This window comes from Capra hircus, chromosome 8 (assembly GCF_001704415.2).
Source record: "Capra hircus breed San Clemente chromosome 8, ASM170441v1, whole genome shotgun sequence".
NCBI lineage: Eukaryota > Metazoa > Chordata > Mammalia > Artiodactyla > Bovidae > Capra > Capra hircus.
In genome coordinates, this window is record NC_030815.1 from 74,156,389 (window position 1) to 74,382,263 (window position 225,875).

Below are 225,875 nucleotides of genomic sequence, written 5' to 3' on the forward strand. Positions count from 1 at the left end.
GAGCCTGGGAACCGCAACTACTGAGCCCCATGCTGCAAGTACGGAAGCCCATGCACCCTAGAGCCCGTGCTCTGCAACAAGAGAATTCACCACGAGAAGCCCACACAGCGCAACTAGAGAGTAGAGTAGTTCAAGCTCTCTGCAACTAGAGAAAAGCCCATGCAACCACAAAGACCTAGCACAGCCAAAGTGAATAAATAAATTAAAAAAAATTAAAGTTACCTTAAATTCAGCTCATGCCTTGAAATGATTTCTTCTGACTACAAGAGCACCGGTGAGAGTTTATCTGCACGTTGCAGGTCCTGCATGTGTAAGACACGGGTGTGTTCATTCTACAGGTGGGCTGGGGAAAAGGTAGGTTCTCAGGGTCTGCTGTTGACCCCCACCAGGCTGCCCTCCCCAGCTCGGACCCACTGGTTGGCATCTCATGCCCACTGTCCCTGTGTTGTCCTCTAGGGGCTCCCATGCAGAAATATATCTCCAAACTCCCTACTTCATGTCAGGAGGGGTGAGTATTCCTTAGGCTGCCCCACTCTGGCCAACCACATTGGGAATGGCTGAATAACCAACGCCCCCTGACAGCCTTTGGCATTTGCAAAGCTCATTGCCCCTGGTTCAATCAGGTAATCCCCCAGCCCCTGCCCCATCATGCTGCAAGAACAGAAGAGACCCATCTTCTGGTTGAACCACACGCTTACCATGCCTGCCATGTGCCACTAACCCCCCACCCTCAGGGCCCATGCTGGCCCTTTCTCAGAGGGAATTGGGGGTGCCTAGGGATCCCCAAGTGGTTTCCACAATGTGTGGGGACAACAGAGGGACCGCTGCATACCAGGCTGGGATCAGGGACCCAAGCCAACCTGAGCTGCGTGGCCAGCTGCCTCTGCAGTCAAGGGAGCCTCCCTTTTCCCTCAGCCTCTTTCCTCTTCCCTCCCAGCCCTGAGAAGTCTGGAACTCCATAAACCTGCCAGCAGCACTGGAAAATGGGGGGTGGGGAGGAAGGAGGAGACAGTGAGTTGCCATGGTGATGGCAGTCAGGGAGCGGTCCTCCACTGCTGTGAGTCCCCTTGAGTGACTGATAAGAGGGCGGGACTGGAACCAGGGTGTGGAGGACAGGTTATCAGGATCTGAGAGCAGAGATCAAGACGGGGACAGGAAAAGGAAGGGCCGCCCATTTCTAGAATTATCTAACTACGGTTTGAGTACTAAGACGTGATGTGATATATAAGTATAATTACAATGATGTGCTGCCATGCATCTCCAGAAATTGAAAAATTGTGCCCATTTAAACAAGAATTTCCCTTTCGTTATACCATCACACCCCCTGGTATAACAGAATCCATCAATTTCACATCAGCCTTGTGAAAAAGGGACCCACTAAAAAGGGACCCCATTTATAAAGGAAGCAGAGTCAGCTAGGAAAGGTAACTTGCAGACAGCTTAGCTGGAAAGGGGGAGGGAAAATAATATTGGGAAGAGGGAGGTGGGCAGAACTGCCCCACCTGGAGCCTTTCTGGAAGGGAGAGTCCCAGTGTTGCAGGAAAGAGTGTGGGGCATGAGAAGATGGTCACATCCCAGGCCACATCTGAGAGCCTGGGACCACTGCCAAGTATGGGTCTTGGCTTTGCACAGGGAAGAATTCAAGAGCGAGCCATGGTAAAGAGAAAGGTTTAGTTGTGGGGAAACACACTCCACAGACAGAGTGTGGGCCATCTTGGAAGGCCAGAGAGTCACCAGGGTATGGAGTTGTCAGTTTTTAAAGGAGTGGGCAATTTCATAGTCTAATGAGTGGGAAGGGTATAACAGCTATTTAAGGGAAGGGGTGGGGATTTGCAGGAATTGGCAAAAAGTCATGCCCACTTTTGACGTTCATGCAGGCACCTGTGGCCACTCCTTGAATCTCCGTGTGTTGCCTGGCTGCGCCGTGGGCACCTCATTCATTTTGCCTCTTCTAAGGGTAGAAACATGACTGTCTAATGTGTGGGAATGTGTTACAATGTGTGAAGTTGACTTTTCCTCCATCTTGGACTTCGGTGGTTCTAATCCATTTACGTAGGGTCCTCAAGCTACATCATTCTTTTAAAGGTTGTGCCCTGCCCCTTTCCTGCCTCACCAGGGCTGCTTCCTTGAGGTGGCATAGGGCAACACAGTGGTAGACTAAAGAGAAAAACACAGTCTGGAGTTTTGTAAGAAAATGGGTCAAGCCTCAAGTCCAGAGGATAAAGGGTGAGGAGAAACAGGGGCAAGGTCAAACCTGGGAAGCTCAGAGGGCTGGGTCGTGACCAGGGAAGAAATGGAAAGGAGGGCAGTGGGCTGCGTGTTTCTCACACCTCCAGCACTGCCCTGAGTTTCGCTGAGAAAGATGTGTGGGCAGAGGATATCCCAGGACCTGCGGGGTCTGCTGGGGTTGGGATAAATGACTGTGACCAATCCATCAAAATGCAGTTGCTGAACATTTGTCCAGGGGACTTGGGCTAACAATGCCCAGATCTGTGGCTTCACTCTGCATGATTCCGCGCTGTACTGGGGCCATAGTACTGGGACCAGGCAGGCACCTGTGGCCACTCCTTGAATCTCCATGTGTTGCCTGGCTGCGCCGTGGGCACCTCATTCATTTTGCCTCTTCTAAGGGTAGAAACATGACTGTCTAATGTGTGGGAATGGGCTTTGCACCCTCCTGGGTTTTTGTTTTTTCTTTTTCTCTTTTTGGCTGCATAGCACAGCAAGTGAGATCTTAGTTCCCCAGCCAGGGATCATACTCACAGACCCTGCGCTGGAATCCCAGACTGCCAGGGAACTCCTGCATCCTCCTTTTGATTGGAAGTGTGGAAAGCAGCAGCAGCAGAGATGATTGATTGTCCAGATGCCAGGGGCCCCAAGGCATCCTGCTCAGTGACTCACCAGCAGCACACAGTTACAGCCCTAAGGCACAGAGGAGTGTGTCCTGTTCCCAAAGGGATCTTGCCTGTCACAGCAGTGTTTCTACTGTAGGGCCAACTCACAGCCACCTCAGGACACTCCCCAAACCTCCCACCTCTCTCAAACCTCGGTAAATATGGTCCTAAACTCATCCAGGAATTCAGAATATCTGATCACTGTATTGTACCTGCTTTATTCACACCAATGTGGTTTTTTAAAACTATGTAATATAAACAGGCATTTATTTTCTGCCTTGTTTTAGGAGGAGATGAAAGCTTGGGGGGATTTTTCTTTTTGCACAATGTGTTGAACCGAACATTGACAGATATTTACTTAAAACAAATAATAAAGGTGTGTCCTATATGATATGTCTTGACTGTGGAAACAGATTTTCACTTGAAGAGCAGCTCTCCTGACTTGTACATCAGTGGCTTAGAACTTTTTCAATTGACTAAACACAAATAGACTGAGCCAATTCGAATCCAGGCAATGCTGTGTTACCAGAGCTGTTTGTTTATGCTGATGGTTACTCGTAAATAAATTGCAGTGGTGATGACAATTTAGGACAGGAACACTTGATATTTGTAAAATAACATATATACACTGAGCTAAAGCCTGTGAGTCACATAGGTCAGTGCCTGACAAAATGTGTGCTCAATAAGCATTAGATGTTGCTATGATTGTTGCTAAATACAACGTACACTACTCTAGCACTAAATACAAAGTACCATGAGCCTGCAAGTACCAACAGCCCATTTCAAACTTGTTAATGAAACAAGATAATTTATATCAAAACTTGATAGTAAACACATACATACAACCAATTATAAAATGGGCAAAAGATACAAAAAGACCTTTCAGCAATGAAGACATACAGACAACAAAGATATATGTGACAAAATGCTCAATATTATTAGCAATAAAGAAAATGAAACTTAAGACCCCCAGGAGGTATCCCTCTATTCCTAGAAGAACAGGTAAAATAAAAAGTGACAGTATTGGAACTTCCCTGGTGGTCCAATGGCTGAGACTCTGTCCTCTCAAAGCAGGGGGGCAGGTTCGACCCCTAATCAGGGAACTAGATCCCACAAGCCACAAATAAGATCTCAAATGCCACAGCTAAAGATCCCGCGTGCCACAACTAAGGCCCAGGGCAATCAAATAAATAAATAAAAATAAATATCCAAAAAAAATGACAGTACCCAGTGCTGGCAAGGATACAGAGAAACTGGAGGTCTCATGCAGAGCTGCTGTGAACATAAAATAATACAATCACTCCAGAAAATAGTCAATTTCTTAAAAAAACAAAACATACCCTCATTGTAATTGTACTTCTGGCATTATTCCCAGAGAAATAAAATACATGTTCACACAAAACCTGTATACAAATGCTCACAGCAGCCTTTATTTGTAATAGCCTCAAACTAGAAACAACCATAATGTCCCTCCCTGGGTGAATGGTTAAACAAATGCTGACTGGTCCATCCTTCCCACGTGTTGTTCCTTCATTTATCCGTTGTTTCATTGCTCAGTCGTGTCTGACTCTTTTGTGACCCCGTGGACTGTAGCCCACCAGCTCCTCTGTCCATGGGATTCTCCAAGCAAGAATACTGGAAGTGGGTTGCTATTTCTCTCTCCAGGGGATCTTCCTGACCCCCGGTTCAGACTGGCATCTCCTGCATTGGCAGGTGAATTCTTTACCACTGAGCCACCTGGGAAGTCCCCCTGCCATGGGTTACTAGTCATCAGTAACGTGAGTGGATGAATGAGACACACACCAGCTTGGATGGGTCTCAAGGGAATTGTGCTGAGGAATAGAAGTCAGTCTCAGAAAGTCACAAACTGTGATTCCACTTACGAACTATTCTCAAAATGACGAAATGATAGAGATGAAAAACAGACTGGTAGTTGCTTGGGGTTAGGAATGGTGGGAGGAGGCAGCAGGAGGATCTTTATGGGTTACTTGGTTCTAGACCTTGCCAGTAGTGAGGTAGTTACACAAATCCACACAGGTGATAAATCAGCACATGATACTATGTATCAATTTCTTGCTCTAATTCTGTCCTATAGTTGGATAAATTGTAACCATGGGGGAAACGCTAAGGGGTACCTGGACCCATGGACTCATCCCCTTGTCCTATCTTTGCAAATGCCTCTGGATCTGTAATTATTCCAAAACTAGACCTTTGTTTTTAAGGTGGAGGGAGGGTCAGGGATTCTCATGGCACCTGAGCATGGTACAACACCTTCTCCCAAGAAACAAAAACCAGGAAAGCAAACACAGATCAGTGTGTCTCCCTGTCTCTCTCTTCCTGTATCTCTCCATCTTTATCTCAATCCCTGTCTCTCTCCTCTCTTTGCAAACCTGCCTCCTTCTCTACCATCTCTGCTGCTCTATGCCTATGGCTGCCTCACAGCCATGAGGGACCTTATTGCCTTCTGGCTGTGCCAGTATCATTTGTAATTGGGCTGCACAGAGAAATCCATTAGCTCTCTTTGAGTCAATTCAAAATTTCTAGGAAAATAAAGTCAACTAGAGACTGTCTGGTCCTGGAGTCTTGCCTCATCCTGTGGCAGGGGGTCACAATAGCACGGACATGCCTACCAATGTCAGGACCTTCACCTCTCCCGCGGGGGGGCCTGTTCCCAAACAAAGTCCCTATCTCCAAGTCAGTCCCCAGCTGGTACAACCTATAGAAGAGATGACAACAGCCTGCCATCTCCATTCCATCTGATATAGAATGCAGAGAAATCAGACAATACCCACAAAGCCCCCAATTAGAAATTAAGAAGGAGGAACCTCCAAGCAGTAACCCCGCGGCAGTCACTGGATATCTGACAAAGCACGTGGCCATCGCATGTTGACTCCAGTAGGAGGAGCTCCTTGGTTCTCCAGTAAAACCATTCCGGATTCTGCCCCTGGGAACATGGCCTTTGTCCTGGATCCCACAGGACCACCCCTGAAAGGAGATTGAGAAGAACTTCGTTGTGGGGCACGAGACACCTTCTGGATGGAACTGGCCACCTCTGAGCATGGCCTTCCTGAGGGACCAAAAAGCCCTGTGGTGTGGATTTGAGTCTCTCCAAAGACCCTGCTCTCCATGCTTGAGGTTTCTTGGCAGTGTAATGCCTGTAAGACCTTAACTGGCAGTCCATTGACTGAAGTTAGAGATTCAATTTGCTGGACACCTTTCCTAGACATCTTGCACAACTAGGCAGCCAGAGGTGGGCCATGCCTGGGAGGCTTCAGTTTCTCAGAAGGCTGTGCCCAGTTCTGTGCTTAATGGGTTTCACCTTTGGGTGCAGAGGGCAATGGAGAGCCTGCTTCACCTCATTAGCTGAAGAGAGCACCCTGAATCTGTCCAATGGTGGGTTTCACGGGGTATCAGTACCTCTCTCCAGCAAGAGGGCAGAGAAGACACTTGGAAGAAGCGTTGAAGGATCAAGATTCCCCAGATGTCCTCTTTCTAACTGCCACCGTCACTGTTTCATAATTGGTTCACCAGATTTCGTTTTTGATGCCTGTTGCCACACAGAGTGCAAATGCTGCAGTTCAGTAAGTCCTATGATGAATTTCAAAACTGGCCTGGAAGTGGTCTCAGCTGGCAGAAAGGACTTCCAGGAGCAGAGTTGCATAACTGACCTGCTCTCCCCCATCCACCTTAAGCCTCATACAGGTGCATGTCTCCCACACACCATACTGGAGTCCCAAGGAATCACCTGCATACTTCAAGTTGGCCCTGGAGCCTCCTAAAGCTTCAGCCTCAAGGAAAATCATCCAAGTCCCCCAAAACCACCGACACTAATTTCCCTGGCTGCTTTAGTCTCTGTTGCACCAACATTCCTCTGAGCATGCTGCAGTCCACGGGGTTGCAAAGAGTCGAACATGGCTTAGCAACTGAACAACAACATTCCTCCATATCCCAAGACATCAGAATCCTTATTATTCCCAAGTTCTGAAATGGGCCATTTCTGTGGTTATGAGCAGCTTCATTTCCTGGTACCAGGTTGCATCTTATTTAGAGTCTTTTGGCTGCAAATTAACAGGAAATTACTCCAAATTACCTTAGGCAAAAACAGGAAGTTCATTCCAGTTTACCAGGCTATCACAGAGAAACTAACACAAAAGAACAGCTGGGCTGGAACTAGGAACTGGGAAACCGACAGAATCTGGGCAGCCAGTTTCTCTCCCCATCTCCCTCTGTCTCTCTGCCTCTCTCCTTCTTTCTGAATGTTGATTGCCCTTCCCACCTCTGTCATCAAGTGGTCACACGTGTCCACATGTACATTCATCTACATGGCTATTTCCTTCCATCTCCAAGACAGATTCCATCTGCTTTGTGAGCCCTGGACATCTCATGTTCTTGGGGTGACAGAGAGACAGACTAGCTGCCTTTCAATCCCCATTTCAAATGTCTAGGGAAAAGAATCCACCTGGCCCAGTTTCACTGAGGTCTGTGTGTCTGAGGTCAAGGATTTGGGCCAGGGGCTGGGTTTCATTCCCTGAATCTGCAGGGAGTAAGGGTTCTGTTCTCAGAGGGGCATCGTGGAGAGTGGAGCAGATATCCCATACAGGTACCCCTCCAGGGTTCGTGACTCATAATAAAAGAGCAATATTGCGTTAGCTGCAAAAATGTCCTTGAACAATAGCTAACTGCCAGTAGCAAAATGCTTGAATCAGGACAGGTATAAAAGAGAAATGCGGAGGATGAGAAGAGTATTTGCCTTTCTGCATAGTTTGGCCTCTAGCACTAAAGCCAGCTCCATCCCCAGTGCAGAATTCCTGGGGGAAGCAAGGGTAGAATCCCTAGAAAGATGCCTCCTCCGACTGGTATTATAGCAGGGAGCTAGGAAGGGAGGCTTCAGGGACTTCCCTGGTGGTCCAGCAGCTAAGACTCCAAGCTCCCAATGAAGGTTGTATCCAGCCTGGGTTCTATCCCTGGTCAGGGAATGAGATCCCACACGCTGCAACAAGGAGTTCACATGCCACAACTAGAGATCCTGCAACAAAGATCAAAGATCCCATGTGCTACAACTAAGACCCGGCGCAGTCAAATAAATCAATCAGTATTTAAAAAGGATAACTGAAAAGAAGTGATGCTTCAAACACAGTGTGTCAGATGGCTTGGGGCTTGGGAGATGAGGGGACCACCTGCCCCTCAGTCAAGGTCACAGGTAGCCCAGCTGTCCAGGTCTGCTTGCTGCATGTTTCTGCATGTAGATAGAATCAGGAAGCTAGTATTACCTCTGGGGTCATCTTGATATGTTCCCTCCTTGCTCCACTCAGGAGGGTAAGAGAACAGTGGCGTGTGTGCTAATTCGCTTCAGGGGTGACAGACTCTTCGTGACCCTGTGACTGTTTGTCCATGGGATTCTCCAGGCAAGAATGCTGGAGTGGGCTGCAATTTCTTCCTCCAGGGGATCTTCCTGACCCAGGGATCGACCCCATATCTCTTGCATCTCCTGCATTGGCAGGCGGATTCTTTACCACGACACCACCTGGGAAACCTTTAAGGTACTATAGGGATGAGGAATAGGGTAAGAGCTGAATAGGAAGAAATACACAGGTAGTCCTGCCACAGTGACAAAAAGCCCTGAAGACTCTCATTCGCCATGTAGGTTAGCATCTGCCTCATTCTGTCCAAAGGCTTCAAACCCATTTTAGATTGATGAATAGGCCAAATTCAAGCAGTCTTGAAGACATATTGGCCCATGAAAAATCTATTTATGTCCCCAAATCCAAGGAAATTAGAAACAGCCATAAGCAGAACGCCAATAGCATTTTCATGCTGTAGTAAAATAAATAAGACATCGAAGGAAAACGGCAACAGATAAATTGAAGGAAGGGCACAGCAGGAGGAGGCACAGAGATGTGGAGCTAATTGGAATCCGCAGTCAAGAAGCTACTGTGTGTTTGCCCTCTAGAAAGAATGAATATTGGTTTGCTCCTTAGAAGGAAATGATTCACATTTTTAAATGATTTTCTTATTTTTCAGAAAGAAATTGGCTTTTTCTCATCTACACAGGTTTCTCTCTTGAACTATCACATGTTACTTCAATTATATGAAACTCCAGGAAAGACTAGTCTCATCTGAAGGGATAGAAGGCAGATGAGAGGGTATGCAGGGCTGGGTTGGGGTGTGAGGACTCTCTGGGGAGGGGCCCAAGAGAACTTTAAATCAAATTTAGTACAAGTTTATTTTGTTGTTGGTAACTTATATGTCAATAAAGTTGATTTTTCAAAAAACCGCTGCTGGTGCATTGCTTCAGTCGTGTCCGACTCTGTGTGACCCCATAGATGGCAAACAAATACCATATCACTTCCATGAGAATCTCAAAAAGTATATACAAATGAATTTATTTACAAAACAGAAACAGAGTCACAGAAGTAGAAAAGAAACTTATGGTTACCAAAGGGGAAACACAGAGGGGAGGGATAAATTAGGAGCTTGAGATTAACATATATACATTACTATATTTAAAGTAGGTAATCAACAAGGATCTATTGTATAGCACAGGAAACTCTACTCAATATTCTATAACGATTTATATGGGAAAAGAATCTGAAAAATTACTGTCTAATGTTCAGAAAACATCCCAAGTCATCTCTGGGCATTTATCTCTGCCTGACTCTCAATTCACCATCTGTGACCTTCCTCAGCCGATGGGCATGCTCTCTGCACCTGGGGAGAGGCCTGCTAGTAACAAGCCCAGTGAGAGATGTCCGTGGGGGAAGGAGGCCTCAGGTCACAGTGAGCATGACATCATCCTGACTGCTGAGGCTCTGAGACTCCAGTGATGCCCTCAGTTCCCCCAGCAACTTCATGAGGCAGGTCCTTCAGGGACCCTGAGTAGCTGCATTTCTCTAAGTAACGAGCACCATAGCTTTGGAAGTCAGGTCATTATTGTCATCCTTTCCCATGGGGAGAACAATCTCACTGGGCTGGGGACTAGGGGAAAGAGAAAGAGGGGAAACCTGCTCTTGATCATACCTTGACCCTCCTTTACAATCACCAATGGCTCCCCAGAACCTACAGAAAAGAGTCCAGACCTCTCTGTGGGTCCCTGAGTCTTCCATGGGAACCATTCTCCCCTCCTGCCCTCCATTCCTACCATACACAGACTCATGCTACATGTGGACCACTTTTCAAGACCCAATTAGTTGGCCAAAGATGTGCCATGTTGTGCTAAGTTGCTTCGGTCATGTCTGACTCTTTGCGACTCCATGGACTGTAGCCAGCCAGACTCCTCTGTCCATGGGATTCTCCAGGCAAGAATACTGGAGTTTGCTGCCATGCCCTCTTCCAGGGGATCTTCCCAACCCAGAGATTGAAACTGCATCTCTTACACCTCCTGCATTAGCAGGCAGGTTCTTTACCACTAGTGCCACCTGGTTGACTAATAATTATGTAAGGTATTTTTAAAGTGTTCAAAGAATTTCTTTCAATAATGACTCTGATTCTTTAAACTTTCCAGAAACACGCTACATAAACTATTTCATGGCACAGAAAAAAACAAGAAAGTTGTTCAATTGCACTATGAAAAGGGATGAACCCTGAAACAAAAGCTTGACAAACATAGTACATTACAAGGCAACCATGTGCCTATGTACACCCACTAATATACCTATGAAAAAAACACTCAAGAAAATATTGTCAAGTTGAATTAAAGGTCTTGCACATGGGTCAGAAAAAAAAGCAAACATCCTGATATAAAAATGGGCAAAGAAGACAAAGAACGCAAAAAAGAAATATAAGAGGGGACTTAATACATGAAAACATGGTCAATATCACCAGTAATGAAGAAGATTAATTTTGAAAAAGCTTCATGAGCTATCTATCATTTTATACTGGTTTGTTTAGGATGTGAAAAATTGAACACTCTTGTAGACTGTTGGCAACATTTCTGGAGAGCAGTCTGGGAACGTGCATTTTAATCTTTGACACAGGAATTTCACTCTCAGGAATTTATCTTAAGGAATTAATTGGACAATGTGTATCAATGGACATGAATTTGAGCAAACTCTGGGAAATAGTGAAGGACAGGGAAGCTGGGTGTGCTGCAGTCCATGGGGTCACAAGGAGTTGAACACGACTTAGCTTCTGAACAATAACAAAATATACAAAGTATATACAGTAGTGTTTGTGACAGTATTATTTTCAGTTGTGATCAGGGCACTTTTAAAATAAATTATGATATGCCCATACAATACTTAATGGGATACTTATAGAATGTCCATTCAGTTGAAAAGTTTTGCAGCCATTAAGTACTGTTCATTTGAAGATCATTAATTACTCACAGCAAATAAATTTAAAATGCTACAAAAATTATAGTGGGAGTTAATTTCCATAAAAATCCCACACTTCTGAATTTTAAAATGTAGGAAGAACCTGCATCGAAATGCTTATTATTGTTAACTTTAGGTGGTGGAATTCAAGTAATTCTTTTCACAATTTTTTCAGTGAATATATGTTACTTTTATACCTTAAAAAATGGTATCTATGCCTACATCTACAAAAGGTTTCCCTGGTGGCTCCGACGGTAAAAAAAAAAAAAAAAAAAAAATCCTCCTGCAGTGCGGGAGACCTGGGTTTGATCCCTGGGTTGGGAAAATCCCCTGGAGAAGGATATGGCAACCCACTCCAGTATTCTCTCCTGGAGAATCCCCATGGACAGAGGAGCCTGGCGGGCTACAGTCCATGGGGTCGCAAAGAGTCGGACACGACTGACAGCACGTATCTACAAAACCTAGCATCTGCTCTTATTCAGTTTATTTCCAACTCCACCTCCTTACTCTGCTGGCAAAGAGAAACCAGAAAAGATGACGGGCACTGCTTTTGCTTGCCTCTGTGGTTTAGGAAGAGTTAATTAATTCGTAATTAATTCCTTTGCCTAGGAGGAAATGCTGACTTCAGATTGGCTGATGGTGACATCATGCCGAGAGCAGGAACCAATAGTAGCATCCCTGCCTATAAAGTGTCCTTAAGACCCGGATGCCTTAAAGAGGCGTCTGGACCAGCTAATGAACTGACATTTCCACCTGAGACGTGGGCGGCTGAATGCTGTGGACCAGACCTGGGGATCTGGATGCGCCCCCGCCCCCAGGCTGGGCTTAGACATGGGCCAGCTTAAGGTCTCTGAGTGCCGTGCTGGCCCTTGTGCGGCAGCTCTTTGAAGGGCTCTGGCTTCCTCCCCCAGCCACTCTATCCAGAGCTTCACCACTTCCCCCGCAACCCCCGCCCCCAACCCCAGACACCTCTGCTGCTTGCTTTTTCAGCAGACGGCTGAAAACAATAGAAGGTTCACAAGTCAATGTGACTGCTTCCGTTTGTCCTCATATTGTCACTCCTCTTCTCTGTGGGGACCGAGTTCAGCGTCCCTCGTCAGTTCAGGCATTGCCCTCCTAGCCTCACAGTTCTGAAAATAAAACCCGGCATCATTTTACAGCCACCTGTAACAGGCTCTGCTTTTCATAACGTTACATTTTTCTGAGTTTTAAGGTAATGCTTTCTCTTTTTAGAAAACAGAGGAGGAAAACAGAAGCTAAGGGTGAACACCATCCAGAGATACCCATGGTTAACAATATCAGTCACTTTAGAAAGATGATAGATTTGCGAATTTGGAATTGCACTGATTAGAAATACTTTGTCCTCTCTCTTCTTTGGCTTTTCTCATGTAAGCATTTCCTCATGTCTTTAAATATTCTTAGTGGTTTGATTTTGTTTTAGTGGCATCAGTTTTCCAGCAAACAGAATAATTTAACTATACCCCTCTTATTACATATTTAGATGGTTTTTAACTGTTCCCTATTTTAAATGTGTTGAACGAGGGGTCTTTTGTACATAATTTCTGGACCCAATATCATTAGTTTTCTTCCAGATGCAATCTTAGTGATAGGATTATCTTAAACACTTTTTGCCACAAATATTTTGGTTAAGCTTCCTTTCTACTTATTCCAAATTAAATTTGAATCACTTCAATTTTGAAGCCAAACCTTAGTTATTTTGATTTATGACTGGTCAGTCTAGTCAATTTTTTATTTTTTCATTAAAGTTTCTATTCAGTTCAAGGTAGTTCTATATTTTGGTTGATTTTGTGATTGGAATCTTATTTCTATATCATTTTCCAGCTGGATATTGCTGGCATAAAAATTTGTTTTTTATAAACTAATATCATTTGGATTCACTTTACCAAATCTCTTATTAGTTCTGCTTTCAGTTGATTTTCTTGGGTTTATAGGCAAATATTATAGCAGCAAATCTGTAATGTATGTCTAACAACTTACCTTATATACTTTGATGCTTTTATGAGTATGAAATATTCTTTTAAATTCCACTTTGTCCTTTCCACCCCATTAGAGCCCCAAAGCCCAATGGCAGAACCCTGTAACACCTGGTTCACACAGTACAGATAGAGAGATAGGGGAGGATAAAGTAGCTTTTGATGTCTCCTGTCATTTCAAGAAGCGAAGTTTGGGTGGGAGCTAAAACTCAAGTTCCTCTGCTTTGTAATTTGGGATCATCCCTCCTAATTTCTGCCAACAGACTGGCCACCCATTGCTTCTTGTGGATACTGTACATCTTCATCTTTTCTCTGTTTTCCCTGATATTGGGAGAAACTGTGCCAGGGGCTGCAGGTAAACTGGAATCAATGAATTCTTTTTCATCTTCCCTTTACCTGACTTTCTGGGTCTTTGATGTTGTGGCTTCCTCTATTCTGCCTTTTATATGTTCAGTTTGCTTCGGCCATACCACCTTGCCCTGCTTCTGCTTCTCTATTCCCTCATGTCTCTGATCTGGAATCCTCAGCCCACCTCTAACGTGTCAATGCCCCCAGGACCCTGTCTCTGCTCCTTTTATTCCAGATACTCTCTACACAAGACCTCAGACTCCAGTAGTCTCAACAAGACAACTCTGCCAACGACTATTTCCCATCCTGTTTGAATCCTGGGCTATAGAGCTTCTCTGTAATTCTACTCGATGTCCCCTACACAACACTGAACTCACCTGCTCTCCTATGGTCCACCACTCGGAGACTAGATCATCACTCAAGCTAGGAAACTGGCAGCCATCAGGCTCCTGATTTTCCTCATGTAGGACATTCCTCCAGGACCTTTCCTGACCCTCTTACCTCCTCCAGTATATCAAATGCCTATTTCTCCTCTTTATCCCCACTCCTCATCCTTCAGTTCAGGCCTCACAAACAGAACTGCCTCCCTGATGCCGCATTTGATGTTGGGGACCCCAGAAGGTGTTTTTGGATTTGGAGATGCTAACTCCAGGGGACCTGGGGTTGAGGTCTGGATCTGCTGCCAGTTATAGACCAGTCTCTTGACCTGGTGAATCTATCTCACAGGGTGGTCAAGGGAGAGTGGGGATTAAAACGAGAGGGCACAGTATCATTTTCTGAAAGGAAATGGAAAAATGTAACTGTAGTTAACACTGGGGTTAAGGTAAGGAAGGAAACACCACAATATGAATATACTTAACACTATCAAACTGTACACTTAAAAGTAAATGAGATGGTAATTTTATGTGTATTTTACAATAAAAATTAAAAATAAGATAACGGAGAAGTGGGGGCATGGTGGAATGCTTTATAAATAAACAAGGGAGAATTCACATGCTAAACCTTCTTACTGATGGACCCTTTAGCCAATGGGGCTACCCTGGTGGCTCGTCGGTAAAGAATCTGTCTGCAATGCAGGAGACCTGGGGTTCGATCCCTGGGTAGGGAAGACCCCTTAGAAAGGGAATTGCTGAGATAAAAAGGGAAGCAAAAGGGTATTAACTTTTGTAGAGCTCTCGGTACCTGTCACACCCTGTAGGGGGCGCCTTTCTCACACCGCCTCCCTGGATCCTCGTGCTCCAAGCTGCAGCCTCTCCAAAGGGTGGGGATCTCAGATCCGCGTCCCCAGAGAAGGGCTGAAATGGAGCTTGCCTACCCAGGCCCTCCAACTGTTTCCACGTGCCTCTATGTTCCTCCTGAGCCCACGTTGTTCCTAGACTGTCTCTGAAATACATGATGCAAATCCCAACTAGATGCAAATCCCAACTAGCCCAGTATCCATAGAAACCTGAATTTCCCATCCTCAGCCTGTTCCCTAGAGAAAGAAACCCACCCAAGCAACACCCACAAACAGGGACTGACGGCACCCACAGGAGCACTTCCCATGTGCTAGGGAATCAGGCTTTAATAGCCAGTGATCTGTCTTGCTGGGTCCTCCAGGCGTGGCTGGGGAAGGAATAGGAGGCATAGAACCTTGTAAGAAGATGCATTTTCTTTTTGAAAATTGAAGGGACCTACTATAGTCCCCACCATGAACGATGAGTCATCTTTTGCCCAATCCAGCAGCTCTGAGGCCACAAAGATTACGGTGCACTCGAGTCAATATTTGACATCTTTAATCTTGCACATACAAGCACATGAACCATCTGTGAAACATGACTGTCCAATTTTATTGTGCATGATTGATTACTAATCTTAGGAACAATTTCCCAAGACTTGCTCCTCTCTGGAACAACCTTGCCATCCTTCAAACATGATGACTATTTAGTTTCTTCTCCAGACTCAACACATGAGGAAACAAGGCTGCTGGTACCAAATCACACTCAGGTTCTTGAAAGCTGGTCAGCTGCAGCGCCTGGAATCAGCAGCCCCTACTGTGTGCAGGATACCAGCCTTTGCTAGTGACACAAATTTGTGAATCAAAGGACATTAGAACTGGAAAAGACCTTGAAAAAATCATGTGCATGTCTTCATTTCCCTGTTTACAGATGAGAAGTTGAATGGCTTTATCTGAAGTACCAGAGTAGCACAGCCAAGTAAAACAACAGTAAACTCTCAACTGCCAAGTACATGTCAGATTTTGTTCTGTTTTACACATTTGCTCACTTAATCTCACGACCACCTTATGAGGTAGGTTATTATCTCCACTCATCTTAAGATCTCCATTTTTCACATAATGAAACTAAGGCACTGAGAAGTTAGGTAACTCTCCCAAGGTCACACAGCGGCTGAGGCAGACTTTTAACGCAGGTCATTCATCCCCCACTAACACACTAGCTATATAGGTCATTAGATACCTTGGTAAGGACTGAGATTTTAAAAACGTATGTTGAGGTCTCAAGTGTAAGCTTTGTCTTCTATGTCATGAGCAGCTAAAATTCCACTTTGTTTTTTTCCCTGTTTTAAAACCTTACGGTGAAATAAACAAGCTGAATGCACCAGTTGAACTGACTACATGAAAACATCCATGACAAACCTCCTCTTAAAGGGGAGGAGATTATCTTAATAACATCCTTTGAGTTGTCTCCTTTTGTTGGGTTGCTTAGAGATACAGACCTAGAGTATCTGCTTTTACTATTTTGGGTTGTGCTGGGTCTTCGCTGCTGCGCAGGCTTTTCTCTAGTTGCTGTGAGCACCGGCTACTGTCTAGCTGTGGTGCACAGGTTTCTCACTGTGGTGGCTTCTCATTGCAGAGCACGGGCTCTGGGGTATAGATTCAGTTGTTGCGGCACACAGGCTTAGTTGCCCCATGGCATGTGGGATCTTCCTGGACCAGGGGTCGAACCCATGTCTCCTTGCACTGGCAGGTGGATTCTGTGCCACTGAGCCACCAGCGGAGCCCCCAGGTATCTGCTTTTAAATTAGAGTGTATCGGGGGAACCAGAATATACTCACAGCAGAATACTGCTATACATTAAATCCCTCTGGAAGGATTTTTTTCATGGTAATATGACTGTCCACAAAGAAGGGGGCTGAGTGTCTGGGCAGAAGTGGGAAAGGCTGTTCTTTTGTACCTTTTGAATTTACAGCCACATAAGTAGGTGATCTCATCAACAACACACACAAATTAGAGACAAATTGTGTGTTGCACATCTATATGTATAAATCCTAGTCTTCTCGGTTATTACAACATAACCATTTTCCCACATTGTTTTTAATAAACTTAAGTTTTTATGTCTGTAACCTTCCAGTCTCAAGAAATTTAAGCACTCCCAATGTAAGTTCATTTCTCAATTTCCTTTGGGGTTTTTCCTTAACGTGAACCATAATGTCAACATTCAAAATCTTCCACTTTCTGAAGAATTAGCCAACACGCATTGAGTCTATAGTATGTTTAGGACATAATACAAAGCATTTGTAACCCCCAAATCCCCTCATTTAATCTCTACAACAACCTGAGGTAGATACCCCAAATCCTCATTTAGATGAGGGAGCAGAGGCTCGAAGGCTCAGTAGCTCATAAATCATACAGTTGGGACTTGGGTATAGGAATCTGGGTTTCTGGTTCCGGCTGCTTTCTCTTTACCAAAGATGCCGCCAGCTTATAAAACTTCCAGGTACAGCTTACCTGGGCTCCCATGCACACACTCAATCATCATATCATGTGGATAGGAGGGCTCAAGGGAAGAAGGAATGGGCTCCTGAACTACGGCTCTTTGTCAATAGAATGGCTACCCATGCTGAGATGGCTGCCCATGCCTGAGCCAAGACCTAGAACTGGCTTAAGGGCAGTGCCAAAGGTAAGAGTTCCAGGATACACAAACAGCAAAAAGAAAAATAAACCAGACCCCAAAATGAAAACTTCTGTGCTTCAAAGGACACCTTCCAGAAAGTGAAAATACAACTAGAGTGGTAGAAAATGTTTGGCAATCATGTACTTGATGAGGGACTTGTATCTAGAATGTATGAAGAACTCTCGCAACTGGATAGTAAAAACAATAACAACGAAAAAAAGATTTTAAAATGGGCAAAGGATCTGAAGTCAGTTCTCCTAAGAAGGTAAACAAATGGACAATAAGCACCTGAAAAGAGGCTCCATACCATGAGTCATTAGGGAAATCCAAGTCAAAACTACAATGAGATATGACCTCACATCTACTAGGATGCCCAAGTTATAGATGGACATTAACAAGTGCTGCCGCTGCTAAGTCTGCTGAATCGCGTCAGTCGTGTCCGACTCTGTGCGACCCCATAGACGGCAGCCCACCAGGCTCCCCCGTCCCTGGGATTCTCCAGGCAAGAACACTGGAGTGGGTTGCCATTTCCTTCTCCAATGCATGAAAGTGAAAAGTGAAAGTGAAGTCGCTCAGTTGTATCTGACTCTTAGCAACCCCATGGACTACAGCCCACCAGGCTCCTCCGTCCATGGGATTTTCCAGGCAAGAGTACTAGAGTGGGTTGCCATTGCCTTCTCCGAACAAGTGCTAGTAACAAGTAATCAAATCCCTTATGATTATACAATGGAAGTGAGAAAAAGATTTAAGGGCCTATATCTGATAGACAGAGCACCTGATGAACTATGGAATGAGGTTCGTGACATTGTACAGGAGACAGGGATCAAGACCATCCCCATGGAAAAGAAATGCAAAAAAGCAAAATGGCTGTCTGAGGAGGCCTTACAAATAGCTGTGACAAGAAGAGAGGTGAAAAGCAAAGGAGAAAAGGAAAGATATAAGCACCTGAATGCAGAGTTCCAAAGAATAGCAAGAAGAGATAAGAAAGCCTTCTTCAGCGATCAATGCAAAGAAATAGAGGAAAAAATAGAATGGGAAAGACTAGAGATCTCTTCAAGAAAATTAGAGATACCAAGGGAACACTTCATGCAAAGATGGGCTCGATAAAGGACAGAAATGGTATGGACCTAACAGAAGCAGAAGATATTAAGAAGAGGTGGCAAGAATACACAGAACTGTACAAAAAAGATCGTCATGACCCAGATAATCATGATGGTATGATCACTCATCTAGAGCCAGACATCCTGGAATGTGAAGTCAAGTGGGCCTTAGGAAGCATCACTACGAACAATGCTAGTGGAGGTGACAGAATTCCAGTTGAGCTATTTCAAATCCTGAAAGATGATGCTGTGAAAATGCTGCACTCAATATGTCAGCAAATTTGGAAAACTCAGCAGTGGCCACAGGACTGGAAAAGGTCAGTTTTCATTCCAGTGCCAAAGAATGCTCAACTACTACTACTAAGTCACTTCAGTCGTGTCCGACTCTGCGACCTCATAGACGGCAGCCCACCAGGCTCCCCCGTCCCTGGGATTCTCCAGGCAAGAACACTGGAGTGGGTTGCCATTTCCTTCTCCAATGCATGAAAGTGAAAAGTGAAAGGGAAGTCGCTCAGTTGTGTCCTCGCGACCCCATGGACTGCAGTCCACCAGGCTCCTCCATCCTTGGGATTCTCCAGGCAAGAGTACTGGAGTAGGGTGCCATTGCCGTCTCTTAAGAATGCTCAAACTACCGCACAGTTGCACTCATCTCACATGCTAGTAAAGTAATGCTCAAAATTCTCGAAGCCAGGCTTCAGCAATACGTGAAACGTGAACTTCCTGATCTTCAAGCTGGTTTTAGAAAAGGCAGGGGAACCAGAGATCAAATTGCCAACATCTCCTAGATCATGGAAAAAGCAAGAGTTCCAGAAAAACATCGATTTCTGCTTTATTGACTATGCCAAAGCCTTTGACTGTGTGGATCACAATAAACTGTGGAAAATTCTGAGAGATGGGAATACCAGACCACCTGATCTGCCTCTTGAGAAATCTGTATGCAGGTCAGGAAGCAACAGTTAGAACTGGACATGGAACAACAGACTGGTTCCAAATAGGAAAAGGAGTACATCAAGGCTGTATATAGTCACCCTGCTTATTTAACTTATATGCAGAGTACATCATGAGAAACGCTGGACTGGAAGAAACACAAGCTGGAATCAAGATTGCCGGGAGAAATATCAATAACCTCAGATATGCAGATGATACCACGCTTATGGCAGAAAGAGAAGAGGAGCTAAAAAGCCTCTTGATGAAAGTGAAAGAGGAGAGTGAAAAAGTTGGCTTAAAGCTCAACATTCAGAAAATGAAGATCATGGCATCCGGTCCCATCACTTCATGGGAAATAGAGGGGGAAACAGTGTCAGACTTTATTTTGGGGGCCTCCAAAATCACTGCAGATGGTGACTGCAGCCATGAAATTAAAAGACGCTTACTCCTTGGAAGAAAAGTTATGACCAACCTAGACAGCATATTCAAAAGCAGAGACATTACTTTGCCGACTAAGGTCCGTCTAGTCAAGGCTATGGTTTTTCTAGTGGTCATGTATGGATGTGAGAGTTGGACTGTGAAGAAGGCTGAGCACCGAAGAATTGATGCTTTTGAACTATGGTGTTGGAGAAGACTCTTGAGAGTCCCTTGGACTGCAAGGAGATCCAACCAGTCCATTATGAAAGAGATCAGCCCTGGGATTTCTTTGGAAGGAATGATGCTAAAACTGAAACTCCAGTACTTTGGCCACCTCATGCGAAGAGTTGACTCATTGGAAAAGACTTTGATGCTGGGAGGGATTGGGCGCAGGAGGCGAAGGGGACAACAGAGGATGAGATGGCTGGATGGCATCACTGACTCAATGGAGGTGAGTCTGACTCAACTCCGGGTGATGGTGATGGACAGGGAGCCCTGGCGTGCTGCGATTCATGAGGTCGCAAAGAGTTGGACACGACTGAGCAACTGAACTGAACTGAACTGAACAAGTGCTAACAAGGATATGGACCAACTGGAACCCCTCTACATTATAAGACTATACAAAGGTGCGGCCATACTGGAAAATAGCCTGGCAGTCCCTCAAAAGGTTAAACGAGAGTCAGGACAAGATCCAGCAAGTATGTATCTAGTTACCTATCCAAGAAAACAAAAAACATATGTCCACACAAAATCTTGCACACAAATGTTTACAGCAGCATTATTCGTAATGGCAAAAAGTGAAAACAATCAAAATGTTTTCACCAACTGAAGAGTTGGTAAGTAAAATGCAATATATATATACATATATCCATATAATAGATTATCCATGATAAAAACAAAAACATTGAATATATGCTACAAGGTAAATGAAACTTTTTGCTTATGAGAACACTGAAAGGAAAATGTCAAAAAAAAAAAGTATACTTTGGCTCAAACACTTTATTTTGGTAAAAAGGGGCCTAGGCAATCCCACAATATCCTGTAAAAACAAACAAAGCCCTTCCAACACCTAAGGTAGAGAGGAAAAACATGTTTAAAAGTTTACAACTAACAAAACAGTTTCAGGTCAAGATTTATTAGGTAGTGATTTGCATTTAATGGTCTAGATAAATACTTTATGGTAGAAAGTGCACAATAGACTCAGATGTGTTGGGTCCAAAGTGCCTTGAGCTTTGCTGAATCTGAGCATCTTTAGAGGGGCCACTCAGCTCACATCCACCCCTTTGCCAACATCCTCACCCCTCTCCTGCAGCTGGTCCCCTTGACTCAGTGGTATATCCTACCACCTCCCTCCCTTGGCCACCAATGATGGACACATCACACTTATAACCAGTTTTCAGTTTTGAATCATCATTTCTGTCTAAAATGTCCATTTTGGTGAACCAGGAGACACAAGCAGGAGAAAGTGTGTGAGTCTTTGGTAAAAACACCTCCATTAGAACCCTGCTCCTACAGGGAGACATTCCCTGTCCCAGGACACAAGTGAGGAGGTGACCATTAAAAACTCTCCATGGGCGAAAGGTGAGACGAAAAGGTGAGACAGGAGTCAGGAGGCACAGCAGAGGGAGAAGAAATCAGGATGAAGATGTAAAGGGCAGCAGAGCAAGAACGAGCAGGCTGAGGTCAGCGAAGACCGGAGCCCTGGAGAGCTCCCCTCCTCATTCCTGACACCGACCCCCGTCCCTGGACAGAATCGCCTCCCTTCCCTCCTGACACAAATGGCCCCTCTTCTCCTCCTTCTGTACCTCTGTGAGAGGAACCACAGAAAGGTCTTCCACACAAGTGCAACGCATCCATCACCTTCCAGATCTACCATCTCATTTGCAGATGAGGAAAGTGAAAACCATGCTTTTTTTTTTTTTTTTTTTTTTGAGGGACTCCCAAATTGCTTTCCACAGCAGCCTTGGATTTTTACATTCCTGACACCAGTGAATGCTATTTAAATTATGTTTTTTAAAGTGCTCTGGAAACTCTGTTCAGAGGAAATTGTGCAAGAAGTCTTAAATCTATAAGTTAGAGCCAATTGGGTGGGCAGCCTTGTCCCCACCCCCGCCCTGAAGGGCGCCACCGAGGCCCACAGAGCAGCTTTAAACACCAGTATAAAGTGACAGACAAGCCAGGGCATGGGTCCTGCCCAAAGCCATGGCAATGGTGCTAGAATAACCATATTTTCTTCTTTTCTGAATTCCTGACACTCTGGCTCCTGGGGCCACTCTGGCTCCTGGGGCCTCCCTGGCCAGCAAGTTCCTGCAGACAACAAACAACTCCCCTGTGAGTGTGCCTTTTGAATGCAATCAATCTTTTACATGCAAAACGGTACCCCAACCACCTCCTGTGCCAGGCTCTCACCGGGATCCACTCCAAGCCAATAATCCCCTGTGCTAATCAACCCACAGGCTTCCCAGGTGGCTCAGCGGTAAAGAAGCCGCCTGCCAATGCAGGAGATGCGGGTTCAGTCCCTGCATCAGGAAGATTTCATGGAATAGGAAATGGTAACCCACTCCAGGATTCTTGAATGAAAAACTGCACGGACAGAGGAGTCTGGTGGGTACAGCCCACAGAGTCACAAAGAGTAGGACATGACTGAGCACACACACATGCACAGTCAGCCCACAGCCAGGTTTCAGGACAACCAGGGGCAGCCACCATGCCCCAGAACCTGTGAAAAGTACTCAGACTTGCCGATCATAAACCCACTCACCCAGTACCCTGCCTCCTCTGTTCCTTTCCAAGAAAAGCACGGCCCTTGCCTCCCAAGGACTCTGGTGCTTCCCCTGGTGCGCCCCCAACGCCACCCCCACCACAGCACCCCTTCTCCTAGGAACTTCAAGTAACAAACTCTTTTCAACAGCAGTCCCTTCCCATCTGCTGGCCTCACAACACTTGAAAAATGATTTTTTTAAAAACCTACATTTTTTTAAACAGACCCACTCTAGAAACAAACATTATCCCCAGAAATCTTAGAATCTGGACCAGGAAATTCACATCCAGAGGATGCCACAACTTTGGAAAAAGCCTGACCCAGGAGATGTCTCCTAGCTGACTTTCAAAGGAGGGGAGAGAAGGGACCAAAAAAAAAGGAGGGAGAGGCCCGTGGCCTGGAGCCACAGAAAATGACAGGGTAGGTCAGTGGGAAGATCCTGGTAAGAAGGCAGGCGGTAGAGAGGTACCAAGGCGAGCGTGGCTTTGGGAAGGGACAGGAAGGAAATGGGACCGATTGCTGGATGCAAGTGGAGTCCCGCGGGCCCGAGGGTCCTCAGCTGTCCAGCTCCTCCTTGATGGTGATGCGCAGCGGGCAAATGCGCAGTGGTTCTGGGGACCCGTCACCCCGCGAGCCGCCCAGGTAGAAATAAGGCCGCACCTCCCCGAAGCGGGCGTGGAAGGTGTACAGGTGGCAGTGGCGCTCAGCGTCATAGAAGGACAGCTCGCCCTCCTCGCACTCCAGCTCCACGCGCAGGCGGCGCGGGATGGCGGGGACCAGGGGTGAGGTGGCGGGATCCGAGGTCACGCAGTGGTCGCCGTCCACGCCCTGCGTGCGGCCCACGTACCAGAAGCCCGAGCGCGTGTCATGGTAGCAGCTGTGCGCGTGGCCCTCGGTGCCCGCATCCTGTCGCGTCCGCACCACCCCCACGCGCCAGCTGGCCAGTGCCCCCAGGTCCACCTCCCAGGCGTGTGAGCCCTGCGACAGGACGCAGGAGCCCAGCAGGCAGGGCGCCGATGAGAAGCGCTCCGGGTTCTCCACCTGCACCCGGTAGCCGTGGTTGGTGACGCTGGTGAGGTCATCGGACACGGAGAGCCAGCCAGCCGCGGTGTTGGGATCAAGGCTGAAAGGCACTGGGTGCAGAGGGAAGAGAGTGGGGAAATCAGACCAGCCTGCGGCCTCGGGTCCCCCTAAACTGACCCACTGTGTTCCACCTGGCCCAGTGAACAAAGGGGGCTGCCCTGGGCTGGGGGTTGCATTATAGGTTGAAATGTGCCTTGCACAGCCTAGATGAGAAGGGAGTTTGGGCAAGAATGGATACATGTATATGTATGGCTGAGTCCCTTCACTGTTCACCTGAAACTATCACAACATTGTTAATCAGCTACACCCCAATACAAAATAAAGTTCAAAAAAAAAATGTGCCCTACAAAAAAGCTATGTTGAAGTCTTAACCCCAGCACCTCAGGAAGTGACCTTATGTGAGAATGAGGTTCTTGACAGATGTTAACAATTTAAGATGAGATCAGATGGGAAGAGAGGGGGCCCCTGATCCAATATAACTGTTGTCCTTATAAAAAAGGAGAAAACCAGTTACATGAAGGGAAAAGCCCTCTGATGATGGAGGCACAGGTCACAGTGCTGCAACTGCCTACACCGAGCTCACCAGAAAATACCAAAATTTAGGAAGACGCAAAGAAGGATCCTCCCCTACAGGTTTCAGAGGCAGTGTGGCCCTGCGGACACCTTGGCTTTAGACTTCTAGCCTCTGGAACCATGAGAATAAAATTCTGTCATTTTAAAGCATCCAGACTTCAGTCTTTTGTGAGGATAGCCACAGGAAGTCAGTGAACCTCACAAGATGCCTGTACCACCTTAGAAAAGCATGTGACATGCCCCTGGTAACTGACATTTCTCCCCATAAATTCATGTCTCAGTTTGGGATGCTACTGCAAAAGTATCAGAGGTGGGGTGGCTTAAACAACAGGACAATATTTCCCATGGTTCTGCTTCTGGAATTCTGAGACCAGGGATCCAGCATGCTTACATTCTGGTGAGGGCCCTCTTTTTGGTTTACAGATGGCTGCCTTCTTACTATGTCCTCATAAGGCAGAGGGAGAGAGAGAAAAGAAGCCAGCTCTCTGGTGTCTCTTCTTAAAAGGGCACTAATCTGATCATCAGAGGGCCCCATCCACATGACCTCTTCTAACTATGATCACCTCTCAAAGGCCCTGCTTTCAAATTCCATCACATAGAGGTTAGGCCTTCAATATACGAATTTGGTCGGGGACACATTCAGTCCACAGCGACTTGTATGGGCTAGCATCACCTTGGGAGAGGCAGCCCTAAACTGAGGAGCTCTTCTCTTTCATTATATATACAATATGGTTCTGAATAGAAAGGGAAGTCAGCTGCTCTTTCCAGAGAGGTGGCCAAGTGTCAGGACTCAAAAAAGGAAGGCACTCTGTCAGGAATGGTTTGAGCAGCAGGACAGGAGTGGAGCAGGGCACAGGGACCTGCGTGAAAGAGGCTGGAAAGGTGACCAGTGCAGGGAGGAGGAGATCTTATGCAGCAGGAAGCGGGAAGGAGTTTGTTCAGCTGGCCCTCTGCCCAGCATGACCTCCCTCGGCCTCTTACACCTGCCTAGGGCCCCCACTCACCAGATTCGACACACATAACCATCTTCCTCCAGACGCGGTACTTCAGGGAGTCCAGGTACTTGCAGACGTCGATGAGCATGCCGGGCTGGATGGGCTCCGGCTCCATCGTACAGAAGAGGCTGGGAAAGGAGAAGTGGGCTTTGGAGGGCAGGGCCAGGGCCAGGCGTCTAGGCCTAGCTCAGTCAGTTGGAAGCAGGATCCCTTGCCTCAGGTCTGCATTTCCTGGCTGCCTTTTTCAAGGCAAACCAACAACGGGCCCTGTTGGGAGATGAACTAGGAACCAATTGGGTGGCTCATACCCTTTAGGACTCAGTACTAGAGCCCTTCCTGCCCTCGCTGGGATAAATATAAATAGGAGGTTCTGAGACATGGTTTAATTTCATGTGAGCAGAAATGACACATACACATCAGGTCATAGGATGTCTGAGTCGGAAGGCACCTTAGGGGCCCTCTAGTCCCACATGTTGAAAGTGTCACTGGCCTTTGCTTGAACACCTCCAGTGACAGGGAACTCACTACCACCCAAAGCATTCTCTTCCATCTTTGTACCGCTCTGACTGGGACACAATTATTCCATATTCATCTCTGTGACCCAAAAACCATCAACACAAACTTGTATGTCCTGAGACTCTCGGTGGGGGGAGCTGACCAAGAAACAAGGTTAAATGTTGGGCTGACTGTCAGAGAACTACGAGCACCATGAAGGATGACGATCTCTCCCCACATAGTAGATGGTCACACTCCACCCTCAGGAAGACAACGCTGCACCACTGCAAACTGGAGGTCTTGAGAGAGGGCTCTCCACTTGGCCGGTCCCACTGCTGCCTCTGTACTGCACCAGCTGGCCTCACCACCTGCCTGGCCCAGGAGCCACCTGAGGTTGCACCCCTGGTATTTCTGCCTATGCTTCCCCTCCCCCTACCAGACTTGGCAACTTACCGGCGTTTTCGGCTCTTGTGTTTCTGGAAAAAAAAAAAAACCAGATACACAAACGTAGGCACAGAGAAAACATATAAACCTCTGACCTCAAAAGGAGGCATACATCCCATGTTGATGGATTAGAAGTTTAATATTATTAAATTAATATTAATATAAGGTTATTAATAATATTAAGGTTAATATTGCTATAATTAAATTATTAATAATATTGTTACAACGGCAATACCATCCCCAAAATAAATACTTTAATAAATAAATAGATATTTTAAAAACAACATAGCCAGGGCTGCTGATCTCAGGGTCCCCACTGGCCTCTGACATCTGGCCCCTGTCACTAGATCTGGACGCTGCACTCCTCACCATGAGAAAGGAAACGTCATCCTCCTTCATCTCCATCTGCAGCCGCTCAATCTCGTGGGCCAAGGCCTCCGTGTCCTCCGTCAGCCGCTTCATCTTCTCCTCCGCCAGGTGCTGCTTCTGCCTTGCCTCGTTGGCCATGGCATCCAGGATGGCCTGCTCCTCCACGCGCAGGAACTCGCGGAGCTTGTCAAATTCCCGGCGGATCCGTGCTTCTAGCCAGGCGGCCTCCACCTGCAGCATAAGGTGGGGCCGGGTGGGGCAGAGGAGGGGCGGAGCCTCAGCCATCACCCAGCGGGTGGCCCCCAGATGTTTAGCAAAGGAACTCCATTTTTTAAGAAAAGAAATCATGTGCAGAACCTCCGAAGATAAAATAGAGATGCAGTTTTCTTAGCACATATTTGTAAGTTTAAAGTAAGTCAAACAGCATAGGGACTTCCCTGGTAGTCCAGTGGTTGAAAATCCCCCTTTTAATGCGTGGGACGTAGATCCCATATGGCTTGGGGCAACTAAGCTGGTCCTCCAAAAGGAAGACCCTGGAGTGCAGCCAAAAGTTTTTTTAAAAAAAGAAATGTTTTACATAAAAAAGTCAAACAGCATAATGAGATTGTTTAGATAAATGAATAAAACAAAATCAGTGCTTATAGAGGACAACTGCAATTCTATAAATTCCTCGGTAATATTTTGTACTTGCATAGGTTGTACGATAGTGAGGGAAACTCTGAATCACAGAAGTGAACTGTTGCAGACAGCAACGATGTTTAAAAATCACTCACCTTCCAAGATTAGGACTTCAACTTTGATAGATCTGATAGACGCTTACCCAAAAAAATAGTAGAATTTATTTATTTTGAAACTGAATCAATAACATGCTAATATGACAAAGTGATTCACTGAAAGGGAGGGAAATGATTTATTGAAAGGGCTTCCCAGATGACACAGTGGTAAAGAATCTGCTTGCCAATGCAGGAGACAAGGGTTTAATCCCTAGGTCAGGAATATCCCCTGGAGGAGGAAATGGAACCCTATGCCAGTATTCTTGCCTGGAAAATCCCATTGACAGGGGAGCCTGGAGGGCTACAGTCCATGGGGTCACGAAGAGTTGGACATGACTGAGCACGCATGCACAATTTATTGAAAAAAGGCAAACTAGGAAAAATATTTCCAACATATATGAGATTGCTATTCTTCATATACAAAGTGCTCTTAAGTCTCTACAAGAAGAAAAGACAAACATCCCAAGAAAAAGAATGTGAACATTCACAGAAAAAATACAGATAGCTGTTATTCTTATGAAAGGAAGCACACTTACTTTAATAACCAAAGAAAAGCATAGGAGGAGAGATGGCATAGTTGAAATATCAGGTAAAAAGACTGACAATGTACAGTGGAAGACACTGAAATTTGGGAGGATTCTTATCACACAGGGGGATAAAAAACAGAGTGGACAGGAAAAGCCAGCCAGTGCAAAGTCAGCTCCAGCCAGCCTCACACTGGCCATGGAGCCTCTCAATAAAGGGGAAGACACAAACTTTCACCTCTCATCCACCAGGATGGACTGAATTGAGAGGAAAAGCATTAATCAAGCCAGAATCCTGGACTCTCCACAACTGACTACATGAGAATTCTACAGCAGCTGGGATGGACAGACAGGGGCTGTCACTTGGACATACGGACACAACCCAGGTATCCCCAATGCATCCCACATCAGGCCAGCCAGGCAGACGGCACTGGCCAAGCTTGAGGGGAGATGAAGCTGGGGGGCATAAGGGTTGGATGAGGGCCCTTGAGGCCATGGTGAGGAGCTTGAACTAGACAGTTTTAAGCAGAGGAGTGACACAAACCATCTATTTTATTTAAAAGATCAGTCCACTGCAAGGAGTGTGGACTGCATACAAGAGCGAAAGCATGGGGCCCAAGTAGGCGGGCGGGCAGAGGCGATGGGGACCTGGAACAGATGCTGGGAGTGGAGAGGGCAATCAACGGACAGGCGCATTCTGGAGACGGTGGATGTGAGGTGTGAGAATCGGGGTGTCGCTGGTTTGAGAACCCCAGCAGGTGGTGCAGCATTCCACCTGTCATCAGTCTGAGTTCACAGGCACAGGGGACTGCGGAAGCCGCTTGGTGGTTGCTGGCGTGGCCATGCCCAGGTGTTTGAAGATGCCACAACATCACAATCAGCACCCAAGGACACAGCTGTGCTCGCCAGCAGGGCTGGTGAAGGCTGACCCTGTAGCAGCAGCCATGGCCAGGGCCAGGGCCAGACCACCCGCACCTCTACCCCACAGTAGTCCAGGTATGCCCATCTGCACCCTCAGCCCCAGTGTTCACTCACCTGATTGTGCTTGGCGATGGCTTCATAGGAGCGCTGCATCGCCCAGAAGGCCTTGGCTTTCTCCCGCAGCGCATGCTCCATGTTCCTGCACTTGGCCTGCCAAGAGGGACCAGAAGGAGGTGGGTTAGGGGCAGAGGCCGGGCAGGGACGCAGCACACCACAGCACAGCTGGAGGTGCACTTCACTGTGGGTACCACTCGACCATTATTTACTGAACCCAGTCCAGCCACATGCTGGGGGACACAGTGGGGAAAGCACAGCTCTGACCCTGCACCTGATGGTGTAGGGCACAAAGGGCCTCCGATACCCTCTAACCCAGCACCTTTGTTTACACCCGATACAGAAAGGGAAACAGCTGAGGAGGTACAGGGACTAGTTTCCATGCTGGTCACAGGATAGAACAGGACATCCTGCTAAGCCTAAAGCTGGTACAGGCGGAGGAGTGAACCCGAGCTAGGGGCCAGCAATGTGCTCACAGGCCTCCTTCACGACTTCATGAACTGGACTGGTTTACAGTCATGAAAGAACAGGTCTGATCACGAGGTTAACCCAGTTCTTCCCACAGGACCTTGTCTAAACCACAGTCATCCTGGGTTGGTTCTAGGATCCCCAAAGATACTGAAATCCCAGGATGCTTAAGTCCCTTATGTGAAAATGCTTCAGTGCTAGTATAAAAGTCTGTGTAAGTAGTTGCAAGCACAATGTAAATGCTATGTAGATAGTTAACAGAGTGGTAAATTTAAGCTGTGTTTTTAGTCCCTAAAGCCTCATCCCCACCTAGGCCTGGTTTAGATGACAAGATTCTGGACTTTGAGCTAATGCTATAATGGGACAAGATAACTGGGGATCCTGGAAGGGGGTGGGAGTGCTCTGCAGGTGGGAGGGACATCAATCACTGGGGCCAGACTGCAGGAAGCAGCCTTGGAAATGGCCCTAAGGATCCCCACTTCCCAGTACTGCACTGCTGAAAGCCCCTGCTGGATCTACAGAAGACATGCTTCTAATCAACAGAATATGGCAAAAGTGACGGGAGATGAGCTGAGGTGACAAAAAGCCTGCACTGACCCTTTCTCATCCTCTTTTGCTCCCTATCAGATGGAAGTGATCCAACCAACAGAGCAGCCCATGGGGCTAGGAAGTAAGGGTGTCCAACCAACAGCCCATGAGGACCTGAATCCTGCTGCCAACCACACAAGTGAGCCTGAGTGGGGATCCTGGCCTCCTCTCAGATGAGACTGCAGCCCTGGTCCACACTGCCGCACCATTGAAACCCTGAGGCAGAAACACCGATCCAGTCATGCCAGATTCCTGACCCACAGACACCATGAGACAGTAGACATTTCTGTTTGAGGCCACTATGTTTGGGGTAATTTGTCCCACAGCAGCAGATAACTAGCCCATGTGTCCTACTCCACAGTCTATTCTTTTAACCACACTTCTACAGAAAATAAACAGTGATTTCCTTTACTGCAGGTTTAGTTTTCTTTTCAATTCATTCTGGTCATCCTTATGTTCTTCTTGACAATATTTAACAGATTTTTAAAAAATGTTGTTTTCTGTAATATCTCTAAGGTGTGTCACTTCAACAGCAAAATAACATTAGCATAAGTGTCCCACAAAACCACTGAAATGTCATCCCAGTGTGTTATTTGATGGGACGAGATGTTTTGTAGCAAAGCTATGTAATATTATGCCGAAGAAAAATTCCATGATTTGTGAAATAACTATGAATGTCAGGGGTAAAGCAACTGCCCACACACGTTACCCATGGCTGTGCTGGCCCCAAAGAACACACCCCTGACCCTCTGCCCTTCAACCTCGAGTTAGGGAATTATGGGGCAATGAAGAGGGAAAGGGGTAACAGTCCCTTGTCTTTCTCAAACTTTTTAATCACTTGGAGAGTTCTGCTTCAATTCAGCAAGTCCCAGCCCTAATATGTGCCCTTCTCTGAGTTGCTCGCTGGTGAGATTTACCAATGATTGTATTATTGCTGTGCTATGCTAAGTCACTTCAGTCATGTCTGACTCTTTGCAACCCCATGAACCATAGCCTGCCAGGTTCCTCTGTTCATGGGATTCTACAGGCAGGAATACTGGAGTGGGTTGCTGTGCCCTCCTCCAGGGGATCTTCTGGACCCAGGAATCAAACCCACATGTCTTATGTCTCATGCACTGGCAGGCAAGTTGTTTACCACCAGCGCCACCTGGAAAGTCTGTATTATCACTAATGAACAGTGATTACTGAGCATGCACTTTGCACAAGGCACTAAATCAGGTCCTTTACAGATATCACTCTATTGAATTCTTACATTTCTGCGAGCTAGGCACTACATTCCTAACACATAAAAGAGAAAAGAAGCCCAGAAGAATTAAGTAACATGCCAAAATTATAGTTAGCAGCAGAACCAGGCTCTGTCTGCAGAACTGCCCAAAAATAAAGGCCACAGTGTTAACCACAACATTACCCAACCTGTTTCATTAAGGGAAGTACTACTATGTTGTCCAGTTGTCTTCTGTGTTTCCAAATGTGCCATCTTATTTCCAAATTAGTTGACATCAAACATACTGTCAATGTTTTTATTTCTGGAGAATAAAAGCTTATAATTCTGGCCATACTTTGCCCAACTCCTTAAATAACCTAGCATGTTAATGAAAATTTCCTCCCATAAATGTCTAACTGAATGACACATCTTAAAAACTTAAGGAAAATCAAAAATTGGAAATGACCCAAATGTCAATCAACAAGAGATGGGTGAATAAATGATGATATTATTAAATGGGAAGCTGGGCTTCCCTGATGGTTCAGATAGTAAAGAAACTGCCTACAATGCAGGTGACCCAGGTTCAATCCCCAGGTCGGGAAGATCCCCTGGAGAAGGCAATGGCAATCCACTCAATATTCCTTCCTAGAAAATTCTATGGACAGAGGAGCCTGGTGGGTCCATGGGTCACAAAGAGTTGGACAAGACAGAGCAACTAACACTTTAACGTTTACATATGGAAAGCTACTTAGCAATAAATAAGGAATAAATTATTGATACATATACAGACGCGTTTTCTGTGATTGTAGACACACACTGAAACCATAATCACAGAAAACTAGCGAATCTGATTACATGGACCACAGCCTTGTCTAACTCAATGAAACTAAGCCATACCATGTGGGGCCACCCAAGACGGACAGGTCATGGTGGAGAGGTCTGACAGAATGTGGTCCACTGGAGAAGGGGATGGCAAACCACCTCAGTATTCTTGCCTTGAGAACCCCATGAACAGTATGAAAAGGCAAAATGATAGGATACTGAAGGAGGAACTCCTCACGTTGGTAGATGCCTAATATGCTACTGGAGATCAGTGGAGAAATAACTCCAGAAAGAATGAAGGGATGGAGCTAAAGCAAAAACAATACCCAGTTGTGGATGTGACTGGTGATAGAAGCAAGATCTGATGCTGTAAAGAGCAATACTGCATAGGAACCTGGAATGCCAGGTCCATGAATCAAGGCAAATTGGAACTGGTCAAACAGGAGATGGCAAGAGTGAACGTCAACATTCTAGGAATCAGTGAACTAAAATGGACTGGAATGGGTGAATTTAACTCAGATGACCATTATATCTACTACTGTGGGCAGGAATCCCTTAGAAGAAATGGAATAGCCATCATGGTCAACAAAAGAGTCCGGAATGCAGTACTTGGATGCAATCTCAAAAACAACAGAATGATCTCTGTTCGTTTCCAAGGCAAACCATTCAATATCACAGTAATCCAAGCCTACGCCCCAACCAGTAATGTTGACGAAACTGAAGTTGAATGGTTCTATGAAGACCTACAAAACCTTTTAGAACTAACACCCAAAAAAGATGTCCTTTTCATTATACGGGACTGGAATGCAAAAGTAGGAAGTCAAGAAACACCTAGAGTTAACAAGCAAATTTGGCCTTGGAGTACAGAATGATGCAGGGCAAAGGCTAAGAGTTTTGCCAAGAAAATGCACTGGTCATAGCAAACACCCTCTTCCAACAACACAAGAGAAGACCACACATGGACATCACTGAAATCAAATTAATTATATTCTTTGCAGCCAAAGATGGGGAAGCTCTATACAGTCAGCAAAAACAAGACCAGGAGCTGACTGTGGCTCAGATCATGAACTCCTTATTGCCAAATTCAGACTGAAATTGAAGAAAGTAGGGAAAACCACTAGACCATTCAGGTATGACCTAAATCAAATCCCTTATGATTATACAGTGGAAGTGAGAAATAGATTTAAGGGCCTAGATCTGATAGACAGAGTGCCTGATGAACTATGGACAGAGGTTCGTGACACTGTACAGGAGACAGGGATCAAGACCATCCCCATGGCAAAGAAATGCAAAAAAGCAAAATGGAGGTCTGAGGAGGCCTTATAAATATCTGTGAAAAGAAGAGAAGTGAAAAGCAAAGGAGAAAAGGAAAGATATTCCCATTTGAATGCAAAGTTCCAAAGAATAGCAAGGGGAGATAAGAAAGCCTTCCTCAGTGATCAGTGCAAAGAAACAGAGAAAAACAATAGAGTGAGAAAGGCTAGAGATCTCTTCAAGAAAATTAAAGATACCAAGGGAACATTTTATGCAAAGATGGGCTTGATAAAGGACAGAAATGGTATGGACCTAACAGAAGCAGAAGATATTAAGAAGAGGTGGCAAGAATACACAGAAGAACTATACAAAAAAGATCTTCACGACCCGGATAATCACGATGGTGTGATCACTCACCTAGAGCCAGACATCTTGGAATGTGAACTCAAGTGGGCCTTAGGAAGCATCACTACGAACAGAGCTAGTGGAGGTGATGGAATTCCAGTTGAGCTATTTCAAATCCTGAAAGATGATGCTGTGAAAGTGCTGCACTCAATATGCCAGCAAATTTGGAAAACTCAGCAGTGGCCACAGGACTGGAAAAGGTCAATTTTCATTCCAATCCCAAAGAAACGCAATGCCAAAGAATGCTCAAACTACCACACAAGTGCACTCTTCTCACACGCTAGCAAAGTAATGCTCAAAATTCTCCAAGCCAGGCTTCAGCAATACGTGAACCGTGAGCTCCCAGATGTTCAAGCTGGTTTTCGAAAAGGCAGAGGAACCAGAGATCAAATTGCCAACATCCAGTGGATCATGGAAAAAGCAAGAGAGTTCCAGAAAAACATCTATTTCTGCTTTATTGACTATGCCAAAGCCTTTTACTGTGTGGATCACAATAAACTGTGGGAAATTCTGAAAGAGAGGGGAATACCAGACCACCTGACCTGCCTCTTGAGAAACCTATACGCAGGTCAGGAAGCAACAGTTAGAACTGGACATGGAACAACAGACTGGTTTCAAATAGGAAAAGGAGTACATCAAGGCTGTATATTGTCACCCTGCTTATTTAACTTATATGCAGAGTACATCATGAGAAATGCTGGGCTGGAAGAAGCACAAGCTGGAATCAAGATTGCCGGGAGAAATATCAATAACCTCAGATATGCAGATGACACCACCCTTATGGCAGAAAGTGAAGAGGAACTAAAGCGCCTTTGATGAAAGTGAAAGACGAGAGTGAAAAAGTTGGCTTAAAGCTCAACATTCAGAAAACGAAGATCATGGCATCCAGTCACATCACTTCATGGCAAATAGATGTGGAAACAGTGGAAACAGTGTCAGGCTTTATTTTCTGGGCTCCAAAATCACTGCAGATGGTGATTGCAACCGTGAAATTAAAAGACGCTTACTCCTTGGAAGAAAAGTTATTACCAACCAAGATAGCATGTTAAAAAGCAGAGACGTTACTTTGCCAACAAAGGTCCATCTAGTCAAGGCTATGGTTTTTCCAGTGGTCATGTATGGATGTGAGAGTTGGACTGTGAAGAAAGCTGAGCACCAAAGAATTGATGCTTTTGAACTGTGGTGTTGGAGGAGTCTCTTTAGAGTCCCTTGGACTGCAAGGAGATCCAACCAGTTCATCCTAAAGATCAGTCCTGGGTGTTCATTGGAAGGACTGATGCTGAAGCTGAAACTCTAATACTTTGGCCACCTCATGCGAAGAGTTGAGTCACTGGAAAAGACCCTGATGCTGGGAGGGATTGAGGACTAGAGGAGAATGGGATGACAAGATAAGATAGCTGGATGGCATCACCAACTCGATTGAGTTTGGGTAAACTCCGGGAGTTGGTGATGGACAGGGAGGCCTGGCATGCTGCAATTCATGGGGTCACAAAGGGTCAGTCACGACTGAGCGACTGAACTGACTGATACATAGACGAGTCAAAAAGTATATGTATATATTATTTTGCAGGAAAGTACATACAGTTTCAACCCATTTATGTGAAGATCAAGATCAGCAACACTAATCCAAGGTGACAAATCAGAATTAGTGCCCCTTGGTTTTAAGAAATACCTCCCTCCGCTGAGGTCATAAAGATAATCTTCTACAGTATTTAAAGCTTTACAGCATGTCCTTCCACATAGCCTGCTGCTTCTATCCAATCCCCACCTGCTTCAGGCAACTATCCCAACATGGCCTTGAAAACTCGACTTGGGACCCTCCCCCACTTCCTCTAGAATGCTGCTTTGATTTTCCCAGTGTAGTTTAGATGCCCCTCCATGGACACTTTTACTTCATACCCAGCATCATTGTCTCACATTCCTGGAAAGGCTGCAGGCTTCCTGGGGGTAGGTCCTCATGCCTGGTCCTCTCACCAAGCACACTGATGCTCCATAAATTGCAGACAGAATGAAGGCTTGCTCTGCAAAGGCAGAGGCTTTCATCCACTGCTCCCTGGTGGCTCAGGCGGTAAAGAATCTGCTTGCCAATGCAGGAAATGGGTCCGAAAGATCCCCTGGAGGAGGAAATGGCAACCCACTCCAGTATTCTTGCCTGGAGAATCCCATGGACAGAGGAGCCTGGCAGGCTATAGTCCATGGGGTCAAAAAAGAGTCGGGCATGCCTAAGCGACTGAGGATGCATGCACGTATTCGATCATGCCCACCTGACTCCAAGAAGGCAGGGGATTGGCCTGGCACAGAGCAAGCACTCAGTCCATACCTGCTGGCCTACTGATGGGGGCCCTCATCCACACAAGCCTCTAAGAACCCAAACACAGAGGCAGCTGCCCTCACAGCTCCCGGAAAAGTGGGCTGGTAGGGAAGACCTTAGCCCGACACCAGAGAAGGGTCTATCAATGTCACTCACTGGAGTAAGAGCAGAGCAAGGTCCCAGGTGAACTCTACAGTAACTGCTCTGGCTTTGGACAAGTTACTTAATCTCTCTGAGACTCAGTATTACTGTCTGTAAAATGGGAAGAATAGTACCCAGGTGTAGTAAGCTGAATACCAGTTCCTCCAGAGATGTGTGCTAAGTTGCATCCAATTCTTTGCAACCCCATGGACTGTAGCCCACCACGTTCCTCTTTCCATGGGATTCTCCAGTCAAGAATACTGCAGTGAAAGTGGGTTGCTATACCCTCCTCCAAAGATGTCCTTGTCCTAATCCTGGGAATGTGTTACCTCGTGTGGCAAAAGTGATTTTGTAGATGTGATTAAAATATGGACTTTAAGATGGGGAGATCATCCTGGATTGTCCACAGGGGCTCCCTGTAATCATGAGGGTCTTTCCAAGAGGGAGTCAGAGAAGACAATGAGACAACAGAAGCAGAAGCTGGAATGATGTACTTCAGGATGATGGAGGAAAAGGCCTCCAAAAGTTGGACAAGACAATGAAAGGAACCCTCTTCTGGCTTCCAAAAGGCACAGGGTCCTGCCAACACCTTGATGTTTGGACTTCTGACCTCCAGAACTGTGGGATAACAAATCTGTACGGTGTTCAACCAGAGTCTGTGGCAATTTATGACAACAGCAATTGGAAACTAATACAACCTCATAGAGTATTTGTGAGGATTAAATGTGTTGACAAAAACCCTTACGAGTACCTGGTACATAGTAAGTGCTCAAAAAGTACTGGCTGCAGACTTCTCTGGTGGTTCAGTGGTTAAGAATCTCCCTGCCGGTGCACAGGACACAGGTTCAATCCCTGGTCCAGGAAGATCCCACATGCTGTGGAGCAACGAAGTGTGGGCAACTGAGCCCATGCGCTGCAACCAGAGAGTAGCCCCTACTTGCCACAACTAGAGAAGACCTGCATGCAGCAATGAAGACTCAGCACAGACAAAAATACATACATAAGTATTTTTAAAAAGGATGTTGTCTGCTATGGTTGTTATTTTTGGTGGAGTTCCTCGTGTGGTTGCCAAAGTAGTCTCCAACACACAAATCAAATTGCCAAACCCCCATGCAAAAGCTTTCTGGGCTCCCCATTGGCCTACTCTCCCTACACCTCCACCTACTCCAACCATCCAGAACTACAACTTGACTCTCTGCAGGCTGACCTCCCCCAGCTCCATGGGGCAAGGGCTCTGGTTTACTGACCTCTGCAGCCTCAGCTCCCAGGACAGCCCTGGCACACAGCTGTCTAATACAAGTGATGCCAGTTGGCACCAGGCTGAGCACACTCCTCAGATCTTTGGGACTGGACTCCTTGACCCCTCAGACACTGTCCTGAGTGACCACTGCTCGGATGGCATCCTTCCTCTGCTTAAAACATTCCCACTACTTCCCAGTCTTTTGGGGGGTTTTTTGAGATTTTTTTGTTTTGATGTGGATCATTTTTAAGTCTTTACTGAATTTGTTAAAATATTGCTTCCATTCTATGTTTTGGGGTGTTGTTTTTATTTTGGACTCGAGGCATGTGTGACCTTGTCTCCCCAACCAGAGATCAAACTCACACCCCCTGCAATGGAAGGTGAAGTCTTAAACATGGGACCACCATGGAAGTCCTCTCTCTACAGTCTTCAGGATAAAGGATAAGCCTGGGACCTCCTGGCTCCTTCTGCATCTCCATCCTCATTCTTTCTCACCCTGAAATTCTCTAGGTACTGGAAAATCTGGCCTCCCTCCTCTGGACCCTTACACATGCCACTGCCTGAAATACCTTCCCTGACCCCTTTCATCTGGCTGCTGGTGCTAAGTTACTTCAGTCGTGTCCGACTCTGTGCGACCCCATAGATGGCAGTTCACCAGGCTCCCCCATCCCTGGGATTGTCCAGGCAAGAATACTGGAGTGGGTTGCCATTTCCTTCTCCAATGCACGAAAGCCTGGCTAACACCTCCTTATTCCTTGGGTCTTTGCTTAAAGCTCCATGAAGGTATGAATTACTGTTTAGCTCCTGTTGCGCAGTATCCCCAGGGCCTAGCAGTATAAGACATCTGTTGAATAAACAGTAACAGGTCATTAGACGGTATGTACTTGCTGGTACCTGGCTCACTGATCTTGAATCCTGGCTTAGCCCAGACCTGGAGATTCTGCCTTAGTGTTCTTGGCCTTGACCCCCACCCACCTTCCTGATCTATATCTGCCAGCCCCACAGTGACTCATCACGACTTGATCCATGGTGTCCCCTTACCTCGACACCAGCCCCCAGGATGCCCAGAATGCCCACACTTATTAATACATCGGCTGTCTCAAATCAGGACCTGGCAGTTCTGTCAGGTAAAATAAGAAAAAGCAATGTTGTTCAAACACTCTTCAAATAAGCATGTTGATGACACTCTCCTTCACTTGGACTTTGCCAAAATGTATATGGAACTGTCTACTTTCACTGTGAACTTCCCTGGTGGCTCAGTAGTAAAGAATCTGCCTGTCAATGCAGGAGACGTGGGTTCGATCCTTGGGTCAGGAAGACCCCCCTGGAGAAGAAAATGGCAACCCACTCCAGTATTATTGCCTAGAAAATCACATGGACAGAGGAGTCTGGTAAGCTACATTTCATCGGGTCATAAAAGAGTCAGACACAGCTTAGTGACTAAATAACAACAAAGGCATTAAACCAAACTAAAACAGTATCTGAAGAATAGGCATTCTTACAGAATTATTTTCAACTTTTTGAAATACACTTATTTTCAATACACTCATCTTCAGACTAGCTAACCAGTGTTCTCCAAACTGTGGGTCTGACCTATGTATTAGTTGGTATTAGCAGGTGATAAAATAATGTTTTATAGCCTGTGCAATTTTTAAAATACAATGACAGAAAATGCCAGACTACAATAGAGATTTTCACAGAATTTTTGTTTCCACTGATACAGAACATGATACATACATGTGGCTGTTCTGAGTCATAATGGAAAAAAATATTTCTCAGTGTGGGAAGCCTGGTGTGCTGCAGTCCATGGGGTCACAATCAGAAACGACTGAGCGACTGAACAACAACAATGGGCCAGCAAAGGTCAGAAATTCTGAAAACTCCTGAGCTGGCTAATCCTTATTTCCTGATCATTTTCCTTCCTGTGCCAAAAACTTCATGTTAGTTTTCCCTTATAAGTTGCTCCTTGATTTTTCTTGTTGTTCAGTCACTCAGTCATGTCTGACTCTTTGGCACCCCATGGACTGCAGCACCCCAGGCTTCCCTGTCCTTCACCATCTCCTGGAGTTTGCTCAAACGCCTGTCCATTGAGTCGATGATGCCATCCAACCATCTAATCCTCTGTGGTCCCCTTCTCTTCCTGCCCTCAATCTTTTCCAGCATCAGGGTCTTTTCCAGTGGGTTGGCTTTCCACATCAGGTGGCCAAAATACTGGAGCTCCTTTATTTATAACCAGTGAAACTCCAGGCATGGGAGATGCTGAGAGAGTGATCCAGGATATACTAGCTGGCCAGGGCCAGAGGCCTCCCCAGAGCTATCCAATACATGGGGCCCAGGAAGTAGGTGAGGGAGGTGCTGCTGCTGCTGCTGCTACATCACTTCAGTCGTGTCCGACTCTGTGAGACCCCATAGACAGCAGCCCACCAGGCTCCCCCGTCCTGGGATTCTCCAGGCAAGAACACTGGAGTGGGTTGCCATTTTCTTCTCCAATGCATGAAAGTGAAAAGTGAAAGTGAAGTCGCTCAGTTGTGTCCGACCCTCAGCGACCCCATGGACTGCAGCCTTCCAGGCTTCGGGGGAGACCTAAAAGCTCCATCCCCTTGACCAGGACTTCGGGTGCTGCACCTCTGCCTTCTGTGTACCAAGTTCCAGGGTTACTGGACTTACTCAACCTGTGCTTCTAAAATGGGCATGAGCCACATTCGCCTGGTAGAAAGGGTGCAGAGCCTCAGCCCTTCAGAGGTGGGCGGGCGGTCTTAAGAACATCTTGTAACCCCAATTCTCAGGCTTCTTGTTGAGAGTCTCTCCTCCATTTCAGACCCCCTGGGCGGTGCTCGATGTAGGCTCTGTATGTTACCAGGAGAAGACGGGGTCCTGAGAAGGCACCAGCAAGCTGGCAGGGGTAAGAGGGACGGGACTGGGCACACCCAGCCCTGGCAGGCTGGAGTGCAGGAGCAGCGGGGTCAGGATGCTAGGTTCGGTCCACGTGCGCGCTCGGCCAACTCCCGCCCGCAGCAACTCTTACCCGAAAGTCGTGGGCGGTGTCCTTCACCGGCTGCACGCGGTGTCCCTGGTGCCGGGGGTCGGCCTGGCACGAGCAGCACAGCAGCTCCTTGTCGTCGAGGCAGAAGAAGTTGAACTGGCCGCGGTGCAGGCGGCAGAGGCGCGGGGAGCGGTGGCCGGTCCAACGCGCGCCCTCGGCCTCCTCGCGCAGCAGCTTCTCCACCAGGTTGTTGAGGGTGTGGTTGGTGCGCAGGTCGGCGGGGGCTGCGCGGTCCTTGCACACCGGGCAGGTGGGCGCCACCTGAACCTCCCAGCAGCGGGTCACGCACCCGCGGCAGAAGTTGTGGCCGCAGCGCAGAGTCACGGCATCGCGGAAGGGATCATAGCAGACGGCGCACAGCAGCTCCTCCTTGAAGGAGCGGGAAGGCCCAGGGGACGCGGCGGGCCCTGGCTCCATAGCCTTCCCGGCTCTCGAGCCGGTAACTTTCACTCCAGTCCCTCCCACCCGCCTGACTGCTCCCCCAACCCTGAGAGAGGTGCCCAGCCTCTTCCGTTCGGAGCACTGAGCGACAGCGGCCCCGGCCAATTGCTCGGGGCGTGCTTAGGAGGCTCCGCCCCAGTTCCGGTCAGCTCAGGAAACCCCGGAAGAGTGGGGCGCAGCCCATCTGCTCTGCTGTCCGCGCGGGTTCTAGGCGTGCCCGTCAAGTTTAGCCAAGAAAAAACTACCCATCCGTGCTTAAGGGCTTCCGTAGCATTGAAACCTACTTCCGATTTCAAATGGAAAATGAAGTCTAGGAGACACTTCCTTGGTTCCCGGAAATCTCAGGCTAGCGAGGTGGGAGAAGCCAGAGCTCCTTACTTCCTGGTTCCGAGTAGAGCGTGATCTTACAGCGTTGTTAGCGTTTTTACCGCTTGAGTTTGCAGTGCTCCTTTGAAAGGTCTATGCCCGCGCTTGAATTAGTTGTTTACTTATTTTGGCCTATTTAGTTCCTGCCTGCTGGGGTAAGGAAGAAATGAGAGCAGGGGGCAGTGGAAGACCTCTGAGAAGACCCAATTCTTGTCTTGTTTGGATAGGCAGGCAAGTCACAATCTTTAACAAAATCTATTTCCTCCTGAGTGAAATAGAGATCAAAGACGTCTGCAAAGTTAGCTATGGAGACTACAGTCCAGGCTGAATTTTCCTGCCAGGTACAACAGGTCTGAGTCGCTCAACTTGCCTCAGGTTGATCACTACAGCATTCAGATGTAGGATTCCTTTCATTAACAGTTTCTGCTGGAAGACAATTCTCCACCTGTATGGTGTTCCTGTATGTTATCCAGAGACACTGCCATTTTTGAACTGTCATTTCAAGGATGTTTCTATGATGAAGAGCCTGGGATGAGAGAGACAATGTCACCCTTCAGGCAATCTCTCTGCATTGTAAAAGTTTTGGGTTCTCAACCCAATCAAAAAGTGGGCCAAAGAACTAAACAGACATTTCTCCAAAGAAGACATATAGATGGCTAATAAACACATGAAAAGATGCCCAACATCACTCATTATTAGAGAAATGAAAATCAAAATGATAGTGAGGTATCATGTCATGCTGGTCAGAATGGCTGCCAGCAAAAAATCTACAAACAATAAATGCTTGAAGGGTGTGAAGAAAAAGGAACCCTCTTACACTGTTGATGAGAATGCAAACTGGTACAACCACTATGGAGAACAGTGTGGAGATTCCTTAAAAAACTGGAAATAAAACTTCTATACGATCCAGCTGGGCATACACACCAAGGAAACCAGAATTGAAAGAGACACGTGTACCCCAATGTTCATTTCAGTGCTGTTTACAATAGCTAGGACATGGAAGCAACCAAGGTGTCCATCAGCAGACAAAATGGTTAAAAAAGTTGTGGTACATATACACAATAGAATATTACGCAGCTATTGAAAAGAACATGTTTGACTCAGTTCTAATGAGGTGGATGAAACTGGAGCCTGTTACATAGAGTGAAGTAAGTCAGAAAGAGAAAAACCAATAGTTTATTAACACATATATATGGAATTTAGAAAGACAGTAATAACAATCCTATATGCAAGGCAGCAAAAAAGACACAGATGTAAAGAACAGACTTTTGGACTATGTGGGAGAAGGCAAGGGTGGGATATGAAAGAATAGCATTGAAACATGTATATTACCATGTGTGAAATAGATGACCAGTGCAAGTTTGATGCATGAAGCAGGGCACTCAAAGCCAGAGCTCTGGAAAAACCCAGAGGGATGTGGGTGGGGAAGGAGATGGGAAAGGGGTTCAGGATGGGGGAACACATGTGCAACCCATGGCTGATTCATGTCAGTGTATGGCAAAACCCATCATAATATTGTAATTATCCTCCAATTTTAAAAAAAGATTCAGATTCTCTAAGCTCTATCCTCTGGCCCACTCTACAATGTCTTTTGGGAATTAAGTCAGGAAACTGGCTCAAGTGACTATAATCTGACTACTGAAATTGCTGTTAGTAATAAACTGTCCTTTGTCTCTGAACCAAGAGTTTCATCTACCAGCATTCCTGAAACTTGCATACTAAAGTGTCAACTGAAAAAAAAAAATCTAAAAGTTGAGGATCATGTTTTATTTGGTGAACAAAACTGAGGACTTAAGCCAGGGACACAGCATCTCAGACAGCTCTGAGAGACTGCTCCAAAGAGGTAAGGGAGGAGCTATATATAGTTTTTGCAACAAAGACCAAGTAGTCAAAACTTCAAAAGATTGCTGTTAAGGAAAAGTAGATATCTCAAGGAATTTAGCACTTTTTCTGTGTACGGGAAAAGACAACAGTCTGGACTCACTGAAATCATTCCTTTGGTATGCACCTCAGCTTTCTGACGCCAGTGCCCTCTGCTTTCTCCTGCTGAGTCTCTTCAAGGCACATCATTGATGGGTGGCTGCAGTAGTTGACTGCTAGGTTGGGGCAGCATTACTACGATGGCTTGATGGCTGCAGCACCCTTTGTTGACTGATAAGGCAGGAACCATTTTTTTTTCATTGATAATTTGTTACCATGCAAGCAGGCTAAAATGTCAGACCTTTATAGTGCTAGATAATTTCCTTCCAAACTTGTACTCAGAATAGGCCTTTAGCCACAATGCCTAGGGGATGGATGCCACTAATTCTTATTGCCGTCTGCAGTATGCTGACAAAAAAATAGATAATGTGAGAGTTGTGAGTTAAATTTCATTGGGGGCAAAATGAAGACTATATTCTGAGTTTAAAAAAAAAAAAAAAAGGACTATAGCTGGGGAGTTAGCATTTTAGATAGCTCTGAGAAATTGCTCCAAAGAGGTAGGGAGGAAGGTCAGTATATATGTGATTTTGGTGAGGGGAAGTACATGAAATAAAGCACATATATTTTGCCAAAGGGGTCTGCTAGTCATGAGGAGCTGATGTCACCGTGAAGGATGTTAGTGCTTTTCTAAATATGAGGAGATACAAGAATTGGGCTCATAAAATCAGCTCCTGAAAATATCTAACTATTTGAAGATCTATCCTGCTAGTTTTTCCCAGAGTACAGAGTCTCGTTTCTGCTCTCTACCCTGAACTCCTTTCAGAGGTGTTGAAAGTCAGCATCTGCAGCGGCACAAGATTTAATCCTTGTAGAGGTAGATGGCAAGTGCCAGTTTATTGTTGACAAGTGTTTCTTGCTCAGTGCCAGTTTGTTTCCTCTATAATCACCTGGGGCGCTTTCTAGAAGCACAGATTCTTGAGCCCAGATTCTTTGATCTATTTGCCTCTTTGGATGGAAAGGCCTAGGAATCTGCATTTTCACACCCAGGTGATTTTTTTTTTTTTTTTTTTTTTTGGATACTCCAGTTGAGTTTGAAAGTATAAAGAGTTAGTTGCTCAGTTGTGTCCAAGTCTTTGTGAACTAATGGCTCCTCTGGGCATGGAATTCTCCAGGCAAAACAACCCAGGGATTGAACCCAGGCCTCCTCCACGTTGCAGGCAGATTTCTTACCATCTGAGCCACCAGGGAAGCCAAAGAATGCTGCTCCAGTTATGTTGACTGGTTCAAAAATTAACCTTAAGCAATATCCAAAAGGGCCACAAGATGGGGCTCATAACCCCACATGATAGGATGTTGTTTAGTTGCTAAGTCATGTCAGACTGCGACCCCATGTACTGTAGCCCAATGGGCTCCTCTGTCCATAGGAATTCCCAGGCAAGAATACTGGAGGGGGTTGCCATTTTCTCCTCCAGGGGATCTTACCCACCCAGGATCAAACCCATGTCTCCTGCTTGGCAGGTGGATTCTTTACCACTGAGCCACCGGGGAAATCACATGCCAGGCACCTTGCTGGGAAATCTCATCTTCTAATCTTGTTTTCTTTCACTGTTATCGATGTGTCTCAGTTGCTCTTTGAATCTGTCTTGCTATATATTTGTTTCCTTCTGTTCTTATGATGTTCCTTGTTTGTTTTGTTGTTGGTTTTTTCTCAACTCTCTAAGTAGAGCCACAAATCAAAGGTAAAGAGCATATATTAACAAATGGATTTTTATCTCTCCTTCAAGTAGAATACAAAGGTTAACGTTAAACCAGTAAGGTCCTCCTGTCTTTCTGGAAATCTGGAAAGGATTTGGTCCTATTCCACGCTCTCCATTAGCCAGGAACATGACCTGGGGAATAATGTTTCACTTTTCTTACTTCCTTTTCCTCAACTGTTAAGGAAAGATTGGACTAATTGCCGCAAATTCTCACAAGCTTCAACACTCTGAATTTTTTTTTATTCTTTGCATAATTTCAGGAAAGAGGGTGACTAAGACATAGAAACCAGGAAAGAGAAGTCTTGGTGATCATAATTCATGTGTCAGCAGCTCCTGTTTCTTCTTCCAGTATAAAGGACCTTCCTTAGAGGCCCTGAAGTTCAGATCTTCTGTACACCAGTGAAACTATTGCAAAACTTGACTGGCAGTTCTCACTGCTGTAACTTCCCCCTTTCCATTCCATCCCCAGGCATTTTTGCCAGGGAATACCACATTTCCAACCCCCTGCTATCATCATATACATTTTTCTATTTATTTTAATTTTATTTTTAACTGGAGGATAGTTACTTTACAATATTTGTGATGGTTTCTGCCATACTTCAACAGGAATCAGACATAGGTAAACATATGTCCTCTCCCTCTTAAACCTCCCTCCCACCTCCCTCCTCATCCCCCTCCTCTAAGTTGTCACAGAACACTGGGTTAGGGTTCCCTGTGTCACACAACAAATTCCCACCAGCTATCTATTTTATATATGGCAATATCACACAAATGTATGTCAGGAATGACTTCTCTTTCTTAAGTGTTGTGTTAGGAGAAAAAATATATATTCCTGGGTGCAGAAAGAAGAGTGACTCTTTCTCTCCCTTTTTTAAAGCAGTTGATTAGAAAGTGACTATTGCAAATAAAAAGCAGAGATTGTTAGGTTAGATAAAAAGGCAAGACTCAACTATATAAGGAAACCACTTCACATGTAAACCTACAGGTAAGCTAAAAGTAAAAGAATAGGAAAAGTTATACCACACCAACATGAATCAAAGACAGCTGGAGTGGCACTGTTTTTTTAAGATTTTTTTTTTTTTAATGTGGACCATCGTTAAAGTCTTTATCGAATTTGTTACAATATTGCTTCTGTTTTGTGTTTTGGTTTTGGTTTTTTGGCCAAGAGGCATGTGGGATGTTAGCTCCTCAACTAGGGATGGAACCCATACCCCCTGCACTGGAAGCAAAGTTCTAACCACTCAACTGCCAGGGAGTCCTAGGAGTGGCCCTATTAATACCAGACAAAGCAGATTTACTATTGGAGAATATTATAGGGATAAGGAAGATGACTTATATATTTGACAGTTACAGAGCTGGAAGTAGCATGAACCATTTTTAGAAACAAGCAACCAGAGATGCCGACATACTTGAACTTGTTCAGCAACATTACCAAGGACGTCTTTGAGGAAATCACTGTAGTCTCACGCTTGATAGTGGACACACTGGTGGCTTGGGCCTTCTCTCAGGCCTACACCATGAAGAAAAGGAGCTGGGGGTGGGGGCAGTGGGGCTCTGAGTTTGCTTGACTAATGCATTGAGAACTGTCCTAAGAAATAGTCCTTAATGCAAATGACTAGGGAAACATGAAATGGCAACCCACTCCAGTATTCTTGCCTGGAAAATCCCATCAACAGGGGAGTCCGGCGGGCTACAGGCCATGGGATGGCAAAAAGTCAGACATGGCTTAGTGACAAAACAACAAAAACAAAAGAGAAACACCTGAGGTAGTAAATCATTGGCCTCTGGATCAGATTCAGTTACAGACTTTTTTTATTGGATCCATATTCCCCCTCTGTATCACTTATGATCTTCTAAGCTGCCGCTTGTAAATTTCAACCCAACAGTAAGAGTATGTATGATCTCACGTAACAGAAAGTCTAGAGGCAAGAAGGCTATGTCCAACCCAATGACACTGAGACCCCCAGATTCTTTCCATTTTTCTGGTCTGCCCATGGCTGCCTTTGGGTTAGAAAATTACTGCACTGCCCCAGACATCTCATCCTGATATAAACCAATGTCCAGTAATGGAAAGGACCATTTCTCCTTAGTATGTCTCCTTTTCAGAGCCAAGAAGCCTTTCCTACAAACCTCCAGAAGATCTTCCCTCACACCTTATGGGTCAGAACTGGGTCACATGCCTACCTCTAAATCCATCACCAGCAAGGAAGATGAGCCTACTATGACTGGCCTGAATCAATTAGGTTTTACCTGAATCAAGTGCTGCAGAGATTGTCACTGAGATACATCCGGGGCTTGGCTATTTATTACCAAAGAGGGGAAATCACCACGAAATAGGCAACTAGAGGCTCAAAACAGTTGCCATCATATGCAAATTGGGAGATTTTCCATTAAAAAAATTTTTTAACTTTGCTTTCCCATTGTTTAAAAAAAATTTTAATTGTGTTAAAATAAGCATAAAATTGGCCATCCCAGGTGGGCTGCCGTCTCTGGGGTCGCACAGAGGCGGAGATGACTGAAGCAACTTAGCAGCAGCAGCAGCAGGCATTTTTAAGTACAGTTCAGTAGTATGAAGTATATTCCCATTATTGTGCAACACAACACCCAGAACTTCTCATCTTGTAAAACTGAAACTCTGAACTCTTTAAACAAACAGCCTCCTCCTCCTTTCCCCGCTCCCTGGCAACAACCAGTCTACTTTAGGTCTCTAACAATTTGACTAGGCTAGGTACCACAGATATGGGGAATCAAATAATAGTTGTCTTTTTGTGACTGGCTTATCTCACTAAGCATAATGTTCTCAAAGTTCATTCATCTGGTAGTATATCTTAGTTTCCCTCCTTTTTTAAAGCTGAATAATACTCCACTGTATATATGTACCACATTTTTGCTAACCCATTCATCTGTTGATGGACGTTTGGATTGCTCCCACCTGATGGCTATTGTGAATGATGCTGCTGTGAACATGAGTGTACAAATATCTCTTTGGGACCCTGTCTTCAATTCTTTAGAGTATCTGCCCAGAAGTGGAATCCCTGGATTGATTTTTACTTTTTTTAGGAACTGACATACTGTTGTCTACAACAGAGTCACCATCTTAACATTCCCAACAGTGCCCAAAGATTCCAAATTTCTCTACCTCCTGGCCAACACTTGTTACTTTCTTTCTTTCTTTTTTTTTTTTTTTTTTCAGTGGCAGGCACCCTAATGGATGTGAGGTAATATCTGCATGTGCTTTTGATCTGCATTTCCGTGTTGATTAGTGATGTTGAACATCTTTTCCCATGTTTGTTGGCCACCTGGATATCATCTTTAGGGAAATGTCTGTTAAGTCTTTTGCCCCTTTTAAAATCAGGTTATTCGATGTTTTTGTTGTTGAGTTGTATGAGTTCTTTGTATGTTCTGAGTATTATCCCCTTACCAGATCACTTGAAAAATATATTCTCCCATTCTATCATTTTGTTGCCATCTATTTTCATTTGGCTTCACAGAATTTTTTTTTAGTTTGATTTAGTCAAATTTATCTCTTTTTATTTTTGTTGCCTGTGCTTTTGATGTCATATCCAAGAAATCATTCCCAATGTCATGAAAGTTTTTCCCTATGTTTTCTACTAAGAATTTTATAGTTTTAGGTCTTATGTATAAGTCTGCATTGTCTTTTGAATTAATTTTTTATACATGAAGTAAAGGAAGGGTCCAACTTCATTCTTTTGTATGTGGATATCCAGTTTTCACACCACCATTTGTTGACAAGACTGTCCTTTCCCCCACTGAATGGTCTTGGCACCCTTGTTGAAGACCATTTGACCGTATATGCAAGGGTTCATTTCTTAATTCTCTGTCGCACTGACCTATATGCCTGTCTTTATGCTGGTACCATACTGTTTTGATTACCACAGCTTTGGAATAAGTTTGTAAACCTGGAAGTATGAGACCTGCTTTTGTTTTTAAAGATTAATTTGAGTGTTGGGGTCTGTTCAGATTCCATATTAATTTTAGGATGGTTTTTTAAATGGCGTTCAGATTTTCATAGGAATTGCATTAAATCTGTAGATAGCTTGGGAGTAGTATTGCCATCTTAACAATATTGTCTTCCAATCTATGAATGCAGGATATCTTTCCATTTACTTGTGTACTATGATTACTTGCAAATTGGGAAAGGAGTACGTCAAAGCTGTATATTGTCACCCTGTTTATTTAACTTATATGCAGAGTACATCATGCAAAATGCTGGGCTGGATGAAGCACAAGCTGGAATCAAGATTGCCGGGAGAAATATCAATAACCTCAGATATGCAGATGATACCACCCTTATGGCAGAAAGCGAAGAAGAGCTAAAGAGCCTCTTGATGAAAGTGAGAGGAGAGTGAAAAAGCTGGCCTAAAACTCAACATTCAAAAAATGAAGATCATGGCACCTGGTCCCATCACTTAATGGCAAACAGATGGGGAAACAATGGAAACTAGTGAGAGACTTTATTTTCTTGGGCTCCAAAATAACTACAGATGGTGACCACAGCCATGAAATTTAAAGACACTTGCTCCTTGGAAGAAAAGCTATGACTGACCTAGATAGCACATTAAAAAAGAGAGACATTACTTTGACAACAAAGGTCCATCTAGTCAAAGCTATGGTTTTTCTAGTAGTCATGTTTGGGTGTGAGAGTCGGACCATAAAGAAAGCTGAGTGTCAAAGAATTGATGCTTTTGAACTGTGGTGTTGGAGAAGGCTCTTGAGAGTCCCTTGGACTGCAAGGAGATCCAGTCCATCCTAAAGGAAATCAGTCCTGAATATTCATTGGAAGGACTGATGTTGAAGCTGAAACTCCAGTAATTTGGCCAGCTGATACGAAGAGCAGACTCATTGGAAAAGACCGTGAAGCTGGGAAAGATCGAAGGCAGGAGAAGGGGACAACAGAGGATGAGATGGTTAGATGGCATCACTGACTCGATGGACATGAGTTTGAGGAATCTCCAGGAGTTGGTGATGGACAGGGAAGCCTGGCATGCTGCAGTCCATGGGGTCACAAAGAGTCAGACACGACTGAGAAACTGAACTGAACTGAACTGATGATTTCTCACAGCAGTGTTTTACAATTCTCAGTGTACAAGTCTTTCGCCTCCATTTGATCCTTTTTGATACTATTGTAAATGAAAATATTTTCTTAATTTCCTTTTCGAATAACCAGTCTGCCTTTGCTCTTAAAGAAGGAAAGATCTGCCTACAATTGCCACATTAAGCTCCCTCTCCTACATGGCAGGAGACTTGAGCTGAATAGCAGCTGCTCCCTGTAGGAGGAACATTTGTCTCTGTTTGCCGTGTTCCCCATCTAGCCAGCTTCCCTCACACTCCCTGCCTCCATCAGCTTCCCTCACACTCCCTGCCTCCATCAGCATTTGGGGTTTTGACCCGTTGTTTGGAGGTCCCCCTGGTAGCTCACGCAGTAAAGAATCTGCCTCCAGTGCAGGAAACCTGGGTTTGATCCCTGGGTCTGGAAGATCCCCTAGAGAAGAGAATGGCTATTCATTCCAGTATTCTTGCCTGGAGAATCCCATGGACAGAGGAGCCTGGCAGGCCATAGTCCATGGGGTCACAAGGAGTCAGACACAACTGAGCTACTAACAATAACACTTGGAGGTCCCCAGTGACGGCTACACATTACTGCTTCTCCTTATGAAGGAGCGAGGGTGGTAAAAATACTCTGGTACAGACTGCAACTTGACAACTTGACAAAATGAAATCTAAACCGAGGTTCCATGTTCCTAAAATTTATCTTTAAGCCCCCAATTATTTTATGGCAAACATTTTCAACAGAAAAAATTTTAAATTACATCATGTGCTTTTCTCTCTCTAAAATAGAGGATGCAGAATATCATTTAAACTTTTCTTCATGACTTACCAAAATAGACAATAATCACTGGGCTAGGCTGGTTAATAATGGGGTGCCCTCAGAAGTTAATGAAGTGTGCAGGATTCTTTTTCTCTGCCCCTTCAATGGCCACAGATCCCTGTGATTTGCAGGTTCTTGTTCTTGCATCAGCTGGGCTTTCTTTCTTTCTTTGTTCATTAGAGCCTGCCTATAGCAACCTGCACTTCTTCCTAGTTGATGCTTCTAGCATAGTGTGGGCTGGGAGCTGTTGGCCATGTGTATTAGAATCTCTGGCCTCAACAGTGGCAAACCAAGATTCACACAGTCATTTGTTACTTCAGAACTTTTCCATAGGCTGGAGGTGGGGGGACCTGGTGAATTCATCCACAGGTGGGGCTAAGGATTGAAAACCAAAGTCAAAGTCACCGGACACAGAGCTGACCCCAAGTGGGCAAGGCGGGCTCCCCTTCCATGCAAGCACCCTCCAGAAGCATCCCAAAGCCCACTGACCTGCCTCTACCTTGAGGGGCTACAGAAGGACTGGCAGCAGTGCCCCAGGCTGTGGAAACTGCTGAAAACAAAACAATCTTCTGCCTTATCCATCTGCCCTTCCACTTGGGTACTGAGAAAATTAATTTCTCAGTGCATTTAATGTCATTTTATTTTTCCAAAGGAGATACTTTGGATTGTGTCCTGGAATTCTTTCCCCCCAACTCTGTGGAAAGATTTTATTTATTTTAACTTTTTTACTATGAATATTTTCAAACACAATGTTAGAATAGTATAATTAACCCCCACATACCCATCATTCATCTTATGTCAGTTCTAAATTTTGCTGTTTTTGTTTCTCTTTTCCCCTATACTGTTGGAGGCAGGATATGGAATATTTCAAAGTAACCATCATTTTTATTTAAGGAACACAGTTTTTAAACTTCCAACAGGTTATAATACCTCCCATTATTGTCCACTATGAACCACAGCACTAGCAAGAAAACTTGCATGTATTATTTCTAGTCTTCTCACAACTCTGTCATTATTCCCATCTTATAGATGGGGATGTTGAGGTTCTGCCTTAATTTGTATATTTAAAAAATGAACTAAATGATGGTATATTCAAATGGGCTAAAGGATGCAGTTTTGGCTTTGGTTTTCAACAGAAAAGCCGCAAGGCAGTGGTAACCTGAACAACTGAAGTGTTTCTTTCTCTCTCATGTAAAAAGTTTACCCAGGTCCAGGCCAAGTCTGGGGCTAGCATGGTGGCTTGATGGCGTTCAATAGGGACCCAGGCTTCGTCTCTCACGTTGCTTAGCTCTTCTCAAATGCACAGGCCAAGCAGACTGCTTCAGGTTCCATCATCAGGTGGAAGTGGAAAAGGGACTAGTGGAGGGCATACCCATTGACCTGAAGGAAGGACTTGGTCCTGATGCTGCACACATATGTCTACTCACCAGCCATCACCCAGAACATAATCACCCAGTCACAGTTGCAAGGCAGACTGGGAAAGGAAGTCTTTATTTTGGGCAGCCTCTGGCCAACTAAAAATCAGGGATACTACTATAAGTGAAGAGAGGAGGACAAGCAGGAGTGCTTTCATGGATAGAGTAAAGGATTCTTTAAAAGTCAAGGGTGTGGTTTTGAGTCCTTCATATTGGCTTCAACCGTGGCCCATTTAGTACACCTAGTGGTACCTGGTTAAATTAGAGGCAGATGGCTTTGGGTCACGAACAACTTAATTATTTAGTCCTTGTGCCCATGAGTTTTTTGTTTTTTTTTTGTTCAGGACACTTATAACCATGCTGTCCTTTTAAAAGGAAATGAATTGTAATAGTGAATGTATATTATGTGATTTAACTCCATTGTCCATAATGGAGAGACTCCAATTACTACCATCATGGCCCTGCTATTAATGATTAATAGATTCAGCTTCTCTCTTTACCACCTGGGTGGTGGACAAATTTTTTATTTACCTTCTCCAAGCCTCCTTTACCTTTCTGCAAAATAGGAGTATTATAATCAACCTGAACTGTTGTGAAGATTACTTAGATGATGGGTAAAAGTTCTGGTCATAGTGAATACTCAATAAACTGTATAAATATAACAGATACATATGTAAATCTCCCCACTAATCCCATCCTATTTAATTCCTATCACATCTAAAAATAATAATATAGTATTTTATAGCATTTTCATAGTTGTTAAGCATCACAGAACCTTATGAAATAGGCAGTGAAGGTAGTCCCTTAATCTTCTAGATTAGGAGATAGGAGCTCAGAGAGAAGGATTCCACCCGCTCAAGTTCACGTCTTCCTTCTCGACTGGATCCTTCCCATGTGCGTTTAAACCTGCATCTTAAGCAAAGGATTAAGTAGCCATGTTTCAACCCACAAGCGCCTCAGCACCCTGTCTCGTCAATTTTCCTTTCAGCCAACATGCTGCCTACATGTTCTAACTTCTATTTCATTCATTAACTCCCCCCACCCAACTGTTGCCTCTTCACTAAGTTTGCTCCTGGCAAGAGCCGGATCTTAAGATCTCTACTCCTTCTCACTGCTGTCCCAGACCATCTCACCTATTCCTGTGATCTCAGATGCCAACTGGAAGCTCATCACCTGATCAGACCACTTTACTGAACACTGGATAGCAGTGTGGGACGGATCAAAAGAATCCTTTTCTAAAGTCTAGGCATAAAACAAACAGACCGTGGCCCATGGCAGGGGCAATAGGACTAGAATGAAAATGATGAATAGGAAAGATGCTCAGAAGGATTCCCAGAACCTAGAGACTGAATGACTATGGGGCAATAAAGGAGAGTCAAAGGTGAATCCACCTGCCAATGCAGGAGCGCAGTGGACACGGGTGCTATCCCTGGGCCTAGAACATCCCCTGGAGGAGGAAATGGCAACCCATTCCAGTATTCTTGCCTGGAAAATTCCATGGACGGAGGAGCCTGGTGGGCTACAGTCCATGGGGTTGCAGAGTCAGACACAATTGAGCACACACACATTGGACAGAGTATAAGAAGACCTGAAGATGGAATTATACATTGCAGGGAATGCCTCAAGGTCTCTTTCACAAATAAAACCTGTGATGCTACAATTCCAGGAGCTAGATTTTGGAGCTTCAAAAGAATTTGCTAAAGACTTCAACAATTTAAATATCTGAAAACTTTTCTTCCCCTGAATTGAGTCAATGAAGATGTAGTTCATGGATTTGGCCACACAGAGGCAGCATACACAAATTCACCTTTTATTAAACCAGTCTGGAGTAGCTTTGCTCTTGAGTACCCACTGTCAAGACCAGGCACCAGACTCTCCACAGTTCACACAGGTTCTCATGCCTTCACACCACTGGACCTTCATCACCTCATTCCCATGCCAGGAAGACAATCAGGTCACCTGCTTTCTGATGCCCTCTGACAAGTTCCTCATAGGGTGGTCAGTTAGCGCCTCATCTTCCCCCATAAGTCTCCTTCTAACTCTAGTTTACCCTATCTGACTCGCCTTGTCACCCAAGCCCTGCCCAAAGTATCCCTGGATACCTACTTGTGTGTCTTCTCACTGCTTTGTAGACCCCGGCAACACTTGGTGCTGAGAACACGGCTGATCAGTGTATGGGATTAACAAGGCTGTCAGTTCCAACAGATGGGTTGTAAGTTACCCTGCATGAGTGGGTGGGTCCCAGGCTCAGAGATTCTGATTTTCAGTAGCCCCAGAGTCACATCCAGGTATCTGCATTTTAAGAGCTACAGACAGTCCACTGATCATAATTGCAGGAAACTGACTTTCTGATTTTGCAGCCTTGGACATTTTAATCTAAATCTGTTTTCTTTTCAGAAAATGGGAAGAATGAAAGGAAATGTTAACATAGATAAAATGTAAATGGAGTGTTCCTTGGCACAGTGGTTGGCATTTAGACATACTAACCGAATGCTGGCTCTTCTCTGGGGTGGCCCGTCCTCTGAGTTTGGAAGTGGTGGGGGAAGGAAGACTGGGGCTGGTTGTAGAGTACACTGGGCTGTCACAGGCAGCTGCACAACACCAGGGGGTGCCATGCTGAGAGACGCCTTTGTGAAGAGCATCCTCTAACAGTGTGGGAGATCCCAGTTCTTCTCAGGCTACAGAATGAAGAAGTTTGGGGTGGGGCTCTGGAGAGGAACTTTGCGAAGGTGAGGAATGCTGAGTGACACGCCAGCTTTTTGACTTTATGCTCAGTCCTGTTCACCTGCTCCTACTCAAGAAAAAGTCTAGAATCTTTCTAGTGACAGAGAAAGGGGTTACTAAGTGCCCTTGAGTCACTGCCTCGACTCTTGCTGCCCTGCTGGCCAGAGTGAAGAGGTAATCAAGCTCTTGGTTAACAAACCAAGTGGACTGATGTGGCGAGGGGACGAGAAAAGGCTGCCCAGCATCTTTGACTATTGTGCCTCTGGTCCTGGCTGTTGTAGTGCAGGGACCTGGTCTATGGCATTCAGACCCCTGGACCAGTTCTGCCAAAGCCCCTGGTGACAGTCACCTGATCTCTGGTGCCCCCACCCCATCCTCCCAAAGCAGCGCTTTAGGCCTTGAAGAGACCCGGAGGGACACCGATGCTGGGAGTGTGGCAGGCTGCTGACAGTCTCTAGCTCTGCAGCAGACCTGGGAGCTAAGAGGAAAGCTTCCCAGTGGAGAGGAAGGGAGAGCGAGGAGGGGTGGAGTTGGGGGTGCTCAACTGCTCACAAGGTGGAAGCGGTGGTGACAAAGACTATCAGGAGACCCCACGTGGGGTTGGGGGTGGCAGAGATGGCCCCCTCCCAGGTGGGCACGTGCAGCTCCGGGAATTGGCAGCGGCGTCTATTTCAGAGTTTATGGTAAGAGGCTGGAGCCACACACGCTCGGCACCGCAGACAACACACCCCACCCTTTAAGGAAGTGGGGAGGAGAGCGGCAGGGGTGTGGTTAAGCCGGAGGAGGAGAAGGGGAAAACACAAACCTGTCAGCGCTCTTACTCAGCGGAGGCCTCCCGAGCCGCCGCGAGCCCCTTCGGAAGCGCCCCTTACCTGCCTAGCCCCCGCCGCACCTGGCCGAGCAGAGAAGAAGCCGCAGCCGCCGCCACTGGAGCCGGCGCTTCGCCCCGAGTGAGTCCCCTCCCGCGATCGATCGGCGCCGAGCGCCCAGCCAGAAGTTGGAGGCTGGACGAGGGAGGGGTGGGGGGCGACTCCCGGACCGCGGATCCAGAAGTGGGCGCCTCTGGGCTGGCTAGCCCTCGGCCAAGGGGAGAAGGAGTCTATTTGGGGAGTTAATTTGAAACTCAAGGGTGTTTTCTTTCCCCTCTTAGTTCTCTTATCGGGTTCAGACAGGGAAGGCCGGGATTATGAGAGGACTCAGAAGGGCCCCCTGCCTGCAAAGGTCAGATCAGAGAGCTTTCAGAATCCACCTTCCACTCCTGCCTTAGAGCCTTTGCCGGCGCCCCGCGCTGCACCCCCACCCCCCGCCCCTGCCTCTGAAGACAGCGCTCCCACCCCGGTCACGGGCCCATGAACACCCCGGGGCTCCCCGCTTTGGATTCTTGTTCCCCCACCTGACCACCTCACGAGGCATCTTCTGTATGTTGCACCCCCGACTGGAAGCGAGCAGGGCTCTGCAAGGGCGTAGAGGCAGGACTACTGTGTGTGTGTGTGTGTGTGTGTGTGTGTGTGTGTGTGTGTGTGTGAGTGAGTGAGTACCTGTGTGTCCTGGGGAACTAAAGTTAAGACCTGCTGCCGCCCTGGGTCTCTGTGAAACTACTTGGGAATGCCCCTAAAGAGTTAAGCTCCCTGCCTCCTCCTGGCAGGCGGTGCGTGGGCAAAGCCTGGGGTGGGTGAGCAGGCAGCATATGGGTGCTGTTCTGAGCCCAGCAAGAACCCCACCAACTGCCCTAACCCTCAGCCATCTGACACTCTCTACTCCCTGCACCCCAAACTTGGTGCTCAATCCAGTTAGACTCCTCCAAGGGTCAGGAAAGGAAGGAACAGAATTTGGGACGCAGGGGACACTCACCAGGGGCACTCAGAAGCCAGAGCAGAGCTTCCCCTGACCTGTAGCTGGACATGAGCCCTCGGGGGCAGTTGGTGCCAAAGATGAGGGAAGGGGCAGGAGGAGGCCCCTCCCTCGAGGGCAAGGAATGCAGTTGTGGACCTAACCCCAGATTTCACAACTCCTCTGGGGGCGGGTGAGAGGAGGCAGAGATGAAAAAGTGAGTGAAGATGGACGGAGGGAGGGAAGTAGACTCACCAAGAGACAAGCTCTGGCAGGACACTGGGCTCTCATTCCTTCATTCTGTACACATTGGCTGACTTCCTACCCCAGGCCAGGTGCTAGCACTGGGCATGAGGGACCCCAGTGTGCACCATCTGCACCCCCCCAACCCCCGCAACCCACCAGCAGTGCTGTGGGGAGGAAAGCAGCAGGTGGTGACCGCTCAGTGCTGGGGACTGTGGGAGGAACTGGTCAGGGTGTCCAGGAAGGCTTACTGGCAGAAGTGGCTCTAAGTGGAGACCTGAAGGATCAGTAGAATTAGTCTGGGAGGGAAAGAGGGGGATGAACAGCGCAGGGCACAGCAAGTGCTGAGACTGGAGGCCAGAAACAGCATGACGCACCCAGGAAACTGAAAGTAGCTCGGGGTGTTCAGTGCGTGGAGAGTGCAGGGGCGAAGTGACGCTGCAGAAGTGGGGAGAGAAGCTCCAGGAGGGTCTGCTTGGACTGCCATGGCAACTCCTGTCACTCAGGCCCTAGAGCCAGCAGCCTCTGACTTGACTCAAGGGCGGGGCTTCCAGATTTAGCAAATGAAAACACAGAACACTTGGATTTGAATCTCAGATAAGCCACGGTGTATTTGTCAAGTACAAGTATGTCCTGTGCACTCTTTGGGACATACTTGTACTAAACCATTATTCACTGTTGATCTGAAATTCAGGTGTGACAGGACGTCTTGTATTTTATCTGGCACCTGTCTTTCAGTACAGTGGTCCCCAATCTTTTTGGTACCAGGGACCCATTTCATGGAAGACAGTCTTTCCACGGACTGGAAGGTGGGGAGGGATGGTTTCAGGATGATTCATGCTCATTTGTTGTTCATTTTATTTCTATGACTTTTACATCTGTTCCACCTTGGATCCCCGGGCATTAGATCCCAGAGGCTGGGGACCACTGGTGTGGGAGAAAGCTGAGGATGCTACTGTGCTTGGAAGTGAGGGGTGGGTAGTGTGCAGGCACCAAGGGAACAGTCTCAGGACATATCATCTTGTAGCCAGTCCTCCTAGATTCCACTTTGGGGCTTGTCCACTAATTGACCATGTTGTCTCTTAAAAACAAAACCAAACAAAAACAATTCCTTAGTCTTTGGAGCTGAATGGACCTGGTCAAATGCCAGCTTGGCCACCTGCCTGCTGTGAGACCCCCATAAACCACTTAGCTCTTCAGAGCCCCAGAACCTCTTCTCAGAAATGAGGACGAGAGTACCTGTTTGTCCAGGTTGTAGGCTGGCTCCCTGGTCATGTATGTAAATTACCCAGGGAATGCTGAAGAAAAAGTGGTAGATATTAATCTTTGTAACACTTTCCCGGAGGTGACCAAAGTAGCATCCTCAAAGGACTTGGGGCTCATTTATTTCTGTTTTTATTTATTGAGTGCTCAGAGGTACCATAGAGAAGGCAATGGCAACCCACTCCAGTGTCCTTGCCTGGAGAATCCCAGGGACGGGGGAGCCTGGCGGGCTGCCGTCTATGGGGTCGCACAGGGTCGGACACGACTGAGCAGCAGCAGCAGCAAAGGTACCAACGTCTTCCCAGGTGGCACAGTGGTAAAGAAGCCGTCTGCCAATGCAGGAGATGTGGGTTCGATCCCTGGATCGGGAAGTTGCCCTGGAATAGGAAATGGCAACCCACTCCGGTATTCTTGCCTGGGAAATCCCATGGACAGAGCCCAGTGGGCTACAGGCCATGGGGTCATGTGGAGTCGAACACTACTGAGTGACTGAGCACAGAGGTCCCAGGGGAAATATGCGGTGGGGATCCCGCTCCCAGGGAGAGAGTGGGTTAGCTCCTGAGAGGGAGAGCCTGGCTCATTTTTCAGCTTTGCCTTTGACCTGCTGCCTAGATGCCCTGCTTCAAGGGAAGAGATAACCGGCTCTTCTATTGGAGGATACTGGGAGTGGAGAGGGGGCGAGGGGAGGGGAATGATTCAAAGAATTAACTGAAAGGAAATGTGAGTGAAGTAACAGGGAGAATCCAGGTAAACAGCTAGCACAGTGGCTGACAGAGACAAACGTGCCATAAAATTTGGCTGTCAATATTTGCATTTTTATATTTTGAAAGATTTATTTATTTGACTGTACTGGGTCTGCATCGCTGCGCTGGACTTTCTCCAGCTGCCTCCAGCTGGGGCTATTCTTTGCTGCAGTGTTCAGGCTTAAACTCTAGGTGCATGGGCTTCAGTGGTTGTGGTGCATGGGCTTAGTTGCCCTGCTGCCTGTGGGATCTTCCCAGACTGGGGGTTGAACCTGTGTCCCCTTCACTGGCAGTCAACCCCTAGACCACCAGGGAAGCCCAACACACCCATTTTTATTCTGAGTAACTTATTAGGAAAATAGAGCTCAGGGGTAGAAGAAGTAAGGATGCCTTTTTTTACTTTTATGGGGGTGTTTGTAAGAGCAAATTAACTGGCATCCTGAAAGGGAACATGGAAGGAGCTAAGAATCTGTTAAGAGAAAGAGGAAATGGAAAGTGTGTTTCCTTATGAGAATCGCTGGATTAAAAATGGCCCTTTTTTCCAGTGGCTGAATCTTCCCATCCTCCTGCCCAGTGATAAGCATTTTGTCCCAGCTCTTAGAGCAGCATTTGCCAAACAGTATTCAGAGGAACTCTGTGCCATGAGATGGTTACAGGTGTTCCACTGGTGACACGTTCCAAGGAGCCCACTCTCGGATAAATATGCATTTGTCCCGCATGTTTGCATGATCTAGACCATGGTCAATTCCACAGAAAAGTCATCTGTATTGCTGAACTTCCGTGGTAGTGGTGGTTTCGTCATTAAGGCATGTCCAACTCTTTCGACCCCATGGACTGCAGCCTGCCAGGCTCCTCTGTCCATAGGATTCTCCAGGCAGAGAATAGAATGGGTTACCATTTCCTTCTCCAGGGGATCTTCCTGACCCAGGGATCAACCCAGATCTCCTGCATTGCAGACAGATTCTTTACCAACTGAGCTATGAGGGAAGCCCCAGAAGTCCCTAAATTTGACTATAGACCCCTTGTAGTGGGATGTTGTTGTTCAGTAGCTAAGTTATGTCCAACTCTTTGTGACCCCATGGACTGCAGCAGGGCACTCTTCCCTTTCCTTCACCATCTCCCGGAGCTTGCTCAAACTCATGTTCATTGAGTCAATGATGCCATCCAGCTATCTCATCCTCCGTCACCCCCTTCTCCTGCCCTCAATCTTCCCCACCACCAGTGAGTCAGCTCTTCGCATCAGGTGGCCCAAGTATTGGAGCTGCAGCTTCAGCATCACTGCTTCCTATGAATATTCAGGGTTGATTTCCTTTAGGATTGACTGGTTTGATCTCCTTCCAGTCCAAGGGAGCTCTCAAGAGTCTTCTCCAGCACCACAGTTCAAAAGCATCAATTCTTTGACACTCAGCCTCCTTTATGGTCCAACCCTCACATCCGTATGTGTAGTGGGTTAGAGAGGGCACTATTACCTTCTCAAGGGAAACAGCCAACCCACACCTAGTGACTGTTGATGTGAGTGCAGTTCTTGGACCAAGCAGATCTTTCCATGGGCATCATTCATCCCATACCTCTAGCCTGGACTCAGCAGTGTCTAGCTTATGGAAGATCTTCAGGTACTTGGCACCACGTGCCCTGTCCTAGCATCACTCGTGCCTCATGTACACAAACCCCGACACGTGTCAGCCTACAGCCTCCTACGACAGTTCCCACCCATTTCCCATGGTTCAGAGGACCCTGGAAAAGTATGTCTCTCAGCCCATAAGCCCTCTGGGGTGATGGAGGAGTTCCGTGTGTTCAGATACTATTAAGTACAATTGAGGTAGGGGAGGGGAAGGAGTGTATCTTGGGCGAACCCTGCATGGTAGGTCTCCCAACCCCTAGTTTTCTCCCTGCCCAGGATTCCTAGACTCGGGGACCCTGTGGTCCCAGCCTCCCAGGTAAATGGAATAGATATGGATAATCCGAGGTGGCTGGAGTAGAGATGGACAATTGCCAAGACGTGCGGGCAGAAGGGGTGGTAATTAACACAAGTTCTTGCTGGCTCCTGATCTAGAGTTTCTCTTAGACTCTGGGCCCGTTCTAGAGTAAAAGGGGAGGAGCAGGGAAATGGGTAATGGTCTCCGAAACACTAATGTGGTTGGTGGTTCTGTGGGCCAGTGCCTGGACTTGGTCAGCCAGCCCAGGTTCCAGCTTCAGCTCTGGGACTCATGGTATGACATTGGCTTGGCCAAGCCCTGTCACGCTCTCTTCCTCATCTCTGAAATGGAGTCTATGACAGGGCTTTCTGTGAGGGGATACCAGGAGTAATAGCCAAAATATTAACAGCTGCTAAGGCCTGGGCAGGAATCTAACAGAACCCAGCCCGTTGTGTCAGTGCTCATGGGTAACCTGGGGGGTGGACCAGGTAGGCAGTCAGGGCGCTGGGGGAGTGGACGTTTACTAACTTGGATGGACTGCTGTGCTGTGCTAAGTCACTTCAGTGGTGTCTGACTCTTTGTGACCCCATGGACTGTAGCCCGCCAGGCTCCTCTGCTCAAGGGATTTCCTAGGCAAGAATACTGGAGTGGGTTGCCATGCCCTCCTCCAGGGGATCTTCCCGACCCAGGGATCAAACTCATGTCTCTTATGTCTCCCCCATTCTCAGCAGGTTCTTTACCACTGGTGCCACCTGGGAGGCCCTCCAGTTTGGATGGACTAGTCCAGTGTTTTCATCTCCCAGATGGACTTATGCACCAGCTTCATCGCCTTGACTGTACATAAGACATTCAGTCCTTTATCAGGCACATGGTAGGCATCCAATAAGTGTCAGCTCTCCTTATCATTCTGTAGTCACACTTAGAGTTAATCTGAGCTGATGGGGAAGGAGGTTTTTTTTTCCCCTGGTGATAAGTCCTTCTTCTGAGGGGCAGAAGTCAGCTTCTCACATGGACTGTCTTACCAACATGCAATCACATATGAGGCAGAATTTGCGTCTTGCCTCCAACCCATACCCCCTACTCTTGCCCCCAGTTCACTCTGTCAGCAGCCTGGCTGGATCAGCTCTTTAGCCAAATGAGAGCCTTTCGACTTCCGCGCATCAGACACTAGAGCCTGTATGGTCACTGAAGGTGCACAGAGGGCTCACAGGAGAAAATGGTGGCTTCAGCTTCCGGGGCGCTAGGCACCCAGCACAAAGCTCTGAGCCGTGTGAGGGGGTGGTGTTGGGGGAGGGGTGCAGCTTTTTTAGTCACTCTGCTGTTTCCCAGGGTATAATTATTACTCATGATGATGGTTTGATTAAGAGAGCAGGCTGGAGACTGTGCTCCGATGTACTTTTTACCCAGACCCGAGGAGTGGGTTGATAGCGGTGCAAGATTTTGTCTCCAAGTGACCCTCTGGGTGGGCTGTGGGTGGGCTGCAGACCCCACCTAGCTCTGAACTTACCCAGCACTAAAGGCAGCCAGTCAGTGTGATTAGAACCGAGATCAGCCACCTCCAGTGCCTTGGAAGGGAACCTTCCTCTTTTTTTATCCTAGTGACCATCCACTAACATTTTCCTCCTCTTCTGTGTTCTTCCCTTTTGTGTCCTGAAATTCTCCCTCACAGGACCTGGCACCATCGCTGCCTAGATGAAGAGTTCAAGGAATCCACTGGCCTGGTGTTGAGAGCTTGCTCCTGGGTTTAGTTCTTGTCTTGTGGACTATCTCCCTTTCAATAGAACAATTCTCCCAACAACTTGGAGGGCACTCTGTTTCATGCCCCTTTTTTCTCTGACAGTCCTCCAGCTGGCTCGCGGACTCCCCAGCTGTTGCAATCCCCCTGGGACACATGCAGGGTGACCCGTGAGGGGCCCAAGAGTGGGCTCTTGTCTGACACTTGGAAATGAGTTGTCTGAGGAGACACACATGCTGACAAAGCAAGAGACTTAATGGGGAAGGAGGTGCCCAGGCAGAGAGCAGCTGGGTAACAAGGACCCAGGAGAACTGCTCTGCCACGCGACTCACAGTCTCAGGTTTTATGGTGATGGGATTTGTTTCTAGGTTGTCTTTGGCCAATCGTTCTGGCTCAGGGTCCTTCCTGGTGGCTCACAAGTTGCTCAGCCAAAATGGACTTCAGCGAAAAGGATTCTGGGAGGTGGTTGGACACGTGGCATCTCCTTTTGACTTTTCCCCAACTCTTCTGGTTGGGGGTGGCCTACTAGTTTAAGACAGGATCTTCTGTCATAAAATAACGCACACAAATGGTTACTACGGCGCCTGGTCAGGGTGGGTGGTTTCAGTCAGTGTGCCTCCCCTAACAGGCCCATCGGGAATTCGACCCTGAGTTCAGGTTTTGCTCTTCTGAGGGCATGGGTGCCATTTCCCACCAGTGAGAGAACAGTCCCTCCTCTGGTCCGTGCCATTTGGAGCATCACATCTTTTTCGAGTTTCTAAATTAATGTCAATTGTCCCTCCTCAACAACCCCCCCAACTTCCTCTCTAGCCTTGAGTAGTCTCTTTGTTCTTCAGGAGCTTTGAGGGTGAGAACCCAGCTCCTCTCTCTTTGGCTCAGGTGTATGCTCTTCCCACCCTTAGCTCCTGCTGCGGCAGGTAACCAGAGATCTGACCCTCCAGCACCTTCGAAGATGCTCTTACCAGCATCGGCTTACCTGTGTTTGCTATGACATAGACACCAGGCACTGAAACACGGCCATGCCCATTGAGCCAGTTGTGACTGGCTGTCCCCAGCTGAACTTCTCGAGTCCCCAGCTCAGCACTGGCAGATTGTCAGCCTGGGTGAGTGGGAAAACGGTCAGGGGTCAGGAGACCTGGCTCTGGTTTAGATTCTTCCAGTCGCTGGCTGTGTGACTTCGGGCAAAGTAACTTCACTTTTCTCATTCAAAATGAAGAAATAGTACCGCAAGTTTGATAGGGCTGTTGAACAAAACACCTAACTTGTGTGAAGTTGCCCCATAAGACACCCCAGGCATGATTCCTGGAAAGACGAAGAGTTTGGGTCAGAAAGACGTGGGTTGAGTCTTTTTTTTCTTGTTATTTATTTATTTTTTGGCTATGCTGGGTCTTCGCTGCTGTGTTGGGTTTACCTAGTTGAGGTGCGCAGGCTTCTAATTGCAGTGGCTTCTCTTGTTGCAGAGCAGGGGCTATCGGGTGCCCTGGCTTCAGGGGCTGTGACTCCCAGGCTCTAGAGCGCAGGCTCAGTAGTTGTGGAGCATGGGCTTAGCTTCCCCGTGGCATGTGGAGTCTTCCCAGACCAGGGATCGAACCCATCCATATCTCCTGCATTGGCGGGGAGATTCCTATCCACTGGACCATGAGGGAATCCCCATGGGCTGGGTCTTCATCTGTCACTTTTTTCCCTAGATGACATCCCAGTTATGTAACCTCTCAAAGCCTGAGTTTTCTCACTTGTGACTCATTCTTGGCATTTGTTCAGCATTTCTCACCTCCTTCAGCCCCCTTGTCACTCACAGAGTATATTCTTTCCCCCAGTTTGAAGGATTGTATCTTTCCTCAAAGAGTTTACAGTCTTCTTAGGGACATAATGAAAGTGAAAGTGTTAGTCTTGCAGTTGTGTCTGACTCTTTGCCACCCTGTGGACTGTAGGCTCCTCTGTCGATGGGACTCTCCAGGCAAGGATACTGAGTGGGCAAGCCACTCCCTTCCCTAGGGGATATTCCTGGCCATAATACATAAAGATAAATAACTGTGAGACCAGACAGGGACTTTTGGTTCCATAAAGGAGGCACCAATAAAGTACAATGAGGCCAGAGAACAGGGAGAATTCTTCTGTCTTGGGAGTCTGGGAATGCTTCCTGGATGAGGCGGAATTTGAAAAAGCTCTCAAAAGATGTCCAGAGTATGACCCTGGAAACATGGGATGGTGGCTGTGGTCAAAGAGCATGAATAAGAGGGAGGCTAGAAGGCATGATTTGAATGACTCATTTTGGCTGGAGCCAAGAGTATCAAAGGGCAATTAAGATAAGGGTGGAGAATAAGATAAGGTTGGAACATGATGGCTGAGGGATTGGACATGATTCTGCAGGCTATTGGGAGCCACTGGACTTTGTTCTGAACGTGGATAAAGGGTTAATGATCAGGTTTGGGCAGCAGTGTATAAAGTAGATCAGAAAGAAGAGAGCTTGACCTGGAAAGAGGGCATGGAGGAGTTTATTATAACAGCTCCTGCCTCAAGAGTCTGGATAAATTCTGTGATCTGGGATGATTTGCAGGTCCTGGAGAGTGTCTGCTGGCTAGTCGGAGGCTTCTGTGTTCTCTGAATTGAAATTGGTCCTGACATGGATTTAAGAGATGTAGCATTCATGGGAGCATCAAACTGTTTAGGTCATATAAGTAACTCGTCATTCCCCTTAATCTTCTCCTTCCTCCACGTTCTTGGTTCACATGTAAGCCATTTCCCATGGGCCTCACCTTTGGTGGAGATGCACTGCCATCCTGTCTTGAGATCCTACAGCAAGCTTTGTAATGGCGGCCTTCTGGAGAGGCATACAGCCTTATCTACCGCCTCCAACCCACCCGCATCACTTCAGACGACTCCAGGTTCCCTCCTCCTGCCTGACCTCCTCCTTTGCTTCAGCTCTCCACTTCCAAGAAACTGTAAAAGATGTCCACTTGAGTAACTCATCTTCAGTGCTGCAGGTTGAAAAACAAAGCTTGCCGTTTTCTTACCCCAAAGCCTCGCCTTCCGGCTCCCCTCCTCTGCACAAAGTCACAGTTCTCCCGGGCACGAAGGTGTAGTTCTCCTAGTCAGAAACTTTGGGTTATCTCCCCTTTCTCCTCCGCTCACATCTCGTGTGTGAAGTCACTCAGTCGTGTCCGACTCTTTGCACCCTGTGGACTGTAGCCCCCCAGGCTCCTCTGTCCATGGGATTCTCCAGGCAAGAATACTGGAGTGGGTTGCCATTTCCTTCTCCAGGGCATCTTCCCAACCCAGGGGTCGAACCCAGGTCTCCTGCTTTGCAGGCAGACACTTTATCCTCTGAGCCACCAGGGAAGCCTGCTCACATCTTACCCATCACTAATCCTGCAGATTCTTTCTTCGTGCCTCACATTCCTTCCTCCCCCTTCCCATGCCCCTACTCTAGTCTGAGCCATGTTACCTGATATCACCGGATGTTACCTCACTGCCTCTCCTTGCTTCTAGGTTCCTCAGAAGGTCTTGTGCCTCTAGGCAGATCTGGATCCCTTACATTTACTGTTTAATGCCCTCTGTAATCTCACCTCCATTTACCTTCTCTCCTAACTTCCCCATACTTTCCAAACTAAGCCCTTCACCCCAAATAGCCTGGTCTGCTTGCTGGTCCCCATCAAACCTATGCCCAAATCAAACCTCTGCCCAAATCCTCTTGGACTACCTGCCAGGGCTGCCAGCCCCTTCACCCTTCTTCAATCAGACTCCTCCCCCAGGGCTCAGGCCAAGCCCCACCCACTCATCTATCCTTCTTCCAAACTCCCTCAAAATTCCAAGGGTTGGAGATTCCATCTTCCTCCTTTACACACTCATCTGGCTTGGCTCCCTGGGGCCAGATGCAATCTTTGTCCTTCTCTGTGCTGGGCTTCACAACAGCCGGTTGCAACAGAGAGAGAACTGCATTCTCCATGTTCAGCCACCATTCCCTACCCCCTCCTCCCAACCGCCTGAGGTCAGGATGCTTTCCTGGCCTCTCAGGGAATGTGCAGGTTTTCAAGAGCCCAGAGAGAGGGAGTGGGTGATTTAGAGTTGATAATCCCTTTGTTGAGCTGCTCCTGTCTCTAATCCATTGGATCCTTGCTTTCTTTTCCCTCTCATCTTCCTGCTTATTTGAAATCATCCTAGCCAGGCTGAGTGACAGTAGAAAGTCAGGGAGCAGGAAAAAAGACCAGAAGCTCTGGTCAAGGGTGAAGTCACTTTGAGGATACAGGAGAGATTGCAAGGCACAGGTTGGCAAAGTGATTTGTACAAGGGTACATACATGGTGGTAATGAGAATCTCACTTAAGATTCAGGCTTTGGATGCTGGAAAAAGAGTCTCTCCTCCACTGAAAGCCTGAGTGATAAGGAGATCCTGAGTGATGAGAGCCACAGTTTTTAGCCACTTGGACTTCCACCCTTCTGTGCACAGGCCTGGGGCTTGTCGTGGTGGCTGCAATAGAGCTGTCCAGAGGGTGGTTCTCTGTGGTCCCGAGTGGCCTCTGGACCTCCTCCCTCTTTCTCTACCTGACTCTCTGTCTAGAAAAACTCTTCCTGCACCTGTTTGTTAAACGCTTAGCGGCTAGCCTGAGTTCACTCCTGGGGAGAGGCGTGGGGACAGAGAGAGCGCTGCCTGGAAAGCAGACCCAGGAAGTGGCTGCTCAGTCACCTCGCTGTCACTTGACCTTGGGTGAGTCACTTGGGTGGGCCGATTCAAGCCTTCAAGTTTTTATTTGTACTTAAAATAAGGGGGCTTGGGAGTTGTTAACCAGAGGATATCTTCTTCAACATGGATCTTAGGGGAAAGCCCAGTGTGTAAACCATGTCACAGTAGATCTTCCCAAAGTTCAAGCAGGGAGGGCAGGTCCCTCCATGCATCTCGAGGGGCCCAGATCATCTGGGATCCTCTCCAGGCCTCCAGTTCCTGAGGTCCTCATTGTTTATGCGTCTAAACACGCAGACAGTGGACAGCAGGTCTAGATTCAGGTGCATTCAGTGAAGAAGGAACTCAAAGTAAGGAATGCAGGCTGGGGCATGGCGTGTGTACTGCAGGAGCTGAGGGCGGATTGCATACATGAACACCCTTGGAGAAGATGCATAATTTCCACCTCTAAGGAAATGCACAGGTTTATGAGAAGAAAGTCCAAAGCTTTCATTTAAGCTCCAAGGAACCTATGGCACCCCTCCACCAAATATTAAGAACAACCCACAGGGTTTTGTCACCAATTTTATAGATTTTTAAAGGAATGATCTCCAACTTAAGCTCTGTTTTAATTCAAGTGAACTAGGCTGTAAGCTCTGTGGAGGTCAGAACACAGGTCTCAGCATTTGCACTGAGAGTGAGATGGACAGGTGGTGTTTGATACACAGTTGGCATTTGATACATACATGTTTCATGCCTGGGCACATGTGTCTCCTGATAAGGAGGGTTGCACAGCTAATGTAAATATGTAGACATTTCAAAATGGGCTTCCCAAGTGTCTCAATGGTAAAGAATCTGACTGCCAAAGCAGGAGATGCGGGTTTGAACCCTGGGTCAGAAAGATCCCCTGGAGGAAGAAATGGCAACACAATCCAGTATTCTTATCTAGAGAATCCCATGGACAGAGGAGCCACACAAACATTTCAAAATATTTAGACAGACATTTTAAAGCACTTGCTATTCATATAAAATAATATATTACATTTAAAGTATGGCTTTTCCCCAACTCTCCCTGTTTACAAAACAGTCAACCTTTCACTCACATCTTGACACCAGTGTCCTCTTCACTTTTTGAATCAGCTCTCTGTGTTGTGGCCTATATCACCGTCCCAACAGTCTAAAGAGAGTTGGCTCTTTCTTATAAACACAGAAGATGTTTGTAGGTTTTTCAGTAACAGCCTTTTGGAGATATAATTCATTTATTATAAAATTCATCCTTTGAAAATGTGCAGCCTGGTGAATTTTGGATCTACAGAGTTGTGTAACCATCATGGCTGTCTAATTGCATGACATTTGTATCACTCTCTAAGAAACCTCATCCTGTCAGTGGTCACTCGTCATTCTCTCCTCCTCCCGGTCCCTGGCAATCACTAATCTACTTTCTGTTTTTGTGGATTTGTTTATTCTGGACATTTCATATAAATGGAATCATGTAACATCGTAGGTCTCTTTGTGACTGGCTTCTTTCACTTACAGTAATGTTTCTAAAGTTTATCCATGCTGTAGTGTGTATTGGTCCTTCATTCCTTTATATTTCCAGTTAATAGTCCACTGTTTGTATATTCCACATTTTAGTTAACCGTTCATCAGTTGATGAACATTTGAGTTGTTTCTTTTTTTTTTTTTTTTGAGTTGTTTCTAATCTTTGAGCATTATGAGTAATGCTTCTGGGAACATTCATGTACAAGTTTTTGCAGAGACTTATATTTTCATTTCTCTTAGTTATAAACCCAGAAGAAGAATTGCTGGGCCATGTGATAACTACGTTTACCATTTTGAGTAATGGCCAAACTACTTTCAACAGCAGCTGCACCACTTTATACTCCCATCAGCAATGTGTGATGGTTTCCATTCTTGGAACTCTTGTTATTGTCGGTAATTTTGATTCCCTGGTGGCTCAGACAGTAAAGTGTCTGCCCGCAATGCGGGAGACCCGGGTTCAATCCCTGGGTTGGGAAGATCCCCTGGAGAAGGAAATGGCAACCCACTCCAGTACACTTGCCTAGAAAATTCCACGGATGGAGGAGCCTGGTGGGCTACAGTCCATGGGGTGGCAAAGAGCCAGACACGACTGAGCGACTTCACTCAGCAGCCATGGCGGTACCCTGTTGTGGTTTTCACTTGCATTTCCCTAATGATTGAGGATGTTGAGCATCTTTTCATGTATTTATTGACCATTCATACAGCACTTTGGAAAAATATTTAATCAAACCCTATAGAAGATATTTCTTTTAGATGTCTAGAGCATAACTACTTAGCGTATTGCTTTTTGAAAAATGGTCTTTAACAAAATTCAGCACTTGTAATTATGAAGCTATACCCTCAAACAAAGTTTATGAATCTATATTACAGTACTATAATATGGTGGTAAACTTTAAAAACATTGCTGTAAGTGAAATCTGACATTTATTGTAGTGGCGTCAAACTAATATGTTTTCCCAGCTTGTTCCAAATAGGGTGATTGTGAAAGCAGCCCATGAAATGAAAGATTACATAAGGACTAGGATACAAACGTCGTGTTTTCTGACAGATAATCTGGGGAGAGAAAGAGCACACATGTTTAAAAACAGATGATGACCGAATGGATGGATGGATGGACAGATAACTTTAGGAATGAATCAATGAACAAAGGAAAGAATGCGAACTGGTGAGACAGGCAATCAAGCAGCCTCAGCAATCTGGCCCTTTCTACTTCTTTATTCTCATGGAGAAAACCAGCACTGGTCTTTCATCTATACTCCATACAATCATATATAAATTATTAATTTTTTTTGAAAACTTGTAGTTCCAAGTTGGAAACAAGACACTAGATTTTCTGTTGTCTGACAGTCTTTCTCACCTTCTTTAAAATGGGAGAACCAGAGTCTGCCTGGTTTCTGAAAGTGGTTGGGAAACCAAAGACCAGGTAAGAGGACTGCATGGTTGAGGGCTACGCGTCGGTGGAGCAGGACCTTTAGGGATGTGACGTGGTACGAGGGTTTTTCTTGGGTTTGCCCTGATCAGGCTCCAAGTCCACCACTGCTCTTCCCACTAGTGTGAGGACTTGGGGTGTCTAGCCCTGGAGGCTTCTCTCCCTCGCTTCTGGGGGGTGGGATGGTCTGACCATCTCACAAACCGCATTCCCTGGTGATTCACCAGCAGACTCCTCAGAGAGAGACTGGCCCTTCCATGCTTCCCTTCTGGTCTTCTCTTGAGATGCATGTGAGCTGGAGCGTACAGCCCTCCTGGGTTGGGAGTGTTGCTGCTGCTGCTCAGTCGTGTCTGACTCTTTTTGACTCCAGGGGCTGTAGCCCACCAGGCTCCTCTGTCCATGGGATTCTCCAGGCAAGAATATTGGTGTAGGTTGCCATTTCCTTATCCAGGTGATCTTCCTGACCCAGGGATTGAACCCACATCTCCTGCATTGAAGGCAGATTCTTTGCTTCTGCGCCACCTGGGACACCCAGGTTTGCTATAAGAGTGAGGAAGGGAAAGAGGAAGATTGACTGGCAGGAGGACCAGAGTGGAAGTTGTGGCCAGACGTGTGAAGAAGTGACAGACAGGAATGGAAGCTTGAGGGGTGGCTTTTAGAGGCCCAGACCCCGGAAGGGAAATCAGTGATGGATGTGACTGCTCTTTAGAAAGACCTTCACAGCAGCCACAGAGGGACAGCCACAGTGTGGCCAGTTAGGGAGGCTGTGAACAGCTCAGGGATCCTGGACCCAGCAGGACTGCAGTTCTACTGGAGTGTGTGTGGTTGGAGTTGGAATCAGAGAACAAGGGTTGATGAAGGGAAGTGTTGATGGGCCTGGTCCCCCCTTCCTTTACAGATGGTGGTCCTAAGGGAAATGGGCAGCACATCTGGTAAATCAGGCAAAGCCTGGGTCCTTTCCCACGACTTTATTTTCTTTTAAAGGTATATTTTTTATTTTTAAAGTCCTTATTGAATGTGTTAAAATATTGCCTCTGGTTTATGTTTTGTTGTTGTTGTTATTGTTTTTGCCACGTGGGATCTTAGTTCCCTAACCAGGGATCGAACCTTCAACCCCTGCATTTGAAGGTGAAGTCTTAACCACTGAACTCCCAGGGAAGTCCCTCCACCACTTAGTCCATTCCTAGGCAGGGTCCCAGCATCCTCCAGTGACAGCTAGTCCTTACTTCTTTGCCAAGGCGGGACTGAGTCTAAGCTCTCTTCCCCTCACCCACCCACCCCCATGTGATTGTTTATCTTGATGTTAAACCTCTGCAAGGAAGGTCTGTATTCTTCCTCCCTGAAGTGCTGTTTCCTTCTTTAAGAATGTGGGATCAGTTGGAGTGTTATGTGGTGAATCTGAAGCCCAGCTCCTCATCACTTAGTACCAGCCTTGGGCCAGGTGATAAGCAAGGTGCCAGGGTTACAAGGGTGCACAAGAGAGCATCCTCAAGATGAAAGAACCATTCAAGAGCCACGGTAAAACCAGATGGGCTGTGAGATGATGGCCAAACGCTGCAGATACACCACGTTATTGGGGGAGGCTAACAATGCTGTACTGTTGAGGTGATGCTGGGAAGGGTTTTGAAGAATGGATAGGAGTGTACCAGGCAGAGAAAGGGCAGGGAGGTGCCCCACCAGGCAGAGAGCACAGCAAATTTAAAGACAAGGCATCAAAGAGTGTGGATGGTCTGGGAAGCTGTGAACAGCTCAGGGAGGCTGGAGCTGGCCGGACAGCAGTGGGAATAAAGCTAGAGGGACGCAGAGAGGCACTTTATTATGGTCACTTGGCACTGGACTTTGTTCTCTAGCAACAAGAAGCAACAAGACTGATAAGAGAGTGTGTCTATAGGATGTGTAGCCGCAGGAGTTTTTGAGCAGGGAAGCGAGTCAGATTTTTGTTTTGGGAAAGAGGACTCTGGCCCCAGACCAGAGTGGCTCTTGCGCCAAGTGCAGACAAGGATTGGCTCAGAGACCTGTAGACAGGCATTTCTGGGGCATGGGCATGGTCAGCAGCGGTGCCGTGCCAATGGCCCAGAGTTCCCGTCGTCAGCTTGGGTGTCGCAGCTCCCCACACTGTGGGCTGGCCAGAGACAGTGGTGTTGAGGGCTGGCCCACAGGGCTGGCTCTGAGAAAGAGCCTACTTCTCGTTTCCTTCCCCTGGACATCCATCCTCGTGCAGTGAGGAGGGGCCTGAGTGGACAGAGAGGGGCTTGGCCAGGGGAAGAGGAACCAGCCTGCCTTCAGTGAGCAGGTGCAGTGGGTGAGACTCAAGCTGCAGGAATAGGGAATCTAGGAGAGGATGCCTGCTGCCAGGCAAGGGGGGTGCCCAGCACCCTTGTTGGCCCCTCCAGTTGGAATAGGGTGTCCCACAGTTATTATGGGATGTATAGGATATTCAGGGCTTCCCAGGTGGTGCTAGTGGCAAAAAGCCTGCCCGCCAATGCAAGAGACATAAGAGACGCAGGTTTGATCCCTGAGTCGGGAAGGGCCCCTGGAGGAGGGAATGGCAAGCCCACTCCAGTATTCTTGCCTGGAGACTGAATCCCATGGATAGAGGAGCCTGGTGGGCTACCATCGATAGGGTCTCAAAGAGTAAAACATGACTCGGAGAGACTGAGCGTGCTTGCACACACAGGATATTCAGGGCCGGAAGACTCTGGGTGGGGAGTGGTGGGCAGAGGGATTTGTCACAGGATGAAAGCTCACACTCTGCCTCCCCCGAGCCCCCCTCCTCCCAGAGCTCTTGGCTGTACCCTCCACTTATGCCAAGCACATGTTATCTTGAGATAAAATTATTTTTTCACAAGTACACGCCTTGTTCAATGGAATGGGGGAAGGCGGGGACCTCACCTCCTGCCCCTGGGTCTCCCGACACTATTCTAGCAAATGTCAGGCTACAAACTCGTGCTCAGTAAACACTTGTACAGACAGGAGGTTTTAGGGAAGAGAGCAGAGGAAAAAGTGCTTTATTTAGAGATGGTCTCCAATACTGGTGAAAATGAGGGACATCAGAGGAGTTCAGATAAAGCAGGATGTGAAAAATCTCATCAGCTGCTGAAAGAGACAAGTGGGCAGAGGACTTCCTGACCTCAGGCCACGTGTACCTCAGAGAACTTTTCAGAGCGGAAGCAACCTAGGTCCTCCAGCGGAGCAGACAGTGGTGCTGATCAAACGTCAGTGCCACCTCAGAATCAGCTGGCGAGCTTTCAAAAGCACACGCAACTGGGCTCCAACTCCCTCTGTGTTTCTGACAGGCTTAGAAGTGACGGCGATGCTGCTAGCCTGGGGACCACTCTATGTGTTGTGACCACTCTGATACCTGGGGTGTGTCTTAGAGCTCCCCTGGAACCCCTGTGTCTGTCTGCAGTCAGACCCGCACAGACATCTCTTCCCTGTTTTGGTTTTGCTCTGTTTTGCCCTTAACGCTCCCCAAATGGTTCTGATGCCCACCGAGGCTGAAATACCTACTGCGTCTCCACAGATTTTGACATGACGCCTTTCCTGTCCGCAACCGTAGGCTGGCTTCAGCTCAGCATCCTCTCTATCCCCAACATTCTCTTCCTGACTCTGCTAGCACTTTCTTCCTGCCTTGTTTTGTCATTTATTATGTGTGTGCCCTTTGTCTGAGTCAGTGCAGTGGCCATAACAAACTCAACTGAGTGATTTAAACAGCAGTCCTTTATTTTCTCACGGGTCTAGAGGCTGGGAGGCTGAGGTCAGGCTGTCAGCACGGTTGGTTTCTGGTGAAGACTCTCTTCCTGCCTTGGAGATGGCCACCTTCTTGTGTGTCCTTTCTTGCTTTATCTTTGGTGGGTGTGTGTGTATGAGAGGGAGGGAGAGAAAGAGGGAGAAAGAGAGAAGGAGGGAGGAGAGCACACTCTGGTCTCTCTTCCTCTTCTTACTGCCGCTGTTGCTAAGTCGCTTCAGTCGTGTCCGACTCTGTGCGACCCCACAGACGGCAGCCCACCAGGCTCCTGCATCCCTGGGATTCCCCAGGCAAGAACACTGAAGTGGGTTGCCATTTCCTTCTCCAACGCATGAAAGTGAAAAGTGAAAGTGATGTCGTGCAGTCCTGTCCGACTCTTAGTGACGCTATGGACTGCAGCCCACCGGGCTCCTCCGTCCATGGGATTTTCCAGGCAAGAGTACTGGAGTGGGGTGCCATTGCCTTCTCCACTTCCCCTTCTTACAAAGACATTAATTCCATCCAATCAGGGCCCACCCTTACAGCCTCCTGCATGTGTGCTAGGTTGCTTCAGTCACGTCCCACTCTTTGTGACCCCACGGACTGTAGCCCACCAGGCTCCTCTGTCCATGGGATTCTCTAGGCAAGAATACCAGAGTGTGTTGCCATGCCCTTATTCAAGGGATCTTCCTGACCCAGGGAATGACTTCGTGTCTCTCATGTCTCCTGCATTGGCAAGCAGGTTCTTCACCACTAGCGCCACCTGGAAAGCCTCTTAAGACCTTATTTATCCTTAATTACTTCCATAAAAGCCTTATCTCTAAATACAGTTGCATGAGCCATTAGGGCTTTCACATATGGATGGGGTGGGGTGGAGGGGGGGCGGCACAGTGGGAAGGTCTCTCTGTCCATAACAGGAAACACTCTGCCATAACACTGTCTTTCCCAATTAGACTGGAAACCTGGGAGATCACAGGCGTGGTGCCCACGTGCCCCTCAATGGGTCTGTAGAGGGCTAATTCAATCTGTGTTTGCTGAATCACACTGAGCGTCTGAAAGAAACCAAAACAAACTGAGAGCTGTTTACTTTGGCCTCCCCTGGGCCCCCGTTCTTGGAAGACTGAGGTGATGGAGAAGAGAAGGCATTTGCTGAACCCCATCCATGAGCTGATATGGCCAGGTCCCAGCATTGTGGATGGGCTCATCAGCCTTGAAACTAATCTGATTACCAATCTGTATCACTCAGGGAACTACCACCCCCAGAGCTGTATTAAGAATGTTTTTCTCAGGCAAAAAAAAAAAAAAAAAAGTGCTGTCTTTGGCATTCAAGGCAGCCTCAGAAATTTCTTTTTATGATTGATTCTTCTCTCTCTGTTTTTTTTTTTTTTTTTTGCTCCTTCCTGTACTCCTTCCAGATCTCTCAGTTGACATATAACCAACCCCCATGCTGCCCTCTCAACACTCAAAAAACTTTCCAACATAGTTACCTTCCCGCAACACTGTCTTGCAGTTCTTGTTAAGAGAACTCACTCCTTTCCAGTGGGGCTGCTGAGGTTCACCGGGAGTTTGGTCTCCCTGCCCTGAGGATCCCTCATGAATCACAGAAGCCCCGGGTGACCCACATACATCTCTGAGACCACTGCCCTTTGCTGTTTATTTACAACTGTCTAATGACATGTGACTCAATGGTAAAGAACCCACCTGCCAAAGCAGGAGACTCAGTTTCGATCTCTGGGCCGGGAAGATCCCCTGGAGAGAAGGAAATGCAACCCACTCCAGTATTCTTGCCTGGAGAATCCCATGGACAATTCTCCCTGGAGAATCCTCTAGCCTGGCTGGCTATAGTTCATGCAATTGCAACAGTCAGACACAACTGAGCGACTAAACAACAACAAACAACAAAGTCAGCCGGAAGGAGACCACAGTTTGCAGAGGCGTGCCCTCGGTAATGCTTCTACAAGCTGTACATTATTCATTAACCTTGTCCCCTGCCTTCTGGCCTTTCCCCTCTGTTTTGTTCCTCTGAGAGCTGTGACTAAGTTAAAAATGGCCTCAGGTTGGAGAATGGGCTCCCAGACTCTGCTCTTGCCCCCATCTTTCACTTCTCAGGAAAATGGCAAGCGTATCAGCTGCCTTATTTGTGTACAACCACCCCCCAACCACTCCAAATCCTCCCCTCCCCAGGTCCCACCGGCTCCCCAGCACAAGCCTGCATCTGACATTATTGCTCCCTTAAACATGGGGCAGTTGAGTTTCCCAAGGAGGCAGAGGTTCCCCCAGCTCGCACACAGTGACAGTCCATCAGCGAGCAGCGTTGGTAACTGGATGGAGCAGTGGTCTGCATCCTGTGCCCAAGGTGTGGCTCCTTACTCCCCGGCCACGTGGTTGCTAATCCTCAACTTTCCTCCCAAACAGTCATCAGGCTAGTGCTTTCCTTAAAGGGATACTGCAGAGGTTAAAGAGACATAATATGGTTATATATGTAAAGCACTCAGCCTGGGTGCAGGGCATGTAAGAAGTACTCCATTCATGGAGCAGTTGCTCTTATTAATGGCACCTACGATCGGAAGACAGAAGTAGGTGCAACTGAAGTGCCTCCGGGGGTCCTTGCTCCTCACCTGTCTGGTCATGGTTGACAGAAACCCCAGCTCCATAGCCCACGCCTGCCCATGATCTCTGCCAGCTTTAGATTCCCTTCCTTGTGCCTATAGTCACCTGTGCCATCAGGTCTTGTTCTGTCACATCTCCCCAAGGCCCAGAGCTCCGCCCCCTTCCCCAGTTCCCTACACACAGATCCTACAACGTTCCATTCATTCTCTGGTCTCCCCCCACCCCACCCCTTCCATTCATTGTCTCCATTCTTTCCCAACACAGTGAGAAAGCATACCTGCCAGGATTCCCTGAGCTTCACCTTCTAACTCCAGTGATGCAATAGAGTATTACCTTAGTCCTCTTGACAGCTAAAACAAGATACCATAGATTGAGTGGCTTATCAGTAGAAGAGATGTATTTCTCAGTTCTGTTGCCTGGAAATCCATGATTAAGTCACCAGCAGATTCTGTGTCTCTTGGGCACCTGCTTTCCGGTTAGATAGAAGTCTTCTCGCTGTGTTCTCACATGGTGGAAGGGGCAAGAGATCTCTCTGAGATCTCTTGTCATGAAGTCCCCACCTTTATGAACTCATCATCTCCCACCACCTAGTACATCACCTTATGAGTTAGGATTTCAACATATGGATTTGGAAGGAACACAAAGATTCAGACCATAGCAGACATATTTCTAAGTAACTACAGCTTTATTCCTGGAGGAATTCTGTTATCATCTCCTAAGGGAGTAGAGATCTTATCATTCTTTTTATTGAGTGATTGATTGCTTTAGCAGCATCGGGTCTTAGTTACAGCCAACAGGATCTTTGTTGGATCATGCAGGATCTTTCCAACTAGAGAGCACACAGACTCTCTAGTTGTGGTCTATGGGCTCAGTAGTTGTGGCACATGAGCTTAGTGCCTCCACAGCATGTGGAATCTTAGTTCCCAGACCAGGAATCAAACCCTCATCCACTGCATTGCTAGGCTGATTCTTAAACACTGGACCACCAGGAAGTCCCTCTTTATTCTCTACATGTGTTTAAGCAAACACAAGATGTTGCCACATCCTGCCAACAGGACCCCAAAGTTCATGTCTGGGGAGCTGAAATGGTGAACAAGGCCACATGGGACAGCTGCCCATGGCTGGGGACAGAGCAGTCGGAGAATAGAAATTATGAAACAGATGCCCACTCCCTATGAAGGTAAACTGAGCCTAGTTGGGGTGTTTACTGCTCATGAAGGGTGGCAGACTGCAGACTGGGCATTCTGGCGATGAGACTTGTTAACTCCCACATGGACTTCCTGATCAAACAAGTCAACAAGAGAGAGAGAGGTTCTGTTAGCTATGGATGAGTCAGACTTGGAAAATCGAACCAAACCTAAGACAGGGTTGATGCATCCCAGGACAGGTGAGTCAGATGAAAATATAGAAACAGCTGCCATGGAGGAGCCAGGAGCTCACGACCCTGGAGGTCTCGGCGAGGACTCCAGGCTGTGGTATGGAATTTTGAGAAGCAGGAGAGGCTCAGGGAGGGACTAAGCCTGTCCCACTTACTCCATCACAGGGGTCCAAACTCCTAGTCCCCCAAAGTGCTATTTGCTCTCACACTTTTTCCCAGAAGGGGATTCTCTGCTAGTTGAGTTGGTAAAGAATCTGCCGGCAATGAAGGAGACCCTGGTTCAATTCTTAGGTTGGGAAGATCCACTGGAGAAGGGATAGGCTAACCACTCCAGTATTCTGGCCTGGAGTATTCCATGGACTGTATAGTCCATGGGGTTGCAAAGAGTCAGACACAATTGAGCGACTTTCACTTCACTTCACTTTTTTTGCCAGAAGCACTGTTTCATCTACCCAAATGCTCCTCAACCCCACATCTCACTCTTTTTATTCACCCTTTAAAATTCTTCTCATCTTTCCCCCACACCACCCCTGAGAGGCCTTCCTGAGTTCCTCTTGCCCATCATCAGAGTGAACTGCCCTATTCTCACTGGTCTCCTAGCTCACAGCCTTGGGTGACAGTGGGCATTCCCCTCCTTCTGACTTCCAGCGAACTCTGTAAAACAATCTAACCTGTTTTCCAATCCACTCTCAGCCTTATCTAGTGGCTTCAAGTGTCTGGAATGCAGTAAGGTCTCCACAAATCTTTTAGAAATCCACGCAATGAAATTCTGAAATTTCAGTTTCGACTGAAAGTGTGGTCACTCAAGACCACTTTTGGTGTCATGGGCAGTTGGCCCTCGTGGAGTTTCCACTTCCCACTTGCAGATAAGGATGTTCTGTGGATCCTTATTTCTACTCTATTCTTGTAGAACTACTTGCCTTCTGCAGGCCATGCTGCTGTGAGTAATGAGAAAAGTGATAGAGAATTTCTTCTGAGCACAGAAGAGCAGAGCATCCCTAAGGACCAGAGATTACCCCGCTGATGAGAGCATTATTTGGGGGAAGGAGCAGGTGGCCTGCTGAAGTTGTCTAATCTAAACTCATGAAGAAAACTCTTCTTTTCCTTGAGCACTTGTGGGAAATGCCTCATCCATAGAACTCATTGTTGCTGGAAAACTCTTATTGCTAGAAGGTTCTTCCTTTCACTGAGCTGAAGTAGCTCTGAAACACACCCCACCAGTGCTAGATCTGCCCTCTGCAACAGCTGTGATCATGACCTTTTCAATACGGCTACCCTGAAAGATAGGGACCACCCACCCCATGATTCTTGTTGAAGGCTTCACATAAAGAACTGTTTCACCTCTTTCTTGTATGACATAGTTTTCAGATGCCCTGCCTTTCTGGCTCTCCACTTCTACACGAGTGATTTTGTTGCCATCTTAAAAATGCCAAAGCCAGCCATAGACATTAACACTCCATGAGAAACAAGACTTATTAGCTGGTTCCAGCCTCTTTATCACTTATGGGCTCCCATCTTTCCCCTGTCCAAGTGGGACTTCTGATTTGAAACATCCTCATTAAACTTAAAAAGTAAAACCCATCTACAGTCCCTTTGAATTCCTCAGCCTGGCTCTCATGTTCCCAGAAACTCCCATCGGATTCTCTCTGGTCCATTCTCTCAGTCTTGCTTCTCATCATTCTTGTATTCCTCAGCTCAGCCATGTAACAAATACCGCTGACTGGGCAGCTTAAACAAACATTTGTTCTCTCACAGTTCTGGAAACTGAAAGCCCAAGATCAAATATTCACAAGATTAGCTTCTTCTGAGGCCTCCCTCCTTGACTGATAGATGGCCACCTTCTCCTGTGTCCTCACGTGTACTTCCGTCAGCTCATAACCTTGTCTGTATTTCCTCTTCGTTCAGGGACACCAGTCGTGCTGATGAGGGTCCACCCCCAATGACCTTGTTTTACCTTAATTACCTCATTAAAAGTCATAGGTCCAAATACAGCCACATTCTGAAGTCCTGGGGGTTAGGACAATACCATGTGAATTTCTGTGTGGGGGAAGACAGTTCAGCCCATTACACTCTACCTTGCCTTTTGCTGGTTTGACCCAGTCTTCTCAGAACACATCCTTTGCTTTCATCTCTCCTGCCTTTGTTCCTCCTGCTTCTTGCCCTGCCTACCCTGCTTCTCCTTCAAGGCCACTCTTCATAGAAGCTCTCATGCCAAGTGGTTGTCCAGTCTGTGTAGACACCCCAGAGATGAAGAATTCCTGTTCTCCTAAACCAGTCCATTCTCCTGGCTTCCACAGCTTTCTATACCAGCAACCTGTACCTAGAAGCTCCAAGCTTCACAAACAGAAGGAGCTTCCCCTTCCAATTTGGATAAAGTGATCCCAGATAAATAAAATGATCTCTGGACACAGTGAGAACTGAATAGCATGTGGGGGAAAAAAATCTGAAATACTCCGGAAGTTGAAAACTAGTGAGACTAGATGCCTGAGAACTGTCTACCCTGAGATATTGTTCCTGAGATACAGACTTAAACAGAACTCGGTCCTCTTCTCACATGGTGAATAGTCAGGTTTCTTCATTGGTTCCTCACAGTTCAGAGTCTTGCAGTCTCCTCCATGTTCCCTCCACAAGACAAGGCTCTCCCAGACTTCACCTGTCGAGATGCCTGAGATAGACTGAAATCCACAGAGCCTATTTCTCTTTCCACTCTGCTCTGCATCTCTTCCCCAGCATGCACACTCTCCAACACACACCTCCCAGAGCTTCAGCCTGGCATATCATCTTAATGCTGTTGCTTAGCAACGAGCAGGGGAAGTGTGATCACACCTCCGCGCACTGTCCATGGAGCACTGCAGACAATACAAACAGTTCCCTGGTTTCTCTGTGCAACAAGAGGAAGGTAACTGTCAGAGGTGGCCAGCGTCATGCTCCAGAGATATTGGCTCATCCCCCGGGAACCCTAAATTGGTTGCCGTTTCGCTCTTACTTGGCATTGGGTAATGTCTTTGTGGGGGCGGCTGGGTAGGTGGTTCTTGAAGGGCCGGATCTCTCTGCTTGCACTTGTTCTCAGGATGCCTGTGATGCAGACAGGGCAGCTTGCAGATCCTCTCTGCTCCCACGCAGCCCTGCCCTGCACCAGGCCCGCGTCCCCCAGCCCCCAGCCGCCACAGTTCCCTTCACTTTCTTCCATTTGGAGGTGGTTCTTCAACGTGCTGGCACTGCCGTTTCCCCACCCCACCTCCTTGCAGCCCTCTGTTCTTCCAGTCCCTGGTCCCTCTGCCTTTCAGATGCGCCTCCTTTGACCAGACAGCCCCCAGTTCCTCAGATCAACAATTCCCCTCACCTTACCGCCACCACGCCCCCCCCCCTCGCCATTTCCTGAATTCCTGTATGTTCTTTACATTCCAACCTCAGGCCACTGGGCCAGACACCACTCAGTGGACTGACGTCCTCCTCCTACCCGCTGTTGGTGTCCTGATCAGAACCGGATCTTTGTGAGCTGGAGTTCACCAATGTGGTGTATGTAGCATGAAACAGAAGAGAAGGTGAGAGTCTGAAGTCTGAAGACCTATATTCCAACTCCTGATCCTCTGTTTTCCCCCTTGATTCTGTGATTTAGATCAAGTTTCTTTAACCTCTCCAAGTCTTTGTTTTCTAAGGGGTTTGGAATATTTGCCTCGCCAGGCAATGATGACAGTCATACAAGGTAACATAGAAAGAACCCAGCAAAATACATTGCAGAGAGCTGGAGAACTCTGTTTTTGTCCTTCTCCTTCCATCTCTATCTCTTTACCCTTTCTTTGGCAGCTTCTCTCTCTCAAGGGAAAACCAGTTTTCTGATTGGATTCTCAAATGGCACCACTGTGCAGTGACAAGGACATGGGGCCCAGAGGGGGTGGACATGCTCCAGGTCTCCGGGTCAGTTCCTCTGATCTTGGGTCCTGCCTCAATAGCCCTGAGGTTCCCTCTGTTCACCTGTAAAATGGAACTAAGAACACCTGAGTTGTCTAATGCATATTCAAATGCGTGTTATCTCCTTTGAGCTGTGTGCATGCTAAGTTGCTTCAGTTGCTTCCAACTCTGTGACCCCATGGACCATAGCTCACCAGGCTCCTCTGTCTATGGGATTCTTCAGGCAAGAATACTGGAGTGGGTTGCCATGCCCTCCTGCAGGGGACCTTCCCTACTCAGGGATCAAACCCACATCTCTTATGTCTCCTGCACTGGCGGATTCTTTACTACTAGCACCATCTGGGAAGCCCATCAATATCCTTTACACATTTTAAAGTCTTTCACAAATTTTAGAGATCAGGGTTATTTTGGACAACCTGGTCCCATTTCCATCCTTGTCAAATGAAAGAGTTAGATTAAAAAATGCCTAAAGCCCCCTTAAATGCAAAAACTATAGCAAACTGAGAAATGGCAGTGCCCTTCAAAATTTGCCTCTGTAGAGAGAACTGAATCCTTCTTTACAGAGCGTATTTGTCCTGTGGCCAGAAGAATAGATTCCTCATCTCTGGACCCCATGACCAAGGTGGCTGTTTATTATCCAGTTAGAGGCTTCTTCTAGTTCTGGTTTGGAGTTATATGGAGAGCTCTGTCTTTTCAATAATGAAAACAAATGAGTCAGAACGTGCCCAAGGTGTGACAGAGGTGCTGGGGAAGAGGCGTTTGGATGGGTATCATGGAGACTTCCATGGTGCTTCTTTGTTTAATAGTGACCTGAAAAGGCTGAATTTGCAAATACAGGAGTCCTGAAGGCAGAGATACAAAAGTTTGTGACATCAGCAGTTTACAGGAAGTTAACAAAATAAAAGTGTAGCCAAACCATAAATTTGGATATTACTGAAATCTTGAAGGGACTTCCCTGGCAGTACAGTGGTTAAACTCCAGGCTTCCACTGCAGGGATTGAGGGTTCTATCCCTGGTCGATGCAGGTAACTAAGATCCTGCATGACTCACGGTGTGGCCAAAAACAAAAATCTTGGAGCTTGGGAGTCTGGCCAAGGATGAACAAACATTCCAGAGCCTTTGCAGTTTCCTCAGTGAGACTTCCCCAGGCAAGCACAGTGTCTTCATACAAGGAAGATCCCAAGAGGAAAGATGGATACTTTAAGCAACTCTCAAAGCTCTAGCTTTGCTCAGAAGATCTATTTCCAAGCCCTTAGGAGAGAGGGGTCAACTTCACTCGGGGCCTTTACCCATTCTCCAATCCCATGGCTTCAGGGGAAAGATGAATAAACACATTACAAAGTTGGGAATTCTTCCTGAAGAAGGAAATGGCAACCCACTCCTGTATTCTTGCCTGGGAAATACCATGGACAGAGGAGCATGGCAGGCTACAGTCCATGGGATCGTAAAAGAGTCAGACATGACTTAGCTGCTTTGCTAAATAACCATCTCAGGCCATGGGGTATCATTTTTTAGCAATCATTTGTGAATCACTTAAAATTTTATAATAAAATTTTGATATTTTTTGAGAGTCAACAAAAATTTGGGAATTCTTGGTTTATAATCAAGCTGCAAGGGGTCCTGTATTGTACAAGTATCAATGGTTAACCACATATTACCACTAACTTTTCAAAAATATAGGTGTTTGGTGGGGGAGCCCCAGGGAGACGGATCTGATCTCTATTATGACTGGACCCATGTAATAATTTGGCTTCCCAAGTGGCGCTAGTGGTAAAGAACCCGCCTGCCAATGCAGGAGATGTAGGAGACATAAGACATGTGAGTACAGTCCCTGGGTTGGGAAGGAGGAGGGCATGGTAACCCATTCCAGTATTCTTGACTGGAGAATCCTATGGACAGAGGAGCCTGGTGGGCCTGGTAGGCTTGCAGAGTCGGACACAACTGAAGCGACTTTGCACGCACACGTGGAATTATTAGTCATCGAATTAGAGAAAGTTAAGCTGAAAGGGACCTTGGCCATCACCCATGACAGTCCTTTGGTCAACAAACAAGACAAGAGTCTGCAACATGCAAATAGTACTTCATTTGGAATTGTGGAAATGTGGGTGACCACCACTTTCTAAACTTTTGCTTTTCAAATAAAAATACAAAAATGAGAAACCCAGAAAGTGATTTGCCTGAGGCCCCTTAGAAGTGTCAGGACAGAACCTGCCAAGCCCCCCTGTCAACTTTTGTTCCTCTGCTTGTCCCCAGAGGATTCCACCCAGGGCTAGACCTAGGTTTGCAAAAAGATCATTTACAACAAGAACAGAATCATGCCTCCAATGAGACTCCACAGTTTAAAACCTAAAATGATCAGCATTTTCCAGTCATCCAGGTTCATCTTATAAGCACTTTCTGTTGACTACCAAGGAGCCTCACTCTGTGTTGGTCTTGCTGCTGTTGTTTAGTTGCTCAATTGTCTCCGACTCTTTGTGACCTTATGGATCACAACCCACCAATCTCCTCTGTCCATGGGATTCTCCAGGCAAGAATACTGGAGTGAGTTGCCATTTCCTTCTCCCTGGGATCTTCCTGACCCAGGAATTGAACCCAATTCTCCTGCATTGAAGGCAGATTTTTTACAGCTGAGCCACCAGGAAAGCTACCTCACTCTCTGGGGAATGTAAAAAGTAAAATGTCAGTTGTAAGCCAGTCTCTCCAAACACACCTGGTTTATGGGGTTAAACCCGCCCACTGAAGGAGAATGTGCAAAATGGAACCTGTGTTTGATTTTCTTAACCCACAGCCCACGTAGCCCGTCCACTTGAGGAAAGAGAAACGCTGCTAATGGGTGGTAAAAGCAGTGTGAATGCTGGCCCCCGCACAGGCTCCCAGTGACAGCTTTTGTTCCCATGGTCTCTTCAATAAGTATGACTCAATTCGCTGTTCAGGCTCCGCTTCCCCAAGCTGAGAGCTGACTTCGGCACTTGCTCTGCAGGGCCTGTCATGCATGACTCAGGAGGCATGTTGCGGGGGGCGGGGGTGGTGGTGGGACCCTGACTGAGTTACCTCCCCTCTCCCTTGATGATCCCCCTTCTGTTCTTTTGAGCTCCAAGACCCCCACCCTTCCCACCTTTCAAAATGCTCACCCATTAATACAAATGGTGTCCCCCTACCACCCCGTTTTTTAAAATGTACTCTACACATATCCTGACAAAGTGCCAAAGCTTTTTTTCTCACTCACCTACTCATCCTCAGAGTTGGTAGTCTCCAGCATAGGCAACATAGGCATGATACCCTGAAGGCCAAGTCAAGGTCAACATGGGTTCCTGTGAGCAAGGAAAACAAAAGACAGGAAAAGCCTTGCAACCAGCTTGCCTCATGTCAGTGCTTGTTAGAGCAAGAACACTATCCTCACCATGCAGAGGGGACGTGTCATCAGGGCCAGCCCACACTTGTGGGCTTGTTTTGGCTCTAGGAGTCAAGAGAAGAACTTTAATTAATCGGAAGGCATGTGATTTTGAACCCAAGGGGATGGCATGGTGTCCTGGCATTTTCTATCTCAAGAGCAGCAAGAAGCATTGAAGGAAAACCGTGTCTCCTTCCCCTGAGACAGAGGAGGCCACGCCCCTTCAAGGAGACACAAGGCAAAGAACTACATGCTCACAAGACTGCCTATCTAGTCTCAGACTTGAAGGGGATTCATTCCAGAATCCTACTCCAAAGGAGAGCCAAAAAGTCTAGAGCAGAAATTTGCCATGAGCTCTTCATGGATGGGGTTGTTCCTGTTGGAGGTTTGTTCTATCAGATGTTCAAGATGAAGGCAGTGGGGCAGATAAAGAGCTACCAGGCCAAGCCAGTGAGTCACCCTTAATTTGGGGATGGGCTGCCTGTCCCGAAAGTCTGTTGTTTACTAGGACAATTCAGAGATAGTGTCCATTGCTTTCTAACCCATTGTCAAGTTTTTTCTCCCTCCTTTCTTTTCATGGGATTTGCTCAGTCATGTCAGACTCTTTGTGACCCCATGGACTGTAGCCTACCAGGTTCCTCCATCCATGGGACTTTCCAGGCAAGAATACTGGAGTGGGTTGCCATTTCCTTCTCCAGGAGATCTTCCCGACCCAGGGATTGAACCCAGGTCTCCTGCATTGTAGGCAGACTTTTTACCATCTGAGCTACCAGGGAAGTCCAAGGAAGGAAGGGCCCAGCTTGGACTAATTGTACGTGTTGACCTATGAATTGTTCTTGTTGCTGTTCAGTCGCTCAGTCTTGTCTGACCCTTTGAGACTCCATGGACTGTAGCCTTCCAGGCTCCTCTGTTCATGGGATTTTCCATGCAGGAATACTGGAGTGGGTTGCCATTTCCTTCTCCAGGGAGTCTTCTCGACCCAGGGCTCAAACCAGTGTCTCTTGCATCTCTTACACTGGCAGGCAGATTCTTTACCACTGTGGCCACCTGGGAAGCCCTGTGAGTGTGAATAAGCAAAGTCCCTAGTGCATTCATTCACACATTCACAACCTCTCTCTCTCTCTCTCTCTCTCTCTCTCTCTCTCTCTCTCTCTCTCTCTCTCTCTCTCTCACACACACACACACACACACACTCATGCTTTGGTTACCACAGCACAATCTCCATGTGTACCCTGTAATGGCAGCTTACATCAAGACCAAAGCTTAAGTAAAAGAGGCACTTTGGTCACAGGATTGTTCTAAGGTGATGCTGCTTTGAAGGTATGATCTCCCACTATTCATCTGCTTGAGGATGACTAACCTGCAAGTGCCTACCCATGAAACATCATCAGTCACATAGACCTTCAAAGGGTGCCTTTGGAATAAGTTTCCCAAAAGCAGGAGCAAGAAAGCATCCACAGAAAAGAACCTGCTGTTGAGGATAGAGCAAGAAAAGGAAGGCATCCCACACCTGTTATCGCCACTGTCAATAGCCTTGTAGATACAGATGACACAAACCCCAAAGATGCTGGTCCAAAGACAGGATTTGCAGGATCACATATCCAAACTAAGGGAAGATTCAAGAAGCAACTGAACTCAACTCAAATCAGGCATTTAGACACGGCCGGGGACTCCTGGCTCTGCCCGTCTGCCTCTCTGGCTCTCATTGCATGTTGGCTTCATTCTTTCAGAACAACTTCTCCAAAAGCCAGGGGCATTGCCACTAATTGTGTCAAGTTTTCATCCACAACCTTCTCACCCACAAGGGAAATCCTCACTCTCTAAGCCAAAGTTTGAAAAATGCCAAAGAAAACTATGATTGGTCTGGCTAAGGTCATGTGTCCTTTTGTGGGCCACTGACTCATGTGAAAAGACCCTGATGCTGGGAAGGATTGAAGGCAGGAGGAGAAGGGGGATGCCAGAGGATGAAATGGTTGGATGGCATTACTGACTCAATGGACATGAGTTTGGGTAAACTCCAGGAGTTGGTGATAGACAGGGAGGACTGGCATGCTGCAGTCCATGGGGTCGCAAAGAGTCAAACACAACTGAGTGACTGAACTGAACTGAACTGAACCTCCTGGCCAACAGGGTGAGTGCCATTTTGCCCTAGCGAGGGTGTCCTGCATCCTATCTGTGGTCCAGACAGGAGGAGGAGATGGTCTCCCATGATGGCCAGCCTCCACTAGAACCAGCTGGTTGCCATGGAAGGAGGACTAGCTCCCCACAAAGAGAACTAGGGAAATTCTGAAGAAGGAGAAGGAGGTTTGAAGGCAGACAAAACAATGGAGGTTCCCCCTGCAGTAGTCTTCCCAACTTTGATCATACAGCAAAGTTACATCTGCTGGCAGGTGTGTGTGTCTGTTGGGAAGATAATTCAACTTGAGGAATGGAGGGAAATGGTGACATCTAAAGTGCTTGGGAATTGGCAATGTAGAATTATGTTACAGCCAAGGATTAAATACAGCTTTGCAGAAAGGACAGATTGTAAGGTCATAAATTATATGTCCATAAATCATTTAATACTGCTGAACTGCTTGACAAGAGTTATTATATGAAGGAGGAGATGACTGAGTTTGACTTCTTGGTCATGCAGTCAAGCTTGTAGAATTTCCCAGACCAAGTCACCTGCTCACTGGTTTTTCTTTCCTGGACTTGAAGGCAATGTCACTAATAGTGGTGATCTCCCCACAGAATCATCCCCGATTTTCTTTTTTATTTATTTATTTTTTTGGCCACACCATGCAGTACTTGGAACTTCCCCATCCAGGGATCGAACCCATGCCCCCTGCAGTGAAAGCCCAGAGTCTTAACTACTGGATTATCAGGGAAGTCCCATCCTCTGTTTTCAAGAATGACATTTTTATTGTACTGCCTATGTCTGAAATTTTAAAACCAAAGTGTCCTTTTGTCATGAGTGAAAAGTTGTTTTTAGAATAAATGACTATTTTCAATTCTGCCTCTTCAGTCTCTAGACTACACTTTGCTCTTGTTCAAAAGGAGTCTTAATGCTTTAATACTGTGCATCTGGTGTATAATCAGAACCTCCCAAAGATGGCCAGGTCCTAATCTGAAAACCTGTGAATGTGCTGATTTACAGGGCAAAGGAGACTCTGCAGATGTGATTAGGTTAAGGACCTTGTGATGGGCAAATGATCCTAGGTTGCCTATCACATGGGTCTTATAAGAAGGTGACAGGAGGGTCTGGGTCAAAGAAGGTGATGTGATGTCGGAAGTATGGCTCACATGGAGAGTGTTGAAGATGTTATTCTGCTGGCTTTAAAGATGAAGGTAGGGACCAGAAAGCTAACAAACAGTTTCTAGAAGCTAGAAAAGAGAAGGAAAGGTTTTCTTAAGGAATGCAGCCCTGTGTATCTGTGTCTGTGCTCATTCATTAAGTTGTGTCTGATTCTTAGCGACCCCATGGACTGTAGCCCACCAGGTTCCTCTGGCCATGGGATTCTCCAGGCAAGAATACTGGAGCAGGTTGCCATTTCCTTCTTCCTTCTTCAGGGGATATTCCTGACCCAGGGATCATACCTGCATCTCTGCATTGGCAAGCAGCTTCTGTACCCCTGAGCCACCAGGGTGGCCCACACAATCCAAAACTACTCAGTAAAAAGAAAGGGACTGTTGATAAACACAACAACCTGGATGAATCTTGAGGGCATTATACATAGTGAAAAAAAAGAATCAATGCCAAAAGATGCCTGTATGATCCCAATATGTAACATTCTTACAAGACAAAACTGTAGAGATAGAGAACAAAGCAGTAGCTGCCGAAATGAAGGGTAACACAAGTGAGTTCTTTCATGGTGTTGGAACAGTTCTGCATTTTGATTGGGGAGATAGTTACACAATCATACACATAGGATAAGAGTGCATAGTACTACACACACAAATCCTTGTGGAAAATGGTGAAAATTGAATTAGGTCTGTTGTCCATGGTGAAAATTGAATTAGGTCTGTTGTCCACTCACGGCAGTAAACCGATGTCAGTTTCCTGGTTTAGATATTTCAGCATCACAGGAAGATGGATCAAGGGAACTTGGACTCTGTACTACTTTTGCAACTTCCTATGAGTCTACAATTATTTCAAAATAAGAAATTTTTAAAAAGATACCAACTAAAATTCATCTGTCTGATGATATTTCTTCTGTCCCCAAGAACTTCCTCATCACTCAAATAGTTCTGGGTCCATTTCAGTTATTGTTTGAACACTTCATGGTTCCCCCATCACTTTTAGACATCTGCTCAGGATGGGGAGATGATGCTAGCAATTGGCAGCAGAGAATAGAAAACTCACCTCCTCCCAGATCTCTAGTGCTGTACAACACTCCATGCCTGCCTTCTCCCTCAACAACCACCGGGAGCATCATTTCCTGGTATATAGGGAGATTGACTGTGTTTATGAGACACACTGGACATATGAGAGCCTGACTTTCTTCTGTTTCCTCTGCCAACTCTGGATGAGGGGGGGAAATGGCCAGTAAACAGACTGGAGAAAGGAGAAGCCTTTGTTGTAGGGGGAGATCTGGGGAAAGTGAAGAGACAGATAGTTAAGATTAAGATGGGTAAATTAGGTGCTATAACTTAACAGGAAAAGCACAGATTGGAGTAGTATCTGAATTCATCCATTGATTCAGCAAGCATCTTTATCTGTTCAAGCTGCTGTAACAAAAGAACCATAGACTAGGTGGCTTAAACATCGAACATTTATTTCTCAGTTCTGGAGGCTGGGAAGTCTGAGATCAAGGTGTCTGCAGTCTGGTTAGAACCTGCTTCCTGTTCACAGTTGTCTTCTCCCGATGTCCTCACATGGTGGTGGAAGAGTAGTAATTCCTCTAATATCTCTATTATAAGGGTGCTAAACCCATTATTAGGGCTCTACCCTCATGACCTAATCACCTCCTAGAGGACTTGGCTTCTAATTCCATCACTTTGGGCATCTGCACAGTTCTGTAGAGCTCAGACCACATCAAGTATGGAAGGTGAAAATTCTTTATGTATTTCTGTTCATTTTTGCTTTATATTTTTATTTCATTGTGTTTTGATATGATCATTATTGTATCTTCTCGGTAAATTGTTTTCTTTTAAAAATCATTCTTCCTCATAATCATATTTTTATTTTTTTATTCAAATCCAGCTAGCTTGTTATTTTATATACTTGTATAAACTATCTTTCATTTAGTAATGGTCTGATTTACAGTTTTCCCCTTATCTTCAACTTTTTTAATATTTTAGTTTTATTTCTTGTAAAATACATAGAACTGTTTTTTTAAAAATTGAATCCAAAGGTTTTTGTCTTTTAACAGGAAATTTAAGCTTTTTTTAAAAAAATTATTAAGACTTCTAATATATTCAGTATGTTTCTACTATATTATTGTATATTTGGAAATCCATTTTCCCTTCGTCTTTTTCCTGGCTTATTGTCTTTCACTGGATTGACTGTGCTTCTTTAATTTCCTCCTCTTTTACCCTCCTACTTTAGAAGTTATACATTACAGTTCTATTATTTTAGTGACTTACCTCATGCTAAGTCACTTCAGTCGTGTCCAACCCTGTGCGACCCCATAGATGGCAGCCCACCAGGCTCCCCCGTCCCTGGGATTCTCCAGGCAAGAACACTGGAGTGGGTTGCCATGTCCTTCTCCAATGCATGAAAGTGAAAAAGTGAAAGTGCAGTCACTCAGTCGTGTCCAATTCTTAGTGACCCCATGGATTGCAGCCTACCAGGCTCCCCTGTCCATGGGATTTTCTGATTTGAAAGTCTAGCATTAGCCAATATCATTGTCCTCCTCCCCAAAGTGGAGGATAGGACACCTCAGCTCCAATCTTTGACCATCCATCTTTCAAGCTATTACAGACAAGCATTTTAATGTCACCTTGTTTTTAAAATTCTCCCTCCCAAATTTAGCCTAATTATCATCTTCCATTTCTCATATCTTTCCCCTGCCCACTCTCACATTTACGTATTTGAAATAGACTCTTTATGGTCCTGGAATTATTCTGTTAACCCCAGGTCTTGCTTTTCTTTTTTTTTAAATATAAATTTATTTATTTTAATTGGAGGCTAATTACTTTACAATATTGTATTGGTTCTGCCATACATCAACATGAATCCACCATGGGTGTACACGTGTTCCCTATCCTGAACCCCCCTCCCACTTCCCTCCCCATACCATCCCTCTGGGTTATCCCAGTTCACCAGTCCTGAGCATCCTGTATCATGCATCGAACCTGGACTGGTGCTTCATTTCACATATGATATTATACATGTTTCAATGCCATTCTTCCAAATCATCCCACCCTTGCCCTCTCCCACAGAGTCCAAAAGACTGTTCTATACATCTGTGTCTCTTTTGCTGTCTAGCATACAGGGTGATTGTTACCATCTTTCTAAATTCCATATATATGGAATACTGTATACTGTTAGTATACTGTATTGGTGTTTTTCTTTCTGGCTTACTTCACTCTGTATAATAGGCTTGTTTCATCCACCTCATTAGAACTGATTCAAATGTATTCTTTTTAATGGCTGAGTAATATTCCATTGTGTATATGTACCACAGCTTTCTTATCCATTCGTCTGCTGATGGACATCTAGGTTGCTTCCATGCCCTGGCTATTATAAACAGTGTTGCGATGAACATTGGGGTACACGTGTCTCTTTCAGTTTTGGTTTCCTTGGTGTGTATGCCAAGCAGTGGGATTGCTGGGTCATATGGCAGTTCTAGTTCCAGTTTTTTAAGGAATCTCCACACTGTTCTCCATAGTGGCTGCACAAGTTTGCATTGCCACCAACAGTGTAAGAGGGTTCCCTTTTCTCCACACCCTCTCTAGCATTTATTGCTTGAAGACTTTTGGATAGCAGCCATTCTGACTGGCGTGAAATGGTACCTCACTGTGGTTTTGATTTGCATTTCTCTGATAATGAGTGATGTTGAGCATTTTTTCCTGTGTTAGTTAGCCATCTGTATGTCTTCTTTGGAGAAATGTCTGTTTAGTTCTTTGGCCAGGTCTTGCTTTTCAAATCTAAGACTTTTGTCTGCTGAGCCTTCTTCACGGGTGGGTTGTTAATCTGCATGGTTTGTAATTTTGAATTGTGTGTTTGTTTATGTGAAGGGTGGGGATTCCCACTTCATTTCTGATTGACTTATCCCCCCTCAGCAAAGAGTTTTGTTTTTCCCCTGCCAGAATCACTTGTCACTATTTCTGTGTTTGTTTTCATTGATTTATTTTTAGTCATGCCACCACCATGGCATGTAGGATCTTAGTTCTTTGACTAGGGATCAAACCCGCAGCCCCAGCAGTGAAAGTGAGGGGTCCTAACCGATGGACCACCGGGCAAGTCCTTGAATTTGTTTGTTTTAATTACTTGGATTAGAATTCCTGGTGCACATTGCTAGAATGGCACAGGCTTTGGTTTCTAGGAAAAATTTCTTTCTTTCTTTTTTTAATCGGGCCCCAGACAGAGGTCAAGCTTTCTCACCTCCCTGGGCTGGTAAGCGGTGTTCCCAGGGCCCATCTCTGTATATTCTCTGTGCTCCACCGCTGCCTTGAAAGGATCTGGACCCGGAAGTCACCCTCTGCATGTGTTCCTCTACGTGGCTGTGAGTCCTTCCGTTTCTGATACCTAAGCATCTCCTCTCTTGACGTTGGCTGTGATAAGATTTTTCTGTTGTATTCTGTCCAGCATTTCTGCATATTTGGAGCAGGGCAGACCAGATCTATACTAGGTCTGTCTCACTATGACTGTAAGTCAGCCGATCACATCTCACATTCTTAACCCTGACGGAAGCCCACTTTCATTCTTTTTAGTCAGCAAACATCACTGAGCCAATGAGATCAGAGGGCTACAGTGCAGAGAGAAGATCTGCCCTGCCCTCCCAGAAGGTAACACCCAGAGGAGAAAGCCTTGAATCAGGTAGCCTGAGGAATAAGTGTAAATTTGCAACCTTAGCTAAGAAAAGGCATGTTATTGTGTCCCGACGGAGGCCTGATTCAGCCAGCAGTCAGGAGCGAAGCAGCCCAAATGTCACAAAGGCTGAAGGACCAGGCACCCGATGTGATCCAACCTTACAGGTGTGGGAATGGGTGGCAGGGGCAGGATTTCCCCTGGCACGATGCCCTAAAATACTGCAAAATACCCTCACATATGATGCTTATATATGCCGTGAACAAAAAAAGAAAAAGGATGTGAAAGACTTGTCTGTGGAACACTGCACCTGGTATATTTTGACTGGCAGGATGGAGGGGGGAAAAAAAGGCAGAACTGTGTTTCTTTTGTCTTCTGGGTCTAGCACTGGGGAGTCCTTCTCCTTCCAGACCATGACTAGAAGAAAGGGTCCTCAATTATCCTCCAAGTACAACATTTTGGTTATTCAGATAGCCCGGGGGGTGAAGAAGGATGGGTGCGTGCATGCGTGCTAAGTCACTTCAGTCGTGTCTGACTCTTTGGGACCCTACGTACTGTAACCCACCAGGCTTCTCTGTCCAGGAGATTCTCCAGGCAAGAATACTAGAGTGGGTTGCCATGCCCTCCTCCAGAGGATCTTCCCGACCTAGAGATCGAACCTACCTCTCTTATGTCTCCTGCATTGGCAGTCAAGTTCTTTACCACTAGTGCCACCTGGGAAACCCGAAGGATAGGTGGGGAGGATGCTTTACAGGAAAGAGCCCTGGGAGAACCACGGCCCAGCTCTTTCTCCAACTTCCTGATGGGACCACAGTCAGGGGCACCTGGCACCAGGCCCCTTCTCTGTAAGGTGAGGAGGGCTCTCGGTCTGGAAGGACCCTTCTACCTCTGATGTTCAAGATGCCTCCCAGGGGAAATGGGGTGCTGGGGGGGCCCAGCCACCTGGTTCCCCCAGGGTCCCCAGTGAACTACCGCTACTCATGGGGCTATGGAGCAGCCTCCCAGCTCACCTCCGCACCCCGCCCCCCACTTCCTGTCACTGGTGACCCTGTGATCCAACACCGTCCCTTAGTAATTCTTCTCGTCTTCAAATCCATCTTGGCAGCCAGCTCAGCCCTTTTGTGCCAAGAAAACAGTCTCTGCGTCATGAGTGTGAGTGTGCACCTTCTCAGTGTTTACCAACCTACCCACATCGGGTGGTGGGGAGCCCGGGCCTGGTCTCCCTTTGGAACTTCCATTTATGGACACAGACTGCTGACCAACCTTTTGCAGGCCTGTACTAATCCAGGGCTGGCCCCGAGCCTTCTCCCTCCTCCAGTTCTGCTGACCCAGTTTATAAGCCTGCAGGCAGGGCAGATGGAGTTGAAAAGTCAGAGCCTGCAGCAGTCAGGAACCCCAGCTTCCCAGGGCCTCATTCCCCTCCCCTTTCCCCCACCCTGAGCTTCTCTGGGCCAACCAGTTCTCCCCTTTCCACTTCCGGGGCGTGATTCACCCGGAGGCTCCCTCTCAGCATGGCAGGTGTGTGTCATTTCCTTATTGCTCTGAGACCCAGACTTTGAGCGTGTCCCACCTGCCGCTACCTCCGAGACCCCTCTGATCTGATTGAACTGGACCGAAAGTGTTGGACCTTCAAGCCCACTGCAGCATCCTGGTAGGGATTTATTTTTGGAGTGAATTTATCTATCACCTGCGGGAGAGGCTGTCTGTGTTTTCCACCGGGAGGTGTTTGGGAAAAGCAGGGGCCTGGGACAGTGGGCTTCATCTTGTTCTCTGCCACTTCCACCCCCACCTCCATCCCCACACCCTCCCCACCAGTCCCCAGAACTGTTCCACTTTCTCTTCACCTTCCCACCAGTGATGCATTCTTTGGCCTTGTGGGCAACCCTGATGTGGCAGCCTGCCACTCCCTGGGAAGGCCACCAGGGTGATGCTAGGCGCTGTGACTGAGAAGGAAGGATCCAGCCTCACAAATCCATCCCTGGCCTTCCTGGTTAGAGCAGGATGGGAGAGACCAGCAAGCAGGCAAAGAGCCGTTCCCGTGTGAAAACTGGAACTGCTGGGTGGAAATGAGGTTCCATCATGCGGGCATGGCACCACTCTGCAGGCACTGTCCCACCTCTCTGTGACCTGTGGTGCCTGTGATGCCCACACAGCCAGAGATCAGCCAGGAATCCTTGTGATGTGGGCTCCAGGGGCAGGTCTTCTGAGGAGAGCAGCCATCCTGCTGCTCACAGTGGGAAGTGGGGAAAAGAGCAGGGTCCCATTGACCTCAGGGAAGTCTCCCTGTTGGCAGAGGGACCAGGATTGGGCCAGCACAGTCTAGGAGGCCATGGTACTTCTGTGGTCTCAGACCCAGTTCTTGAGGGCCCCATCTCATTATAATGGTACAAAGCGTGCTGGAAGGATCTAGGTAGATGAAGGAGCTGAAGGTCGCGTCTCATGAGAACTGTCTGAAGGGCTGGAGAACCCCTGGAGGAGCAGGTGAGCTGCTCTCTGCTACCAAAAGGCTGTTCTGTGAAAGTGAGATGTGCTTTGTCAAGTGGAGGTCCGGGAGACAGACTCAGAAAGTTACAGAACAGTGTATCTGGGCTGCCTGGAAACAAATGCCTGCCTATAATGAAAGCTTTGAATAGTGTGAACAGACTGCTCACATTTTGAGATAGTGAGCTTCTTATTGCTAGAGGAATTCAAGCAGAAGTTGGCCAAAACGGAGCTTCTGCACCTGGGCTAAAGCTCAGGCTGCAGGGTTGTTCCACTCTCACCTCTAAGAGTCTCTGATCGGGTCTAGCTCTGCCTGTCTTCCAAACCCACAACACTCTTGCAGCAAATCTCCATCTTTCTCATCGTGGGACTCCTCCCCTGAGCGAGACAGAAGCCCACAGTCTGGCCTGTGCTCCGGCCTGGGGTGGCGCTAGTGGTAAAGAGCTGCCTGCCAATGCAGAAGACACAGAGACATAGGTTTGATTCCTGAGTTGGGAAGATCCCCAGAAGGAGGGCATGGCAACCCACTCCAGTATTCTTACCTGGAGAATCCCATGGACAGAGGAGCCTGGCAGGCTACAGTCCATAGGGTCACCAAGAGTCGGACATGACTAAAGGGACTCAACACACACACCAGCCTGGGGTGGGCTGGGTGACAGCTCTTGGCAGAGGCTCCAGAGAAGTCTGCCATGTGTTGAGCCAGTCCAGTCACCAAGCGTTTCTGTGACACATGTCTGTGAATTCTTACTGGTCATCTCATCCACCCACCAGTCCTGTGGGTCAAGATTACTCTCCCTCAGGCTGCAGATGAGGAAGTAAGGAAATATCCAGGCCACTGCAGGGCTCAGATTAGGCCTGGAGCCTGGTCTGCTCTTTCTGACGCTGTTCATGGGGTGCCTGCATGCTGTACATCCTACACACAACCTCAAGTCTAATCCTTACGGCCAGTCCGAAACAGCTGTGTTATCATCTCGTTGCACAGAGGAGGAAACCGAGGCTCAGAATAGTTGGAACTGTGCATGGGACACAGCTAGTAAGGGACAGAGCTGTGCTGCTGGCATCTCCACCAGGAGCTGTAGGGACATCCGGTGGACTTGCCGGAGGGAGCCCCAGGCGGCTACCTGCATGTACTCCAGGGTTCAGGACCGAGCAGTTCAATTCCATACTCCTGGAGGTGTGACCTTCTCCATAGATTCCAGGCCCTGTGCTAAATACAAGAGGGGTGGGGGGAGGAAGAGTACGAGGTACTCTTTCCAGCTTATGAGAAAGCTGTGGTCCCCAAAATTGAACATTGCGTGTTCACAATAAGCCAGGTGCACCTCACTGGGCCTAAGAGATCAGCGTATTGAAGGACAGGAGGAAAAGCTTCATAACAGAGATGGAACTTGAAATGGACTTTACCAACAGGAGCCTTGGGTAACAGAATTGGACCTGTGAAGTCTTGAGCTGTTGTTTAAGCAAGCATGCCTGACCCTCATATTTTCTCTATCCACCCTTGGGTGGCCCGAGCCCCCAACAGAACTGTTCAACCCAAGCTTCTCCTCCTCTGGCTTAACAAAGAGCCTTACCAGGCTGCCAGCAACTGGAGGTTGTAGTAGGCAACATCAGGGCCTCTTCCAAACCACTAGTGGTGCCTGGAGCTTCTCTGTGGACACCTCCCTTTATCCATCCTTCACTGCTACCTCCTATCCTAGCTGAGACTCCCGTGCTTCTTGCTTAAATCAACCTATCAGGCACCAGGGTCTTTCCCTGCAAATCCACCTTACACATAGTTGTGCGTAGAGTCACCTTTATAAACCTTGGCACTTGGACTGAATCCACAGCAAGACTTCCCTTTCTGTGGTTTGGCCCACATTTATTCAAGGCTTTTCTGACAACCTTCCCTGCCCATCTCCTTTGTTTTACAAACTGTTTACAAACCTCACCACTCCCGCCTCCCAATGCCGTGCCTCCTCAAGTGAAGTTAACTCCTTCTGTTTCCTTGCTCGGGGGTATAATTGAATCTATGCTCCTCTGCTAGCACATAGGACACTTTGCCACCTGGAGTTAGTCTGTGGACACGCCTGCCTGTCTGCCTAGCTTGACTCTAAGTTCCCACATGGCGAGTCACTTGCCTTTGTCATCCCTCTTCTATCAGCCCTCTCATGGATTTGATTGTAATCACAGGGCCTGAGGTCCAGCCCCAGACTGAAGGGATGCAGATGGAGACCCTGGGAAAGCAGCTGCACACAGGGCTTGACTTTGGCAGAGTGCCATACACTCTGGGAAAAGAAACAAGTTAGCAAGAACAGGGACCTGCCATTGCCATGGCTGTTCTCCTCCACTTTGTGACAAAGTCCTGTATGTTTCCTTGAGAGATGTGTGATATACTGTGAAGGAAGTGGGAGCCAGATCTGCAGCTTCCAAGCTCCATGACCCTGGAAAAATCATTTAACCTCTCTGTTCCCCACAAGTAACATGGCAGGAGAATAATAGTGTTGACCTCTTTGCTTCATCTTGAGAATTAAGTTAATATTTATGTCACTGATGTATTAAAAATACCCAATATATGTTATTATTTTAAGGTTATTAGATTAACCTTATAAGTATAGTTGTGTTCGTGCATGTGTGTGCTAAGTCGCTTCAGTGGTGTCTGACTCTGTGTGATCCTATGGACCATAGCCCACCAGGCTCCTCTGTCCATGGGATTCTCCAGGCAAGAATACTGGAGTGGGTTGCCATGCCCTCCTCCAGGGCATCTTCCTGACCCAGAGATCGAACCTGTATCTCTATGTCTCCTCCATTGGCAGGCGGGTTCTTTACCACTAGCACCACCTGGGAATACTATAACCTAAATAATGTAATAATAATATATTACTAATAACCTGGCCTCCTCCTAGCAGGCAAGAGGCACATATCTGAGAACCAGAGACCCTGAAGGCAGCCCAAGTGATGGGTACTGTTGGGGATAGTTGTTGGAAATGTACCTTCCTGACCACAAAACAGACCCTGGGAGGGTTCAGATGTGAGCTAAGGTCTGAGGGGCTGACTGAGCAGTCCTGAGAAAAGGACTCACAACACTCATCAGATCTCATGTTATGTTTCCCATTGGCGTTACCCCAGAAATACAAGACCTCCAGCCAGCAGTCCTACCAGCACCCTCTCCTTTGCTCAGCCTCTTTCTCAAATAAGACAGTAACCCACCTGACATTCCACTTCCTGTGCTCAACAGAAAATCTGAAACCCAACAGGCAAATCAGGCTAGGGACTTGAGTCTCAGGGAAAGCAAGCACATTCTAGAAAATCTTAGGGGACTCCAGAATTAATTCAACCTCCCTGAGGACAGGTGCCTCCTGGGCACTCCCATCTCCTCAATCCCTCCATCTGGTGTGATCTGAATATGTGACCCCACCCCACCTTGTCACCACACACAAATCCATGTGTTCAAGTCTGTAACCCCCTCAGGTGATGGTCTTAGGAGGTGGGGCCTTTGGGAGGTGATGAGGTCATGAGGGTGGAGCCCTCGTGAGTGGGATTTAGTGCCCTTCTAAATGAGACCCTCTCCTAGTTTCCTTAGCCTCTTTTCCCATGTGAGGACAGAGTGAGAAACCTGTCAGCCGACCCAGAAGAGGACACTGTCACCCTGATCTCAGACTTGCCAGCCTCCTCCTGGCTGCTCAGCCACCCCACCTTGCCCCTGTAGGCTTCAGACTTATTTCAGACTTTGGACTAATTCCCACCCCTCCCTCTTGTGGCGCGATAGGTTTTCCAATAACCCAGTTTGTTTCCCATGTAAACTGCACAGTCTGTCCAGGCAAAACCAGCTTCTAAAGATGTGGATGCCTCATTCAGTGCAGGAGGTCGTTCAGCTGCCCAATCAGCATCTGCCTTGAATGGTGCAGAGTCTGTCCCAGGCCAAGATCAGAGTGGCATCAGGGGAGGGCAGAGACCTTCAGCCTCTTCCTTGTCCCCCTTGCTACCTAACCTTCCCCTCCCCAGCCCCCCTCACCGCCAGGGAGGTACTGCCTGAGCATAGCTCCTGTGCTGGTCTGGTCAGACTGCACAGTATGCAAATTGCTCACGGCAGAGCCTGTATCCCCCAGGGAGGCAGTGGAACAGACTCCAAGAGAGAGCAGCTCAGGGCTCTAGCTCATGTTTGTCTGGGCTGTTGGTGCTTATGGGCCAGTGTGGGGGGGTTGTAGGGTGGGAGAGGGGTGGGTGCTGGGCAGAGGGGAGTGACAAGCGGCAAGGGAAGTGGAGGAGAGAAGATGGGAAGGGAGAGAGTGAGAGACTATTCTCTGGCTCACCTGGCATTCGAATCTTCAGTTTTAAAAAGTAAAAGTTCCCTGATGATGGGGCCACTCAGGTTCTAGAGAAGTCTGGACTACTTCCATTTTTGGAGGCTCTCTGCATTAAAAAAGTAGAACTATCAAAGGAGGGCAACAGATATCATGATGCAGTTTAAATGTTTACTTTCATCAACTAATAGTTTTACATACAAGACACACACACACAGAGATATGGTGACTTTGTGAATAGACTCACTTAGAAATAATGACAGAGGCCCTTTGTCCTCTGAAGCCTGAACCATTGGCCCTCTTGGCTTTGGGGCAGCCCAGTCCTCCCTGAGGGACCATCTTGGGGGCACTGGGAGGCAGAAGGAACCATCATGGGGAAGGGTTGATCACTGTTACCCAGGCCTGCAAGTGATGGTAGAGCCATGTTCAGCTCCAAGCCCTGGGGACTCTGGGAAGAACCATGACTGCCCTGAACTGGAGGGGACAAGAGGGAAGCCATCAGTGTCCCCTTCTAGGCTCTTCCTGCTCCCATTGCTTGAAAAGAGCTGTTCTAACCTTGGTTCCCGCAGAAACATTCTGTCATTAGAGGCGTTTCTTGGCATATCTATTTTGGAGCTGCAGCTGGTTGCTTCTCAGAATAAACAGAGCTGTGATATTGAGATAAAAGAAGAAAGGAATATCATCTCCTCTTTGTGCCCTCACTTCTCCCAATGTTTTCTAGTCCCCACTTTCCTCTTTTTACAGGTCTTCCCCTAAAATCCTTCCACTTCCCTCCCTGCCCTGTAGCCCTCCTTCAACCATCTGGATAATCACAGAATCCCCTCCCAGGCATGGATGGGTCCCTGCTGTAGCCAGCCTGTGCTAGGTTTGGGGGCTCCTGGGCCTACAGAGAACCCAATGTCAAGTGATACAAGGGTTCATATACTAAGGACTTGAGTCATAGACTGTTAAGAACTGGCTCAGTCCCTCCTGCTTAGATAAGCAACTAATGTCTTGCTGGGGATGTCCTGTGCCAAGGATTAAGGTAGGAACTGTAACACCCTGACTTGCAGTTGTCCTCAGACCCTCCTATTTTGTTTTCAGAATGGGTGTGGGTTTTTGTTTTGTTTTGTTTGTCTTTTATTGAATTTGTTACAGTTATTGCTTATTACAATTATTACAAATATTGCTTTGGTTTATGTTTTGGTTTTTTTGGCTGTGAGGCATATAGGATCTTAGCTCCTCAATCAGAGATCAAACCTGTACTCCTTGTATGCATGGGTGCTAAGTCGCTTTAGTCATGTCAGATTCCGTGCAACCATATGGACTGCAGTAAGCAGGCTCCTCTGTCCATGGGGATTCTCCAGGCAAGAATATTGATGTGGGTTGCTATGCCCACCTCCCAGGGATCTTCCTGACTCATGGATCGAAGCCGGGTCTCTTACGTCTCCTGCATTGGCAGGCAGCTTCTTTGCCACTAGCACCACCTGGGAAGCCCCCTGCACTCCCTGCACTGGAAGGCAAAGTCTTAACCGCTGGACCACCAAGGAAGTCCTGGCTGTGTTGTATTGCAATCATTGAAATGAGAGCTCGTTGCTTCTGGGACAGAAAGAGAACCCAGACTGTCGTTGGTTCTAGATAAAGCAAATGTGGCGTATCCAGAGTACTTATGGACTGAAATGGCCCCCTGGAGGGATCCAGACAATGATGCTTTCCAGATACATGCTGGTGGGAGGGGTTGGTCATTAAGAAGCAAATGAAGAGACTTGTGTATGTGGCCACATTCCAGACCAAGTTCTTAGTCATCCTTTGCTGTGCGTTCTACTCCAGATGGGTCCCATGGGCATCCATGATTTGGTAAACCTCCCATCTCTTTGTGGTCCATCTGGAGCTCCTCCTTCACCTCCCCCTCCTGCCTCTTTCCTGTGCTGGCTGTGTTTTGCCATTCACGAGCTTTACCTAACTCCACTCACCACCCACTGTTTATCTGCCAGCTTGCTGTGCAGCTTGACCCACGTTGGGTTACAGAGGCCAGATGTAAGGAGGTGGTAGTTTCTAGAAATTGTGCACATTTCCTCAAAGCCTTCTTCCTTGCCAGGGCCAAGAGTGGTCAGCTCCCCTCAGTCACTCTGTGATCTGGCCTCAGCCTGGGCATCTGCCTGCTCAGTCTCCTCTGTTCCTGAGGCAGTTCTGAAACAAGGAGGTGAACAAAGACCTCTGCAGCCAGTTTCCGTCTTGCTTTTGTCTTATTTTTAAAAATGAAACTGTGGTTAGATGCTCAAATTAGTCTTTCGAAACCTCAGTGGACAGCTTGGTAGCAGGGCTATCAGCGTGCAGGCAGGTGAGGGGTGCTGAGCTGTGAAGGCTCTCACGCCAAGCATCCCACATTGGCTAAGAGAGTGGTAGGTATGAATGTCAAGGTCAGGCACTGGAGACCACCACCCTGACTCCAGGCTCTTCCATGTTCACTGGGAAGAGGGCAGAGGGTCAGGAATGTAGGATGCTCACTCAAGTGATCTTGGGGTTGTCTCAGCTCCACCATTCCTTAGTCTTGTGACCCTGGGTATTAGCGTCTCTGAGATTCCATTTCCCCACTTGTAACATGAGGATATTAACTGTATCTCTTTTTAAGAACATTTAATTCAATGCATAATTTATTGACCACCCCCTTCTTGGTAAGTACTTGCCAGGCACGAGCATCATTGGTGGGAAGGACTGATATGGCTCTTGTCCTCTTGATACTCAGGTATTCCAATAAAGGACTAGGTGATGTTCAGATTAAGAAAGTACATGTGTATGTGTTTGTGTGTATAGATGTGTATGTGCATGTTACCTATCATCATACATGCTTGATAAATGGTAGTTGTTGCTGTTATTATATTTCTTACATCTAACACTAAAATATGGTATAAATGGCCAGGCAGAGAATCAGAAATGATGTTTTCATTCAGTAAAATATATAGCTTGTTCAGACTTATAGTTCTCTTTTGGTTAAGGAAAGACTGTATTAGGCAGGGTCTCCCAGAGAAACAGAAATGGTAGGAGATGGGTATATATATATATATATATATATATATATATATAGTAATATATATGTATCTCATATGTATGATGCATATATATGTGTGTGTGTGTGTATATGTGCTATGCGCTGAGTCATGTCCAATTCTGCAAACCCCTGGACTATAGTCTGCCAGGCTCTTCTATCCATGGAATTTTCCAGGCAATAATACTGGAGTGGTTTGCATGTATATGTGAATGTATAAAGAGATTTATTATAAGACATTGGTTTATGTGATTGTGGAGGTTGACAAATCCCAAGATCTGAAGTCCCAATCTGGAAACCCAGGAGAGACAGTGATATAGTTGGAGCCAGCAGCCTCAATACTCAGGAGGAGCCAGTATTTTAGTTCAAGATCAAAAGACAGGAAAAATCCAATGTCCTACTTCAAAGGCCATAAGACAGGAAGAATTCTCTCTTATTTGGGGGAAGTTCAGCCTTTTTTTTTCTTTCCCTACTAGGCCTTCATCTGATTGGATGAGGCCCACCTACATTCAGTTCAGTTCAGTTCAGTCACTTAGTCATATCTGACTCTTTGCGACCCCATGACTCACAGCACGCCAGGCCTCCCTGTCCATCACCAACTCCCGGAGTTCACTCAGACTCACGTCCATCGAGTCCGTGATGCCATCCAGCCATCTCATCCTCTGTCGTTCCTTCTCCTCCTGCCCCAATCCCTCCCAGCATCAGAGTCTTTTCCAATGAGTCAACTCTTTGCATGAGGTGGCCAAAGTACTGGACTTTCAGCTTTAGCATCATTCCCTCCAAAGGAATCCCAGGGCTGATCTCCTTCAGAATGGACTGGTTGGATCTCCTTGCAGTCCAAGGGACTCTCAAGGGTCTTCTCCAACACCACAGTTCAAAAGCAAAAATTCTTCGGTGCTCAGCTTTCTTCACAATCCAACTCTCACATCCATACATGACCACTAGAAAAACCATTGCCTTGACTGGATGAACCTTTGTTGGCAAAGTTACGTCTCTGATTTTGAATATGCTATCTAGGTTGGTCATAACTTTTCTTCCAAGGAGTAAGTGTCTTTTAATTTCATGGCTGCAGTCACCATCTGCAGTGATTCTGGAGCCCCCCAAAATAAAGTCTGACACTGTTTCCACTGTTTCCCCATCTATTTCCCATGAAGTGATGGGACCAGATGCCATGATCCTAGTTTTCTGAATGTTGAGCTTTAAGCCAACTTTTTCACGCTCCTCTTTCACTTTCATCAAGAGGCTTTTTAGTTCCTCTTCACTTTCTGTCATAAGGGTGGTGTCATCTGCATATCTGAGGTTATGGAGGGAAATCTGCTTAATTTGGTTTACCAATTCAAATGTTATGTGCTGATGTGCTCAGTCATGGCTGACTCTTTGCAAACACATGGACTGTAGCCCACCATGTTCCTCTGTCCTTGGAATTTTCCAGGCAAGAATACTGGAGTGGGTTTCCATTCCCTTCTCCAGGGAATTCAAATGTTAACCTTAATCCAAAATACTACTACAGAAATATGCAGAATAATCTTTGATGAAATATCTGGGCACCCCAGTCAAATTGATACATCACAATCAACCACCCCCGGTACCTATGGCTGGAGGATGTTTTAGCTGAGCAAGTCCTTGAGGAATCACTGAGTGACCACCTATCCTGAAGTGGAGGGTAACCCTGGCTAAGGTCAGGACAGGATGCAAACTAGTTGTCCTGGGGCTCTGTCCAATCCAAAGATGTATTGTTGATGGTTTATGCTGTACTTAATAAGTTTGTGCCAACATCTTGAAGAGTTCCCATTAAAAATCTGAATTTCTAGCTTCTTATAAAAAAAAAAATAGAAGGCTTCCTCAATGGCTCAGTGGGTGAAGAATCCACGTGCAATACACAGGAGATGCGGAGACACAGGAGACGTGGGTTCGATCCCTGGGCCAGGGGAAGATGTCCTGAAAAAGTAAATGGCCACCCCCCCACACCCCGTATTCTTGCCTGGAAATTCCCATGGACAAAGGAGCCTGGAAGGCTATAGTCCATGAGGTCACAAAGAGTCAGACATGACTGAGCACATGAAAAAACAGAAGTGATTGTGTAGAGGTTAGACATCTGAGCTGGGGCTGCCCCCCACCATGAGGTACCCCCAACCTGTTGGCTTAGCCTCCATCACCCACTCCTGACCTGCTGCACTCATGTCTATTACTATCACTCTGCAGTGTGGGAGACCTGGGTCCAATTCCTGGGTAAGGAAGATCCTCTGGAGAAGGGAATGTCTATCTACTCCAGTATTCTTGTCTGGAGAATTCCATGGACAGAGTAAGTAGCCTGGTGAGCTGCAGTCCATGGGGTCACAAAGAGTTGGACATGACTGAGTGACTAACACTTTCACTTATTCACTGCTATAGGAACAGAGACACCTGACCTGAACATGAGCACCCCATCACCACCCCCCCAGCTGCCCCTAGCAGAGAGCCTATGCCAACAGCAGGCTGTGTCCTCTCCTTGTGAGAGCAGAAGGAGAAGCAAGGATGAGACTGTTCAAAGCACTCACCAGGATCTTGCCCAGGTCTCCTCACAAGCTTCTCTAACAAGCTTCTATCCAAAGTAGCCCCATGGCACAGGCCCTCCAGAGTTCTATGACTGGGAAGGATCTTGGGTGGTGGTGGGAAAGCTCAAGATGCCCTCCAACCAGGGAACAGCCAAGCCATCTGGAGGGAATTGGCCTTGAGTGACTGGCTGGGAGAGGACCAGCAGCCCCATGCTGCTACCATGTTTTATGAGTTCATAGCAACATTTTAGATTTCAATTTCAGATTCGAAATCTCATGAAAACCTAGGAGAAGTGGTTACATGTAAGTCAGGCATCTTTAAGATCAGGGTGTCGTTTCTTCTTCTTCTTCAAGCCCAATGCTCAGAGATGGGCCTTGGGATGGAAACTTCTAGTCACAGAATCATGAAAAATATGACTTTCCACTAATGAGGTACAGTGAAGGAACCGGGGGTGTTGAGATGGGAGTCTAGGGGAACCAAGAGCTGCTTTTAAAAAGCTGAAGGGATGTCATATGGAAGTTTGGGATTGCACCGACTTGGTACATCCCCAGAGGGCAGGCATCAAACCGGGAACCAACAGTCATGAGAAGCCAGGTTTGTGGTGAGCATAATGCAGACTTTTCTAGCAGAGAAGGCTCCTTGGAAGTAGAAAGGCATAGTGCATAATACAGTAAAGCCCCATGGCCATGGGGACTACAGAGGGGATTTGATCTGTAGACTGGAGGATGACTGTATCAAGAGTCCCAAACCTCCTTCATGGGTGGTACACATAGGCAATGAAAATATTCTTACGACAGTAGGAGGTTGACTAGTAGGAATTTTAACCCTAAAGGGGTTGCATACTGGCCCAGGGTTCTAGGCCATGGCAGTTTTGAGGAGATCAGGGCTTATCATTATTGTTTAATAATTTCAGTTGTTTATTTGTGGCTGTGCTGGGTCTTCACTGTTGCGTGTGCTTTCTCTCATTGTAAAGAGAGGTGGCTGGTCTCTGGTTGTGGTTCGTGGTCTTCTGATTGCAATGGTTTCTCTTGCCGCTGAGCATGAACGTTAGGTGCACGGGCTTCAGTAGTCATAGCTCCCAGGCTCTAGAGCACAGGCTCAATAGTTGTGGCGTGTGGGCTTTGTTGCTCCTCGGCATGTGGGATCTTCCCGGATCAGCACTCGAATCCATGACACTGGCAGGAAGATTCTTTACTACTGAGCTGTCAGGGAAGCCCAACCAGGGATTATTTTTAAGCTGGTCTGGAAAGATGTGCAGACATGGAGATGACAGGCATGCAGGAATAATCCTGTGGACAGAAGAGCCTGGCGGGCTACAGTCTACAGAGTCGCAAAGAGCTGGACACAGCTGAAGTGACTTAGCATGCATATCATGCAGGAAGAAGTTTACACACATGGGTTTCTAGAATAAGAGGCAGAACATGCCACACAGGGGGCCACATAGGGAAGCACCAAGCTGTGTCAGGAGACAGAGGAATGAGGGGGGAAATATGGGGAAGAGCCATCCATGTGATTTTTTTTCTGGATAACATCAGAGGACTCTGGGGCATGGGGACTGTCTCTGGTTGTCTGATACCTGGCCCTGGGCTGATGAGGAGAAGGGGGTGGTGACCAGAGTATGAGAACCCAGTAATTAAGGTGATTAGGAGTGATTAGGGACTCAGCTGGATTTAGAAAATTCAGAGGAACCAGAGATCAAATTGCCAACATCCGCTGGATCATCGAAAAAGCGAGAGGATTCTAGGAAAACATCTACTTCTGCTTTATTGACTATGCCAAAGCCTTTGACTGTGTGGATCACAACAAACTATGGAAAATTCTTCAAGAGATGGGAATACCAGGCCACCTGACCTGCCTTTTGAGAAATCTGTATACAGGTCAAGAAGCAATAGTTAGAACTGGACAACAGAACAGTTCCATGTTCCACCATGGAACAACGGACTGGTTCCAAATTGGGAAAGGAGTACGTCAAGGCTGTATATTTTCACCTGCTTATTTAAATTATATGCAGAGTACATTATGCAAAATGCCAGGCTGGATGAAGCACAAGCTCGGATCAAGATTGCAGAGAGGAATATCAATAACCACAGATATGCAGATGACATTACCCTTATTGCAGAAAACAAAGAGGAACTAAAGAACCTTTTGATGAAAGTGAAAGAGAAGAGTGAAAGAGTTGGCTTAAAACTGAATATTCAAAAAATGAAGATCATGACATCTGGTCCCATCACTTCATGGGAAATAGATGGGGAAACAATGGAAACAGTGACAGACTTTGTTTTCTTGGGCTACAAAATCACTGCAGGTGGTGACTGCAGCCATGAAATTAAAAGACGCTTACTCCTTGGAAGACAAGTTATGACCAAGCTAAACAGCACATTAAAAAGCAGAGACATTACTTTGCCAACAAATGTCCATTTAGTCAAAGCTATGGTTTTTCCAGTAGTCTTGTATGGATGTGAGAGTTGGACTATAAAGAAAGCTGAGAACTGAAGAATTGGTGCTTTTGAACTGTGATGTTGGAGAAGACTCTTGAGAGTCCCTTGGACTGCAAGGAGATCCAACCAGTCCATCCTAAAGGAAAGCAACCCTGAATATTCATTGGAAGGACTGATGCTGAAGCTGAAACTCCAATACTTTGGCCACCTGATGGGAAGAACTGACTCATTTGAAAAGACCCTGATGCTGGGAAAGATTGAAGGTGGGAGGAGAAGGGGACAACAGAGAATGAGATGGCTGGGTGGCATCACTGATTCAATGGACATGAGTTTGAATAAACTCCAGAAGTTGGTGTTGGACAGAGAAGCCTGGCGTGCTGTGGTCCATGGGGTCACAAACAGCTGGACACGACTGAGCGACTGAACTGAACTGAGGGACTCAGGATTGGCAGGTTTTTACATGAAAAGCACCATCTCAAGAATTTGCTAGCAGAGGGGGGAGCAGTCCCTCCAGAGTCAGCGCAGACCCTGGAGTCAGAGCACCAAACACAGAAACGAGGAAACATGGTGCTTAACAAGGCTCGGCCCACATGCTGGGGGCTGGGGAGATGGGTTTCTCCAGGTGTGCCAGGAGGGGAATGCCAGGCCAAGTGATGCCTGCATCTCCTTCCAGCCCAGAGGTGCTGTCAATCAGGTAGCACCTCTGAGCCAGAGGTAACCCAAGAGTCCAGTCTTACTCTTGCTTTGTTCAGAGGGGACCCTGGACCCAAAGGGGTAAACAGACTCAGTCAAAGTCTCAGGTTCACTTCAGAGAAAGGCCTGGAACCCAGTGCCCCTTTGGCCACTCTCTGTGGTTAGAAGGGGCTAGAGGGAGGGGGCACAGATTCCTCATGCATAAAAGTCCACAATGGGAGAGTGTGGACTAGCCAGCACGTCCTAGGGTCTGGGGCTCTTGTTGTAGTTAGTCACCAAGTTGTGTCCAGTTCTTTGCAACCCCCTGAACTGTGGCTGACCAGGCTCCTCTGTCCATAACATTTCGCAGGGAAGGATACTGGAGTGGGTTGCCATTTCCCTCTCCAGGGGATCTTCCCGACCCAGAGATCAAATCCACTTCTCCTGCCTTGGCAGGTGGATTCCTTACCACTGAACCTCATGGGAAGCCCCTGGGGTTCCTAGGGCAGGTCAGAAGTGCAGTTTCTGGTAGTGCATCAAAGCTCCTGATTTCCCCTCCTCTGCCCTGAAGGCAAAAGGAAGACCTGGAACCAGGGTCTGCAAGCAGATTCAGCCTGGGGGGAGGAGGTGCCACACTGGTCTCCGCTTTGTTGGCCCTGCTCCAAGTGTCTCACTTGGGCAGCTTATTTCCCTCCCTGTCATCAGGCTTATCAACTGTGATCCAGTCATTCCCAACCTGCTGCCTGATAACCTCCCTGTTAAAATGAAGTTTCCTCTTTCTTTGCCCCACCCACTCATTCTGCCTGATAGACCTTGAGTTCTACTGTGCTACTGCTACTATTCTTAGTAGCTCAGTCGTGTCTGACTCTTTGCCACCGCATGGGCTGTAGCCCACCAGGCTCTTCTGTCCGTGGAATTCTCCAAGCAAGAAGACTGGAGTGGGTTGCCATTTCCTTCTCCACGGGATCTTCCTGGACGAGGGATCAAACCCATGTCTCCGGCACTGGCAGATGGATTCTTTATCACTGAGCCACTATTGACTTCACTTTTCCCTAATTACTTCTTTAAAGGCCAAATCTCCAAATGCAGTCACATCTGAGGACCTGTGGGGAGGGCTTCAGCACAGGAAGCCCATAGCCCTGTCTCCTGAGGCTGCGTTTCTGCTCTGGCCCACATGTCTCTCCCACAGTGGGCCTCCCCCAACCCGAATCCCACCCCCCATTATGCACTTAGCCCTGCTCCCCACTGAGCCCAGTGTATACAACAAGTGCACTGTGTCCATCCACATGAGGCTCAGCGTTCTGCCCATACCAGCTGTTTGCCCTCAGGAGGACTGTGGGCTTGCAGCCCCTGCTCAGGGTTCTTTATTCCCCTCACCTGGCACATGGCCATGTACAATTAGACACTTGACAAACGATGGTGGTGGTGATGGCAATGTTGACAGCTGAGAATAGTGGGAGGTGAGTCTGCTCAATGGGTGCTGTGAGGACTAAAGGGGGCAGGTATGGTTGCCACCCCAGCTTGAGGATGAGCAGGGACCAGTGCTCAGAGTGGACTGAATGTCCCCAGGAGCCATATCGGTGACTACAAGGCCATGGGGAAGATCTAGTCTTCAAAGTCTGTTTGTTGTTGTTGTTTAGTCGTCCAGTCATGTTCCACTCTTTGTGACCCCATGGACTGTAGCCCCCCAGTCTCCTCTGTCCATGGAGTTTTCCAGGGTAGAATACTGGAATGGGCTGCCATTCTCTCCTCCGGGTGATTTTCCCGACCCAGGGATCAAACCCATGTCTCCTGCACTGGCAGGCGGATTCTTTACTGCTGAGTCACCAGGGAAGCCCTTCAAAACCCATGAAGTGAAGAGTTAGTCGCTCAGTCACGTCTGAGTCTTTGCATCCCCGTCGACTGTAGCCCACCCAGCTTCTCTGTCCATGGAATTCTCCAGGCAAGAAAATTGGAATGGGTTGCAATTTCCTTCTCCGGGGGATCTTCCTGACCCAGGGATCGAACCCGGGTCTCCTTTGTACAGAGATTCTTTTCCATCTGAGCCAACACATATGCAGCTCTAAAATCCTAAGAACCTAAGTCTAGATCCAGAGACCTGGGACCTGGGGCAGGCTCAGGTCAGGCAAGTCTGCAGGCTGAGTGGTCTCTGGAGGTGTCCAGTTACCATCACACTGGTGCTGGCATAGCTCATCCATTTGATTTATATGGGTTTCTTGGCATTAAGATGTGTATGTGCAGCAGGTGGTTCTGGTGTGGAATGATCGAAGAGTCCTGCAAACCCCCCTATTTGCTTGCAGCCTTGTGTTTGGAACCAGGACTGGCTGTGCCAAGGACAGGTGAAGGGGCAGAGCTCATGATTAGCAGCTTCTGAGGCAGGTCCAGCACTTACTGATACAGAAAAGTGCCTTTAACACATCACAGGAAAAACCTCTCTAGTACTGAAATTGGCCCCGACACAGGACAAATGAGTTTCTTTGACAGGAATGAGTCCTTGTCACAGAAATGTTTGTGCAGATGCTTCAAGGAACCCAGGGATTGCGGATTAGGTATGATTATGACCAAAGCTCAAGGATTTAGTGTTTCCCCAATGCTTTTTTTTTTTTTTAATACTGTTGTAATGTTCAGTTGCTAAGTCATGTCTGACTCTTTGCGACCCCATGGACTATAGCATGCCAGCTTCCCTGTCCTTCACTCATTTTATTTATATATTTATTTTTGGCTGCGCTGCTCTTCGTTGCTACCCACAGGCTCTCTCTAGTTGCAGACAGCAGGACTACTCTAGTTGCTGTGCGCAGGTTTCTCATTGCGGTGGCTTCTCTTGTTGTGGAGCACAGGCTCCAGAGCGTCCGAATTTCTGTCATTGTGGTGCACGGGCTTATTTGTTCTGTGTCATGAGGGATCTTCCCAGATCAGGGATCGAATCTATGCATTCCAAGACAGACTCTTAACCACTGGACTGCCAGAGAAGCCCCTATGAAATGCTTTTATGTACAGGGTTTTTTTTTATTCCTCTTCACAGCAGTTCTAGGGAAGATAGTATTAAAATACCTAAATTTTGTGAGTGAGCACGCTGAGATGCAGAGAGGTAACAGAATTTGTCCCAGATGAGTGGCCTGAACCAGGACAGACCTCCAAACATGTGCTCCTTCCAGCATGATATGAACTTTGTTCTCCCGGAAGGCCTCCTTCGGCTGTTGATTGGGAGGCTTCAGTTCTGTTTCCAGCTGAGCCATGGACCTTAACTTTTCTAAGCCAGTGTCTCTTCCTCTGTAAAGGGATCAGTACCACCTCCAGAGAGAGGAGGAAGGAGAAGGGCAAGTTCTCTGTGGACTGTTACTTTCGACTACCTGTGTGAGGGGGGAGTGTTTCTAGCTTGAAAGTGTGAAAGTGTTAGTCACTCAGTCGTGTCCAGTTCTTTGCGACCCCATGGACCGTAACTCACCAGGCTCCTCTGTCCATGGAATTCTCCCCAAGAAAACTGGAATGGGTTGCCATTCCCTTCTCCAGGAGATCTTCCCAAGCCAGGAATCAAACCCATGTCTCCTGCATCTCCTGCATTGCAGGGACATTCTTTACCGCTAAGTCATTGGGAAAGCCCCGTTTCTAGCTTAGGTCGCCATTGAAATGTAGACTTCCTTTCTGGGCAGCAAGAAAGCTCTCCCAAGAGGGCTGTGCACGATGGGCAGGGCAAGGTAAAGAACACAGAAGTGTTAGAAGGAGATGCAGAAGGTTCTAGAAGGCAGAGTCCTCCTCTGTTTAACCCTGTTCCTGGCTGGCATCACCCACATAGTCAGTCCCTATGGGGTCACCTGGACTCTAGCACCCACAGGGGATTCCCTTTTGGTGAGATGGACCTCTTGACAAAGACTCAGGCCCCCCAAGTTCTGTGGCTGACACATCAAAGGGCCCCAGCTCTGCTCCCCCACATCAGGATTTCAGCTCCGTGTCTTTGGGAAGGTCACTTGACATCTCCAACCTCAGTTTCCTCACCTAGAGGTGAGGTAAAAATAAGACAGAAGAGGTAAAAATATGTCATTTATGAGCCCCTTCAGCTCTGGTTCTCACCACCAATGAGCTTATAATCAGAGTCATTATGTTTTCTCGCTCATCAATATCCCAAATCATTCCTTTTCTTTTTGTACTCATGACTTACCCCTCCCTGCCCTTGTTTCAGTGACCCAGGGTCTCTCCTCGGACTAATGACCTCAGCTTCCAGACTTTTCCATCTAAGAGGGCCCTTTGGGAGGCATCTAACCTGGTCCAGCAGTTCTAGCCTGGAACTCAGGGCCATTGAAAAGGACTTGGGTGGGGGGGGTTGCAAAAATGGAAGCATTTTCAGCCGAACAATGAGCTGAGCCACCCCAGGAACCCCTTTTACAGTGAAACGTTCGTGCTCTAGACTTTGTTGGGAAAAATCTTCCTCTTACCCAATCCCCTCACTTTTTAGATGAGAAAAATGGGGTCCCAGCAGGTGAATAACTTGGCATAGTTAACCAAGCATTTCTTTGGCATTTAAGTTAGATGTGCTTCAAAAGAATTCACATGCTATAGCTTTTGTGGGTGTATGTGAGGTAACCAGAAAATTCTCAGTCAACAGAAGGAGGGAGGTACCAGAACTGGGTTCCTCTGGAGGCCCTACAAGACCTGGCTGTGGACATAACCCCTGCTGCTACCCTCCCACCTATTTCTGCCGTCTCCCATCCTGCCCTGTGGGGCACGGAGGGCCCACCAGTCCCCACACCCCTCCTCTGACACGGGGCCCTTTCTGGGATCTGCTGTGCTCTGCACCCCACCCCCACTGCCTCTCATCTGTGGTGATGCTGTGGAGGAGTGGGTTGCTGTTCTTTTTTCTGACTTCCTGTGTGCTTCGGAAACCTCAGTGAAAGACCAGCTAAAGGAAGAAAGGGCCAAGGACCGTTATGCCAAACATAGACTTACATCCAACATGCAGGGAGGAGATCCACGACTTTTATAGACCCAGACCCCAAGATTCTGACCCCTGCCTGGCCTCTAGGGAACACAAACGCCTGGAAGTAGGTAGTGGGATCCTCAATATTTTCAGGCTTGGGTCCACTATGCCTCGGGAGGTAGCCCAAATGATTCTTGAGAAAAATGTATCACCGAAATCAAACGCGTTAAAAGAGAATGCTTACTTACCTCTTTACCACAACCATTTTAATTTCTCTGTCTCCTTTTCTGCATGCAGCTAGTTGTAACCATGGGAGCATATATATTTGTGTAATGAATATGCATCGAATCTTTGGAGTTTTTTTTTACATTACTTTAATTGTATATGCCTAAGTTGTCTCTTTATTAAATACTTTTTAGAACAGACCAGAAGTAATATATGAGTAAAATTTTATACCTGGGTGAGAAAGACAAAACTATGGAGAAATACCAGGCTCCTCCTTTCTTTCTCTTTCATTTTTCCTTCCTTCCTTTCCTTTTTTTTTTCTAATTTTTTTTGATGACACATTGCTGAGCTTCTGCCCATAAACCCCCATTCTCAGGGCCTCCTACTCAAATCATGACTCAAACTTGGGTCCCTAAGGGTCAGTTCTTCCCCATCCTAGCCTGGCCACCTGACATCAAGTTTGTATGCCTGCCTTTGGGTACATGAGACCTTTTCCTTGCATAGCCCTTGTAAAAGGCTAACAGTAATTTTGCTACCTTTTGGGCTCAGGAAATTTTGGCTTGGGTTTTCCCTTTGTATTTTGTTTTATTTTTCTAACCAGGGGAGGAAAAAAAATCCTACCACACTTTGAGAAGTGGTTGAGAAGATAGTGAGAGAAGGGGTGTAAGCTGGGGGATTTCTTGCCACTGCCCTGAGGGTTTCCCTCCCTTGGAACTACAGTGGCTAGACTTTTCAAAGACCAGAGTTCCCCCAAATTTTCTGATTTTTCTGAGCTCTGAGTAACTGAAGCCACCTGTCTTTTGTCGCTCAGTCCATTTCCCAATAATAGGCTTGGATAACAACAAGAAACTGAAATAGAAACCAGTACTGCGCTTTGCACTCAGTCTCAATGACAGCCAGGAAGGCCCCACACTTAAGAATCATAACTCACTGAGACCTGTCTGCATCAAGTGTTTATCAGACACCACCCTGCTAGTGGGAGCCTGCAGCCTGGGAATGCGAAGACCTGGGTTCAGCCAAGAGTTCTCAGATTTTAGTCTCTCTGAAACTAAGTGCTCACCAGGGAGACAAAGGCCAAACCAGCTATTCTACACCCTCAGTGTTATGTATCAGAATCACCTAGTATGTGATTTAAAAAGTAGATGACTGGGCCCCAGCACAGAGGGCGTCTTCATTCATGGAAACTAAGATGAGATGTCTTGTTGTTTAGTAGCTCAGTCATGTCCGACTGTTTGTGACCCCATGGACTATAGTCTGCCAGGCTTCTCTGTCCATGGGATTTCTGAGGTAAAATTGCTAGAGTGGTCTGTCATTTCCTTCTCCAGAGGATCTTCCCTACCCAGGGATCAAACCCGAGTCTCCTGCATTGGCAGGTGGGTTCTTTGCCACTGAGCCACCACGCTTTGGGATATTTACACATGTAAATTGTTAAAGCAAAACTATTAACATTCAGAGGCTCGCTAAAGAATGGTAAGGCAGACCTTATTCAAGGGAACTACTACAGTGGGTTTTTGCAGTAGGGGAAAGAAATTGAAACAAAACAAGGGAAAGAGGAAATTATTGCCAAGAACCAGAGTGGGGGATGGGGGTCAGTGGATAGACAGAGTAAGAGGACAGGGTATTTCTTTTCTAAGTTAACCTAACGGGATTCTTACTGAAGGCAGGCTACAGCGATCAGATGTTACCTTGGGAGTGGGAGTAGGGAGCTATAGAAAGTAGGGAGTTCTGACTAAATCCGCTTAGTGAGATTCTTACTAAAATCTGGACTCTACAAAGATAGGAACAGAGAAGCTGATATCCAGGCCTAATAGAGCAGAGGGGCTCAGAGGGGCCAGACTAAAGTTTGGTCAAGGAGAGAATCTTTATCCATACGTGTATTAGCACATGAGCTCACAGCCAGCTGAAGAAGGCAGAGTCCAAGTGCTGTTAAGTGTTATGTGTCGGGTCAAATCGTCCACTGTTTTCACCATTAGAATTCAGAGCCCCAAAAGGAATTACCCTGGTGTTGTCTGTGTGCCAAGGCCTCCTCCCCAAGTAGTCCCAGACACAATTACTGCAGGGTATGGCAGTCAAGAGCCCACACTCAGAGCCCTCAGGACAATGAGGAATCCCGTCTGGTCTCTGCCTCCCCTGTGACCTTGAGGAAGTCACTTTGCTCAGCCTAAGCTGCCCTTCTCAATTTGTTGTTAGGGCTGAACAGGCTTTGTGTGAATTGCTGCCAGTTCTCAGAAGTGAGCCTTCCACGGGTATGCAGGGGAGAAGGAAGGGAACATGGGCTCAGGCTGGAGACCTGTGGCAAAGACCCCCCCCACCAGGTCTTGCCACGTGCTCTGCTCTCTTGGAGGACTGTCTTGGCCTGAGGGTAACTTTCTGTAGCTCCAGGTTCTCTTGGGTAGCTTTTATTGCACTCCCTCTCTGCCTTTTCTCCCCAATTCCTGCTTTGAGTGGGATGCTGACATCTAGATATGGGGTCTGTTTGCTCTCTAGTCAAGCTCTGGGGTAGGAAGATTGGCCATTCTAGGCTATGTGGAGAGCACAGAAAATAAGAAAGTCAGACTATCAGAAGGGGAGCTGGAGGTCGGAAGGAGAGACAGGGCCAGCGTCTAGCCTTGTGGGAGCCACTTAATATTTGCTTATATTTAACCAGAGAGACAGACAGTGTGTGCATTCTCAGTTGTGTCCAACTCTTTGTGACCCCGTGGACTATAGCCCGCCAGGTTCCTCTGTCCATGGGATTTCCCAAGCAAGAATACTGTTGTGGGTTGCCATGCTCTCCTTCAGGGGATCTTCCCAACCCAGAGATCAAACCCTAGACTCCCGGGTCTCCTGCATTGGCAGGCGGATTCTTTAACACTGAGCTACCTGGGAAGGCAACCTAACATCAAAAGATCTTAACGGCTTTGCAATTCAGTTCAGTTCAGTTCAGTTCAGTTGCTCAATCATGTCCGACTCTTTGCAACTCCATGAATTGCAGCATGCCAGGCCTCCCTGTCCATCACCAACTCCCCGAGTTCACTCATACTCATGGCCATCAAGTCGGTGATGCCACCCAGCCATCTCATCCTCTGTCATCCCCTTCTCCTCCTGCCCCCAATCCCTCCCAGCATCACAGTCTTTTCCAGTGAGTCAACTCTTCGCATGAGGTGGCCAAAGTATTGGAGTTTCAGTTTTAGCATCAGTCCTTACTGTATGTAATTCAGAATGTATTTTTACATAGTTACGATCTGTACATAAGCCCCATTCCCTGTCACTTAACATTTTTAATATAAACATTAGGTTGGCCAAAATTCATTTAAGTTTTTCCATACGATGTTGTAGGGGAACCCAAACAAACTTTTTGGCCAACCCAGTATTTTCATGAATTACCACTGTTCATGTTTTTAAATGGGGTTTATCATTATGGATATTGCCTAGATAGAATTCCCCCTCAGCATTTCCCTGAGCATTTTGTTCTGATTTCAGTTTTACTCTTATAAATATTATAGTTATGAACATTTCTGTGCACGTGATCCTTGCTTCCTCTTTAGATATATGGGGTGCGCATTTCCCAAAGTTGAACGGCCATGTCAACCTATGTCAGTTACTTGTTTTGTTTTTGTTTTTGAAGTATAGTTTATTCACAATGTTGTATTTGTTTCTGGTATACAGCAAAGTGACTGTTATACATATATGTGCATGTGTATATTGTGTATTTTCTTCAGATCCTTTTCCATTAGAGATTATTACAGGATATTGAATATAGTTCCCTGTGCTATACAGTAAACCCTTGTTGTTTATTTTATATATATGTATATGTGTGTATATATATATAGTAAGGTGGTTCTGTTAATCCCAAACTCCTGACTTATCCCTCTCTCCCCCTTTCCCCTCTGGCAGCCATAAGTTTGTTTGCTATTTCTGTGAGTCTGTTTCTGTTTTATAAATAAGTTTATTTGTATTGTTTTTTAGATTGCACAGATAAATGATATCATATATTTGTGTTTGTCTCACTTAGTATGATAACCTCTAGGTCTATCCATGTTGTTGCAAATGGCAGTACCTCATTCTTTTTTATGGCTGCATAATATTCCTGTGTGTGTGTGTGTGTGTGTATGTATGTGTGTGTGTGTATACATATATATATATATATATATATATATCACATCTTCTTGACCCATTCATCTGTCAGTGGACACTTAGGTTGCTTCCACATCTTGGTTTTTGTAAATAATGTTGCTTTAAACACTGGGGCACATGTATCTTTTCGAATTATAATTTTCATCTTTTCTGGATACATACCTGGGAGTGGGATCGCTAGATCATATGGTGGCTCTATTTTTGGTTTTTTAAGGAATCTCCATGCTGTTCTCCATAGTGGCTGTACCAATTTACATTCCCACCAACAGTGTAGGAGGGTTCCCTTTTCTCCACACCCTCTCCAGCATGTTATTTTTGATAGACTTTTTGAGGCTGGCCATTCTGACCAGTGTCAGGCGATGCCTTACTGCAGTTTTTATTTGCATTCTCTAATAATTAGCGATGTTGAGCACCTCTTCATGTCCTCTTGCCTTCTCTGGAGGAATTTCTGTCTAGGTCTCCTGCCCTTCATCAGTTGTTTTCTATTCAGCTAGCTTATTCTTCAGGAAGCTGGTTCTGAATCAACTGGCAATTGTACTAGTTTTATTTCAGGTCCATAAACATAAGATTGTATTATTTTCTCCAGCTACGTTGGCTTGTTTAAAAGGTTTGTAGTGGTGCCTCAAAGTGTTTTTTTATTAGTCTTTTCAACTGCTGAAGATTTTCCCTTCTATTCTTAATTTTCCCAAGTCATTTCACACACAGGTAGCATCCTGTTTACTTGGCAGGGCATCTAACTTCACTAAAGCGAAAGGCAATCACTGCAGTGTGCCGCCTGGGGCCACCAGCATGTTTAATGGCTTGGATATCTGGTGTACGAAAAGCAAATTTGTAGTGTCTACTGAAGTTGCAAAGAGCAGCATTTGGGGGGCTGTCAGGTGGAGAAGCTTGTTCAGGAGGATGTTTTGGTTGTTTTCAAGTGGTACTAGATGAGAAGACAGTACCCATACTGTCAGACCTGGGTTTGTACTACCTAGTTGAAAATAAAAAAACTTGAGTTTTCTTTTCATGGTCAATTTTTTTCTGTTTATTAAATGTATCATCAAAGATAAAATTCTATACACCATGATTATAGTATTAATATATCAAAAGGCAAGTATCCCTTTTGGCACTGCAGGGCTGGAAATTGACGTTTATGTGTGAGCTTTCATCCGAGCAGAATTCTAGGGATATCAGGAAAGCAGTGTCCACCTGAGCACAGGAATCACTTGCTGTGTGGAGACAAAGCACAGAGTTAGGGGACTCAGGCTGTGGGCTTTGTTTGTTGGGTTAAGATGGGAAATTCTGAGTTCTGGTCCTGCCTCTGCCATTTAACAACAGTGACCCCAGGCAAGCTACTTTATCACTTTTCCTCATCCTCCAAATGGGAGTGAAGTCTGCCTTGGGAGAGAGCAACAAAATAGCAAGTGATGGTGCAAACAGTCCAGAAATGGGTACACAGAGGGTATGATGTGTGTATAAAGACCCTCTTTCCTCCCATCCGTCTGTTGCACTTTTTAAATATTTTTTAATGTGGATAATTTTTTAAAGTCTTTATTGAATTTGTTACAGCATTGTTCCTGTTTTGTGTTCTGTTTTTTTGGCCGCGAGTCATGTGGGATCTTAGTTCCCCAACCAGGGATTGAAGTCGCACCCTTTGCTTTGGAAGGCAAAGTCCCAACCACTGGACTACCAGGGAAGTCCCTGTTGTACTTTTTTAAAAACAATGACCTGGATGGGGTTAGTGAGTCCATCTCTTGCATGGCAGCCCTGCAGCTATTTGAAACCAGCCATCCAGTCCTCACTTCCCAGGACTCTCATCTCCCTTTAGCCTCAGGGTTGGCCCTCCAGGTTCCCAGGGTTCTGAGTGTCCTGGGAGATTCATCTTAGAACACAGCCTATCAAACCTAGGAGCCCTAGACCACCAGTTCCATAGATGCAGTTGTTCCCATGCAGAGCCCCGGGGGGAAGTCACCATCCTTATATTAGGGATTTTTCTAGTAACCCCAACAGTGTTAACTTTTTGGCAGCTATTTCATGGTGACACAGCTTAAGCCCCACTTTTTAATCCATGCTGTTGTTCAACCACATCTTCCTCATCCCAGATTGAGGGAGATTTTCTTTTCTCTACATGAAGAACTTCACATTTAGCCCATTTCACTGGTTGCATTCTGTTCCCCTTGCTATGTCTTCCCTCTGGTGCAGATGTCAGGGGTCCTTCAACCAGAGCCACAACCTCCCCTAATCCTATGCTGATCTTGGTGCTTCTTGTCTGACAACCACAAACTCCTTAAAGCCAAGTGCGGCGGTGTGAACAAGGGCCAGTTTGAACAGCCATTGGTCCTCAGGTTAACACAGACATGTGATCAGTTGTTGGGGAAACCATTTGACCAGTTGTGAATTCACCTGCTTGTCATCTGGCATCCTCATTCACTTCTCAGGAAAATGGGGAAGAGCTCAAAACACCCAATGGAGCATGGATTCATCATGGTGCCAAATTTCCCAGCCCAACAACCAACAATTAAGCACGCACAAAAAGAGAAATGGGGTTTGCTGGAGCTGAAAGCTGGAAGAGAAGGAAAAGCCTGAGACTGGGACTCATAGTGGAGAAGTTGGAGAATTTAGCTGATGGTTAATGAGGACAGGGTGTGACTTTGGAAACTACAACTTTTAGGAAACTGGAGGCAAACAGAAGTTCCTTGAAAAAAGGAGCTAATCTTAACATTCTGTGCTTCTGGGTCTTCCCTCGTGGTCCAGCAGCTAAGACTCCATGCTCCCAATGCAGGGGGCCAGGGTTTGATCCCTGGTCAGGGAGCTAGATGCCACATGCCCCAAATAAGGGTTCTCCTGCCCCAACTAAAGTTCCTATATGCTGCGATGAAGGTCAAAGATCCTGCCTGCCGCAACTAAAACCTTGAACAGACAAATAAATACAATAATTGTATATATTTTAAAAATTCTGTGCTTCCATACACCTTATAGTATGTTGCTATCTTGCAGTACTGGCTGGCCATATCACTGCCAAGAGCAGGCAACATCCAGGGTCAGAGGTGGGCTTGAAGCAAGTGCTCTAGTCTCTGCCCCCATCCTACTCCCAGGTCTCTCCCTGATAAAGCCGTGCAGTGCTGGAACCAGCGTGAGACACCCTTTTCTCCCCAAGTCTGCTGTCAGTGAGGTCACACTGGTAGCTTGAACGAGATGCCAGAAGCATTTATACCAGAGAAATCAACAAACACTGCAACTGAGCCATCTTTCCTCTGGATTGCTGGTTGTGAAACTCATGTGCATGCTCAGTCACTTAAGTCGTGTCCAACTCTTTGCAACCCCATGGACTGTAGCCCGCCAGGCTCCTCTGTCCATGGGATTTCCCAGGCAAGAATACTGGAGTGGGTTGCCATTCCCATCTCCAGGAGCTCTTCCTGACCCAGAGATGGAACCTGCATCTCCGGCATTGGCAGGTGGATTCTCTACTACTGAGCGACCTGGGAAGCCCATTGTGAAACTCATACAAAGGCATTATCTGAGCCTCTCCTCCTGCCTCCCGTCTCTCACCTATGCTTCATTGTATGGCCCAAATTATATTTTCTAAATGAAAATCTGCCTCTCCACAGGGTGGTATGTTGCTACCACCTCATCTCATTTCCCAACAGCCCTTCAGCACCCTCCTGGCCAGCCCTGTATCATGTCACATGATTTCCTGATCTTACTGTGTCCCCTTTTCCTGAGACCCCAGGGGCCCAGAGGCAAGTCCTCTTCTTTGATCCTCTGACGCCTAGGGGAGACCCCATTAGATCCTGTATCACATTGTGGCTGCTTTGCTTAATCCTTTTCCTTTTTACTGGATGAGTCCCTGCTTATGGGGACCCTCTTCTTTCTTCTGTTTATCTTCTTATCTCTGGATTCTGGCATGCCTCCTGAAACATAGCAAAGCAGAAAGGGAGAGAGAAAAGTGGGAGGAAGGAGGAGAAGGGAAGAAGAAGAAAAAGAAGGAAAGAAAAAAGGAAGGGAGGGAGGGGGAGAAAAACCAGCCAGCCCAAATCACTCATGAACTGGCCAGTTAGAAGCAAGGGGAGGGGGATTTCATGAAGGGTTGGGAAAATAGGGGCACCCAGAAGTCACCTGGAGGGAAAAAGGCTCTGCCCAGCTGTAGGGCTCAGAGCCCTTGAGCTAGTGAGAGAACAGAGGTTCTGTGAACAAGAAAGGGCAGGTCTCCCACCCCCCGAGAGCCAGCCCCAGTCAGGTGACCTCTGGTCACAAAGTGCTGGAAAGAGAATGATCTGGAGTGGGTAATGTGTGCGGAGGTGGCAGGCTGAAAATGCAATAGAGTCTCAGTAGAGGTTTTTTGAATGACATTGAATTAGAGCTGGCATTAATCACAACCTTCCTGGGTCCTTCCTTTGCAAGGTAGTGGGGAGGGATGCTTGGAGAGGAGGGGAAGGGATTAAACAAGTGATGGATTGGGCTTCCCCAGGGTGAGCAGAATGCTGCCACCCAGTGGGAACTGGGGTTTGAAAGGGCTTGGGCTGGGGAGGGGCACTGCCTGGAGCCAGTAGGGCCCGGCTTCCCAGAAACACAGGCCTGGCTCCCCAAGACTGCAAGGTCATTGCCAATTCGTTAAGTGGCTGTTCTCAGCAGGCCTCTGCAGAGGAAAGGCATGTGTTCCCCATTTTGTTGATGTGGAAACGGCAAGAGGAAGTGACTCAGAGACAGAGTGGAAATAAAGTGTGTGTCTCATGACATTCTGGCTTCTGCTGGACGCAGAGGACTGGCCTTTCAACTGTGTCCTGGGGGGCCTCCTTCCATGTACAGAACAGACGATGGCTCTAAGTGTGAGCAGAGGGTTGGAGGTGGAGGTGATCTTTTCAGGTGCCAAGGTAGATGGAGTGGGTGGCACTGGTACTGGAGATAGGAAGGATTGTCACAACCCCCTGAGCCTTGACTTACTGGCTCTGTTTAATCTTTTACAAGCAGACACTGGTATTGGGTTTCTGGTTCTTTCTTCTGCCAAGTCACAGGCATTTAAAAAAATACACGTGCCAGGGAATCTATCTAAGTAATCTCTGATTTTTCAGAAAATTCTCTAGGATAGGTAATGTTAGCCTCCTATCCCAAGAAAGGAAACTGAGGTCTTGAGAGATATCCTTGTCCAGATCACACAGCTGATAAGCAGCAGAGACTGAAGGCCACCACATTGCCTAACTGTGAAATCCCTCGTGAGCAACGCCCCAGACTTGTGCAGCATGGCAGCCCCGAGGACATGAGTTTTAAACCAGGTTCAAATGAGTCAGGTGTCTGTGCTCTCTTCCTGATACTGTGCCATCTTTCTGACTAATGGTGCCCTGTCTCTGCTCCCTGAATCCAGGGCAGAACTTCCAATCCTCAAGCCTTTGCCTTTTACCCTTGGAACTCCCAGTGTCACCTCAAGTCTGGTTGCCCAAGAGGCCCAGCTTCAATGTCAGTTGCCAAAGGCTATTACTGTCATCTCATAAATTAATGAACATTGGAAAACCAAACCAAAAAAAAAAGGTGGAAAGACAAAGAATGAAACACTGCCCCTGCGCCTCAAATGAAATACATTGAGTTTTATGATGGATCCTCCATAGTGTCCTTATTTTTATCATTTTTCCAAGGACGCAGCAAAATATCCCAAAGGCCATCATCCACCTGCCAGCTGCTGTTTGGGAACTCTGTCCCATCCCAGCCTGATGTCTCAAGGTACAAGGGCTGGTTGGTGGCAGAGCCGGACACTTGGTTGGCAGGACGTGATACCATGGGCCCTCTAATCTTTGGCAACTCGGCAGCCTTAATTCTCTGCCCTTACCAGTTGTGTGATCTGGACAAAGTCACCTCACTGGACCTCTCTAACATTACCTATCCTGCAGACTCTTTCTAGAGGATGAACGATTGCTTACACAAGCTCCCTAACACACCGTGTGTGTTCAGTAAGATGTAATGTTACCTTGCAACATCTTCAAAAACAAGAGTATGTTTTCCTAACAGAAACAGACTCATAGACTTAGAGAATGAACTCATGGTTGCCAGGGAAGAGGATGGGAAGAAGGGATAGTTAGGGAGTTTGGGATGGATGTATACACCTTGCTATATTTAAAATAGATAGCCAACAAGGACCTACCGTATAGCATAGGAAACTCTTCTCTATGTTGTGTGGCAGCCTGAATGGGAGGGGGTTTGGGGAGAGAATGGATACATGTATATGTATGGCTGAGTCCTTTCACTCTCCACCTGAAACTATCACAACATTGTTAATCAGCTATCCTTGTTCAGTTGCTAAGTCATGTCTGACTCTTTTCTACCCCATAGACTACAGAACACCAGGCTTCCCTGTCCTTCACTATCTGCTGGAGTTTGCTCAAACTCATGTCCATTGAGTTGGTGATGGTATCTAACCATCTCATCAGCTATACTCCAATATAAAATAAAAAGTTAAAAATAAATAAATCTCCTAATTTTCCCCCTGCCTCCTTCAGGCAGGTGAATGTCTCATGTTCAGGAAGAGTGTCCTGTATTTTTTTTCCTGAAGTCTTCAGGGACGCAAAGACTGTTCAGCTTCCGTCAGTGCCCTTGGCAGGTCTTGTCCAAGACGTTCTTAGAGCCAATCAAAACTTTTCCTGTTTTAATTTGAGCCCATTTCCTTGTGTTTGTTATTCTTTGGCTCTGACTTGGGCAGATCTGGGGGCTGGGAGGCAGCCCGGAGCCCACACTGGCTCACTGCCAGGGTTCTCCCCAGGGTGGTGGGATGGTCTCTGCTCTGGTAGTGCTCACGGGGTCTGGGGCTGGACGGGACGCAGGGAGAAGGGGTCACCAGGCTGCAGTCCAGGTCTGGACTGGAGGGCAGGGGTTTTGATTCACACATGGAGAGCCAGAGGATTTTGTGATCATCAAAATCCAGAGGCAAGCCGTCAATGAGAGATTCAAGTTATCAGGCAAAGTCTGGAAGGACAGGCAGGTTGTGTTGTCATGAAGCATGAGCTAGAGTCATTGGGTTATTCTCCTGTCTTCCACACTGCGTCCACTGCCATACGTTGGTAGACTGAAATCAGCCGTGGTGGGCTGGGAGAGAAGACCGTGCATGAGGCTGAGGGCTGTTTTCTCTAAGACCCCAAAGGCAGGTGACTGAGGCTTTGATTATAGAACACCTTTCAGTTACTCAGCTTCAGAGAGTTCAGGAGGGACTCCTTTGGCAGTTCACTGCAGATCTGTACTGACAGCTGGTGGTTTCAGATGCCCTTGACGGAGTTGCCACGTGTCATCAGAGATGTGGGTACCACCTTTCTGGACTGAGGTCTTTTGCCCAGACTCTTAAGTCCCTCCAGGACCTGTCATGACCACATCTTAGCTTGGGAAGGGGTGACGCTCTCTAAGCCAGGAGGGTTCAAGACTCTTTACAGATTGGGATGTTCCATGTTGGGCTGACACTTTTTTTTTTCTTTGCATGGAGTTTGTGCCAATGCCAGTGGTATCAGGGTACAGAGATCTCCCATCTACCCCCTGCCCTCAAACATGCATAGTCACCCTGGCTGCCAACATCCCCCACCAGAGTGGCACCTTCATTACATTCTGGTGGGTAGTGTATGTTCAATCGCTCAGTCATGCCCAGCTCTTTGCAGTCCCGTGGACTGTAGCCCACCAGGTTCCTCTGTCCTTGGAATTTTCCCATCAAGAGTACTGGAGTGGGTTACCATTTCCTTCTCCAGGGGATCTTCCCAACCCAGGGATTGAACCTGCATCTCCTGCTTGGCAGGCAGATTATTTACCACTGAGACACCTGGGAAGCCCAGGTCCTTATTAGTTATCTATTTTATATGTAGTAGTGTGTATATGTCAGTCCAAATCTCCCAATTTATCCCTCCCCTCCCCTTACTCTCTGGCAACCAGAAGTTTGTTCTCTACATCTGTGACTCTATTTCTGTTGCATGAATAAGTTCACTTTTCACTCCATCCTTCAGCCCCCAACTCCTAGTCTAGGAATGTCCCCCTAAAATCACAGTCTCTTGTTAGAAGGGAGAGATTTCTCTGTAGGAATGGGTTTTGATGAGAACTAAACTTAGTCTAGAACGGAAGTTCCCAACCTAGCCTGAATGTTAGAAACATCCTTGGAAACTTAAAAATACCAATGCCAGACCTCCCCCAGACCACCTTACTGACAATCTCTGGGCATGGGTCTGGATTTATACTTTCTTAACAGCTTCCCAGGGGATATTAATGTGGAGCCAAGGTTGGCATCTCCAGTCTGGTGTCAGACTTCCTTTGCTCCCTTTGAGTATTCCTAAAGCAGGAATAGCTTTAGACCAGTGATAGTAAACCCTACAGAGCTGTTGTTGGATCAAGAAGCCAGGGCCAATGTTGGCTGAGATTCGGGGTGAACTGAAGATTCCTAGGATACTTATAGTCCATGTAGATGTCAACCAAACTGTCGTCAGAACTGGGCTGGGTCTTCTAGGGGCCCAGTCGCACCCCCTAACCCCCTCGACACCCCTCCCCCAGCAGAAAGACCTCTCAGATTGGGATGCCAGGGTGCACCTGATATGGTGACAGATGCTCTGGGAGATGACTTCCAGTGGGACCGAGGCTGCCAGCCCTGAAACCCAGGCTGGCGGCTGCAGGTGGGTGCGGGCAAAGCCATCAGCCCCTGGCTGGTCCCCTACCTGGATCCTTTTCTGATTTCCCCATCCCACTGCCCTCCAGGCTACCCATTTTCCACTTCTGTTTCTTCCTGGCTTCTCCACCTTGTCCCTGTTCCTCTCCTGCTATTTTCTACTGTCTTGCTTTTCACTTTTTCTGCTCAGCTGTGCCTTGGAATCATGCTGGGGCCGCCTCCTCTCACAGCTGCGTATGCAAAATGTGGGCCCCTTGCCTAGGAGCCAGTGTGGGAGGAGGAAAGTGATGGGGAGAAGGGGCCCCTCACAGAGAGCACCCGCCTGCACACACCAGATCCCCTGGCTGGTACCTGGATGTTCATTCAGACTGCTCCTTTGCACTTCTGCTTCCCCATCCTCCAAGCTGGATGCCTTTAAGGGGGGTCTTCAGGAGTAGGAGGAGGTGTGCTTGCTGGGTGCTGCCCCTGGGGGGTGAGGCAGGTGGGCCCACGACCATCATTTCAGGGCCATCTCTCTGCTGTCTCCGCAGGACTGCGATGTTCTGGTCCTAGCCGCCGTCAGAGAGGATGTCCAGGGTGTCTGAGGCCCTGAGCCGAGTGAAGGTGGGCACATTACGTCGGTCTGAAGGCCCCGCAGAGCCCATGGTGGTCGTGCCAGTAGACGTGGAAAAGGAAGACGTGAGGATCCTCAAGGTCTGCTTCTATGGCAACAGCTTCAACCCTGGGAAGAACTTCAAACTGGTTAAATGCACTGTGCAGACCGAGATCCGGGTGAGTGTGGCGGGCACCACCTGCTCCATCCATTTGTCCGTCTCTCCCTCACTCTTCCTGGGTGGCTGAGCATCTCTGCTTCAGCCTGACAGCTCTCCTGTATCCACTCCCTGGATGGCAGGGATGAGTGGGCACCAGAGGGATACTCTCCTCCTGCAGCTCTGGGCTTCCTCTCCAAGGCTCTGCTGCTCTAGGGGTGGGGGCAGAGTGTGTAGCCTTCCTTCAAACCCGAGGTCATTTGCTCAAGCTTTGATTTATCTCATTTCAACTTGTTCCTTATTTTTGACATTTGAGGCTCTGCAAGGGATATACATGCTCCCTCTCATCTCAAAGAGCTCACACTCTCATGGAATTGGAATACACAAGTGATTGCATTGAACACAGAACAAGAGGGATTTTCCCAGCCATGCCCTGGATGCTTAGAAATGTCTCTGTGGAGACATTTAGAGGATGGTAACAAACTAGAGATGCCCTTGACCAGGTGCCTGGTTGCCAGGCCCTTTCTGAGGCTGTACTTCAACTGGTTCATTCTCATCCAGAGTCACAGAATCTGTTTTGCAAATCCAAGTACCCACAGTCACCAGGGCACCTTGACACCAGAAAGCTAACTCACCTTAACCAAATGTATGAGAGCTTGTCATCAGAAGCAGAGCCACAATACACCAATTAATTTTAAATGCAACATTTATTGAACAATTCCTATATACATGGGGCTTCCCTGGTGGCTCAGATGGTAAAGAATCCGCTTGCAATGCAGGAGACCCAGGTTCAATTCCCAGGTCAGGAAGATCCCCTGGAGAAGGACATGGCAACCCACTCTAGTATTCATGCCTGGAGAAATCCATGGACAGAAGAGCCTGGCGGGCTACAGTCCATGGAGTCACAGAGTTGGACATAACTAAGCAACTAACACTTTGCTTTCTTTCCTATATACATGCCTGAATCAACCCCTCTACATTATCTGGTTCAACCTTTGCTATAGATACAGCAAAGATATCACTTTCCACTGCTCAGAGTATTCCTTTCCGATGATGCGAAAGTAAGCCAAGGCCAAACTGATTCTCCAGAGATGGCTTTGCTGGGTTTGTCATTTGAACAAAGGAAGCAGGAGGATCTTGGGAACACTCATCAGATCTGAGAGAGCTGGATGAACCATCTCTAGTCCTGTAATCAACAACCCTGCCATGTCCCAGAAGTCACCATTTCCCAGACTCAGAAAGCATCTCTTCCAGTCGGCACTGGCAGCAGCCTCTCCACGTCTGTGCATTTGGCTGCCTTCTGTCTGTAACAGCACACGCTGTGCTTCAACACGCTGAGCCGAATGTAATTGCTTAGGTCTCTGTCTTGGCCTATTGTCACAATTGATTCTGGGTTGGTTCTTCCTCCTGTTTCCTATAACTGATCTGATGAGGGCCTTGTCTGCATCTTATGGTTCCAGATATGTGTGTACAATTGTGTCCCAGCAGAAAGTCCTAGGCACTTTCCTCCAAAAGGATGTTTTCAGATCTCCGTAACTCTCTACTTCTTGAGCCTTCCTTTGAGTATATCATCTTTGCAGATAGCTGATGCCATCTACAATGGGGTTTACTAGTTTAATTTCAGAAGGCAATCTAATTTCCATGTTTGGAGCACCTTCTTGCCCTTTGGGGCTGAAACCCAAAGAGCATGTAGTTAAACTAATCATATTAGGATGTGCTCTGTGGTGTGCATGCATGCTAAGTTGCTCAGTCGTGTCCAACTCTTTTCAACCCCATGTACTGTAGCCCATGCTCCTCTGTCCATGGGATTTCCCAGGCAGGAATACTTGTGTGGATAGCCATCCCCTTCTCTAGGGTGCCTTCCCATCCCAGGGACTGAACCCAGGGCTCCTGCATTGCAGGCAGATTCTTCACCATCTGAGCCACCGGGGAAGCCCGTGTTCTGTGGAGGTATGGTGAAAAGGGACCCAAAAGGATTGGTGGATTGGAAGAGGCAGTACTGAAGAGGGCTTTCTAAGAGGAGAACACGGCAAGAACAAAGACAGGGAGGCTGCTGAACAGTGGGTAGTTGGGTTTGGCTGGGGCATGGGTTATATTTAGAAAGGTATCTAGAGTCAAGATCAGAAAGGAAATTTGATGGCGGATAAGGGAGGGCCTAGAATATCAAGCTGAGAAATCTGGGCTCAGACAGGCACTAGAGACACACAGCTTTCAAGAAAGAGAGGCTTTCCTGGAGCCATCTGATGTCTTGCTGGGTGCTTAAGGGGAAAAAATACAAAAGCCTACAGAAAGGGCGAGGAGACCTGAGCTTAGAAAGAATGGTTCAAGGACTTCCCTGGCATCCAGTGATGAAGACTTCACCTTCCAATGAAGGGGGTACAGGTTCAACCCCTGGTCAAGAGCTAAGATCCCACATGCCTCATGGCCAAAAATCCAAAACACAAAACAGAAACACTGTTGTAACACATTCAATAAAGACTTTAAAAATGATCCACATCAAAAAATCTTAAGAAAAAATGAAGAATGGCTAGTACTTGAAGTATTATCTGGAGAAGTATAAAAACAGAGGTGGAAAAAGAACAAAAAAGAAGTGGTAGCCTCCTAAGAGTTTATGTCCCAGCCTTCTGATTTTTCCTGTTTCACATCTGTCCTAGAGGCAACATGTCACCTGCTCACTGAAAATGTCCATGCCTTTAAAATCATCTAGACCTTGAGCTTTATATCATTCCACCCTTACTGGTTGTATGGCCTTAGACCTAACACTTAGCCAACCTGGCCCAGTCCCCTCACCTAGGGACTATGCCTGCCTGTAGCCTCATTGTTAAGGATCAGAGATGGTAGATGAGAAACATCCAGAATATAGCAGGAGCTCAGTCCTTGGAAGTTATTGACTGTGTGGGTATTATGTCTTTACCCTGCTCAAGAATCTCCAAGGGTTTCTAATCGCCTGTAGAATAAAATTAAAATCATCATCTTTTAGTGTTTATCCACTTACCTGTCATATCTTCAAGTAAAGTAAGATGATCAGATTTGTAGTTTGAAACAGTTTGTAGTGTCCTGTAAGATGTTAGGAAGCACATTCTGGAATAGGTTTTTTTATGGTTGAAGGAGTTTGGAGATGCTTGGTTAAATAATTCTGAACCAATTCCTTGGTGACAGGACTTCTTAGAATCTTTAATATGCTGTTCTGCATGATGGGTTCTAATAAAGAGCCACAGCAGTGATGTTCTCTTCAGTTCAGTTCAGTTCAGTCCCTCAGTCATATCCGACTCTTTGCAACCCCATGAACTGCAGCACGCCAGGCCTCCCTGTCTATCACCAACTCCCAGAGTTCACTCAAACTCACGTCCATCGAGTCGGTGATGCCATCCAGCCATCTCATCCTCTGTCGTCTCCTCCTCCTGCTCCCAATCCCTCCCAGCATCAGAGTCTTTTCCAATGAGTCAACTCTTCGCATGAGGTGGCCAAAGTACTGGAGTTTCAGCTTTAGCATCATTCCTTCCAAAGAACACCCAGGACCAATCTCTTTCAGAATGGACTGGTTGGATCTCCTTGCAGTCCAAGGGACTCTCAAGAGTCTTCTCTAACACCACAGTTCAAAAGCATCAATTCTTCGGTGCTCAGCCTTCTTCACAGTCCAACTCTCACATCCATACATGACCACAGGAAAAACCATAGCCTTGACTGGATGGACCTTTGTTGGCAAAGTAATGTCTCTGCTTTTGAATATGCTATCTAGGGTGGTCATGACTTTCCTTCCAAGGAGTAAGCGTCTTTTAATTTCATGGCTGCAATCACCATCTGCAGTGATTTTGGAGCACCCAAAAATGAAGTCTGACACTATTTCCACTGTTTCCCCATCTATTTGCCATGAAGTGATGGGACCAGATGCCATGATCTTCGTTTTCTGAATGTTGAGCTTTAAGCCAACTTTTTCACTCTCCACTTTCACTTTCATCAAGAGGCTTTTTAGTTCCTCTTCACTTTCTGCCATAAGGGTGGTGTCATCTGCATATCTGAGGCTGTTCTCTTAAGTCAGTCATTTCTTATTTGCCTAAGAAACCCTTTCTCCTATAAGTTGGACAGCCAGTTCTCTAAGAAATCATTTAGGGATCTGTTTTCCCTCAACTCCTACCAAAGTACAAAAAGTATAGGAGAGAGGAAAGGCTGGTGAAAGGCAGAAGAATTAGAAAGCCATGGCTGTAGTGTAGGTGGGATATGATAAACTAAGGGAGTGGCATAGGTGACAAAGACAAGTCAGCAGATCCAAGTGCATCTAAACAGGCAGAATCAATAGAACTTGATGATTAACCTGATGTAGGGAGGAAGAGGAAGAAAGGAAACAAGGATGACTCAAGCTTTTGCTTGGGCCACTGAATGGGCGTTGGTACCATTCATTGAGATACCAACAGAGAAAGGAAGGGCATTCTGAGATTTCAGCTTTATGAGTGTTCTGTTTGACATCTTTATGAAACACCCTCATAGAAGGGCATGGACTTGGAGCTGAGGAGGGAGAAAGGCCCTAGAGATGAGGATTTGGGAGTCATTATGCAGTGGATATCATATGAATAGGTAGGATCACCCATGGAGAATGAGAAGAGCAAAAGAAAGGTTCTAAGTAGGAAACCTTGGGCAATCAACTTCTAAGGGGCTGATCAGTTCAATTCAGTTGCTCAGTCATGTCCGATTCTTTGCAACCCCATGAATTGCAGGATACCAGGCCTCCCTGTCCATCACCAACTCCCAGAGTTCACTCAGACTCATGTCCATCAAGTCAGTGATAACATCCAGCCATCTCATCCTCTGTTGTCCCCTTCTCCTCCTGCCCCCAATCCCTCCCAGCATCAAAGTCTTTTCCAATGAGTCAACTCTTCACATGAGGTGGCCAAAGTACTGGAGTTTCAGCTTTAGCATCATTCCTTCCAAATAAATCCCAGGACTGATCTCCTTCAGAATGGACTGGTTGGATCTCCTTGCAGTCCAAGGGACTCTCAAGAGTCTTCTCCAACACCACAGTTCAGAAGCATCAATTCTTCAGCGCTCAGCCTTCTTCATAGTCTAACTCTCACATCCATACATGACCACTGGAAAAACCATAGCCTTGACTAGACAGACTTTAGTCAGCAAAGAGGGGCAAATGAAGGAAAAAAGAAGAATCATCCAGAGGAAGATGAAAAGAACCAAGAGAGCAGAAAGGAGAGACAAAGGCAGAGGAAACGTTGAGGAAAGAGTGGTTAGCTGTCAGATTCTCAGAAAGGTCAAGTCAGATAAGGCTAAAAATAGATTCATTGACTTTATCAGCAGGTGCTATAATGCTGTTTTTCTGGTCAATTTCAATGAAAAGATGGGGGAAGAAGCCATTGTGCAGTCAGTTGGAGAGCAGAGACAGTGAATGTTACCATTCCAGAGAGGCTTTGCTCATGTAAGGAAGGAAAGAGGAAAAGGCAAGAGGAACAGTGTTACTGGCAAAGGAAAGAGCTTTGGCTAAGATCCTGAAGTGACCAATACACCTGTTAGTTTTGAGGCTAAAGGATGTCCAAGGTTGACTAGCTAAACCATTTTAACAATTTTGGATTTTACCCCATCTTCCATGGAGAGCTACTGATATAGTTTAAATATGTGAGTGACATGAGATTGTGTTTTTAAAAGATCACTTGGGTTACACGGTGGAAAATAGATTGGAGAGGGCAAGAATGGATGTAAGAAGATGTTAGGGGGCTATTGTGATGATCCAGATAAGAGATGATGGTAGTTTAGATTAAGACTGTAGCCATGGAGGTGATGGTGGTGATCACGATGGTGATGGTGATCTTGAAAGGGTTGATGGTGCTGGTGGTGGTGATAATGGTGCTGGTGGTAATGATGGTGGTGATAATAAGGATGACATTTATGGTGATGGTGATGGCAGTGATGATGGTGGCAGTAGTAGTGACGATGACGGCGGTGGAGATGGTGAGGATCGATGATGATGATAATGTTGATGGTATTGATGGTGGTGATGATGATGATGGTGTGATGGTGATGGTAGTGATGGTGATGATGGTAGTGATGGTGGTGATGGTAGTGATGGTGATGATGGTGGTAGTGATGTAATAGTGGTACTGCTTATGGTGGTGGTGGTGATAATAGCAACTAGCAGTTTTGAAAGTGCATCATAGGCATTATCTCATCAACTTCTCAGAAGAATCCTAGAAGCACGCACTACTATTATCTCCATTCTCTATACATGGAAATAAGGTTCAGCAGTGTTAAGCAAATTGCTAGTAAGTGGTGGAACCTGTTTTCAAACTCAGGCAATCTTCTTCCAGAGCCTGCACTCTTAATCACCATGGTCTATGGAGAGAAGTGATTGTAATCCAGAAAATTTAAGAGATGAAAATGAAAGGTTTTGCTAATGAACCAGAGATTCAGAAACAAAGAAGAAGGTGTCAAGAACAGCAGCCCTAGTTCAGGTGGTCAGGGTCCCAACTCCTTAAGGTGAAAGACGCTTGAAGAGAAACTGGTTGGAGAGTGGGGAGATCCCAGAACCAGTTGTGGACTGTGGAGTGCAATTGGGATGCTCTGACATTTTCATGTTACGTTATATATGCGAATTCTTCCCTGGCGGCTCAGACAGTAAAGCGTCTGCCTACAATGCGGGAGACCTGGGTTTGATCCCTGGGTCGGGAAGATCCCCTGGAGAAGGAAATGGCAACCCACTCCAGTACTCTTGCCTGGAGAATCCCATGGACGGAGGAGCCTGGTGGGCTACAGTCCATGGGGTAGCAAAGAGTCGGACATGAATTCACTTTCACTTTCACTTTCACTATATATGTGAAGATGTTGAGTAGACTGTTTGATACATGATTCTGGAGGAAAAACTGGGCTGGAGATAGACACTTGGATCTTGTCAGCCTCTGCATGGTGGTTAAAGCCGTGAATGTGGGTAAAATCATCAAAGAAGAAGTCCTGAATAATTTCATCATCCATCCCACAAGGATGTGTTGAGTGCCCCCATGTACCTGGCACCATACCGGTTATGGCATGGAAGTAAAATCAAACCCCCAAATACAAATACAATCCCTGCTTTCAGTGGGCTTTCAGGCCAAGGACCCACAGAAATGAATGACATTGACCCCCACTGATGAATGAACCTTTACAAATGGAGACAAGTGCTCCGACACGAAGACAGAAATTCTGTGAGAGCACAGAGTACAAAAGAGCTTGGTCTAAACATCAAGGAACTGTTTAGCTATTCATGGCCTGTTTGTAGATGCTATGTTCCAGTCATGTAGATCCAGACCAGTTTCCCTGCCTGGACTGGGCCCTCCCACCCTCTGCTTCTAGTATTTCTTTCCCCAGCTGGGCTTCATCCTCCGATGGATTTTTCTCCTTGCAGCTCTGTATCTTCTTTCACCATCTTCTCTGCGTCAAAGTACTGCCAGTCCTTTCAAGCTTGCCAAGCACTTGTCCTTCCACAAGAACACTCCAGAAATTCTGACCTCCAAATAGTGGAGGTGTCAGAATTGTGTCTGATGGAATAGAAGCCATGCAGAATGGCCCTGGCACAGTCCACTTGGCAACACATTTCCAAAACGTAGTTGCTACATGTGTACTTGCCGATCTCATGTTTTCCCCTTTTTTCTCAGCCTCTTTCTGCATAAATACAGTTGCCTCAAGATGTTTTCTCTAGGTTGTTAAAAGCTTTGTAAATAAGCTCTGGCCCCTGTGTTTAGGACCCAACAGAAATTAGACAGGTGTTGGAGAGAATGGAGCAACGTGCTGAATGAGAAATGGAGACTGCTCCTCTTGATTTCCTGTTTCCCTTTTGTTTGATATTCATAGGAAAATGTGTGTGGGGGGAGCTCTGGAGCAAGTGGAGGCTTCTATCATCATATATTTTTCTAACATGCTAATTTGCTTGTCTGGGAAAGAGGTTAAGATAACACTTTGCAAACAAGCAGCTGAGTGCCGCCCAGACATGCCCACACAGGGCGTCTCTCTTTGACTCTTACAGCCTCTCCTTTCTCTCTCCTGTCTCCCTCCTCTTTTCTCCTTCTCTTCTCTTTCTTTAGGGTGGGTTGACCATATGTCCCAGTTGTATGGGAGAGTCCTTCTTTCCACACACTGTCCAGGGATGAATATGAGCAGTACCCCTGCCAATCTCGAGAGCATCATGATTCGGAGGATAAATCACCTACGGCTAAGTGCCTTTCTCACTCCTCTCTGCATAAAACACTGATTGGCTGGTTCATGGTGTTTTCTCTCCCCTGCTGACACCAGCTGACCCACACCCTGCATGGACCCATCTCTCTCCATCAGTGGACCATCTGTGTCTCACACAAGAGGGCCTTAAGCAGAAAATGAGGCACTTGTCTGTGATACGGTGTGGTTCCAAGGATGGCAGCAGAGCCCCCACGTTAAAACCCTCTCCCTCAGCCAGCCTCTATTGTGCTGAAAAGCTATGATCAAGATCTGTCCTTGGGACTTCCCTGGGGGTCCAGTGGTTAGGAGTCCGCACGTCCACTGCAGGAGGTGCGGGTTCACTCTCTGGTCGAGGAACTAAGATCCTGCATGACGTGTACAAAAGAAGACAAACAAACAAAAAGATCCATCCTTCCTTAGTCCCGAAGCATCACCCCACTTAGAATCCACATCTACATCCCCAGGAGGGTCAGAGACAGAGCCATCCTGTGCCCTTTCCCGGATGGTCCAGTTCTGTCCCCTCCCCTCTACAGCAAGGATTCCAGGCTGTGGGGCGGCCAGTAGAGGCCACTCACCTGGTGAGTGAGGAGAGCACAGTCCAGTCCAAAGGCAGCCTGCTGTACACCTGCTTGGACTCATTGCCCTCCCTGTAGATTCAGTGGTCTTACAGTACATCCCAGAATATTCCCAGAGAGGCAGATCTCAGATGCTGCCACCCATTGTCCCTGCCCTACCTTGTCAGACATTCATCCCAGTTACTCTTGAGTTTAAACCTATCACTTAACCAGACACAGGGTATTATGGCTTGAACATGTGCCTCCTCCCCCTAGGTGGCTCAGTGGTAAAGAACCCACTCTGCCAATGCAGGAGACGTGGGTTTGATCCCTGGGTTGGGAAGATCCCCTGGAGAAGGGAATGGCAATCCACTCATCTTCTTGCCTGGAGAATCCCCATGGACAGAGGAGGCTGGTGGCCTACAGTCCATGGCGGTCACAAAGAGTCAGACGTGGCTGAGTGACTGAGCAGGCACACCCCTCCAAAATCTGTACGTGGAAGTCCTGACTCCCAGTGCAGTGGTATTACAAGGTGGGCTTGAGGTCATGACCTTAAGCTCCCATGAGGTCTTAGTGTCCTGAGAAGAAGGCGAAGAGACCAGAGCTCTGTCCCCTGCCATGTGAGGACACAGCCAGAGGGCAGTTCTCTGCAAACCAGGGAGACAACGCCCACAAAGAACGGGGTCTGCCAACACCTTGACCTTGGACTTCTCAGCCTCTCCAACTCTGAGGAGTACATGTTGGCATGTAAGCCACCCAGTCTATGGTCCTGTGTTACAGTAGCCTCAGCAGACAGAGGACCAAAAGTTCCTTGTGGTCAGAGGAGGGTCTACAGGCCACAGTTCATGGGCTCAGGTTGTTTCCAGAACAGTCCAAGCTGCCCTTATCATGTGTCTCTGGGGGCAAGACCATGAGGCTGAGGGGCAAGAGGAAAGGAATTCATGTCCTGGGAAGCTGCTGTTGCTAAGAGAAACGTTACTCTAAAGAGCCACACAAGACCAGCCCCCCATGCATGAGACCAGTCCCTGGAAACCTGAGACAAGGGGTTCAGCCAGGAAACCACAGATCGACACCACAGAGACACAGTGGGACAAAAAAAGGTACATTCACAAGGACGTCCTCCTTTCAGCACCCTCTCCCCATTTCCTGTGTGTGCTTGGCAGCCCAGCCCACCCACCCCCAGCACCCACAGAGGTGAGTGCGAGGCAGCTGTGCAGACCTCTGCGCCCCTTCATTCACTGCGCGCCCAGATCCATGCCGTCGACAAAGCAGCAGTGGGGTGCCGGTGCTCACATTGCTATTTTTAAATGGCAGTGGCGTCCCTGAATGTCCTTGTTAGGCATACGCTTTTAGCACATCCAAATGAATGCTTTCAGAGTGATAAATCATGTTGATGTTATTATTTTGCTCTTCAGGCACTTTTTAAAAATTATCCCCTAGGTGTGTGGAAAACTCAGAACTCGTCCTGCTGTTGTTATTTGTTTCCTGGAGCAGCTGTTGTGAATCACTGTGATCCATGTGGAGTCAAACACAAAAGTGTTTTCTCGCATGGTTCCCAAGGCTGGAAGTCCTGTATCAAGGGGTCCCAGGACTGGGCTCCCTCGGAGGCTCTAGGATGGAATCCTCCTTTGCTTCTCCAGCTTCTGGCCACTCCAGACTTCCTCGGCTTGTGGGATTATGGTTGCATCACTGCACTCTTTGCCTTCATCTTCACGTTCCATTCTCTCTCTGTTTCACTCCTTTGTGTGTCTTTTTATAAGGACACTAGTCATTGGATTTAAGAGCCACCCCCCACCTCAGATAGTCCAGAATGATCTCATCTTGAGATCCTGAACTTGATGGTATCAGCAGAGACCCTTTCTCCAAATGAAGTCATGATCACAGGTTCCAGGACACCCAGACTCATTTTCAGGGGGCCACCATTTAAGCCCTCAGTGGGATCACAATGGCAGATGCTGGTACCCTCATTCAGGAGCCCATAGGCCTGTGTACACAGTAGACAGGGTGATGTGAGTACTTTGCACACCTTTGCACCTCCACACTGACACAAGGCCAAGTGTCAGAAAGTGACCACAGGCTGATGAAGGCCTATCACTTTGCCCTGCCTTCTCCTGGGGCTCTCAGTTGCTGGCCGGCTGTGGGCTGTCCCCACTCCAGCCTGATTCCCATGACAGTCAGCCCGGGTGACACCATAGGCTGGTCCCTTGTCACTCCGCAGGTGTCACAGAGCTCGAAATTCTGATTTTACCCAGTGGCACCTAAATGTGTAATACTGGCTCCAGCTTCCTTCCATGACCCCAGGCCATAGGTACACCTACCTCCCCGCCATCTCCACTGGCTGCCCACCTCTGTGTGAAGAAACAGCTCAGAATCCTCTCCTGAAATTCAGCTTCTCCTCTAGTCTTTCCAGCTCCACCAACTGCAGCTCTGTTCTTTCAGTGACCGTGTCTCCAGCTGTCAACCTCCGAGTCCTCCTTGAATTCTTTCTTTCTGTCACACTCTGTACTTCATGCATTAGGAGATCCTGTCTGCTCGACTATTAAAACATATCCAGCTTCTGAGCATTCCTCCTCAGCACCTCTGCTGCCTCTTCCCTGGTCTAGGCCGACAGCATCTCTTACCTAGAATAACGCATTCACCTCCTTACTGCCTCTGCCTGTATCCCCGTGTGCTCCATTCCACAGGCAGCAGACATGGTGAATTTTTCAAACACAAGTCAGTTAGAGGGGTATAGTTAAGGTACACCTTCGATCATATCACTGCTCTGCGTTAAACTCTCTGGTGCCTACCTTCCTCACCCAAGGTAAAATCCAAAGTGCTTGCCTTGACCTGCAATAGGGCCTGCAGACCAAATATGGCTCACTACCTGTTTTTGTTAACAAATTTGGTTGGGGGGGGGGGTGGGAACCTAACCACACTTGTTTGTGTATTATTTCTGGTGCATTTGAGCTACAATAGCAGAAGTGAATAGTTGCAACAGAAACCATTTGGCCACAAAACCTGAAGTATTTGCTACCTGACCCTTTCCAGAAAAAGTCTGCTGACCTCTGGCCTGGCCTTCTGACATTTTCTGCCGTCATCTCCTCTGTGCCTTCCCCACCTCAGCCCCACTGGCCTCTTTACAGTTCCCCAAATGTGCCAAGCACACAGAGCTTCATAAATGCTCTCCTTGGGAACTCTGTACATCTGGTCCCTTTGCCTGGAAGATCCTTCCCCTCACAAGGCCATCCCTCTCTCCCTGACTTCCTTCAGAGATCCATTCAAATGCCCCCTTATCAGAGACTTTGCTGGCCACTCCACATGGAATGGCTCAGATGTTAAAGAATCTGCCTATAATGGAGGAGATCAAACCCAGGTTTGATCCTTGGGTTGGGAAGATCCCCTGGAAAAGGAAATGGCAATCCACTCCAATATTCTTGCCAGGGAACCCATGGACAGAGGAAACTGGCAGGCCACAATCCAGGGGGTTGCAAAAAGCTGGACACAGCTGAGCACACACAAACACACCACACAGAATAGCAGCCTCTCCTGACCACCATTCTGCTGCCCTGCCTTCTTTGTTTGTCTTCCTGGTATTTATTAGGACCTATGATATTATTATGCTTATTTGTTTTTTGTTAACCCTCCTCTCAACAGAAAATAAGCTCCATGAGAGAGCAACCTTTGGTTTTCCCAGTTTGCTGAATTGAGTAGTTACATAATGATGGATGGGTGGATGGATGAACTCCAGTTATAAAGTCAACAGAGACTGGCTGGAATTCCATGTCTCAACTCTAGATTCCAGCAAGGGAGAGAGACTTTTGGACTGACCTGGTGTGTACAGAGGGCAGTGTCTGGGGTCAGTGGCATTGAATGCTAAGAGATGCTGTGAATAGGGCAGGCAGAGGGGTTCAGATAATCACTACTACAGTCTTCCCAGATGAGGCAGACACGCTAAGTCACCAGGGAGACTGAAAGTATCAGTTTTTCAAGTCACATCCCAAATTCACTGCTTTGAAATCTCAGGTTGCTGGGATTGGTCACTGCCCCGAAGTACCCACTTCTGCCTGCAGGCTGCCCACCTAGCTCACATGCCCTGGAGAAGAATTATCAACCATCACCCAGGTGGGCCGGAGCCCAGGCTACGGAAGCATGGTAGAGGATCTGAAAGCTCACAAGATACTCAGAGTCTTGGAGGAACTGTGAAAAAGTGACAAGAGTAGGTGGGATGGAGTGGGGGGTAGGTGGGTTTCATGGGGTTGGAGGTGGTGCCACTGTGCTCCCGTTTCCCTAATCTGAGCCCTAGAAAGGTTGTACGGTGCCTGCCTCTTGTCAACCTCTAAACAGAGGTGGCTTCCTGGAAAGCTGGGACTATATCTCATTCACCATTGTCTCCCCAGTGGCTACTTAGTGCCTAACAGAAAGCAGACACTCAGGTCTGTACAATAAATGGATGAATGAGTGAATGAGCTGAGCCTGTAGGCCACAGAGGAGACCAGGAATCTCCTACGTCACTTGATGTAAAGACAAGGAGAAAGTTGACCTCAAGGAAGCTTGGCCTTCATAAGTGATAAAGTGTAGGAGAGTTAACAGCATTTCAGCTGGCTTAAAATAGAATCTCCTGTATATTCCTGGGCAAGTCACTTGACCTCCCAGGCTCGCAGTTTCTTCATTTAAAAACTGAATCAAATTAAGTGATCTCTAAATTTACTTAAGAGTCTAGAATTCCGGTCTAAGTTTTATGAGCTTATTAATGTCTGAATATTTGAATATCTGTGGAGTTGTAGATTGTATTGCTGTGGTTGCATCAGTGAGGTTTGCTTTTACATATGAGCTTCCAAGATCCAGAAGGCAAAATAGTTGTTCAACTTAACTTTCATCAAGACCTGAGTGAGTTTGGGCCATTGTTTTTCTCTGATCCTGTGACATTTGCTGTCCAGTCAGCATTTTAATTTTAGAGTGTTATATTGCCCGGGGAGTTTGTATATCTCTTAAGAGCTGATCCTATAAGTTGGGTAGGAGGTCTCTACCGGGTAGCATGTGAGCCAAGCATGTAGGCAAAAGTTACCATTTGTCTTGGACTGGAAGCTGATGTCTGCTCTTATTTCACTGTGGATTTTTTATGCCTCATCTGCTAAACTAAGCCTAATAGCCAAATTTAGACATTTATTTTCAAAGTTTTTTACAAGTATAATATGAATATATGAAAGATGGACATGAATGGAAAACTATAAATCATTTTCTCTCATGAATATATGGGCAAAAATACTCAACAAAATATTAGAAAATTGAATCCAATGATATGTAGAATGGAATACATGTTCATTCAATAATAGTACTTGCTGTTGTTTTTGCTGTTTTTTAGTCTCTAAGTCATGTCCAACTTTTTTTGTGACCCCTTGGACTGTAGCCACCAGGCTCCCCTGTCCATGGGATTCTCCAGACAAGAATACTGGAGTGGGTTGCCATTTCCTTCTCCAGGGGATCTTCTTGGCAGGCAAATTCTTTACCACTGAGCCACCAGGGTATATATATACTACATCTCCCATTTATAATAGAAGCTGTTTTCAAAAGTGATTACAAGCTCTTTATACAATTTTTGTAAAATTATACTAGCACATAAACCCTATGTGGTCCTCCCATCACTTTCATGGTCCTTTTCGAACTATTTGGATTGGTGGCTTATGCTGGGGCTTTTGCTGTTTTTGTAACTGCTGCAGTGAGTTTCTTTGTGTACAGAATATTTCTGGGGTTTGAATCAGTTCATCAGTTTATGCTTTGGCTGCTGTAACAGCGTGGCCACCATAACAGCATGGCCACCGTAACAACACAACACAGGCTGCAGGCCTTAAACAACAGAGAGTTGTTACTCCCAGTTCTGGAAGCTGGAAATCCAAGACCAGGGTGCCAGGAGGGCTGGCTTCTGGTGAGAGCCCTCCTCCTGGCTTGCAGACGGCCACTTCTTGCTGTCCTCACATGACAGAGAAAATGTTCATCACCCTTTTGTCTCGTCTTATAAGGGCACTAGTCTCCTACGTGAGGGCTTCAGTGTCATGACTTATTCACTCCTCAAAGGCTTCACTTCTAGATACCATCGCATTGAGTACTAAGGCTTCAGAGTATGCACTGGGGCTGACACCAGCAGTCTATAGCACACTTCCAGGCATAGAACTAAATCCGAGATATAAACGCATTTCGGATTCTTGATGCTGTGCTGTGCTCAGTCACTCAGTCATGTCCAACACTTTATGACCCCATGGACTGTAGCCCACCGGGCTCCTCTGTCCATGGGATTTCCCAGGCAAGAATACTGGACTGGACTGCCATTTCTTCCTCCAGAGGATCATCCCGACCCGGGATTGAACCCGCATCTCCTGCATTGGCAGGCAGATTCTTTACTGCTGAGTCACTTGGGAAGCCCTTCAGATTCTTGATACTTTGCACTGGGATGGGAGCTCCCCGGATACAGGACTTTCATTCTCTGCTGTATCCACAGCACCTAGAAGGGAGCCTGATGCAAGAGTATGTTAATTATTGAATGCATGGATGAGAATCATTGAGAGGTTTTCTTGTGTAGTTTTTGGTGTCAATACATGCAGAAGAAAACAGTACCAAATAGATGAGTTGGCAGTTCACCCTGAGGGCTGTTCCGCATCTCCTGGAACCTGGCATTTGGAAACATGTAGGGGCCTTCTTTTTTGCTTGTCACATTGTCATCATTGTCAGAATGACGGGGGCAAGGCATTCAGTAGGCTGCAGCCATGGATGCCACATGGCACCACACAGCAAAGAATCATCTGGCCCCAAATACCAATCCCTGTTAGGACTCACTGATGTGAGCTATGGAGCATTATGGTGAAATGAACAACCTGGAACCCATCGCCCTATATGAGAATAAAGCTTCACCAGTCACAATGAAGCAGACTCGCTCTAAGGCAGACACTATACGCCATACAAACAAATCACCGAGTCATGACTTCAAGAGATATTTTGGTAGGAAGACTTTTTCAAAGAAGGACATGAGGGACTTCCCTGGTGATCCACTGGTAAAGGGTCCACCCACCGTTGCAGGAGACAAGTGGGTTTGATCCCTGGTTCTGGAAGATCCCATATGCTATGGAGCAACTAAGCCTGGGCACCTGGAGCCTGTGCTCTACAATAAGGGAAGCTACTACAACGAGAAGCTCGTGCACCTCAACGAAGAGTAGCCCCCACTCACTGCATGCAGTGAGAGTCTGTGTGCAGCAATGAAGACCCAGTGCAGCCAAAAATAAATAAGTGAACAAATGAAAACAGTTAATATTCAAAGAAATGAGAAAGAAAGAAGTGCATGAAGTCCTCTTGGTTCTGTCATAATGGATTATCTCATTCCTCCTCCCTCTATTAATAAATCTCAGCTTGGCAGCCAGAGTCTTTTCTTGGGGTTTATTAGTAAATCCAAACATTTGACAGAACAGTCTTATTCTTAACAGAATATTTTCCAGAGGACACCTCTTATATTCTGTACAAGTCATTTAAAAAGAAGTCCTTTTCCACCTATTTCTGCCTTTCTCAGAACTTCACTTCCTGTCTCTATGTGTGGCTGAAGGGGAAAAGAAGCCTGCTATCATGAGCGTTGCCCTGGGAATGCAAAGCCCTTTGTGGCTTTCTTGCTCCGGGCAGAAGGAAGTCATTTTTGTCTGCACTATTTCTTCCTGGGCGACTTCTCCATGGCCATCACCTGACATCCTCTGAGGCTCATTCATCGTTCGTCAGCCGCCTGCTCCCACCAGGACTATCTTCAGCTTAGAAACAATCTCAGATCCTTTTACCAGAGATGGCTTTCCTTAGCCACCTGGACCCCTTCGATGGAGCTGAAGAGCTGTTACCAGAAGTTACTGATAACCATGGCTTTCTCTTTCTCCCTCAGCCTCTACTCAGATAGTTTCTCCATGGGTCCATTTCCCAGGGTGCCAGCTCCCACTCAGGCTGGGAGAGTCAGAAGAGCCTCTGGTCAGGCAACTTTAGACTCTATTTCAGGCTCTCAAATTTTGTGTCTCAGCTATAGACTTCTTGGGGATCTTTCTGGTGGCTCAGTGGTAAAGAATCCACCTGCAATGCAAGCTGCACGGGTTCTATCCCTGGATTGGGAAGATCCCCTAGAGAAGGAAATGGCAACCCACTCCAGTATTCTTTCCTGGGAAATGCTATGAACAAAGGAGCCTGGTGTGCTACAGTCCATGGGGTTACAGAAGAGTTGGACATGACTTAGTGATGAAAACAATGACAAAATAGACTTCTTGAGTTCATTAATCCAACTCCCAGGATAACTTGACCTTGAGCCAAGCTCATCTCTCCTCCTTTGTCCACCCACCCTGACAATGGCCACTGTTTATCAAGCACCTACTCCTCTGTGTTAGTTTAAGGCTAGGTAAGCTTGCTATGTAAGCTTTCTTCGTAAGCTCTTTACGTGTGTAGAACCCACCAAAAGCTTGGCCAGCTTACTTATCCTTGAAGCCAATCTTAGTAGTATCACATTCCAAAAAATTATTAGTCTGCTATCTAAAAGTCCATTCTGAAGGAGATCAGCCCTGGGATTTCTTTGGAAGAAATGATGCTAAAGCTGAAACTCCAGTACTTTGGCCACCTCATATGAAGAGTTGACTCATTGGAAAAGACTCTGATGCTGGGAGGGATTGGGGGCAGGAGGAGAAGGGGATGACAGAGGATGAGATGGCTGGTTGGCATCACAGACTTGATGGACGTGAGTCTGAGTGAACTCTGGGAGATGGTGATGGACAGGGAGGCCTGGCGTGCTGCGATTCATGGGGTCGCAAAGAGTCGGACATGACTGAGCGACTGAACTGAACTGAACTTGAATCTTTACAGTAATCTCTTAGGGGGAAAATATCATTGAGGGATCACTTTTAAGAAAAATAGCAACATTTCTTAACATTTTAATAATCATATCTTAATATCCAATCGGGTTGACTGCTGGCCAAAAATATCTTTACTTGCATTTTCTAAAAATTCCTGAAATCCAGCCCACGAAGGCTCTTATCTTTCTTCCCTCTACTGCTCATGGCAAAATCCATTCTTTTTCTTCCCTTAGTCAACTCTTAGGCTCCGCAGGTGGCACTACCGGTAAAGAACTCACCTGCCGATGCAGGAGATGTAAGAGACGCTGGTTCGATCCCTGGGTTGGGAAGATCCTCTGGAGAGGGGCATGCCAACCCACTCCAATATTCTTGCCTGGAGAATTCCATGGACAGAGGAGCCTGACGGGCTACCATCCATAGGGTTACAAAGAGTCATACACAATTGAAGTGACTTAGCACACACACGTACAGTCAACTGTTTGCTTCTTCCAGTGTATAATTCAGATTCAACTGCATTGCTTCATGCTCCCCATTACCAAGTTCAAGAGTTGAGTGGTACATGGAAACCTCCTTAGAAGGTGGAAAAGGGACAGTGTTACATGTTTATAGTTTTATATCTGCTCCTTATATTTATACCACATGTTATCTTATCTAAACCCATCCAAAAATCTCATAACAAAAGAGGTATTCTCCCCATTTTTCAGATGAGGAAGTAGAGGTTAGCTAACCTGATCACGGCCTACTACACAATCTTGGCTGGATCTGATAGATGCCAAAGTCTTGGTGATGTCATTAGTCACCACACTCTTGATTTCTTGAACATCTTTTAATGTGGGTCCCTGTCTCTCATAACCCTGACTTCTTATCCAGAGAGCTGACTTCTATTCATTTACTCATTCATTCATCACTGAAGTATTTGAGACTCTCCTGTGGGCCAAGTAATGGGCTCGTCAAGAGGATAATATTGTATGTAAGGTTTGGCTTCCGACCTTGCATTTGAAAGGTTAGAAAGACAAATATCAACCATTGTCTTAGTTCTAATTGGTGAATGTCTGTATTAATTTCTTCTGGCTTCTCTAACAAAGTAACACAAGTGGGGTGAGTCAAAACAACAAAAATTCATTTTTATCACAGATCTGGAGGCTAGAGGTCCAAGGTCAAGTTGTTGGCAGAGCCATGTTCCCTCAGAAACCTGTAAGAGAACAATGTTTCCTTGCATCTTCCTCACCTTGGGTGGTTCCTAGCAACCATTACCATTCCTGGGCTTGCAGAAGTATCACTCAGAATGAAAAGGAAAAGTTAACATTTCACATAACCTCCTGCTCTTTCTGCCTCTGTAACTCAGCTTGCTCCTTGCAAAGTCTGGATCACCTATATCATGTAGTCTCAGAAAGTGGGGACTTAAAATACTAGAAACTGGAGCTTATCTCACTCACCCTTGTGCTGCTTTTTGCAAGGCCCTGCAAACCTGCTTAATCGTGCCTCTCCGTGTAAAGGTCAGGCATCCCCTTCCCCATCTTGACTGCTGTTCCCAGTGTGCAAAACCCCTTGGTTTAAACCAGCCTATTAGCAGCTAGTGTTGCCCACTATAGTCTGTCTATAAAAACTCTGTAACCCTTTTGTTTGGGGCTCAGAGCTTAGAGTGTTAACTCCTGTGGTCCCGCCGGCGTCATAAACCTGAGTTCTCCAACTCTCCGAATGTGGTGCTTGGTTTCTCAATTACTGGTTTCTGCAATAAGATCCCTTATCTTCACATGGCATTCTTCTTGGGTGTGTAATTCCCATTGCATCTGAATTTCTCTATTTTATAAAGACACCTGTCATATTGGATTAAGGTCCGCTCTAACTACTTCATTTTAAGTTGATTAGTCTCTAAAACTCTTGCTTCCAAATAAGGTCATGTTCTAAGGTCTGGCAGTTCTGATTTCAACATATCCCAGTGGGGAGGGTGGGAAATTCAACCCATAACAGCAACCTGAAAGACAAACATGAAAGTGAAAATCACTCAGTCGTGTCCGACTCTTTGCAGTCCTATGAACTGTAGTCTTCCAGGCTCCTCTGTCTGTGGAATTCTCTAGGCTGGAATACTGGAGTGGATAGCTGTTCCCTTCTCCAGGGGATCTTCTCAACCCAGAGATCAAACCCGGGTCTCCCGCATTCTGCATTGCAGACGGATTCTTTACCATCTGAGCCACCAGGGAAGCCCAACAGCATGTTAGAGTGTGCAAACTTCTTTGGGAACCCAGGGATGAAAACAAACCCTGTCAAGGCAATTCAGGCTGGGCTTCCCAGGGGACCTCAGAGAGCTTGTTGTTATTGTTCAATTGCTAAGTCCTGTCTGACTGTTTGCAACAGGCTTTGCTGTCCTTCACTATCTCCAGGAGTTTGCTCAAATTCATGTCCATTTAGTTGGTGATACTGTCTAACCATCTCATCCTCTGCTATCCCTTTCTCCTTTGGCCTTCCATCTTTCCCAGCATCAAGGTTTTTTCCAATGAGTAGGCTCTTCGAATCAGGTGGCCAAAGTTTTGAATCTTCAGCTTCAGCATCAGTTCTTCCCATGAATATTCATGGTTGATTTTCTTTAGGACTGACTGCTTTGATGGGACTGCTTTGATGCAACTCAATCAGGAGAGGACAGGAGGGGAGGGGACCTGGCATCCTCTAGGAGGGAAGAGCCTCCTGGGCATGGGGAGTAATACTGGGAGATGGCAGGTACTTAGAATTCATTGTGTGTCAGTGTGGGAGATGATCTGGAAAAAACACACAGAGGAAAATTCCAGAGAGCCTTTTATGCCTCATGTTAAAGAGTCTGGATCTTATTGTCTAGAAAATGAGAACCCAGTAACAAAAGTCACCTCCTTAAATGTGCCTTTCATTTCAAAGGGGTAACTTTTAAAGTACAATTTAAGCAGGACTTTATAAAACCAAAGTTTCAAGTTATTAAAATTTTAATTTCTATTATTTTAAAAAGATTTTTTTTAATATGGACCATATTGTTTCTGTTTTACATTTTGGTTTTTTGGCCAAGTGGCATGTGGGATCTTAGCTCTCTGACCAGGGATGAAATCCAAACCCTGTGCATTGGAAGATGAAGTCTTAACTATGGACCACCAAGGAAGTCCCTAAGTTCCATCATTTTGTTTTCATAAGCCAAAGAGTAAGAAGTAAGGAGAGTGAGTTAGATCAAGCCTGGAAAGCAAATGAAGGCCAGAGCCTCAGGTGGGTTCCCAGAAAGCAGACCCTAATGATCTTTGCAGGCAGGAAGCATCAGTGAGCATGTCCATGAACCTCACCTGGAGCGAGTGATTAAAAAAAACAGGACTGGACAGAGGAAAGAGTTGGGCTGTGACAGGACATGTCACAGGGAGCACTGGAGCTGGGATGGGATGGCTCTGCTGGGCATGAAAGGATAGGGGCTTGAAACCCCCACGGTGACCAATCACTGGTTGCAGGCTTCCCCCAGTAAGGGGTGTGACATCAGGCATGATGGTTTAGTTGCTGGCCATATCCGACTCTTTGTGACCCCCTGGATTATAGCCCCCAGGATCCTCTGTCCATAGGATTCTCTAGGCAAGAATACTAGAGTGGGTTGCCATTCCCTTCTTCAGGCAATCTTCCCAACCAGGGATTGAGCCCGGGTCTCCTGCATTGCAGGCAGATTCCTTACTGTCTGAGCCCTCACACTATATATAAAAATCAATTTCAAAAAAAAAGTCAATTTCAGATGGAAAAAAATGTGACTCAACTCCAACAAAAGAGCAAGAAAATGGATTGAGGAATCTCAATTGCTCGGATCTTTTTTCTTTATAACTACATTATCCTGGGCATGGGGATAGGCATCTAGTCCTGCCCCTTGTTTGTTTCTGACCTGTAAGAGGAGATGCCAGAGAACAGGGAGAGAGGTGAAGGCAGTCTGAGGTCTTCACGCTGGTTGATAAAGCCAATACTTTTATGTCAGTCAAGCAGGAGGAAAAGCCACAGAAATCCCACTATTTGCACATCTGAAGCTGTGAGCCATGGGCTGATTGGGGGCCTGCCTTTCAGTAGCCCTCACATGGGCAGAAGGAAAGATTTTCTTGTAGCAAAAAAAAAAAAAGAAAAAGAATCCTGGGCTTAGCTCAATAACAATTGATAAAATTAAGACAGCTTCCCCACCGCACCGCCCCCCCCCTTTCTATCATGTAACATATGGCAATTTCGTGAGCAGGTAAACATCCTATACTCTTGTTTTTCAAAGTGATTTATTCATAGAGAAAGAAATATGGAACTCATTAATGACAGTTTATGAGCTGAGGGCAGAGGGCTGATACCGCTGCTCCCACCGTTTGGACAAGAAGCTATGTGGATGTGAGAGAAGAGGCAGAAAGGGTGAGGGGGCTGCAGGACTGATGCCGAGGCCTCCATGGTGAGATCATGTCAAACCTCAAAGTTTTCTTTCTTTTAAATTGATTCCCCAGCTCACTCGAGGGGCCCCTTCCTCTTAAGCCACTTTCTCCCTTCCACCCCCAAAAAAGAAGCGTCTTCTTTTTTATTTATTTTATTTTTAAAGTTTTTATTTTCTACTGGGGTAGAGCCGATTAACAATGTTGTAATAGTTTCAGGTGAACAGTGAAGGGACTCAGCCGTACGTATACATGTATCCATTCTCCTCCAAACCAGGCTGTCACATAATATTGAACTGAGTTCCCTGTGCTATATAGTAGGTTCTTGTTGGTTATCCATTTTAAATATAGCAGTGTGTACATGTCCGTCCCAAACTCCCTAACTGTCCCATCCCCCCATCCTTCCCCTTGGCAACCACAAGTTCATTTTTAAAATCTGCAAGTCTATTTCTGTTTTGTAAATAAATCCATTTATATAATTTTTCTTTTTAGAGTCTGCATAGAAGGGATATTATATTATATTTCTGTTTTTCTATCTGATTTACTTCACTGAGTATGACAGTCTCCAGGTCTGTCCATGTTCCTGCAAATGGCATTATTCCATTCCTTTTAATGGCTGAGTAATATTCCATTGTATTTGTGCATCACATTTTCTTTATCTATTTGATCTGATCTTCCAACCTTCCACCTCCTCCTCCTCAGCCAGGCTAATATCATGTAATTCAAAGCTCTAAATCTCTAATGACATGGTTGGTTTTTCCAACAAGGCCAGCCCTCATCATGAGACTTTTCAGGGGCCCACCATGAATCATTTCATCAGCATAAACCTCAGTCCAAGGAACCCACCAGGAACAATAAAGATACTCTAAGTGATACTTAGGGAATTTCAGGGGTTCAGAGGCTCCCTTCCCAGAGCAAGGACAAAGAGCAGCCAAGTTCTTTTACATACAACATCCTTTCATCAGTAACTAGTGGGGTGACGGTGATGGTGACGGTGGGTGGAGTAGCCATTTGGTAAAGCTCCCTCCCCCTAGAAGCTTCAGGTTTCCTCCTCTAGGAAGAATGCCTTCTGGTAAAAGCCTGCTCAGTACCAGGCAGCCCTCCAGACAGTACACTTCATACTCTTCCTTACCTGAAGCTGAGATCAATCTTCCTGTGAAAATCTGTTGTACGAAGAGTCTCTTAATGAATTTCCACTCTAAAGATCTAGAGTTAACCTTATCCCAACATCTCCATGATAGAAGTTGGTTGCATTTTAGAAGGAAACCTAGGGGGAAAAAATTTGCACCAGTTATGCCCTGTAGAGTTTTACAAACCACAGAGCAAAGAGTGGATACAGTCTGGCTCCTCTCAGAGACTCTGAGTGGAAGAGAAGCTGGACGCAAGGCCCCTGTCCAGCTGGGCAGAAATTCTATTAGTCCATTTGATATGGTGCCTTTAATTCTTATATGGCTGGGAATCTCCCTTACCAGAGACTCTCTTCATTTTGAAATTATTTAAAACATAGAAAAGTTGAAAGACGTGGCCGAAGTCCCATATCACCTACCTCCAGATTTCCCAATCGTTTAAATGTGTCATCTTCCATACGTAGTGGCCCTATCTCTTCATAAACACGCATACACTATGCCCACTATCCTTATTCTCTTCCTGAGTTATTTGAAAGCAGGTTTGCAGCAGTACTGCTCCATCACTGGAAAGACTTCAGTGTTTATTTCTCCCACACAAGGTCACTCTTCTACAGAATTGTGACCGTCCAAAGTGGGAAATCACCATTGCTACAATCACCACTACCATCTAAACCATTTGCTGTTCAGTTGCTAAGCCGTGTCCTACTCTTTGAGGCCCCCTGGAATGTAACCCACGAGGCTCCTCTGTCCATGGGATTCTCCAGGCAAGAATACTAGAATGGGTTGCTATTTCCTTTTCCAGGGGATCTTCCTGACCCAGGGATCGAACTCATGTCTCCTGCATTGGCAGGTGAATTCTTTACTGCTGAGCCACCAGGGAAACCCAAACCATAGAACCCATTCAAATTTCACCAACTGTGCCTAAAATATCTATTTTTCCTGTCTGGTCCAGGAACACACATTGCTTTTGGTTGTCATATCTCTCTGGTCTCCTCCAATCTGAAAGAGTTTCTCAGTCTGAGAGAGTTAACCCTTTTATTCCATCTATCAGTCTCTGAGGAGACCACTCGCCCAGGTCCGTGCCTAGACTCATCGTGAACTCAGAGCAGAGACGGCACAGAAATGATGTCCTGTACCCATCTCAGTGTATCAAGGTGGGAGGCATGTCCTCTTGACCTTGTTCTAGCACTGGTGAAGTTATCTTTGTTGACCTGGTCACTTGTGTCTGCCAGGTTTTCCTTTGTATTTGATTAGTGTCTGAAAGGAGATACACTCAGACCATGTCAGTATCCTCTGCCCTCCAGCCTTATCTTCCATTGATTAATCATGCCTGAACTAACCAACACTGAGTTTGTTGACAGTTATTTTCTATTTCCATCCTTCTATATTTCCTAGTTAGTATTCTACTCTAAAGAAAAGCATCCTCTTCTCCCCCATTTATTTGCTGATCTGTCCTAGATTCTGTTTTATTCTGTGGATGCACTCCACCATGGTAGACTGTAATGTTATGTTCTCCCAGGCTTGGCTTGTCCAGCCCCTTTAAGCGGATACAGGTTCCTTGTTATGCATCCCCCAACATTCTCTAAACACTTCCTTTTCTTCTAGCATAAAAAGATATTCCAGGCTCATCTCAGACCTTCTTTGCCCCAGCCAGGGAATCAGCATTTCTCCAAGGAATGCTGGATCTGTTTAGTACAGAAGGGTATTTGGAAAGTAAGACTGGGTGTTTGGTATCCAGCTGACTATCAGGGTGTCATTGGTCCTAGGTTCTCTCAATAAACAGACCTTTCTCTCTCAAACCATGTTGTTGTTGTACAGTTGCTAAGTCGTGTTGAATTCATTGTGACCCCATGGACTGCAGCATGCCAGGCTTCCCTGTCCTTCACTATCTCCTGGAGTTTGCTTAAACTCATGTTCATTGAGTCAGTGATTCCACCCAACCATCTCATCCTCTGCCGTCCCCTTCTCCTCCTGCCCTCAATCTTTCCCAGCATCAGGGTCTTTTCCAATGAGTCAGCTGTTTACATCAGGTGGTCAAAGTATTGGAGTTTCAGCATCAGTCCCAATTGTTAAAATTAGGAATGAATTTAACAAAAGACCTGTAAAACCTATACACTGGAAACTACAAATCACTGCTGACAAACATGAAAGACAAGCAAAATGAGTGGAGAAATATACCATGTGTGAGGATGGAAGACTCCGTGCTGTTAAGATGCCAGTTCTTCCTCGCTAAGCTATAGATGTAACACAGTCTCAATCACAATTCAGCAGATATTTTAAATAGAAAGTGACAAACTGATTCAAAAATGTATATGGAGATGCAGAGACCCAGAATAGCACAATAATCTTGGGGAAGAAATGGCGGAAGGCTTATGCTGTTTGACTTTCAGAGCTCCCCTAGGCACTTCCCTGGAGGTTCACTGGTTAAGAATGGTGGTTCGGCGGTTCACTCATTCTCTGGTCTGCCTGCCAATGCAAGGGACACAGGTTCAATCCCTGGTCTGGGAACTAAGATCTCACATGCCTTGGTACCTGACTACTGAGGCCCAGGTACCTAGAGCTCCTACTCCAAAATGAGGAAAAGACACCACAAAGAGAAGCCCGTGTACTGCTCCTGGGGAGTATCCTCCACTCACTGCAACCAGAGAAAGCCAGTGTGCAGCAATGAAGACCCAGCACACCAAACTAAATAAAATAAATAAATAAAAATTTAAAAGATCTTATCTAAAGCTACAGTAATGCAGACAGAGTGGCATCGGCACAGTGCAGGCAGAAATCAATCGAACAGAACTGAGAGCCCAGAATTTATATGGCCAATTGATTTTGACAAAGACAGCAAAGCAACTCAATTAGGAAATGAAAATCAACAGCCAATGCTGAATAACCATAGATCTTTATGATTAAAAGTAAAATTTATTTGACCCCTACTTCATGCCCGACACAAAAGTTAACTCAAGCTCAATCACAGAGACAAAGGTAAAAGCTAAAACTATGAAGTTTTTATTTTATAACCTTTTAAAAATCAATTAATTTTTGGCTGCACCAAGTCTTTGTTGCTGTGTGCAGCCTTTCCCTAGTTTTGGACAGCAGGGGTTCCTCTCCGGTTGCAGTCTGCAGTCTCTTATTGTGGAGCATGGGCTCTAGGGAACGAGGACTCCAATAGTTGTGGCACACAGGTTTAGTTATCCCTCTGCACATGGAATCTTCCCAGACCAGGCACTGAGCCCACGACCCCTGCATTGGCCACTGGACCACCAGGGAAGTCCTAAAGCTATGAAGTTTATACAAAAAAAACAGGAGAATATATTCATGATTTGGAGACAGGCAAAGATTTCTTAAGATGCAAAAAGCACTGACCATAAAAGAATATTTTGGTAAATGAGACTTTATTTAAAGATGCTGTTAAGGAAATAAATAATAGGCACAGTACAGATCTGGGCTTCCCTGGTAGCTCCGCTGATAAAGAATCCACCTGCAATGCAGGCGATCCTGGTTCGATTCCTGGGTCTGGAAGATCCCCTGGGGAAGGGATAAGTTACCCACTCCAGTGTTCTTGGGCTTCCCTGGTGGCTCAGATGGTAAAGAATCCACTTGCAATGTGAGAGTCCTCAGTTTGATCCCTGGGTTGGGAAGATCCCCTGGAGAAGGGAATGGTTACCTACTCCAGTATTCTGACCTAGAGAATTTCATGGACAGAACAGTCTGCTAGCCTACAGTTCAAGGGGTCGCAGAGTCAGACATGACTGAGAGACTTTCACTTTCACTTTCTTTCACAGGAGAGATCTAGAGAAGATATTCATAAAACATATGCAAAGTACTTTCATCTAGATTGTATAAGGACCTCCTACAATCAATACACACACACACACACAATGGACAACGAATTTGAACAAGTACCTCACAAAGGAAGACATATCAACTGTTATAAGCAGATGGAAGAGTGCTCAGTATTGTTAGTCTTCAGGGAAATGCAAGTTAAAAACACAATGGGATACTATGCATACTCACTAAAATGTCTAATATTCCACATGGAACAACAGACTGGTCCCAAATAGGAAAAGGAGTATGTCAAGGCTGTATATTGTCACCCTGCTTATTCAACTTCTATGCAGAGTATATCATGAGAAACGCTGGGCTGGAAGAAGCACAAGCTTGAATCAAGATTGCCAGGAGAAATATCAATAACCTCAGATATGCAGATGACACCACCCTTATGGCAGAAAGTGAGGAGGAACTAAAAAGCCTCTTGATGAAAGTGAAAGAGGAGAGTGAAAAAGTTGGCTTAAAGCTCAACATTCAGAAAACAAAGATCATAGCATCCGGTCCTATCACTTCATGGCAAATAGATGGGGAAACAGTGGAAACAGTGTCAGACTTTATTTTTCTGGGCTCCAAACTCACTGCAGATTGTGACTGCAGCCATGAAATTAAAAGACGCTTACTCCTTGGAAGGAAAGTTATGACCACCCTAGATAGCACATTAAAAAACAGAGATATTAGTTTGCCAACAAAGGTCTGTCTAGCCAAGGCTATGGTTTTTCCAGTAGTCATGTATGGATGTGAGAGTTGGACTGTGAAGAAAGCTGAGCACCGAAGAATTGATGCTTTTGAACTGTGGTGTTGGAGAAGACTCCTGAGAGTCCCTTGGACTGCAAGGAGATCCAACCAGTCCATTCTAAAGGAGATCAGTCCTGGGTGTTCCTTGGAACGACTGATGCTAAAGCTGAAAGTCCAGTACTTTGGCCATCTCATGTGAAGAGTTGACTCATTGGAGAAGACTCTGATGCTGGGAGGGATTGGGGGCAGGAGGAAAAGGGGACGACAGAGGATAAGACGGCTGGATGGCATCACGGACTCAATGGCCATGAGTCTGAGTGAACTCCGGGAGTTGGTGATGGGCAGGGAGGCCTGGCGTGCTGCGATTCATGGGGTCACAAAGAGTCAGACACGACTGAGAGACTGAACTGAACTGAACTGAACTGAACTGAAAAACATTTCTAACACCAAAAGTTGGAGAGGATGTAGTGTAATGGACATCTCATATATCACAATATATATATAAAATGGAATCATTGGAGCAATCACTTATAAAGTTCATCTACCTTTGACCCAGTCATTTTTCTCCTAGGTATTTGTCCAGAGGAAATGACAACACACATACTCAAAAAGACTTGTACATTAATGCTCATAGTAATTTTATCTACAATAGCAAAAATGAGGAATAGCCCAGGTATTTCGCAACAAGAGGATGAATAATATATATGAAATGATTCCAATTATATGTAGTTCCACAACAGGCAAAGCTAAGTAAAAGTGGGAGAAAAAAAATTGTTGCCTAGAACCGTAAGTAGGAATGTACCATGAAAGTTGACTGAAAAGGGATATGAGGGAACTTTCTGGAGATCTGGAAATATCTTAATTGATATGTGGGTTGCACAGGTCTGTTCATGTGTCAAACTGTGTAGCTAAACTTTGTGTCTTTAATATAAATTTCACTGTGAAAGAAGAACTGTAAAAAATTGATGATAGTTGAGTGGTGGTTAAGTAGTAGATAGTGGTGTTATAGAAGTAAAAATGGTGAAATGTTAGTAACTGTTGAGGATGGGTGGGGTATACATGGGGATTTATTATACTAAACTACTGACTTGTGTCTTCTTCATATATATTTGAAGTTTTCAGTATTCACAGGGGTCTCAGACTGGGTGGCATGTACTGCAAAGATACTCAGCAGAGATTGGTTAGTGCTTGTGAGTTTTTCATTTGCCTTTAGAGTACTTTTTACTCCATCGGGAGTGGGCTTGATTGACCTATTATGTGTGGAACTCCATGAGTAACCTGAGTTAAAGTGAAACCAATGTGGCTTCAGAACTAGGCAGGACTTTATAGATGGTGGTTTTCCAGGCTGCTGTCAATAGGCCTATTAATCCAGCTTAGGCTCCAGGCCAGGAAGCTATGGCATCAGGCTGTGAGGTGGGCTGGCTTCTGGTCAAGAAAGCAGGGATAAGGAGGGCACCTAATTTTTTGTCAACACTCTGTTTCTGGTGGCCAGGCTTCTTGTACAGAAATGGTGCCACCTAATCCCTAGTGCGAGTCTGCCCTTCTATCTTACCCTGCCCACATTTCCATGAAGCAGCTTGATCTAGTACTAGTCCTCAGAGTCCAGGGCTCAGAGTCCATATTCCAGCTTAATGCCATGAGCTGTGTGATCTCCATTAAAGTGAAGTGAAGTGAAAGTCGCCCAGTTGTGTCTGACTCTTTGCAACCCCATGGACTATATAGTACATGGAATTCTCCAGGCCAGATTATTAGAGTGGGTAGCCTTTCCCTTCTCTGGGGGATCTTCCCAACCCAGGGATCAAACCCAGCCCTCCCGCATTGCAGGCAGATTCTTTACCAGCTGAGCCACAAGGGAAGCCCAAGAATACTGGACTGGGTAGCCTATCCCTTCTCCAGCAGATCTTCCCAGGCCAGGCATTGAACTTGGGTCTTCTGCATTGCAGATGGATTCTTTACCAACTGAGCTATCAAGGAAGCCCCTGCGATCTCCATAACTTTCCCCATCAGCCAAATGGGAATGTAACACCTGCTCCCTTGTGTTGCACAGATTCAGTGAAATAATGTATGCACAGTTCCCAGAAATGCCTGCTGCAGATGCTTATTAATGCTGGCTGAATTGGAAGCCATTCAGAGGGCGCTTCTTACCTGGTCAGCTATGGGTTGGTTGGGTTGGAATGAAATGCGTAAGCATGGAATCCATGCTCTTTGCCTCACTGCATTTTCTCCTTTGCTTCTCCTCTCAGTTCCTCCATCTCTGTCTGACTTTGCAAACTTGCTCATTCATCACATAGAGCCTACTGCATACCAAGCCTTACACTAGGTGCTAGTGAATCAGAGCATAAAATAAAACTTTTAAGTCAGAATCCCACCCTAGAGAATCACACTTCCAGGGGCTCTGTGAGGACTGTGGGAGCCCAGAAGGGCATACCCCTGAGTCAAGCCTCCTCTTTTCTCCTCTGTAGGAAGTCATCGCCTCCATCCTGCTGAGCGGGCGGATCGGGCCCAACATCCAGCTGGCTGACTGCTATGGGCTGAGGCTGAAGCACATGAAGTCAGACGAGATCCACTGGCTACATCCGCTGATGACAGTGGGGGAGGTGCAGGACAAGTATGAGTGTCTGCATGTGGAAGCCGAGTGGAGGTAAGAGAGGAGCCACAGGTTCTGGAATGGGGGTGGGGGGAAACGAGGAGTGGGGAGACCCTGGGACGCCTTTCCTCAGAGCACTTACCAGCGTCTGAGAATATTATAGAAAATCTGAGTGGCATATTAGGTTGGCCCTTCTGCAGCATCCAATCGTGTGTTTGCTAAGACCTAATAAGGGCTCATCACACATCCGCATTCCAAGATGGATATCTAGGTGCATCCCTGGACTGGATGCTCTTGGCGCTATGGAGGAGGAGGAGCAGAAGTGCAAGGAGGAGGGGGAGCCAAGCCAAGGGCTGGGGAGTAAACCTAAGGAGAACAGCTACCATCATGGGGAGGAGACAGAGAGTCAGAACCAGCACTGACCACTGTGGCTGGCAACCCGCACCCCCCCACCCCCCGCCCCGCCCGTCCTCTGCGGTCCTCCACCCACCCGTGGAAAAGAAGGAAAGAAGGAGCAAGTCCTGAATGGGTAGCCAGGAGCTCCGTGGCAGCCCCTGGTAGGACCAGCTTCCCTCTGTCAACCAGAGAATTTGAACTTCCTGTCCCAGGTATGACCTTCAAGTCCGCTACCTGCCAGAGGACTTCATGGAGAGCCTGAAAGAGGACAAGACCACGCTGCTTTATTTTTACCAACAGGTAAAAGTATTTTATCTTCCAGTCCCCTAGGTCCTATGACCATCCTCTCCTGGGGAGATGGAAAGACAAGGCTTGCATTTTGAAGGTCTCATTCCAGGAAAGTTCTCTCAGGGACATTCCTTGGTCCCTGGTCAGCTATCCAAACCTGCTTCCTTCACACCTGAGGGCTGAATGACCCCTCCCCATAGGCACAGGCCCTCTTGGATTTTCCTAGTGGCTATTTTCTACCCAGACGACCTGGCTGGGGAAGCAGGCAGAGCAAGTCCAAAGAGAAGGGAAGCAATCATAGCATACAGGCTCAGCTGTCTGACACACCTGGTTTCTAGCCCAGTTTTGCCACTTCTCAACCTGAAACCCCTCGGGACCTAATTTACCTGCATGAGGTTGTTTCCTCTTCTATAAAAAGGGGATGATAAGAAGAATACATACATTACTGGGCTGCCATGAAGACCTAACTATATAGTACTAGCAGTATTCTTGTAAACCAACTCTCTGATTTGTAGTACTTGCCAATTTCCATGGTGTAAATAACCCCTGGTAGCTCAGGCAGTAAAGAATCCACCTGCAGTGCAGGAGACCTGGGTCCAGAAGCTCCCCTGTAAAAGGAAATGGCACCCCACTCCAGTATTCTTAGTTGGGAAATCCCATGGACAGAGGAACCTGATGGGCTACAGTCTGTGGGGTCACAAGAGTCAAACACAACTTAGCAACTAAACTAAATCAAATACTCCCATCTTGGCCTATTTCAAAAGATTAATATATCAAGCAGCTCACAAGATTTTGGAAAACTTAATAACTGACTTCCATGAGCTGTTTGGAGCTCACCGCACTCCTGGCTGTAGTGCCCCTGAGGTGCCCAGCACAAGACATGGCTGCAAATAAGCACTACGTGCACGAGAGCCGCCACAGCCGTTTTGTGTCTGGCCTTTGCCCCAGCCTACGTCTCCCTCCCGGTCCTCTAGAGACCGAGCCAGACTTTTCTCATATCTTGAGTGACATCCGTCTCTACTTACCAACAAGGCTTTGGGTAAATTACTGTGTGCGTGTGTGCTCAGCCGCTCAGTCACGTCCGACTCTTTGCAAACCCAAGGACTGTAGTCCGCCAGGCCCCTCTTGCCTCTCCAGGCTAGAATCCTGGAGTGGGTTGCCATGCCCTCCTCCAGAGGATCTTCCCAACCCAGGGGTCAAACCCTCATCTGTGTCTCCTGCACTGCAGGAGGATTCTTTACCGCTGAACCATCGGGAAGCCAGAATAAATGACTAACTCCTCCCCCCATTCCCAGTTTCTTTATCTCCGAAGTGAGGGGTGGGAGAGGGGAACCTGAAGTTCCTGCCTTGTGGACGCTTAAAAAAATGTGCTTTGAAAGTACTTCAAAAACTCAATCACGCCTGTAGGGGCACAATCAACACTACCCAGGGCACCTCCCCCTCCTGCTATGTGGTTGTGCATTTGTGGGGGGAGGGATGAGAGACCACTCAGGGCAGCAGGATGGTGTTCAAAGCCCCCTCCACCTCCTGGGGCCTCTGCTCATCTCAGGGAAATGGGGAGCGAGGGCGGGAGTCTGAACCGTGGCCTTTCTCCCTGCCAGCTCCGGAACGACTACATGCAGCGCTATGCCAGCAAGGTCAGCGAGGGGATGGCCCTGCAGCTGGGCTGTCTGGAGCTCAGGTAGGTGGCCTCCGGGCCACTCCAGGGAGGTTGCCTGCTCCTTCCCTCCTCCACTGGGCTCTCGGCCAGCTTGGACTCTCCTCCAAGGCAGGAATGTGAGAGCCGGAAGGGGACAAGTGGTGGCTGACAGATGGTAAGGCCCCGAGGTGCTCACCGTCTGGCCCTGGGAAGAGAGGCGCCAGCCCTCTCTCTGGTCGATGTCCCCTGTCTGCCTTTCGCTGCCACTGTTCTTGCCTCCCAGGCTCTGGCTTCTTCCTTCCACCTGCCATCCAGGTGATCCAGTAAACGTTCCTTTGAATACTAGGCAAGCTTCTGGGAGATACTAGAATGCTGGGATTCCATCTGTGTTGCTCACTGCTGTATCCCCTGCTCCAATAGGTGCTAATAGATGTGTACAGAGTTAGTAAATCATCCAGCTCAGACACTCAGTCATTTCTGACTCTGTGACCCCACAGACTGTAGCCCACCAGGCTCCACTGTCTGTAGGATTCTCCAGGCAAGAATACTGGAGTGGGTTGCCATTTCCTCCTCCAGGAGATCTTCCCAACACGGGGATCGAACCTGCATCTCCTGCACTGCAGACTAATTCTTTACCACTGAGCCACCAAGGAAGTCCCCAAAGTTGTTTGCTTTCCCTCAACATTCTTAGAAAACCTTGGAGCACGCCTGTGAAGCACACCTTGATAACAGGCAGTGTGACCCTGGGCTCTTCCTACAGTGCCCACTCAAGGGTCTGTCCGTCTCGAAGTCTCCCATTGCCCAGGTCCACCCCACCTACCCCTCCCTGCACGGATTGGCCATAAGGCCGTATGTATCCACCACTCTGTCAGATGCCGAGTGGCTCACATGCACTAGTCTGAAATCCATCAAATCCTTGAACTCAGGGTTGGTGCCACCTTCTCCTGGCTCACAGTGAGGGCACAGTATGAGTTTGTATGGCTGGGTAACCATGAAAGGTCTGAAGACCTCTTTGCTGGTGGACACGTGCTGACATTTATTTTGTAGAGTTACTTAACTGCATGAAGCATGCCAATATGGTCAGTTACCTGGAAGTACATTTGCAGCTCACCCAACCCAGGGGGCGTTGCAGATGGCCATGATGCCTTGTACAATGTGGAGTATTTGGAACACGTAGGGAAGGAGAAAAGGTGACTAAAATCATTTGAAAATCCATTAACCAGAGATAACCTCCATTAGCAGAGTTGCTCCAAGTCAGGCTTTTTCCAATGTATTTTTTTTCCTCTAAAATCGGGACCATAATTATTATTACTTATCTTGATTGACAATATGTTCAAAAATACCATTGAATAAAAACTGTTAAGGACATAGCACTACATGTTTTAAGTTTTTATGTAGATCTCTTCTATGATTTCATGCTTTAGATATTCTTCTCAGTTACATGATTTGAGACTATTTCTCTAGCTTTTCTTCTAGTTTTAAAATAATTTCATTATTAACATTTTCCCTTTAATCTATCTAGAATAAATATTTAGAATAAAGTGTGAGATGAAGGCCTAACCATACTCTTTTCTAAACACTGTAAATTTTGTAAATTTATTGTTTATGAATCATAAGTTACTTGCCCTTCTCTGCTTATGGTATCAAAAGCATAAAACTATTCCCAGATGGGCACAAGGACACATGAGTTAAAGTAACACTGAGTTACTAATGTATGATCAGGAGTGGGACAATGTCTGCAACAGTTGAAGAAATTACTAGACACACTGATCCAAACAGGGAAGGGAAGATAAGACAAATAGTATTGGCTATTTGGTCTCCACGTAAATAATTATTATAAATAAGTAATACCTAAAAATCTCTATGAAGACATATATTTTAAGGGAAAATCATACTTAAAGAATATGTATAAAAAGTTAACAGATGTCACCCAAAATTTTTATGTGTACTATATTTTATAATTATTTGCATGCATACACATAGGTTTTCAGAGGTAGAAAATGAGGGGAAAGGAAGTCACAAAGGGAACACAGAACCTAAAAGGTGGATGTCAGTGTTTCTCAGCTATAAGTCGAGTGTTGGCTGCTTTGGGTCATTTATTTTTAGAGACCACTGGTAGAACCCCTGTCCTCCTCCTCTGCCCACCAACTGCATAAGCCAGAGGTGGACACCCTGGAGTACAACTGGAGTCTTTCCTAGGGAGGAAATTTGTGGGTTTTCTAAAATTCACAGTTTTCTAAATACTGAATTTTTCACCTCTCCTTCCTTTCTCCCTCCTAGTGGTTCCCACATCCGGCAGGGGAGGGTGCTTCTGGGCCAACATGTGGGCATTGGGTGGCCCAGCTCTGATGGCCTATGGCTTCTCTCTCTGCAGGCGGTTCTTCAAGGACATGCCCCACAATGCACTTGACAAAAAGTCCAACTTCGAGCTCCTGGAGTAAGTCCTGGGACTGGCCCCAGCCTCTCTTCCCTTCCCCTCTCCTGCTTGGCTCTTCTTGCTCACCTCCTATACACCTCCATCCCCAGACCAGAGCCAGGCAAGACCCATCTCCCTGGTGTGCTCACCTTTCCCTGATTGGCCCGAAGTCCTGAGCTGGGGATATAGAAACTATTAATCACTCAGTCTTGTCCAATTCTTTGCAACCCCATGGATGGTAGCCCACCAGGCTCCTCTGTCCATGGAATTCTCCAGGCAAGAATACTGGAGTGGGTTGCTGCTGCTGCTAAGTTGCTTCAGTCGTGTCTGACTCTGTGCGACCCCATAGACGGCAGCCCACCAGGCTCCACCATCCCTGGGATTCTCCAGACAAGAACACTGGAGTGGGTTGCCATTTCCTTCTCCAGAGGATCTTCCTGACCCAGGGATCGAACCTGAGTCTCACGCAATGCAGGCAGTTCTTTACCATTTGAGCCACCAAAGTGAACTCAAATGCTGCTTTTTCCCCCTTACTTTCAGGAAAGAAGTGGGCCTGGACCTGTTTTTCCCAAGGCAAATGCAGGAGAACTTAAAGGTGAGGAAACCAGTAGATGAAGAGCCCAGAAAGACTCCCTTCGTGCCTCCCTTATGTCACCCAAGGAATAGATCTATAAGGGATGGAGCTGGGGACCCTTGGGCAAGCCAGGGTGTCTGTGCTGCCTTAGGCCATCTGGACCTGGGACTGCTCCATGCATCCCGTGGGCCCATCTGTGTCCGGGAATCAAGAAACCCTGCTCTAGTTCCACATCAAAGGCCAGTTAGCTCTATGGCCTGAGCACTAGGGGTGCTACCACCCCTGCCTGCCTCCCAGGGCCATGGTGAGCTCCCTTGAGACCACCATGGTGTAAGAGATCACCACTGCCCTCACAGTCTACAGAGGCCTAAGGAACTGTCCTACAGCAGTGCGCAGGCCTGCGGTGAGATCCTAAGGGAAGGAATTGGGCCCTGCTCACCCCTGACCCTCTCACCCAGCCCAAGCAGTTCCGGAAGATGATCCAGCAGACGTTCCAGCAGTACGCCTCGCTCCGGGAGGAGGAGTGCGTCATGAAGTTCTTCAACACCCTCGCAGGCTTTGCCAACATTGACCAGGAGACCTATCGCTGTGAACTCATTGTAACACCGCCCTCTTTTCATTCTCCCCCTGACCCAAATCCCAAGTCTCTCCGGAGAGCCGGCCACGGGGGCAACTCAGGGTGGGGATGGGGGTCGAGACAACCCTCCAACCTACTGCTTGTAGGTTCTGTGGCACCAGGACCTCCCCCAGTATATCTGAAAATGCAACTAATGCTAAGCTACTTGCTTGCCAAAGGGAGCTGAAACCTTGGCTCCAACTCTGGGAGGAGGTGGGCAGTGCTGGCAGAGTGTTGGGAGCAGGGTGATCTGTATGGTGGGAGGTTAGGATGGAAGGAGCTGGAGGGCCCAGGAGACATGGCTTGTGTCTAGCTAGTGAACTGTTTTCAAGCTTCTGAAATACGGGCAGACAGAACAGAGGCAACAACCTGTCTCTCCTTTGATTCCAGCAAGGATGGAACATTACTGTGGACCTGGTCATTGGCCCTAAAGGCATCCGCCAGCTGACAAGTCAAGATGCAAAGGTAGAGAGAGATGGGGTGGGGAGGGGGGCAGGCCCCACCCAGCTCCAGGCAGAGTGCTCTTTCCCTTTTGGCTGCCTCCCATCCTGGCCTGTCCCATCGGTTCTTCCACACCATTGCTGAGAGCAGAGAGGTTCTTGGTATCAGCAGCTGTGGGGAGGCTATTTGGGATAATGGCATGGGGAGCATGGGCCATTACATCCCTGGGACTGTCCCTGGCACAGAGTGGGTGGGGACAGGTGTGGGTAAGGTGGGGGAGGGGAAGAGGGAAGGATACTACTGTTGCTCTTCTGGCAATAGTAGTTGCTCTTTCAGTGGCATATGGGGCTATCATGTCCCTGGGAGTCAGAAGAACCAGGTCCAGCCCTGGCCCTACCACCAGCTTGGCATATGACCGTGGACAAACCTTGACTCTTTCCAGGCTCATTTTTTCTTCTGCAAGGGGCTTGGGCTAGGTGATCCTTCTAACCTGAGTGGTCTTTGATTCCCTCTTCATCCCCACCAAGAGACTCCAATGCCTGGTTCTTCCTCGCTCCCTACCCCCACCCCATACTGATCAATCCTCGTGGCCCGATCCCAGGAATCGGATGGTCTGAAGGAACCCCTCCTTTCCCACAGCCCACCTGCCTGGCCGAGTTCAAGCAGATCAAGTCCATCAGGTGCCTCCCTCTGGAGGAGGGCCAGGCGGTACTGCAGCTGGGCATTGAAGGCGCTCCCCAGGTGAGCAGCTCTGAGAACACTGGGCATGCCTGCTCAGGCCAGCCTGGCCAGGGCGTCCCTGCTGCCGAGATCTTGTTAAGTAAAGGGCACCTAGTTCTTAGACCAGGTAGCAAGATGATGTCAAACTAAGGGAAATTATATCAGGAAGCAAAACTGTTGTTAAAAATGTCAAGAAAGAAGTTGTAGGAAGTTTGGGGGAGGGCAGGAGTAAAGTGACCAGAAATCAAGGTACAGATCAGAGGTCTAACTGTGAACAGGAAACAATGACTCAGAACCAAGACCTTGGGGACCCATGGCTTTTTGTAGGTGGGAGAACGAGAGAGACCTCAGACCACAGACAGATTGTATGCCCGTCCTTTCATCCACGTGTCCTCTGCCCCACTCCCTCCCTCTTCCCTTTTCTCCCTTTCTGCTCAAGCATACAAGGCATGTGCTGCGTGCTCAGTGACTAGAAAAAGGAATTCCCTTCCTGGAGTGTAAGGTGGTCAGTTGGGCGGGGTGACGAGAGCGCCCCCTGGTGGCAATGGGGAATACAAGCCGAGCCCCAGAAGAGGAGCTGGTGGAGTCCAGGCAAGCCATGGTTAGAAGTCCTGCAGTCCCGTGGGGTTGACTCTAGCCAAGGCTCTGGGGTCTCATCCTTGGCTGGTCTCTTCCCTGCAGTCCTTGTCCATCAAAACCTCCTCTCTGGCAGAGGCCGAGAACATGGCTGACCTCGTAGATGGTTACTGCAGGCTGCAAGGGGAGCACAAGGGCTCTCTCATCATTCGAACCAAAAAAGGTGTGTTTCCACTCGAAGGTAACCTGGCCCAACAGGCAGTGGGTGGCATACCCGAGCCAAGCCTCTGGGGAGGAGCAGGGAAAGCTAAACCATCAACGGATATGTGAATGAAGAGCATTTCGAAGCGTGGCGAGGGGCTCCCCCAGCCCTGCTGGACACTCCCTGTGATCCCATCCCAGATGCTTGGCTACAGCCCTGGCCCCGCTGACCAAGGGTGGCACGGGGTGCTGGGGGCAACTTCTGATGGAGAAATCTTTGTCACCCTGGGAAGATCAAAGCTGTTGCCAGAACATTGCTGGTCCGTCCTGTCTGGGGATGGAATCAGAAAGCAAGGGTCAGGCTGGGACGTGTGACAGTGGCAGAGGAAGTCTGAGAGTTGCTTCTTAGTGCTAAAGGGTTCCAGTTCAGGGCAACAGCCTATCCAGCTTCCACTCCGACTCTCAGGGGCTATAGAGTGGCGGGAGGGGTCTCCTTTGTGTCGGCTGGTAGAAGCAATGAGGTCCGTCATCCATCTGAGACCCTGTGTCCCTGGTTCCAGCTCCCCTTCTTCCTCTCCTCTCCCCAGATGGTGAGAAGCGGAACAGTCTGCCCCAGATCCCCACGCTGTGAGTACAACCAGCCGCGAGGGAGAACCGGCCCGTCCTCAGCCCGTGTCTTCCTTACAAAGGCAGACCAAACAGGGAGGGGGCCTCCCCCGCCACGTTTTCCAGTTTCTGGCCCCCAGGAGAAAATGCCGGAATTCCAGCATTTCACAAGTGGTTATTTTTCACCAGTAAATTTCTCCCAGTAAATTCGTGCAGGGTTATTCCTGTGTCCTAAAGCTACCTGGCACCATCTTGGGCGGGGGTGGATTGCTGCTGTCCCCTCAGGTGGCGCTAGTGGTAAAGCACCTGCCTGCCAGTGTAAGAGACATGGGTTCAGTCCCTGGGTTGGGAAGATCTCCTGGAGAAGGACATGACAACCCACTCCAGTACTCTTGCCTGGGGAATCCCATGGACAGAAGGGCCTGGCAGGCTACAGTCCATAGGGTCACAGAGTTGGACACGACTGAAACGACTTAGCAAGAAAACCTCCCTCCTGTCTCCTGGTGGCCTGGGCCATGCTCCCAGCTTAGTGCCATCAGAACACGCTGCTTCTCCAGGCAGGGTGGGAGGAAGAGAGGGGGAATGAGGCTGCCCTGGGTGGGCACTGCCAGGCTCTGAGCTCACATGGCTCCTGCCCTGTCCTCTCCTCCTGTAGAAACCTGGAGGCTCGGCGGCCCCACCTCTCAGAAAGCTGCAGCATAGGTAAGCCTGCCCACCTGCTGTCCTCTGCCTGCGCCCAGAACCTCCCTTCTGCCTGCTCTTGTGGCATCCTGAAGGATTCCCTCAAAGTTACAGAAAAATGAACTTTTCCTATGACTGCTCAATGACAGCTAAAAATATCAAAATAGCTAACATGTATTGGGCGGGGCTTCCCTTGCGTCTCAATGGTAAAGAACTGACCTGCCAATGCAAGAGACACAAGAGACATAGGTTAGATCCCTGGGTCAGGAAGATTGCTGGAGAAGGAAATTGCAATCCACTCCAATATTCTTGCCTGGAGAATCCCAGGCAAGGCTACAGTCCATGGGGTTGAAAAGAGCTGGACACGACTTAGCAAGTGAACATGAGCACAAACATGTTAGGCAGCTAGTATAGGGCACCATGTTTGTCTTGGTCAGCTCAGGCTTCATAAAAAAGCCACAGACTGGGGAGCTTAAACAACAGACAATGATTTCTGACAGCTCTGGAGGTGGAAGTCCAAGATCCAGGTGCCAGTGTGGTGGGGTCCTGGTGAGGTCTCTCTTTGTGGCTTGCAGACAGCCGCCTTCTCTGTGTCCTCGTGTGGTGCACAGATGGAGAGCTCTAGTCTCTCTTCCTCTTCTTCTAAAGACACTCATCCCACCATGGGGGCCCCACCCTCATGACTTCATCTAACCCTAATCACCTCCCAAAGACCCCTTCAAACACCACCACTCCTGGGGTCAGGGTTTCAACATATGCATTTGAGAGGACACAAGCATTCAGTTCATGACAGTGTTAAATACATAATCGATATTGTTTTCTTTAATATTTACATTCCCCAGAAATAGTCATTTCACAGAAAGGGAAGCAGATTAAAGGAGATGAACCAACTTGCCCTAAACAGCCAGGCGGCAGCATCAAGGAGGGATTCAGGCTGAGGACCCTGGACCCTGTGGCTACCCAGATACCTGGGGGAGAACTGTTCTCCCCTGGCTCCTCCCCAAGCCCCTCCCAGTGATGTCAGCTTAGTTCCACTGACCTGTGGCAGGCGGGGCAGGAAGAGGGCTCATACCTGGTTCCTGGTAATGCCCCCCTCAAGGCATCTTGCCCATAGGGTGTCCTCCTGTCATTTCAGAATCAGACATCTATGCTGAGATCCCTGACGAGACCCTGCGAAGACAAGGAGGTAGATCCCTGACCGCCCCCCACCCTATGCCAACCACCGCCAGGGCCATGGGAAGTGACATCTGGGACACATATGACATCACAGGGGGACTTTCTTTCCTTCCTGTGTCGTCTTCCATGTGTGTCTCAGCCAGGGACACAGCCGAGTGAGGCACCTGTGATTTGAAAGCAGAGATCACTGTTTTTATCCCATCACCATTGACCCTTGGTGTGTCTGTGGTGGAGGAGTGTGCCAAGAGCATGGACATGGGACTCAGCTTTCCCAAGTCTGAGACAATGGAACCTCCTAGACCCCCTTTCCCAGCCTAGCCCCTGGTTCCTGGCTGAGGCGTTGGTGGGAGAGGTCTGGTCATACCTGGGCAGGAGGGGTCAGAGCCTGGTGTTAGAGCCTCTGGATACTCAGAATCCCAGGAATACGGGCATTCAGAATCCCCAGGGACGTCAATTCTTGGATTCCCAGGGGATACCAACCAGTTTCTGTGCCCCAGGACTGTCTGTTTTATCACCTGTGCAGGCCCACAGTATGGCATCACCCGGGAAGATGTGGTCCTGAATCGTATTCTTGGTGAAGGCTTTTTTGGGGAGGTCTATGAAGGTGTCTACACAAATCATGTGAGTTTGTGATATGCAAGTTCTGTTCTTCCATAGAAAGAGAAAGGAGCTCAAATACTCTAGTGTTGGGGGAGGGGGTGTGCTGTGGTGTGTGGAAATTCACATATTTGGCCTTGGCAGTGTTTATGAAATACGCAGAGAGTGATGAAAACAAGAGTCATTTCCCAGAAAGGCTGCAATTGCAGGGATCGGAAGAGAGGCAACATCTATGGGGCACGGGATGGGGCCCAGCGGTGGGGACTGACTTTTACGGGAGAACATGAAGGGGGAAGCTCCATGTGAAGCAGTTATGAGAAAGGGAAGGTGGGCTCCAAGGTCGCTGATGGGGCTGGACAAGTTTGCCTTTGTGTTTGTGCTTCAACCAGGCCTGGGGGAAAAGCAAAATTGTAAAAACCAACAATAAAGAGAAAAAGGCCTGGATGCCATAACTGACAATGGCCTTGCATGTGACCTGCAAACACTCGCTAACTTTGGGCAGGTCACGTGGACCCCCAGCCTCTGTGTCCTCACCTGGACAGCCAGGGGCTCAAGAGATCTGATCTTCAACGTTCCTCCAGTCCAAATGTTCCTGATCAGGAGGAAGTAGGTGTGGAGGAGAGGAGGGGAAGAGATAGGAAGTACAGGCTTTGCAGTGACCCAGATGTCACCTGTCTACTGGGGACGCCGGTGTGGGGAGCTCTGGACAGAACTGAGGGTCCCTGGACACACTCTTATTGCAGAAAGGGGAGATGATCAACGTGGCTGTGAAGACCTGCAAGAAAGACTGCACTCTAGATAACAAGGAGAAGTTCATGAGTGAGGCAGGTAGGTGTCCCTGGGGAGACACCAGCACAGGGGCTGGAAAAAAGCCTGGACACTATGCAGACGGGGAAGAGGGAAGGGTTGAAGCATCTGCGGTGGAGATCAGGGAGGCAGTGAGCAGAGCTGATATCCGCAGGGGGAACAGGCTGCACCCTTGGCTCTGGGTCCAGCCAGCAGACCTTGATTGTTGCTTTGGACCTTTGAGGCGCTGGAGCACCTATCCCTAACCCCTAGTTCCTAGTCCCTAGCACCTAAACCAAACCCCTCACCCTAACCCTAACACCTAACCGCTAACCCTAACACCTAACCATAACTCTAACAGCTAACCCTACCCTAACCCTAAACCTAAACACTAGCCCAAACCCTAACCCTAATCCCTAACCATAACCCTAAACGCTAACCCTAACCCCTAAACCCTAACCCCAACCCCAACCCTAAACCTAATTCCTAACCCCGAACCCTAATACCTCACCCCAACCTTAATCCCTAACCCCTAAACCCTAACCCTAACTCCTAATCCCTAGCTCCTAACACTAATCTCTAACCCTAACACCTAACCACTAAGCATAACACCTAACCCCTAACCCCGCCCTAACCCTAAACCTAACCCCTCACCCTAACCCTCTCACCCCCACTTGCAGTGATCATGAGGAACCTGGACCACCCACACATTGTGAAGCTGATCGGCATCATTGAAGAGGAGCCCACCTGGATCATCATGGAACTGTACCCCTACGGGGAGGTGAGCTGGAGGGCCAAGGAGGACCCCTGTGACGACAGCTGGACTGCAGTGGAGCAGCACCTGGGGAGGGGGTGGCCAGGGAGGATGCATTTGGAGCCAGGGGCCCTTAACTCCCGGCAAGGCTGTTTGGAGAGGAAGTTGCCAGATTCTTCTGCCAGCCTGGGTGTCCCCTCCCCCATCCCCCAGCTCCACACCCAGGTCAGGCAGAATCCTCAGGGCGTCTTCCCTTTCCTGCAGCTGGGCCACTACCTGGAGCGAAACAAGAACAGCCTGAAGGTGCTCACTCTTGTCCTGTACTCGCTGCAGATCTGCAAGGCCATGGCCTACCTGGAAAGCATCAACTGTGTCCACAGGTGGGGCTGGGGAGGGGCCTGGAGAGGGTGGGGTCAGGCACAGACCAGGGTTGAAGGCCTGGCTTTGGTCCCGCTTAGGTGACAGCTTGAGCACCTTCTTGGGACCCATGTCCCCCTCTAAAAGTACAACAGCCAGAGGTCCCTCCCAGGATTGCTAGGAAGACGAAATCTGAAATCAGGGGTGTCTGCCTGTAACTCAGTAGCCCACATCTCTGTGGGTACAGGAAATCACCTCCCTGCTTGCTGCTCACTTATTCTCTGGCATTTCCATTTGGTGGCACCCAGCCTAGCAGAAGAAGGCAATGGTACCCCACTCCAGGACTCTTGCCTGGAAAATCCCATGGACGGAGGAGCCAGGTGGGCTGCAGTCCATGGGGTCGCGAAGAGTTGGACATGACTGAGCGACTTCACTTTCACTTTTCATTTTCATGCATTGGAGAAGGAAATGGCAACCCGCTCCAGTGTTCTTGCCTGGAGAATCCCAGGGACAGGGGAGCCTGATGGGCTGCCATCCATGGGGTCGCACAGAGTTGGACACGACTGAAGCGACTTAGCAGCAGCAGCAGCAGCCTAACAGGAGAGACTGGGTTCTGGCAGCTCTAGGACAATCCTGGGGTCCCGGGCCTTCCAGCCCAAGTGAGTGGCACTGCCCTGGTCTCTGACACCTCCAAGCTGCCAAGTCCAGTCCTCCGTCTGACTGTGGCACTGGTCCCTTCTCTACCTGGCTTTGTCCCCTTCCCTGAAGGGAGGTCTCCATCATGGGGGATATGATCCTCTGGAGGAGAGAGTTCAGTTCAGTTGCTCAGTTGTGTCGAATTCTTTGCAACCCCATGGACTGCCCCACACCAGGCTTCCCTGTCCATCACCATCTCCTGGAGCTTGCTCAAATTCATGTCCATCAAGTCAGTGATGCCATCCAACCGTCTCACCCTCTGCCATCCTCTTCTCCTGCTTTCCATCTTTCCCAGCGTCAGGGTCTTTTCCACTGAGTCAGTTCTTCACAAGTGGCCAAAGTATCAGTGTTTCATTTTCAGCATCAATCCTTCCAATTAATGTTCAGGACTGAATTCCTTGACTGATTTGATCTCCTTGCAGTCCAAGGGACTCTCAAGAGTCTTCTCCAACACCACAGTTCAAAAGCATCAATTCTTTAGCACTCAACTCTCTTTATGGTCCAGCTCTCACACCCATACATGACTACTGGAAAAACCATAGCTTTGACTAGATGCACCTTTGTTGGCAAAGTAATGTCTTTGCTTTTTAATATTCTGTCTAGGTTGGTCATAGCTTTTCTTCCAAGGAGCAAGCATCTTTTAATTTCATGGCTGCAGTCACCACCTGCAGTGATTTTGTAGCCCAAAAACACAAAGCATGTCACTGTTTCCATTGTTTCCCCATCTATTTCCCATGAAGTGATGGGACCAGATGCCACGATCTTCATTTTTTGAATGTTCAGTTTTAAGCCATCTCTTTCACTCTTCTCTTTCACTTTCATCAAGGGGCTCTTTAGTTCCTCTTTGCTTTGTGCCATAAGGGTGATGTCATCTGCATATCTGAGGTAATTGATATTTCTCTCTGCAATCTTGATTCCAGCTTGTGCTTCATCCAGCTTGGCATTTTGCATAATGTACTTGCATGCATATAATTTAAATAAGTAGGTGAAAATATACAGCCTTGACGTACTCCTTTCCCAATTTGGAACCAGTCTATTGTTCCATGTCAGGTTCTAACTGCTGCTTCTTGACAGATTTCTCAGAAGGCAGGTCAGGTGGTCTGGTATTCCCATCTCTTTCAGAATTTTCCACAGTTTGTTGTGATCCACGCAGTCAAAGGCTTTGGTGTAATCAATAAAGAAGTAGATGTTTTTCTGGAACTCTCTTGCTTTCTCGATGATCCAACTCAAAGCCCTGGGATGAGCAGGTGAATTCTTCAGCCCAACACCATCCCTCTCAGATACGGGGCCATATGGCTGACACTATGCGCAGCGATGTTGGGGGATGTGAATATGCATCCACTCATTCATTCACTCACTCATGCAGCAGATATGATGGAACTCTTCCTGTGGGCCTCCAGGCAGTGTCCTAAGCTCTGGGATTAAGTCACAGTCAAAACAAACAGAAACCCCTTTCCTTGTAAAGCTCATCTTCTAGCATCTTCTAGGGTAAACAGTCATGGGGCAAAGTGGTATAATAGATTTGCATCCTTGTGTGACATTGTCAGGCTTTGAAGTCATCTTTTCAATAACAAAGACACACAGTGGGGTGCAGAACCTGCCTGGGAGAAGCAAGAGATAGATAAGCCAGTTTGGGGTTAGAAGTGATGTGGGGATTCAAGATGACTGAGTGGGTAAGGGCTCCCAGAGTTGGGGATGGAAGTGGGGGGGTGAGAGCTCAGCTCTGGGTGGCACCTCTCACTTGCCAGCTGCCAGGTGTGTTCCTCCAGCTCTCTGCCCCATTCTCCTCCATACCAGGGGTTCCCAGGGACTCTGAGCCAGGTCCTGGCTCTCCTAGTGCCCCCTGAAAGAGAGCTGTGAGCAGCTGTGGGGTCACAGAACAAGGAGAGGTTAATTGTGATCAGGAAAGTGGTCAGGCTTCCTCCCTGAAGTGTGAGCAGGGTGACGGCATCCCCAGCAGAGGGGACAATACATGCAGTGACTGGAGCAAATATGGGGAACACAAGACAGGCTTGGAGGTGGAGACGCATGAGAAGGGATGATGGGAGACAGGGCTCAGCAACGAGATGCAAGGAGGCAACCAGGGTGTGTGAGCAGCAGCGAAGACCAGCCAAGGCTCCTGCCTGAGCCAAGTTCCAGCAAGATGAGTTGTGGGGCCAGGAAGGGCTGACCCACAGAAGCTGCTTGATTCTCCTCCGGAGGCTGGGGCCCTGAAGCTCTCTTCTCCTCTGCCTCTCTGTCCATCTGTCTGTCCCCCTGAAGTGTTATGAACCACCTCACCCTGGTCTCTGCCTCCTTCCAGGGACATTGCTGTCCGGAACATCCTGGTAGCCTCCCCGGAGTGTGTGAAGCTGGGGGACTTTGGCCTTTCCCGATACATTGAGGATGAGGAGTATTACAAAGGTGAGGTGGGGGGTGTGTTACAGCTTTGTCCCCGAAGGGCATTCCTGAAGCCAAAATCCCCCCAAAAGGTGACTATAAGGCAAATCTAGGCCAACAGTCTCTGGAGAGTAAACTGCCTTTCTGGATAAGTCTGGATCATTCTTCTCTAAGAGCTCCCATAAACCCTTGGTCCACCCACAGCCTCTGTGACCCGTCTGCCAATCAAATGGATGTCCCCTGAGTCCATCAACTTCCGCCGCTTCACGACTGCCAGCGATGTCTGGATGTTTGGTGAGCAGGCTCTCCATAGGGCGTGGACAAGGGTTTGATTACCTCTCTGTGACCAGGATAACAGGGGGCACAAGAAGCAGGGGTATGGACCCTCGGGTTCTGTTTTGCTGCCACCACTGAGGAGTCCCGGAGGTGGGGAGTCAGTGCTGGATTGGGGGTGACACGAGCTAAGGGCCAGCCTGCATTCATCTTCATGGAAAAGGCTCTTGATATGAGCGTGAGCTCCCAAAACAGCCCCAGGACTGAGGTGAGGCCACCCCACAGGGGAGCCTCAAAGGCAGAGCTGAGCTCTTCTCAGAAGAAGGTGCAGGGTGAGGAGAGAGGAAAACCAAGTGATGGACAGCCACTTAAAAGGCACACAGCCATGTAGATCCTGTCTCAGGTCTCCACAGCCTGCCCAGTACAATCTCATCATTCTTCTTCCCATTTTCCAGACAAGGAAACTGAGGCTCAGCGAGTCAGGGGCTTGGTCATGATCACACAGGCAGCAAGCACATAGACTTCTTATGCCAGCTTTCTGATGGAGGCGTCACTCCCTCCTGGTGGTCCCAGTGAAGTTCCTTTGATGGTCCCCTTCTCCAGAACCCTAACAGCTCCTTGTGGAAAGGGCCTGGGTATGGGAGCTTAGTTCACTTACAGTCATAGGCAATTGGTCCCTTAGCAGACCACCACATGGGCAGGACCCCCAGAATGCTATCTATAGAGGAGAGAGAGGAACACAGGGCGGTCCCCAGCAGGCACTGAGTGTTGACCGCATGGCTGTCTCTGGAGAGGGTGGGCTGCCTCTCCAGGTTCGAGTCCCCTCAGCACGGGCCCTGAGCCCTCTCCTCCCGCCTGCAGCTGTGTGCATGTGGGAAATCCTGAGCTTCGGAAAGCAGCCCTTCTTCTGGTTGGAGAACAAGGATGTCATTGGGGTGCTGGAAAAGGGGGACCGGCTGCCCAAGCCTGACCTCTGCCCGCCCATTCTCTACACCCTCATGACCCGCTGCTGGGACTATGACCCCAGTGAACGACCCCGCTTCACCGAGCTCGTGTGCAGCCTCAGGTGAGCAAGGAGACAGGTGTGGGGTGGAGGACTGCAAGCCCAGGGCCCCCTGAGAGCAAGTCTCCTCTTTAGCAGCACATAGAGGTTTATAGCTGTGTGTGTGTGCTCAGTCACTAAGTCATGTCCAACTCTTTGTGACCCCATGAACTGTAGCCCACCGGGCCCTTCTGTCCATGACATTTCCCTGGCAAGAACACTGAAGTAGGTAGCCATTCCCTTCTCCAGTTGGTCTTTCTGACTCAAGGATCAAACTAGGGTCTCCTGCATTACAGGCAGATTCTTTACCATTTGGGGCCACATAAAAATAGGTTTGGGGGCTATATTTGGCCTGTGGGCCTAGTTTGCTGGCTCCTATTTTAAGGAACCCAATGCTTAATTAACATTAAATACTACAGCTTTAAATACTGTAGGCAACTTGTGGGCATTTTTTTAGAAAATCATCCCCAGAAACTGCCACTTGGGAAGGCACCACAGGAGAGGCTGGGAATCCCAGGTCCGGACAATGGGAATCTTTGAAAAAAATTTGCACAGTGTGAGAGCTGGGAGTTAAGTTTTGTTGCAGGCAAAATGAGGACTGCAGCCTGGGAGACAACATTTCAAATAGCTCTGAGAAACTGCTCGGAAGAGGTGAAGGGGGAGCCAGCTTATATAGAAGTTTTGCAACAAAGGGCAGGTTGTCTGAACAGCAAACAATTATTGTTAATTAAAGAAAACCAGATACCCAAGTTAACACATTGAGTGCTTTTCTATGTATGGGAAGATCCGAGAGTCTGGGCTCACTGGAATCATTCCTTTGATCTGCATCTCAGCTCTCTGGGGCCAGTATCCTGTGTTTTCACATCCTGAGTTTCCTCAGGGCTCACCGTAGGGAGTGGCTGCAGTTTGATGGCTCCTAGATGGCAGGTTTTCTTTCCTTCCTGAGTTCCCTCAGGGCTCACCAGCTCACTATCCATGGTGGAGGCAATTGCTGATGACTGTGACATCCTTGTTTACTGATATGGCAGGAAATATTCATTTCTCAGAATGATAGTGCATTTGTTTATAGGTAGGGCTCTATAAACAAGCTGTATCATGAATTTTTGTATTGCACACAATAGAATGCATATAAATCTGAAACATGGTACCAAATATTATATGTTTAGTAGTACTGTTTAGGGCTTTTCTGGTGGCTCAGATGATAAAGAATCCACCTGCAATGCAGGAGACCTGGGTCCAATCCCTGGATTGGGAAGATCCCCTGGAGGAGGGCATGGCAACCCACTCCAGTATTCTTGCCTAGAGAATCCCCATGGACAGAGGAGCCTAGTAGGGGGCTACAGTCCATGGGGTCGCAAAAAGCTGGACATGACTGAGCAACTAAGCACAGCACAGTACTGTTTAAAATGATTAAACAAGGCAATTTACGTGATACAGACAAATTTTAACACTGCGTGAAGTGGCCATCTCCATTTCCAAGGGCCAGAGCAGTGGCGAATGGGAGCGGAAGTTTGGACACTTTTATAGGATAAAGAATAAGGAACAAAGAAGAGATAATTAGAGAATGAATAGAGAATAGGAAACAAATATAAAGCTGAATGGGCTTCCCTAGTGGCTGAGATGATTAAAAAAATCTGCCTATAATGCAGGAGACCTGGGTTCAATCCCTGGGTTGGGAAGATCCCCTGGAGGAGGACATGGCAACCCACTCCAGCATTCTTGCCTGGAGAGTCTGTATGGACAGAGAAGTGTGGCAGGTTGCAGTCCATGGGGTTGCAAACAGTCAGACACTACTGAGCAACTAAGCACATAAAGCTGAATTGGCATTTGGATTGGTATTTGGGTTGGCATTTGGGATGGTACTTTGATTCTGATAAAGCATAGCATTTAGAAGGATGCAAAAGTTATCTGCATTTTGACCTGCTGATGCTACCCCCTGGGCAAAGGCAGCTCCATCTTGGGCCTAGAAATGTATTTCAACAACACACAATCCCTGTCTGCAGACAGTGCTTGGTACACTTGCGGATTCATGGACCCCCTGCCTTTATTTGAGTCCTTGGAGGTGTGTGATTCCCAGGTTGGGAACCACTGTTGGGTAAAAGAAAAAAAAGGCAAGAAGCGTGCATTCAGCTAACCTGGGAGGAAATCCATGGCCCTTTCCCGTTAGCACATACCAGGAATGCGTGTGTACCCTTTCCCATTAGCACACACCAGGAATGCATAGGTTGGGGCGGCTGCAGGGTCCACGATACTGTGGCCTGTCTCCTAGGGATCTCCCCAGTGCCATCTGCAAAGGACGTGGGAGACTTGGGAGTAGGATCCCGGCCACAGTGGAGCACAGAGGGGAGCCCCCAGGAATGTATCTGACCTTGTTTCTGTCTCCTTATCTGACCTGACTTCCTGGCAGTGACATTTACCAGATGGAGAAGGACATCGCCTTAGAGCAGGAGAGGAACGCTCGCTACCGACCTCCCAAAATCTTAGAGCCCACACCCTTCCAGGAACCCCCACCCAAGGTGAGCCAAGCCCCGAATTCATCGGCCCCATTGGCCCCATGAATCACAGCAGAGCAGGGACCCTGTCCAGCCCCTCCCAGATCTGACTGTGCAGCTCCCCTTACGGTGGCGGTCAGATGGGCCCTGCGTCTTCTCAGCCCTTCCACCCAACCATCCATCAGCCCTGAGGTCAGCCCCCATCAGTCACCTCGGCAGATGGACCCTGAGACAGCCAGAGAGCACGCACCTTGTGGGGCTGCTGGAGCCGGCAGTCACCCTGGAAACATTTCCCTCGGGAGACAGTAGCACTTTCCCTTTTGGTGTTTTTAGGGACAAATTAGATTCCCTTGAAGGTACGTGATGGGAGCCCTGAAGTCCAGCCTCTGATGTCCATGGCATCTCTGGGCACAGGAGCCAGTGCCCTTCTGCCCCACTATTAGATGGGTGGGACCATGTCTGTAGAAGTCAGCTTGGGCTGCCATACAAGATACTACAGGCTGGGCAGCTTACACACAGACAGCATGGAGGCTGGGAAATCCAAGATCAAGGTGTCTGGTGAGGACTGTCTTCCTGGATGGCAGACGTGTCCTTCTCACATGTCCTCACATGGTGGGGAGAGTGAGCACTGGTGTCTGTTATTGTTATTAATACGACTGCATGCTAAGTTGCTTCAGTCATGTCTGACTCTTTGCCACTCCATGGACTGTAGCCTGCAGGGATCCTCTGTCCATAGGATTCTCCAGGTAAGAATACTGGAGTGGGTTGCCATGGCCTCCCCATGGCCTCCTCTAGGGGATTTTCCCTACCCAGGGATTGAACCCACATCTCTTATTCTCTTGTATAGGCAAGCAGGTTCTTTACCACCACCTGGGAAGTTTATTAATGCTACTACTAATAATAAGAATCACAGGAGTCCTACCCTTGTTACCTCATCTGATCCTAATTACCTCCCAAAGGCCCCACCTCCAAACACCATCACCTTAAGACTTCAACATATGAATGGGGTGGGTGGGGTGGGGTGGGGGAACAAACATTCAGTTCATAACAAAGCCCTGTGGGTGCTGGGCCTCTTTTCGAGGTCCCCCTGATCTGCTGTGCCCTGCACCTTCCCGCAGTCAGGCCCAGCTCAGGTTTCATCACCTCCAGGAAGCTGCTGTGGACGCCTGGGCCTCCATGACTCACCTCTGGATGTCTGCAGCTCCTGATTACTGATTTGGCAAACTCTGCACATCCAGGGTTCACATACTGTTAAAGCCTAGCTTGAAGGATTTTGAGCATTACCTTGCTAGCTTGTGAAATGAGTGCAACTGTGCGATAGTTTCAACATTCTTTGACACACCCCTTCTTTGGGATTGAAAAACTGATCTTTTCCAGTACTATGGACACTGCTGAGTTTTCCAAATTTGCTGGCATATTGAGTGCAGCACTTTAACAGCATCATCTTTTAAGATTTGAAATAACTCAGCTGGAATTTCATCACCTCCACTAGCTTTGTTCAGAGTAATGCTTCCTAAGCCATAGTTGACTTCACACTCCAGGATGCCTGGCACATGCAGAGAGGCTACACAGAGACTGGCAATGCCTCCAGTTAGCAGTGACCTCCAGAAGGAAGGCCACTGGCCTCATATCACTCAGCAGTGATAGATGCACAGTTAGCGGACATGAATGAGTTTAGTGATTACTCTGTCCCTCGTCTTCACCATCCTGAACAAGGCTGACCCGACTCCTACCTGACATTCCCCTTGGTGAGCTGTGCTCTCTCAAGAGGACAGAATGAGGGACTGACTCATCTCCATGTTCTCTCTGCAGCCCAGCCGACCCAAGTACAGACCCCCTCCACAAACCAACCTTCTGGCACCCAAGCTGCAATTCCAGGTAAACACGTAAACTGGAGGGCTGGAGAGGTGCAGGCCTCATCTGTCCTTCCTGAATTCCCATCCTCGCGCCTTAGCAGAGCAGCAGTCCTATCTGCTCAGGCAGTGGAAGCAGTTCTTTAGTACCCGGAAAAGAACTAAAACTCCAAGTGCCAGAGATCAAGGAATCTAACTGAACCTCTACCAGGTTGTCCTCAGTTAAGACGACTTCAACCCACATCTGTCTGCCCACAGTATTGGCTGCTGCGTGCGCCCGCCTACAGCTAAGTCTCTATTCCTGGCCTCCCCAGCCCTGAGCAGAGCCTCTGAAAAGGAATCTAGGCAGCTAGGGACCATTGATGTTCCCCAGAGAATGGAGCTGCTCACTGGGGCTCCCTGCAGGGGCCCTGCTGAAATCCTCGGTAGCTGATGGAGAGAGAGCAGGGTTCCCCCTGTGCTTCCCTCCACCACCACCACCTCCATGGTTACCAACCACAGGACCTGCCCAAGCTGTTGGTCCCCCTCAGGGTGTCTCTGTCCTGTGTCTCTCTGTTGCATCTAAGTCAGAAGGAGCCAGGGGCCCCCTCTCTTTTCTTCCTTTTTATCCCTCAGCTCAGAGTCCCTCCTTTAAAAATGGAAACAGTGTCTTTTATTTGGTGCTTCTTCATTTGGTGTCCTGTGGTCAAGGAAATGCTCCTGAGCCAAAACAAGCCTAACCAGGAACAAACAGACAAACCATCTTCATATGAAAAAAAGAAAAAGAAAACAAACCTCAAGGCAGAAGACAGGAGCGATATCCCTAGAAAGAAATATACCCCTTTGTGCTGTTTAAAATAGTGGGTTTTATTTTATTTTTTTAAGATTTTTTTTTAATGGGAACCATTTCTAAAGTCTTTGTCCAATTTGTTACGATATTGCTTCCATGTTTTATGTTTTGGTTTTTGGGCCATGAGGCATGTGGGATCTTAGCTCCCTGACCAGGGATTGAGCCCAACCCCCCTGCGTTGGAAGGTGAAGTCTTAACCATGGGACTGCCTGTGAAGTCCCAAAATAGTGGTTTTTAAAAATGTGTGTGTATATATATATATATAGACTTCCCTGTGGGCTCAGTGGTAAAGAATCTGCCTGCAATTCAGGAGATGTGTGTTTGATTCCTGGATCAGGAAGATACCTGGAGGAGGAAATGGCAACCCACTCCAGTATTCTTGCCTGGGAAATCCCAGGGACAGAGGAGCCTGGTGGACTAGCAGCTAAACAACAACATATATATACATGCATATGTTTGTTTGTTTTAGTTGCTCAGTCATGTCCAACTTTTTTGCATCCTGATGGACTGTAGCCCGCCAGGCTCCTCTGATCTTGGGATTTCCCAGGCAAGAATACTGGAGTGAGTTATCATTTCCTTCTCCAAGGAATCTTCCCAACCCCAGATCAAACCCATGTCTTCTGCATTGTAGGCAAATTCTTTACCACTGAGCCATCAGGGAAGCCCATACACACACATACTTGTGGGTTAACAGTATCTGTTAGTTTCTAACACAATGATGACTTTTCCCTGGAGAGTCCTGAAGGAGGAGATGGAGTCAGTAGGTCAGCGCCACCCATGGACCTATGGTATGCACAGCATCACGGGAACGGTTATTAGATGGAAGAACAGCCACCATGTCTGTGCTGACTTCTAGCCAAGAGCCGTGTATGTCGCTCTGCCACGTCTCCCAAACAGTACCAGTGAAACGCCCACACTTTGTTCTTTATAAGCTCCTGGAGCGCAAGTCCCGTTTCTCCCATGGAGCTCCTGTGTCGTTTCTCTGTGCTCGTGTTCGTAGCAGCTAACTGTCCACCTTCTTGCCTTGTCCCCGTGCCTGGTGCTCCTCTGCTTCTCCTGAATAGGTCCCTGAGGGTCTGTGTGCCAGCTCACCCACGCTCACCAGCCCTATGGAGTATCCATCTCCTGTAAACTCGCTGCACACCCCACCTCTCCACCGGCACAATGTCTTCAAGCGCCACAGCATGCGGGTAAGAGGAATCTGCATGCTGGGTCCCGGCCAGGACAAGGAGGCTGCTGGAGGGAGGTGCCTGGGATACTGGGAACCCTGCGTCCTCAGGCTCAGGAGGTGCCCTCCCTACACCAGTCAGCCACAGAGGGGCTCTGTGCCTCCTGCACCTCTACAAACAACAGAGTTTGGGGGCCAAGCCAGGCACTGCCCTTGAGACTCCAGCTGGACCCAGACCTGCCCCATCCCTACTCTGATGCTGTGGCCTTCCCTCAGCCCTGGTGACAGTGTGAAAGCTCATGAGCAGAGGGCAGGGAAGCCTGATGGTGCCAGAAAGTAAAAGATCCTGGAGGTCTTGCCCCGCTCTGCCCTTCCTCCTGCCTGATTGTTGTGATTGTTCAACTTCCCAGTCAAAGGAAAGTCTGCCTTGTGGTTGCCACTCCTGCTGCTTTGCAAAAGTTGCTGCTATGTGAGAACAAACTTGGGGACTAGCATAGGGCTAAGCCATACCCTCCCCAGTCACCTCTTTGTTGTCAACTACCAATGAAGCCTTGAGTATTTCATTGTCGGTCGCTCAGTCACTCACTCATGTCTAACTCTTTGCAACCACATGGACTGTAGCCCTCCAGGCTCCTCTGTCCATGGGATTTCCCCCCAAGAACACTGGAGTAGGTTGCCATTTCCTCCTCCAGAGGATATTCCTGATCCAGGGATCGAACCTGAGTCTCCTGCATTGAGAGGTGGATTTCTACCACTGCACCACCTGGAAACTAGCTTCTAATTGTCACGTCTCCTTTAAAAAAAAAGTGCACCTTTGCTTGTCCACTTGTTACTAGTCACCATCCATCTTTTCCTCCTTCAAAACAAATGGCCCCCATGGTCAGTTGCCATGAGCATTTGATATATTTCACTGAACTGAGTCTTGATATGTGATATAACAGACTAAAACCCTTATCACTTTAGCTCTAACTCTGTAACCATGCATCATATTTCAGACTCAGGTATACATTTCCATTACAATAGATATACAAAAATGTAGGAAAGTATGTTGAGATATCCTTGCTGTTTTTCTTAATTTAGTAAAACTTTGAAATGATTAAGATAACTTCTAATTCAAGGCAGTGAGAGCTTAGTGGAATAGGTTTTCCCCTGACCTAGCTCATTTTTCTTTTTTACATTAGTCTAACCAATTTATGTCTTAGCATATACTCAACGATAATAAAACTGCATCTGTAAGCATGCACTATCTTTTAGGTAGTGCTCAACTTCTCTCTCCTGCTCTTAACTCTTTATTCATAATTAATTGGGTTTTAGTGAGTTTGGCTTTAAAATATGCCCTTTCAGAAAGAAAGTGTTTTGCACACTTGAGGGTCGGCACTGCCTTTGTCTAACCCCTGATTCACCAGAAGGTCTTTGTTCCCTTCCATACAGACAAACTGTGCAGCAGGAAAAAGGGCCTTTTGTGTCAGGGGTTTAGATGTACTTGCCATAGGAAAGCCTATGAACATAAAAAGAACATAATAAGCATTTCTTAAAATAAGCAAAAAAGAAAAAAGTTAAAAATATAAACTCCATCTTATGGTATGCATCAGAAACACCGAGAAAGCCTCTTCCAGGTAGAATGCTGAAAAGGTATAATAGACTCCCTGCAAAGCATTTGACAGCATTTAACAAAAATCAGAGATGGTTTTCCCACAAAAACAACTTTTCTAGTGACTAACTCTATTGCCTGACTCATCTGAGAATCTGTGGGATTCAATTCCGGAGTCAGGATGGCAGCAGTCTCCCTCTTGAAGACCTCACAATTGAAGTTTAAAACAACAGTTTAGTAAACAGCACCTTTTTTTTTTTAAGGGACACTTTGCTGGGCGCTGTCCTAGGTGCTGAAGGGAGAATTGCCTTCAGTGAACTTACCATCAGCCAGAAGGAACAGGGCAGATGGTTGCCTATAATGTAAACCAGAGAGCTATGAGTAGCACACAGAGGTACAGCCAACGTGCAGAAGAAGTTCAGAGAGTAAAACAACTCTTTCCAGCTTCTTTTTTTTTTTTTTTTTTTTTTTTTGCAGTTGGGCCTCAATGGATGGGAAAAATTAGAAGGGTCCCAGGGGATGAGGTAGGCAGAAGCATGAGTTGGGGCCCAGATTGAATGATGGGAAAGCTTACGATGAGTGCAGGAGCTGTTTAATTACAATAGAAATGGGCCTGGCAGGATAAAGAGTCAATTCCTGGAAGGGGTCACAGCTAATCAGAGTCTTTTTAAAACACCCCAAGGGTCTAATTCCTCTTAAAAATGACCAGCAGTGTAAGCATTCATTGCCTGATAAGAATTCTTGAAGTATACTTTGGACAGTAAGCCCTAAAGAGATCCAGTTTTTTTTTTTAAGTCTCATTTGCTTCTTGAGTTTTATTAGAAAATTGGAAGACATAGGAATACATCCACCAATGTATGTTAAAATATTTGGTCAGATGGTGATCAAGCCTGGGGCATACTAGACATTTGAGTGGTAGGAATCTTCTTTGGCAATTTCAAAACTACAAAGTGTTTTCTTGAGTCTGGAAACTTCTGTCAGTATCTACTCTAGTCTTCCTCCGTCCATACATTTTCCTTACCTGGAGATCCCTAATGCTATATTCAGAACGTTTGACACTTAGTTCCTATTTGTCATGATTTGCCAATAGCCTGATATAGACACACCATTGTGTTTGCACATGCTGGCATTTAACTGAGGATATTTACAGCCTTAAAACCCTTTCATTTGTGGGGCATAAGCCTTTATTAAGTAAATCATGTATTTTATCAATCCTATGATGATAAAATGGTCTTATGTTCTGAAATTTGCTTTTATTTTTTAATTGGGATAGGTATAGTTGCTTTACAGTGTTGTACAATGAAGTGAATCAGCTATGGCATACATATATCCCCTCCTTCTTGGACCTCCTCAGCCCATCCTACCCCTCTGGGTCATCACAGAGCACTGAGCCAGGCTCCCTGTGCTGTGCAGCGGCTTCCCACTGGTTATCAGTGCACACATGTCAATCCCAGTCTCCCAGCTCATCCCACCCTCCTCCCCCACACCATGTCCACAGATTAGTTTAACATAAGGTCTAACTCAGTAAGTCAACTCTGGGTGGACATTTGGTAATGTGTGGAGACATTTTTGTTACAACAGGGGAGGTGTTGTAGGCTTCTAGTGAGTGGGGTTGCTGTAAGCATCCTACAGGTTACAGGAAATCTTTCTCCAATAAGGAATCATCTGGCCCCAATGTTAATAGTGCTAAGGCTGAGCAACCCCAGTCTGCAATTTGTTCCATAGCCTCATGAAAACAGGAAGGACACTGCATATTTAATCATCACTGCCCTCCCAGCCCAGCCTGGCCCAGCCCTGTCCCTGCCACACAGTAGTTGCTCAATAAACAGTCGTTGACTAGCATAATGAACAAGGACTATTTCAGCAAGACATCTTATAAGGAGAAGTATTGTTAGAAATTGAGAGCAGTTATTGTAGCCGACAGCCTAGGAAAAACACACCAGTGTCACTATTTTCAAACCATGCTGTTTAGAGACTTTAGTGGAGATAATCTTTTTTAGAGGCTTGGCAGAGATTATGGCTTGTTAAAGTAGACTGAGAATCATTTTTAGCATTTTATGTAAGTGACTTGTATGTAAATGGGCCAGTTCAAAGAAAGGGATCTGAGCAGCTTGCGGACCTCAACGTCATAGAAAGGTCACCCAGCAAAGGTCACCCCAGGCTTTACACAATCAAAAGAATGCTGGTAACACTCATATGTCCAGGAGACCCAGGTAATCTTGTGCAGCAGAAAAGAGCAAGCCAGTTTAAAGGGACTGAGCAGATATTTATATAAATGAAACCCTGGGGAAGATTGAGGGAAGAGAAATAATAGGAAAGGGAAACATGCAGGGAGAAATAACAGGGAGAACTATGAATAGTCCAAAGCCCCACAAATGAGTTGAAATGGGGTTAGATTAATAAAACTCAGGAGAGGAACCACTTATTGCATATCCATAGATCCTTATTTCTTTAAATTTTGTGCTTCACTTTATCTCTTAGCTCATGCATCTCTTTTAACCTTTGGTGTCATAACCCAGGCTAGTTTCTTAATCAAGAGAATGATGCAGAAAGATGCTTTACCTTCTGAGCCACAGAAAGTGAAAGTGAAGTCATTTAGTCGTGTCGGACTCTTTGCGACCCCATGGACTATAGCCTACCAGGCTCCTCCATCCATGGAATTTTCCAGACAAGAGCACTGGAGTGGGTTGCCATTTCCTTCTCCAGAAGATCATCCCAACCCAGGGATCGAACCCAGGTCCCCTGCATTGCAGGCAGACACTTTACTGTCTGAGCCATCCATAACTAGGATGGGGAAGCGCAAATGAGTATCTTCTGATAAAAAGGTGCGATCAGATGGGTGCACGCTCTTGCTCCTTCTTTCAGGCTCCACCCTTCAGTGGACAGCTTTGGGGGACCACACACCACTGCTCCTTGAAGCTTCCAGACCTGCCATCTCGGTTTTAGCTAAGCACTCAAGGCCTCCCGGAGGGCTGGCTTTGCATTCCTAAATGTAAATTCAGTGACAGCAGTCATGACACACGCCAGCTGAGAAAACAGTATTAGGACAGTCACTTGAAAATAAAACAGTACTAACGGGCCACGTGACGATTTGAAACCAGTACCTGTTAAACTCTATGCCCTGCAATTCAGCATTTCACGGACACACTGCATGCGATTGGGGCTGACGGAGCCAACAGTAATAACCATCTGCATAGATGGCTGCAGATCTGAGGCCAGTGAGGCCAAGGCATGTGGCTCCCACAAGGCTCTCCAGAGGACTGCCCTCCCTGGGTGCGGAGACTGGGCTGACTGTGTCCTCTGCCATCTCCCCCCACTGTGCTCCCAGGAGGAGGACTTTGTCCGGCCCAGCAGCCGGGAGGAGGCCCAGCAGCTGTGGGAGGCCGAGAGGCTCAAGATGCGGCAACTGCTGGACAAGCAGCAGAAGCAGATGGTGGAAGATTACCAGTGGCTGAGGCAGGAGGAGAAAGCCCTGGTGAGGAGAAAGCCCAGCCAGGGGAGGGAGAGGACATGCCCCGACACCACTGCTGGACACCTTCTTTTTTAAAGAACGTTACTTATATTTTTATCTTTGGCTGTGCTGGGTCTTCGTTTCTGCGCACGGGCTTTTCTCTAGTTGTGCCAAGCTACTCTACAGTTGCGATGCCCGGTCTTCTCATGGCGGTGGCTTTGCTTGCTGCAGAGCACAGGCTTTGGGGAGCTTGGGCTTCAGTAGTTGTGGCTCACAGGCTCTAGAGCACAAGCTCAGTAGTTGTGGTGCCTGGGCTTAGTTGCTCCGCAGCATGTGGGATCCTCCAAGACCAGGGATCAAACTGGTGTCTGCTGCATTGGCAGGTGGACTCTCTACCGCTGAGCCAGCTGGGAAGCCCCTGAACACGTTCTGATAACCTTGCTCCCCTGGGAGAGATCCATGCCATCTTGTCCCCTTTCAGCTCCCCACCTGGCTGGAGTGAACTGCTCTCCAGGCATCCTTGGAGCTTTTGGTTATAGAATCCTAAGTCCTCTGATTTGTTTTCCCCCTCTGCAGGACCCCATGGTTTACATGAACGACAAGTCCCCATTGGTGAGTCACCGGGAGAGCACTCTACCTGGAGGGAGGGCTTGCAGGTAGTTAGTGGGACCTCTGACTCCACACCTGCCCACCTCGCCCTCTCTGCCTCGCACCACGAGAGCGCCTTTCCCCACTTCACTCTGATCTTGGAGTCTCCTCACTGAGCTCACACTTGATCTGCACTCTTAGCACCACCCACTCAGGCACAGGCCGCCCCCTCCCCAAGCCACTTCCGGTCAGGGAGTCCCCAGATCCCCCTGCAGCTATGATCTCCAAACCTCTCAAGGCGAACGGGAACAAGCTAAGGGGGGACGTGGGTGGCCCCCAGGGCTGCACCAGTGACCTCTTCTCTTTCCTTCCTTCCAGACCCCAGAGAAGGAGGCCGGCTACAGTAAGTGTGAGCACCCTTCCTCTTGGCGGGAATGTCCCTGGGCGTGGCATCTTGTGTGCAGCCGCCTTCCCTGCCCCTTGCAGAGAGCAAACGGAGTGTATTTGCCATAGAAAGAAACATCTGTCCTGAGTTCGGAGTGTGCAGAGAGGCCCAGTTTGGGAGTCGATATTACACCATCTCCTATCCTCCACCTCTACCCCTGCTCCGACTGCTGCCCCCCACCCCTCTCACGGCATGGCTCCTGTTCCCGCCTCTCTGCTGCATTTATTTGGAGGACTTGGTGATCCTTCCTGTCTCCCACCCACTCTATCGGAAGCTCTAAAGTAGCGCCATGGCATCTCTCCCAAATGACTCTTCGCCTCCCTAGGCCCCAGTAAGGGAAGGAAGAAAGAGGGCGGGGCCAGCTGAACGGAAGCAAGAAGAGGGCGGAGCCAACTGATTTTTCCACCCACCCCTGCCCCGACCCCAGGGTCTCTCCAGGAGCCTCCCTGAAAGGCAGGGAGGGAGTGGTACCGGGCAGGATGTTGGCCTTTCCCAATTAACAGAAATTGACTAGAGGCCTGACAGGAAATTCAAGCAAAGTTTACTGGGGCTCCTGCGCTGCGGGCTGCAGGAGGACGCAAAAACAGGCTCCCTTGCTTGCGCCCAGAGGCAGGGGCGAGTTCATTCCTTACATGGGGTGAGGATGGGGGTGGATCCAGGCGTCATGCAGGAGGGGTGGCTTAGGTGGTTTGCCCGCCCTTCTGTGATGGTGCGTGCAGTGGGGCATGCAGCAGTACCCTGCTTTTGCTCCCAACACCCAGTTTTTTGCTCCTGGCTCTTCAGAAATGGTTCTTGGGTTTTATTTTGGGTTTCTTTGTTGTCTTTTTTGTATCTTTTGGTCCAGCATTTGCCCCAACTGCGGCATGCACACAGCTATTTTTAGTCCCATATCATTTCTTTGTATTGTCCTGGTGCAAACTTTGCTGCAGAGGTTCCCAGGTCCCAGTCCTGCAGTGAGCCAGGCGCTTCATCACCATCCCAGGGGAATGAGGCTGATGATGATGGTGATGGTGACCATGGCAGCCACCAAAGACAGTAACAAGCACTAGCCCCAGGTGCTTTAAAATGTCAGTTTAAACCCCACAGCAGTCCTTCCTATGCAATGGGTACAATGTATCATGATGCCCATTTTACAAAGGACATGAAACATACACCGGAAGGGCAAGTGACTTACCCAAAGTCACACAGCTAGTGATTGCTGCAGCTGCTGCTAAGTCGCTTCAGTCGTGTCCGACTCTGTGCGACCCCATAGACGGCAGCCCACCAGGCTCCCGTCCCTGGCATTCTCCAGGCAAGAACACTGGAGTGGGTTTCCATTTCCTTCTCCAGTGCATGAAAGTGAAAAGTGAAAGAGAAGTCGCTCAGTCTTTTCCGACTCTTAGTCACCCCATGGACTGTAGCCTACCAGGTTCCTCTGCCCATGGGATTTTCCAGGCAAGAGTACTGGAGTGGGGTGCCATTGCCTTCTCCGCAGCTAGTGATTAGCAGGGCCTAGATTTGAGCCCAGGCATCTGGCTCCTGCAGGGCCCTTCTAAGCAAACCTCCTACTTGGCAGATGACCCTTAAGGCCTGGGGCCTGTCAGTGAGCTGCCCTAGTCTCACGCCACTCTGGGGGAAGAGTTGAAAGTGGAATCAGGTCTTCTGACTGTTACTCCAAGCAGTCCCACGCGGCCTGTGTGTCTTGTTCATCAGAGTGGCCAGAGAACAGCATGCTTCTAGCAGTCCACTTCCTTGACCCCCAGATGGACAAAGCAGGCAATAGGGAAGCTTCACAAATCTACCACATAGGTGGCTGTTGCACCCACTGAGTGAGGCTCCAGGATCACCTGCTGCCTTCAGAGCAGGTTTCTCCCTCATGACAGTCAAGGTCAGAGTCTCAGGGCCCGGTGTGCTGGAACACCCACCGCCATCACTCCATCTCCACGGGGACTTTGGCTTTTTCTCTCTTTGAAATGGACAGTAGTGCCTGTCCCTGCGTACAGAGGACGAGGGAGACCAGAGGTTACTTTCCATTGTCCTGGGTTTCAGGTTCCATTTCCCTGGGGTCTCCTGATAGTAGTGGAGAAGGGCTGGGCTTGGTCATCAGCACCTATGAAGGGAGCGGTCAGGGTGCTGAGGACATCCCCTACTCATTGTCCCTTCCCTTTGCAGCGGAGTTCACAGCCCCCCCGCAGAAACCACCACGGCTCGGCGCACAGGTATGTGCTGGCTCTGCTGAAGCTGGTAATGGATTGGAATCAGGGCCCCACAAGACTGAAGGCCTGGACTGCAAAGATTGCAGAGGCCCACAGAAAGAATCGAGTCCTGTATCCTCATTATATAGCTGAGGCCCAGAGAGGGCAAGTGCCCTGTCTACAGCTAATTCATTAAAAAAAAAAAAAAAAAGGCAGGGGGAAAACCAGCCCCCTCCCTGACCTGGAGGAAGGCTCACTCGTCCCAAGGAGCAGGAGGTGTGGTCCCCCAGGCTCCCTGCACCCCCGTGTTCTGGGGTAGCTGCTGCTTTCTTCGCTCTGGAGCAGCAGTTCTCAGCGTTGGCAGCCCGTGAGAATCCTCTGAGAGCTTTGACACGGCCTGGCCCCCACGCCCAGCTGATGGTTCGGTTGCTTTGCTGTGAGGCTGGCCACCAGCACTTTTTTAAGACACCCAGGCAGACTCTCACATAAGAACCATTGCCCCAGAAGCAGCAGGGAAGGAGGCCCCCCCCCAGGCCCAGGCACTATTATTTCAGAGAAACGTCTTGGTGGCTGAGTTGGCACCACTAGTGCACGCCCAGGAAAGAACAGTGTGTCCCTCTGACTCGCCACCCTCCCCTCCGGCCACCTGCTTCTCCTCCTCCTCTCCCCGCCACAGTCCATCCAGCCCACAGCCAACCTGGATCGGACCGACGACCTGGTGTACCTCAACGTCATGGAGCTGGTGCGGGCTGTGCTGGATCTCAAGAATGAGCTCTGCCAGCTGCCTCCCGAGGGCTACGTGGTGGTGGTGAAGGTGAGAGCCAGGGAGGAGCCGTGGACTTAGGGGATGGAGGCCACTCAGCCCATCCCTGGAAGGACGTGGGAGGGGCTGAGCTTCCCAGTCTGCCCGATTAGACCCCATTAGAACAAGGTCGTCAAAGAGAAGTTGATTCCAGGTAGCCTCGGAAGGCAGGCACCATCCCAGGAGGGCCCTTCTCAAGGGAGACGTGGCTTTCTCAAAAAGCAAAGGGTGGGACTTCCCTGGAGGTCCAGTGGTTAAGACTTCACCTTGCAGTACAGGGAATGCAGGTTCAGTCCCTGGTCGGGGAGCTAAGATTCCCACATGCCTTGGGACCAAAAAAACCAAAACATAAAACAGAAGTAATGTTGTAACAAATTCAATAAAGACTTAAAAAAAAAAGCAAAGGGTGACAGCCACCCGCCCCTCTCTCTCCCAGAATGTGGGCCTGACCCTGCGGAAGCTCATCGGCAGTGTGGATGACCTCCTGCCCTCCTTGCCGTCGTCTTCACGGACAGAGGTGAGTGTCTCGGTGTCATCCACTGTCCCTTTCCCCCTTGTCCTGCTCCAGCTGTGTTTCAACAGGAGACCCAGAAGGGCCACCTGGGCAGCCCCATGTCCTCTGTGAGCCTTCAGCAGGTGGCTCTGCACTGTGTATCCCTGCAGGTACCACTAGGGGGCGGAGTTGGAACCCAGGGACCTCGACGGCTTTCTGGGGCGAATTTCCTAGTTTAGGTCTCAGATCGTGGCAGTGACTTCTTAATGCCTGAGGACAGGCAAAGGAAGACACACATACTCCTTTTTAGCCCCATCCTGTCCATGATTCTTTGTCTAGTCACCCTTCTTACTAAGGTCAAGGTGAGTGTGTCACAGAAACAGCAGTTAAGTTTTCTTCAATTGATCATTTAATCTTCTTTATTTAAATGAGAAGCAACCACTGAAAACCAAAACGGGAATGCCAGTGCTCTGTCTTGAGATGGTGCCAGTGATAGGCAGAATAATGCGCCCCCATAAGGTAGCTGGAAAAGACCCTGATTCTGGGAAAGATTGAAGGCAAACGGAGAAGGGGGCAGCAGAGGATGAGATGGTTAGATAGCATCAGCAACTCAATGGGCATGAGTTTGAACAAACTCTGGGAGACAGTGGAAGACAGGGGAGCCTGGCATGCTGCAGTCCATGGGGTCACAAAGAGTCAGACATGACTCAGCAACTGAACAACAACCAAATAAAGGATGTCTGGGTCCTCAGAGCCTGTGTCTATGTGACCTTACATGACAAACAGGACCTTGCAGGTGATTAAGTTAAGGATCTTCAGATGAGAAAGGTATGCTGGATTATCCAAGTGGGTCCAGTGTAGTGACAAGGATGCTTGTAAGAAGGGGGTAGAAGCAGAGGTTTGTTTCATAAGAGTCAGAGAATGAGATGGGATAACAGAAGCAGAGGTTGGAACGAGGCCATTGCTGGAAGGATCCACAAGCCGAGGAAGGCAGCAGCCTTGTGAAGCTGGAAAAGGCAGGGAACAAATTCTCCCCTGGAAGAAGGAAGTTCCCCTTCTGGCAGAAGGAACTTTGCTCTGCCATCACCTGGCCATTGGCTCCAGGGGACCCATTCCAGACTTGTGACCCCCAGAACTGTAAGAGCATAAATCTGCCTTATTTTAAGCCACTGTGTGGTAGTTTGTTACCGCAGGACTAGAAACAGAGGCAGTGCCTCTGAGCATTCTGTCTGGAAACCCAGTCACAGACTCCCACACCTCCTGCCAGGCTATAGCTTGAGCTGCCACTGTCTCCACCATCTGTGACCACTCAAGACAGGCAGGACAGGGCAGGGGGGCCTGGGCACTTCCCAGGTCCCTTCAGGGTGGCTGCGGCAGCCCAGCGGAGCACCCTCCAGGTTCGTCCCGTCTAGCATGAGAGCACCGCACCTGGGCAGTGAAAGCCAGTCTTTTCTTTCACTTGATAAATATCTCTTGAGTGCCAAGTCTTTGTTCAGCAGTGCACTAGATACCAGGATATAGTAGTTAATAAAACCCTACAAGCCCAGATCACAGTCTGTGATCTATTGATGTGATTGTAGAGAGTTAACAGATGTATGGAGGCGCTTGACTTCTCACCATTCACTCCGTGTCAGGCCAGCACCCAGGCATTTTGCCAGGGAGGGAGTGTTTGTGGGGCTGGATCGGAGGGGGCTGACTTGGGTAGGTTGGGGCCTGGGGTGCCTGTAGTGTTTGTCCTAGACGACCTGGCTCCAACCAGCACGAGCCTTGGACTCAGCCCAGGGCTGAGTCAGACCTGACCCCCACCCCAGCCCTCTCTCGGCCCCACCTTCCTGGGCCATCACCGAGGTGGACCTCTATAGGGCTTCCCTGTCCTCCGGGCCTGGACTTGGCAGCCCCTCAGGGTCCCAGCCCCTCCCCTGTGCTCTTCCTGCAGATCGAGGGGACCCAGAAACTGCTGAACAAGGACCTTGCGGAACTCATCAATAAGATGCGACTGGCCCAGCAGAACGCTGTGACTTCCCTGAGTGAGGAGTGCAAGCGGCAGATGCTCACCGCCTCCCACACGCTGGCCGTGGACGCCAAGAACCTGCTGGACGCCGTGGACCAAGCCAAGGTCCTGGCCAACCTGGCCCGCCCACTGGCAGAGTGAAGAGGGCGGCGCCCCCCGCCCACGTCTCCACCGCGCCCGCCCGCCCCTCCCTGCTCCTGCCCCTGCCCCTGCCCCTGCCCCTGCCTCGCCTTCGGTCCCGTGGGCCCACTTGGGGAGGGAAGGCCAAGAGGGGTCCTTCTTCCCTTGCCATTTTGCACGACCCCTCTCCTCCACCCTACTCCCAGACTGTGCTGCCCAGGCTGCAGCTGGACAGAGGGGACTCAGGGCTGCAGGACACCAAGGGGTTACAAAGAGGCTCAGAGGGAGCATGGCTGCTGCCCACCAGCCACTCCTACCTGGCCCAAGGGGGTCACTTGGCAGTCCCTTGTGGCCAAGATGGCTTTACGCAGGCACAGGGCAGGCCGATTGGGGAACCAAGCTAGTCCTTCTCCTTCCTGCTCCGCCCACAGAGGTCCCCTCTCCTAACCCCATGCACAGAGAGAGGGGCCGAGAGGGGTTTTCAGTGGGGAGGCCGGTGGCTGGTGCCATGAGGGATGGACCTGGCCTTCTTGTACAGTGTATATTGGAATTTATTTAATGTGAGTCTGGTCTGGACCAACAGCCATGTGCCCCACTGAGGGGCGGAGCAGGGCCTGGGACGGTCAAGGGACAAGCTATTGGGAGTTGGCTCCCGGGAGGCTGTGTCCTCCACACGCAGAGAGGGGAGGAGGGGAGAAGCAAGGCCACACTGGACCTGGGCGCCTTCCGCACTCCTCGCCCCCTGGCTTTGCTTCCCTCCCTGGCCCCTTCCTTCTCTCTTCTTACTGTCTTTTCTTACTTGTCTTTTCTCGCCCACACCCTGTCTCCCTCCCTCCCTTGTGTTTGTGCAGAACACTCTTACCTCCTTTATATTTGACTTGTGGATGAATTAAAATTGTACCATTTGCTTTGTGGTTTGATTGTTTTGCTTGTTTGACCGTCTGAGGCCCTGGAAGGAATCAACTGTGCTTGTGTTGGGCAGAGATCAAAAAGCCGAAAGAAGCCAGGGCTCAACCCCCAGTTCAGTTCAGTTCAGTCGCTCAGTCGTGTCCGACTCTTTGCGACCCCATGAATCGCAGCACGCCAGGCCTCCATGTCCATCACCAACTCCCAGAGTTCACTCAAACTCATGTCCATCGAGTCAGTGATGCCATCCAGCCATCTCATCCTCTGCTGTCCCCTTCTCCTCCTACCCTCAATCCCTCCCAGCATCAGAGTCTTCTCCAATGAGTCAACTCTTCGCATGAGGTGGCCAAAGTACTGGAGTTTCAGCTTTAGCATCATTCCTTCCAAAGAAATCCCAGGGCTGATCTCCTTCAGAATGGACTGGTTGGATCTCCTTGCAGTCCAAGGGACTCTCAAGAGTCTTCTCCAACACCACAGTTCAAAAGCATCAATTCTTTGGTGCTCAGCTTTCTTCACAGTCCAACTCTCACATCCATACATGACCACTGGAAAAACCATAGCCGTGATTAGACAGACCTTTGTTGGCAAAGTAATGTTTCTGCTTTTGAATATGCTCTCTAGGTTGGTCATAACTTTTCTTCCAAGGAGTAAGTGTCTTTTAATTTCATGGCTACAATCACAATCTGCAGTGATTTCGGAGCCCAGAAAAATAAAATCTGACACTCTTTCCACTGTTTCCCCATCTATTTGCCATGAGGTCATGGGACCACATGCCATGATCTTCGTTTTCTGAATGTTGAGCTTTAAGCCAACTTTTTCGCTGTCCTCTTTCACTTTCATCAAGAGGCTTTTGAGTTCCTCTTCACTTTCTGCCATAAGGGTGGTGTCATCTGCATATCCAAGGTTATTGATATTTCTCCCAGCAATCTTGATTCCAGCTTGTGCTTCTTCCAGTCCAGCATTTCTCATGGTGTACTCTGCATAGAAGTTAAATAAGCAGGGTGACAATATACAGCCTTGATGTACTCCTTTTCCTATTTGGAACCAGTCTGTTGTTCCATGTCCAGTTCAACTGTTGCTTCCTGACCTGCATATAGGTTTCTCAAGAGGCAGGTCAGGTGGTTTGGTATTCCCATCTCTCTCAGAATTTTCCACAGTTTATTGTGATCCACACAGTCAAAGGCCTTGGCATAGTCAATAAAGCAGAAATAGATGTTTTCCTAGAACTCTCTTGCTTTTTCCATGATCCAGCGGATGTTGGCAATTTGATCTCTGGTTCCTCTGCCTTTTCGAAAACCACCTTGAACATCTGGAAGTTCACAGTTCATGTATTGCTGAAGCCTGGCTTGGAGAATTTTAAGTATCACCTTACTAGCATGTGAGATGAGTGCAATTGTGCAGTAGTTTGAGCATTCTTTGGCATTGCCTCTCTTAGGGATTGGAATGAAAACTGACCTTTTCCAGTCCTGCGACCACTGTTGAGTTTTCCAAATTTGCTGGCATATTGAGTGCAGCACTTTCACAGCATCATCTTTCAGGATTTGAAATAGCTCAGCTGGAATTCCATCACCTCCACTAGCTTTGCTCGTAATGATGCTTCCTATGGCCCACTTGACTTCCCGTTCCAGGATGTCTGGCTGTAGGTGAGTGATCACACCATTGTGGTTATCCAGGTCATGAAGATCTTTTTTGTACAGTTCTTCTGTGTATTCTTGCCACCTCTTCTTAATATCTTTTGCTTCTGTTAGGTCCACACCATTTCTGTCCTTTATCAAACCCATCTTTGCATGAAATGTTCCTATCTCTAATTTTCTTGAAGAGAACTCTAGTCTTTCCCATTCTGTTCTTTTCCTCTATTTCTTTGCATTGATCACTAAGGAAGGCTTTCTTATCTCTTCTTGCTATTCTTTGGAACTCTGCATTCAGATGCTTGTATCTTTCCTTTTCTCCTTTGCTTTTTGCTTCTCTTTTCACAGCTATTTGTAAGGCCTCCTCAGACAGCCATTTTGCTTTTTTGCATTTCTTTTCCATGGGGATGGTCTTAATCCCTGTCTCCTGTACAATGTCACGAACCTCCGTCCATAGTTCATCAGGCACTCTATCTATCAGATCTAGTCCCTTAAATCTATTTCTCACTTCCACTGTATAATCATAAAGGATTTGATTTAGGTCATACCTGAATGGTCTAGCGGTTTTCCCTACTTTCTTCAATTTCAGTCTGAATTTGGCAATAAGGAGCTCATGATCTGAGCCACAGTCAGCTTCCAGTATTGTTTTTGCTGACTGTATAGAGCTTCTCCATCTTTGGCTGCAAAGAATATAATCAATCTGATTTTGGTGTTAACCATCTGGTGATGTCCACGTGTAGAGTCTTCTCTTGTGTTGTTGGAAGAGGGTGTTTGCTATGACCAGTGCATTCTCTTGGCAAAATTCTATTAGCCTTTGCCCTGCTTCATTCTGTACTCCACGGCCAAATTTGCCTGTCACTCCAGGTGTTTCTTGACTTCTTACTTTTGCATTCTAGTCCCTTATAGTGAAAAGGACATCATTTTTGGGGTGTTAATTCTAAAAGGTCTTGTAGGTCTTCATAGAACTGTTCAACTTCAGCTTATTCAGCATTACTGGTTGGGACATAAACTTGGATAACTGTGATTTTGAATGGTTTGCCTTGGAAATGAACAGGTATCATTCTGTCATTTTTTAGATTGCATCCAAGTACTGCATTTCAGACTCTTGTTGACCATGATGGCTACTCCATTTCTTCTAAGGGATTCCTGCCCACAGTAGTAGATAATGGTTATCTGAGTTAAATTCACCCATTCCAGTCCATTTTAGTTTGCTGATTCCTAGAATGTCGACATTCACTCTTGCCATCTCCTGTTTGACCACTTCCAATTTGCCTCGATTCATGGACCTAACATTCCAGGTTCCTATGCAGTATTGCTCTTCACAGCATCGGACCTTGCTTCTATCACCAGTCACATCCACAGCTGGGTATTGTTTTTGCTTTGGCTCCTTCCCTTCATTCTTTCTGAAGTTATTTCTCCACTGATCTCCAGTAGCATATTGGGCACCTACCGACCTGGGGAGTTCCTCTTTCAGTTTCCTATCATTTTGCCTTTTCATACTGTTCATGGGGTTCTCAAGGCAAGAATACTGAAGTGGTTTGCCATTCCCTTCTCCAGTGGGCCACATTCTGTCAGACCTCAACCCCCAGGGTACATGCTAAAGCAGGGTGGTGGGGTCAGGTACCTGCGTGCTCCAGCCCTTTCCCCTGGTGCCTGACCCAAGGGCGGCTTTCCAGTGGGGACCCAGACAGCCCTTCCACTGCCACAAAGAAAAGCCAGTGCACCCTCCCAGCTGCCATCCACGTAACCAGGGCTCTGGGGGGCTGGAGAGGGGTCCCAGCTGCCTGAGCAGTGACTGCGGCTTTATTTGCTCTCTTTCCTCATTTGCAAGTTGGTTGGGAGACGGATTAACCGGAAGGAGTATCTCTACATCAGGAGGTCAAGCCTGGGAGCATCCCTGCTTCAGGAGAGGTGGGAGGAGGGGTAGCGGGGCTGGGGCTGCATCCACAGAGCAGGAGGGGTCAGAAATAAAATGACCCCCGGGGGGGGCGGGTCTTGGAAAGAACTGAAGCAGGTGGACTGGGCCTGGGGTGGCCAGTCTTCCCTGGAGTGTCAGGGAGAGCATGTGGAGGTGTGGAAGGGGTGGGCACCTGAGCTACCTGTCCCCTGAGGCACCCTCTCCCCACACACCCCTCCTTTGATGTCTGAGCCTCCTCACATGGCCCCATCGCACCCTCTGGGTCCCCCAACTTGACTCTCCCATCCCTCTTGCATCCCAGGAGCATCTTATCACCACATCACCATCTTCACATCATCCTCACCACATGGTAACCCTCTGCAAAGCAAGTTCCTCCTCGCCCAACTCCAAAAACCCAAACAGGGCTCTGTACCCAGCAGATTCTCAGCACATAGTATAAACACGTCAAGTGAAGCATTCTAAGAAGACTTGCACATTGGGACTCCATGGAGAGACACCTGCAGTCGGTTGGCGTTGACCCCAAAGGCGAACTCCAGAGGTGGCAGCAGGGAACGACAGTCAGCCATCCACCTCTGGGCCAGAGCAGGTGATGTGACATCAGATCATTCCAGCCAGGAAGGGAGGGAGGAAGAGTCCGACGGTCCCCAGGAAGCAAACGAGGATAAACAACCAGAGGAATATCCTATCAATGACCATGGCCACGTACCTCCAGTCTTCCTTCACCTGCAGGGGGAGATGGGTGCACAGTGAAAGGGGAGGTGACCCATCTACACGCAGCCCCTATAAGAATGGTGCTGGGGGCAGTGGCAACCCCACTGAGACCTTGGGAAGCTAAGGCAGTGGAGGGGGCAGGGACGACAGAGATGTCTCAAGACTCAAATAACCCTCACTTAGTGATTTCCACCCTATCCCACCCCTATGACAATAGCCCAGAGCCTTTCCATGGGCTCTCAATTTCCAGGTTATGGAAGTTAGAGGGATACAGAAGGTTCTAGAATCACCCAGGGGCATGAACCCTCCCTGGAGGGGGGTGATTTTCAGCACAACACTCAGAAGTTGCAAAATGGTGAAGACTTTGTTTCCCCCAAAGTTGCCTCCCCAACCACTCACCCAGCCCCTGGGAAGGTAGGTGAGGGTATGGCCCAGAGAAGGCTAGCAGGGGTATATGCAGTGGGGGTTGAGGGTTTCGTGGGACTGGGGCTCACAGCCCAGCCATGTGCCTCCAGATTAGATAATAATTAATTTTTCTTATCTACTCAACAAGGCCACCCAGTCATAACCTCCTGGCCTTTCATCCTTCCGAAGGTTGGTGAGAAGAATTCTGTGACCCTGGGCGGTGGCCTTGTCACCTAATATGCAGAACACAGCAGGGGTGGGATGGAGGGGAACTCACTAGGCCCAGCCAAGCTCCTCGGGGTTTGTGGGTAAATAGTGAAGTTGACAAAGTGCCCAGAGCCCAGGACAAGGACAAGGAAGGGGAGCCCACCAGGACAAAGGAGCCGGCCGGTTTTGGGGGATCTCCTGATGAATCCCCTCCGCCTGCCTCCGCTCATCCCCGTCCACCCACCTATGGGCACTGGTGGGAAATGGCTGGCGTGAGGATGGCGTGGGGAACCCCTCCTCCTCTGTCCTGCTGCCTCCCAGTTAAGCTGAGCTGGGACAGCCTTTACTGCTATTCTGCCAACAAATGTCATAAGAGCGGCCAGCCAGCTGTTCTCCATCACAATGTATTCCAGATTCCAAGGCCATGACTAAGGGAGTTGGTCCTTATGGGGGAGACTAGGGTGGTGCCAGCTAACACCCTTGGGGGAGGGGGAGTGGTTCCATTCTAGGCTGGCAAAGTCACCCAGGGGAGGGACCCTCCCCCAGCCCACACTCACCGAGGAATCAGCATCCTCAGCCCGCAGGTGATCAGCAATATAGTGCACACCCTCCAGGGCCTTCTGTAGACGAGGGGAGAGCAGGAGCCCGCCCTCCAGCACCTGAGCCTCTGTCTTGGGACCCGAGGCCGCTGGGTGCAGACTACCATGGGTGTAGACGCCCACGGAGGGCGACGAAGGACCCGCACACACCCATCTGCCTTCCTCCTCCTCCTCCTCCTCTCTCTCCTCCGCATCCACGTTGGTCTCCAACCAGTGATAGGAGGGGCAGAACTTCAGATCCGGAGTGCCTCGGAGCTCCAAGGGTGGCAAGGGCCGGCTTATCAGAAGCCACCGGGACACACAGCCCAGAAAGGCCACCCGCACCCAGTGGGGCATGTTGTGGGTGCTGGCAGAGCGGTGGTGGACATTGAGCACGAAGACGGTGATGACAATGGACAGGGTGACGAAGATCATGGTGAAAAGCAGGTACTCGCTGATGAGCGGGATGACCAGCGAGGTGGACGGGATGATCTCGGTGATGAGCAGCAGGAAGACAGTGAGTGAGAGCAACACAGAGATGCACAGGGTGATCTTCTCGCCGCAGTCGGAGGGCAGGTAGAAGACGAGCACGGTGAGGCAGGAGATGAGCAGGCAGGGGATGATGAGGTTGATGGTGTAGAACAGGGGCAGGCGCCGGATGAGGAAGTAGTAGGTGACGTCGGCGTAGACCTCGGCGCAGCAGTCGTACTTCTTGGTGTTGTAGGTGCCCGTGGCGTTGACGATAGCCCACTCGCCACTCTCCCAGTAGTCCTTCAGGTCCACCGTCTGCTCCATCTGCACCAGGTCGATCTTGGCCTTGTCGTACGACCAGGAGCCAAACTTCATCTTGCAGTTCTGCTGGTCGAAGGGGAAGAAGGTGACGTCGATGCTGCAGGAGCTCTTGTAGATGGCAGGCGGTGCCCAGTGCAGCAGGCCCGAGGAGAAGAGGTGGGCCTTGGTCATGTGGGTCACCACGAACTCCCCATCTGCACTGAGGAGAGGAGAGGCATTGGGGGGCGGGGGGCCTGGGGCACCCCAGCTGCCCAACCCAGGCTACTCCAGATAACTACCAGCAGGGGGACCCCGATAACACAGCCAGACCACGCCGGGTTGTTGGGACTTGAAGAAGCAAGACTCTTCAGCACACAGACAGCTAGAGCTGCCTGAGTTGTCTTTCAAACACCATCTTCTTAACTACAAAAGTAGGAATTTTGAAGAATATAGGAAAGTACCAAGAATTTTAAAAATAATCACTGTTGTTGATGATATATGTATATATATACATATCACATATATTTGATCATCATCTAGACAACACATATAGAATTTTTATATATTTGTGATCATAGGGTATATACATAGTTTGATGGCCTGTTTGTATTCATTTAACATTTAAGTGTAATTGTGCTACGACCCCATGGACTGGAGCCACCCAAGCTCCTCTGTCCATAGAATTTCCCAGGCAAGATACTGTAGAGTGGGCTGCCGTTTCCTTCTCCAGGGGATCTTCTCCAGAGGACTCAGGGACTGAACCCATTTCCTGTCTCCTGCATTGGCAGGCAGATTCTTTACTGCTGAGCCACCCTGGTTGTTTTTTATTATATCCTCCACCATGTGCTGCAGGTGGTGATGAAACCCCTCTGCTGGAGGTCTTGTCTTTTCTACCTGGGATTTTAGTTTCTTCCTCAGCAGAGACCTGAAAATTTTGCTGGTGAAGAAGGAATCCATCCAGTTAACAGGCATATTTGAGTCAGCTGCCCCCACCAGGGCCACTATAGGGACTGTTGGGGGGGATGAGGTGGGAGACTCAACACCTGCCCTGAGGGAACCACGAGGAAAAGATGAGCGTCGAGCATCTACAGTCCAAGGGAGGCAGTTTGGCAACAGCATTAGGAGGCCAATCAGAGTTCTCCCCAAGAACTACTGGGGGGAGCTCCCTTCCGGTGAGCAAGCAGTCATTTTAGCAAAGCCCTGATGGATGGATGGTAGGATCTGGCAGAAAGCTGGGGTGGAGAATGGACCAGCAGAGCTTCCGCGGAACAAGGAATGGAGGACGAAAGGCTATGGCTCACAGACAATGCTTGGGCTAGGGGAACTGCTGGACGGTGAGTTGGGGCGGGGTGGGCCTCGGTGGGGGTGGTGAGAGAGGAGGCCAGCAGCGTCCTGAGGCTACCCATCTAAGGGCCCATAACGATGCTGGTGACACTGGGACAGCGGTGACCAGTCCAGTTGGGCTTCTTGGGAGCCTGAGTCCCTGACTGCCCCTACAAAGTAGCACAATGGGCTCTTAGCCCCAGCCATACTTCCCGCCACAGTTTCCACAGTCAATCCTGAAAGCAGGTGAACCAGAATACACAGAAAGAGACACTTCTTTCTCTTGCAGTAGTTCCAGGGTAGAGATTTAAGCCGAGTGGAAACCGGAATTTTGAAAAGGAGGTACAAACTGATTAGGGCAGAAGTTTAATTTTTGAAGACATCATACTTAATAACCACTAGATGGCACCATGGGCCCCTATTTTGAGGAAAGAGCCAAACACTGTCCCCGGGTCTTCTTAACCTGAAGTGGAGGGTTCGGCTGGAGGAAAGACCTTTCAAATGTCTGTAAGAATTTGATTTGAACTTTTGTTCTGTCAAAGGCATTTCCTGTTATAATCAGGCAACACTGGCCTTATTGGCAATCCTAAAACTCCAGGCCCTGGCTGATGCGAGGACTTTGCTCCTGCCCTCTGCCAGAAAGGAGAAGCAGAAGCTAGAGGGATCCTGAGTGAGGTGAGTGCTCTAACAGTGGCAGTGTGAGACAGTGCGGATAATCCCTGCCGAGTGTGTTTACAGAGATGGCTCAGATGAAAGGGCTCTGGACCTGATTGGGGCTGGGCAGTGTAAAGGGATCACTGTCATCTTCCTGACCCATCTAAGGACACCAAACTTCAGAATTGAATCTGTTTCCCTTTATTCTATTGTTTAAAAATAGCTTTTTCCAAATTTGGGTCAAACGAATTGGGAAATGCTGGGCTCAGGGGGTGTCTTTTCTGTACAACTTCTAACAACATTTAAAATGACATTTTCCAAAGAACTAGGGATGGGGTGCCAAAGGGGTTTTAATGACATACAAGGTTATCTAGAATTATTTGACCACAAAACTATTTTTCATACCTAGTCACATCTCCAGGGACTAGTGCTTTCTGGAGCCCCACTTTAGAAAACATATTTTAGACAAATATCATGCCAAACATCTCTTAATTTTCAGTTCTTGACTTCTAAATAAATAATTACTGGCTACTAAACATAAATGAAGTTATAGTTCTTCATATCTTCCATTAAAAAAAAAAAAAACAGACCTGGTCCTCTGGGGCTCTCTTTAGATTCCCCTGCCTTCTGTTTTGGGGCTTCTTTAGGGGCTCAGATAGTAAAGAATCCGCCTGCTAATGCAGGAGACCCAGTGAACCCGGGTCAGGAAGATCCCCTGGAGAACTTCTAGTCCTTACACTCAAAGACTGATCTTTTTTGGTTCTGAATACAAGGCAACTATAAATAATATTTTTAAATGTCACTTTCGCTCCCTTCAAAGGTGCTGCCGGGAGATGCGTCTTACCTTTTCCAACAGTCATGCCATCCTGCAAAACTCCCACCCTTAGGCATTGTTTTCACAGCCTGCATCAACCGCATTTTTCAAACAATATTCAGTGTTGGCAAATCTGTGTCCTACTAGCAGAGCGCAGGCACGGATATATAGTAGGTTCTCAATAAACTTGGGGTGTATAAGTGAAAGCATGAAATGAAAGAAGAGACTCAAGAGACCAGGTGGAGCGTCGAGCAAAGCAGGAGTTTGAGAGGAAGGCAACGCAGCTGGGCCACGAGGGGGCGCGCCTCCCAAGGCCAATGCAGCCCAGCACCCAGTTACCCGCCCCTCGCAGGCACGGTGTCCCAGGACCCCAGCCGCTTCCTACTTGTTGTAGAGGACTATGTCTGGGATCCAGATCATCTCCGAAGGGACGCGGAGGGATGTGATGTTGCCGAAATCGACCGGGTTCCAGCGCAGCTTGTAGTCGCTCCACTCCTGTGCGTGGGGAAGGGAGTCTTGTAAGCGGCCTTGCCAGGGGAGGGGCCTGGGAAAACCTCGGGCAGCTTAGGGACCCCCCGCAGCCGATTACAGAGCATCCGGAGCTCCTCACCCGATCCTGCGCCATAGAAAGGGCCACGATGCCCCAAAAGGGCCCTGAGATGGGAAAGAGGAGTTCAGTCTAAGATGACCAAGCTCTCGGTTTGCCCCAACTCTAGTACTCAGAGTCCGGGTCACATCTGACCATGGGTCACCCTACTCCCGCTTTCGTTATGTTGGTCCCTGGCTGGACGACCCCGGCAAGCAACCTCACTCATTTATAGTAACATTTGTGTTTTTCAGTGCATCACAGCTTACAAAGGTTTTTCACACCCTCTGTCTAGAAAAAGCCTCAATGGGAAGAGCTGGGCAAAGAGGGCAGAGCAGGTAGAAGTATTGCCCCATCTAACAGATAAGGAAACTGAGGACCAGATGGATAAAAACAACACACCAGAGTTACACAGTTGAGAAAGGAGAGTCAGCTGAGAAAGGACAGTTTCCAACTGTGCTCCAGAGCGCCCCCCAGTAGCCCTGATTCCACTGGCTGGTTCAAGTGAATCTGTGTTTTTCAGGTGAAGCTTGGAGGGTACGCCGTCAACAAGTGGCGGCTCTAGGGCTTGAACCCAAGTCTCCGAGTCGTCAAACTTGCCCTAATTCTAGGGGTCATTTTCCTTTTGTGCATTTGCACTAAAATAGTGCAGTGGTGCACTCTTGAAAAGGCTCCCATGCATGGTAACCTTTCCCCTTCTAAGGATAGCTGTGAAACATTTACACAAACTCATCAACTGGGTAGGGGTCCAAGAAGGAAAACATGAGGCTTTGCAGGAGGCAGGTGCATGAGAGGAAAAGCATTGATCCTGCTCAATGATTCCCAGACTTCAAGCACTCAAGCCCCAGCTTCACAAGTTTTGCCCATATATATGCACCACCTTAGCACTGCGTTAGCATTTACTTAGCTTTAGTATTATGCATTTACTTAGTATTTTCCTTTAAACTGATTCACTAGTTTAGTTTAGTCCCTCAGTCGTGTCCGACTCTTTGCGACCCTATGGACTATAGCCTACCAGGCTCCTCCATCCTTGGGATTTTCCAGGCAAGAGTACTGGAGTGGGTTGCCATTTCCTTCTCCAGAGGATCTTCCCAACCCAGGGATCAAACTCAGGTCTCCCATATTGTAGGCAGACGCTGTACTGTCTGAACCACCAGGGAAGTCCTAGTTAAGCTTACATAAATTTTTGAATTTTACATCACTGAAGTAGCTGGAAAACCCACATCATTTGAAGCTATCTACTGAAATATACATGTATGACTTTTTAAAAAGAGGTTTTGGAGCCAACTAAAATCATCTCAAGGAACTGCCATTGGTACCAAAACCATGCTTGGGAAGACATTGGCTTAGCAATGGTGCTAATTATTTGTGTGTAGGTGAAAGCTTTGGAGTAGGCTGTAGATGGGTGGAGCAGGAATGGCACACCCGCCACTAACCGAGTATCCCTGGTGGTCCAGTCGTTAAGAATCTGGCTTGCTTCTGAATAGCACAAAGAACTATAGTCAATATCTTATAATATAACCTATAGTGGAAAATAATTTAAAAAATAATGTATGTGTATAGGTATAACTGAACCACACAAAAACCTACTTTTTAAATTTAGTTATGTTTATCTTTTTGCCAGTTTTTCTAAATGTCCTGTGGACATCTAATAACAGCATATGAGATACAAAAGTTTAAATATATTTGTGTGGGATATAAGATTTATACAAAATAATATAAATCGAAATCTATCATATTTAAACTGTTAATAACATCATTCAAGATGCTCCTATTCTTATTTTTTCTGCACTTGATAAAATATTCTCAGAGAGATGTTAACATGTGTCACTATTATATTTTTTCTTTTCCCTTATATTTCTTCTGATTTTTGCTTTATATATCTTAGCTTCTTTAGTGTTTAGTGTCTAAAGGTTTATGACGTCTATTTCTTTGTGCATTGTACCTTTTTTCATTTAAAATATTCATCTTTGTTTCATTTAAAAATAAATTAATTAAAAAAAAAGAATCTAGCTTGCAATGCAGAGGATGCGGGTTGGACCCCTGGTCTGGGAAGACCCCACATGCTGGGGAGCAACTAGGCCCATGCACCACAACTACTGAACCCAAGTGCGGCCACTACTAAAGCCTGAGTGCTCACCATACTCGGCAACAAGAGAAGCCACCGCAATGAGAAGCACGTACCCTGCAACTAGAGAAAGCCCATGTGCAGCAACAAAGACCCAGCGCAGCCCAAAATAAATACATATATTTTAAAGTGACTCAAACAGAAATGTCCATCAAAATTTTGATGGTTATGGTTTTCAAAGTGCCAGCCTCTGAGATGGGGAGAGTTAGGTTGCCAGTGGGTTGTGGAGAAGACGCCATGGGAGGGACGTAGGCAAAGGGCTGGGCCCTCTTTCTTGTCTTCTCCCATCTCCAGGGAGAAGACATCTTCAGGGTCTGGGGAAGGGTGAGCAAGGAGGAGGGCAAGGGAGAGAGATCTAAAAAGCCCGTGCACCCGAGTTCTGCCCTCGTGAGTGGCACATGAAAGAGGGCTGCTCACCCGTTACCAGAACTGACGCTGAGCCAGTTTCTGGTTAAGAGGCAGCAACTACATTTCCTATCTCTTGAGACCCTTTCTCTGGGGTCCCTGGGCCATCGGGTGAGGAGTCCAGCTTCTCTTCTGGAGAGAACAGATGGAGAGAGCCTGAAAGTGCCAGGAGGAGAAGGCATGGCTGGGCCTGGCTTCCAGAATCTTTCAGAGTCTTCCAGACATCCTTGCTGAGGGATGGACAGGTGAGTGAAACCACCTTGGACCCTCCAGCCACCAGCCAAGTGCTGCCAGGAGTCTCCAAGCAAAGCACTAAAATGCCTGGCCATGAAATCTCTTGCTATAATAAGCTATCTGTTGCTCTAAGCCAGTGAGGTCTGGGGAAACCTGTTAGGCAGTGTAGACACAGAGCACTCGGTGTTCTCCAGTAGAAGGAGCCTGGGATACACAGTGGGACACACCTGGCCTCTCTTCTAGCACCCTGCTTCTATTTCCCTCGGCTGTAAAGCGGACAGAATAAAACTGCCCATGTTTTCAGTGACAGTTCAGTGAGCTGACCTGCACATGTAGCAGGGATGTAGGCAATGTCCACTCCCGGAAAGGGAACCATGCGGCTCTTGTCGGTGGAATCTCTATACTGGACTCAGAGCCTGGCCGCAGGAGCGCAGCCCCTCGCGAGAAGCGGCCTGAAATCAGCTGGCTTTGGAAGGGTCCTGAGTGGCAAGTCTCAGGCAGAACATGAGTTTAGAATCATGCTGCTAGTGAAAGAGTCCTGGGAGGGTCTGGAGCTCATGAGTTCCCACCCTGCTCCTGCCTTGCCCCGGGGAGGGACACTCACCTGCTTTAGCCAGACGTTGGTAGTCATCATTTGGTTCTTCTCATCCTGACCAGTAGCGGGAGAGAAAGCAGTTAGACTGAGGAGCGAGTCCCAGGAAACAGGGCAGAGTGGGAGGAGGTGATTCAGGATCCCACTCGCCAAAGAAGCTTTGACATGATGCCCCAAGTCCAGCCCACCCTCCGCCCCTCCTGATAGTGCCCTCCTCACTCAGATTCTTCAGGATCACACGGGCCTCTGGGTCCTCTGGGCTTATGTCAGGTGACACAAGGAGGGCATTTAGAAAACCCACTGCTGCCAATCACCGTCCTCCCTGGAGGGGCTCCAGGGCTGAGAGTGGGAGGGAGACTGAACACCTGTGATGCTGAAGGGTGAAGCTCTGACTGAGGCGGACTGGGAGCACTGGAGATGGGGAGGAACAGAGGAGCCCTGGAAAGGGGTCCGTGCCCAGGGCTGATCCCAAGGGGGAAGGATGGTAGGACAGACGCACCACATCGATGAGCTGGGCGATGGACAGCCCAAAGCGCACGATCACCACGTCCGAGGTGTTGGGCACCGGTCTTGCCCAGCGGTTGTAGCCCCTAAAGAGGTGTTTGAAGAGGCGGTCCTCAGCGTGGGTGTGGGGGGCCCTCTTCGAGGATACTGTTGGACAGGAAGGGAGATGGGGGTTTCCAGGAGTCCGTGGTGCTGGGCACTTGGCTCCCTCTCCCGTCCAACCAGAGCCACTCAGCCTCACTGAACCTTAGTTTCCTTACCTGCAAAATGGGCACACTAATCCCGTACCTATGTCAAAACACTGCTGAGAATGAAATATAATAACGTCTGTTCGAACTTACAAAGCAACCAATCAGTGCATAGTCGGCACTCAAGCAATATCAGTTACTCTGTGACTACTGGATAAGGACTGATGCTGAAGCTGAAGCTCCAGTACTTTTGCCACCTGATGCAAAGAGCTGACTCAATGGAAAAGACCCTGATGCTGGAAAAGATTGAGGGCAGGAGGAGAAGGGGGAAGCAGAGGATGAGATGATTGAATGGCATCATCGACTCAATGGACATGAGTTTGAGCAAACTCCAGGAAATGGTGAAGGACAGGGAAGGCTGGCGTGCCAAAGTCCACGAGGTCACAAAGAGTCGGACACAACTTAGCAACTGAACAGCAACAACAACGGATAAGGGGTGAAAACAAGTACTCAGAGGGGTGCAGAGCAGTGGGAAGAAGTCAGACAGAGGGAAAAGATTAAGCCTGAAACTGAGGAGACCCAAGGGACAGCAAACTGTGAGAGGCACCTGATTGTGAGGGGTGAGCTGGCCCCGGGAACTTTCACCCCCATCCTCTTATAAGGAACCTCTAATGCTAACCATGAAATTCTCTGCCACTCGGAGAATCTCCCCTGTTTTTCCTCAAACCACTGGTATCTGCTCCTTCTCATCAGCTAGGTAAAGTGTCCCCAGATTGTCTGATGGAATCACCCTTGTCTGGTTTCACCCTGTTCTGCAAACAGTTTCATCTCTTCAGGGTTCTCCTGCCTGAGTAGGTCGAGAACCACCGCTCTAAAATTCAAAACATCGATAGCAGCTGCCATGTATGTATCTCAGGTGCTAGTCACTAGCCTTCATTCCAGGCCGCACCCCCAGGAGCCCTGGGAGGGTCACAGCACAGTTAGCATTTTGCAGATGGGGAGAACTGGGCTTGCGAGGTTCAGATGCCCGCAGCGAGCGCCCCCTACCATCCCGCGATGGAACAGCTACCCTGAGACTCGCGGGTCACCACCAACGCACCTGCAGCAGTTTCAACCCGAGGCATGTGCGCTCACATGTGTGCCAGGATGCCCTGGGGACCGCCCCTGCTCACCTGCCGGGATCAGAAGAAGCCACCAGAGCCCGATCTTTGTCTTGAACGGGATCGCAAGACGGGAGGGACCCATGGCTTCAGAGGAGTGGTCTGGCGGCTGCTGGACATCAGAAGGAAGGCCGGCTTGGGCTTGGCTGTGGGTTGAAGCTGGGACCACTCCCCCAGCAGGGCCTGGAGAGCTAGCACGGCAGATTTCCCTGGTTCCTTCTCACCTCAGAACCTGAGTGAGCCCAGCGAAGTGTTCTTAGGGTGATGCCTCCTTGACGCAAGAAGGCATCACCTCCAGTGCCTCACACCTTTGACCTCATTTGGACTTCCCATCAATCCTAGGAAGGTACAGGGAAGGGTATAGTATTATCCTTTTTATTTAAATTAAAAATACTGATGATCAGAAAAATTGACTGATTTGCCCAAGGCCACATAGTTATTGATGCTTTTGAATTGTGGTGCTGGAGAAGACTCTTAAGAGTCCCTTGGACTGCAAGGAGATCAAACCAGTCTATCTTAAAGGAAATAAACTCTAAATATCCACTGAAAGGACTGATGTTGAAGCTGAAGCTCCAATACTTTGGCCACCTGAGGCAAAGAGCTGACTCCCTGGAAAAGACCCTGATGCTGGAAAAGACTGAAGCAAAAAGAGAAGGAGGTGGGAGAGGGTGAGATGGTTAGATAGCATCCCTGACTCGATGGACATGAATTTGAGCAAACTCCAGGAGATAAGTAGAGGACAGGACAGCCTGGTGTGCTGCAGTTCATGGGGTCGCCAAGAGTCGGACACAACTTAGCAACTGAACAACAACACAGTTAACAACTGATGAAGTTGGAATTCAAGCTCACATCTCAGCTTCTCAATTATAACGTGTTCTAGTGCCACTCAGCGGTGGCAAATAGAAAGATAATTGTGTATGAGCGACTCGGCCAGTACTGGCTTGTGTTTTGTAGGTTGTGACTGTCATTGCTCTGCCACAGTCACAACTAAGGTCTGTGAAAGACAGGTGGTGACAAGGCCCAGGTGCCCTACACCAAAGCCAGTCTCACCTAGATCCAGAGTTCTAGGAGGTTCCTCCATGCACAGCTTCACTCCCTTCTCCTTCCAACCAGTATCATGGCTGCAGATCCCAAGACTATAATCTGTTTCACCTTCCCACCAAGGGCACTAAATAAAAGCATGTTGTTTTTTTTTTCCCACTCATAAGAATAGGGGGAAAAGAAGTAGAAATCAAGGCATGCTGAACTTGCACCATATAAAGATTCAACCAGAGACATCCAAGACCCTCTGGAAGAATATGCAAATGAGATTCAGTCGACTCCGGTGGACATATTCCTGCAAGAAGACTCACACTTGCATATCTTGTAATTAGTCCGCTATGATAATTTAATTTGTCACTGGAAACCAAAGGAGAAACTCTTCCAGGTAATTAGCAGTAATTAGAGTAAATTTCCACCTCTTGTTAGAAAGATATGAAAAGAGAAAGAGCCCCAAACCCTTCAATCTTCCACATGCCTGGACTGGCAGGTTAGGGGGGTGGTGCCTGCAGGGTGATGACCCTATTTGTAAAGTGGGTCTGGATGAAGGGGGTGCACAGGGAAAACTATGCAAAAAGTATTACATATATAAAGGATTCAAGGCTTCCATGTGGCTCAGATGGTAAAGAATTTGCCTGCACTGCAGGAGACCTGAATTCCATCCCTGGGTCGGAAAGATCCCCTGGAGAAGGGAATGGCTACCCACTTCAGTATCCTTGCCTGGAGAACTCCATGGACAAACGAGACTGGCGGACTACAGTCTATGGGGGTTGCAAAGAGTCAGACATGTGACTAACACTTTTTCATTTCAAAGGGCTCGGACATGCTCACTGGGCTTGCATTGCCGTGACCAGAGCTCCGTACACCCCAACCCAAGTCAGCCTCTCTTGCCCACATCCTGAACCCTGATTCCACTGAAGTTAAGGTGGTATGCACTGACTTCTTCGTCCATCTTCCCACGGCAGATGGTTTTCAACTTCTCACACTGTTCTACTCTTTTCACAAGGCTCACCTTCTCCACTCCAGTACTTTTGCCTGGAAAATCCCATGGATGGAGAAGCCTGGTAGGCTGCAGTCCATGAGGTCTCTAAGAGTCAGACACGACTGAGCGACTTCCCTTTCACTTTTCACTTTCATGCACTGGGGAAGGAAATGGCAACCCACTCCAGTATTCTTGCCTGGAGAATCCCAGGGATGGGGGAGCCTGGTGGGCTGCCATCTATGGGGTGTCACAGAGTCGGACACGACTGAAGTGACTTAGCAGCAGCAGCAGCAGCAGCAGCACCTTCTCCATAAAACCTGTTTGCATCTCGCTGAGCCCCTGTCCATTACCCGGCACATCCCCAGGCACGGGAGTCATTGCTCTTCTGTAACTGTCAATACCCCAGAGAAAGTCCCTCAGTTAGAGGAAATAATAATGTTTCTTCTTCCAAATCACTTCATCAGAACTGCTTAGGCAGTGATAGAGAGAGCCTATTTCTAGCTTTCTTATGATTGGCTCAATACGTTGATTAATCATAGAAGCTTAACCTCTCAAGGTTGGATGGAATCTTAAAGGTCATCTGGATTACCACACCAGCTGGTCATTTTCCTGGTTATTTTCTTTTACAAATTCCAGCCTCAGGGGAAAAAAAACAGCAATGATAGAACTTGCTACCCTCCAAGCCAGTGAATACCATGGATGTCTGTTAGACTTTATTCAAGGATATGGAATACTGAGTGAATAAGTAAATGACAAAAGAGGAATAGTGATATTAAAGACATAGAAGCAGATTCAATAAAGTAAAGCCAATAATGCCTGAGATGGAGCTACCTTCACAGTGAGAGGAGGTGACTGTCACTGGACTTGCACAGCCCCAGCAGGGACAACCAAAAAACTAAAATTGTTATAGAGGCAGGCATCTTCCAGCAGTCTGACATACACCGCCCCCCCAAGTACCCAGAAGCTGCTAATCCTCTCATATTCCTTTGAATCACCCACTTAATGTCCACGTACCCACCAAGTTACCAACACATGCCAGGGGCCGAGGGGGGCACCTTTGAGAAGACAAGCCATTCAACAAACCAGCCCAGTTTGGAGGTCCTAATCAGCTGGCAACAGTTCCCCCTCCACTCCAAGAATAGAAAGACAGGCACAAACCAAGGCTGGGTGACTTCTCTTCCTGGTCAGACAGATGCTGGGGCAGGACTTGCCTCGGTGCGTGAGAGAGGTCTGACTCTGACAGGCAGGTTGTCTTCCTGGGGAGGGCTGGTTAAGTCCTGAAGTCAGGCTGCTATTTCCAGGCTCTCAGCTCTGGAGGCAGAGAAGCTGCACATTTAAGTCCTATAGAAGAGCCTGGCATGGAGGCTTCTGCAGGTAAGAGTCAGGCAGGTCCAGGGCAGGGATTGCCAGCTTGGCAAGCACAGAGATTCATGCTCGCATTCTGTTTCTCTCTCCCTCTATCTCTTATACGCGCACACACACACACTCTAGAGGGGAGGAGGAGGAGCCTCTGACTTTCCAGTCCGTGTCCAGTGGGGACCGACAGCAGATTGCTCACCCTCTGCGTGGTTACCAGGATGCTTCGTTCTTTGCTCTGAAGGATTCTGTGCTCCAAGATCACTTCCTGGGCCCCCGACCCTCACCATTAGATGGGGAACCTCCTGGGTCCATCTGTCGATAGAGTAGTGCAGTTTCGAGTAAAGCAGGACCACGGAGAGGGCGGCAGGTCAGCAACCTGCCGTCCTCTCCTTTCCCTCCCCCGACTAGGAACCACCCTCCCAGCCCCTCCTCCTCCCCGCAGCCAGCCTCCTGCAGGACCCGGGGTCACTCTTGCTGAGACCTGGTTTGGCTACAGCTTTCCTGTCTCCTCCTCAGCCCCCTTGCCAGTGACCTTGCCTTCAATTTCCCAGACAAGTAAGGTCACTTGACTTCAAACCAGAAGCTGACCCCTTGCCTCCTTCTGGACCACATCAAACCAGGACTCCTGTTCCTCCTGCCATGTATGGTATCTGGTGGAACTTGACCCTGGGGTTCTGACAGTGACTCCATCTATCAAACGTCCCCAGGCTTCCTCATCTCTTCCTCTCCTCCTTGTTCTTGCCCCTCAGCCCATAAGGAAGCTCATCCTCCGTTCTAAATACACCCTTTGGGGTCTGCTCCCTGCTGTCTCATCTCCCATATATTGTTAAAAGCCAAGGACCCAGGATACTACTGCCAAGGTTTTGCTTCAGGTTCTGCTCCCTAAAAGCTGTATGGTTTTGGACAGGTCTCTGGTAGAGCTTTCTGTGCCTCAGTTTCCTCATGTGTAAAAGGGGGATGTGAATACTGGTTCCACTGAATAAGTGTGTAATGATGAGCAAATGAGTCAGTATAAATAAAGGGCTTAGAAAATGGAAATTATACATGATATATATATGTAAGTATGTAAATATACATGTGATACATATGTGTGATATCTACAAATATGGGAGCCCTGATGACTTAGTGGTAAAGAATCTGCCTGCAATGTAGGAGATACGGGCTCAATCCCTGGCTTGGAAAGATCCCCTGGTGAAGGGCATTGCAACCCACTCCAGTCTTCTTACCTGGAGAATCCCATGGACAGAGGAGCCTGGCGGGCTACAGTCCATGGGGTTGCAAAGAGTTGGACATGACTGAAATGACTAAGCACTCACACACACACATATGCAAATATGATATATAAGAGTATATATTTACATATGTGGAGATGATAGATTATCTTTTAACAAAAAGATAATAGCCCATAAAATACAAAAAATTTAACTACCCATACTCCAGCTATCCAGAATTAATGAAAGTTGATATTTTATCATGTGTACTTTCATATTGATATATATGGATATATATTTAACTCTGTGTGCATAAAGTATTAAAGGCATAAAGAGAGAAAGATTAAAGGAAGGAAGGAAAGGGGGAAATAATCATTGATTGTATCAATCAGGGTTTTTGGTTTGAGCAATAAAAACATCTATTGATTAAGCAAAAGCACTTTTATTAAAAGGCAACAGGAAGTTCACAGGTGCATGTACAAAACGAGAGAACCCCGTTGGGGCACAGGTGAGAGCGAGGGAAATGCCTGCTGGAGTAGAGCCCGAGTCGCAGGTCATCCCCTGCACAGTGGGTGCTGCTGCCACAGAACTGGATGTGAAGGCTTGCACCATCTGTCACTGGTTCTGTGTCACCGCTGTCCCTGGAAACCAGCCACTTCTGCTGCTGCCAGAATTGCTTCTCCTCTCTCCCTGCTTCTCTGTGTCACTGGCTCCCAAGACAAAGGCCAAGACAGATACATCTGATTAATCTTGTGCTGGTCAACTATCTGTATGAAGCCTGAGGAAGCAGGAATCTGGTGTTTTGAGCTTCTATGTGGAAGGTAACCTCTGCCTCCCTCAAGGGGGGGAACTTTCACAGAATACAGTAACCTTCTGGTTGCAAACTTTCAAAGATGAGAACGTGCATCTGGTTCCTGCAAGGAACCAGAACCTATGCCATCAACGTCAGGTGTGAGTGAAATCACAGCTTGCCCTCCATCTTCTATGACTGATGATCCTTCAGCTCTACCATCTACCACCTCCTCTCCCCCTGCCAGTCAGTAACTCTTCTTACCTGTTCAGTTGATGCCAGCTTCTGTATGCCAGCTGTCTTACTGGACTACTGTACTTTTCAAGGTACTGTACTGATTAAAAATGATTAATGATTTAAATCTTTAATGATTAAAGATTTAAAATGTTTTATTTTTGCATTTGTTTTTTTATGTATCATTTGTGTGAAAAGTATTACAAACCTATTACAGTACAGTACTATATAGCCAATTGTGTTAGTTGGGTACTCAGACTAACTTGTTGGATTTACAAACAAACCGGACTTACGAATGCACTTTCAGAACAGAACTCATTTGTATGTAGGGGACTTAGTGTATTAGAAAGCAATTTAAATGCTGGGAAGCTCCCCCAAATCAAGCACTTTGGCTCTTACAATAAAAAAAAAAGAAGTTGACACACCCAAGTTTCTTTCGTAATTACACTTTGAAATAATGCATACATCTACATATCCTGTTCTAAACTGTATACTCAGAATTTGTTTTAATCAGATATGGTAAGACAGGCAGACATGTGAATGATTTCATGGAGGAAGAAGTTTATACGCATAGATCCCCAGAAGCAGGAATCATAGCATGTAAGGTAGGGCCACTTGGGGAAGCACATGGGCCAGACAGGGCAGAAAGGGCAGTGGAGAAAGCATGTCCCAGAGTGTGTGCTGGAGTTTCTGTAGGGAAACACAAGGCAGGACAGGGTAAGTAGCCTAGGACTGGAGGTTTGGGGTGTGACTGCATCTCCTCCCAGGTTTGTCCTTTGAACCTGCCTGCTGGGGCATGTGGGGACCCAACCCTTGTTCAAGTTTAGAGGCAGTGAGAGGTGGTTAGGGGAGGGAAGAAAGATGGCTTGCCCGGGATAAATCTTTCAGATAAAGAGGGGAAGGGAGTAGGGGGAATGAGTGAAATAGGTAAAGGACACTAAGAGGTATAACTCCCAGTTACAAAATAAGTGAGTCAGGCAAATGAAATATACAGTGGGGAATAGAGTCAATAATACTGTGATAATTTGGTAGAATGACAGATGGTAGCTCGACTGTGATGATCCCTTTTGTAGTGCATAGAAATAGCGAATCACTGTGTTGTGCGGATGGAATTAACAGGGTGTTGTAGGTCAATTATACTTCAACAAAAAAATTTTAAGATTAAAGAATAAAAATCCTTAGGTGAGTTTGTTGCAAGAATTTTTGCTAAGGCAGAAACGAGCTCATCTGACAAAGGAAGAAAAATATGTTTCCCTGACAAGGGAGGCTTCCTGGCATTTGTCCTGGGATCTTGCCCACGCCCCTGCTATAGATGCTATAAATTAAATTGACACAATAATTAGGCAAATCACAGGATCTAAACCTGAGTTTCAAGTTTACTCCTCTGATCAGTTATCTAGGTTCAGCCTCTCATTTCTAAATGTAGCTCTGACACATGTTTCTTCAAGCATTTCTCCTTTGAAGGGTGCATGATGCTAAGCATTCTCAGGAGAGAATTCTGGGGAGACACTGCAGGTGGAAGAGAGACAGGTTTCCTGCAATTCCCAGCACAGACAGGGCTGGGGTGCAGCTTGTAGTCTCAGCATGGCAATCACTTCTCTGCAGCTTTTTGAACATGAAAACCAGAGGCCTGTGTGGCCTTCACACAGAGCTGTCTGTGGCCAGGCAGTCACATATGAGGAAGACGACAGAAAAGAGAGTTTAGGGAGGAGGAGATCAGTTGAGATAACCAACAGGATGAATGTAGATGAAGAAGAGAAGAGGCCCAAGGACTGACTTTTACCTTAGAAACCGGAAAAGTGATGGGAAGGGGGGACTTCTCTAGTTGTCCAGTGGTTAAGACTTTACCTCCCAATGCAGAGTGTGCGGGTTGGATCCCTAGTTCGGGAGCTAAGATCCCACATGCTTCCTGGAAAAAAATAAAATAAATAAAAATAAAAATAATATATATATATATATATAACAGAATAACAAATTCAATAAAAAGTTTAAAAATGGTCCACATCAAAAAACAAAAATATTTTTAAAAGAAAGGAAAAAATGATAGGAAACCCGCAAAGAACACTGTAACTGCTACTGCTTAAGGCAGAGGGCCATGGCACCTGCATCACCTCTGACAGCTGTGGACCGCAGATGCTGCTTCTGCCCTGACACTGCCAACCAAAACCCTTTTCCTCTCTGCCTGTTCTCCTCACCAGTCCCTGTTGTATAGTCTGGGCTGGGTGCCTCTGATTTGCTGGGCTAAGCTCACTGACCTTCACCCCCGCCTCAAGGCAGGGAGCTGGGAAAGTGAGCACTTGGCAATTTTAGATGCTATGGTCAAGGTGGCTCTTCCAAGATTCATAAGGTGGCTACATCTGGCGTGTGTGCTAAGTAGCTTTAGTTGTGTCCGATTCTGTGAGACCTCAGGGACTGTAGCCCACCAGGCTCCTCTGTCTGTGGGATTTCCCAGGCAAGAATACTGGAGTGGGTTACCATTTCCTCCTCCAGGGGATCTTCTAGACCCAGGGATCAAACCCATACCTTTTATGTCTCTTGCATTGGCACTAGCGTAACCTGGGATTTCCTAGCTACGACTTATGGGATTCTTATTTGCTACCATAGACATTTCTCTTAGTCTTATAAGAAAAAAGGGGCTTATTACAGGATATTGATAGCTCACAGACTCTCAGGGAGGATGAGAGAAGCAGGTGTGGAAACCACACAGCCAAGAGCAATGTAGTGACGGCAAATCATGCCAGCACAATGTTAACAAGGCCACCACTGCGCAGCAAGCACGCCCAGGATTAGACTGGAGAAGCTCTGTCTCAGCTCCCCAGAGAATCTGAAGTGGGAGATAGATGGGCCCCTGGGCTGGACAGCTGGTGTTCATCAAGTGGAGAATCACCCAGACACTCCAAGGACAAAGCTAGAGGCAGAATTGAGCTCTGCTGAAGTGAAGGAATAAGATGACTGCTCCTGGAGTCAGGAAAACTTCCCTGCCCACACATACACAGGAAGGCTCCTTGGGGGTAAAAAAGGGAGGCGGTGCCACCCCATAATAAGTGTGGACATGCACCCATAGTCCCCTGTGTGGGATCCATCTTAACAAAAAGTTGCCTACAGATGTTGGGGAGAGCCCTAGGGGGGGAAAAAAAAAAAAAAACCACGAGATAATTGGCCAAAGGTAAACAAAAACCAGGAAGGACTGTCCTATACAAGAGATTTAAATCAGGAGTTCACAACCTCCGGGATCTAATGCCTAGTGATCTTGTTACTGAAAGGTATGTGGTGGGCCCGGCTGCTTGCCTCTCAAAAGCCAATGAACAGGCCAGTTTGGTGGAAAGGAAAGTTTGCTTTTTTTCAGATGCCAGCAACTAGTGGGGGAGAGTGGACACCTGTTTCAAGGCCGACTCCCCCAACCCCTCATGACAAGCAGGGGGTGACAGCTTTTGTGGACAGAGTGGCAGGAACAGCTTTTATGGACATGCAGAAACAGCACAGTCAGCTCTAAGAGCCACCTTCAGATTGGTTGTCGGTGGTCTCACCAGCATCCTCTTGGTTGTTTTCGGTACACGACTCGATGGACATGAGTTTGAGTGAACTCCGGGAGTTGGTGATGGACAGGGAGGCCTGGCCTGCTGCGATTCATGGGGCCGCAAAGAGTCGGACACGACTGAGCGGCTAACTGAACTGAACTGAACCGAATCTTCAGCTTCAGGGTCTATTTGTTACCATTTCTCTGTGGTCAGTTCACGGAATTGTGGCAGCTTATGTCATGGCTACAGTCTGGTCATCAAGCAAGTAACTTCTCCACCTGCTGCTTTAGTATCTATAAGACAGCTCATAGGACATGGCTCGGAATATTATCTGTGGCCCTTGAGAAAGAACGAAAGGTCCTTGACTATGTTTAATGACTCATTATCATGATTTGGTCTCCTTTGACTATTTTCCTTTGTTTTCACACGTTCTCACTTCTCTGATTAAACTTATTCTTTAACTAAAGTTTTCCAGACAAAATGCAGGCAGAGGACTTCGTAGGACAAGGACCATATTGTCCTGCTCTGTTTCAATTTGAGATAGAGGGGATGTAATACTAACAGAAATAAAGTGTCCAATAAATGTAATGCACTTGAATTATCCTGAAATCATCCCCTCTGCCACCGCCAGATCTGTGGAAAAACTGTCTTCCACAAAACTGGTCCCTACTGCCAAAAAATGTTGGGGACTGCTGATTTAAATCACCTCCTTAATATGTTCCTCATTCAGGACACCTGTGCTCCTCTCTGGGTGTGTATTTCTGTCTCACTTCTGCTTTAAATAAACAAACTGTTTCTCTGTGTGCTCTCCTACATATTATGCTGTGTCTCTAATAATAAACTTTGCAACTGTTTGTAGAGTTTTTGCCTTCTTAAAATGTTCTTGCTTTCAAACCAGGAAAGAGCCAGGGCCACTTGGCTTCTTCCAAAGATGGAGAAGCTCTACATAGTCAGCAAAAACAAGACCGGGAGTGGCTGACTAAGGCTCAGATCATGAACTCCTTATTGCCAAATTCAGACTGAAATTGAAGAAAGTGGAGAAAACCACTAGACCACTCAGGTATGACCTAAATTAAATCCCTTATGATTATACAGTGGAAGTGAGAAATAGATACAAGGGACTAGATCTGATAGACAGAGTGCCTGATGAACTATGGACAGAGGTTCATGACATTGTACAGAAGACAGTGATCAAAACCATCCCCAAGAAAAAGAAATGCAAAAAAGCAAAATGGCTGTCTGAGGAGGCCTTACAAGTAGCTGTGAAAAGAAGAGAGGCAAAAAGCAAAGGAGAAAAGGAAAGACATACCCATTTGAATGCAGAGTTCCAAAGAATAGCAAGGAGAGATAACAAAGCCTTCCTCAGTGATCAGTGCAAAGAAACAGAGGAAAACAATAGATGGGAAAGACTGGAGATCTCTTCAAGAAAATTAGAGATGCCAAGGGAACATTTCATGCGAAGATGGGCTCGATAAAGGACAGAAATGGTATGGACCTAACAGAAGTGGAAGATATTAAAAGAGGTGGCAAGAATACACGGAAGAACTGTACAAAACAGATCTTCACAACCTAGATAATCACGATGGTGTGATCACTCACCTACAGCCAGACATCCTGGAATGGGAAGTCAAGTGGGCCATAGGAAGCATCACTACAAACAAAGCTAGTAGAGGTGATGGAATTCCAGTTGAGCTATTTCAAATCCTGGAAGATGATGCTGTGAAAGTGCTGCACTCAATATGCCGCAAATTTGGAAAACTCAGCAGTGGCCACAGGACTGGAAAAGGTCAGTTTCCATTCCAATCCCAAAGAAAGGCAATGCTAAAGAATGCTCAAACTACTGCACAATTGCGCTCATCTCACACGCTAGTAAGGTGATGCTTAAAATTCTCCAAGCCAGGCTTCAGCAATACGTGAACTGTGAACTTCCAGATGTTCAAGCTGGTTTTCGAAAAGGCAGAGGAACCAGAGATCAAATTGCCAGCATCTGCTGGATCATGGAAAAAGCAAGAGAGTTCTAGGAAAACATCTATTTCTGCTTTATTGACTATGCCAAGGCCTTTGACTGTGTGGATCACAATAAACTGTGGGAAATTCTGAAAGAGGTGGGAATACCAGACCACCTGACCTGCCTCTTGAGAAAACCTGTATGCAGGTCAGGAAGCAACAGTTAGAACTGGACATGGAACAGCAGGTTGGTTCCAAACAGGAAAAGGAGTACATCAAGGCTGTATATTGTCACCCTGCTTATTTAACTTATATGCAGAGTACATCATGAGAGACGCTGGGCTGGAAGAAGCACAAGCTGGAATCAAGATTGCCGGGAGAAATATCGATAACCTCAGATATGCAGATGACACCACCCTTATGGCAGAAAGTGAAAAGGAACTCAAAAGCCTCTTGATGAAAGTGAAAGAGGAGAGTGAAAAAGTTGGCTTAAAGCTCAACATTCAGAAAATGAAGATCATGGCATGTGGTCCAATCACCTCATGGAAAATAGATGGGGAAACAGTGGAAACAGTGTCAGACTTTATTTTTCTGGGCTCCAAAATCACTGCAGATTGTGATTGCAGCCATGAAATTAAAAGATGCTTATACCCTTGGAAGAAAAGTTATGACCAACCTAGACAGCATATTACAAAGCAGAGACATTAGTTTGCCAACAAAGGTCCGTCTAGTCAAGGCTATGGTTTTTCCTGTGGTCACGTATGGATGTGAGAGTTGGACTATAAAGAAAGCTGAGCGCCGAAGAATTGATGCTTTTGAACTGTGGTGTTGGAGAAGACTCTTGAGAGTCCCTTGGACTGAAAGGAGATCCAACCAGTCCATCCTAAAGGAAATGAGTCCTGGGTGTTCATTGGAGGGACTAATGTTGAGGCTGAAACTCCAATACTTAGGCCACCTGATGCGAAGAGCTGACTTGTTTTAAAAGACCCTGATGCTGGGAAAGATTGAGGGCAGGAGGAGAAGGGGACAACAGAGGATGAGATGGTTGGATGGCATCACTGACTCAATGGACATGGTTTTGAGTGGACTCCGGAAGTTGGTGATGGACAGGGAGGCCTGGCGTGCTGTGGTTCATAGGGTCGCAAAGAGTCAGACACAACTGAGCGACTGAACTGAACTGAATTGAACTGAACTGAACTTCTAGCTTCTAGCCCCTGGCAGTCTAGTGGCTAAGGTTTCTGGTTTTCATCCAGGTTGCTGCTACTGCTGCTAAGTTGCTTCAGTCATATCCGACTCTGTGCGACCCCACAGACGGCAGCCCACCAGGCTCCCCCGTCCCTGGGATTCTCCAAGCAAGAACACTGGAGTGGGTTGCCAGTTCCTTCTCCAATGCAGAAAAGTGAAAGTGAAGTCACCCAACTGTTAGCAACCCCATGGACTGCAGCCCACCAGGCTCCTCCGTCCATGGGATTTTCCAGGCAAGAATACTGGAGTGAGGTTAACATATATGTAAAACAGGACAACCACAAATCAAAAATACACAACAAATTCACAAAAAGCAAAATGAAGAGAACATAAGCATAAAATAAAAGGAAATAAAACAAAAAAAGGAAAGAAAAAGGAAAATGGAACAAAGAACCAATTGGAAAACAAGGTTTAAAATGGCAGTAAATATATATGTATTATTAATTACCTAAATGTCAATGAAGTGACTGCTCCAATCAAAAGACATTAAGTAGCAGACTGGATAAAAAAACAAGAGCTTTGCTGCCTGAAAGAGACTTACCTTAGGGCAAAGGACACACACAGATTGAGAGTGAGAGGACTGAGAAAAACATTTCGGTCAAACAGAGATGCAAGAAAAGGGAAGTCAGTATTCGTATCAGACAAAACAGACTTAAAGGTTACCCAGGTTCAGTTCCTGGGCAGGAAGTTAAAAATCTCTCTTCAGGACCACTCATAGCTATCTCTCCAAGGTCAAAGCTAGATGTTTCTGCCACTGCCAAGGCTGGAAGCAAGTTCCACCTCACACGGCTGTCACTTCAGCTTGCTCATTCCCTTACCCAACAGGCGAGCACGTTGACTGGCACCACCCAAGTCATGTGATCAGTAGGACAGCCTGACTGATGTGGTGTTTGTGTAAAATTCAAAATGTGAGAGATATCAAACTAGAGAGATATTTGAAAAACATTGTGCATCTCTGACTGACAGATGTCCACTTTGGGGCAGAATTTTCCAAAGGTAGCAAGAGTTTATAGGTGTTGCTCCTGCTGCTGCTGCTAAGTCGCTTCAGTCGTGTCCGACTCTGTGTGACCCCATAGACGGCAGCCCACCAGGCTCTGCCATCTCTGGGATTCTCCAGGCAAGAACACTGGAGTGGGTTGCCATTTGGCAGCCCAAAAACTGACAAGAAAAAACAACTTAAATTTTAAAAAAAGTCTGGCAACTTTCAAAATACAAGCTTTACACTTCTATTAAGCTTATTTTTATTATTTTACTCTTTTTGATACTACTATAAATGGAATTGTTTTTTACATTTTGTTTTCATATTTTTCACTGCTAGTGTATAGAAATACCGTTGACTATTTTATATTGACCCTATGTCCTGCAACTTGCTCAGCTTACTAGTTCTAGCAATTTTTAGTGGATTCCTTAGGATTTTCTATTTTTAAGAACATGTCTTCTGAAAATAAAGACAGTTATATTTCTTGCTTTAAAAAAAAGTAGCTAACATCACTATTCCCAGTCTCATTTTTCTCATTGCCCCACAACTGGCAACTCCTTAATTCATCATTACACTAAAAATGGAAACTTTTTGTTCCTATTTTTGGTCTGTTTTATTTCCCAGTGGATCCCAAGTGCTGAGAAAGTACCTGGCACACAGCAGGTACTTGATACGTATTTGTTGAATGAATAAAAGAAATTTATTTGCTGCACTGAATAAAGACCAACCTTCATGTGAAATGAGGGCTTAGAAAACACTTGAGACAATTTTGAGCTTGATTCAAACACCTACAGCAGGAGAAGCAGCGCTATGAACCTCTCTCTCAACTATTAGGAATTAAACAGAGTTTTAAAATAGGGTTGGAGGATTTCCCTGGTGGTCCAGTGGTTGAGAATCATCCTGCCAGTGCAGGGGCCGTGGATTCAATCCCTGGTCCACGAATATCCCACATGTCATTGAGTAACTAAGCCCATGCACCACAACTATTGAGCCTGTGCTCTAAAGCCCTCAAACCACAACTGCTGAGCCTACAGATCACAACTACTGAAGCCTGTGGGCCTAGAGCCCGTACTCCACAACAAGAGAAGCCACCACGATGAGACGCCTGTACACCACAATGATGAGTAGCCCCTGATGACTGCAGTGAAGACCTACTGCAGCCAAAACTAAATAAAAATAAATACGTCTTTAAAATAGGGTCGGAAGACCAATGTCTGGCAGGAGGTGGGGAAGGGGTTGCAGGGGCAGAAAATCCAAAATAAAATCTGATAGGCTTATTACAAATTGAGTGATTGATAGCAGGTGTAATTTCTGAATTTTCACTACTACACTGGCCATGTTTTATGATTCCAGTGCTATCACCTCAAACATATTTATAAATATTAAGATTTGTAGACATAAGAGTTAGGATTTACATCTCAAAAAGGTATACCATTTCCATTGTCCAGCTGAGTGAACTCACATCTTCCTATATCTTGTGTGGCAGAAAACAGAGGGGGACAATGACCTATGAGAAAAAGTGGAACACAGAGAAATGCAATTGAGACCTCTCATCTGTCCCTAAGTAATTCATCCAGGAAGTCCTATAACTCACAAGGTATTATAAAATAGTCCAGATCAAATCACTCTCCTAGTTTACAGCCCTGGAATAAACAAAGGGTCACAATTTCATCTTCAGCAAAGATGATTCCCATCTAAAGTGGGGTCTCATATTCTAACTTTCTTATTTTTTTTCTCAAAGGGGGGATTTATAAAATCTAATTCTGTTGATGTGACCTTCCTCTTCACTTCGCTGTATTTCACAAACACATATATGTATTCCTAAACAGTATTGCATCAGTCAGGCAACAGAAATCACTCTAGTTAATTTAAATAGCGAGAGATTGAATACAGGAAATTAGGAACCTGTAGAATCTTTGGGGGGGAAATGGCAGAATGAGCTCCAGACGGGGCCTTTAAGAAAGCAATAGCATATGATATTCCTCTTTCTCTGTGTGAACTACTTCATTCAGTATAACAATCTCTAGGCCCATCCACATTGCTACATATGGCATTATTTCATTCTTTCTACAGCTGAGTAATATTCCATTGTAATGTGAAACAAAATATTTCCTGCCATATTGGTGGGTAAGAAATGTCACAGCTATCCATGATCCTGCCCCTCCAAATGTGAGTTTCTGAACCATGTTGACAAGTGCTCAAGTTCCTACCTGAGGAACATAAGGATTTTATAATCATCAGTGATTATAGCAATCCAGTGTGAACTGCAAGGTCTTAAGGAAATTCAAGAAAGAGAAAAATATCTCTGTGCAGGATGCTGGCCCCAGATAGCTGAGATGCATATGAAAGGAATGGCTTCAATAATCCCGTACTCGTGCATCTTTCCATGCATAGAAGAATGCTAAATTCCTTAACTTGATATCTGGTTTTCCTTACTTCACAATAATCTTTGATGTTCAGACTGCCTGCTCCCTATGTTGCAAACTTGTATGTAGCCTGATTCCCTCTCCTGCCTCTTCAGAGCAGTTTTCTCGTGGCTGCTGAAATGATATCTCCCAGGCTTGGAGTTCTTAACATCCCCACCAAATAAAATAACTCTACTTTCAGGTTGTGATTAATTTTTTAGTCGACGGTATATATGTACCATATCTTCTTTATCCACTCCTCCGTCGATGGACATTTAGGTTGCTTCCATGTCTGGCCTATTAACTTTAGGGTGCATGTATGCTTTCAGACATGTTTTTCTGCAGATGTATGCCCAGGAGTGAGCTTACAGGATCATATAAATGGGAAAAGAATTTGAATAAGGATACACGTATCAGTTATACAATATGTATAGCTGAATCACTTCTCTGTACATCTGAAACTATCACAACATTGTTAATCAACTCTATGATAAATTGCATATGTTGTCACTCAAATGTTCATGGTTAATTAATTTATAAAAGGATAATTAATAAAAAAGATTTTATTTACTTAAAAGGAAAAAAGACTCCCAGAAAAACACCACCACTGAACTGGAAGCTGTCACCTCTGCCCCAATTAGCCAGCCTCTACTGGGATTAAGTTCAAGGACACACTTAGCTGGGAACCAGGGATATGTAAGCCACTCCAAGTTTTTTAGATTGAGCAACTGCCTGAATGGAAATACCCTTTAGTAAGACCTGGAGCAGACTTGGGAGGTGTGAATGCAGCAAGAACTCTGTTTCAATCATGAGAAATTCAAGATGCCTATGAGATATTCATGAGGAGGTATTGAGTAGGAAATTGCATGTGCATATGTGGAGACCACAGAGAAGTCTAAATTGTAGATCTCAATTTAAGAGGTTTTAAACTACATAAGTCAGGCAGCCATTTTCTTTCTTTTTTTTTGACTCAATTTTACTTTTGAGATCACCAACTTTTAAAAAAAATTTTCTGATGTGGATCACTTTTAAAGTCTTTTAGTGAAATTATGACAGTATCGCTTCTATTTTATGTTTTGATTTTATGGCCCCAGGCTTCCTGACCGGGGATGGAACCTACACCCCCTGCATTGGGAGGTGAAGTCTTAAGCACTGGACCCAGGGAAGTCCCTAAGTTCATCAACTTCTTGAGTGACTTTATTCACTTTAACTCTGGCTCAGTCTTCAAACCTGGGGTCTTTGAGCATGCATCCTAAGTTGCTTCATTTGTATCCAATTCTTTGCAACCCTCCCTGTGGACTGTAGGCCCCCAAGCTCCTCTGTCCATGAGATTCTCTAGGCAAGAATACTGGAGTGAGTTGCCATGCCTGCCTCCACGGAATCTTCCCAACCCAGGGATCGAACCCACATCTGAGCAAGTTGGAACATTAGGCCGGGAATATGCTTTAACTCACAGAATTTACTACAAAGGCACCGGGAATCCAACAACCCATTAGTAAGCACAGCTCAGACACTCCTAAGGTTTAGGTTTTCCAAAAACACAAATGAGCCAAGAGTTTAGTTTAAAATGAAGTTCAAACATTTTAAGGCGGCATTAGCATAAAAAGAATGTACAAAGGAGTAATCATAGTTCAAATGTATGTCTTTTGTAGGAATTCAACCCTGAATAAAAAACTCATTGGAAGGACTGATGCTGAAGCTGAAGTTCC

At 47.4% G+C, this 225,875-nt stretch overlaps 3 protein-coding genes across 9 annotated transcripts; 1 reads left to right on the top strand and 2 right to left on the bottom strand.

The window, feature by feature from the left end:
* Window positions 20,867-40,891, bottom strand: TRIM35 (tripartite motif containing 35). 2 transcript variants are annotated; one of them, XM_018052360.1, is made up of 6 exons: window positions 40,396-40,891; window positions 28,938-29,033; window positions 26,606-26,836; window positions 26,246-26,268; window positions 25,307-25,425; window positions 20,867-23,779 (listed from the first exon to the last, which is right to left on the bottom strand). In XM_018052360.1, exons 1-6 carry the CDS (start codon window positions 40,828-40,830, stop codon window positions 23,202-23,204), a joined length of 1,482 nt encoding a protein of 493 aa, XP_017907849.1. In that variant the 5' UTR covers window positions 40,831-40,891; the 3' UTR covers window positions 20,867-23,201. The 2 variants fall into 2 exon arrangements, with proteins under 2 accessions (XP_017907849.1, XP_013821590.2); XM_013966136.2 differs by lacking the exon at window positions 26,246-26,268 and having other exon boundaries at window positions 23,353-23,779.
* PTK2B (protein tyrosine kinase 2 beta) lies at window positions 55,686-193,660 on the top strand. Of its 5 annotated transcripts, none has more exons than XM_005684037.3 (31): window positions 55,686-55,876; window positions 127,066-127,306; window positions 157,391-157,569; window positions 158,124-158,211; window positions 159,801-159,880; window positions 162,213-162,275; window positions 162,795-162,849; window positions 163,287-163,427; window positions 163,835-163,909; window positions 164,525-164,626; window positions 165,287-165,404; window positions 165,970-166,009; window positions 166,644-166,690; window positions 167,805-167,855; window positions 168,369-168,466; window positions 169,186-169,270; window positions 169,909-170,009; window positions 170,247-170,362; window positions 173,338-173,438; window positions 173,619-173,708; window positions 174,549-174,753; window positions 177,137-177,245; window positions 179,034-179,099; window positions 180,968-181,093; window positions 185,991-186,137; window positions 186,690-186,725; window positions 187,080-187,110; window positions 189,298-189,344; window positions 189,997-190,134; window positions 190,559-190,639; window positions 192,552-193,660. In XM_005684037.3, exons 2-31 carry the CDS (start codon window positions 127,103-127,105, stop codon window positions 192,765-192,767), a joined length of 3,036 nt encoding a protein of 1,011 aa, XP_005684094.1. In that variant the 5' UTR covers window positions 55,686-55,876; window positions 127,066-127,102; the 3' UTR covers window positions 192,768-193,660. The 5 variants fall into 5 exon arrangements, with proteins under 5 accessions (XP_005684094.1, XP_005684097.1, XP_005684096.1 ...); XM_005684039.3 differs by having other exon boundaries at window positions 55,687-55,876; window positions 187,080-187,104; XM_005684038.3 differs by lacking the exon at window positions 55,686-55,876 and adding an exon at window positions 94,790-94,909.
* CHRNA2 (cholinergic receptor nicotinic alpha 2 subunit) lies at window positions 197,757-208,662 on the bottom strand. 2 transcript variants are annotated; one of them, XM_005684036.3, is made up of 6 exons: window positions 208,471-208,662; window positions 207,106-207,257; window positions 206,619-206,663; window positions 203,047-203,156; window positions 199,079-200,090; window positions 197,757-197,921 (listed from the first exon to the last, which is right to left on the bottom strand). In XM_005684036.3, the coding sequence occupies exons 1-6, from the start codon at window positions 208,541-208,543 to the stop codon at window positions 197,796-197,798; spliced, it is 1,518 nt and encodes a 505-aa protein (XP_005684093.2). In that variant the 5' UTR covers window positions 208,544-208,662; the 3' UTR covers window positions 197,757-197,795. The 2 variants fall into 2 exon arrangements, with proteins under 2 accessions (XP_005684093.2, XP_017907850.1); XM_018052361.1 differs by lacking the exon at window positions 208,471-208,662 and having other exon boundaries at window positions 207,151-207,360.

Coding starts and splice junctions, on each gene's coding strand:
- PTK2B (XM_005684037.3), top strand. CDS start 127,103: ATGTCCAGGGTGTCTGAGGCCCTGAGCCGAGTGAAGGTGGGCACATTA. Junction 162,850..163,286: donor AAATGCAGGAGAACTTAAAG/GTGAGGAAACCA, acceptor CCTCTCACCCAG/CCCAAGCAGTTCCGGAAGAT. Junction 169,271..169,908: donor GAAGTTCATGAGTGAGGCAG/GTAGGTGTCCCT, acceptor CCCCACTTGCAG/TGATCATGAGGAACCTGGAC.
- TRIM35 (XM_018052360.1), bottom strand. CDS start 40,830: ATGGAGCCAGGGCCCGCCGCGTCCCCTGGGCCTTCCCGCTCCTTCAAG. Junction 29,034..40,395: donor ACACCGCCCACGACTTTCGG/GTAAGAGTTGCT, acceptor CCCTCTTGGCAG/GCCAAGTGCAGGAACATGGA. Junction 25,426..26,245: donor CACAAGAGCCGAAAACGCCG/GTAAGTTGCCAA, acceptor CTCCTTTCCCAG/CCTCTTCTGTACGATGGAGC.
- CHRNA2 (XM_005684036.3), bottom strand. CDS start 208,543: ATGGGTCCCTCCCGTCTTGCGATCCCGTTCAAGACAAAGATCGGGCTC. Junction 207,258..208,470: donor GCTTCTTCTGATCCCGGCAG/GTGAGCAGGGGC, acceptor CCTGTCCAACAG/TATCCTCGAAGAGGGCCCCC. Junction 206,664..207,105: donor TCGCCCAGCTCATCGATGTG/GTGCGTCTGTCC, acceptor GCTACTGGTCAG/GATGAGAAGAACCAAATGAT.